The sequence below is a fragment of the Brachycentrus maculatus genome, unplaced genomic scaffold (genome assembly GCF_059751285.1).
Source record: "Brachycentrus maculatus isolate JH-2025_06_01 unplaced genomic scaffold, ASM5975128v1 h1tg000274l, whole genome shotgun sequence".
NCBI classification, from domain to species: domain Eukaryota; kingdom Metazoa; phylum Arthropoda; class Insecta; order Trichoptera; family Brachycentridae; genus Brachycentrus; species Brachycentrus maculatus.
This window is the reverse complement of record NW_028281025.1, coordinates 96,859-385,216: the sequence shown is the minus strand read 5'-3', so window position 1 is coordinate 385,216 and position 288,358 is coordinate 96,859. Positions and strand designations below refer to the sequence as shown.

The 288,358-nt window shown below is 33.1% G+C and overlaps 10 protein-coding genes across 14 annotated transcripts in view; 5 read left to right on the top strand and 5 right to left on the bottom strand.

The window, feature by feature from the left end:
• The window catches only part of LOC148305465 (uncharacterized), a 75,343-nt gene extending 15,436 nt beyond the window's left edge, over positions 1 to 59,907 (bottom strand). The window contains exons 1-6 of one of the 2 annotated variants that reach the window (XM_088266655.1): positions 59,581 to 59,896; positions 57,754 to 57,948; positions 56,163 to 56,748; positions 55,155 to 55,202; positions 20,858 to 20,994; positions 8,682 to 8,898 (exon numbers count right to left, since the gene is read on the bottom strand). In XM_088266655.1, coding sequence (XP_088122781.1) covers positions 8,682 to 8,898; positions 20,858 to 20,994; positions 55,155 to 55,202; positions 56,163 to 56,748; positions 57,754 to 57,948; positions 59,581 to 59,781 — 1,384 coding nt within the window. In that variant the 5' untranslated portion in view covers positions 59,782 to 59,896. Of the gene's footprint in view, positions 1 to 8,681; positions 8,899 to 20,857; positions 20,995 to 52,693; positions 53,330 to 55,154; positions 55,203 to 56,162; positions 56,749 to 57,753; positions 57,949 to 59,580 lie in introns of those variants that run through there. The other variant, XM_088266656.1, reaches the window with a different exon arrangement.
• A 1,032-nt stretch (positions 59,908 to 60,939) lies between these two features.
• On the top strand, positions 60,940 to 61,872 carry LOC148305464 (SOSS complex subunit C homolog). The gene is made up of 4 exons (XM_088266654.1): positions 60,940 to 61,188; positions 61,310 to 61,390; positions 61,478 to 61,641; positions 61,717 to 61,872. Exons 2-4 carry the CDS (start codon positions 61,360 to 61,362, stop codon positions 61,870 to 61,872), a joined length of 351 nt encoding a protein of 116 aa, XP_088122780.1. The 5' UTR covers positions 60,940 to 61,188; positions 61,310 to 61,359.
• A 66-nt stretch (positions 61,873 to 61,938) lies between these two features.
• Positions 61,939 to 64,128, top strand: Mettl5 (Methyltransferase like 5). Its single transcript, XM_088266653.1, has 4 exons — positions 61,939 to 62,073; positions 62,621 to 62,835; positions 63,694 to 63,834; positions 63,916 to 64,128. The coding sequence occupies exons 1-4, from the start codon at positions 61,939 to 61,941 to the stop codon at positions 64,070 to 64,072; spliced, it is 648 nt and encodes a 215-aa protein (XP_088122779.1). The 3' UTR covers positions 64,073 to 64,128.
• LOC148305462 (putative aldehyde dehydrogenase family 7 member A1 homolog) lies at positions 64,072 to 69,224 on the bottom strand. The gene is made up of 9 exons (XM_088266652.1): positions 69,185 to 69,224; positions 67,139 to 67,311; positions 66,801 to 67,017; positions 66,375 to 66,592; positions 66,079 to 66,294; positions 65,815 to 65,994; positions 65,428 to 65,610; positions 64,923 to 65,129; positions 64,072 to 64,348 (listed from the first exon to the last, which is right to left on the bottom strand). The coding sequence occupies exons 1-9, from the start codon at positions 69,207 to 69,209 to the stop codon at positions 64,136 to 64,138; spliced, it is 1,632 nt and encodes a 543-aa protein (XP_088122778.1). The 5' UTR covers positions 69,210 to 69,224; the 3' UTR covers positions 64,072 to 64,135.
• A 1,226-nt stretch (positions 69,225 to 70,450) lies between these two features.
• On the bottom strand, positions 70,451 to 74,964 carry LOC148305461 (putative aldehyde dehydrogenase family 7 member A1 homolog). The gene is made up of 8 exons (XM_088266664.1): positions 74,748 to 74,964; positions 74,276 to 74,492; positions 73,885 to 74,102; positions 73,589 to 73,804; positions 73,321 to 73,500; positions 72,424 to 72,606; positions 71,692 to 71,898; positions 70,451 to 70,729 (listed from the first exon to the last, which is right to left on the bottom strand). The coding sequence occupies exons 1-8, from the start codon at positions 74,937 to 74,939 to the stop codon at positions 70,517 to 70,519; spliced, it is 1,626 nt and encodes a 541-aa protein (XP_088122790.1). The 5' UTR covers positions 74,940 to 74,964; the 3' UTR covers positions 70,451 to 70,516.
• Positions 74,965 to 78,014: 3,050 nt separating this feature from the next.
• On the top strand, positions 78,015 to 86,652 carry LOC148305460 (uncharacterized). Of its 2 annotated transcripts, none has more exons than XM_088266651.1 (13): positions 78,015 to 78,425; positions 80,355 to 80,534; positions 80,940 to 81,089; positions 81,169 to 81,390; positions 81,529 to 81,621; positions 81,823 to 81,916; positions 82,833 to 83,069; positions 83,904 to 84,379; positions 84,579 to 84,764; positions 84,861 to 85,111; positions 85,201 to 85,343; positions 85,498 to 85,663; positions 86,189 to 86,652. In XM_088266651.1, the coding sequence occupies exons 1-13, from the start codon at positions 78,277 to 78,279 to the stop codon at positions 86,431 to 86,433; spliced, it is 2,592 nt and encodes an 863-aa protein (XP_088122777.1). In that variant the 5' UTR covers positions 78,015 to 78,276; the 3' UTR covers positions 86,434 to 86,652. The 2 variants fall into 2 exon arrangements, with proteins under 2 accessions (XP_088122777.1, XP_088122776.1); XM_088266650.1 differs by having other exon boundaries at positions 78,035 to 78,425; positions 84,846 to 85,111.
• A 2,147-nt stretch (positions 86,653 to 88,799) lies between these two features.
• LOC148305459 (synaptic plasticity regulator PANTS) lies at positions 88,800 to 90,566 on the top strand. The gene is made up of 3 exons (XM_088266659.1): positions 88,800 to 88,977; positions 89,458 to 89,622; positions 90,262 to 90,566. Exons 1-3 carry the CDS (start codon positions 88,924 to 88,926, stop codon positions 90,484 to 90,486), a joined length of 444 nt encoding a protein of 147 aa, XP_088122785.1. The 5' UTR covers positions 88,800 to 88,923; the 3' UTR covers positions 90,487 to 90,566.
• A 1,803-nt stretch (positions 90,567 to 92,369) lies between these two features.
• LOC148305458 (uncharacterized) lies at positions 92,370 to 257,918 on the top strand. Of its 2 annotated transcripts, none has more exons than XM_088266661.1 (15): positions 92,370 to 92,464; positions 93,077 to 93,368; positions 106,029 to 106,135; positions 125,259 to 125,461; positions 127,416 to 127,604; positions 127,705 to 127,836; positions 128,392 to 128,485; positions 167,615 to 167,779; positions 242,036 to 242,192; positions 246,291 to 246,667; positions 250,122 to 250,276; positions 252,378 to 252,641; positions 252,725 to 255,174; positions 255,576 to 255,723; positions 256,346 to 257,918. In XM_088266661.1, exons 2-15 carry the CDS (start codon positions 93,136 to 93,138, stop codon positions 256,661 to 256,663), a joined length of 4,992 nt encoding a protein of 1,663 aa, XP_088122787.1. In that variant the 5' UTR covers positions 92,370 to 92,464; positions 93,077 to 93,135; the 3' UTR covers positions 256,664 to 257,918. The 2 variants fall into 2 exon arrangements, with proteins under 2 accessions (XP_088122787.1, XP_088122786.1); XM_088266660.1 differs by having other exon boundaries at positions 92,928 to 93,368.
• Positions 257,919 to 258,823: 905 nt separating this feature from the next.
• St4 (Sulfotransferase 4) lies at positions 258,824 to 267,505 on the bottom strand. 2 transcript variants are annotated; one of them, XM_088266662.1, is made up of 9 exons: positions 267,258 to 267,505; positions 263,913 to 264,047; positions 262,555 to 262,654; positions 262,366 to 262,474; positions 262,146 to 262,235; positions 261,771 to 261,897; positions 261,010 to 261,104; positions 259,948 to 260,131; positions 258,824 to 259,007 (listed from the first exon to the last, which is right to left on the bottom strand). In XM_088266662.1, the coding sequence occupies exons 1-9, from the start codon at positions 267,376 to 267,378 to the stop codon at positions 258,898 to 258,900; spliced, it is 1,071 nt and encodes a 356-aa protein (XP_088122788.1). In that variant the 5' UTR covers positions 267,379 to 267,505; the 3' UTR covers positions 258,824 to 258,897. The 2 variants fall into 2 exon arrangements, with proteins under 2 accessions (XP_088122788.1, XP_088122789.1); XM_088266663.1 differs by lacking the exon at positions 267,258 to 267,505 and adding an exon at positions 264,669 to 264,847.
• Positions 267,506 to 273,206: 5,701 nt separating this feature from the next.
• LOC148305456 (E3 ubiquitin-protein ligase RNF10) lies at positions 273,207 to 284,909 on the bottom strand. The gene is made up of 10 exons (XM_088266657.1): positions 284,532 to 284,909; positions 284,260 to 284,440; positions 282,156 to 282,350; positions 281,239 to 281,329; positions 280,410 to 280,594; positions 279,243 to 279,447; positions 277,731 to 278,184; positions 276,957 to 277,208; positions 275,256 to 275,533; positions 273,207 to 274,736 (listed from the first exon to the last, which is right to left on the bottom strand). Exons 1-10 carry the CDS (start codon positions 284,605 to 284,607, stop codon positions 274,470 to 274,472), a joined length of 2,184 nt encoding a protein of 727 aa, XP_088122783.1. The 5' UTR covers positions 284,608 to 284,909; the 3' UTR covers positions 273,207 to 274,469.
• Between the last annotated feature and the right edge of the window lie 3,449 nt (positions 284,910 to 288,358).

Sequence of the window (288,358 nt, the reverse complement as noted above, 5' to 3'; positions counted from 1 at the left end):
TTCTTATAAAAAGCTTGAAAAGTTATAATTTGTAAAGCCACGAAGGAACGTAAGGTTAAACGCATCAATCAACATATTTCACTGAAAGAATGAATGAATCAATGTTACAAGCACATTCGGCCAATAGAGTGAACTAGCAGAGCTTTTATTAATTATACACATCCATTTTATTACCTTAGCTACAACCCAATACGTCAGTCTATTCGTACGTTCTGATAGTAAAGTGCATGTAAAACGTGGATATTTTATAATTTATAATAAACTGAATGTCCGCTTGTCACGAATAAATTATTTCCACATTACACTTTTCCTTCAACTTTTATTTGAAAACAAAATTTTAAAAGTTTTAATATTAATTAATACCCGGCATGAATGTCGTTTTTTTAGTGTTCCATTTTTTACTGTCCATAACGCTTCGGCCGCTCTAGTAGTTAATCGCGTTTGGTGTTTATTTTAAATATACACTATCTAATACTGATTTAATAACTGATTTAAATTCCATAATCCAATTTTATATAAATAAATTTGAACAGAGTGAAGAATTCGTTCAAAATTTGAAGGTAAGTATTTTTAGAAAATAATTAAAAGTGACAATGAGTCCATTCGCCAGGAACTACGCTTGGATGGCTTGACTCTGGCCAATATCTGTACCCGACGGATTCTTCAGTTCTTTGGACACGTTGCGCGTGGCAACGAGGATAGCCTGGAACGACTAGTTGTGATCGGTAGCCTGGAGGGAAAGAGAGGGAGAGGAAGATCCCCACACGATGGACCGATAAAATTAAGGCAGCAGCAGGCACCTCAGTGGTTGGAGCGCTACGTGCAGCGCAGTCAAGGGATAACTGGAGAAGAGTCATTGCTTCTGCAAGGGTCACAACCCTAAGTTTAAACCTGAGGATTAAGACGGAGAAGAAGAATTAAAAGCAATGGTTGACACTAAAAACATTCGTGATGTATTAGGAGATATTTTAGACGTTTGCAAGTGTCAGAGACGGTTTTCGAAATTTCGATCTAAGGATTTTGGTTTGTTAAAGAAAAACCCCTTATATTTTTATTGGGAAATACAATTGCAAGGTTTTCATGTGTATTATTAATATTAAACCTATAGCCATAGACGATGTTGAACTAGCACGTGTAACGCTATCCATAACTGTAACAACTCCTACGAATTATGAATTGTACCATCATAATTGTAACGTACGTATTTGTTATTAAAATTATTAGCATTGTCACAAATTGTAAAATAATTGTTCATCTTTATAATACCATTAAGTACGCCTCCCACATACGAAATCACAAATATAATTGCCCATATTATATTATATTGGATACATTGCATAGCTTAAGTTTATCTTAAACTTAGTTTAAAAAAAGATATGCATTAACATAATACACGTTCTCGCAATAATATACATACACATAGAGTGAGTCAAATTAACCATATTTAAAATTAATTATCTTTAATATATTGCAAACCCATAATTTGACATTTTCCTCCTTATATCAAAATAGGCCGACCCCGGATGAATCTCTGTGGTTAAAATGAAAATAACACATTTTTAAGGAATTTTGTAGGTAGGCGTTTACAATAAATGATATTATCGTTTTGCTTGTTTATTAATAAAAATATATTTCACTTTTTCTTATTATTTTTTGACATCTCAATATAGAAATTTGACATTTTGCCCCCTTATATCAAAAAGCCGACCCCGGATGAATCTCTATGATTTAAATGAAAATAACACATTTTTAAGGAAGTTTGCAAGTAGGAGTTTACTATAAATGATATTATCGTTTAGCTAGTTCATTAATTCAAATATATCTCGCATTTCTTATTGTTTTTTGACATCTCAATTTAGATTAAGAAGAATATGTTAATCAGGAAATTTACGGGGCTTACGACCGTCATAGGGTGGTTTAAGTGATCACTTTACGCTTTACTTTTTTTAATGATAACTTATGTCACACGTGTGTCACATCTATGTCAAAAAATAAAAAAAATAACTCCTATAATTGGAGATAATCCAGATTAGTGAACAAGTATTTGAACACATTGAAGATGTTGTATCTTACCTTTTTATTGTAGTTTGCATATTATGAATATGTTAGTACGTAAGTGTGTTTTTATTTGTACATGTAAATGAATGTAAGATTAAGAAATTGTATTACACAAAGTGAACGATGAATGATAAGGAGAGTGTTATGAAATTGTCCCAAAATAAGTCTTACATTAAACTCCACGAATAAATTATAAAGGCAACATTTTAATAAGTATAAAATCAATTGGCAAAACGACGTTTCCAGTCATATAGAATTTTCAACAAAAAAATATTTGAATCTCAAAAATATACTAGAGAATATTCTTTAAAAAATTTAACTTAAGACACATCAACCGCTTTATAAATATGGTCGTCCAATCTTGTAATGTGGCGCCAAGTTTTCTATTACGTTGTTTATTTTCTGGCATACTTAGTTCGGTACGTTGTTGGCGGGGAATAAGGTTTAATTAGAAAACAGGCATAAAGCTGTCAGCAAACAAAGATGCTGTGAGAGGATGGTTGATTAACACAATGGGGCATAATGATAGCTCGACACAAGAGCGCGCTACAATATTATCGCAAAAGTAACGAGTAACTAGCCGAAAAAACGTTACATTTTTATAACTATTGGATATTTAAGTAAATGTATTTTAACAAAGTATTTAACTAGAAATCATATTTAAGTTTAAAAATTAATTTAAATTGAAGAAAAGGGGGAAGAAATCTTTTAAAAATTATATATTATTAACTAAATTTAGGACTTATTTTATTGATGTTTGTTTATTATTATTACTTATTTGGCAGTCATCCGGTGAGAGGGTGTTTCTGCCAGTGTCAAGACTTATTTTTATTTACATAAAAAAATTATAACAATTAATATTTTTTTCATAGTTTAAATGAATTTAGCTTTATCATTTTAGAAATTATGACAAATTATGCAATTTTAGAATTAGGTTCAGAAATAAGGGTGGATACTTGGGCGGGGAGTTGGATTCCTGCCTGTGTTAAGCTATTTAGAAAGTTCTCCTTCTCTGTTGTGAGCGGACACTAAAATAATTTATGAGTTGTATACCTAAAACTTAATATTCTGCTGTTTAAATATTAAGATTAGTTTTTTTTATGAGATATTTGTATTATTTCCGCATCTATATATACTGAACTTCCTTTTAACGTTTTTTTTTAAACACGATTTCGAAATAACAAAAGCAAAAAGTGGGAAAAACGTTCATTCATTTAACAATACGCAATACGAGATATGCGTACAGCGGCTAGGTGAATAATTTTTGTTAACTTTAATTTTCAAAATTATTTCTGAAATAAAATTAAGGTGCCATAGTAAATTTTATCTTTTGATATCCTGAATTGCAACCTTGTCATCCATGGCAACCTATCCACCATATTTCTTATAAGTATTATTTTAGCATAGTTTTTTTACATGGTATCTCGTAAAACGTTTCAACCGTGAAAATTGGAAGTGCAACGTTCAAATTTTACGAAATTATAAAAGCGAATTTCGATTGAAGATTAAATTTCATATACTTATCATATTTTAAGTCTGTCCAAATTATTCTTGACAACTGTTGGACAGCCTACACTTATTTATTCAGTAGAATAGTGGCCGGTCGGTAGGATGAAATGATAGAGGGTTTAAACCAAAAAATGTGTATTTAAAATATAACTTTGTTTCAAAATCACTAAATATTTTATTATACCTTGATTATAATGTCTACCGGTTTCAAAGCTAACCGCTTAGTATTAATCGGTCTTGAAAAAAAACTAAGCGGTTAGCTTTGAAATCAGTAGACATTATTATTAAGTTATAATAAAACATTTGTAGTGATTTTAAAAAATCTAAATAATTTAGTGATCAAAATTATATTTTAATTATGGAACGGAACATTTCTTTAAATATAAATTGTGCAAAAAATGTGTATTTACATAATAAACAGTGACCATGAATATCTACGTTAATTGTAATATATATTTCATTTAATTAAAACACCAATTAGCTAAAACGGTTACAATCATGCAAGAGTTTAGTTGCAAGTTTTTTAAAGAGATTCGTGCTCAACATTGATGGATGGGATAGGCATGTCAAAGAGTAATCCAACTGGCAAAGATTTCACCGACAGAAAAATACCAAACCCTAAAATCAAATTATATGAGCTTCATTTCTGTCCAATACCACGTTCTTTTAAACCAAGTAATGATCATTATCTAAATGCGTATCGATCATATTCACATACGAAATAGCAAAAACACTTTTTTTTCATTAGATAATCGTAATAATATGCTGAACAAAAATGAAATAATTCATAATGAATCTAGTTTCGTGTATTTTTTTGTTTTCTCTCAAACGATGAATATTTAACTTATGTTTATACCTCGAATTAAAAAGATATCTCACCGCAGTAAGTATCAAACACATGTACATATGTACATCTAGTCATTGAATTTCGCACACCTGCCGGTATTTCTTAGCGCTTCTCAGGGAATTGTATTTCAGGGAAAGGGATATTTATTTGTTTAAATTTATACCTAGCTCAAGTAGAGGAAATATCAATATTTGTTGTTGACTAAAATTATTTTGTATTATTCCCGTATATTTTGATTAAATACATCGACTTAAATAATGAAATCAAATAATTAGCCACTTTATGTTAAGAAAACAAAACGACTATCATATTTTTGTAAAAGTACACACATTACCTTAAAACAGCATTAAACTGTTTGCGTTTATAGTGTCAGATACCTGAACACTAAATATCCAAACAGCATTTATATTTTCATTTTTAATTAATATTTATTTGCTATATACCACTATTTCTTACAATCTATTGTGACACGTGTTTAGCTGCATTCTGCAACATTTTATAGTATTTGAAAATGATGTGGAATGCATCGAAACATGGGTCAATGGATTTTAAGAAAAAAAATAAGAAAAAAGGCGTATATAGTGTTCAGGTACCTGGCACCTTTGGAAATATAAAAATTACCATATTACGCACGAGGGCAAGTTCACATAAGTCATTTGTCCTTTCTATACTTAACCGTCTTTTGTAATATTATTTGTATTTTCATTCTTTGATTCGGCAGTCACTTTGTAGTGAAATCTATTTATTTCCAATTTAAGCTTTACTGGGTAAATTGTGCCACCTGATTCCATGCATTCTGCGTTATTTCCAAACACCGTTTTATGCTGAATGCATGGAAACACGTGTCATAATAGATTTTAAGAAACAGTGGTATTTACCAAGTAAAACTTAAATTAAAAAATATTTGTATTACTAGAGAAAGTTTTGCATTGCACAACTTTCACTTATAAAATGCTCTCGTAAAATCTTTTCAGTTCTCTGTACAGTTATTTTACCTCTTTGATTTAAACACTGGGAGCGTAACTGTGGATTGACCATAACCGTGAAGGAAATCACACCTCAGAGTCCATTTTGGACAACAAAAAAAGAAGCTTTTCGACAGTAGTGTATTCATTGGTCATTGACCAAGATTATTTTGAGAAATAAAGTCCCGATGTTTTCGGTACACCTTGTGTACGTTACGACAACGGTGAGCATATTGTATACGTTCTTCCGAAAGCTGTACAAAGTGCAAAATTAATATCAACCCATTTCTTTTTCGCACAGAAAATAATATCCGAAATCTCATTGTGTACGTCTTTCACTTGCTTCACTATTACGGTTTCATATCACGCTTCTATCCTATCATCCCCTTCAGTAGGGGGGTTTTCCAGCCATCCGTTTTTATACAATATCAAAATCACAAGTTGCTTCCTTAATAATTTCGCAGGATGCTGATAACATCTCGTAACGGATATACAAGTGAAAATAAAAATAAGACAGTGTGCGACGCTTACTGTTGACGTCATCTCTACCGATATTAGGCCTAAGTACATATATTTATCGCTGAAACGATTATTTTTCGTTCATTGTTCCTATCAGGAGAATTTCGATGGAAAAAGTGACTTTGCATCCTAGATAAGAATTCCTCCGAGGAAACACACGTAATGCTTCATGTCGGACGAGGGATGAAAACTGCTATTTATCGGAACGTAATTTTCGGAAACCTCACGTCCCGCGGTTATGATAATGGTATTTTATCCTTCAACGAAAAGTTACTAGCGTGCAAAGCGTTTTTTTTTATTTTAGCCAAGGATAAGGGTAGACATTTATTGGAAACGTTACAAAAGTTACAAAGTTGAAAAAAATCTAATTCAACGCTGCAAATATTAATTACATTATTCAAACGCTGAACCGGTAAGAAAGATGAGTAGAAGAAGACCGAGGAAAACTAGGCATGATCGAGTATGTCAAATACTTGAAAGCGGTCAGGTCAGGAGTCGGAATAATCGGCGGATACGTATGATTTATGAATGTGGAAAAGGCGAATAATGTTTGAGAAGACAAGAGTGGCGTGGCGTACTATTCTCTAAGTTTATGTTATAAGACCCAATCACTTATGGCATTGACACAGAGGAGACTGCACACACTTGTTCTTGTACTGTTGTAGCGACCTGTTGAATGAACGGACTGTCCCCTAATTACGAGTTATTATTACCGATACCCGGCCCCATAATTGATCAGAAAAAAATGAGACAAGTAGGTATATGTTGCACTCACATATGAAATTTAGAAAATATAACAAACAAAAATAAGACAAACATAATGAATGAACGGACTGTCCCCTAATTACGAGTTATTATTACCGATACCCGGCCCCATAATTGATCAGAAAAAATGAGACAAGTAGGTATATGTTGCACTCACATATGAAATTTAGAAAATATAACAAACAAAAATAAGACAAACATAAATGGGCTATGTGACAGATCTTGATTGAAATAAGATATTGAATCCATTTTGTCCATTGTATTGTTGTATCTATTGAATTGTTTTAGGGAATCAACCTTGTTCATTTATTATTAACTATACGCATCCACTATAATTTTTAAAGTATATAAACTAAATATGCTATAAGTCCTTGTACATAATAGACAAGGAGAATACGTTAAACCCCCTATAACGCTGAAATAGTTACCGCGTAATCAGAGGGTACTTTATATGAGTCAATGATTTAAATTGTATTTTGACATTTTAATCATCAATTTAAAAACAATTTTAAAACATTTCAAATACAATTTAAAAACATTAACCACATATAAAGTCCACTCCGATAACGCGGTACCTATTTTAACGTCATAGGGGGGGTTTACTGTATTGTACAATAAATAAAAAATATAAAAAAATTAAGTAGTTCTGTAAAAGTGATTTTCATTAAAATTGTAACTGTTCTGTAAATTTTTCAAATAAATAAATAAATAAAATAATATTTACAACGTTTTGAGTGTCCAAATACTTGTTCACAAAATCTGGATTATCTCCAATTACAGGAGTTATTTTCATATTATTTTTTGACATCTCATCAAAGATGAAGAAGAATATGGAAGTCTAGGCATTTACGGGGATGACGACCGTCATAGGCTGGTTTAAGTGATCACTTTACACACATGTAACATTCACCAATTCTACCCATTATTGAAAACCACACTACTCAAATTCTTGGAAGTTCTATATACTTATGTGAACCAATTTTTGAAACATTATTCTTGAATCGCTAAACCATCACACAAAAAAGTGATCACTTAAACCAGCCTATGACGGTGTTCAACCCCGTAAATGCCCAAACTTCCATATTATTCTTCATCTTTGATGAGATGTCAAAAAACAATACTCAATTATATTTTTATCCATTCTGAAATGTGAGAGTGGCATTTCCATAGTTGAGAATTAGAGTTTGATAACCAACTGCGACGGCATTTAGTCTAAGAAAGGAATAAAGAATTATTTGTGTACGATGTTGGTTGGGATGAAGTTAAGAATTACTGCTCTAGGCAATATGCTACTAATAAGAATAGTTTAAGAACAAACTTTCTTGATATGAACACCTCACCCTTTCATTTTCGCTAGTGCATCGGTTCCATTCACCTGATACTTGATTTAGTAAAGTAATACATAGCTGTAATTATAATGAGCAATTTAAAATAAACTATGAAAACTGCCGTTGGAACTCGGGTATTTATTACATATCACATTATACTTTGCCGAACTTAATAACTAAGAAAATAATAATAATTTTAAAAATATATTATTTTGAGAAATAAAAAGACTTTGTGTTTTGACCACTCACATTTTTTTAAACCAACTAGTTTCGGCAACAACCTGTTGCCCTCTTCAGGGTTTAATTTATAATTTATGTCATAAATTCAACAATCACACACAAAGCACAAAGTCTTTATATCAACATGATCCAAAAAGTTAATTGCTTTTAATATTTAAAACGTCCGCCTCCGTAGTGTAATGGTCAGCACGCTCGACTACCATTCTGGAGGTCCCGGGTTCGATTCCCAGGGGAGGGTCAAATAAATATAGGTGATTTTTTCACTCTGATATTTATTCAATATTACCCTGGACTGGTACTTGAAGCGGAGGGCTGACCACCTTTCCTCTGTGTGTTAACGATCAAGATAACACTGCGTTTATATAATGCAGTGCCCTATGCACCATTGGGGTGCGGATAATGGTTTGATATGATTAATATAATATTCAAAATATTTTAAAAATTACTCACATATGATAGCCTGCACCTTGTGGCGGTCCAGGGGCGGCTTGGTGGGGCGCTCCTCCAGGCCGGCGCGGCTCCAGCGCTGCCCGGTGACGGAACACGTGGCCAGCTCGGCGGGGCTGAACAGCAGCGCGGCCAGGCTGCGCGTGAGCTTGCGGTAGTCGGCCCACTTCACGGCGCGGACCTGCTCCTCCAGCAGCTCGATGCCCTCGCCCAGCTTGATCTGGCGGAAACCGGAACGTTAGACATCCCCATCCATACAATTCCACAGTTCTTTCAAGAACGTCATAAGTCAAAAATCGTCAATTTTCAGTTGTGGGTGTTTTCGGAATGCCCAGAAAATGTACTATATCCCAGCAAAAGAGGCATATTTTTAACTTAATATTTACCATTTTCAATTAATGTTTTACTTAGTAAATACTACTATAATAGTGGTATTTACTAAGTAAAACATGAATTAAAAATGGTTAAATTTTACCATAAAGTGACTGCCGAATCAATTAATGAAATTAATATTTACCCGCTACAAAGCAGAAATTGTTGTTTTTGCATTTTGAAAAAATGGTATTGTTTAATTATTTTTTTTAAATATACTTAATATTTTTCAAATGGAGAAAAAAACCTTCAGGTTTTACCTAAAAAGATGTGTTGCACAGTAAAAAGTTCAAAAAGTAGCTTGATATTTATTTTTAATACATTGTGTTATATTTTCAAACTTTAAAAACGTTCTCCTGAAAAATCAAGTTTTTTGATTTATGACGTTCTTGAAAGGAGTGAGCGATATATACTAACCACTCTTAGGATCGAGTTTATGTGATCTACAATATTTTGAGTGTGTCCTAATACTTGTTTACAAATCTGGATTATATCCGCTTAAGTGGAGATAATCCATAGTTGATCCAGAACTCTATTCATCCTTCCAACTATCTATAAAATATATCTCAATATGTTCATTGTAGTTATGCTGAGACGGTTCAAACAACATTTATAAATGAAAAAAAATAGTGTGTCCAAAGAATGTTATTACTATGAGGAAATGTTACACACCCAATTTTAGGATATCATTTCACGTTTAGAATGTTTATTGAAAGAAACATTTTATTTATTTATTTAAAGTTAAAATGAAATTGGAGATGAACTACATTCATTGCGATGATCTTTTGATAATGAATCATAACGTATGCAATTCTACAAGCAAACATGTTTTGATAAAACATAACATTGAATTTGAAAAAAGTTATTTAAAAACGTACACTACTTATTTTTCACTATGAAAAATAAAGTTTAAATGAAAGTATAATTTACTGCTGTAGTTGAGTAAAAAGAATAACAGAGCAAAAAGTACGACGCATGAATATCCCCATCTATAATTTTTAACTGCCGGTATTTTCTTGGCAAAAAAATATCTAGCTAGGAAGCGGATAGCATTAATAAAAATGTCTGAATGCGGCGGCCACAATGCTTCTTTAGGTGAGGCACTGTCTATTCATTTGGAATGTCAGTGTTAGATAGTTCCCATTTTTATTTGAACTTTTTGGTTACGATTCCACCCAGTAATTCATTCTGTAGTTTATCTTCGAAATGATGGATAAAAGGCACCATCAAGGAAAAAAGATATCGAAAAATTTGACAACCTCAGTCTGCGTATTTTATTTTTGTAAATGTATCATTTCATAAATTAAAATATGTGTAAACATAGTTCGGACCGTCATAATGCAAATCATTTTTTACTTTTCATACAAAAAACATAAAAAATAAAAATTTATATATGAAAACTAAGAATTTTGTTTCCATTCCTACACTTATCAAATATTTTCAAATGTCTCGAAATTTTATAATAAATCAATTTAAAATGCGTTTATTCCTATTTCTTCGCTGGAAGTGAGGGTATTTATAGTAACCCTGTCTTATTGGTAAGTAACACTTATGCATGCCGTTAGTTTGAACGCATCGTGGTAACTTGTGAGAAAGTTATTATATATTTTTAATATTTATATATTTTTAATGAATGTCCAATAACAAGGTATTTAAAGCATTCATAAAAAGTAAAAGTACAGTACTGCGATGCAACAAAATGAGAAAAACGAAACACAAACAAAAGAAAACGAGTACATAATTCATATGTGGAAGCGTTCGCCGAGTGCGTTGACCGCGGCTAAGAGAGTGGACCATTGATACGGGAGCTTTTAGTTCCTGCAATGATTCTACCTTGGAAGTTATAATAGAAGTATCTGTATAATAAATTTGGATTAATTGGATTAGTAATCAAGTTTTCGTGTATAATTGATGGCGACTGGGGAACACAACAACGTTTCAGTTGGATAGAAGAAATTGATTAATTGGGCGAACATCCATATTTCCCGAGGGTTTTTAAAACTCCATACATTACTCGAGAGCTAACTTATGTAATTAGATTAAAAGTACTATCCGTAGAAACCTACATGTTTATTAACCTACATTCAATATATTACATTAGATAAGATTAAGTCTATTGAGAATTAAAAGTATAGTTCTACAATAAGAAACGATTGACAATTGTTATTTTTTGTTTATGTGTCAACTGTGTTTACTTATATCCAACAACAAAAATATTTCATACAAAAATAAAATAAAAACAATCCCAATATTGTTCTTTTTTGTTGTTATTATACTTTAATAATATTTATGACTTTGTTATTTTATTATAATATTTATATGTGACTGTAAGTAAATATATTCAATTGATTTTTCCATCTACAGATACAAACGATAATCTCATTTTTTTAGATTTGAAATACATTAAAAATTTTAAATCAACTAGATATTTTTTGCACTTACACACTTGAACACTTACTTACAGTAAAAATACGGGTTTTTCAAGACTCGTTTCGGGAAACAAAACAATGATATGAAAATATTATCTCATTTACAAACAAGCTATAAATATCTCATTTTTATAAGATAAACCGGAGCCATTTGATATTAAATAAGAAATTATAAAACATTAATGTAAAATTAAACGGTAACTAGTTGAAATCAATCGTCATCGCTGTGTTATTTTCTTATTTTTTTCGTATTGCATACATTGATCTCATCGCAAAGACTAATTTATTTTTCGCCACTATGTGTAAGGCGACCAATACCGATTTACAGAAGATTTATTTATTTATAATACCAAACTTCTTAGACAATAAATCACATACATTGGCGCGCTTATTGCTGTAAAGTAATATCTTACAACCAACTGAATCAGTAAAACGTGCAAAATTGAAATTTGCACATTTTATTATCTATTGTGAACGTGAGATGAAATAAAAAAGCAGATATTTCAGTAATCTCGTGATGTAAATGTATTACCGACCGCCTAATCGATGAAAGGGGCAGGAAAGCGAAACGATGATCGCCAAGTTTTCCTAGCACATTCGCCAGAGTATTCGACGTAATAAAATTTTGTATGCCACCAGCATAAAAAATTAAAAACAAAGCTAATTTTGGAAACTTCCTTCGTTCTTTGAACATTTTCGAAACATAACAGAGAAATATATATTCATGGGAATTACGATGATTTGAATAAATCTCTTTTTGAAATGGGAGTTACTTTTCTTCTTTGCTAACGTACGTTTTATAAGACAAAAAAGGTTTGCTTCTTTCTTTATATTTTCGGTGTTAGGATCGAGAGGGGTTGGTCATTAATAATTAATAATAACTCAAGCGTTGAGGAAGACTTTCTGCATTTGCTGTTGTTATGAAGCGCACACTGCACTATCAGGAGAAGCAGAACTGGTATCTGGAGTCAACAGGGCTTCCGTTCCATTTGAGAAATGTTCGGTATTTTTAGCCCTATGGATAAATCGTTAAAATATTACAATGAGTTAATTTTATCCGCCTCCATACTGTAGTGGTTAGCACATTTGGCTGCCATGCTGGCGATCCCGAGTTCGATTCTCAGGCGGGTAAAAAGATTATATAAAAGGTTTTTCACTCTAATATTTATTTGATATTTAGTAATGAAGCGCAGGACTTGTCGCCTTTCCGTCGCATGATAAACGAACAATAAATTAATTTGACGCAGTTCCCTTTGCACCATTGGGTGGGGATAAAGGTCAGTAGTAGTTTACAATGGTAACATTAATAAAACAGCTTTTGTCATGAAATACACATACAATTTTTTTTTCATGGGTATCATAACAATTTTACCTTTTATTTTATAAAACCTCAAAATTTCGTGGACGAACTCAGCACTCGTACTATGGTGCGAGGTTCTACTATACTCGTATTTCTAGACATGTACCCATAAAAGGAAACAGCGTATGTGAATGCTGAACAACACACAAGATAAACCTTTTAGGATATTTACCTCCGGTTTTAATGTTTTTTCACATCTCGCGAAAATAGCTTCCAACGAAGGCAGAGATTACAGAATTCGAAGCGTCTCACCTCCTTTGACATTTTTAAGAAAATAAAAATAAAACTCTGGTTTTTAATATCTTCCCGCCATAAAAGAGTAAATAAAACACGCCTCTTCCTTTAAGATGCTGCGGTCTCTTTGAAAGATCTTTCGCATGTTTTATAAATGCGAACCCAAACGTTCAACCCAATATAAATGTAAATGTTCTCTCAATTTACCGATCTCTGCTGAAGCTCTACGGAGTGCCGCGCGCGACGGATATGTTTTCTAAATAATGTTCTACTGCGAAATGAGCGGATTTGTAGATAAGCGATTCGAGAATACATAAATAATAATCAAACCCCTGGAAATACATACAATTTATTTTCTAATACCAAAAAATGCTCATTTTTAAATCCACATATTGCCATGATTACACAAACTACGTAGCAAATTAAAACTTGCCAAGTGAAGCACCCTTGAAGTAATATTATACGAAAATAAAGCTTTATAAATTATCGAAAATTATTTTTATTTATTAACTATCAGAAATAGCTAAAGCCCGTGCCACACATCAACCCATTATGAACATATTTTAAATTACCTACTTTTGGTTTATATGGCCTTATAAAAACAGATGTAACCGTACCTAGTGCCGTAAATAACCCAATATATAAATAAAACAAAGTATGTCTTCCGTCTAGTGACATTTTTTTTAACCGAGCTTTTGTGTCTATTTTTCACACATCATAGGTTAAAATTAATCAGCGCGGGCCTAAAACGAGGTGTACAAGTCCATTTTAGGTAATCAAAGACGGCAGAATTCGTATATTTTTATGACATCATTTTCAAGTTTAGTAAGAATATAATTTTAATTCGAAACTCATTTCGTCATTACTAAATAACGAATTCGAAGAAGTCTCAAAATAAAATGAGCCTTTAAAGAATCTTTCAAAGCATCTATATCATCAATCCAATTAGTACGATTTGACTGTTAAATTATATTATAAAAAGCTTTTTGAGTGAAGTCGAGAAGACAATCATTTTCGATTTGAATGCGTGAGTAAAATAAGCCGATAATTTTCGGGCTAATCTAGAAAGTGTAGGAAGTGACACAATTTTTTTTTGATTTTTAATTAATGTTTTACTTAGTAAATACCACTATTTCTTAAAATCTACTGTGACACGTGTTTCGATGCATTCCGCATCATTTTCAAACACCGTATGTGAAGCTAATTCTAAATTTTAGAGTTGGGTCCTTGGGACGTTGAAGGTTGAAGAGGGGGTAGTAGCTGTTTCTTATTTTTATTTATTTATCTGTAGATACTGTAATTCCCTCTTGTTCAGCCCATCCACTTAATCATAAACTAGCTAGCTTTAACTCCATGATCCATAGAGCACTACAATTCGCATTAAATGATAATAAGTTCAAAAGAGAAATAAATACAATTAAACAAATTGCTTACAATAACGGTTATAACCCAAATATAATAGACGCGATATTGGCGCGTAAAAATAAAAAGAATTTAACAAAAACATTTCTCTACTCAGCCGAAACGTATAGTGAAAAAGTAAAAACCAACTGGAAAAGAATCATTTACATAAATAAAACATCACATAAAATTACCAAAAAGTTCCCAAATAATATAAAACCAGCATTTTACACAAAAAATAATTTAACTAAAATTTTTAAAACACAAAATAATCCTGAAAATATATTGGACGATAGTGGCATATATAAATTAAACTGCGACTGCGGAAGTTCGTATATTGGTATGACTTTCCGAAAATTCAAAACAAGAATCAGGGAACATGAATTATGTTTGAGAAATAATAATTTTTCGGAATTCGCTAACCATTTAATAGATAATGATCACAAATTTAACCACAATAACGTAGAAATCCTAAAAATAATCAATACGAAAAGCCATAAACTGCAGCATTTTGAAACAATAGAAATTCATAAGAATATAAATAACAATAAACCCATAATTAACAATATGACAATGACTAAAGCCTCCCCCCTTTTGTCTATGTTCCCTCTGATAAGAAATAAAAATAATAATAAAAATTTAATTAATAAATAAAAATAAGAAACAGCTACTACCCCCTCTTCAACCTTCAACGTCCCAAGGACCCAACTCTAAAATTTAGAATTAGCTTCACATACGGTGTTTGAAAATGATGCGGAATGCATCGAAACACGTGTCACAGTAGATTTTAAGAAATAGTGGTATTTACTAAGTAAAACATTAATTAAAAATGGATAGATTTTACCACAAAGTGACTGCCGAATCAATTAATGAATTTTTTTTTTGATCTTTACATAATACAGTTCCATGACACAATCCTAATTTTGTTAAATATTCCAGAGTAAGAAACTGTAAATGTTAAAATAAAATAAAACAAAAAGGTTTTTCAGTTTCATCAACTGTAGCCACGCAGTAAAAAGTCTGTAAAAACTACCCTTGAAGAGCGTTTGGCTTATCTCTCAACCGATCTTAAATATACCAGGCTTTCCACATCTCGCTGGGAGCTCACGTGATTTATACGCAAATTTAAACATTAAGTTGTCACTCACGTACGGATAATCAGCATTAGCAATGTAGACACAGTCGGAACACAATATACTATATATCGGGTGCATATTCTGCATGCGATTACTAGTGGCGTGTTGCGTGCGGAGTGTAGAAGTTCGATTGTGGATTGAAGGCGAGAGGGAATATAACGTGACTGAATATTTAATGAAACACCAAATAGGCTGGATAATGTAAACGGAATGACAACATACTCCTTATGAATCACACCGTAGTAAACAATAACTAAATTGTTATTGCATTGAGGGAGGAAAAAATATACTCAAACACACATATCATATATGAAATAAGTGCTTGACATAGGCTAGAAACAAACACAAATATGAGCGCGTTTACACGCTAATTTTGTATGGCCAGCCTGACAAGCACGGCATTGGAGAGCGCGTGAACGCACTTGAGGAAGAGAACGGTTAAAATGGTGATACGAATACTCGAAACTTACCGCAATACGACCATATTATTGATCGGTTTGAAAATGGAAATGTAGGAAAACGATTCCTTTGATTAATTTCTTTTCATTATTGTCCAAAATAACAAATTATTCGTAAAAAGTCGGTAGGCCGTGACTATTATTTATTTAATTTTTAAGTAAACGTAAAACCCTCGTCTCTGAAAAGTTTCGCAAAAGTTGCGTATCGGCACGGGGATTTGAAGGTAAGCTTATTAGAATCGTACAAAAGCGTAGAACAGCGCATATGCATCGGTAAATATTCCGAGCGAAGTTATCCAATTCGCGCGACTTCGACAATAATTCAAAAACTTTTCACGAACACAATCAGCGGCGGGTGATGTCTCACAGAACGAAGCCGGAATTTATCGCCAAAACACTCGAATGATTTATGTCGCGAAGAAAAATTATAACAAAGACCGTTAGCGGGTCGAAACAATTTGCCGTAAACGAAAACGAGAGATAATAATAAAATAATAATCTTATCCGAAATCTTGACAAGTTATTCTTCAAACAAAAACGCCTCGGAGAAGCCAGAAAGGAGAAAAACATTCGTCCTAAAAAGGCGGGGGGTGGTGCGACCATTAGCGCGGGGTGAAATGACAAAAACAAGTTTCCCGTTCTCCGGACAGTCTACTTGTCGAGCCCGGGAGTACGGCACGACCCCCGTGCTTCTCCGAACATTAACAGTTAAACGAAACAAAACCACCAATCTCAAGTCCTATTTAACCTAAAGAGGTTCCATGTACAAAATACACGTGTATTTACTTTCTCAGACCCGTCAATACAATACTTCTGGATAATAAATTCCGCTGTTGTTGGGTTGGCACGGTAATAATGGATAACCGAAACCTTTCATGTTTGTGAGAATTGCTTCCTTTGACTACCAGAGTACTTTGTCGTCAGTGATAAGGGTTTGGATAAATGATCGAATCAGAATTAGCACACAGCATGTAAGTCCTCTAACGTACGAAGCGTTCCGAGAACTCGTTCGAAACATCGAGTTGTACGCAAGTCCGACGAAGTAACATGTACTTATTTAACAAATACAAAATAAAATAATAATAAACTTTTTCATAAATTTTTGTATTCTTTTAATTTTATTAACAATTAAAAACTGTATAGGCTATTATAAATACAAAAGAGTACTAAAATACCCTTTATAAGTAGAGTATGTTAAATTCGATATTCCTCCCCAGTAAAAATAGTCCACTCTCCAAAACACCGAAAAATCTGGTTATTTAATTGAATTATTTAAACGTATAAAACGGGAACTTTCGTAAGGCCAGATGAAAATCTTTGATGGGCCGGATCCGGCACGCGGGCCGTATGTTGGTGACCGCTGGTCTAAAGTCTAACCGTCGGTAGACCGATTTATCTGTAGCAATTTCCATACGTAGCGTAAATATAACTTGAAATTCCATTTGGTAGTGACGGCAATTTTGAAAATTGCAAGATTTACTATAGTTTGATGGGAACACCAATCAATCAAGCGAGTATTCCTAGAATATCCATCTTTTGAAAATATCAGTCAGCATCACGTGAGCGTATTTTCTGCGAGCGATCCATCACGCCAAATGACAGACCATTGGTCACCGCATCAATCATCATTTTAATACACAAAAGCGTCGCACTATCACAAATTTATCAATCGATTCATCCAACGATCTTTAGCATTGCTCCTATGCATTACAAATGGGACAAACCGTGTATAAAAAACACCGTTCGATACAGTTCGTTCGCTGTTTATGATCAAATTTTCTTGTTTGTTTTCAATCTAAAACTAGAGAGACTGGAAAATACAGTATAAAAAGTATACAAATCTCAAACTAGTCACATAGCAACATGAATAAAGTTTTAGAAATTTTAATAAAAAAAAATCGAAAATAGGAAATAGTAATTCTAAAATTAGAATTGTTAAAATAATCAAAATACCACATTCTTTTTTTTTAAGAGAAATATTTGTGTTTTTATTATTTACACAAATATTTCAATTTCATACTATTTCTGTGAGCCTAGGAAGCTCATTATTAGGAATAGGTTTCAAATTGTTGTAGAGTGGGTTCGAACCGAGAAACTCTGACTTAATAGTCCGCGACACTAACCACGGGACCACAACCCAACACTGAAGACAGAACACTTAAAACTTCTCTTAGAAATTACACCAAAACGCATATTACAAAACGATAAACAAAAAATATCTATCTAGGCGGCTAAAATATACAGAAAAGTAAATAACGAAGAAGTCGACCGAATATTTTCCATCGTGTATGTACATAAATATGTATTTCTATTTATGACCACAGTATGGTATATATTTTCCAGATAAAATATGTGTTGTTCTTTCGCGAACCTTATTTTTTCCACGTGATAAAATACACAAAGATTTTGAATTGTGTGTACATTATGGGTTAGAATAAATAATACACTAACCTTGTTGCCTATATAATATTAAAATATCAGTTTTCTCGATTGTTCCAAATCGCACTAACCGGACAGCAAATAAACCGACACGGTAAAAAAAAACGTGGATCAGTTTCATTGTCAGTGTTGAATAAAACCTGATGCCACTTTATTATTGAAACGAAGGGGAAAATTTAAACAAGAAAATGTGTTTATTGCTGAATTATTAGACGTACCGGATAATACACGATATATTATACGTTAATTTTGTTTTTTAAAACTGCCCGTATGGCATTATAAAAACATTTATGTGACCTGTGTATTTTAAATGTCTAAGTTAATATTTTTCTTTACGGTTTTATTCTTCTTCCTCAGTACTGATAATCGAGATTCTTTTTGGAAAATATATTTTTTAATAAAAAAAAACCTGACGTCGGATTACAAATTATTTTTATTTTTATTTTTAAATATAATAAATAATTTTAAAGCTAATCAGAATAAAATATTTAGAAAAAACCACTGTTTTCCATATTATTTTTTGACATCTCATCAAAGATGAAGAAGAATATGGAAGTATGGGCATTTACGGGGCTGACGACCGTCATAGGCTGGTTTAGGTAATCACTTTACACACGTGTACCTAACATTCACCAATTCTACCCATAATTACAAAGTATGTCAAAAAATAATATGAAAAATAAACTCCTATAGTTGGAGATAATCCAGATTTGTGAACAAGTATTTGGATCTACTCAAAATGTTATAAACTGTTTTCCAGACTTAAAGAATAAGAAGGATTTATAAAAAGTTTTAGCGTAAATAATATTTGACCTCACTAGGACATCGCAGTTATCATAATTAGTTTAGATCACAGACAACAGTATTAAATAGAACATAGAGAAAGATAGATAACGAAAGAATGACTAAGAAAATATATTTGGCATATGTGAACGGTAGAACAGAACGAGGACGACCAAAAAAGACATGGCACGACTAGATCAATCAGAACCTTAAATCTGGTGGTGTCAAAAGTCTGCGTAGGGCTTGTACGATAAGATGTATGGACGTGAAAAAAGCTATTATTGTATGTCAGGACAGAAGAGTGTGGCGTTCCATCCTGTCTGCCTAAACCTGTAGGGAAACGGCGTGATGGTAGTAGTAGTAGTAGTAGAATCGACGAGAAATCGCTAATTTCAATAACTTTGAAATCAACTCTGTAACGACTAAGTTATCGATAATAAGCAACATTCACGGAAATATGAACAATCTTATTATCAAAGGGCACGTATGACTAGATGTATGGATATGAAAGCAGCTCGGCTGTCCAAACTTGAAATACAGTAAGGAATTTTTTTTGTAGTAGGTACGTTCTTTTTTGCATTTTTGGACTAAGTAGAATCTACTTCAAAAAATGCAAAAATAAAAAAAAAACGTACTACAAAAAATGTCCTTTACTGTCCTTTGAGTTTGGACAGCCGAGCTAGAAGTGTATGTCAGGAAAGAGGAGTGTGGCGTTCTATTATCTCTGCCTACCTCTAAAGAAAAACAGCGTGATAGAAGTAGAAACAATAGGAATCGCTATTTTCGATAACTCAATTGACTCTATAACGATCAATTTGTCGATAATGAGCAACATTCACGGAAACATTAACAATCTTACTAACCATTCGGGACACTTGAGAAAAAGATCACATTACTGGTTGTTACCGGGTAGTCTTCATAGAAATAAATACATTTTAACCCTTCACTGTATGACTTTTTTTGCATGATTGCATGACTGCATTGACAGTTCGTCTTGGAGAGACAAGTAAAGTTATTATTTTGGCGTTCATAGCGCGTCTTTTGGCTAAATTATGAACTTTATATCGCTCACTCCTTTCAAGAACGTCATAAATTGAAAATCGTCAATTTTCAGTTGTGCATGTTTTCGGAATGCCCAGAAAATGTACTATATATCAACAAAAGCGGCATATTTTTAACTCAATATTTACCCGCTACAAGGCAGAAAGCGTTGTTTTTGCATATTGAAGAATAGTAATTGTTTAATGTTTTTTTTAACATTCTAAATATTTTTCAAATAGAAAAAAAATATTCAGGTTTTACATAAAATATCTGTTGCACAGTAAAAAGTTCAATAAGTGGCTTGATATTTATTTTTAATACATTGTAATATATTTTAAAACATTAAAAACGTTCTCCTGAAAAATCAAGTTTTTTTATTTATGACGTTCTTGAAAGAAATGAGCGATATGTGAGTTATGAATGTATCTAATCTGTAACAACAAAGAATGGTTGCTTATACTAGTAGAGAAAGCGTCGTTTCACGTTACACATGTCGTGAATCCAAATGGAATAAAAAGCGACTTACTAATCTCGGCGGTCCGGGGTCGTGCTTGGCGAGCAGGCGGCGCTGCTGGTGGTGCAGGGTGGACGGGAGGTCGAGCCACGGCCGGCGGCCCCCGGCCCCGCCGCCCCGGCCGCTACTGCTGCCACCCACAGCCTGCCCTGTAAAGATAATAATCATGTTGTTACTGCTAACGGTGCTGGAGCACTTTTGATGAGGAAGACGGAAACGCGCAAATGGAGACAATTATTTATTTATCAAAAAAATCACAAAGTGAAAAGAACAATGTGACAATAATATATCAACAAAAATTACAAAACACAAGGGCGAGAAGAACAATAGAAACAGAGCGAGCGCGACGTATACACGTTTTGAATATTATTTAATCTGAGCACACAAAAATTTGTCCGCCACCCCCTTATATACGATTTTAAAGGAGTTACATGTGGTGGGGACAATATAATAATAATAATAAAACCCTTATACGCACCCGAATGGTGCATAGGGCACTGTGTCATATAAACGCAGTGTTATCTTGATCGTTTTACACACGAAGGAAAGGTGATCAGCCCTCCGCTTCAGGTACCAGTCCATGGTAATATTGAATAAATATTACAGTGAAAAAATCACTTATATTTATTTTAAAAATGCAAAATATATTATAAACAAAATTAAAGACGATGAACTGCGTCTCTTTGTTCTTCTCGCCTACATTTATGAATACTATTTTAATACATAAATTATTCTGAAAAATACACAGATTTTGGCCGAAACACATCGCTCACTCCTTTCAAGAACGTCATAAATCAAAATTCGTCAATTTTCAGTTGTGCACGTTTTCGGAATGCCCAGAAAATATGCTATATCCCAGCAAAAGTGGCATATTTTTTAAATAATATTTACCCGCTCAGGGCAGAAAGTGTTGTTTTTGCATTTTGAAGAAAAGGTATTGTTTAATTATTTTTTTAAACATACTAAATATTTTTCAAATGGAGTAAAAACCTTCAGGTTTAACCTTAAAACATGTGTTGCATAGTAAAAAGTTCAATGAGTGGCTTGATATTTATTTTTAATACATTGTATTATATTTTTAAACTTTAAAAACGCTCTCCTGAAAAATCAAGTTTTTTGATTTATGACGTTCTTGAAAGGAGTGAGCGACATGTCATGTCAAGTCTCGTGGCTTACAGCGATATCATGTGGGCAGTGCGGTGACTCGAGTAGATCCCTACCATCGGACAACAAACTTACCACGTTGCCAGCACTGACAAACTTGTCACGTTGGCCACCCTAACTAGCCGGCGGGAGGAAGTCCATAAAAGAAGCAGACAACCGCCAACTCACTCTTCTTCCTTATTTGTCACTCGCCAGGAAGCCAGCAGCCGGCAGTCCAGACCGCAGCATTATTGTTGTATTAATTGAGAATATAGATAACTTATAACCCTTATCCGCACCCAATGGTGCATAGGGCACTGCATCGAATTGAAGCATTGTTATCTTGATCATTGCTTACATGGAGGCAAGGTGATCACTCTTGCGCTTCAGGAACCAGTCCAGGGTAATATTAAATAAATATTAGGTACAGGGTAAAATCACTAACATTTATTTTCACCCCCCTGGGAATCGAACATATATAGATAACTTGATTCAGTTATCTATATTCTTAATTAATTAGTTTCAGATTTTTATATTTCAGTTATTGTGAAACCGAATACTAATAAACCGCATCCATAATTAAATAAGTCATTCTTATTTATAAGCGCCCTTTTGAAGAGACAAGAAAGGCCTGGAAATAGCGCCCTGTCACACAGCGCACTACGCCGCCACAACAGGAAGTTTACGTTAGTTTTTTTCTTGATTTTTGTCGATACACGATAGAGCAATGTCGCCGCAAAATTAGAACTGATTTGATTTTTTTGTGGCAACCCTAACAATATCTAGTTGAACTATTTTTCTTTGCGTATTTCTTGACACATTTGGTTAGTATGAAGGGGGCATTACATGCGTGCACAAATACGTTCTTCATTCTCCGTTAGATAGATTTCAACGGAAATACGTGAGATTGCAAAGAACTGTGGCGCTTTTATTTAATAAGTCAACCATTTAAATCGGAGGTTGCAAAACGTTCGTCTCAATCATCCGATTTTAGAGTAGATCTCGGACCTTTCCAGTACCAATCGTAAGCAGTTCAATTTCAAATGCTACCCCACCCCTCGAGACTACGGCCTGAAAACACTCTATGAACCTTATCCCAGGATTAAGAATAGATTGCCTTCAACAATTAATCTTAAGTATTAATGATAAAAAGTTTGACTTCTGATTTAGATTAAAATTGAATAGTTTGTTTTTTATTTAGTGTCTTATAACCTCTTCATACCGAACTTAGGTAAATATTCAGTGGCGTTATTTTTAAAGCGAGCGATCAAGGGGAGATAAAATCGTTGAAATGGCACATAAAGCTTTTCGATTTCCATCGTGGACATTGCAGAGACCCCAAAACTACCCTTCATTAAGAAGTTTATCTATATATCATCACATGAAGTAGTCTCAAAATCATTTTTTGCGGTTAAGTTCAACCCTTTGCACCCCGTTAGCGAAACGCGTCTCAAACAAATACATCATAATACTCTCTCTATTCAAACATATAATAATACTGTTGGGATCCATTAACTCAGACTATTTGGTTAAGGGGTGAAAAAACAATAATAAAACAATCCAAAACTTTTGGAAATGTAATTAAATTTCGCTTTGTTTTAACAACATGATAAAAAAGACTTCAGCTTATATGTATCCGGGTGCAAATAAAGTATCAAACATAACCCACTGAATACCAAAAAACTATCAATTTGTTACATCGATAAGCGACATCTACAGAAGTATTGAAAATATCATTAATTGTATCGCGGGCACTTTAAACATTCAAATTGATGAGTTCATCCGTAAAATGACTAGACTTAATATAAGTGTTCTCCAGGCAAGGTAAACAGAAGGATAAAATATATAATTCGCATAACCTTGTTTATTTTTTACCTTTATATAGTGGTCGACTTCAATTTCTTGGGAATGGAGTAAATATCAAGCTGAAAAAACGATTATGTATTTTCAAATTCCTGAACGTACTTCAGAATAAATTTAAATTGATTCGTAAGAATAAATTTAATATGTTTAAGAAAATAAAGAGATGGTTAAATATTTTAACATTATCGTACTACATAAACCTGGGTACTTAATTTCACGGTTTAAGTAAAAAGAAGAGTAACTATTTAGCTGAGCAAATAGGGTACTTAGCCGGACATCAGAAGGACATCGACAACTCCTGCTCCTCTCAGTCTGACTGTAGATACAATAAAAAAGAATATGAAGAAAGTGTTTAGTGTTCCTTAAATATATTGATTTCTAGAATGTTTTATATAATAGAATAATGTTTACATTAAAATCATAATACGACAATTATGCACAAGACAAACTTTTTTTTTAAATATAAATATGATCAAAGTCCTATGGTTTTATGATTTGATGTACCTACTCATGATACCTTGTTCGTATTAAGGATTTTTTTAACTTGAATCTTTTGCAAAAATACACTGGTGGTCAAGTCTAGCCTGTTAGTATGGATATCTTTCCTACTTAAAAATAATGTATCTATATAGAAAATGTACTTGAAGTATGACGCATGACGTTGAAATATGAAGTATGGCCTAAATAATACATATTCATAAATGTAACACAAGAAGTGTTTCAAGCGCCACTAGAAACATAAATAAATTCACAAATACCACATGTCAAGGATAAAGAAGCTACCACTTTATTAATTATATTAATGGTAAGCCGATGTGGGGAGCAGGAATAGAAATTGTGACGCAAACGGTGTTCTGACTCTGAACACCGCCATCCATCAAGGCTGAACATATGCCTTACGAGAGAAGGGTGGGCGCACAAGTGCCATGATCAATCCATCGAACTGCTAATGAAATCACCCTCGCTCTCCCGACAAACGTCCCAACAAGTGATCGCCCACTCGCCAAAAAGAATCACCTTTAAAGGGTTAAGAATTCCTCAGGAACGGGGAAAGTCTTCCCTATTCGCTCCAAGCCAATCCTAAAACACAATGCTTTACCGCTAGAAACAACTGGTGCCTGTATTTCAGCACGCACTTTTGCACAATAATCATATTACAATACCGTTATACGGATGAATACGAGATCAGTTCGCGTGAAACGATAACAATGGTAGCGAATTAATAATTTCGGGGAATAAATCGAGACATTCATTTATTCTCGTCTTCGGTGATCCGTAAGCCTGAACAATGATATCTCAATTTTAGGATTACTGTGATTATTTCAATTGTATTTTTGCCTTTATAGGCTAATTTGATTAGGAAACTAAATAAAAAATGTAAAGTTCTTCGTAAAAAAAACCGTTATGCCATTTACATGTGCCAAATATGAACGTTAAAAGTTACACCTTGATTAAAATTACATACTGTTCTCGGCCTAAGGAATGTGACACGTAATATGCCAAAAAACGTGTCATTTAATTGATAAAATCCGGAATAGCAAACATCCACCGTTTCAAGAGGTACCGAAATAAAATTCTAGAGTCTAATTCGTGTTAAAACCCGAATTTTCCTCAGTGTACCACACTGAATACAAATAAACTCGTGTGCCGGCAGTGTGAAATCCAGGAAACCTTTATCAAAAAGTTCAACTCCTGAAAGAGTATTTAAATTGTAAATACACTTTCCGTAAATGTAAATTTTTGTAAAACTTTACCCACTTTATGTAAATTATCATAAAAATTATAACTTTTATATATTATATATTTTAGGAACACATACGAAAGTTTTTTTACCATCACCTTCAACCACTAATCGTGCGAAGGATATATATAGCATTTATTGGAGCAGAATTTTATTATTTGTAAAATACATACAGGCAACGTGATCAATCTCATCCAAGAAATAAAGAGAAAAAAGTATCAGTAAATGAAACAGACTTTTTATCACATTTTTTAATTCAACTTTAAATAAAAGTTAATCTGAATACAAATATATTTTAAAGTTTTTCATGAAGATGAGCGTGTTGAAGCCTTCTACAAAGAACCGGAACAAGAGAAAAAACTTGTTATAAATCTCATCTTTTAGCAGTTCACAAAAGTCTCATTCAATGAAATTTCTTATCGAAGAAATGCCCCGGATGAACATTCACCCAACTTTTACTCGCATCCCGGAGAGAGAAAAAAAGCAACAAAAACTACGAACCGTTCATTTTTTATTTCGTTTTCTTTTTTTTAAACTCAACACCATTTATATCTCACCTCCCCATTCTCCATTAAAACAAAGACCTCCCTCCTGGCAGGAGATCCTAAAGATAAAACTATTACTTTACAGAAAGCATTTTTTAATCAAAATAATCCAAGCGTTCCTAAGTTCCCAGTAAAGTCAAAGAATCATAATTTTTTTTATATTTTAATATATTATTTTGGCTTTTACGTTTAAAACTATTATGTCAAATTGATGTTATTTATCTGCTTATACTATGATTTTTTTTGACGTGTGACTAATATAAAATGGCTACAAAAAAAACCTTCAATTATCCCGTTTTAATGCTATTCTATAAAAATAGCAATATTGGCAAGTTCGCAGTATTGTACACTGAACAAGGTCATGCTTAACATAAAATATGTATTTTAATTTAAATTTCTAAAAGACCCTATAAAACATTCAATTTTATCTAAAGACATTCATAGAGGTTCTCAAATGCATATACGAATATGAGTTTTTCTGAGTAAAGCTTAAAAACTCCAGTTGTCTGTTGTCGATGAAGGGTACATTGCGTGCTTCGAAAAACGTCTCATTGATTCTGAAGAATTCCGCTTGCCAGAATAATTCAAAATAATTTACAAAAACCTAAAAAACGTAAGAAAGGCAACAAATTGAATTTTAAAGATTATACGTCTCTGGTTATGCAACCATCCATATTTACTCGTATATGATATATCCATTCGAACACTTTAAACAATGCGGAATTTCCCATATAAAGTAAAATATGAAAACGTCGGAATGTGATGGGAGAATCTAAGCCCTTGATTAGAAGGGTAGGAAAGAAGAGACCACTCAACGCAATAACCCTCATGAGGTTCGCCGAAGGATTGAACGATCGGAAATCAATTAGTAAGTAATCTCAAAAGGGTGGGATTTAAAAGCGCCTGGGAACACAGGAAGGTACAAGAGTAATATAATACGATAGGAGAAGAGTATGTAATGATTCTAAATTTAATTTAATATCGCCTACCTATAAACTCATTAATAAAATCATAATGTAGGATTTAATGAACAGTGGTGTATAGTAGGTATTCAATTGATCAATTAATTGATTGGGCGTTAATTTGGTAAGAATGCTAAGTATTATATTTTATAATAAAATATAATCGCGGTGTTCGTGACACATGATGTAAAAAATGATGGCATAAACCACCAGATGAAAAAGACGTAAGCCTTGTAATTGCCCGAACTTCCATTTTCCCTAACGAAAAATATATTCTATCCTGTTTAGATATCTATAACATCTTAATAATACCATATTATTGATCGACTAGCCCTGTCGAGTCTTTAGTATTTTGACTGATGGCATCAAAAATCAATTCGATACTTCGTAGGCAAGTAGCTTCCTTGGACGAAAAAGAATTTATTTTAACTTACAATCAAATTAATAATTACAAACATAAATAAGTGTGTAGGTACATTTAATTAATCAAACTTGCAAAGAAAAATCCATATCTAATTAATTCGGATTGCTCGCACAGAAAATAATCATTAAAAAAATTGTATACATAAAACGTACAATAAATGTTTGGACAATCCACAGGAAATATTTTTTTAACTGACCGAAAACAATCAAAGTGGCGAAGCGAAATAAGCAAATCACAATTCCTAGTAAATCCTCCGAGAGACAATTCGTCATGGAAGAGCTTATCGGAAAATTGAGAGGGTTAAATATAAATCCGAAAAAAGTATTCACAGTCAGTTCAGCAGCACGATGGGCTAAAGGGCTCAAAGGGTTTCGCGGATACGAAACTGAAATTGGGTCGACAACGAAAACATTGAAAACTCTCATATTTTGCTAATGCAGGACTTGAAATAACAGAATTTCGAAAACCTAGCATTATGGAAAAGCCAAGTAAGACACTTAAACTGAAAACATTTTCAATAGAGACAGAGTTTAGTCAACAAAAGTCCATAAGTAAAAAGCTTACTTTTCGGGCAGCGAAAATCACTCGATAAAAATATTATTAAATCCAGTCCGTTTCGTCAGTCTGTTGTGAAAAATAAATGAATAGGCTGCGAGATTTGATATTGCGAGTACTTTGAAGTTCGATATACTCACTCATTCCACCTAAAAACCCGTAAAAGTAAATTGGTTCGCCCTATTACGCCATTTTTAGTAAATTTCCTTTTTTAAAAAAACACCGTTCCCAACCTTCGTTAACGGAGAGAATGGGATTTTATAAAATTCCAGGTAGTCCAAGTTAAGATTATCAAAAGGAGATTCCAAAAAAATTCTCTTCTTTATTCAAAAGGCTTTCAGAAATAAAAGACAGTGAAATTTTCGGATACATTACAAAAAAGGTCTTTCCATTTGTAATATATGCATGTTATCATTAAGTTATACGTTTTTATTGGTAATTTTAAGTCATCGGTAAAAGGATTCCGTAACAATCAATCGAGGTATATTCACGTGACATTATGTTCTTGCCAATATTATAGACACCTAGATCCTAGGGGATGCAATAAAAAAATAGTATACGAGAAATTAGTTAAAATAGGAAAATCTTCTTTTTACGAGATATACAATAATTCTTCATAAAACAATTTTTGTAACATAACTTTTATATAATTCTTATGTTGTTCTCGAATCTATTAAAATTATTTAACCGCTATTGAAATCTAACGGATAAAACTTACAAGAGTATAAATTTAAAGCTTTGTTACAAATATTTACTTATAGGTCGTCTTCGCATACACAGTTCGACATATTTACTATTGAAAAATGACATAAGTAACAAAGAAACATGTGGCTACTTTAATATCATTATAACATCATCTATGTTAATGTATTATTTTAATATAATAGCGAAATGATAATAATAAAATGTTACTGGTGTTTAAATTGTGGCTCCATCAATAATACAGAGTGGAGAGAAGACTTGTCGACAGATGGCGTTTAGGGTCCATTCATAAAAATAGATGGACCCAAAGGAACTTCACATTTTCACTGCCTTCTTTCTCCCACCAACAACTTGTTGACATTTCATTTTCTCGAGTAATTTATTATTATAAAATAATGCGCGCAAAGCTCGTGAAATAAATGTGTAAGGTTAGAAAAATGCAATTAATTCATATCATAATAAATCACTTATAATCGTAATGAGAGATCTCACCGAAACACAATAAAAGGTAATGAGCCTCTAAATACATTCAATTATTTATAACCTCGTTGCTATCTCTCTGAAAATAAAGTTAATCAGGCCTAACAAAATGAAACATCGAATGTGAGAGCTCTAAACGGCGGATCCGTAATTGCGTGAATATGCGTATAATAAACCTACGATGCCGATGTCCCAAAATTGGAATGAACGTAACTATGCGTCGGTGGCAATATAGAAACATCTTCGAGGTTTTAATCAAGGAGCCCTGCACCATTATCTCGCTCAGGGGGGGCGAGGCAGAGTTTTCGTGGTGCAATATAGGTGGAAATGTCGGAAAAGGGCAAATTAACACGGAATTGCCCAGAAAACATGACATCGACAGTTTTCGTCGTGTCTTCGAAGGTTATATACTTTTTACGTGATGTAACTATAGCGATCGTAGATTTTCTAGATGAACGACTTTGGAGGAAATCCAGAAAAGAGGGAAAATGCTAATGAATTCCATTTACATAGCACGTATTTGTATATTCACACCGAAATGAAAATAACGCAGACAGAAGTTTTCAGATAAAATACAAAACGTCGTGTATTGTAGTAATATGTATGTAAATGCAAGCTTGCAGTAGGAGATTCTCAGGAGTAAAATACTTCCAATCTACATGCACTTTCACGGCTTCACTAGTTCAACCATCCGGAAATAGATCCGAGCATATCATGTTAAACTTTCCACAGCAAAAAGGAAAACTATAACTTCATGTCGGACCTAATTATATTTGAATTAATACAACAAAAACAAAACTAAGTGCTTACGTAGAAAAAACATTTATGTTTAAACGACTTTTTGTCTCTCAAAGATGTTTATTTAAAAATAATGTGTCGAGTCGTTAAAAGTATGAATTTTAGAAATATCTACGGTACGGTTAAATATATTGATTACCTTTCATTTATTCAATTTAGAATATCATAAAGAGGGAAAATATAGAATATCATAAATGGTTATTAATCTGTGATATTCTTTATTTTCCCCAGTATAAAATGAATGAATGAAAGCTTGAATTTGACCGTATTGTAGCGTTTTCTAAAGTACATTACATGCCTGAATTTTTTGTTTAAATTCACATCTTTTAGAAATATATATTTTTTAAACATTAGAAATATTGTTAGCAGTATGTACGGAATTACAATGACAGCGCTTTCATATTCATGTCGTGGAATGAAGAAAAAAACACACGTTTCAAATACATTATGAAATGAAAGCGAATAAAGAATAAAACATTTGTTCGTGTTATTGTTTTTATGCTAGTGAAATGTAGACATTATGTAATGTCATGACATTTTTTTGGATCGCATAAGTTTATTTACACTTGTGAGATATGTACATGAAATATTCAGATCTCTGCCAAAACGACATTCATCCCTCGATACTTCCGTTGATCGTCGCTATAAATCCGAACGCCAAATTCTCCATCGAGTGTAAATGTATTTTATATTTTCACACAATATAAATTGACCTGCCCTTCATAATTTATTGGTGGAAATACTCATGCATATTGCCAATGAATATGAATAGGTGCGGTATTAGATACATGTGGTAATAGAATATTGCCGTACTATTTGTCATACACGTACGAGTACGAACACATACATAAAATACAGGAAAGTATCAGGAAATATCAGGAAGAAAATGTGAAAATATTCCGTATTTTCAAAGTTGTTTACTTTTACATCTGAGCTACATATTATTTCAAGATTTTGTTTATTGTAAAAAGCAAATGAATATCACGCGCTCGATCGGCTGCTTAAAAGGAAAATCAAATAGATTACTAGACACCGGATAGAAAATAGTTGTAGAGTGAAAACCCATAAACAAGAGGAAATAGAAGAAGAAAAAGAAATCCAAGTATGTAGCACCGACTTTTTTCTCTTTCATTATTTAATTTTTGCAATTACAGAATGCTGATATGAAAAAAATATACGAATTTTAATTAAATTCAGGAATTTATTAAAAACCAATAAAAACAAGAGTAATAAAAAGGATTTTAACCATTTTCTCTTGATAACGCAGAAACACTGGGTTTGATCCCCGTAGGCATATAAATTTATAACATAGATGTCTTAACAGAGACGATGAAGGCGTTAACAGGTTATATTACGAAGTTTATTTTCCGTCCGGTTAAGTACAAAATTTCTTATTTTTTAAATAATCAATTAATTTACCATATTCAAAAAAATAATGGAATACAAAGATATTTAAATGATCCACGAATTTAGTGCTGGAAATAAAAAAAACAATCCCAAAATCTTGAAAGCTCCACGTGGGTGAATAGGAATGAACGTTCTGACCCCACGGCCACATAATACATTCTAATTTTATTTATGGAACTAGAATCCCTTCCGCAAAAGTAAATACTTCATTTGAAATCTAATGCAATGGAGGATGTAGTTTTTACAATACATGCATAATACATGAAGTAATTTATGTTTTTGAATCGAAGTGCTTGCATGTTTAATAAAACACGTCACATTATTCGAAGTGCTTGCATGTTTAATAAAACACGTCACATTATTCTGTGTATTAAAAAAAATAAACAAAATAAAACAAAACGAATAATTTTAATAAAGGGGATGAAATAAGTTGAATATATTTCAAATTCTGATAAGGTTATGTTGAAGTAGCTATAATTTGATTACGTACCCAATGAATTGCGTATTTACCTAACCGCGTCAAAGTTAGAATTTGTACAGTATATGTGGGGATCCCTTTCAAGTTTATGTGTATTTAAAGGGTTAACATATTCGATTTATGATCTCTTTCACGAATATGCATTTACGTCTAGCCTTAATAAATTAGCACCATTATGTAGAAAACGGAAGCATGGAACCCTATTACCATCATCCCGTAGAGATAGGTCCTTGTTTCTAGAGCATGCGTTACCTATTTTCTTTAAACCGGTTTATCAATTAATATGACCAAATTCTACTACCAAAATAATGTTAATCAAATTTCCAACTACCGGTAATTTCGGGACCTTTAATTTCCTCTCCGTAAATTCAGAGAGAGCCTTTTTCTAAAACAGGGGAAATGTACATTAAAATATAATCCAATCTAAAAAATACATGAAAAATCTTATTATATTAATTCCTCTTTTGAAAGAGAAATATTTCAAAGTTGTATTTAAAATAAATAACAATTTGTATATAACATATAGTTATTACCAGCAAATTACTAGTAAACCGGTATTAACTTATTTTTTTACCGATTTATCGGTAATATTGTTTCCAGAAATTTGGCATGCCCTACTCATTTTGTAGGAGGAAATATTCTTAAACATTCCCATTCGTATACAATATACGTAAGAGATAGACACATGGTGTAGAGAAAATCATTTGATAGTGATTTATGTCGTATACGGATGGTTAGTTGATGGATGATGACGAAATATAGAAAACCTTTCACTGACTTCGATCGAACGCACATTAAGCTCTCAATACGTTTCGGTTTAATAGAACGATAACTCCTTAGTTTCATCAATAAATCGCTAAGAGAAACACCGAATCGTATTGAAATAACTTTTATGCGATAAAGATTTCTCATGTACAAAAGAAATTGGAATTCTTGCAACAAAATAAGAATAGAACTCAATCGAAATATACAAGTACTTACAATTATTTACACAATGCCCCCTTTTTAAACAAATGATCGAATGAATATTTTTTATTAAGATTTAGCAATAAATATTTTTTTTGTTTTTATTAGTTGCCTAAGAAAATTCTCTTAGCCTATTATGTACAATGATTTATAGATTATTTAGTTTATACGTCTTAAAAATGATAGTGGATGTGTATAGTTCATAAAAAATTAATAAGGTTGATCCATAAAAACAATACAAAAGATACAACAATACAATAGACACAATGGATTCAATATCTTATGTCAATCAAGATTTGTCACATAGCTCATTTATTTGTCTTATTCCACTTTTCATATTTTCTAAGACACCACTTAATCCGATAGATCTTTTTGTCCTATTGCCTCATCAATATTTGTCAACTGAATCCACTTCTTTTGCACATTCTGTTTCCAGATTGAATCTTTCTTTTTCATAAATTGCCAATATAGCAATTAGCAATGAGATAATGTGTAAGCAGATTGACGCAGATTATTAAATGCACTGAAATCACGTTTTCATAAAAAATATTCACGTGGCTTTCCATTATTTCACACGGGGCAAGAGAAATCTGCGAGATTATGTAAAAACAAACCTTAAGTAATGGTTTCGGAGTGCGCTTACGTTTTATTTTAACTCAATTATGACAGTTTGATAAGGGTTTGGCCTTTAAAAAAATATCATTCCACCCTCTTTGCGACTGCATACACAAGTCCTACGCAGAAATTAAAGAAAGGGGATTAACAACCAGAGAAAAAATTGTTCAATAATATAACATTCAAGAACTTAAAAAGTGATCAAACAATTTTTCCCTTTTGTTATATACTTATTACCTACATATTTAAATTTAACTAGAGGTTTTATAAATATATTTATTTATTAATCATTTAAGTAGTAACATCACATTTCAAAAAAATGCTAATTTTTTTCTTTCATAACCTTGTGTTTCACCATTCCGATATAGTTCATACATTTAAAATTTCATGCAGAAATCTGTATACAGAATATGTTCAAGAAAATAACTGAACTTTAAAATACCAATCGAGTTATCTAAAATATAACAGGAAAATTGTATGCCGATATCTTTCTGTTATAAAAACTTTTGTCTGCAACCAGAGCGTAATGGTTACCGCGTTTGGCTACCATGCTTGAGGCCTCGAGTTCGATTCTCAGGAGGGGGGGGGGTGAAAATAATTATAAGTTATTTTTGCACCACAATATTTATTTAAGATTACCCTGGTCTGGTAACTAAAGCGTAGGACTTTTAACCTTGTCGTAATATAATTAACGTCAATCGACATCGATTTTATGGAGTGACCTATGCACCACTGAGCGCGAATGAGGTTAAGAAGGAGAAAACAAAAAAAACTCAAATCAAAACAAAACATACATATTTTTACGACGCGTGTCGCATGTGACCAAAGCAAAGTGAATACTATAACCCCACAGATATTAACGAGAACAGACTAGGCTTCTTTTATTTCCGAATAATTAGTTCCGTTTCAAAATACATAAAGCGCCTAGAGTAATTTCCGCTCAGCATGCAAAAATGCACCATCACAAATGCGAGCTTTCATACCCCGAAGTGTATTCAAAAAGCCATAAAAAGCATTTCCCACGCAGGGAAACAAACATTCAGGCACCGTTACACAAGGGATGCTTAATAAAGAGTTATAACACAACATTTTAAGTGTGTCCAAATCCTTGTTCACAGATGTGGGTTTCTCCACTTACACATACGAAAAGAATATGGAAGTCTGGGTCTTATGACAGTTATTTGTGAATAAAATAACAGGTCAAATTATAAGATAAATAAATAATAAAAAACATCTTTTCAGGCGTCTCTATATTTATATAGTACATCATGATAACAATCCCTTGGGTGATGAATTCAGTTTCAGTGTTTTCGGACGTTATTAAAATATAAGTATGATAATTTTATATAATGAGCATTAAATTCTCTCACCAAAATATCTCTTTTTATACACGCACATTATATGAATATCTATATTAATAAAACCTCAAATTACAAAGTTTGTTCAAAATCTTAAATCTGTTTAAAGTTATTCACAGATCGCTTTGAAAGTTTGACAGAATGTTGCATTCGAAAAAGCGCGTATTTATATACCTGCGACTGGTATTTTTACCAGTGATAAAACAGTTTTCCATGAACTGTCCTGTTGAAAGTCACAGCACCACAGGCAATGCTTAAAATTTGTCATAGTGGACAGCCGCTAAAATATTGTATACCCACAAGCATTGTGAAATCAAACATTTTTTTCGAACAAACGTCATGTGACGTTTTTTTTCTTTTTCATTTAATCAGACTGAGACGCATAACGCGTGGCCGGGTACAGCCAGTCAAAAATAAAAATGAAAACAATCATTTCATTGTACGAGTGTGCTTGACGCTTTCTTACATAACCACGGCCATATCGCACACCTAGATCAAAACTGTATCAACTCAAAAATTGTTTTTTTTTTTAGATAATCACTTCTTCGGATTCTACAAACGAAGACGCATATATCCATTTACCCGATACCGTCTACATTTACCGATATATTTACCGTCAACTTAAATATTCTTCAAAATATAGCACAATATGTTCATTTTGGTGAATAAAAGAGTTCGATTCTCTCTGCCTACCCCTTCGGAGAAGCGGCGTGGTGGTTAGTTGGTAAGTATGAAATGTTTTTATGTAAATATTCTTTAATATGCATTGTCCATTCATAAAAAAAGGAAACTTCTATTACATAAGGCGATATCACTATACGTTTTTCCTCTCTCCTAAAAAAACAGTTTTTTTTTAGATGACACTCTTTCGATCTAGGGGTACGACATGTATTACGATAAAAAAAGACCCCGGCATTTGGCGAAATACCGAGTCGTTGGTGTAATTTAGACGGATGTGTGTTATTTTTCCAGGCTAATTCGCGCCTGTTTAAAATCGGAAGCGCGGCTTAGGGGAACTGCGAGTCGTGGAAGCGAGGTTTCTGATTTACCAAGGCGTAAGTTTTAATCAAGCATGATTTGCATTCCGCTCAAACAACGCTCATTTGCCATCATCTGTGGAGTATCACTCTCGCGTCAGGGAACTATACTACTTACTATACACACATGTGAAAGGATGACAGAAGTGGATATGAAAATAAATTAAACCACACACATGTACGTATTCCCACGAGAGTGCGTCAAATAATGCGGAAAAAGGAAAAAACTGAATAATAATTTCGTCGTGCGAAAGTAAAATATAAAACCGACAAAAGGAGGAAATTTCATGGGAGACATACATGTAGGGAATCGTGATAAAAAAATAATGAATTTATAACAAATAAATAACGAATTATTTTATAAATTAATCAAAATCGAAAGAAAAGAAAAAAATTAATTTATAAAGTAAAGAAAGGTGCGATGAGATAGTTTGAGCACGTGGAATGATAGGGTGAAGAAAGAACAGTAAAACAAATGTATGAAGCGAATGTAGTTGGAAGTAGAAGCAGAGGAAGATCGAGCAAAGCTTGGCATGATCATCTCAAATACTTGAAAGTGGTCAGGTCAGGAGTCGGGATAATCGGCGGGTATATATGAAGATATGCATGAATGAAGCGAAAATTGTTTGCAAAGACAGATTTGTAAGGCGTTCTATTCTCTCTGCCTACCCTTGCGGTGAAGCGGCGTGATGATGAGTTACTTGTTTGCATATTACCAATTTTAAGTTGCTGTTAAAACGGTTTAAAATTGGTGTTAAACAGTTGGTTTTTATTCTAAATAGATTTACCAGTTTTTTACAACTTTACTTATACATACGATACAGTGATGTAATATAAACTAAAAGAGATATTTTTAAGCAGCGTTCACTACATGTACTAATGTGTCATGTATCGAATAGAGCACTGTCAAAACAGCGCCCTTGAAACGACATTTGGTAAAAATGGCGCTGTATAAATTAGCCAAATATTTTATTACTACATTATTGTACTCCTGCATTGGAGATGAGTCGTTTTAAAACGTTGTACAAAATAAATTAAGGAAATAATATCGTATTTTATTGTAATTAAAAACATATATTAATGTTTTCCGCGTAAAAATGCAAAGTTTTCAGGTTTTTTTTATCTTTATTTTAAATTTTTTCGCATTTCACAATGTAATATATATACAAGTACAAAAAAAACAATATAAATACAAAAAAGATCCCTCAAAGGCATGGCCTGTGTGTGGGTTTACATTTTATTTTGGGTCATAGTAAAAGGGCACTGGGAAAAATACAATAGCTATTATAAGAAGTAAAATTAGATTAAAACTAGAAATACTTGACTTTAACAGAAAACAAAAAATAAAAAAAGATGAAAAAGAAAAAAATAATTACCTTACACGAGGTTTTATCCCCAACATATTTCAAGACGCTATTTACAATGTTTCGTCGGGAAGGGCTCAATGTACCCTTTAGAGATAAAACACGCTTAGCAAAATATACACAATTCTTGAGTATATATGTTTTTAAACTCAGCGTTATGCACTTGATAAAGGATCCTTTTTTCTTCCGAGAATAACTTAAAAAACGAAATGCGTGTTTAACGGGAAAAGTTAAGATTCTGAAATGATAAACGTTCTGAAAAAAATTCGGACCCAAAAAGGTTCAGATATTCAAAGCGTTTATATATCAAGAAAAAATTAAAAAGTTAACGTGTCTATATCTCTTACCGGAAAAATTGAACCGTCTACTGAAAAAAATCTTACTAGAAATCTTACTAGCGTCTAAATCAGAGGTGGGAAACCTGCGGCCTCTTGACTACTCAGGTGCGGCTTTTTGGCTTGTTTTGGTTATTTTTTTATTAAATAAATCTAAATATCTTTTTATGCAAAAATTTAGCTTTCATATGTTCGTGCCTGCAAAACTCGGGCTGTGGATTGACTTAATTGTTTTACAAACGCGGCCTTATATTGAATCACTTGAATAAATGTGGCCTTTAGAAATGTAAAGGTTCCCCATCCCTGGTGTAAATAGTAATGTATGCCCCAAAATAAGATATTATTTTAGTTTACTTATCCAAAGACAGGTGCTGTGGCGTAGTTGGGTAGACGCTCGACTGCGTAACCGGCATCGCGGGTTCGATTCCCGATAATTGCAAAATGAATTCAAGATATATTTATTTTCAATTGGTTTGGGTGTTTGTGATGTATTTTTAACATTTACCTTCCCTATCCTCACTATCCTACCTGCAGACAAGCTTCTAAAAATACAGGCTTTGCGTGTTATTCCTTTTATTAAGTCTTAGGTATCCTCAATTTTTTGTATGGAGTCGAAACTTAGATTCTTTAAGGTAAAGAAAGCAAATCGATGCATTGAGATGTGCTGGAGGCATGTTTCTATCTCTGTCTATTCTCTGGGAGCTGAATGGGACAAACTGAGAAAAATTCTCATGATAGTCACGATCCTCAGTCACGAGAAAGTGACTGAGAAGAAGATGAAGAAGATTTATGTGAATACTTCTTTTTGTATTAAATGTATACATATAAAAATATTTCGTATGGGAAAGTATGTCTAGAATATTTTTAATTTTTATGATCAAAGAAAACATATTTAAATTGGAACGTATATTATTTTTTGTGACGCAAAAGAAACCGGATTATAACATGATATAACACCGCCACCGCCTTTAATTAAAACATGTTCTGGGGTACATTGTGTAGATAAATAATGATCATACCATACTAAAGAGAATAATGTCGAAGCAACTCTTAATTACAGTCCACGGACGAGACAGCGTTTACGTTTTATTTAGGGAAAAGAATTAAAGCGAGAATGAAACTGAAGCGACCCGAGTGATTACGGATTACGGTGATATCCGAGGAAGCGCTCTGCTAATACGTTGTGTGGAGACACGACACCTCCCCGAACCATCCTCTTTAGCTTTGCTCGCTAATTGCCAGCATCCGGTTCCAGCTCGAACATACCCGTACAATATGTGTACACGATTTACAAATCAACTTTTCAGGTGACGTTGGAATTTTTTTTTAATTATTCATTTTTTTTTTACCAGCATCCGCACCCGATGGTACATATGGCACTGCGTCACATCGACACAAAGTTATCAAGATTTTAAAGCGAAGGTAGGGTGATCAGTACCTACTATGCCTCAGGTACCAGTCCAGGATGATATAAAATAAATATTATGGTGATTTTTTCTCAATTATAGCGCTTTCAAAATATCTCAGCAAAAAATCATTTTAAAAATAAAATACTACTTATCGTCTTAAAATACTAATTAAAACCTTGGTATAAATATGCAATGTTTAATGGTCCATTTTCAGTATTTTCACTCGTCAAGGAGTCTCTCCAGAAACGTGGACATGTTTTTTTTATTCTTTATATTTGAAGATATTAAATAAGAATGGATTTCCATCAAGAAATGTGAGAAGAAAAAAATCCATTAAATCAAATCTCAAAAATGGCGTCACATGACCGAGGCACATCATACACACACGCATTGTTGATGTCATGTTTATATTGTGTAGTTTTACTTCGCATCAAAAAGTGTGAAAATGCTATTTTATTTGAAGGGCAGAGAATTTTAAATCAAATAAACAAACAAAAAAGTGTGGTTAAAGAAGATTTATAGTATGTGTATCACATTTTTCATTCCGAAAAACAATTCAAAATTCGTAAGGTAAAAATGCAAACGTGTTGATTACAGCAACAATGATTAAATGCAAGAAATAACAAGAATAATGAAATGCTGGAAATAAATAAGAAGAATGATGAAATATAATAAATAAAAAAATAAAAATGATTAAATTACTCGTAAATATACCTCTCAGATCATGGTCTATCACTTCGTTCTTCCCAAGAAAGAACACTTTCCATTCCTCGCCATAACACATCATTCCTCAGTAATTCCTTCTCTGTCCAAGCGGTCAGACTATGGAATGAATTACCTCTCCTTGTAAAAATGCACCTTCTCTGATAACTTTTAAGAAACGTCTGAGACATTACTATCTATCATTAGAATCCTACCTGTCCATCAAACCTCATTCCTTAGCTTTTTCCTCTACCTCCTTCCCTAAACTCTTTTTTATTCTTTGCATTCCTAATTATAATATAAAGTAGTTTCTTAATTAATACAGCAGTAATTGGTAATTTATGTTCAAGCACTATCTACCCTCTGATTGCAAACAGCTATATAAGGTATCAAACGTGTTGACCAATATCACTTGTCTGTTTTTGGTTGGTCGCAAGATATTGCTTTTTAGCATTAAGCCCGCCAATGTACATATTTCTTTTCTGTGCGTTTAAATAAATAAATAAATAATCAACCCCGAGTAGAGAGGAAAGCGGAACTATTCGTTTAAGTGCAGCTTTATATTTACGACCACGGACTAGAGAATTGTCGACATTCGTCGACCCCGCGGTTTCTGACGCACCACATTTAACACAAATTTCTACCTTGATTTTCAACAAATGTTCACCGTCATAAACTTGGAAGTCCCAGAAATCCGCATGTTTCTGGTCCAATTTTAACGTCTCCAACTGAAATCCTCCGGGTGTGATCAAATTGACACGTACGACGAATAAAGCGGGATCTGCAGAAACGCTACTTTACAAAAGAGCGATTTGTATTAAGTTCTCTATACCATTTTTACTCTATAGTCCGCCTCCGTAGTGTAATGATCAGCACGCTCGGCTACCGTACTGAAGGTCCCGGGTTCGATTCCCAGGAAGAGGGTCAAATAAATACGAGAGATTTTTTTCACTTAAATATTTATTCAATATTACCCTGGACATGTACCTGAGGCGGAGGGCTGATCAACTTTCCTTAGTGTTTTTAATTAATGTTTTACTTAGTAAATGCCACAATTTCTTAGCAACCATTATTAATATATTATTAGATTAAAACCAATATGTTTAGCTTTTCCACTTTATTTTTATTTGACCAGCGACCGGGTTTCGTCGTTACCGACATCACCAGTCTGATGATGTCGGTAACGACGAAACCCGGTCGCTGGTCAAATAAAAATAAAGTGGAAAAGCTAAAAATATTGGTTTTAATCTAATAATATATTAAAATGCAATTCCATCACGAAGTGTCAGTGGATAATATAAATCTATTAACCATTATTAAGTTAATATTTAATTATTGACATCAGGTCTGGGTTTTTACAAGGCTTATGACCTGGCATAGGCTGATTAAGTGCAACATTCACTATTTATCATTTTACACACGTGCTCCATTCTACCCATGATTGACAACCACACTACAATTTTTTAGGAACTCCTACATATATCTTTAATCTCATGATTAAGTTTACTGGAGCCATCTACGGTTGGATTGGGAAAGCTTCTAATTAGCAGAGATTCTTTTATTTGGATGTACGCAAGATTTGAGCCCCAGATTATTTTATATACTGTGAAACGGCTGAAAACATTATTTTCAATTTTATGCAGTTTATGAACAAGTCTTTTTGTAATATTTAATATTTAAAAGACCAATAATGTCACTTGGAAACCTACCCAATGCTAATGATATTTTTTAAAGATTTTATCTACTAATTACTAATTTTCACTTCTAAAGATACTTTTCTTTAGAAGTGAAAAGCGGGATTTTAATTAATAATGGTTCATCATTAGGTACCTATTGTGAGCAACAACAGAAAAGAGGTATGAAAAATATCGTCACAATAATCCCATACATGAGTATTGTCAAACAAAAATTCCGTTGGTTTCTCTAACTATTTAGAATGCAGTATTTTTGATTTTCGGACTTTTTTTGGTCAGCATCCTGTTTGGTATTTCAGACAGTTTGCATCATTCAAAAGCCTCTTGAGAAAATAGGTAACAAGTATTATATTTATATCAAATATAAATTTTAGTAATTAAATGATCAGTAGTTTATTTAAAACGGTTAGAATTAACGTGAATTTATACCGAGGGCATACCATTACTTTTGCTAACTACTCACGAATTCAGTTAGATAATGTCCGTTCATTAGCTCGGTTACAATGCAAATAATTAATTACCTCGATAAATCCTTTTGAAGTTTTGGGCACATTGTGCTTTATTCGCTGGACGTGTAAAGTGAAGCTTCTTTTGAGATACGACCGCGATAAAAGTCGACCCCACTGATCGTCAGATATAAAACGAAATATGTACGTGGAATACAAACATAAGTACGAGTCCGTATCCAGTCAAAATTATATGACATGTCGCGTGTGATCTGCGGGCGCTAACGCGACAGGGGTGGGGTTTTTCTTAGGAAGCGAGTACCACTCCAGGGTATTTTAACTCCCACATTGCGAACGAAGAGAGAGAAAATCACTATGGAAATATGAATTCATCGTATCAAAGGAAAAAATATGTTGCGGTGGTGTTAATAAGCAAACTTGAGAGGAAAAAAAACATGACGCGATATCTCTTTAATTTCTCTTGGAAAAGAAATGCACTGAGGCTCATGAATTCTCGAAATTCATATTCGTATCGAAATAACGTGATCTACGTTAATTCAGCGAGTCGTGAAAAGCTATTTCCACGTATGGAATACAATATACCATAGTGAAGTACGACTATAAGAAAACACATGAAAATATATAGGGTGGCGCAACAAGAACAGCAATTGGTGTAAATCGATGAGAAGAAAGGATACTGTCATCGGTGTAATTAGAACAAATGGAAGCGATGTCACTTCCATTGAACGAAACTCTTTAACCATATTCTTAGAAATAAAATGGTTGAATGACTCCTCGAAAAACCACACCAAGCCAATTAAAACAAATTTGGGGTGACATTAAATCTCAATTGTACGCCAAAAGTCTAAAAACCAGAAAGAAACTTAGTATTTTTGCAGATTTTTTCACCTCAGACACTTTAATTGCAAAATTGCAAATGGTATAAATATTAATAAAATTATGTTTTAAAATGCGAAATTGAATTGCCGTCAATCGAATTTCATTAACGTACCACTGGTAAAAACCTGCATATAATATCTACTTTCTAGTTCGTCATATTGTAAATATCAATAACTTTGAATACAAAAATATGTTTTTAATAGTAGTATTTAAAGAGACACAACATATTCTTTTGTGAATTCGTAACTAAGTGAAAATTTTATGGTAAATAAAATATGTATGAAAATACTGCTTTGCGACGCCCCTTCAATTCAACACCATTCGTATCATTACAGATATACGTATGCACTTATATGAATTCGTTATTGAAAATTTTGTTCAAAACAATCGACATCCGTAACAGGATCCTACGTGACCAAACGACCTTTTTTCATTTGTGAATAAGCATATGCAACCCTTTTTTTAAACAAAAAAGATCCCGGAACTCGCTCCATGACAAGCTTTTTACTTTTTACAACAACAAAAATAGATTCAAATATCATTAAAATATTTATTAAAATACCATATTTCATCATTTTGATGCATTATATAAATGTAGATTGTAATTACCTAAACGCAAACATTATTTCATTTAATTGATTTTGAAAAATAAAAAATAAAAATTAACATTAAAAAAGGTGCCGGTACACCGCTCCACAGCGTTACATGAAAAAAAGCCATGAGCTAATTATGTAATTCAATAAAATAAAAATTTTCATTGAATTACAAAACTGCGATTTTCGTTGCGCCACCCTTTAGCGCTACGATTTTACTAGAGAACTAGGGAGAGAACGGAAACACGGAATCCGTCGGGTATCTCTCTCAATGACAAACACGTATTCGGTAGCGAGGTAGATCCGTCAAATCGGTGTCAATTTTATCGTGTCTCCATAAAAACAGGAACAAGAAATTGAGATGTTCCAAATCCGGGAGGTTTGTTTACAAAACGCACCCGTGATTTTGACAGCTTACACACTTTTATAAATGAAATATAACGACTGGAATAAAACGAGTTAAGGTTTTCCTAGCAGCGGCAAGGGCGAACGGCGGATACTCCATAGTTAACCCTTTGGCTACCAAGACTTTTGGGGTTATTATGCTAGAAATGAACAAAGTGGAACCTCTCATAACGAGTAATTCGCATAACGAGCTAAAAAAATGTGAAAAAGCTGCTCCCTTAACGAGCGACATTTCGCATGAGTTAAGGAGAAAGGAAAGTCTCTTTTTCACAACATTCACTAATCTGCCGGGCCCGTCAAAACAAAAAAAAATGTTTCGCTTAACGAGTGTTTCGCTTAACGAGTAAGGTTCTGGAACGAATTATACTCGTTATGAGAGGTTACACTGTAAATAACTCAAAAGTAAACGTGTTCGATATAATTCGAAAAAATTCCTAACTGTCCAAAACGTATAATATTTGATACTTTTATAAATCATGACGTCAGATCCGACGGATCCGGTATTTCTAGTACGGAAAGCCGATATATCGGATTTGCGGTTTCCCCAATTAATTAGCATAATTGTAGTATTTTTTTAATATTTATAGTTTTTTAATCACTCGCGTGGGTGGTATGGTAAAATAAAATAGTACAAATCTACCAATCACCCTGTATAATATTACATTTCTCGGAGCATTCCACCTCGAGGCCGAATTACAAAACGTAGTCGATTTTATTTCCAGGTTGACCGCACATAAAAACGAAGCAATTTAGTCAAATTTAATGTCGAGTTTGTACAAAAGGAGAAAATATTTTAATTACAGACCACCACCTTACTGCCTTCAGCTTCCCGGCTAACTAGAAACTAATTAGGAACTGCGGTTTTCAGAAAGCTTTGTAAGTATAAATAATAAATTAATTTTACAAAATAAATTATTACTTTCGGGTTCCTAATTTGTTTGTGGTGGTTTTAGCTGAAGGTTAATTATATTTTTCGTGAAATCCACTAATTACATAAACGATAAAATCGTAAGAAATGAAATTACCTATGCCATTATTATTGTATTTAATCTTTTAACTGACAGGTAGCTAATTATATGCTCGGTACCCCGCGAATCCGTTTACGATGAGGAATGCATCGAAACACGTGTCACAGTAGATTTTAAGAAATAGTGGTATTTACTAAGTAAAACATTTATTAAAAATTTATTGATCTTGGATGTCATGATTATTCCGAAAGATATCTCCAGATGTTCCAATATTGCTATTGTAAAAAACACTTAAACTTGAAAAAATTAATATAAAAAATCCGGCGCTCGGCACGGAAAAGTATGACGTATTAAAAAAAAGTTGTGGCAATGAAAGGATCAATAGGGTAAAAAAAATCTCGAAACAATCGGTATCATTCTAATAGAAATTTATAAAAAAATAAAAATGTTGTAAAGCATTAAACTTTTAAATTACGGGAATAAAGACAATTTATGACGTTAACAGGTGTGATGTTATTATGCTTTCAAAAAATAATAATTTCATTAGTTACCCATAATAAACCCTAACCTTGCGGTATTTATAGTAGTGGTACACATCTAATGTGCAAAGGCAACTAGCCGCAACTCAAGTTGCGGCTGTTTAGCGTAATACGGCTCAAAGCATTCTTATAACTGGCCTTATCATATAAAATCACAGATTTTCCTCTATCTCTTTCCTTTATTGAGATATTCATTATCCAAGTAGCTGCAAAATTATATTAATTTGATACATGTATTGGCGAAAAGCACTATTTTAAGTTTACTATAAACGCGTTTATGTCAAAGATACTGTTTTTAGCTTGCGGCTATTTGCCTTTGCACATTAGACACGACCATCCGACGCGCGTGGCGTAAATAAAATAGATTACGGTTTTATAATGCAAATACGGAGTTATCCGCTCGTGACGTTATATGTTGCCCCACCAAAATATAGTTTTTTGGTAAACAAATTTTGCAAAAGAAATTGCAAAATATATTTTTTTTGAGTATCTAAAAACATATTTTTATATGTAGAGTATGATCAATTCGATATTCCTCCCTAGTAAAAACATCATTATTGAGAACCATATTTTTAACTACACATTTGCTCTAACTAAATACCCCCCATGTAAGGAAATAATAATTACATAATTCGAATAATTTTAATATCAATTAATTTTCATTCAATATCTGGACATATACTTGGTTGCGGAAAATTACTACACAAACAAGTATATAATTTCGGGAAGAGAATGTCGGGTTGTGAAAAATCGCTGCTCTGTTTAAATCGTAATTAAATAAATCTTTTTTTTATTATAAAACAGAACCTTTATCAATATGTTTGTTTCAAACAGCGCGTTTTTCGGGGCACCGCGTACTTGTGATATTTCGACAAACGTGCAAGAATCCATAAACAATTTTTTGATAAATGTACACAGGAAATGCCTTGAGAAGTGCGTAATATATTGAAAAATGCGATAATATTTACGATGTCATTCGAGAGTTAAAAAAAACAGAACTAAAAGATATACAAATAACTTTTCTGGATAGTCCAAGCAAACTTCGTTATTTACCCAATTGTGTCGGATCAAAATGGAACAATTATGTAAACAAAAGTTATATATTTATGATAATTCGGGAGTTAATTAAGATTGACGGCGCCCTGTTTCCCTCAAATCATGTCGGGAAATTGATATTAAGATTCAACATACCCACTTAATTAAATCTACGACCAAAAAAAAGTTATGAATTTTATTTCCTATTTTTTAGAATACAAAACGTATTTCATCGACGTGGGGGAGAATTTAGTTTGGACTCCTGAGATTCTCGTCAAAGGGTGAGGATAATTCATTTTTATATATTTTAAGAAACTTACAGAACCCCCTTTATTTTATTTTCTTTTACTTTTTCCAATTGGGTTTAGTATTATATCTTATTTATTGTTTCGGCATTTACATTGTAGTACGACATGATGAAATAATTAAAGAAAATACTTTTTTTTACCACTTGAGTTTATTTTATGACGACTACTTTCAAAAGCTAAGCTTCCATCTTCAGGTCTTAATGTAAACATACAAACATAGTTTACATTTAGACCTGAAGATGGAAGCTTAGCTTCCGAAACTAGTCGTCATAAAATAAACTCAAGTGGTAAAAAAACAAATGTTTTCTATAATAATTGTATTATATTTCAATTGAACATCGGAATATTTCAGTTGGCAAATAGGGACAAATTGAAAATGTAATTTAGGTACTATATTATTTCTATTAAGATAACTAGACTACCCAAAACTTTTTTTATATTAACAATTTTCTATATTTTTATTACCATTTTATATTAAAAATTTGAAAATTTATGACATTTCAAAAGAACATAAAAATCAACATGAAAAATAAAGAAGACGAAAACATCAACATATACAAAGATTAAAAAATTTAAAAAAACAAACAAAATAAATACATATTAATATATATAATCACTTAATATGAGTAAAATAAGTATAAAAATTGAAACAAAAAATTTATACAAAAGGCTGTATCTTTATTCTTATAATTTTCTTACAACTAGAGGTATACATTACATAATAAATATTCACGTTGTTAATAATAATGAAATAGCTCGTTATTATATAGCTATTTGGAGTATCTATGTTGGCAATTTGTAGACTAGAATCTAGGAATATTATAGGTATGCATACTGTATTTTATTTTTAAAATTCCTTACATTTATACCAACCTAAAATACATTATTGTCATACCAAATTATAGAAAAGTAATAATTTCCGTTGCTAAAAATATATAATTACTATATTTTCAAGTGGTGAATACATATGATTGGAGAATTATTTATTTAAAACGCTTGGCAAGGGATTATTTTAATGAAGTGATTTTATTAGCATACAAATTAATTTGACATCGCACGAAGCTAATATATTTTTTACCAAGTAATGTTGACTTAAAAGATAAGGGAAACATATTGGAATATTTAGATATACTGATGCTAAATATTATTAATATCATATTTGTCTCATTCATCGTATAGATCACAATGTCACAAACAAATGCAGACAATTATAGTTATATGACATTATTTAGAAATACATTATTTAAAAGCTGCTTTACATGCACACAAACGCCTCATTTTTATATTAATTTTTATGGTTTCATAAATTAGTATTCTGTAGAGTACTGCCATATGAGGCATATTCCTAGGAAAAAAATGTTTTTAACCTTCCCCTCCCGGTGATATGTATTTACTGCAACTTGACATTAAAAATAAGAATACCAATATAAATTATAATAGATACGGGCTCAGAATTTTCGTATTCTTCCGTAATACTTTTACGTCTTACATAAAAGTATTTTAATATAAAGTTATTCATTTGCAGCGACAGAAATAAATAAATCGGGGATAGAATCACCAATACACAAACGTTTCTCGTGCGTGCCGCACTTTACGTACATGTGCACGCGGCTTCATACTTTTTCCGACGATCTCGTTTTGGTAGCGCACAAGTCGTCGTTCGGGGTGGTCGTATTGCTGCGCCAGCTTCGGCAGCAATTGCAATGTATTTTTTTCTCTTTTTTAGGTATTTACCAGAGCTAACATTACAAAATTGATGGATTGCAACTTCAATTATACTCAATAAAAGCAATATTTAAGAAAATTTTATATTTTTTCCCTTTTTAAATCACATTTTCATATGGTGAACAAAACACATATCACCGGAAGTTTTTAGCACCGTAAGAGAAGGGTTAAAAGGTCCAATACATTGTGATTTACTATAATCTATGAGAGAACTCCTTGCGAAGTGGAAAACTAAGATTTTCGCATAAAAATAACGAATATTAATATCACATAGCACATCAAAAAAGCTGAGAAAAAAGGTGTAAACCTAAAATCAATTATAAAAAATATTATACAAAGTAATAGTTTCAAACTGTTCTGATCACTATTGTTGTAGTTTAATAAAACATATTCACAACAATAAGGGGATATTATTTATATTATAATACAATATATATTCATGTCATTGGTACTGTGAGGAACGATTTGCTTTAAGGCAACTACTAGTTTCACTGTATTAAATAAAATGAGAATAGAAAATCTTTGCAATTAGAAATGTTTAATTAGTCATTAAGGTAAATGAGATGAAATAAATCATGCAACAATTACAATCTAAAGAATTTGATTTTAAGGTGGTTACATTATATTTCAAAAAATAATTCATTGTAATTTCGCATGCAATACTTTTACCCCCTCCCCCGCCTGATATGGTCAGTAGAAAAAAAAATACATCAGCCATGATTCTCACTGTGGTTTTATTGACAATTTCACTGATCATCTCCAGGGGGCTTTAAAGTAACCACAACAAAAAGCTTTTTATATATTCTACATGAAAAATACTTTGAACATTGCACAAAATAATTATATTTTTTAAATTTATTGTAATACTAATAAAAACTAAATATCACAAAAAGTTTACAAAGACTTAATATCTTAAATAGTATTGAATAAATAGTACATATATTCTTCTTCAAACCCTTATCCGCACCCAATATTGCATAGGGTACTGCATCATATAAACGCAGTGTTATCTTGATCTTTTTAACACATGAAGGAATGAAACGGAATGAAAAGGAATGAAAAAAAAGGTCAGGTATGAAACCTGCCAAAAATTTGTCAGTGTATCCGGTACGCATTAAATATTTTTGGAACAGATATCCTTTCTCGTAGGTCATACGGGTTAGCGCGGAATGGTGAAGAAAAACCGCGCGTATCACGTACGTTCGTATGAGTAGGGTGGTTAATCACTCGTAAATGAGTGGAGGCTTAATAAATAAATAAATATCTTGGAATAATTAAGCAATACTTTGAGCCTATTCTATGCTTCACAGTAGTCACGATTCATTATAAGCTAAGAGTAACGGCACCAAGTTTTAAGTATGAATTAATAGCGTTCATGCTTCAAATGCTACGGAAAGTAATGGATTAATTAACATGAAATGTGCGATACCAAGCAAAAATTTACTAAGAATGCATAATTACGGACAATGGTAAAAATACTGAGACAGAATTCTAAGTAAAAATTGTAAATAAATGTTTAGATTTATTTTTCAACATTACTTTAGGATTTATTTTGTCACTACTACAAAATTACCATCACGTCGCTTCCTGCAGGGGTGTGCAGAGAGGATGGAATGCTCTACTCGCCTAACCTGACATTAACTCCTAACTTCCTCTACATCCGTGCGTCTAATCATACATGCCCTATATATAGACTTTTGACACAACCAGATTTCAGGTTCCGTTTAATAGCGTCAAATCTTTCTTGGCCGTCCTCATTCTATTTTCCCATTCGCATCTGCCAAGTATGCTATCTTAGTCATTCTCTTGTCATCCATACGCTCCCTGTGTCCAAATTACCCAAAAAACCTTTGTTATTCCTCGTTTCATTCCTTTTTACAAAATCGAAAACTGGCAAATTGGCAAAACTGCAATACAGCAAAACTGTAAAAAATCTTAGGTAGCTCGCATTCTAGTTTTTTTAAGCACATCACATTTGCGGTATTGAATGCCAAAGAACGATATTTAAAAAATGACTAGAGAGATGAGATACATGAAAAATAATGTATATATATTTTATACATTAGCGTTAAATTAATTTTTTAAGAAGACTATTCAGATAGATGCTTTATTTACTGAAATTTTATAAAAGCAGATCAAAGGTTATTTGATATGACAATTCGATTATAAAAATATAAATATGCATGTGGCAATTACTGAGGAAAAATTATACATTCACAGATCAGTTAAGCATTGATATATACGTAAGTATATTTATATAATAAAAAAAATCTGAATAATGTATGTGAAATATGCTGTATAATAAATATGTGTTAGTAATATAAATTCGGTAAAATAATTCCGGTATTCTATAAATAAATATTGTGGATTGTGTAGAATTAGAATAATAACAGAATAATATATTATAATATGGCATTGTTATAAAAATATGTAATCAAACATGAGGCATTTTCAGAGGTAATGTGGTAAATTAATATATTCTTGCTGCATTAACATTACTCGTTAAAACTACATTCAATTAAGCACCATGAGTAGTATCATATCAGTGTGAAACTAAAATATACGCGAGAGGAGTTTAAAACGATCAGCTTATTATTATTAGTAGGCACTCTAAATAAATTCAACAGTTATTGTAAACAAATACATTACATTACAATCTTGTCAAGTGCAGCAATAATACATGTGAGATTATAGGAAATTCAGTTACTCTATACACTTTCAATTAATATAACAACATATGCATTATCATATATTGAAAAATGGCTTTGAAACACGTGCCAAACTTAATCCAAACTAATACGGACACGTAATGTTAGAATGTTTATAGTAATACTGTATTTAAAACAGGAGTTTAAGCATATAATACCTAGCTCTTGTGTAGAATCATTAATCACATTAAAAATTATTATTTTGGTGTGTAATCTTAACCCATTAGAATATTACAAAATAAGATAAACAAAAATAATCATTACTGTATACAAGAGAGAAAGTACATATTTACAAATTGACCTTCAACCTGTCAGCCGTGAGTTTTTGCATGTCAAACTATATCTGAACAGTGATTGGGGAATTTTGATTTACAATTTAAATTTATATATTTTTTTACAATATTATAAATAAACCAATAAATTAACAAATTTTGTAAAAGAAATTCTCAACTTCCACCGATATTGGGATTGAGATGTTTTTCAAATGATAAACAAAAATATTCTTTTAAATTATTGATTGTGTAGTCATTATTACATATAATTGGTTAAAAAATTTAAGATACAATGAAATCCACAAATTTCACTACAAGTCCTATTTTGACAACAACCTTCGAAATCTGTATAGTATGATTTATATTTTATATAATACAAATACTTAACACACTAATTGACTAAATGTATAGTTAGTATTTTTCAATTACATATAGCCAAGTTTCTAGAAAGAGAAAAAAAGTGCAGAACTTACATAAATTAAATACAGCTATTTTTCAAATATGATAAGGGGTGTTACTGATAGTCTAAAATAAGATTTTTTAAATAAGATAAGTGTAAAATACAATAAATTCAATTTCACCTGCCTGTTTTCAAACGGGCTAAAAAATATTAATCTTAGTGAAAAAATTATAATACATAAAGTTACAAAAAATTATATGTAATACGTAAAGTTGTATGAAATATAATTTCCTTCTTGTATGAACATTCATTTTTAGTCTAAAGTTGAAAATAAACATAATTTAAAATGGTTTTAATACGGGTGTATAAAATCTGAATTTAGAATATCAATAACTATCACAAAAGAAAAAGTTCTGTATTTAGTTAGTTCAATCGAAAATAACTGGAGTAATAATTAAGAAGGAAACATTCATATACACTAATAAAATCGAGAATGTAACATCAAATGTTACCTATACTTTTCATTACAGTACGAACAGTATTTTGATTTATTCTTATTTATCCAATCATTCAAAAGGTTTATTTAATTGTTTTGAGGCTTATACCAAAGCAAGTGATTTATAAATAGATACAAACAATGTGTGCATTTTCTTAATTCTAATAAAGTTTCAATAACTTTTTAAAGTTTTAGCACAAATAAACAATAAAATGACTAAACATTATTTTGTGAAAAAATATACATATTATGTCATTTTTTAGCATATTTTTCAATACGCTCTTAAATTCAAAGGAGAACTGATAGTTGATGAAGATTCCAGTTCCGGTATAGCATTATATCTCCTAAGCCGATCCTTCCTCTTTTACCTTTCTTTTCTACTAATAATTTACAAGATCATAATTATTTAATCATTCATGCAGTGATCCCTCAAAAATCATCTTTTAATTAATATTTTTTATTATTATCAAATATATTTTTTCATTTCTTTGTACAATCACACTCAACGATTATGGGCAGAATGATGTAAAAAAGGGATATATATATATAAACATAAGCGATAATTGCTAGTTATACCGCCGCCGTAAGGAACAAATCTAATCCATTTACAATATACGCCTAACGTTCTAAAATGAATAGCAACTTTACATAGTATCATCTATAATCTCTTCATCTTCCTCCATTTTAATGATGAGATCCTCCCCAGAATCGGATGACAGCTCTCCGTTAATGCACTCGAAATCTTCAGTCTTTCCATTGATGCACTCTAGGACGTTGTTTTCCCGTCGCCCTCTGTCCGCCACCGGGGCGGCAGAAGAGCAGTTGGTCATCTTTCTGAGGGGGGGCAAGGCGGCGGGCGTGGCCCTGGCCGGAATAGGCGCGGGGGCCGTGAGCCCGGGCGGCCGCGGGGCCGGGGGCCGCGCCGAGTGCTGGCTCAGCGTGTGGCGCCGCAGGTAGAGGGGCGTCTTGAAGGAGCGCGCGCACAGCGGGCAGGCCACGGGCTGCGAGCGGTGGATGAGCCGCACGTGCTGGCGCAGGTTGGACAGGTTGGAGTAGCGCCGCCCGCACTCGCCGCAGCTCACGCGCTCCGCCGCGCCCGATCGCCCCACCACTGCGCACCACACACACACACCAAACATTCACAGTGCAATCCGTCCCTACTTCCATCCGCACCGTTTTATCGCTCAATGGGTCCACTCACCGTATTTTAGTGAAACATCAAAGGGGATCTCGATAAACTTTTAAATTTATCGCATCATGATGTGGACCGTAAAAAAATGTTTATAGTTATTCAAAGTCACTATTACGCATTGTAGAAATGTTTTTAGTGTTATTCTGTGTTTTTTTACAGACGTTTGAATCTCCATTAAAGGAGTCATCTTTGACCATTTATTGAATCGGTGTTTACTTTGTAGGATTTAATAATCTATTTTTACTAACACCAATCAAAATAATATTCATAATTCTGTATTATTACTGTTATGGCTGTTTCACTTTGTGAAGATATTGTCCGATAGTTAGACAATGCTCGCAAGTGTAATAGCTGTCACAAAAAAATCTTTGGAATCATAAATCGTATTTTGATTCATATTTATAGTAAAAGAGCCATCTTCAATTCACCCTGAAGATGACACTTGTAAGGGAGATGAAAACACAAGAGAAAAGAAAGACAACACTGAATTACTAAAAAGTATTATATAAAAATAAAGTTAATCCACATTTAAGTTATTTAATTAATTATTTCTTTGAATTTTAAAAATACATAAAAACTGTGTATCTTTTTATCTAAACTAAACCCTAATAAATAAGTATATTGTTTCACGAAATATTAATATTAAAAATCATTAAATATACTAATTTTTAAGAGTGGACCCAAAGTATGATAAATACAAAGTGCGTTGGGAGATATAATTTTTGCCATTGTTATATATAAAGATCTAACTTATTTGTGGTTAGGTTTTTAAGAATACAACAATGACGAATAATAAGAAAAACTATTGATTGCACCATATATGTTGGTATGGGACTACTATTATCTCTAAACAATTGGGGTTTAAAATGAAACGTAACTAAGCTAAAAAAAATTAAAAGAAAGACTTGGACCCAATGAATGAAGAGATAATAGCACTCCACCAACCAACAGGGCAAAATGTATTCAAAATATAATCTCTAGTATACAAAAAAAATAATAAAAGAAGCATACAAAATATTTAAAATGATTAAATATATAAAGTCGGTGCAGTTGTGATACTTGGTCACAAGAAGCCAGCCTATTAAATCACAGGCTTCGCGGCTAATTAAAATAATTGTGAAAGTCTAACACGAATTAGGCACATCAGCGTTAACTGCTTGGCCCGAAAATAAATCATTTTTAATTATTACTGCATAACTGCATTATCAAAAATATAAAGCACATCATATATGATTTATATTTTAAAGAAAACAAATCAAATTTAGAAGGCAAATGAAGCCTATGCTGCTACAGTGATTACACTAATGCAAGATTTCACAAATCCTGTAGATAAGAAACAATGGGTGAATGTTCCACAGAATGATTGGCACTAGATCGATTATAAGAATAACATATTTGCCCTGTCAGTCGAGCCCACACTGCACCAACCTGCCGCACTTCCTCAAAAAGCGAACACCAATATTTCAGCGGACATAAAACGAGAATACGCGATACCTACATACGTTATATACTCGTATAACACAACGTAAAGTATAGAATGCAAAATAACGGGTTATAATGCATAAATATATAAATAGAAAAATAAATGAAAAAATACGTAAAAATCCACATAACAATACACTATAAATATAACAAATAAATAATAGTTTGCAAACAAAAATAACATATTTAAAATTTTATATAAATAGTGTAAAACATAATACAATACTTTTATTTAAAAAAAAAAAACAAGATTCAAACTTACCATCTATTTCCCCTTTGATTTCCTGACTAGTCCCTGCCGTAGAATCGCCTGAAATAAAATTTACTCATTTATTAATTCACATCTTAATTTCATTTGTAAATGCATAAATAGTTTCAATATGTTCCACATATATGCATTAACAGTCCTAAATCAATAAGGGATACTAAAAATTATTCAAAAATATTTTGAATAAATAAAAAATGTTCCTGTTTATAAAACTTATAATATTCTATTGAATATGCACAAATTAACATTGTTTTTCTTCCCATTATCATACATAACATTTAAAAATAAAACATTTAAGGACACTGCCAATCAATTGCAATATCGTTTAATGCAATAGTACATCTAAAGCACTCTACTAGTGTTAGTTTTTAATTAACATAAAACTGACCATAACTGAAAATATGAAAAGAGGTTTAAAAACGGTTGAAAAGCAGTTATAAACAGAATTTGAAATTTGAAAACAGGTAAGATATTTCTAATGCAAACATAGATTGCTAAATTTTTACCATGAAAAACTTGCAAAAAAAATTGTTTTAGCTGAAAGGTGAATTGTTTTTCAAAATATATCCTTCCTGATGATCGATACACATTTGCATATGCTAGAACCAATTTCCATAGCGTTTTGTTTTACAAAGTGGATCATCGGGTACCTCCGGAACATGGGTTTTAAATGCATCAACCACCTCTTCCGGCTCTTTACATATGGAAACAAAAGACATTGTCATGTCTCTAACCAAGACTATACAGCATATAATCTGTCAATTGAACATTTTACTAGTTTGAAAATAATATAATACATCCAACTCATAAAAATAAATGAGTGCATAAAAACTATTTGTTAAATTTGAATTTATGTAAAATATGTATTTTTTTAATCCTTTAAATTTTGTTCAGAATGGGTGTACTCCGGGTTGAAACAGATAGGCAAGAAGGATGCTAATTGAAGATTGAAATCTAAGAGAAGTACTCTTGTAAATTTAATATGAGTAATTTAATATTTACCTTGAAGGGCTAAGAATGGATTAGATAACTGAGCATTATCCATCCCAAACAACATATCGGGGTTGAATGTGCGTTCTTGTCTTGTGTCATCTTCGCTCGTGTAATCAGGCACTTCTATTTTGGGTTCAATCATATCATGCGAAAACTCCGAATGCAAACTGCCAAAATTCACATTTCCGACGGCAAACGGATTGATCTTTCCCGAACTCAGAACGTCACTTTCATTCAGTAGTGAGGTGTTGCTTTCTGACAAGTTATACGCATAATTCTCGTCATTTTGATTGTTGGCTAAAATATTTTCTTTTAATCTAAGCGCATCATCTTTCAATTCACAATTATTGCTAGACCCAGGAAGGGATGCCGGAAAGAATCCCTTATCCGGTATTCCGTTATGCGATTGAATCGTATTAGTTGCTTCACATTCAGCTCTCGCACCTCTTCGGCTTTGGCTAAAGTGTTTTACAGTCTTTAAGTAAGTATCATTGGATCCGGCATTTTGGCTTGAATCTTTGGCAGGAGAAGTCTGTTGACGCAATCTTCCGCACAGCAAGCTTCTTAGCTGCGACGGATTAGACTTTGATGTGTTCTAAAAACAAATTGTACGCCAAAATTTATAAGTGAATTCCATGGCAAAAACTTTTCCATGACTTACAACACATATTATTCAATCATTATTATTTAATTTTTAGGTAAATAAAATTACACTGATAATTATCATTAAAAGAATTCCAATAAAACATTTACCAAACCACAAAGTACCTATCAAATTCTAAAGTATAATAATCATTAAAATATTACAAAATCACACAGATGTTATAAATCATACAAAAAAATAATATCAAATGAATGATATATTTGCACATGCAAATGTAAACTGTATTGTCTGACTCACAGACATTAGTGGAACTGACTAAAACAGTATAGCCCACTCCCCCTACTACCTGCCATGCCCATATTTTAAATGGTCATATCCATAATACATTTAATTAATGTAACAAATGAGAGTATTATGTCAAATTCTAACAATCGTACGAAAATGAATTGTCACTGCAAACTTTATCATGATATATTTAAATAAACATTTTGTTAACAAATCATCATTATTTCTAAAGACCCCTCTGGATAATTGAATGCGAAAATAGATAAGATAATTAAATATATTATAGAATTGTTATTTAAAAAGTTTTGCCTAATCCAAATCTTGGCAAAATCTATGAATGTGTGAAAAATAATTAATTATAAACATACCAAAATAAATATAAATGATAGCTAAATTATTTAAACTTTTTTTTTTATATATATTTGCAAAAAAAATTATATTTAATTACATCGATTTACAAATGATTAATATTTGTCTTTTTGTTTTAATTTTTCAGTTACATAAAACCAACTTTATTAGCGATCATAATAATTTATCCTTTGTGCATTCGACAAAAAATTCTTAGGAAAATCTGAGAGTTATTAACCTTTGATATCTCAAAACACCGGGTTTGAGTAACAAAGAAGGCATATAAAGCCTATCGGTGCTTATAAGTTAATGTAGCATCTGTATTTCCAATTCTTTCGTCAATTAAAATAAATTCTACAATACCTTGGTTTCTGTTTTATTTTTGTCGGAGGAGTCGGTCAAGCCTCTGATCTGCAGAGCCTCGGCTGTGCGCAGGAAGGAAGTGAGCTGCGCTTGGGAGATGTTCACTTCTCCAGCGTACATGAACTCTAACAGAGCTGTGATATGGATCAACTCGCAATCCCGCATAAAAATTATCGGGTGAGGGCATGGATTGCTCTGAAACATTTTCATCATACTTTACTATACTACACTAGTCATTTTTAACACCATTTTGTGTTTAAGTGACTCCACTGTCAACAATACCACTTATCATTTTACTGCTCGATACCTAACTAACTAACTAACTAACCATCACGCCGCTTCACCGCAAGGGTAGGCGGAGAGAATCGAACGCCACACCACTCTGTCTTTGCAAACATTCTTCGCCTCTTCTACATTCATGCATCTCCTCATACATACCCGACGATTATTACAACTCCTGACCCGGCCGCTTTCAAGTATTTGACATACCTGCTTATGCCAGGTTTTCCTTGATCTTCCTCTGCTTCTTTTTCCAACTACATTGGCCTCATAAATTTGTTTAATTAATAATAAATTCGTTCTTTCCTCACTTATACGTTTCACATGTCCAAACCATCTCAGAACACCTTTCTTAATTTTATCGATAATACTAGTTATATCCTATTTTAAATATAATAATAAACAAAAATTATATCCTATTTTAAAATATGATAAACTTCATAAATAGAAGACTTTCTGGGTAAGTTTAGACGAAATTCGATACCTGGGATCGATATAAACCTAATTTACCATCAATTAGATCTAAATCTAATGGACGTTATCTCTTGACCGTCCTTAACCTCTAGACTTAATTTGTCTTTAGAGCAAATGACAATATTGACACTTTCCCGTAAAATATTGTTAATGCCAGTTAGGTAACAACTATTTTTTTTAATGAATCTCCATGTAATAAATAAGCATGTGATCTGGAAAAAATCATACAAAGATACTCTTTGGATGCATATATTCATTTTGAGCAGATTTATTAAAAACAAATTCTATTGACTTTTCTAAACTCACTGTACTCATAACTAAAAAAGTCATCAAAGTCAAAAGAATAAAATCTTTTTATAGGAATAACATGCAAAGCCACTATTTTAGAGGATTGTCTGCAAATTTAGCAATTATTATCGCTTTATTATTATGAAATATTTAAAGATAATGTTTGCATTTCATTTGCTATTGGCAGCAATGATCGGGAGCCGAGTCCTATGGTAAAACAAAACTCAACACAGTATTTCTTGGTTATCGACATTATTTGCCTAAATGAGGATGAAATGTAATTTAATTAAAATTTTGTAGTCTGATTATATAGAACAATGAGTATAATGTTAGTAAAAAATATGCACAATTCAATATACCATAACAATACATTTTAACAAAGAAAATATAAAAAATCCAGTCCAAGGCTTATATTCTGTTGATTCAAACTCGATTAACACCTACATACTTTAGATCATTTATGATAATATGGTTCATCATCGAATAGTTTTTTTTGACAATCCATAATATAAATACTGATTTTTTTTTATATTATACTCGACATATTGAAAAATTAATATACTTACCTATATTGTAAAAAAATATATGTAATATATAATATTTACATTTAAAATTAAGCATAAAAATTGCCCACAAACCATTTATTGATAAATAAATAAATAATATATAGACATCGAGAAATATAGTATTGACAAATTCAGTGTCGAAATAAAATTTAAAGGTTAAGACATAATTTCAGAAACCTTTCACAAAATATCATAAGGTAATTCAGAAGGGTATATTAACCTTGAAAAGTTCCTTGAAATAGGGGCTGCATGCTGATAGAACCACTTTATGCGCTTCCAACCTATGTCCTTCGCAGGCAAGGGTGACGTCCACAAAATCCTCATCATCGCGAAGAGCCTCGAATTGGGAAGTAATATTCGCCTGAAAATTGTTCCATCGCAAGCAAAATTGTTGCTCGCCACCCAATTCCGGCCCTTCCATTCCTTACTAACATGCCTTAAATACGATTTTCATGAATATTAATAAATCACAGTTTTACGTATAATAACCCGACCTTTTCAATACTTTTTTCTATCGTCTGGCCGAAAGTGTAGAAAGAAAACAATCAATAAAATGTTTTACCAATTTGACGAAAATAAAAACGTATGTTTATTTTGTCACTTTTCCGGAGTATTTACGAGCGACTAATATCAAGAGTGAGTAATATAATTTTGTTACGCAAATAAGATTTTAAATCTATTGCAGATTATGAACATAGAGTCTATTTTTGAATAATACCAAACATATTATCTAGTAACCAGACAAGTATGTACACGTATTCATTTTTTTTCTTACCTACTTACGAAGGATAGATAACCACCGTTTTTTATATAATTTGAATCTGTTGAATTTAATCGAACTTAATTTGAATTTAATATATTTAATTAAAAAAATTCCAGATATCCTCGATGTTATTAAGAGATATCCTGTACTGTTGCAGTACTTCTAATGTTATTTTTGTGTGTGCTAACTTCTTGAAAATGTTTTTTTAAAGATTTATTTTTTTAAATGGTTTTACCAAATGCAATAATTTTATTCGTTTATTTGTTAAATTCTATTTCATGGATTTCCCAAAAAAATAAATTTCTCTATTTTCATGGCAGTATTAAATTTTCCTTTAGCTGCAAAATACGATTTATTTACCAATAAAGGTTAATGAAACTTTTAAATTGTAATTTTTTATAACATTACAAATATTAGCTAAGACGCTTAAATGTCAGTTCTGTCAATCATTCATACGTGTTTTCTTTTGAATATTTAGATTCATAATGTTTGAGTAGCTATTTATTTAATTCCTAATTTCTTCACAACAACAAAAAAAGTATAAATAATAAAATACATGAATAAATACGAAATAAACTTGTGATTTAGAATATTTCTACATTCAGGTAGTGAAATCGTGTTATGGTGGGGACTGACCGGAGCCATTTCGTCGTAACGTAACACGTAACACGATGCGAGCATTCGTATAGCCAGTACAGAAAGCCGAGAGCGATGTTACGACGTTTCGTTACGACGAAATGCTCCGGTCAGTCCCTACCATTAGGCGAACAATGCTTTGAATTTTGAAACACGTTCCTCTTTATCATTTTTGGCTAGATTCGGAAAACATCTGCAGTCTGCTTCTGCAATAATTTTGGTTCCAGCGTCGTGGCTGGTTCATAAAATATATGGGTCTATGGTGTATATGATACAATACAAAATTTGGTCTATGGTTTACAACCAATTCGTATTGCCCAGTACTGTCGGTGTTTTGACACTTGCGTTACGATTTTTTATGATAATTTGTTACGTTTTATTTTAAATTCATGTCTGAAACTAAATCATTTTACATCCTCGTAATCAAATGTAAGTGAAAAGGTGTCATTGAATGTTTATCAAAAACGAATAGCTAGATCAATTTAAAACGTTGTTTTTTAAGGTTAAGTATCTTAAGAAATCTATTTTATTTGTTATTGCGTTGTTTCAGTCAGCCTACATGCTTATTCATAATTCGTAATATATAATTTATATTCTTCGATGGCGTTTCCTCAACCTAATGCACAAAGAGGTATGTATTATTGAACCGGATTAAAGTACAACTCTGGCACTTAAATAAAAACCACCATGCTATTAATCAATGATTTTTACATTTTAGAATTAGCCAACCGAAAAATATTAGAAGAGCTTCAGTTAAAGAAACAAGCTTTGTTGAAACAAGGTTCTACGACATCACTCTCTAGTTCCTCCGTTTCGTTGACATCAACACCTGCAGTGACGCCGCTTCCTGTTTCATCTATTCCGGCCATTTCCAGTAGCATGGTTGTAGTCATCATTTCCATTCCTTTGCGTTATTTAGAACATTTGCTTTTGCTAATCATGTTTTTATTATTTTAGATTTTGCCCCAAACGGCTGATGGCCATCTTATAAATACTTCTCAAAGAACTGCTTTAAATAACGCAAACGCTACCTCCTTTGGTTTCTTTGTACCACAGGACTCTTCATTCGGAAATCAAATACTTCCCGTGTTGCCACGATTTGATCCTAAATGATTACAGTGATCTTGTAAATAAATTGTTGACAAAATAACTTGTTACATATATATATACATATGAACTATGGGTGCGTGCATGAAGTTGAGAGTTCTCGAAGAATGGCTTCAAGGACTGGAGGAGTTTTCCAATCCTAAAGTGGTTTTGGAGCAATATGCAACACCTCCGCATATTGCCAGCTGCATGTTACACACAATGCAAGTAAGAATAGTCTCTTATCTATAAATTTTTCTATGCTTTTTGATGATTGCAGATTTTCTAGGCAAGTTCGGTTTAAATTCTTTATATTTTTTTTCTTATTTTCTTGTTTTCTTCTAGCACCCACTGCTTAGTCGTACCAGAATAAACAAGTGACATAATTATATTAATAATACATCTAGATTCCAAGCTTACATTTTTGTCACTCGTACCTATTACAACAGTATGTGGAGCAGAGGACAAAATATTTTTACAATTGGAATGTAACTGTCTACCTAGATTTTTTTTTTTAATTTTGGGGGACCGGGAAGGATTAAGTATTTATGTCATAATGCATTAAAATCATTAAAAAAAAATGTTTTCTTTTATCATAAAAATACAAAAACTTATTTATCAAACTGCTCGTAATGTTAAATTTCAATTTCCCAACAAAGTTTATTCAAAAGTTACCTGGTTGTAGTAATTACTCCACTGTAAAACATTTTGCACTCAATGTGATGAGTATTATGTTTAGTTGGATCTTAAGTATTTTATTATCTATTCTGTTTAGACTTTATATGAAGATGTGGAAGGCCGGGCAGTATGTGACTTGGGAGCTGGTTGCGGTATGCTCAGTGCTGGTGCTGCCTTACTTCAGGCCTCTCTCGTTGCAGGACTAGAGATTGATCCCAATGCACTGGACATATTTAAAACAAACATCGAAGAACTAGAAGTAACTAATGTTGATGCTGTACTGATAAATATTTTGAACAGAAAGTCTGATAGGTAAGATATTTTGTAAATGATATTTATTACATAGGAAATCTTTAGCTTATAGCTAAGTATCAAAAAAACCCTTTAGTAATTGGAACATTTTATAAACTTCGTGGTTTTGACCATTTGTTATTTTTGACCATATAATTTTCCATATAAAATTGATTAATTTCATTAATTGATTCGGCAGTCACTTTGTGGTAAATGTATCCATTTTAATTTAAGTTATACTTAGTAAATAATAGTGGTGTTTACTTAGTAAAACTTAAATTATAAATTATTATATTATTTCGAGAAATAAAAATACTTTGTGTTCTGATCCACTCACATTTTTATTTAACCCAACTAGTTTCGGCAACAACCTGTTGCCCTCTTCAGGGTTACATTTATTACTAAACCCTGAAGTAACCCTGAAGAGGGCAACAGGTTGTTGCCGAAACTAGTTGGTTAAATAAAAATGTGAGTGGATCAGAACACAAAGTATTTTTATTTCTCGAAATAATATATCAATATGATCCACAAAGTTAATGCTTTCAATATTCAAAATATAAATTAATATCTTACATGAAGAAATTGATCAGTATTATATTAATTTTATTACAGGTAATTCAATATATATATATTTAATTATACTTAGTAAATACATACCACTTTTCCTTTATATCTATTGTAACACACATTTCGATCCGATCAAAATCATTATCTAACACAAACTGAAAATTAGTCCACATATCGGGTGATTTTTGTTGTCTTAAGTGACTTCAAGGAGGAAAAATATGTGTATGGTAGGCTTTTTAATTTTCTATATCATATTTCTTCCAAATATGTAGTTTCCCATACCTTTTTTATATTTTGTATGTGTGTCTTTAGGTTTAATAAGCAGTTTGACACGGTTGTTATGAATCCACCTTTTGGGACAAAGAATAACAGTGGTATGGATGTGGAATTCTTGCAGGTGGCTTCGCAGTTAGCAACTACTGCTATTTACTCTTTACACAAATCTTCCACTAGGTAGATACTTTTTTTGGATTTTCCCATTTCGTATACATGTTTTTATCTGATTATTTAATACGGTATTTATTTATTTTCTAGGTCATTCATTATGAAGAAGGGAAAAGAATTGGGTCTTGAACCTAAAGTGGTGGCGGAACTCAAATATAATCTTCCATCGTCGTACAAATTCCACAAAAAAACATCAGTGGATATTGCTGTTGATTTTTGGAGATTTAAAATAAAAGATATTGTCTAAATTTTTACAAATAAAATATATTTTATTTGATTTTAATAAAGTTACATTTTTATAAAGGTTATTTTATTCAAACTTGATTCCCTGCGCTAGTGGCAGTTCTTTGGAATGATTGATTGTAATTGTTGAACGTCTCATATACTGCTTCCAAGCGTCACTTCCAGACTCCCTCCCGCCTCCAGTATGTTTCTCTCCACCGAATGCTCCACCAATTTCAGCTCCCGAAGTCGGTATGTTAATATTCACTATCCCACAGTCTGAACCCTTTGGACCAATCCACTAGAAAAATGACTATATGTGACACCATAATTTTATTTAAAACCTCGAAAGTGAAATTATAAATTTTTTTCATTTTTTCATCATCTTTTTTATGGCTTTTCACCTATTTTTTTCCTTGATTCAGCAGTCACTTATTGTTAATATCTATTTATTTTTTATTTCAATGTTACCTAGTAAATAACAATGTTTCTTACAAACCATAGTGACATGTGTCTCAATCCATTATTGATCTTTGAAAATGATACAGAGTGCATCGAAACACATGTCAGAAAAGATTTTAAGAAATATATTGTTTTTACCAAGTAAAATATTCTCTTTATTTATAACGAGTGTTAAAAATATTGCGATATTTTATTTTAATGTTCTTTTGTGTGTGTCATGTAAGGTTCCCCTGATGTCGACGATGACTTGAGAATAACTGTCCTTCTCTCGGACAGCTCTAAACATTTTAATGTTACTTTTTTTTTTACCTACCTATGTCCTAATATATTTCGATCAATGCTATAAATTTGATTATTTCGAAGCAATATTCAGTATTTTTCTCTACTATGAAAAAAGCGCTTTAATTTCTCACCTGGAATATATTGCTCAAGTTTTGAGTAAACAAACTTGATGATAAACCTTGGTCAACTTCATTGTTCCAAGCGATTGCCGTATCAATATCTGGTGCCTCTAGGCAATACACGATTGGAGCAAAACATTCGCTCTTTACTACATCTGCGTCATGCGGCAGGCCACTAATAATAGTTGGTTCAACAAAATACCCAGGTCTGTTTATCACCTGCAAAAAATCTGTAAGTGTCAAAACTGTACAAAATGCCTACGGAAATGTTTCAAATAAATATACAATATTACTATGGATCAACATGAAATGTTCTAACTAACTTGCCTGGTAAAAAACTTTAGGTTACCTCTCCTACCATTAGTATAGTCTTCCTCAGTATAGCGGTTAGTGTAGTACTTGTACTGCTCTGGTTTGAGAGTTAAGTCAATATTTATTTGAGAAAAACATTAACCCATTATCAGGTTTAACTACTTATCATTAAAATAATTATCATTATTGAATTTTATTTACTTACATTTCCACCAAATTCGATTTTGCCTCCTGCTGCAACAGCTCGCTTTATTGTTTCAACATATTGGTCGATTGAATTTTGAGAGTGTAATGGAGCGTATAGTGTTTCTGCATCTAAGGGATCCCCAATTCGCTTTATAACTTGTGCATAGGATTTCTTGAGACGCTCGACAACATCTTTATATACCTGTAAACATAGTTCTCTCATAGAGCGATAGGTACTTCATACATATTACTGATGTGTACATTTATAAAAATAGTTAAGTAGATTTTTATGTGACAAGGGCTTTTGGTTGGCTTTTTAAAGCCACCATTCCATTTAATAGGTGTATTATTTTAGACCTTGGGTATGAAGTTGTGGTATAATTGAAAAGAAAAAAGTGAAAATAACCTTTTTATGTAAAATAAGTCTTCTGGTAGTAGTACATCTTTGACCTGCCGTGCCAACGCAAGCAAATACTGTAGCACGAGCAACCATCTCCATGTCAGCATCTTCGTTTACTATTATAGCATTGTTTCCTCCAAGCTCCAAAAGGTGTTTTCCAAATCTCTTTTGAACCTCCACACCTACCTAATTGAATAGTTTTGGTAATATTGTATGTTCCATTTCTCTGGGATATTAATATAATCACATCTATTAAGATTTTTTATCTACCTGTTGACCAACTGACGTACTGCCTGTGAAAGACAACAATTTTATTCTATTGTCTCGTGACATGAGCTTGCCAATCTCTGCACCTCCGACACAAAGTGAAGCAATAGATCCCGGAACACCATATTGCTCCAAAACTTTCGATATAATTTTAGTGACCGCTACTGCCGTTAGAGGTGTGCTTGGAGCAGGCTTCCATATCAGAGTGTCACCGCATACCTAAAAGAATTGTCATTCACAGGTATTTTTATCTAAAATGAATAAATTAAACATGTGAACTATTTAAGTAAAAGCCTAACCATTGCAATTGCACTGTTCCACCCATAAACAGCCACAGGAAAATTAAAAGCGGATATAACCCCGACAACACCCAAGGGATTCCACTTTTCCATCAGAACGTGACCGGGCCTTTCTGATGGTAGTATCGATCCCGGTAGAGATCTCGAGAGGCCTACAGCATAATCGCAAATGTCTATATATTCTTGTACTTCTCCAATTCCTTCTGCCAGTATTTTCCCTGAAATGTGATATTATTAATAAAAGTGATACAATATAAGAATACAAGACAGGAAAATATCATTAATTTATATTTAATTGCCGTTCAGTCAGTTTTTAATGTTTCTCTATAAATAATATACCTGGCTTAATTTTTACTCTATTTTGTTAAAAATTTGGAAAAGATAATTAAATAATGGAAGGTAAATATAAAATTGTATAATATTTACCCATTTCCAATGAAACTAATTTCCCAAGAGGCTCCAGTTTATCACGCAGAGCATTTCCAATTAGTCTTACGATTTCTCCTCTACGTGGTGCCGGTAAATCAACCCACTCCTTCCAAGCATCTTCCGCCGCTTTCACACATTCTTCGTAATCTGCAGTGTTTCCTTCTTTAACTTCTGCTATTACTTGACCATTTGCTGGGCTAACTGATGATATCAACTGAAATGCGAGAGTGATCACATAGTAAGATGCGTGTAATGAATCAAAGTTGCAAGTTTTAAATGATTTTTTAAAAAGTTCATTTAGGTAAATAATTTTAGAAATACATTTTTCTACTTACATTTCCAGAACCACTCCATTTGCCATTATAAACTCCTAAATTTAATCCTTCAATGCCGAGATCTTTAAGAAATCCATATTTTGGATCATCAATAAGAAATTGAGTTGAAAATGGTACTGCTGCTTTTTTTAACATGTTGAGTTTTCTAAGATGATTGAATATTTGCCTCGTCACTATAGAAATAGTTATGTCACAGTGTGTATTGTGGCCAAAAGATAAAAAATATATTTATTTTCAACGGATGATAAGTTTAAAAAAGAGAAGAGAGGGGTAAAATAAAACATTTTTATTGATTGAGAGATTTTTCATATTAAACCAATTCTCTGTATTTGGTCCGAAATGGTTTGCTGGGCTGAATTAAGCTTTTTTTGCAATCTCCGGTGTTGTCAAAAAAGGATCTTGCTCTAACATGGCCTTGATAACTGATATGGCATTATCGGACAGAGCATTCCGGTAAACCTAATATATAGCCTTACCATAATTATGAAGCTCTAAACCGGGACAGGAGGGACAGTTAGCAAAAAAACAAATTGAATGCTAAAAGTTTAGTAACTAATTAACGATCGTATCGCTTCTCCGCATGGGTAGGCAGAGATAATAGAACACCACACAACTCTTTGCAAACTTTCTTCGCCTCTTCCACATTTGTGAATCTCCTCATACATACCCGCTGATTATTAAGACTCCTAACCAGACCGCTTACAAGTATTTGGCATACCTGATCGTGCCAAGTTTTTCTCGGTCTTTCCTCACTCATTCGTTCCACATGTCTAAACCATCTCAACACACCTTTCTTAATTTTATCAATAATGCATATCTCAGCTTTGCATTCCTTCCTTATTTCACTATTCGAACATCTATCATGCATCGTTTTGTCACGCATTCTTCTGAGAGATCGCATTTTGGCTGCATCCAATCTACTTACATCCTTCTTTTGCCAACTCCCTGCTTCACTTACATACATTAGGGTTGGAACCAGGACTCCGTTGTGTACTGCCAGCCTAGCTTTCCGGGGAAAGGTTTTTATTTGCTTTTAAGTAGTTATTGTGCCAATTGTACTTTTCGCTGGAGTGAATTGTTTTTATAAAAGTCACTGCATGTAATGCCAAAATTTAATTCACAGAATAGTAACGCTCGTACAGCAGAATCCGCGCACATGCGGCCGCGGTCATCTGACCAAATGTGATTCATTATTGAGAAAACAAACTCCAAAGGTGCTGGGTCCCGGGTAACCACAAAATATATTGTATAATTGTAATCAAATTAGGTGCATCAATGTGTTGCTCCTCAAAATGTTTGAATAATTGGACCCATTTGTCCACGTATTCAATTTGGGTCGTTGTTAAACTCCATTCTTCACTTTCCGTTCCCTTGAGTGCCACTGACAAGCGCCACAGAATAGATGAATAGACAGTGCTCGCGCAAAGCGGGACTAAATCTAAGCCGGCCGGGACCCGTGTCGAAACCGGGACAATCCCGGTCAAACCAGGACGCATAGTATATATATATATATATATATATATATATATATATATATATATATATATATATATATATATATATATATATATATATATATATATATATATATATATATATATATATATATATATATATATATATATATATATATATATATATACCATATATATATACATATATATATATATATATATATATATATATATATATATATATATATATATAAAGGGTCCGCCAAATAACTTTTTTTTTTTGAAAATGCTATAAAAAAAAAACTTCGTAGCTTCGGCTGTGTGGCACGTAGCGCCGTCCTGTTGAAACCAAATGTTGCCAATATCCTCCTCTTCAATTTTTGTGAACAAAAATCCGTTCAACATGGCCCGATAACGATCGCCATTGACTGTAACGGCCACTCCTTGCTCATTTTCAAAGAAAAATGGCCTAATTATGCCTCTGGACCAAAATCCGCACCAAACAGTGACTCGTTTTGGGTGTACCGGCTTTTCAATGTATGCGTGCGGGTTTTCTGTGCCCCAAATACGACAATTTTGCTTGTTTACATACCCGCCAAGATCAAAATGAGCTTCATCCGAAAAGATGATTTTTTTGGCAAAATCGGCATCTTCTGTAAGTCGATCGCAGGCCCACTCAGCGAAGCGAAAACGCATTGGATGGTCAGTTGGCTTCAACTCCTGAACCAATTGGACTTTGTATGGCGTCATACCAAGGTCTTTATGCAAAATTCGTCTCAATGATGTCTCCGAAATGTTCAATTGTTGAGAACGACGGTGAATTGATGTTGATGGCGCTTCACGCACACTTTCTGCCACAACATCGATATTCTCGGGTGTACGCACTGTTTTTGGCTTTTCACGCTTTGGTTTATCGATGAGGATGCCAGTTTCTTTCACTTTTTTCACAAGATAACGAACATACGGAGCTGACGGTGCTTCTCTTCTTCCAAAAACCGTACGCAATTTTCGCACACATTCTGCAACATTACCATGATTTTCAAAGTAATGTCGCAATATTTCCCAGCGTTGTTCAAGCGTATACACAACCATATTCGCTCAGCGGAAGGATAAAACTAATTATCTGTCAAATCAGACATGAGCTAAGTGTTACCATTCACGAAATAAGCACTAGTTGAAAAAAAAAACTTTAGATGGCGGACCCTATATATATATATATATATATATATATATATATATATATATATATATATATATATATATATATATATATATATATATATATATATATATATATATATATATATATAAAATACATATCAATAATTACTTATTATGTGTGTATTAATTCACTCTGTTTTCCTCAAAAAGTTAAGATAATTCTGTTTAAAGAAGTGATAACTTTTGACATTAGATAAGAATGATAAATTTAGAATTCTTTTCTGAGCCTCTTAATATGATGTGACCATAAACTATGCTTTCCCTATTTCTGATTTGCATTGTCCAGGTCACCTTTGGTGGTAAATTAATTAATTAATTAATTCCTCCTTATCAATGGCATACTCCTAAACATGATATTTTACTATGGACTTTTCATACTTACAATGTACATAGCATATTTTCAATATTTATTTGTCTGTCAGGATGGGGGCTTATTTTCAAAGAAAAATATTAATATAGTATAATGGCGTATGAAACAATATTATTTATTTTCATGAGGATGATACATCTCTGTAGTAACTTCAGTACATGCTCATTAATTAATTATTTTAGATTTTTATCATATATTTATAACTACATATATATTATTGATGGTTTTTCCAGTTGATTTTAGGAGTTTAAAATAAAAACAAGCGTCTCAGATTTAAGATATTGTCTTAGCAATATAATATTTTAATAAAGTTACATTTTTATAAAGGTTATTTTATTCAAACTTGATTCCCTGCGCGAGTGGTAGTTCTTTGGAATGATTGATTGTGATTGTTGAACGTCTCATATACTGCTTCCAAGAATCACTTCCAGACTCCCTTCCGCCTCCAGTATGTTTCTCTCCACCGAATGCTCCACCAATTTCAGCTCCCGAAGTCGGTATGTTAATATTCACTATCCCACAATCTGAACCCTTCGGACCAATCCACTAGAAATATGAATATATTTATTATTTTTAGCATATTTTTTAAAAAATCAATATGAGATAAAATATGTGTTTTTTCGATAAAACGTTTATATGAGAGATGCTAGATTCCTTGACCTCAAAATGACAAAAAAAATAACAACAAAAAGCTCTCAAGACAGTAAAATATTATCAATTTGTATATATGTAAATAAAATTTGTTTATTCAGTATTATCTTTGATTAGTAATATTTATTTTTGAGGTCAATTTAACATATAATCTAATTTTTCTTTTTCAAAGAAAACAATAGAACAATTATACAGATATTTTATGCACCACGGGAATGGTCAATAGACAATGTTTTTGTTATTCAAAATTCATATAATTCACTGTCAATAAGATGTTGCTAATGCAATCACCTTTGCAAGTAATCAATTCATCATCAAACATCCGTGACATAAATACAAATTGATAATATTTTACTTTCTTGAGTGCTTTTTTTGTTATTTTTTTTTTGTCATTGTGAGGTCAAGGGATCTTGCATCCCTTAAGTCACTGCGACCATATTAGGTCTATTGTGACCTCCCTCTGTATCATAGCTCATTCTCTAGACCAACATGAATCATGTAGCTCATGATCTGTCTTGGTGATAAGAGCTTCACCTTCTTGGACTAGTGGTCCTCTAAGGATGTGACTTCCTTTGCGAGCGAGTGCGTCACAATTATAGAGGATGTATGTAGATTGGTGTTTCGTTATCCTCCATACAAAATCTGTATACTGAAGAGTCATGTAGTCCAATTTTTGTCATGTGTTTTCTCAGTGTGTTTAGTTTTATTGTCAATTCATATGGTCAGTTTGCACCAGAATGACGAAAATACTAATAAATCAACAACACTATTTTTTGTTCTCTTGTAAAAAAAAAAATCTAATTGAGTGTTTTTTACACCGGAGCACTATATACACTGAATGATTCATAAAACCTTACCTGAAATACGTTGCTGAGGTTTTGAGTGAACAAACTGGATGATAAACCTTGATCAACAGCATTGTTCCAAGCGATTGCCGTGTCAAAATCTGGTGCCTCTAGGCAATACACGATCGGAGCGAAACATTCACTCCTTACCACATCTGAATCATGTGGCAGTCCACTAATAATAGTCGGTTCAACAAAGTAACCAGGTCTATCTATCACCTACATGAATATAAAACATATATTACCACAGTATTTAGAGGAATTTAGAATGTACTGTGTTAGGGCATTTGTCCACTACACGGAATTTTACTGTCCGGCATGTCAGTTAGCGTTTTAAAACGATGATTGGCTTGTGTTTTTGTCCATCTTTCTTCAGATCGGAGCTCTTGATTGGTTCGTGAGCGTAACTGTCGTAGTCGATTTCACTTTTCAAAACCGGACTGCCGGACGGTAAAATTCCAGGCAGTGCACAAGCGCCCTTACTTTGCATCTCAGTTAGACATTGAATGCTTCCTATAACTTATGTGATAATAATTAAAAGTTATCATCTGCAATTTGCACTATTGTATTTAGTTTGCTGTGTGATTACAATAAATTTAACAAAATGTAAAATGAAATCATATTTGATATGATTAGTAGTAGTTACATATATCATGTACTAGATTGAAAAAATACATATTTTCTAATATGGTTTCGCCTGGCTAAAACCATTTTAAGTTTAAAATTATCATTTACTGTACTTACATTTCCCCCATACTCAATTTTGCCTCCAGCTGCAACAGCTTGCTTTATAGTATCAACATATTCAGTGACTGAATTTTGAGTATGTAATGGTGCGTACAGTGTGTCAGGATCTAAGGGATCACCAATGCGTTTTATAACTTGGGCATAGGATTTTTTGAGACGCTCAACAACCTCTTTATATATCTGTAAAATATAATTCTCTTATCATTATCCTATTATCAATGAATATTGTATTTAACATACATGTTATTCACATAATCTATATAATTAATTTTATTACAAAATATATTATTCAATCAAGATTTTTTTGGGTAATTCAACATGGATGAAAATATTGAATGGTGAATGATTCATAGTGTATAAAGTGATCAATTGATCCAGTTTATGATTGGCCGAAAGCCCTGTAAGTACTCAGACTTATTCATATTAAAATCTATCAACTTATACCATATTCCTATCTCAATAGACTTTTTTTTTCCAAGTTGAGATTAATTAAAATATAAACACAAATTAGTGAAACATTAATAATAAGTCTTGAAATAAAAATTAGAACAAATGCAGCACTCAAAAATTTTTTTTTTAAATTCAAATTATTGTGTGCATTATTAGAGCCAATGGTTTAAATCTTACTGATTATCTACACAAATTGTAAAAAAAACACCATCCATTAAACTATTCTTAGCAACTTGAAGCTGCATGTCCGCTTTGTTCAAAAACAAGTAGCGCTTTGTCCAAGTTTCCAATACTTTCTGCAAAATCAATCATGCGCATTGCAGGTTTTATTGGTGATATCAAAGCAACTTATCCATCTGGGCAGTTACAGATATATGAATCCCTACATGCTAACTAACACAGTAGAGACCGTAGATATGAGTTAGTTTATGAAAGAAAAATTACCTTTTTATGTAAAATAAGTCTTCTAGTAGTTGTACATCTTTGACCAGCGGTTCCAACACAAGAAAATACAGTAGCTCTAGCGACCATTTCTAAATCAGCACTTTCATCAACTAATATGGCATTGTTACCTCCAAGCTCCAAAAGATGTTTTCCAAATCTCTTTTGAATCTCCAAACCCACCTGATAATAAGAATGTGTTAACATTTATACAGTATCTAACAATATACTGCTGGGCATAGGACTGTATTTATTAAGGAACTATATTGACCTGTAGACCAACTGACGTGCTCCCAGTGAAGGATAACAATTTGATCCTATTATCTTGTGACATGAGCTTGCCAATTTCAGCTGGTCCAACACAAAGTGAAGCAACGGATCCTGGAACTTCACATTGCTCTAAAACTTTAGATACAATCTTGGTTACTGCAACTGCTGACAGAGGTGTGCTTGAAGCAGGCTTCCATACCAAAGTGTCACCGCATACCTGAAAGAATTATTTTTTGTTTCAGCATATTCATATTTAATCTGAAATATTTAAAACATCCAAGTACATAATAGTCTTACCATTGCAATAGCACTGTTCCACCCATAGACAGCAACAGGAAAATTAAAAGCGGATATAACTCCAACGACACCCAATGCATTCCACTTTTCCATCAGAACATGACCGGGCCTTTCTGATGGTAATATTGACCCAGGCAAAGTTCTTGACAGACCCACAGCATAATCACAAATGTCTATATACTCTTGGACTTCACCAATTCCTTCTGGTAGAATTTTCCCTGAAATACATTTTTATTTTTATTTAGTATGTATGTTTGTTTGTGTGTGTATTATATTACATGAACATGCATTGCTTTGTTTGCTTATAATGATAAAACTTTATTTTTAATCTGTTATCATAATTTGGAGTCAAGTAAAAAATGGAATAAACACTTCAATTTTTTTTAACTACCCATTTCCAATGAAACTAATTTTCCAAGGGGTTCCAGTTTATCTCGCAGAGCATTTCCAATTTGTCTGACAATTTCGCCTCTACGCGGTGCCGGTAAATCAACCCACTCCTTCCAAGCACCTTCCGCTGCCTTCACACATTCTCCGTAATCTGCAGCATTCCCTGTTACAACTTCTGCTATCACTTGGCCATTAGCTGGACTAATTGATGATATTGCCTAAAATGTGAAATTATTTGTTATTGTTTGGTGTTTTTCTGGGTTATTTTGAAGTGTCATATCACACCCCTTTGATATCATCATTCCAAACGATAAATGCAAATTGATTGGGAAGACAGAAAAAATATACTACCCGCCAAATGACGGTCAAAAGAGAGTAAAAAAAATATTTTCGTTTTACATAAAACAAATAATGAAATATACTAAAACATTAATGATATTTTTATGTTTTGGGGATGACTTAAATTTACTTACTTTTCCAGAACCACTCCATTTTCCATTATAAACTCCTAAATTTGTTCTAGTAATATCTAATTCTTTTAAAAATCCATACTTTGGATCATCTATAAGATATTTCTGGCTAGAAAACGGCCTTACTCTTTGTTGAAAAATTAAAATTTTCCTAAGGTGAAATAAAGTTTGTCTCGTTCCTGTAAAAATGGCCATTGCCACAGTGTATATTCTCCAAAGTAAAATAATGAAAAAAATATTTCTAACTCTGAATTCATAATAACAAGTTTTAAAAAGAGGAGAGTGGAGCAAGATAGCCCAATACAATATTTTCTTTTTGATATGTCATTAAAAATAGATAAATTATTTAACCATACATACAAACTAAAGTAAACCAGCCCACGGATGAGCAAGAAATAACATCATGTTATGTCTTACATATTTATTCTACATTTATACTGGTAGTTTTCAATAATTCTTCTATTTTTTATTATTTTTTGGAGACTTGGCATTTAAAACAAATGTTTATTTTATTTAACATGTATAATAAAAAAACAACTCAGATATACTAAAGTTAATTTTAGTAATATAATTTTTTGTTGAAACATAAATGTACTGTGAATCATATGTTTGGTTCACACACATACACGCCTTGGTTTGTTGTATAATAATTTCTACTCTACCCCTGGTAAATGGCTGACTCGTCGCTCTATGTTGTAAAAACCTTTAATTTTTATTAATTATTTAACTTAAATGCCGATATCCTCAAGGGTAGGCAGAGAGAATAGAATGCCACACAAACGCTTGATTCTTAGATGATTGTTCAAAAATAGATTATTTTTAAATATTTAATGCACATTTTTTTTACTAACTCCATTCTCCCTAAAATAATGAACAAATCTATGTACTTGAAGAAAAGATAACTTTTATGACTTTAGATAAGAGTCTGATAAAAAATTATCACTGAAAAGATGTGCGAGTCTGTTCACATTATAAAATTATTATTTGAATATTATATCAACACTGGGAAGCGAGAATGATGTATGCTTCTACATATCTATATTATGACTATATCAAAGCAATCTAACATATTTTTAGCAACTTTTCTATGTCTGCTTTGCTTTGCCTCTGTTGAGACATTTATTATATCCTAATATATCCTTAGAGACAAACTCCAGTGTTAGAATTATTAATAATAAAATAGTCAAATTAGAAGTATGATAATTTTAAAAATATTTTAGGAGTCTCCAAGTTGGTGATAAAAAATCAACAACTTAAGAGTTCTCACCTATGGCCATAAAGGGAAGGCTATTTACTTTACAAATTTCTCAACAGATGGCAGTTCCATAGGTCGGTTTAAAATAGGATACGAAAGCGGTTTCTAAGATACTCTATGTACATCATCCAAGAATTGAAGCAATATAGACATTCAATAATGGGCAGAATGGTGAACGTTGTACGGTGTACAAAACGATCACCCTGCCAAGTCGCAAGCCCAGTGAATGCTCTGGCTTCCATATTCACTGCATAAAAAAGATGCATCTTTTCTGTTAAGACATTTTTTAAAATTAAATAAATTGATTGTTTAATTTATAACATTAATAAAGGTATAGATAATGCTTAAAGAAATAATATTTTAGTTTTTTTTTTTCAATAGTAGAAACATCTTATTATTTCCATTTTGAACTTATTATAATCTTTCTCCAATTTCATTTCTACAGGGTTTTTCTCCTTTTTTCCGACATTCTAATGTTATTTTATACATGATTATGGTACCTCTTTATCATGATCGGTTGCTTCTTTGATAATCGTGTATTTTTTTCACATCAGCAAAAAATACTTTTTAAAAAATATTTTATGCATCTGATAAATCACCATTATGATTAAAATCAAAATTTAAACATTTTTCAAACATAAAAAACTTTATAATTCAGTTTAAATAGCATAACCCGGTAGTGAGTGACACAAGTGTAGCATATAATTTTTTTCATATATTTTTAAAAATTAAATATTTTCTGCATATAAACATATTTTTTAAAGTTTTATTTCTTTACAACAGTATGGCTAAAAATTTACATTCAATCCATCCACTCAGTCTCCATAATATATTAGTTAGCATTTAACCACAATTACCTTACTGGTTCCAGGTTCGATTCCCGGGAATAAGATTGAGGAGGTTTAAAAAAATTCTAATGAAATTTGAATGAAAATGTTTATTTAATATTACCGTGGACAAGCTTGTCCACGGTAATTTAGCCTAAAGTCACATGATTGTTCTTTTTGCCATCATGGTATTAACCGCCCTACATATACGAGCGTACGTGATACGCACATTTTTGTCTGCACTATTCCGCGCTAACCCGTATTTAATGCATACTGGATACGTGAGACAGAGAGAGAGAGAGAGGAGACCCGATAGTGAGAAAGTACATCAGTTCCATCCTAAAAGCACCGTTTATGTCAAAATTTTGTCAGATATGAATGAATACAACAAACATTGTTTTCAAAATTCTGTAGATTTTTTTTGTCTGTTTCTGATCACTGTATCTATTCGGTGAAATGTCCTATACATCGTTGGGTACGATTAAGGATAAAAAATATATGGAATGGAATGATATTAAACTTTTCCATTTCAATAATTACCTACACATATCGCTCACTCATTTAAAGAACGTCATAAATCAAAAAACTTGATTTTTCAGGAGAACGTTTTTAAAGTTTAAAAATATAACACAATGTATTAAAAATAAATATCAAGCCGCTTATTGAACTTTTTACTTTGCGACAGACCTTTTTAGGTAAAACATGAAGGTTTTTTTCTGCATTTGAAAAATATTTAGAATATTTAAAAAAATAATTAAATAATATCTTTTCTTCAAAATGCAAAAACAACACTTTCTGCCCTGTAGCGGGTAAATATTAAGTTTAAAATATGCCACTTTTGCTGGGATAAAGTACATTTTCTGGGAATTCCGAAAACATGCACGACTGAAAATTGACGATTTTGGATTTATGACGTTCTTGAAAGGAGTGAGCGATAAATCTTAGAGTTAATTTTTTACATTGATTATTATTTTATTTATACAATAATAGTAAATATGAAAAAAAAAGTTTCTATATTATGTTGTGTAATTTATTTACTAATAGGTAAAATATAATTATTTGCAAAGGACATAATATAATGCAAATGAATACGTAATTCCGAAAAAATAAAATAGAGTGAAAGGTAGGTACTTTGAGGTAGGTAATCTAGAAAATATGGAATTTTTACGTGCAAACAAGGATAATTTCGATTCACATCTGACAGCATTGGTGTGATCTTGTGGTGTCAATTTGACAGTTTTATCTTGTTTTGATGTCAGTATTGTTAGTAGTTTCTTTCGTTTTGTTTGTAAATATAGCTTTAAAGTATTATTGCATTTCGTAATTTACAAGAAATGGTTCAGTTATTGTATTTCGTTGCTGAAAATATAAAGTACTTTTTCAGGAAACTAAATTCAAAAGCATTTTCGATTCGAATATAATATTGAAATTGTATTATACACTATTATAAATGGCTTCCCTGACATCGTCTCATCAAATGTCTGTAAATGATTGTCAGAGCAATGATCACGCTGGTGAAAATGTATTTTCGGAATCGAAAAAGAAATGCAAATCCAAAAAATCCGATCTGTGGAGAAAGCGGCGGCAAAAATCTGATAGGTAATTATGTATTTTTGGTTATGAGGCTCTGTACAGTTGATTTAACCGCGCAATTTTGAAAAATATGTATATAATACGCAATATAAATAGCTGCAGTGTTATTTTTTATCGTTGTTAATTTTGGTTACTTTGGCAAAAATATGTCACATTTTTTATTATTAATATTTCTGAAACTTTCGAAGCCGATACATTTGGACTAATACAGTAGTTTCTACTGTATTTTGGTTCCCATCCAAAAACCATCTGATTTTTTAACACATTGTAGTCGGGCGCTTCGAACAATAGACTCTAGCCTATAGCAGATGTTTTTCACGATTACTGCAAAAATATATTGCTTTCTTAAAATTGACACAATTTCTAAACCAAATAATATTTTCGATTGAAATTTTCAAAGAAATCATATATGTTATTTGATCATCAAAAATAAATTATAATTGCTTTGATTACAACATAATTTTTAATGAAGTATTCCGTATTTCACAATTTTAGAAGTATTGTAAACTCTAAAAAATAATCTTCCCTCCGAGGTATCATTTCCTATACAATGCTAATATATTCAAATAATAAAATACCAAACAGTAAACAAAACAGTGCGAGCGGTATGAAAAATAGTCCGATACGTAAAATGACTCTAACTAAACTGGAGATTGAGATCGCACAAAAACTCTAGATTTCTTGCGACACCTTTACAAGCGGCACACTAGCCAATCCGTACAAGGCATCTCAAATAACGTCGACAGACTGTCGCCTAGCACCCAGGTAGCAAATTACGCGTTTTATTTTACGCTGATAACAAACCCGTATATTGCCGTTTCCCGCCGATAACCGACAGTCGACAAAAACGGCATTTGCCGTGTCCCGCAGTTGACCGACAGTCCGCGAAAAACGGCAAATGCCGTGTCCCGACGACAACGTGTTAAGTAGAGGATGAAATTAAAAATATTTTTACCGATATCTTAAATATAATTCATTGCAAAATACAAATATTCAAAACAAAACCCAATTTATTTCAATATTCGTCTAATAAAATCTTCATATCCCTAAAACATATTTCTCAGTTTGATAACCTGTATGAACACCATGGTGAAGTTTTAACAAGAAGTTCAATATAATGAATAAAAATAAAAATACAGTGGTACCTCGACATACGAGTGCCCCAACATACGAGTTTTTCGAGATACGAGCCGACGAGCAAGTGATTTTTTGCTTTTAGTTACGAGCGAAATTCGAGATACGAGTTCGGTTCGGTAGTAACACGCAGTCGCGCCATCACGATCAGTTAGCAGGTTATGCAAGAAATTGGTTTTGAGGAGTCAGAGGAGGAGGTTATTTCTACAAGTGAGATAAAGGAGATCTTAGGAATGTGGGAGAGAGTTTCACAGTTCGTGGAAAAAAAACACCCAGAAAAGGTTGCAACAGGTCGTGCATCTGACCTTTTTAATGACACTTGCCTAACTCATTTCCGGAACATTCTGAGAGGGAGGAAGAAACAAACCTCCTTGGACATGTTTTTTTCTAAACGGCCTACAGGTGAAAGCGAGAAAAATGTAGCAAAAAAGGCAAAGACCAGTGAGGATATCTAATTTATTTCTTTACATTCTCTTTTTTTTTGTGCAATAAATATTTGATATTTATAAATACATTTTTATTATTCAAAACCACGTAACAAAAATAACTGGGGGTGACATTTTGGAGGTTGGAACGGATTAATGGTAGTTCAATTGTTTTGTATGGGGAAATTTGCTTTGAGATATGAGTAATTCAAGATACGAGCAAGGTTGCGGAACAAATTAAACTCGTATGTCGAGGTACCACTGTATACTAAATGCTCATTCTTACTGGTCTTGAAAACAAACCAGCACATAACAACCTTTCCCATTCTTCCTATTTTGTTAGTAAATGTACTTACATAATATTGATTTATTTCAGTAACTCTCCAAAAGACCTGCCATCACTTCCAAAATGCGGGCACAGTGAAAAAAGAATGCACTGTACAGAATTAAATAAAGACGATGTTTTAAGTTTTCAAAACCGTTTCTATGAAAAAGCATCCAAAGTCAAGCAAGATATTTTTATTTTACGTCATTGCGCAGTGTCAGCACCAAAAAGGTAATTTTTTTGTTATTAATCTTGCTTAACCGTTTTACTGCGGACCGTCAATATATCGACGCTTTATTACTGCGCGAAAACTACGTGCCGTTGGAATATCGACTATTGCTCAGTTTGATTTTAGATATCAACCTGTGTCGCGGCGCGTTCGCCATTTTCAATCATTTTAATTTGTCAATAATAATCATAAATAAATATATAACACAATCTTTACTAATTTGTGCGCGGTGTAAGAAGGGATTACAAAGGATTATTAAGAAGGAATTATTTGCAAAACATTTTTGCAAATAATATATTTTTATATTCTTCTTTGTTTTTATTTTTATTTTTAAAAGATAAATAAATACAGTTTTAATTAAAATTTATATTACACTCTTATATTTTTATTATTTGTGATATTTTCAGGTGTAGATCTAAAGATGGAATACAAAGAAAATCCATGGTTGTCCACTATTATGTTTCAAAAATTTCTGGAAATTTGATCTCAGTATGTCGAACAACATTTACTTCCCTTCTAGGTATTAAAAGTGGGAGAGTCCAAGGTGTTGTCAACAGGTTCGCAATCAATTTAATTTTTATGATATGGTTATTAATAAAAAGAAGTCATCCAATGTACCGTCGTTATTATTTTTAGATATATACAATCCAAAAAAATCCCAACAGAAAACCGAGGTGGCGATAGACATTCAAAAAAATTTCAAAGAAAATTGCAATCAGTCAGTAACTTTTTATCGGATCTTCCTGGAACCAAGACTAACTGCGGACGTTGTGGATCTACTAAAACTGTTTTGTCAGTAGAGGAAGATATGAGAAAACTATGGTATACTTATAATATGAGTATGCCATACGATCTTAGGTTTGTATTCAAATTGATATATGACTCTCAACAGTGTTGGTTTTGTCTATATTTTACATATAAAATTTAGATTCCTAGTTTAAATCGTAGTCTTTAAAATTGTAATGAATTTTTGTAATATAAAAAATATTTTTTTAGAGTTGTTGAATCATACTTCCGGACTATTTTTACCAAACACTTTAACATAACATTTGGAACCTCCAAAGATAAAGATAAGGACCATTGTTATAGGTAAACATTACTTAAATTCTTAGTAAATATTCATATAAATATTGTTTTTATTATATTTATATTTATATATATATATATATATATATATATATATATATATATATATATATATATATATATATATATATATATATATATATATATATATATATATATATATATATATATGTAGTAATTAGTGAAATATGTAAATGTTTACAGATGTTCCCTGAAGAAAAAGGGGATTCAACTCGCAATCAAACAAGAAATAAAGGATGCTGATGATGATGACAATCTTGATGATACTGAACTTAAGGTAATAATTATTCTGACTCATTACTGTACCCAATGGTGCTCAGAATACCTACATTACAATCTTAACCTTCGCCTCATATTTACTACAACTCAACTTTTAAAATGAGAATATCAATACAAAATAAAATAGATACTGGCTGAGAATTTGTGTATACCTCATATATATGTATTACATGAAAGCATTATGATATAAAGTTATTCATTTGCAGCGACGGGAATAAATAATTTTTGAAAAAATCGGGGATAAAATCACTAATACACAAATGTTTCTCAGTGTGTGCGTGTATGCCGTGGTTTGGGTATACGTGCATGTTGTAGCGTGTTTACTGCGCCAGTAGCGCGCAGTTCATCTTACGCGGTGGTCGTGTCGCTACGCTAGCTATTGCAGCTACTTGTAATGTATTTTTTCCTCATTTTCAGATACTTACCAGAGCTAACATTACAAAATTGTTACATTTCAACTTCAACTATAGTCAATAAAAGCAACGTTAAGGAATATTCACATTTTTCCAGTTTTTAAACCACATTTTCATATGGTGTACAAAATAAATACACACATTCATACGTTTTTAGCACTGTAAGAGAAAGGTTAATTATTGTCCTTGTGTAAATACTAGATTTCTTCTCGTCCTTATCCGGCCAGTTGGTACATGCATTGATTTTACACTGCATTGGATCAATGTCGATCGTTAATTATATGAAAACAATATGATTAGTCATGAAGATCATAAAGAAGTGAAGGATAGATTACTCTCATAGAAACTTGTGTAATTCAGACAACTTAATGTATACAAGCCCCTTGAATAAATAGCTTTTAAATATATTTTAAATAATTATTTTTTATGTTATTTTTAAATATTTCTATTGATTTGTATAATGAAGTTAAGTTTTGTATTTTTTTTAATAATTCATTTCAGATATTAGAAATGTCATTTCCTCCTGGAGAACATTTTTTGTTTGCTCCAATTCCTCCAAAAAGAGAACCTATCGAAGAAAGAGAATGGAGATCAGGGGATGATATTGAATTTGACAGCACTAAGTCAGGAATTGTTATAAATGAGAAAAGTCAACAAGAAACAAAAGAAAATAAAGATGCTCCCGCTAAGTCACTTGAAAATTATCAACAGCAAGGGGAATCACAGTCGTATAATCAGGTAGGAGTATTTACAATCAGATACTAGATTGTTCACCCTATATCATTATATATCAAGGTGTCTCAACTTGAGACAAACCATCTATTGTTATTATACGATTGGAGAAAGCTATATACTTTACAAATTCTCTTCTTCTTCTTCTTTTTAACGGCTTTTCACCCATCTGAAACACAAATTCTACATATTCTCAACCGAAGGCACCACTACCAGCTAAAATTTCACTTAAAAAATCACAACTAAAAAAAATAAAGAAATCCAACAGCGGTGCATATTTATGTCTTTCAAATATTAATGCAATATGCATATTCAATAATTGGAGAGCGGTTAATGTTACACAAATGTATAAGGCGATCACTTAAGCCAGCCAAATCATCATTTTCTTCTTTTTCAGCTGTATCTCTTCTACCGGATGTAGGGTTCTTCTATTTTTTTCCAGACTTCTCTCTTGTTTGGGCTTTTTCAATCCACTTACTACCCGCAACGAGGACAATGCCATCGCCCTATCTTTGCTAAGGCTGGCCTATTCCTCTTTTCATGTCCCACGGTGTCCACCGCAGAACTCTGGATCTCCATCTTTCTATTCCTTTGTTTCACGATGCTAGACAGGGTTGTATTCATGTTGCGAGACAAGGAATAGACGAAACCAGTCAAATGTCCGGTCGTAATGCCATCTCCTTTCGTATAATAACGATAGATGCTTCTTCTCAAGTCGAAACACCTATAAAAGATTATTTGCATTAGAAATATAACAATATAATTAAATTATAGTTTTAATCGATAGGTGATTTCTATTCCTTGTGTTTTATATTGAAAATTTATATATTAAAATTTCAGGGTACTATTCTACAAAACTTACTGACTCGTCCGGTGACTGATTTAGAGTTTCACATAGTAAATGGAGGTCACGATCATAACCCACATCAGTTGGTTTCTCACGACTCGCAGCTTAATCTACCCCATCCACAACATGGCAGTCTTATGAATATACACCACATCCATCAATCCAGCATAGAAAGCATTCATTTGCAATCTCACGGCCACTACATCATGCATTCTTCCCATCACCATTTGATGCATCAGACGCAACAACAGCACACTTTAATTCATTCCTATGGCAATAATGGCATCGTTCAAAGCAATGATGTGAGTCAATCAAACTTGACACTTAATATCAACACTAATATCTCCAGAGACTCTAATGTGATTCATTTAGGAAGTCATTACGTAAATCTTCAACCTTCCCAAAATATGAGCAACCAACAGAACATCCAGCCACCTGAGTATATGAAGCAAGATTATCATTACTTGGGGTAAGTTTTTTTGCATATAATTTTAACTGATTATTAAAAGATGCTGATCTCGTTTTATATGGCAGATAAGCTTTTTAAAAATCCAAGGAAATTCAGTGCAGCCTAAATTTAATTTTGTTATAATATGTTACTTAACTTATTTTACTGTGCTCAATTACTACTTTCTATTTAAGTTCATAATTTTTTACATTGTTTCCAGCTCAGGTAATCAGCATTCGCAGAATCTAAATCATAACAATCATGAACTACAAGAAAAACTATCATTCCCCAAAAATGAGGAGCAAAGTAAAACAAAGAAACGCTCGTTCAAATGCTTACCATGCAAGCTTGTATTTACATCACAAAATATTTATAACCTACATAAGAAGAGACATATAGAAAGCAAGTATGTAAAATCTTTACCTACACTCACCTCAGATAGTAAACATTTAATATTTAAACATTTTTAAATATTTTTTTGTAACAGTAAAAATATTTTTAGGGTATTGAAATGTGAACACTGCGAAAGAAGTTTTGTGCGTTCTGATTCATTCAAGCAGCATACTCAAACCCACTTAACAAAAAAACCTTATGAATGTGATAAATGTGGACAATCTTTTGCTCATGAAATTAACTACGATATTCATTTAGCGAGGCACCAAGTATCTAATTTGGAAAATTTTCAAAATGGCTCAAAATGTGACATTTGTTTAAAAATCTTTTCTTCTAAAGAGGACCTTCACGCCCACTCAGGTAACTCAGGAAATATTCATAGCAATGTTTACATTATATGCATGTGTTATTTTTCATTGGGGTTTTAAATTTGTTTTGAATTATTACAGATTGTCACAAGTCAACTTATTCAAATGAATCTCAAAGTGATGTTAATAAGATGTGTGATATTTGTAATGAAAAATTTACAAATAATAAATCTTTCGATGAACATATTAAATCTCATGAAAATGCAATGCAACCAAACAATTGTGTAAGTAACCCAAATTATGTTTTCTTGAATTACATTATTCATTCGTTTTTGCCAATACTAGTCACATTCAACATGTCAATTGATTAATGTTTTGCATTTACCCTCTGTGTACTTAAAAACCTTATTGAGTGTCGTTATTCAAATATATTTTCAGGAGATGACATTGTCACATTACATGACATCACAGAACTTGCAGAAACCAAAACCTTTATATAAATGTGATATTTGTGGCTTGGATCATTCTACATCTGAAAAACTACATCTACATATGGAAACACACTACACATGTGAATCTAAAAGATTTAAATGCAAATTCTGTGGTAGGAGTTGTACATAGTTATTTCACAAAACGTATTCTAGAATAAATGTGATAATTCACCCTCAAATATTTTACATATTAAACAGCAGAAATTTATTATTTACAAAAATAATTGGCATTTTGATGTTTTCATATAAAAGATTCTTGTTTTTATTACTATATTATTTTAGTAATATCCATAAATGTCTATTCCAATTTACAAAACTCGTCACATGTCAAATTGCTATCGGATTGTGGTCCTGTGGTTAGTATTGCAGACTCTTAAATCAGAGTTTCTCGGTTCGAACCTACTCTACCGCAATTTGATACCTATTTCTAATAATGAGCCTTTTAGGCTCACAGAAATAGTATGAAATTAAAGCATTTTTGTAAATAATAAAAACACAAATAATTTTCTTTTTTATTAAAAAATTAATCACTTAAAATGTCAATTATTTTTTAAAACATTGTATGCAGTCAAATAGAGATATTTTTACGTATATATTTCTGATCATTTTATAATATGTAATTTTTTTTCTTCTTACAGATAGAAAATTCAAATCTGCAGTTAATTTAAAACATCATAAATATACTCATTCAAATGGTCGACCATTTAAATGTTCTCTGTGTCCTCGTGCTTTTACGAGACAATTTTGTCTGGACAGACACACACTTGAACATGAAGCTGCCAGTAATAATTATGAATGCGGAATATGTGGTGCAGTTGCTCCAGATCTTACGAGTCTCAACAAGCATACAGAATGCCATGTAGAGAATAAACTATCTGATTAAAAATACTCTCATCAATTTTTCTATGATCTGAATGGAAACAATAGATTTGGACACTTTTCATGGATAATAATATTGATAAAAATGTACTGAAGACCTTTCATGATTGACTATTATTTTTAAACAGTGTAGTGGTACTTTTCTTTGAAATAATTTTTTTTTACGGTAATTTTATATAATATTATTATTATTGTGTGCATAAACATTTATATATATATATATATATATATATATATTTTTATATACATATATATATATATATATATATATATATATATATATATATATATATATATATATATATTTTTTTATATACATATATATATATATATATATATATATATATATATATATATATATATATATATATATATATAAATGTATACATATATATATATATATATATATATATATATATATATATATATATATATATATATATATATATATATATATATATATATATATATATATATATATATATATATATATGTATACATATATATATATATATATATATATATATATATATATATATATATATATATATATATATATGTATATATATATATATATATATATATATATATATATATATATATATATATATATATATATATATATATATATCCATTTACATACATATATACATATATATTCTAAATTATCTAGTCATGTCACGCTATATTTATAAATTTATATTCTGTTTTCTTTTTTATAAAAAGTGTAACAAGATCTCTTTCATCGCATGATTTTTGTATTATATACAATAAAATTATCTCCACAATCAAATGTACATTTTTTTACATAATTCTTATTTCTTTCCTCAATTCTTTTATAATAATTTATTGCATTGGCGGAGTTATTCTAGGAAACAAAATGTCCTCACACTAACCATACAATCAATAATTTAAATTAGGTATACTTAGAATCTGTCTGTGGTTTTTCAAAAGTATAAAATTACAAATACAAAACAATTCTTAAAATTAAACACCATTTTGATGATCGATAATTTTTTAAGAAATCAATGTTCATGAAGAAGTGCAAATGTTCCATGTTGATTCAAAGAGAAGGAAATGTGTATGTTGAAAAAAGTGAAACTAGATGGAAAAAATTCTAAAACCTATAAGTTTTACATGAAAGCGAATCATGGGAAATCATGTTAAGTAAACATAAAGCTAGTACAAAATAAATCTTGTGAATCAAATATGGTTTCTTGAACTCTTTACTACATGATATGATAATAATGCAGATATGCATTCCTACACGACTAAGATATAAAATGGAACTTGAAGCGTAAGACCAGCTCTGTTACATTTATTACTGGTACATTGAGATTGGAGTACCGATGTAGTGTACACGTGCGCGGACAGGAAAATTATGGCATAGAAATTTACATTGATTACAAAAGTTGGTATTATATGAACAAAGAACCAAGGATGACATGTTTTATCCTCTCTTCTTACCGTTATGGAAGCAGGCGTGATGGTATTAAGATTATTATTATTTTTTGAATTACGTATATCTTTAAATGCATCTATTTTATAACCATCTTTATTGTAGTTTCCCCTAGCAACATGGTGGTCGATACCCATCGTTAATTGCATTTTCAATGGATTCACCTAAAATGAATGAGTCCTAATGGGCTCTAACAATAGATAGAAAAATTCATTTTATTTCGAGCACCTAGAATGTAAATATTGAAACGCATATAAGGACAATATACTCTGTACCTGGTATAATTAAAGAGAGGTGAAATTATATTAATTGCAGGTTTCTCCTGAAACAAAACTAAAAGGATTTTTATGGAGGTATCTCTGAGAGCTAAATTGTTATTTTTTAAGAAAGCAATTTATTAATCAAGAATTTCTAAAGAAATATATTGACCTAGAAGTTATTAATTCGTATTGAATGAATTTAAAATCGCGGAGTTATTTCCCAATACAACCAAAGGCGAGGTGTATAATGAAAGTCAGAATACGTGCTTATTTTATGGGAAACACGTTTTTTTTCATGAATATTTTGGACACGTATTTATGGAATACAGTAAACCCCCTTACAACGTTGACATAGGTACCCTTTTTATCTTTGGGAATTTTAAAGGATTTAATATTTTAAATTGTATTTTTACATTTCAACGAGCGGCAATTACTGTAATGAATTACTTTAAATTGAAGCACAATTTAAAAACAAACTTACCTTTAACGTCCCTTCCGATAACGCGGTAGATAACTCAGCGTTATAGGGGGGTTATTGTATATCATAGTTTGCGTAGCCTTGTAGGTAGGTTTAAAACACATAATCATTTATAAATTCTAGCTACGCGTTTTTTTTCTCACTGGTAACACTTGGAAATCTTGGATTACTAATCTCACGCCTGTCAAAATCGTTGAATTTTTAAAGTATTTGTTGTGTAACTTAAAAAATCAAAAGTAATATAAATATTTTTAGAAACGTATTTTTACAATAGAAAAATAAAGGTTTATTGGCGAAATGAGTTCGGATACTAAGCAACCAGTTGTCGACCTAACGAATGATGAATGGATGGTTAGTTATACAGAAAAGTTTTATTATTATCCGGTTAACCTATAAAAAGTAGCGTAATTTGTAAATTGTTTTGCAATATTTCGACGATGAAGAAATTTCTTGTACATCATGTACGTCTTGAACTAAAGTCACTTAAAATATACGTGATCTTTCTTTCATAAGTGGCTAAGTTTTCTCAATATGTTTATTAATTATTAACCTATCTCGATGCTGTCTGAAGCTTATGATTTGTCGTAGCTCTGTTTTGAAATTTCTGTAAACCTTGTTCCGTAAATATTTTTTTTCATAATTGTTGTTTTTTAATGGACCAATAAATAACGATAATAATTTTGTTTCCAGCTTGACTTAGCGGTGGGTGCAATACTAAGTCATATTTTATTAACTATATAGTATTTTAAATAGTAACGATTTTTTTCTCTCTCAATAAATGCGGGTTTATAAAACATTAAAGGTATGTTTTAAATATATAAATTATTTCAGATCCGACCTTGCGCAATATACAAAGAAGAATATAAAGATTGTAAAAGTATTAAAGCTAGATTCAATCAATATTTCATATATGGAGAGTTACAGGACTGTACTCAATGGAAGAGAGATCACGAAAATTGCCGAAGATGGATGGACAAGTATGATGACAAATCTAAAGTAAGTTAATCATTGTATTTTAATTTGTACAGCTCATAAATAATTATGTGGTATATAAACTGAAATAACTGTATCAATCTAATGTTTTTAAATCCCTATTCAAATTTCTTGTAATTTAATCATCCATCAACTAATAACTATGAACCATAATATTCAACATCACATCACATATATCACATGGTCAAAAAAAGAATGGAACAAAGGCAAAATAAAGGAATGTGTTAATAATAATGGAATCAAGAGTTAATTCTATGAATTTTTTTTTCTCTCTCTTTTTTGTTTGTTTATTAGGTTAAAATGGATAAAAACAATAAAAATGTATGTAAAAAGAACTCCACTGACAAGACACACAAGGTGGCTTGGTGGGTCTCTGCAAAAAATATTTTAAATATGTTTATAATTGTTCTTTTAAATAAATGTATTAAATTTATGTAAAATGAAAAACATCCTCTATGGACGTGCTAACCGGCAAGAGCTCCTCAATGTCAGATCCTACAGAGGCGCCGACATTCATAGCGATCACGAATTACCCGTAGGAAAGATCTGTCTGCAGCTCAAATGTCTGCCGAGATGTAATCTGAGTACATTACTCTCAGTTCTGAAAATAAGTAAAATGCCCTAATAAACATATATTTTTAGGAGAGACTACTCTTAAGTGAATACGCCAGAAGAAAAGAGAGACTGCAAGCCCATTACAATAATGACATCTGGAAAAGAAGAGCTGAACCACCCTCTGATTGGAATAAACCGCTTCCAGAATGGATAATAGAGAGAGACAAGGATTCGTACTTAAGTTTAAAAGCAAAACAATTGCAAGGAGAAAATGTGACTATCCCTGATGAAGGGACTTGTACTATATTGTAAAATGAACTGTCATTAGTAGTAGCTGTTATCATATTTACATAATAATAAATATATTATTGTTTTTTCTTCTTCAAATAGGTGTTTCAATAAATTAGATTCATTTTTAAAATGCTATGGGTACTTTTCAGCATTTATCAATGAATGATGCTGTATCTGCAATTATCTTCGTATAACATTTTAATAATAAAGAAACACAATTTCTTTAGATATTGAATGTCTGAAGGAATTATTTAAAGCATAATTCTTTTACTAAATCTTATTGCATGTTTTTATATGTGCATATAAAATCTATATTTTATTGCACAAATCACTTGAAAAATCAAAATTTAATTGATTTTTTGTAAACTTAATAGGGTTAGTTAGTTAGTTCCCTAGTTAGGTGCTGAATAGCTGCCGTCGAACTTTCTCTTTGACTTTAAATAGATTCCCCCAGATATTTTCATCTAAGGCCTGTAATTTTTTGCATATATAGAAATACCATGATTGATGAATTGAAATAGTTAGAAATGAAAAAAGTTTTAAAGTTTATCTGTTATTTGAGAAAAATGCATCAATAATCCAATACAGCAATGCAACTCAAGTTAGCTTGGTGCGTGATCTGTTCATTTTCCTTAGCCTTCCTTAGAATTCCTTAGCCTGCTGGGGAACGAATAACTGCAATAAAAATATTACAACGGTATACACCAGAAAATGGCGGTCCAAAAATATGTGCTTACTGCAACTTCTATTTGTGCAAATTACTATTAAAGCTTCGTGAAAATATATCCTAGCAGTAAAAAACACTTCAAATTATTAAACTTTATGGAATACAGCAGCAATTTTAAACACCTAAAATGCGCCAGCTCGCATCTACTAACTGGGAGAAAGTTGGAGCCTGTGCGTATACCTCGCCGCCGTCATAAATGGCTGCCAGGTGTTGGAGATGCCCGACAAGGCCGCCAGAGACAACAAGAAGACCAGCATTACTCCTCGCCATCTTCAGTTGACTATCCACAATGACGGCAGCTCAATAAGCTGCTCTCCGGCATAGCCATCACTCAGGAAGGCGTCCTGCCCAACATCTGAGGACCAAGAAGAAGGCGCAATAATACGGAAGCTCCACATTCCCCCTTCCAAACCCGCCTAATTGACGATGTTTTACTTTAATGCTTTCTTTATCTACAATCATTTTCATATCATAACTGTATCTGTATAAGTGCTCTTGAGGTAGTATTTTACGAAAATGGCGCTGTACAAATTATCCAAAATAACAAGTATAACAAAGTATTACTAACGGGTAAGATGTAAAAATCCCTGTCCTCCGGTATGATACCGTTGATTTCATATGGATATATTATCTGATGATGAGAGCGAATGTTTTTGCCTAGAATTTTCACTCATGAATTACATGAAATTATAGTAACTTAAAACATAAAGAGTACATCCACTCACGAATAGGCATAAGCTATAAAACTTAAAAAGTTGAAGCCTTTGTAGGGTTATGATAAGCAATGTTGCTTAAGCCGTAGGTAGATTTCAGAGTCACTTGGATGTTAGGTAATTTAAATTAAATCATCTGATGAACACAGTTATTAGCATTTCAATATAATTTAATCCCAAGCAAAGCGCCCTTGGGGTAGTATTTTATGATTCATTGTATATATTATCATTACTACTTTGAATACTACATAAATATTTCTAATATCTCATTTATATGCCTATGATTTTGATTTTATTAAATTTAGGCCAAGAAAAAAAAAACAAAAGTAGGTACTCAACGGATAAGTAAGTACCTTTTCACTCGGTTTTGTTGGTTAAAATGGTTGTCAAATTACAATTGTATCTGTAAGTTACCACTCCTGGTAATGCAGCGGTAAGATTATGTTCATTGTATGACTCACTTCACAGTGATTTCGAGAGGAGTGGTGCTTGATGTTTGTCAATTTGTTGACAGTAGTAGTGTTCGATATATTTAAGTTTTTTTTATAGCTGAATTCATGTATGTTATTTTATGTGCGTATTTATAAAAGTTAAAAAATTTATGAATTAATCCACGACGGATAAGTAATTTTAAAAGTGTACCATAATATTCATCGAATTATTTTATAAGGGTGCAGCGAATGAATTATTATTATTAACAAATTTTATGATACAAAAATAAAAATATCTAATAAGGCAAGTTTAGTGCAGTTTATTAAAATTTTAAGTATATTTTTACATTAATGAGTGCGAATTAGTATCATCCGAATTTTTATAATACAGTATGTATGTAGTTGTTTTTGTAAGCGTACATAGCCGTCAATCGTTTTGAATAAATACGTTGATCGTTTTCTTTGATAATTTGTTTTATAAACATCGAATTTTGTACAAATTTGAACTGACATACGCTCTTGTACATTAATGAGTCTAATATTTTTGTAAATAATAATAACATTATTGTTAAAACCTAAAATCTAATCTAGACTTAAATCCCGGTTAGTAAAACGTTAAGTTCAATAATACTTTATTACTTTACCAAGTCAATAACGACGATAACGTGATACCATTGTGATTGTTTACATAATAAACACATTAATCCACGTTATACGAGTCATAACAAATGTGTTTTTAGTGTTGGAAGTGCGTGCAGAAAAAATACCTCGTAGTTAAGGAATTTTCAAAAAGGTAAACATGGCGAGTGTGCAAGACTCGTTCGTGAATCCTGGTCCCGAGGACTTGAAGAAGTGTGATTCTCTAGAAAAGGAAGATTATTTGGTGGAATACAGGAAGTTCTTCGAGAAGTTTGCTGATGTCACCGGCTCGGGTGATCAGTTGCCCGTGAAGGTCATCGGATGCTTGGCGGTGATGGATCATGAGATACCCGGAGAAATACTTAGTTATACCCTTCAGTATCTGGATGCCATGTGAGTATTTATACTATCGATAGAATCTCATATCTTCTTACCTATGTCTTCCCGATAATCTGCAAAACACCGGTTTTTGTTATTCTCTTGATCGTCACATGAAGGCAAGTTGGTTCACATGCCTCAGATTTAGTCCAGAAATAAAACATACTTGATTAAATCATTTGCATGATTAAAATATTTAGTGTATCATTATCTATATCCTTTAATAAATCTTCATATTTTAAAATCTTCCTCTCTGACGTTTATTTAAGGCACCCCATCCTGTTTTTTTTTATTAGTGGATTTACGTCATGCCAAACAAAATGTAGGTAACATAATAACTTCTTCATCTTTAGATAAAAATCACGAGTTTCATTGAAATTTTAAATGTTTTGGTATCGCTATAATCGGATATGAATGATATTTAAAATACTTATTTGTCTCTTTTTTTCATTTTATGTGTTCGATGGTTTTTTTTAATAAAGAAAAAGGTTTAGTAAAGAATCAAGTATTTATCTTGTACGATTCTTGTACTTTTTGTAATGAAGGAAATAAACCTCGATATATAAATAATTCACATAAGAAGTGAATTAGACTAGTAAATAGATCTTAATAATATTAACATGTGTCAGTATTCTTGTCATGCGTTAAACACCAAAATTGTGTAATATTATAAGAGTAATGGATGTAGTGCTCAAAAAAATAATTAAAAATTTACATAGAAGAGTTTAATAAAATAACTGAAGAGTAGAGAGCAGAAAAAAATATAAATACATTTTATGGGTACTAAAATGTGGACAATATTCAATGTAATAAAATAATTTTATGGTCTTGATTTAGCTGGCATTTTTAAATACGATAATTCATCAAAAATGTATCGTGCTGGTCTGTGTTTTTTTTAAAGTTGTATATGAAAGGCTTAATTTAATGACTTCAGCTTAAGGGCCATAATGATATAGTTTCAAGTGTATTTCTTTTACCATTAACCCTTACGAATAATGCATTTATAAAATTAGATAAAAGGAGTAGGTACCAAAAATTAGTTGCGAGACAAATTTCATCATTATTTTTCAAAAATTTAAAAATCATTTGTATTTAAGTTATGGATGTTGAAAGTACGAATCACTTTAAAAATAAAATATAGTTTTTATTCAAATCATTGTTTTTTTAAACAGTTCATAGTATCTATGAACTGTTACTATTACTACGTTTCGAAGCCGGTTAAAAGTAATGTTAAAAATTAAAAATATATCTACGTAATGTATTGTAACAATAATATTATCCTCAGTCTGTTGTTTTTAACAATAATCAACGAAATATTTCTATCATATTACATTTTTATGCCTATTTTTTTATACTGTTAATACCTCAGGCGTTCATTTAATTTATAAATAAATATTAGTGTTCATATGACATACGCAAATATTGTAATTCAATGCTACCTTCAGATAAGCCTGATCGTCTTGGAAATAGGAATCGACTTGTAGCACGCTAATCGAGAAATTCTGATTCTGCGACACTAACCACGGAACAACACCCCGTTTGAGATCATTGTTGAATACTCACTCGTTTCACCATTCTGCTTATAAAATTAATTATTCACTTCTATTTTTCAAAATGTTCTCATATTTTCTTACAAATATACTTCCAAAGTGAAGGCAACTGAATTAGTAAACTGGATTTTTTTAAATTTATTTAGAATATTTAGTAATGATGCTGTTGAAAAATTTGACCCAGAAACCGAAGTAAAGTGCAGAATAGAGGCCGTTCGTACAGTTTTTAATAAAATGAGATATATATCCTGTAACGATAACCTCAATCTGAAACTTCGGCAAATAATGGTTTGGCTATTTCTATACGGATTTGTATGTGGACCCTCAATATCAGCACTGTGAACCAATTGGAGGCATTCGAAATGTGGCTACATCGTAGATGCTACGCATTCCATGGACCGATATGGTCAGCAACGTGAATGTGCTCCAAAGAGCAAGGATAAGAAGACAATTGCTGAGTGATATCAAAGTCCGGAAGGTGTCCTATCTGGAACATGTGTTTAGAGAAGAGAAGTACGAACTATCATGTACACCTAATCTTAAACACTTATTTTTTTATTAACGTGTTAATTTTTATTAACACGTTAATAAAAAAATATCAAAAAAAATATTTTTCCTTAGTAGATTAAGGAATAAATTAAATAAAGATACTGCAGAACTAATTTACAAAACAATCATTCTTCCACATATAGATTACTGCTCAACAGTGTTATTTTTAGCAAACGAAGGAAATCTAAATAAACTAGAAATTGCACAAAATAGGGCGATGAGAATAGTTCTTGGGAAGAATAAATATAGCAATGTAAAAGGAATGAGAGATGAACTAAAATGGTTATCTGTAAGAAGAAGACTTAAATTTAATATGTTGATATTTGTACATAAATTTTTTCACGATAAGTTGCCAAAATATTTTAAGGATAAAGTTGTCTTAAACAAAAATTGTCATGAATATGCTACTAGACAAAAGGATAAAATAAGACTACCATTATTGAAAAGAGCTGAGTCGCAAAATTGCTTGATGTATAAGGGTTTAAAAATGTATGATGAGATGCCTGAATGTATGAAGAATGAAAAGTGTCTGAAAGAATTTAAAAATAAATGTCTAAGTTACTGTAAGGAAATGTAAATATATAAAGATGATGTAAATGTATATAATAGTTTATATTAGTTTTAATATAAGCTAACTTAAGAAATAAATAAAAAAAAAAAATAAAAAAAAGGAAAAATAGAAGGTCGACGAGGTGTGGGCACAGGTCAGATCTCCTGGCTCCGGAAAATACCGGATTGCACGTGGGTCAGAACCGTCGAGGCCCTGATTAGAGCTGTCCCCAAGACAAGGATAGTGATAGTCGACGTTAAGGTGGAGACTGACCGGAGCATTTCGTCGTAACATAACGTCGTGACATCGCTCGCGGCGAGCATCACCGAGCATCCGAAACTATGGATGGAGCGCTCGGCTAGCTGTACTGACTGCCTGAATGCTCGCATCGTAACGTGTTACGTTACGACGAAATGCTCCGGTCAGTCTCCACCATTAGGGGGACCTAACATGACACGTCGGCTGTCCAAACTCAAAACGCAGTAAGGGACATTTTTTGTAGTACGTTTTTTTTGCATTTTTGGACTAAGTAGATTCTACTTAGCCCAAAAATGCAAAAAAAAACATACGACAAAAAATGTCCCTTACTGTGTTTTAAGTTTGGACAGCCGACGTACAGAAGAAGTAATTATGAGAATGAAATGTTTTTTCCGAGAGACTTACATAGGTCTCCTTATCACACTCTTGTAATAAAATAAAATATTTTTTATCACTATTTCAACTCGAAACATCTTATCAGACTATTGTAATTGCAATGTGTACAATTACAATCCCTTGTTTTGGTGCCTTGTCCGTATTAGGACATTGACGTCTATAATGGCGCTGTACTGGCCCCCTTATCTCTGGGTACATGGAACAGCTGGTCCACTTCCTGACGCTTCGCAGCCATGACAACCTTCTTCTCCTTACCCTTCTCTCAGCTGCACCTTCCTTTGGAGTATAGGAGTAGATAATATTTAGGTTTAGATAATATTTAGGCATATATCGCTCACTCCTTTCAAGAACGTCATAAATCAAAAATCGACAATTTTCAGTTGTGCATGTTATCGAAATGCCCAGAAAATGTACTATATCCCAGCAAAAGAGGCATATTATTAACTTAATATTTACCCGCTACAGGGCAGAAAGTGTTGTTTTTACATTTTGAAGAAAAGGTATTGTTAATTTATTTTTTTAAATACACTAGTTATTTTTCAAATGGAGAAAAAACCATCAGGTTAAACCTAAAAATATCTGTTGCACAGTAAAAAGTTCAATAAGTGGCTTGATATTTATTTTTAATAAATTGTATTATATTTTTAAACTTTAAAAACGTTCTCCTGAAAAATCAAGTTTTTTATTTATGACGTTCTTGAAAGTAGTGAGCGTTATATGACCTAAGTACTGAGTTTTTTTTATGGGTATCATTAGCTCCCAGTCTGCGCATTGGTCGCAGAACAGCCTCGTTCGAAATCGGATATGTCTACAGATGATATTTGGAATTTCTTAAAATACAAAAATAGTTGAAATTCAGTTTTAAACTATTGTTCCTAGTCCAGTGGGATTCACTGCTAACTGATATTCTTAAATTTTAAAAACTTATAAACATTCATAGGTGATACGGTGAAATTGCGATCTTGTCTATCATGTCGCATGTGTTTTGTTTCATCGTATTTGTAACATAAAATATAATATAATAATAGTAATATAGTATTTCCAATGAGTAATTTCCATTTCTCATTTTGGGACATGGGATTAAGGATAATAAGACTGAAACTCAAATAATAAAGTTTAAAAAATAATAAAAAATAAAGCAAAACTAACACAGAGCAAAATATAAAAAATAAACGGGTTTATTAAATAAGTATATAAAAAAATATAAGGTTAGAAGGAAACAAATGAGAAAATATAAGTAACCACTAACACAAATATCTTTCCATGAAGTATTTTTTCAGTTCATTTATTTTGGATCCCTGATTGGGTTTTATATTATATATGTCAGGCAACTGGTTAATTTGGGAATAGGTAATATATTTTAAGGACCTTACTCCAAATTTATTCGTGTTTATCGGCTCCACGTGTATATCATTATTTTCTCGTGTATAATAATGACGTATTTCTCTGTTAAAAATCGGCTTGGTGTTGCTGTGAGTCGTTTTAAACATTACATATATGAAGCATTGTCTTTATTTTGTTGGGAGATTATCGAAAGGTATTATGTTAGTGATCAAATAAATATCTCTTACATGAGTGGTGTACGGTAGACGGAATATATTTGGAAAGATCTATTTTGTATTGTAAACATGTTTTGCATTCAAGTGTACTATACAAGTACATGTATGTACAACGAGCGCCGGCGTCGCGTGCTCCCCCGACCGACGTCCATGGGGTGTCGGCGTCGGTCCGTCGGATCGTCGCGTTGTTAGCCGTCACTAGGTACGTACAGTACTACAGTATTGAATGGGCGCCACTAATCTTTGACTTGTATACAGGACCATTCACGTAACACGTTTCGGATGGATATTTTTTACGCCTGCGGACCGCTGGCGACGGGATTTGATAATTATGTACATATAATCAAGACCTTAACAAAGAGATCGATATATAATATTCGTATAAAAATATTGGATAATTCCTTCTTTTCTGCTTTTGAGACGAGGCATAAGGTAAAAATACCCTCCCCGTCCTAAAGTATCAATAGACCGAATGGGTAGAAATACCTTTCCCGTCGTCATTATTTACGGTTTTTCACACTGTCTTTAGTGTATTTTTTACTAAAAGCGTTATTTTTGCTTTATAATTTGATTTTTTAAAATATATTTGTTGTTTAAATCTTCATGGTATTTAATGAATAAACTAGTAAAATAACTAACTAACTAACCATCACGCCGCGTCCCGAAGGGGTAGGCAGAGAGAATAGAACGCCACACCACTCTGTCTTTGCAAACATTCTTCGCCTCTTCCACGTTCATGCATCTCCTCATACATACCCGCCGATTGTTACGACTCCTAACCTGGCCACTTTCAAGTATTTGGCATACCTGATCGTGCCATGTTTTTCTCGGTCTTCCTCTGTTACTTTTTCCACTTATTGTACATTCGCCTCATAAATTTGTTTTACAGTTCTTTCCTCACTCATTCGTTCTACATGTCCAAACAATCTCAACACACCTTTCTTAATTTTATCGATAATGCTTATCTCAGCTTTGCATTCCTTCCTTATTTCACTATTCGCACATCTATCATACATAGTTTTGTCGCATATTCTTCTGAGAGATCGCATTTCGACTGCATTCAGTCTACTTAAAAAAATACTACAAGATAATTTTATAGTGCTATAAGTATTTGATATTATTTTATATCGTCTTATACAATATTATAATATACTAACTCGTTGTTCGGAATTAGGGAATAGATTTCCAGATAAAGCTCAGGGTGAACGTGTTCCTCGATTTTTCGTAATTAGTGATATGAGAATATTGACTTTTATTAAGTTTTCGTTCATGTAATTTCTTCTCCTAATTCTCTTCTCAATCCAGCTTATCCGTAATGTTGAGCTAAATACAAATATGAGTATAGATATATAGAAGCATTTCACTTGTGGGGATAATAATTTGTAGGTGTGGTAGGTGGTGGGTGGTGCTTGGCTACGTTAACCAACCGATATTTTCCTTATCAAAACAACGCTGAATATCACTAATATGTACTCTAGCACGTATCGCCGTTTATTTACTTTTCACCTGAACTGATAAGTTAGTAATTGGATAACCATTTGACTATATGAACATTATTATATTTCGTTATTCATATTATTTTTTGACATCTCATCAAAGATGAAGAAGAATATGGAAGTCTGGGCATTTACGGGGCTGACGACCGTCATAGGCTGGTTTAAGTGATCACTTTACACACGTGTAACATTCACCAATTCTACCCATTATTGACAACCACACTGCTCAAATTCTTGGAAGTTCTATATATATGAACCAATTTTGAGACATTATTCTTGAATCACTAGAACTTCACTAGAGACATCTATTGGTGAGATGAAAATGTTCGTTATTCATGCTTTAGTCTCTGTATCTTGGCCACAAGATTACTGGCGAATATTAAATAATTGCATCTCGAAATAAACTCTGAACTTCTATTTGATTGCCTTTGTACCTATTATGTTGCATTCGTTCGTTTATTCCATTCTTTAAATGAGCGTATACTAGCCATATATGCTCATTTATTCACCGTTTGCTTAGTTATCGAAAATTTAACTTCACGATTGCGCTTCATTCGAGCTAGCCGTGGCGCTCAAATACCCGAAATCATATTTAAACAATAATGGCATTAAATACCCGAAATCATATTTAAACAATAATGGCATAAAATATCCGAAATCATATTTAAACAATAATGGCATCAAATTTTCTATAAAATAAATCCAATATCATAGACATCAAGATTATTTTAATGGTTTTTTTTCATTTTGAATTTTTATACCTCTAAAAAAATACCCTTACTATGTAATCTTAAATATTCTCTCTCATAATGTACATTAATATGCATAAAAACGCCCGAGTACATACATGACGGTATTTCAATATCATGTCTGATAAAAACTTTAAAATACTGAACTCTAACCTTGACATGTGTATGCATCATTACTTTTTTTCTTTTTTTAAATCGCAAATATTCCAATTAGTGAGATAATTTAAATGGATACCGGGACTTTTCGTGTAAACAATTGAATTTTTGCGATTACGTATTTCAGGTTGTTATATTTCAGGTTGTTATATTTTATAAAATAAACATGAAATAGTTTATAATAGTAAACAATAAGATAATTTTAATGGAATCATCGTGCAATTTGACAACTACTTTTAATGGACTTATGTAATCATTTCTCCTAACTTCACTGCAACGACTACAGGAATAGTTGTAAATCTATGTTTATTTTTCATCTTTCGTTTTTAAATAAACGCTTTAGATATTTGTATTCTGTAATTGCGATTTTTTGCGCATCACACGGTGTTTTTTTTGTTTTAAAGTACTTACCTATGTAAGTCCTATTTATTCTATTCACTTTATGGTTCTCGTTTTATGTACGCAGTTGAAGAAATTTTATCGTTTACTGGTGAGGGATTAAAGATTTTTAACATTAAGTTTGACCTCAAAATTTTAGTGCCGTATAATTATAAATGAGTGTATTTGGATGATAAAGCAAAAACTTCAATGTTTTTTAAAACTTTTAATTGAAAGATTGAGATTCAAATTTGAAACAGAATGTGCAAAAGAGGGTATTCAGTTGACAACAAATTGACGAGGCAATGGGACATAAGGATCTATCGGATTTGGTGGTGTCTTATTTGGAAAATGTGATAAGTGGAATAAGACAAATAAATGAGCTATGTGACGGATCTTGATTGATGGACATAAACTAAATATGCATATTATTTTTTGACATCTCATCAAAGATGAAGAAGAATATGAAAGTCTGGGCGTTTACGGAGCTGACGACCGTCATAGGCTGGTTTAAGTGATCACTTTACACACGTGTAACATTCACCAATTCTACCCATTATTGACAACCACACTACTCAAATTCTTGGAAGTTCTATATATATATGAACCAATTTAGAAACCTTGTTCTTGAATCACTAGAACTACACTAGAGACATCTATTGGTGAGATGTAAAGAAGATTTTTACTAAGCAGAAACTCTTATATTAGTATGTGAGGTCCAAATCCTGGATTTCAATCACACACATGAGAAACGGCAGAAAATACCATTTTCATTTTTGTTATTTAAGCTTATAATTTGACCAGATAATTTATTTACAACGTTTTGAGTGTGTCCAAATACTTTTCAAGAAAAAAATTCTGTAATTGGAGATAATCCAGATTTTGTGAACAAGTATTTGGACACACTCAAAATGTTGTAACTAAATATGCTATTAATCCTTGTACATTATAGGCAATCAAAATTTTCTAAAGCAACTAAAAAATATATTTTTTAAATTACCAAGTACCGGGCTCCGACATCGTCAGACTGTATTTGTACACAGTGTATTTATAGTTATTTTCAGTAATAAAGTCTGTTCTCCGTAATTAACTGCATTTTCGAGAAAGGCGGCCGTAGTAAATCTTCTAAGCGCCCGATATTTCCACCAATATTGGATTCCTCTTTAATCTAAATTGTTTTTAGTCTAGTTGAAGCGATATATATGGCAGGCTGGGCGGAAGCTGCGGAGTATTTGATAAGGGCATTAACTATACAAACAAACCACTGTGGTATAATTATAGCTTCTCCGGAATTTCGTGCTATTCGAAGCTCCGTCCTTTGGAAATCCAACATGGGAATGTTGGATTTCTTCACATATGTCGTGCCAGTTGTTAGTGTGTACTTCAGGGTTCTAAACCTTTTTGAAGTCAGGGAGCATTTTTGAACATAATAAAAATTCGCGGTCCACCAAAACTATCGATCCAAAAAATAAACAAAGAAAACTTTTGTAAAAAAAAACTGATTATTTCATTATTGACAAGTTAAAAATTACATTATTATTTTTTTAAATCATAAATGCGTAAATACTCGAATGAAACATTTTTCGGCGAAAATTATTGATTGTGACACCTGAGCTTGTCGGCTTTTACAAATTTCAGCGATATTAGGTCTTATATTTGATATAGCTACTCTCATTTCTTCATCCAAATCGCTAAGCCAAGGTTCACAAATCCTTTTAATGAACCTACGATTGATGGAGCACCGTCTGTATAAATTGCTAACACATAACTTCCATGATATTTTCAATTGTTCTTAGTATGATGATATTGAATCATATGTAGATATCTTGACCGATGTTGTGAGGTGAGAGCACACAACTTCACTTTGCAAGGGTGCTGCTATCTAGACATTATTTTTTGCAACTCAAATCGCAAAGTAAATGATCCAACATTAAATTTTAGTTTTCACAATTTCGCGGAGCACTTGCAACAAGCTCGCGGAGCACCGGTTAAGAACCACTGGTGTAGTTGATAGTGTGTAATGTAATCGGGTAGGTACTTGTACCATAAAATATAAACTCGAGCGGAAAATAAAATCTGGGTAACTTATCATTCGACACCTACAATTGTTTCTTATTTTATTGAAAGCTCGTACAAAAGTTTAATTTAATTGTAGTTTATATCAGTACGATCCTGTAGGTTTTATTCACGTTTATTTAATTCTGCTAATCTACATACCTATAATGTTTTATATCTTTAGTTTGATTTGTTTTCGTTATCTTTTGCCTTTGTTATCTTTGTTTGAGAAGCATATTATATTTCATCCGAGTCACCAAATATTCCTCATTATTATTATAATGCAAATTTTTAAATAATAAAAAACGAGTAGCAACACATATGGTGCACGTCATAACGATGGCAATGAGCCGTATAATAATACGAAAACTTATCCGGACAAACTACATATGCATATATACATTTATGCGTTTTCGTCGTACACATTAACATATTCATAATATTTATGAATGATGTGGTTTTATTGCAGTATGTGTTTTTTAAAAAACTTTTCGCGATGACACCATATCTATAATAATAAAAATATGTATCAATCAAATGCGGGGTTTGTTTATACAAAGAAAAACAGGATTTTCCATTCATTTTGTCATTCTTATGATAAAAGTGGGATCATAATGAAAATTATTAATTCTCTAGTAAACCAACTAAAATATAATAATAAAACCCTTATCCGCACCCCAATGGTGCATAGGGCACTGTGTCATATAAACGCAGTGTTATATTGATCGTTTACACATGAAGGAAAGGTGATCAGCCCTCTGCTTCAGGTACCAGTCCATGTTAATATTTCATAAATATTACAGTGAAAAACTCACTTATATTTATTTTACCTCCCTTGGGAATCAAACCCGGGACCTCCAAAACGGTAGCCGAGCTTGCTGACCATTACACTACGGAGGCGAACAAAAATAGTAATATGTAAATTGGTATAATTGAGTGATTTTTCAATCTAGCATTTATTCAATATAACACTGGGGCGCTGAGCTGAACACCTTTTCTTCATGTATTTAAATAACAATAAACAATGAAGTAACCTATGCACCCTTGTGTGCAATAAGGGTTAGAAGAAGAATAGGAATAATAATATTGTGCCTGATTCCAATTTATTTTTGTTCTTCCTATTTTGTTTTATTATTTTTATTTAGGCAGAGCAGTAAAAATCAGCAATTTATGGCGAATAAGGCAAAAAAAATCAGCAGTTATCAGAATACTCCTTCAATTTTATTTTCAAATGTTACGGTTAGGATTTTCAGGAACTATTTTGATGAAAGTGCTACATTACAATGCTTTAACGAACAGTATGTATTATGCGGTGTGTTGGAGAAGTCTTGTTTATTTCGACGATATTTTATCCTTGACATTACGAATTCGAAAGCCTTTTTTGAGCTTCCCGCATAAGCGGTCGTGCATTTTGTTTTGATGTGCGCTCATATCAAATGTGAAAAAAATTATTATATACTTATAGAGTAAATTTGAAAATAAATATCTTATTATAAGTGTCTGAACTTGAGATGAAGTATCTATCGTTTTATACGAATGAAGATGGAAATCTAAGCATCCCAGGGCTTACGACATGGAATTCGGCTGGCTTAAGTGATTAATTTATATACTTGTGTAACTTTCACGTTACACCTATAATATTGATATATAATCCATAGGGTGAATAATCCAATTTCTGAAAAAAATTACATCACAACGTAGATGAAGAAGAATATGGAAGTCTTGGTATTTACAGGGCTTATGACCTGTCATAGGCTGGTTTTAATGATCACTTTATACGCGTGTGACACTCACCACTCTACCTATGATTGACAAACATAGTACTCAAATTTATGAAACTTTGATATATCCTTTAAACGACACGTTATTTGACATGTGAGTTCTCAGCACCATCTGAGGTTGAGTTGAGTAAGCTTTTTATTTGGTAGAGACATTCATGAAATATACGCAAGATTCTTCGCGAATCATTTACATACAAGGAGACTGGAGAAATGATTTTCAATTTTTATTAAACCAATTATTTGACTAGTTTTTTTATTCACAACATTTTAAATATGTCCAAATTTATAATAATAATTTTTTTTTTTTTGGAATATCTTAGTAGTCGAATATGGCTTTTAATTTTAATAAATCGTGATAGTTATGTTCTTCAATATTTCGTACAAATTATCTGATTATCGAATGTATGTCTTTTCGAAAGTTATCTGTTGTTCTGAAATAGGCACATGAGTTGAATTTTTTTCTTCAAGTGGTCATTCTTTGGTGGTAACAATTTTGAATTTATTTATTTTGTATTGATAGCTGACTAGCCTCGCCCGAGCACTTCGTATTCGAAACGAAGCAATTTCAGTATTTTTGATTAACACTATTCATAACGAGTGTATTGTTCCTCCGCAACAAAGGGCTTGTCTACAGATTAATTATGAGTATTTTTTTATTTATTTATTTAGCTTATATTACATTTACTACAAACATTTTTTTACTTTATTTATATCATATAAATACATATTTACATCTTCTATGTTATAAGATATAAAACAGATATTATTTGGTAAGGTTATTATGAAAGATTGTTGAAAATAAACTTAAATTGTCGTTTCTTTAATTACAAAGCAACACATTGTTTATTTTATTATTTCATACCCACTTCATAAAAAAGCAAAATATTACCACGTTATATATATATATATATATATATATATATATATATATATATATATATATATATATATATATATATATATATATATATATATATATATATATATATATATATATATATATATATATATATATATATATATATATATATATATATATATATATATATATATATATATATATATATATATATATATATATATATATATATATATATATATATATATATATATATATATATATATATATATATATATAAATATATATAAAATTCAACTTCCCTTTGTCTAATTTTTATTTTGGATATATTTTTTCCAGAGATTGCCCACCCGGACTCGTGACCCCCATCTGCCGCGATGTCCTGGAAGATACGAGAAAAACTCTGGAGATGGATCCAAATGCATTTGGAAAGAGCTCTGGCAGTGGTAAGGATGCATATTACCTATCATATTCTTGTTCACAAATCTGGATTATCTCCATTTAGGAGTAATTTTTTGACATCTCAACATAGGTGAAGAAGAATATCCTCATTCCAACATAGATGGCTGTTGTGAACTCATACATACTGTGTAACGAGTTTGAGCAATATATCTAGATGTTTTTTTTAAATAAAAAAGATAAATATTTATGTTTTTATTATTTATACAAATATTTCAATTTCATACTATTTCTATGAGCCTAAGCGGCTCATTATTAGAAATAAGTATCAAATTGTGGTAGTGTGGGATCGAACCGAGATACCCTGACTTAAGAGTCTGCGACACTAACCACGGGACCACGACCGGATACATGTTGAGTAGTGTAGTTATCATGCGTAGAATTTGTGAATGTTACACGTGTGTAAAGTGATCACATAACCAAGCCCATGACGGTCGTAAGCCCTGCAAATGCACAGACTTCAGTATTCTTCTTCATCTATGTTGAGATATCGAATAAAATAATACAAAAATAATATTATTATGTTTTAAACATATCATTATCATAAGAATCAGAAACCTCATCTTCCTTTAAACTATAGGAATAACTCAAAACAACTGGAACGGAAACATATTATAATATATATATTTTTAAAGTGAAATAATGTATTGTAAATACAAAATATTTTCAGACGATAATCTCGAGAAACACGCATGTCATAGTTCAAGTGAGCTGTTTTATTCATTCAAGATATTCATATATGCAAAAGAAACCATCTTGATGTTGTATTATTACGATATCGCTCACTCCTTTCAATAACGTCATAAATCAAAAATCGACAATTTTCAGTTGTACATGTTTTCGGAATACCCAGAAAATGTACTATATCCCAGCAAAAGAGGCATATTTTAAACTTAATATTTACCCGCCATAGGGCAGAAAATGTTATTTTTGCATTTTGAAGAAAAGGTGTTGTTTAATTATATTTTTAAATATACTAAATATCTTTCAAATGGAGAAAAAACCTTCAGGTTTTACATAAAAGATCTGTTGCACAGTAAAAAGTTCAATAAGTGGCTTGATATTTATTTTTCATGCATTGTAATACATTTTTAAACTTTAAAAACGTTCTCCTGAAAAATCAAGTTTTTTGATTTATGACGTTCTTGAAAGGAGTGAGCGATATGTGCTCTACACACTAACATGATTTTACAGTAGCACTTACAAATATGTATACTTATATAAATATATAATGTCATTTTTTATGTTTTTTGTTGTAAATAGTGTTGGGCAAAAGTATAGCAATTATACGTATCTATTATTAATTTAGAACTAAAATAGAACTGTTTTCTGATGCGTTGTTTGCTAGTTTAAACGTATTTTTGAGATGTTTCAACAAACAATATGTGATACATATATACGAGTATATCTCTCTCGGCTCTGCTGACGTCTTTCTTGTTGAGACGCATTTTAAGACAAACTTTTACATAATAACTTTAGCAGGCTGTATAAATTATTTAACACCCAAGTCGATGTTAATACAGTCTGGAACATTGTTTTTCATACTTATACGCTATCGCATTTGTCGGATCAACATGACGTACAAATACAAAATACTCATAAAAAATTTGTTTTTTGATTTTTTTTACTCAGATTATAGTTTTTTTTTTTACTTTTTTCTCGATTAAAAAATATTGTTTGAATTCGAAACTGTTTACTTCAGTTAATAATGCATCTGATACGACCTCAAGTCTGTCGCAAGTTCAATTTTTTTCTTCTTCTTATTTATATTTAAAATAAAAATATTTATAAGTTACTGAATATTTTATGGTCCCCAAAAATCTATGGCCATGAAATTACTCAAAAGAATACACTTAAACCAAGCGTTTTTCGTCCTTTGAATCCCTCATATATTTGTTGATATTATATCTCTGATAGTGTGGGTTTTATTAGCGTTATAAGCGTTTTTTTCTTCTTTCTTCTAACCCTTATCCGCACCCAATGATGCATAGGGCACTGCATCTGGGACCTGCGCTTCAGGGACCAGTCCAGGGTAATATCAAATAAATATTAGAGTGTAAAATCACTAATATTTACTTTCACCCCCCACCCTCTGGGAGTCGAACCCGGGACCCCAGCACGGTAGCTCAACACACTAACCATTACACCACGGAGGCAGACCTTCAAACCTTTATCCTTCAAACACATATTGAAAATTACAAAGGACCTGGAAATTATTAATTTATCACATCAAATTTTCCTAGCCTCTTTGTATTAACTCTTACCACTCTGTAGGCCAGACATTCTGGCCTGTATGATTCTAGTAGGCAGCTCCGTGGTCCACAATGTCTGGCTTGGCGCAGGTATAACTTTAAACAAAGATTTCTCTATCACCCAAGTATATTCTACCAAAAAATATTTCAGATAAATACAGTTAATCTTAATTAACATGGTCATACTAATTGCCAGACAGTGTCCCAAAATTAGGGAACCAAAATATTAATTTTCTGGGCTCCGACGTCGAACAGTCTGGTAAATTGAGTTGAATATGATGATAATTTACTTCTTATTATTATAAAATTGCAGTAACTGTGTATTTTCATAATATTGGCCAATGAGTCGCCTTACTCCATGCGTAATTCCACTTCCTTTGACTAAAGTTACACTCAAATTATTTTAATCGAGATCGGAAGCATTACAAAATCCGACAAAATAATGCAACACCCGCTAAAAATGTTATTTGAAGCGTAACAATTTGAGATTTGTCATTCGAAAACGTATAAAATGATTTCGTTTTTAACGTGGTGATTTTTCCTGCTTTAAAACAAAGTATTTTTTAATGTTATTTTTCGTTTTCCATTTTGTGTAACGTTGTTTAATTTTTTACCACCAAATAAATTTATAAGATTTGTTCATTGATTGATTCGGCAGTCACTTTGTGGTAATATATATCCATTTTTGATTTTAGTCCGGTTTTAGTTGGTAAACACCACTATTTCTTAAAATGTATTTTGCATTCCACTCATCATTTTCAAACACCGTTTTATACGGTATTTCAAAATGATGCGGAATGCATCGAAACACGTGTCACAATATACTTTAAGAAATAGTAGTATTTACCAAGAAAAACATTAATAAATTAAAAAAAGATTTGTTCATATTTATCTGTTTTTTTCGTCAGGAATATTTTCCTGATGCGGATGTGGATTTCGTGAAACCGTTAGAAATGTCATATAAAATAGATAATTCAGATTTATGCTACGATTGGGGTTATTGATAACTGTTTATGATTGCGTATTCAATTTTTTAATATTTTTTGTAGTTTCCTTTACTAATCCGTATTTGGATAGCATGATAAATATTGTACTCAGTAGGTATGCATTAAAAATTTAATTACCGTTCTTGATACACGTAATTACGTTACTTTCGAATTCCAAAAGTACTGCCATTTGCACGAATTGTGTATAATAATCGTAAAATAAAGCCTACCTCGTAGTGTACTGGTTAGCAAATTGCCTGTTCTCGAGTTCAAATCCGATGAATGCTTTAAGCGTAATATAATGATTTATTTACCGCACCAAAAGGTTAACAATGCTTTTAAAATATAATTTTATTTCTATACATTAACCGGATGATCTAGGCTTGATTCTTCCTACGTATTGTCAGTTGGAGACGGGGAGAAAATGTAAAGATGAATGCGTTGAATGTCAATTATGTCTTATGATTATGCTGGTAAAATTAACAGCATGACTGATTGTTTAAATATATTAATGATTATAACATAATATTGATTTATTGTCCACATTATGTATGCTAAACATTGTTGATGTTTCTTGTTAATGTTTCGAGATGAGTATCTCAGTAACAAAAACGTGTTCTACTATTATATAAACAAAATGGACGTTTTGTGCTAATATCTAAATAAAATTATAATCGAGTTGCCACGGAAAGAATTACAGAATCGAAACGGAGACTTCGGAACCGATGTTTGCGAAGCTACATGGATTACGATCATGTGCGAGTGTGTTATACCTTTTCCTTCACAGCTGAATATTCATAACAGTGGTGTGTTACTTATTACACGAGTGCATTAACTCCGAGGCCCAAAGCGGCACCAACAAAGAACTGAGCCCACTTTATGGCCTTATGTATTAATTGTTTCATTTATGATTCTCGATGCACAAAATGTAGGCCGGGCCTCGTAGGCAGCGCCAGCAGCGCGAGGCTGCCACGGTCCTATAGGCAATTCGCGAAAGTATTATTTCATATTTATATTCACGGAAAGTCGTCCGTCCGTCCATCTGTCACACGTGAATGACCCACTTCGCAGGTGTAGGAATAATTTTGGATGTGTGGATCATGTGTGTATCGAGCGCAGCGCTAAGCTGTTCCCCATCACTGCCGGCTGTAATTATTGATAGTCCATTCACCATGTTTTACATTCTTCGGTACGTCCGTACCATGTACTTCAGCATTTTTGGAACGTACTTAGATCTATTCGAATAGTTTGTAAACATGCAAGTTTTAACGTATTAACTAGCCCACGTTGTAGTCAGATAAGTCCATTACCCTTCATGGAAAAGAAACACGACGATGGTACATTAGAAATGATATGTTAGACACTCCCTATTTTTTGACGAGGTTTTATTTCACTATCTGATATTACGATCATGTTGAAAATTGGGGGTATTAAAATCAAACAACAATTTCTCAACGAATGAATATGTATTTAGGGCACTTGAATTGAAAATTATGAAAAAAAAACTATTAAACAGTAAGAAATTATAATAAATGAAATTTTTGTTTACAATAATTGTTAATGTTTTCGTTGTATGTAGGCCTCCGAATGAAGTGGCTAAAACTACTATATCTTGCTGTTCGTTTCCAATACATAATTATTTCAGAGCTTGGCGCCATTGTGTTCAAGCAATGTGTTTTGTGAGCAGTTTAAATGCGCCATATTTTATTTAAATCGTTTAAATTTACATCATAAAGAAGTGAACATAGTAACACGCAAAATACTAGTTGTTACGCCCGTTGCAAATATAAATGTGTGCATTTCTCGAATTTACAACGTCAAGCAAAAGTTGGACCACAATCCTAGCGTACAAGAAACGCGGCTTACTAATGTTGTCCGATGGATAAAATATCGATAGGGATGAATTTGCGCCCTCGAGTGACTGGAAGCATTTTGTTTGCGAGGGATTGTGTTTTCCTTATGGGTCGGTTGATATTGCGTGCACGTAGAGTGTACGTGGAGGAAACATTTGGGGTGACGGACGCCGTAGTGCTGTAGGCCGTAGGAATCTCTCGGTTCTTTGGATCAATAACTGCGATTTCTCCGAAATGGGAACCGGCAGAGGGAACTTGTTTTCTAGAGGACATATTCCAGATAAGGGTATTTTGGAGAGTAACGAAAATTCATGTTAAACAGTATGAAATTGGGTAAAGCTATGTATACAACGAACGCGTTGTGTAAAATTATAATGAAGGGCGCAATAAAAATATTTTTAAATGAAATAATGCTTACTATTCAATTTTGAAATACGATAAAAAATAAAAATTTCCGTGCCTAAAATATCATTTTTAAACGGGCGCCGCGCTATAGCGCAGTTGGGTAGATGCTCTGCGCGGAAACTGGCGTCGCGGGTTTGATTCTCGTCAATCGATTTTTTTATAGTGAAATATATATTTATGAGCCGTCTGGGAGGTTGTGATAATAAAATAGAGGATGGGCCGGTGATTCCCTTGCCTAAATAAGTTATCTTTCAATTATTATATAAATTAAAATATATTGGTACATACGAGTATGTACCATCTTTATTTATAGTACCTTTGGTGCCTAAAATTATTTATTATTATTCAAAGGTATTCGTTGTACGGCCTATATCCATAGTATTATAAGAATATTTATTTTTTAACGTAATGAAATCTGTATTTATTTTATAATTATACTTTTTCCTTGAAAATTTGATTACTTGCTTGCATTATGTAATTGATAGCTGTGTTTATTTTAACGAAGACTTGAAATAATATAAATAAAATTGAGATCTGAATCACTGTAAAGGATTTTGCGGTTCTAGAGTTTCTAGCGGTTTCCGATCTAGTACCTACTTATGTTACTAATGTACATATCTATTAGAACGTGAATAATGACCGTGATATTTAACAAAAAAATGTCGAAATGCTATCGTTTTTTAACCTAAATCGTCTGCATATTTTACAAAGTATGCATTAATTATTGCTTTGTAAGAAATAGCATGTAATACCATATTGTATTACATATATCGTCTCTAGCGTTCGTGATGTATTATCAGAAAAGGTAAAAATCCATGTGTATGAAATATTATATTATAGATTGTCTCCTGTTAAATAATGAAAGAGTTCACGCGTTCGTAGAAGCCTGGGTGTAACAGATATCAATAGTAAGGTAGAGAAAAGGCAATTGATATGGTATGGGCACATAGGACGCAGAGAACCTGAACATATTGTGAACCAGGCAATTGCCATGGATCTTTGTCGAAAGACATCTAGAGGTAGAGCTAAAAATTCTGGATGCTCCAGAAAGATAAGATAATTCAAAGGCATGGCCTAGGTGACGTTGTCCATGATAGCAGGACCTACAACCTGAAGACCAGGAGAGATGACCCCAACAGTCTACAAAGACGATAAGTTGGGATGGAAGAAGTCTGCTGTTAAATAATCGTCTTATAATTTTCTGCTATGGATATAGATACCATATTTATATGTATTGTAATAATTTACCATACAGTACATTTTATGGCAAGTCGCATGTTTTTTAGTTATTAAACAACAGCAAAAAGCTTGCAAGAAATTGAAATATACCGCGTTTGCGGTTTTCTCCGCATTATTTATAGGCAATAAATGTTATGCCATAAAAATGTACCAATTCAAACAGATGATGCCATTTAGGGATCGGTGGTCGTATTTCAACATACCTTAAAACTTCATCCTATCTTTCGGCATTCTGAACCCACACTTTTCGATTGATATAAAATTCCAGATTTTGTTAAAAAGAATATTTATTATTCACAATTCTTGATACATCTCGATCAACCTTACAGTATTATGAAATTTAAAATGAAAAACACTTGTTTTTCTACCACTTGAGTTTATTTTATAACTAGTTTCGGAAGCTATGCTTCAATCTTCAGGTCTTAATGTAAATTTAGACCTGAGCATGGAAGCATAGCTTCCGAAACTAGTCGTCATAAAATAAACTCAAGTGGTAAAAAACAAGTGTTTTTCATTTTGAATTTCATCATGTCTTACCACAAAGTGAATGCCGAAACAATAAATAAAATAAACTTTTATTAACAAAGAAATAAATTCGAAAAAAAGATCGAAATTATATTTTATGAATTGTCTTGATTTTGTCCAAATTCCTTGCTTTTGACTCACAATTTAGTACAAATAATGACATATTTTGGTATTGTTATTATTATTATTTTTTATTATTATTTTTTATACAAATTTTGGATTTACAATTTTTCAAGTACAAATGCATCTAGCTATTTACCCTCAGTTTATTTTGGTACGTAGAACGGAAGTACCTATGGACCACTCCAAATGGCTTTTTGTGGTGAATAAGCGATATCGCAATTTAGCCTGGGCATGGATATTTTTTTTACCAAACCTTTTTCCTCCGTACCGTCCCTCTTCCAGGTATTTTTACAAATTTACAATTTGGAATTTTGTAATTGAAACATTTCGTCTGTAATACTCGTGTATGCGAATGATTTGCTGTAACTGTTCTTATAAATTACAACAGCAAAAAATATTGCGTTGTCTATTCTGCATATTACATAGTATCTTACGTACGGAATATTTCGCCAAAAGATAAAATGATGAATGAGGTAAATTCTTTGATGCCATGGGGCGAATTGCGCAATAATTCGTTTACTGAATGATCGTCTATGTACCCATATAAGTAAGCTATATACTTATTTAATATTATGGTCGCCAGATTGTCTGATTTGTACCGTTTTTATACGTAACAAAAGAATTCTTCAAATTTGTCCATTTGCATACGAATACGTTCTCTTTGGGTTTACCGTCATGTGCACAGTTAGTACGCTTCCGACATGTTATTTCATACTTATTTATAGCCTCTTTGAACTACATAAATGTTAATTTGTAGTGTTGCCAAGTTTTAATTTTTTTCACGCTGAGTTCAGTTACTACTCCTGCCAATGTGCAACATTGGGAAATGAGGAATATCGGCACATTTTCCTTAAGTTTGACAGGCAAAAAATTATACCTTACTAAGTTTTAAATCAAAATGATTGATTAGCCTATTTTATTGGTAAACATCAAACAAATATATAAGTATATGTAGTTATAATTTTTGTTCCTACGTGTTTTATAAAGCTCAATTCCTCATCCAAATGGTTTGAACAAGGTCAATATGAAAAAAGGATTATATTGTAAGTCTTTACTTTCTTGTGTTGATATACCTAAGTATGTGAAGGGATTATAATATTACTTGCTGAGTATTACACCGAGTATCAACAACAACAAAAATTACATGTCCATCTACATATTGTCTTGTAAGTTAAACAGAATCCATAAATATAGCCTTTACGTGTATCGATAGAACTCTTTTAACTGAAAGACTATATTTTCAATAAATATGTTATCTAAGAAAATACCAAGTATTAAAAACAGCGACCCTCTCCCGGTAAATTATCGTGAACGCAAGTAAGGAAAATATCGTTTCGTTTTAGTAAATCTGCTAACGATCATGGTCCGCGAGATCTGTAAAAGCCGTACCTACATTATAGAACATTTCAAGGATCATTCCAAGTGTAAGATCATTTCCGGATTATGCGTATATTTATTTGGAATAAATTTACTAAAACAAAACTATCATTAGATAATTCGAAAACTCCTGCTTACGATTGTTTACTGGCAGAGGGTCATAATTAATCGTTTTAATGAATTGACTTCAATGCAGATTCAAAATTCTGAAGATGTGATGATTAAATTTAACAGTCACGATTCAATTAATATCCGGTAAAAACTATGTTTCTTCTAAAGGTTTCTAATAAAAGATTTACGATAAATAAACCATCTTTCTTGTGGGAGTTTGAGCACAGGGACGTTCAATCATAGTTTACAATGCAATCAAATTAGTTCTGATCACGAATATACGAGTTCTATATCACACATTGTTGAAGGAGTACCTACGTTCATTGCGTTATTATAATAATCATAAAAAAAATATATGTAAAAGTGAGATATAAGATACAAAAACTTGATATAGAAATCTATCGATACGCACGTAATACAATTGTACACTAACGCCCTTGAGTTATTCGTGCTGATTTGATATATCAAGAGAAGATTTTTTTATTTCAATGAAATCACTCGTAAAACACGATAGAAAATCATAGACATTTTAGACTTCAGCGGGTTATTTTCTTAGAATTTGAGTTGTCATTGTCGTCGGCTACTAAATGATTCATTCATAGAAAAATAAGAAATTCGCATGTAAGCGTGGAAACAGATTAGCAGCTTGATTCAGTCCGGGTCAACTGTTTCAAATTGCCGCAGTTTCATGCAGAAATCACATTGCGTATGAAGCAGTCTAGTGGAACAATGTAATTACAACCGAATCGCGGTCTAGTGTGCCGGGAATGAGATTTTTGTATTGAAACTGTAGAATGCATTACTCCAGCAACTTGAAGCAGAGAAACTGACTGCTTCGAGCTACTAGTCTGTTTCTATACTAGCTGCGGGTAAACGATGAGATATTTTCGTAACTTTTATAATCTACTAATTTAATATCAAGTTAGGTTAGTAGATTTTATATTTGTTTATCCGATGGAAACCATTCTAGCTTATAAGTTCTTGGCTATTTCCCTCTGCCGGGAGTGCTGTCAATAATAAGGGTAATCAATGTCAATGAAAGTGAATTACGATCGCTACCACCATACGGCCCGTTATTTATCTTTTCAAGGGTAATTTGCGTCCGTTTCGATAAAATGTGATTTATTTCCATTATCGTTTCTGTGAAATTATACGTTTATATAAGCATTGCTGTAATAAATCGTGCATTTTAATTCAATGTAGATATCGTATTTCAACTTTTATTATTCCTGCGTGCCGCCATAATTATTGGAGATGAAAAAGGGATACGTCTATTGTTGTTTATGGCGTCTGACAATATTGATGATTGAAGTATGGTGTATTAAACCTAAACTGAGCGGTTTTCTGTATTTGAAAGTTGAAGATGGAACTGTATAAGTAATAACCAAGTTTTGAGTGTGTCCAAATACTTATTCGCGAATTTGGATTATCTCCAATTAGTAGTTATTTTTTTATATTATTTTTTGACATCTCAATATAGATGAAGAATATGGAAGACTGGGCATTTACGGGGCTTACGACGGTCGTAAGCCCCGTAAATGCCCAGACTTCCATATTCTTCTTCATTACTGTTGAGATATCAAAAAATAATATATTAACCAAGTTGTTACAAGTAGGGGAAAAGAAACCAGGGTCTTAGAATCGACTTCCGCTGTGTTATCATATGGCTACATACAACCAGAACATTAAAAAAATATCCACGAGTATTTATGGTATATGCATAGTGTGAATTACTGGATTCAGGGTTATAAATATATAATACATACATACATGCACAAGTACAATTGTATATCTTAATCTTGTCAACTATAACATATTTTTTTGAAAATTCTTTAAACATCGTTGATTTTTTTCTTGAGTTTTGTATTTACTCGTTGGATTAACGGATCAAACGACGAAAAAAGTTACATGAATCTTTTTCGTACGTCTGTATGTTGCTTTTCCTTATTTTCCCCTTTTGGCGTTCGACATTGGGGAGGGTGCGTCACACACCACCTCGCGATGCGCACGCGTACCCGGCACCCCGCTCCCCCGTTACTACTACGGCCATTCAGTTCCCAATGGTGTCGTAAAAGTGTACAATTAACCTGAGATCAATTGGGCCCCTCTCCCCCGTCGCAGGTTTGCGTAAACACGAGGTCAGAGTTCGCAGACGGTAGAAAAAATGTAAAATGCTACAATACTGTTATTTTTTGATACCTCAACAAAGATGAACAAGAATATGGAAGTCTGGGCATTTACGGGGCTTATGACAGTCATAGGCTGATTTAAATTATCATTTCACACACGTGTAACATTCACCAATTCTACCCATGATTGATAACCACACTAATCAAATTCTTAGAATTTTTATATATGTACCGTAGAACGGGGCTACTTGAACTTGAGCCCAGTACAAAAAAAAATCTGTATTTGGTCTACAATAATGAACGTATCGACATGATTCATTGTTTCCCTGACAGGTGACACTTATTGTCACGATACTTCGATCGATACCACGATCTATTTTTTTTGTACTGGGCTCAACACATTAAAGTTCAAGTAGCCCCGTTCTACGGTATATGGTTTAATTTCGAAACATAGTGCTTGAATCACTAGAATTTCACTAGAGACATCTATTGGTGAGGTGAAAGAAATACTGTTGTTACGAAATTTTGTTTCACCGCTCATTTTCGATTAGACGCGATTCCTTTTGTGGGATTATTGCTAAAATCAACTGACGAGCGTGGGTGTTCCTTTAAGTGTTCGAGCGATGCTGTCAATCTTTATAATACATTATTGAGAATATTAAAAAATAACCTTTCATATTTGAGCTTATTATTTTGAAACTGACGTTTGTCTCATTTGTAGTGGAAATTGATGAATTGACTTCGACATCGCCGCGCGTACATTTGCATTTTTATTTTTCCAATTATTGGCGCCTTCGATTTCGAAATAACAAACTTTTAATGTATATATATAAAAAGGCAAAGATATGATGATTCACCCCACTTTAAAAAAAATAAAGTAACTTACCGTCACAATAAGTGCCCAAACTTAGTTTATATTTTGAACTAGACTTTTTTTTTAAAGTAGACTCGTGTACTTTTCGTTCAAAAATTATGCATTCACTCTTTTGAATTTTTTTTTCACTTCAATTTTGACTACGTGAAATTTCAAAATAGATTGCTGATTTATCTCCGGGCCCGATGAATAACGTCGGGTCTGTAGAATCGCTATTTACAAAAGAGCTTTTGGAGTTTTCTATTCATTTTTTTTTACATACAATATAGTAAATTGATACGTATGTAGCTAGGTATTTGACATTTGGCACAATGACAATTCGTTGATTAATATTCAAGAGAACTTATTTTAGTCGTATTTGGGTTATGAGTTTTTTACGTGTCGGGAATTCGGCTGATCTAAATTTAAGTTCATTACAAACACCTTCAAAATATTGCAGTATTTTTCAAATCATTAACAAGTGATTGCTAACGATGCTCAAATCTGTAGTTTTTTTTAAATATTTAAAAAAAATATATTAGTTGTCTTAGAAGGCTATTATGTACAAGGATTTATAGTATATTTACTTTATATGTTTTAAACGATAGCGGATGTGTAAAGTTCATAATAAATAATAATAAAATGAATAAGGTTGATTCCTAAAAACAATGTAATAGATACAATGGATTCCATATATATTAATCAAGATTTGTATAGCTCATTTATTTGTCTTATTCGTCATATTTTCTAAATAAGACACCACTAAATTTGTAGTATTGAAAGTTAATTTAAAGCGGAATTTTATTCGTTTAATATGTCGTCATAAACAACGAGTATTATAATTTGACGATAAGGAAAGAGAATGAAAAATATTTTTATTATTTCGATACAAAATATTATTTAAAAACACTTTTATTAATTGCAAAATAAAAGTTGGTTACACCTTACTTCTGTGTTTGCTTTACAATACGACTCCTCTGTATCTTGTGATTCATTTTCCCTTTTTCTGTATATCAACTTATAATCTACCGTGACTCAGCCTATAATGGACATTCGGATCAAATAATGTCATACGAAATTATCGAATACTTGAATCATCGCGAATTATAGATCGATAATTGAACGCTCTTTTTTCCAGTGATATATTTTATCACACCGAGATACGGTTTAATCAATCTAAATTTGAATGGTTATTTAATATACTACGAAAGTAATATATATTGATTAAATGAACAATAGATTGGTATCGAAGGATCCTGGCTCTTTGATTATTGCACGTTTCGGCGCCGATGCAGAAAAGGCAGAATCAAGTGAATACGATTGTGTCAGAAAATGGAGGAAATTGCGACACGATCAGGAAGTACTTATTTCAAACAGATTGCAAATATAGGCGCAAGTGGATTATCTTTAGGTTTTGATTGATTATTTATATGATAACATAAACGAAAAAGTTTTTATCGAAATATCACAGAATCTTACATGCATGTACATACTTGGGTCTCTGCTGTAAAAACTAACAATATTCAATGATACTCGTAGATGTCCATTTAAAAGTTACAATTTTCAACCACTGAGGTTTGTATTGGAAAGTGTATATTTTTGTAACATCAAATATTTGCATCTTTTAAAATTTCAGTAATTTAGTTGTCAATCATAAGTAGAATGTTGAATGTTACACAGCGTATAAAGTAATCACTTAATCCAATCGATGACAGGTAGTTGGTCTTTTAAATACCCAAACTTCCATATTCCCATCAAAACAATTTCGTCGTCTATTTTGAGATATTAAAAAAAATCTTAAAAATAAACATGAAAAACGGGGTAAAAAGTAAAAAAAAGAGTTAAAGGTACACATTTAACACATCTATAAAAAATATATCTGTACATACAAGAAATATATACATGAAATGAAATACATTAAATAAATTCTGAGAACAGACCTGAGCAATAGCTCATTATATTGATGAGACACACATAGGTGTATTTTTGTTCCTGCTGATATCATTTCCCATTCAGTCGACAATAGAGTCGGGATATCATAAGAGCAAAAATACATTTTGGCACTGATTTTTAAAACAGAGGTCGTTACTTGCATTTTAAGTGGATCTAGACTAAACTAAGAATGTACAATCGTGAACCAATGTTCTGTCTATCTGAAGAGTTGCGAGACTTTATTTATGAAAAGCTTAGTGCTAAAACAGTACGGATTTTTACCAACATGTTTGTACCGTATTATTTTACATACTTATATACTTATGTAGAATTTTATTGATCGGATCGAATTGAAATATACGAATTGGGCGGAAAAGATATGTGATGCCATGTTTTAATTGATAATCGGCTAAGTCGCGAATTCAGTTCTATTATTAATTTTCAATATACCTAGATACACTTAGAGAAAATAGCGATTTCTGAAGGGGTACTAAGTACTGATTTAATTTATTGAATGTTTTTCGCAGATACTTTGTGGCACATTTTATAAACCTTATAAAATAAAACAAATTTGTTTTAACCATTTTTTATTGGTACACTTTTTCCAACCGGTTTCAACAGGAACCTTGTCATCATCGGGGTTTATGTACTAATTCTAAAACATTGAAATACTCATACATAATTACTGATTTAATTGTTTCTGGTAGCCATATTGAGAAGTTACTGCGAAGATGGCTTCGATTTTTAAGCATGTGTGGTATAGAGAGATGAATTTACCATAAAAAAAACATGATTTAAAATCAGCGAGAATACGGGGTGTAAGGATAAGATTAATTTTTGTTTTTATGGATTTTTCGTTAAATAGTAATACTCTTGACAGATTCACAGAATACACCCAAAAGTGAGTCAAAAATGGTGAGTCAATAAGCTGTGGATGTTTAGGGCAGATGCGTGAGGTCCTTTACCTTTATTGCCAGCCATAAAAAAACTTAACTTTTGGGTAATTTAGCAGTACATATTCTGTTTTAAATAAATTACTTATCGCATTTTAAAACGTGTATCTTATTTTCGTACGGATTGTCGATAAATATTTTATATGTATCATCCTTCATTTGAAATGATGACTATGAGATGATGTCATTTGAAGGAACTTAATTGGAGAACTTTTTACATTTCAGTTTATTCCCAGACCTAATTGGGACCAATTTAAACATTGTAACTGCGAAAACGTTTGGAGAGAGAGCCCTTTATAAAATTAAAACTTAGATTTTGGACGAATACTATTGTAGATATGTTTATATATATATATATATATATATATATATATATATATATATATATATATATATATATATATATATATATATATATATGTATTTGTTAAATATTGTAAATTGTCTTTAGCTAAAATTAAAATAAATATTTTACTAATGACTTTGATTCTATTTTAGTTTTTATGTTGAGAAATAGATGTACAAACTTCATGTGATATTTTACAATGTGATAGTTATGGTGCAACTCAAAAATTATATTTTAAATACGAATTTATGTTTTCTAATTGTTTACTTATTTTTTTCATCAATCTCTTGAAATATATCATAGGTCAAAGATCAAAAATATATTTAACATTTATGTTTATTTAAAATATTACTTTTTTTTACCAGTTTTACTGTTATTAATGTTTATGCTACATTAAATTGATAATGCAAAAAAATGTATTTAAAAATATTTACCTTAGAAACAATGGATGTAATCTGTTAAACTTTGACTGAAATTATACGTGACATAATATTTTTAACCTCAGTATCTATCGGCTATCAAAATTATTAACGTTATTTTTTTGGTTAAAATAAAACTTTATTTTATTTAAATTGTGAATTGCAAATGAACACACTTGTTTTTTACCACTCGAGAATTATATTTATTTTTAACGATTAGTTTCGGAAGCTACAGATGCCTCCATCTACGGGTTTGAATATAAACTAAAGCATTAATAATAATAAATTATCTCTACTGTTTATTTAATGTCATTTAAAAGTGTATTATTTCATAATAATATTGGTTTTAAGGCCTTTCTTTTGTTAGTTCAAAGGTCCTGCTTATACCTTTCTTAAGGACTTGGCATAGTTGCCGGCTTTTCAAAATCAAAGCTTAAAGTCCAACAGAGAAATTTGCAAAGTTCTTGTAGTCCGGAATTCAAAAATAAACTTTTCGTTAATCTCTCTTTAAAACAGTATGTCCATCCTAATCAGCTACAAATATTCAAATTTAAAATTGATTTTAAAGCTTTTAGTGAATTTAGCATATTACAAGTACATATGTATATCTATTTTAAATATTTGGGTAAATATACAAATATTGAAGGCTTGCGATGCAATTATCACTTAACATTCTTGCTGAATCGTCTTCAGGTGAATAATGATAATGTTACTAATTTAATTATCCTTCTAATATCGTCACCTGTACGTGGAACTATTCCGTGTATTAAAAGGCATAAGAGTCAATTATGTTTTTCATGTATTACGTTCTATATGCTACTGATTTTATTATGCAGAATTTTCCTGAATTAAATAGCTTTTGAAGGATCTAAATATTCATAAGAAAATATTTCAAGAGTTTAATTGTCTGCATATGCAGTTAGGATAGTTCTGCATTCAGTTGATATTCTTATCTCTCGAAATATAGTTTTTTTAGGTACGTACTGACATGCTCATATTCTCATCAAAATATGAAATACCAATGTTTATTTTAAATCTATTAAATTTGAAATTCTGTATTCCGAAAATGTTTTTATTGCTTTGGCGTTTAAAAAATATTTGTAGTAGTTTCCAAGCAGATATACACTAATCGGTTCTTGGAATAAATCCAAATTACGAAAACTTAAACCACTAAACGTTAAATATTATAGTAAACGAGACGCTGAACCACAGCTTTATGTCTTTACAAGTTGTATTTACTTTATGTTTGTATTTTTTGATAATTTCAGTAATCTCAGGGGTTATTGATTCACCTAGTTTGACTTTTTTGTCATTAAACACTAGAAACTACAATTTAATTAAATAGGAAAATATTCACATATTTTGACATCTCAACATAGGATGCTGAAGATTAAAAAAAATCTATTATCAGCTTATATTACATTAAATACTATTTTTTACTCTTAATTTGCATCATATATATATTTACATCTTCTTACAGTAAAAAATAAAATAAAAAATCTTTCAGTCTGTTTTCGTTCTTCATACATTCAGGCATCTCACCATACATTTTAAACCCTTTTACCTTATACAATTTTGCGACTCTGTTTAAAAAAAAAGAATATGGAAGTCTGGGTATTTACAGGGTTAATGGCCTATCATGGGCTGGTTAAGTGATCATTTTACGCACGTGCAACATTCACCATTATACCCATGATTGACAACCACACTCAAATTTTCGGAACTCCTGGATATATGATCAATCTCATGACACAATGACCATTTGCGTTGGAATGAGAAAACTTTTATTTAGCAGAGAGATCCTTTTATTTGTATGCAAGATCCGAACCCTGGATTCTTTAGGAAAAAATGATTTTCAATTTGTGTACAAGTATGTATTTGGACACACTTAAAATGTTGCGAAGGAAAATATTCATTTATGGACTTAATATCGGAGGTATTGAAAAATTACACGACCAGTTTATTTGGTTAGCTGAGAATTCGTGAATCGTGATTGTTAATAGAACTCGATGAAAATACGCATAATTAATTCGTCGATCATTGTTTTTTTATTACGCGTAAAAAAATGCATGATGTTATGGTGCGATGCACCTGTGCATACATGCACAATACACATACAACACACACACAACAAAAGTAGGATCGACCAACTCTATTTATTAATCAACACGGTAAATATAAAATAATTATGTGGGTACGTTAGCGTTTATCGACTTATTATGCATTGTATCTTCGTACTGTAATGTTTTATTTACATTGACTCATCATTTAAGTTGAGCGTTATATTTTTTATTTTATTTATATTTATTTTTATTATTATTATTTATTTAATTTAGAAATAATAAAGAGTAGGAACTAATTGTGATTTTTCATTTTATAAATAGTGCAATTTTTTATTATGATTTGTAAAAAATGCGTTAAGAATCTCGACCCTGAAAAGGTTTCTCAGGTCGTATTAAGGCTCAATATACGATAAATCCGAACTTAATTTTCTTTAAACCCAGGTTACATTCGACGTAATCGATTTTTTATTTGTTAAAAACGGCGTTTTTGTATTAAAATAATTTTAAAAAATCATATCAATATAATATATATAACAAAATATATCGATATTTTTTTTCTTCGGTACTTGGTTTGGCGTGGTAAGGATGACTATTAAGAACACTTGTAATTAACTTCTGAGAATGGTGAGGTGTTCTATCTTCTCTGGGTTTCTCAGAGAAATTACTGCTTAACATATATTTTTTAAATGTATTGAATGGTTTGAATGGTTTGAATAAGGCGTCGTCTTAATACAACGGGATTACGCGACCATCGCAAGTTATCGCGAATTTTACTCGTACGAATTCGCGATTAAACATACAGATCTCATATAAGTGTCCTAATTGACATTCGCGCGACCAATTAGGACACTTATTCGAGATCTGTATGTTTAATCGTGGATACGTACGAGTAAAATTCGCGAGAACGCGCGATGTTCGCTTACTCGCGTTGTATTAGGACGACGCCTTAGGCTGAGACCACTACAGATAGTGTGATATTGATATTTACGTAGGGAAACTAGTACATACTCCTTGCTAGAAAATCTTTTTTCATCGGTACAATTCTTAAGGAATAAAACTCTATGCGGATTAATGATGAGGGAGGATGTATGGACAAAGGCCGACACTTCGTCTCCACCCTTCAGGATCACTATGCCTATTAAACAAAGAAAATTCAATAATTTCAAGATGTCTGGGCATTTACGGGACTGACGACCGTAATAGGCTGGTATAAGTGATCACTTTACACACGTGTAACATTCACCAATTCTACCCATTATTGACAACCACACTACTCAAATTCAATAATTTCAAGAATCACTTAAACCAGCCTATGACGGTCGTCAGCCCCGTAAATGCCTAGACTTCCATATTCTTCTTCATCTTTGATGAGATGTCAAAAAAAAAACTCCTGTAATTGGAGATAATCCAGATCTTGTGAACAAGTATTTAGACACACTCAAAATGTTGTAAAAGTATAAACATATAAGAAATTACAAAATCAGAAACAAGTCATCGCTACGTTCATAAGAATTGAGTTTGATGTGGGTATTATTCCTTGGCAGCGTCCAACATGTCCCTGATGCGTGCCGCGGTGGCCAGCGTGCACGCCGCGCTGCGCGCCGGGCTGGACAACGAGCGCGCGTGCAGGCTGCCGGCGCCCGCTGCGGCGCCGCGCGCCGTCGCCGCCGCCAGCCGCAACGGCCGCCGCTGCATGGAGGATCGCCACGTCACCATAGACGACTTCGACAGAATTTTTGGCGTGCAGGTAAAATATATATCTCTATATATTTTTAGTAATTATTTTTTTTAATCCTCCGAAAAGATGGAAAGACAGCTGGGAGTCAACATCCCAAGAGCGACATTCAAGAGATCCCTAGGATCTACAAAAAGAAGAATAAGAAGATTTTTTATTTAATTTTTATTCAGTTAATAACACTGTTAAACCTCTCGGGTAGTAAAATATTTTTGAATTTTTTTTATTAAGGCCCAGTATTTGTTGAGTCTCATACTGAATTTTCTCTAAATATCTAACACCGTTTTTGCATTGAAAAAATAAGTTTTTCTTCGAAATAATTATATGGTTTTGAAAGGTAAGGAGTTAAAAAAATATTTAAAAATGTAAATTTTGTATTTTCTATGTATATTATAAAAAACAATAAAATATCAGAGATACATTCTTTAAAAAAAATCGGACTTTATGAGATGTGTGACCTCTCCGGTGGTTAGCCGGTGATTGAATTCTGTGTTTGCGAATATCTCCTTAACGGCCGTAGTAATTTGTACAAAATATATTACATAGTTTAAATATATAGTATAACTTATATAGTTAGGATATGTTATTTGTATGATTAAACATAGTTGGGGCAATAATATAAAGTTAAAACAGTGAATCTTTACAAAATTATAAGACAAATTAAATTTCTAGGTTTTACATACATATTATAAGTATGGTGTACCTACACATAGTCACATTTCGTAAGTTGTATACTTTATCGTAAAATAATAATAAAATAAAATTTAAAAAAATAAAATTTTAATAATCAAATCTAAATAAAATAATTATACTTAGCATTTTCGATTCATTAGTTATTGTTGTAATGTCAGTAAAACCTGAATATTTCCTATGTACTACTGAATAAATAAATTGAGTTATTAATTTTAAAGCTAAATTTTTAGATTGAATGTCCACATTTAAAACATATGCCACACACATAATCCATAAATATTGTCGATTTGAAATTATCACTTTGCCATGGGGCCACACGCTATCAGACCTGGTATTTTATGGCACTAAGTTGGAAAGTACGCATAAAAAAGTTAAAAATAAAAAAGTGGCATTTTCCAAGTAAAAGTTTGCTAAAAAATTGATAGATATTACCATAAAGTTACTGCCTGATCAATTATTGAAAGTGATTAATTCACCAGTAGTTAGTTTTGTCTTTTTTTCCCCGTTCTGTAATAGGTATAATAAATTTATATTTTCTTATTTATTATTACTTTCAATCATAATATTTCATTATATAACTTGATTATGCTGATTGTGTTGAAATACGAGTCACATTCTTTAAAACATTAAGTAATAAAAAAGTGGTAAATGAATTTTACATTTTTATAATAGGATAGGGGTAAGATACATTATTTTTTCTGTAAACATACAAGGTAGACGTAAAGAGTGTACTAAAGGTATGGCCACACAGGGACAGATTTTTTTGTGTTGTTTTCATTTCTTATTTTAAAATTAACTTTGTCTAATTTTCAATCTAAGTATACGTAAATTAGCTTCAAATCTACTGGTTTGTTTTTAAAATTTGGAGTTGATTGGAATTTTTTGAGTTCTGATAAATTTGACAATTTGAAAGCATGTTGTATTCACATATTCTCCCCTCCCATTGATGGAAAATTTTAAGATCCCGAACATTAGACAACACAAAGTAGGTGAAAATTTTGCATGCTTTGAATGTTTCTGATTTTTTTCAAAATAAAGTACAAATTCTCCCCTTCCTCCTAAAAATAGAGTCCTGAAAACCTTTAAAAAAAAAGCATGGAATCTCCTTGCGTTGAGATATTTTATTTTGAGGGAAAGGGCTCAAAAAAGTTTAAGAACCTTTTTCCTCCCATTTGCCAGGGAAGCCACTGGAATGATACCCTATTTTCGATATTGAAAATGTAAATGAAAAAAAATATGTGCACAAAATTTTCATTTACATTATTTTTTTTAGGATGAGCATCTGACAAGTTTTTATGCTGTTTACGATGGACATTGTGGTCCCTTGGCGGCCTCATATTCAGCAGCCCATCTCCACCTCAACTTTGTGAACAGCGTGCATTACAAGACCAACCCGCAAGCCGCAATGAGAGAAGCTTTCATGAAGACGGACAGCAATTTCGGAACTAAGGAGTCTAGCGGGGTAATATTTTATTCCATTCCTACAGAAAAATTGCTTTACTTATCAGTGACTACAATTTGGTCTAATTGATGGCATATTTATAATTGGCATTTTTCTCCAGGGTACCACAGCGGCGGTGTGTTATTTGAAAGATAACAATTTGTTGGTTGGATGGGCTGGAGACAGTCAGGCACTTCTTGTTGGTGATGGATCTCTTATCCAACTTGTGAATACTCACAAACCTTCCAGAGAGGTATGTATTATTTATTATATTCGTAGAAATGGAGATTTTTACTTGTTGAATTTTTCAAGGTTCCCGCTTTAATTTAGCACAGTTTCAAACCTACCACTTGCAGTTTTTAGTATTATTATGTGGTTTAGTCTAGACTCAAACCGCATTTAAGTAGATAACGACTGTACTTTGAAATTACTCTTTAAATATAGATGGCAGTCATATTCTTAAAACTTATTTTTAGTAATAGTGTTTTAAATAAAAACGATAATTTATTTTATATCAATGTATTTTTTTACGAAATGTGTTTGTTTTAAGAGTGAAAAGATTTCTAGTACAATTGAGTTACTTGAAATGTTAATTATCAATGTCTAATTATTTTTTATTTCAAATTAATTCTGACTTGTACGCTTTAAAAAGGACAACTACAGTTTGTGTAGAAATACAATATATAGTAGTATGAATAAATTATTTTAGTTTACATGTTACTATGTTTATTTTAAAAGATTTTTTAAAAAAAAATTCTTTTTCCTGTCAAAGATTTAACTGACAGTTGATTTGTTTTATCTAATTTAGGATGAACACAACCGAATTCTGGGCCTCGGTGGTCAAGTGATGTTTGATGGAATTTGGAGAGTCAATGGAGTGTTAGCTGTTTCCCGAGCTATTGGTAAGTGCCCCTTTTTTCTTCATCTACATTTACTTTATCTTCTCCATCCATGTATAATACTAAATTAAAAACACAATTTTTCATTTAGTATTGATAAATATTCATCGAATGAGACAATGAAAAAAAATATATATGAGGCAAATTTACTTGGAAATGAAACCAGAGAAAGACTGAGGAATACTTGACATGATCCAGTATTTTGAATACTTGAAAGTGGTTCTCAGGTCATGAGTGGGAATTATCGACGGACATGGTATGAAGAGATGCATGAATTAGAAGAGGCGAAGAATGTTTCCAATTACAGAAAGGTGTGGCGTTGTATTCTCTCCCCCACCCTTGCCGAAAAGCGGGGTGATGGTGAGCTGACCTGACCTAATAATTTCTTCACCTATGTTTATAAATCAATAAAAAAATTGAAACAACAGATTTTTGGGGCTAAACCTATCATTTGTATACAAACATATGAATACACTCAAAATATTATAAGTCACATTATTTTATTATTTTAAAAAAAAAAAAAAAATTTCACAAACATATTCTCATTTATTGAATGTTTTTCGCAGGCAAATTTTATAAACTTTATGAAATAAAACAACTTAATAACTATGAGTATTTCAATGTTTTAGAATTTAGTACATAAACCCTGATGATGACAAGGTTGTTATCGAAACTGTTTGGATAAAGTGTACCAATTAAAAGTGGTTGAAACAAAATTGTTTTAATTTATAAACATATTCTCAATTTAAAATATTTACTTCTGATGTTGTTTTTGAGACAGTTGATAAAAAAATTCTCCATTTTTTGGTTTGGCGTAGAATGGATGACCATTAAGAATAATTAACTGAGAATGGTGAGGTTTATATCTATCTTTTATCTATCTTATCTGGATTCCTCAGAAATTGCTCAAAGTAAATTTTAAAAACATGTATTAAATGTTTTGAATACCATTAGGCTGAGACCACTCCAGGTAGTGTGATATTGATATTTACGTAGGGAAATTAAGGCCAATTTACAATGGGTAATTTAATTTCCTTTAAGGGCGTGTATTCAATGTGGACCAACTGAAATATGGAATATCCCATTACTGTTTCCATTACCCTACGTTTCTGTACAAATATTTGTCAAATTTTATGTAAACTTACCTTAATGATGTTTGAATTCCAAAACATTTTTTCTTGTTTATAATTTTTATTTCTCATAAGAAATTATCGCATTTCAAAGGCGGTTCTATAAAAAAATATTTATTTTTCTTATCATTATAACTCAATACAATAAATAATTGCAAAGATTTTTATTTATTAATATACTTATTTCGATCCTCGAACTTATTCAAAATATTTTTTTTTCAAACTGTATCCGGCTACGCGTTACTGTGGCTAAATATGGTTAAGTAGAAAAGAAAGAAAATGAAATTTACGCATTTCTAATGCAGCTCCCTTGAGGTAGTTTTTTTTTACGAATATGGCGCTATATAAATAATCCAAAATTATTATATTATTATTATTATTGTGAAGCAATGAAAATATTGAAAATTTATGACACAACAATGCAATAAATAAAAAACATTGAAAACGCTGTGTGACAGCAGCTGTCAAGAAATGATTTGCTGTCATATTAATTTTTGACATCTCATCAAAGATGAAGTAGAATATGGAAGTCTGGGCATTTACGGGGCTGACGACCGTCATAGGCTGGTTTAGTGATCACTTTACACATGTGTAACATTCACCAATTCTACCCATTTATTATATGAAAATAACTCCTGAAATTGGAGATAATCCTGATTTTGTGAACAAGTATTTGGACACACTCAAAATGTTGTAAAGTTGCTGTTATGTTTAACAGACGGCATTACCATTTTGGTCAAAAGATCTGTTTAAAAAACATGTTTTAACCTGTGAATAACTTTAGAATATTTATGATTTTAACCCACAAACTATTACGTTTTTACTTATATAGATTAAAAAAAAAAGAGAAATATTTTTGTTTTTTATTATTTACACAAATATTTCAATTTCATACTATTTCTGTGAGCCTAAGCGGCTCATTATTAGAAATAGGTATCAAATTGGTTCGAACCGAGAAACTCTGACTTAAGAGTCCGCGACACTAACCACGGGACCACAACCCGATACAATATACAGATTTTTTTGTGTAAAAAAAAAAACACGTTTTTCTTTTGTTAATTTAATCATAATGTAAATTTAATCATAATGTTTGTCCGCCTCCATAGTGTAGTGCGCTAGGCTACCATGCTGGAGGTCCCGGGCTCGATTCCCTAGAGGGTCAAAATAAATATTGGTGATTTTTCAGTGTGATATTTATTTAATATGACCCTGGACTGGTACCTGAAGCGGAAGGCAGATCACCTTTCCTTCGTGTATTTAACGATCAAGATAACATTGCTTCTATACGATGCAGTGCCCTATGCACCATTGGGGTGCGGAGAAGGGTTAGAAGAAGAAATTTAATCAAGTTCCATGTTAAAAGCGTTATTAATAATAATTTAACTGTTGTATAGTATTATTCAAATTACAGTCTACATAAATATAATTAAAAAAATAAAATGTTATTAATCTTATGTTTCCATAATAAATAACTCTTAAAAAAAAAATCTTTTTATATTTTTTTGTTACTGTTAATGTAGGTTAATCGCTTTTTACCGAATCGCCACAATATTATAACAAATACGTGCCAATTTTGTTTTCAGTTATTAAACTTGAAATGCACATTATATAAATTGGTTATTCTTACGATTCAATAAACGATTGCAATCGAAACGGTATATTACTTTCCGTCCGATTTGGCATTCAAGCTAATGAAATTGGATAGTTGCGATTCGTCATAGCATAACTGTATTATGTCTGTCTGTGTGTGACCCTGTGGGAAATTGCAAGACTTATTATCTGTCTGGTCTAGTGTACGAGTATGAATCACCGTGCAATGTGCGTTGATTGTGCAACCAGAAATCTTTTTCACTACATCTCAACATAGATGAAGAAAAATATGGAACATTTTGACATCTCAACATGGATGAAAAAGAATATGGAGGTCTGGGTATTTGCAGGGCTTACGACCTGTCATGGGCTGACATAAGACCGAGGAAAACTTGTCACGATCAGGTATGTCAAATAGGTCAGGAGTCGAAATAATCGGCGGGTATCTATGATGAAATGCACGAATGTGGAAGAGGCGAAGAATGTTTGCAAATACAGAGTGGTATGGTGTTATATTATATCTGCCTATCCCTGCGGGGAAGTGGCGTGATGGTTAGTTAGTTAGTCAAAATATGAATGTCTGGGTGTTTACACCTGTCATCAGCTGGTTAAGTGATCATTTTATACACGTAATATTCACTATTTCAACCATGATTGACAACCAACCACACTGCTCAAATTTTGGATGTCATACATATATGATTCGTCTCATGACGTGCCGTGATTGAGTTCACAACAGCCATCTATGAATAAATTTAGAAAGATATTATTTAGCAGAGGGTTGAGATGGATCATATATTTCAAAATTTGAGCAATGTGATGACAAACTTTATAATAGATTTATATTATCCACTGACACTTCGTGATGGAATTGCATTTTTAATATATTATTAGATTAAAACCAATATTTTTAGCTTTTCCACTTTATTTTTATTTGACCAGCGACCGGGTTTCGTCGTTACCGACATCATCAGACTGGTGGGAGGTTATACAAATTGTTATGTTATATATAAAACAAGGCAGGAGTTGATAACCATGATTTGATATAATTTTATTGAGAAATTAATTGAGATTTTGAGATTTTAACATCATACAATACTTAAATTTACTGAAATTAAATTAATTTCTCAATAAAATTATATCAAATCATGGTTATAAACTCCTGCCTTGTTTTTATATAACATAACAATTTGTATAGCCTCCCACCAGTCTGATGATGTCGGTAACGACGAAACCCGGTCGCTGGTCAAATAAAAATAAAGTGGAAAAACTAAAAATATTGGTTTTAATCTAATAATATATTAAACAAACTTTATTATTTCAACCATCGATGTCGACGACGAAGTAACATTAGATCTACTCAATTGAAAAACAAATACAACATCCGAAATTTTGAGTACTACAGTTGTCAATCATAGGTAGAATGGTGAATTTTACACTTTAAGTGATCATTTAAACCAGACTGTGTCAAGTCGTAATCCTGTAAATACCCAGAGATCTCATTTGATATCATTTAAAGTCACTTCCGGTACGTGGAATATTGTGGATGAGTATCATCGTTTAACAAACACACTAGACAAACATATCGAAATCTTCTAGTACACATATAATACACAATTTACCCACAACGAAGGTTTGATAGTCGCAAGAATTAAAAATAAATATGGGAGTCGAACTCTTCAATATATCGTTCCGAACATTTTTTTTTTAATTCTTGGGACTGAAGGTTAGGGGTCAAAATAAAATATGGAACACAAGCAAAATAAAGGAATGGGTAAATGATCAAGAGTTAATTCTATGAAAAATTAAAAAAATATATATTAAAAAAATCTCTGTTTTTGTGTGTATATTAGGTTAAAATAGATAAAAAAAAAACAATTAAAAACGTATGTAAAAAGAACTCCACCGACAAGACACACAAGGTGGCTTGGTGGGTCTCTGCAAAAAAAATCAATGTTTGAAAATTGTTCTTTTAAATAAATGTATACAATTTATTTAAATAAAAAAAATAAATCCATTTCTTCCACAATATTTTAAGTGTGTCCAAATCTTGAAATACATATTATGGAAAGATGTGCGTCAGATGCAAAGTCCAATAGTCGGTAATGATTACTAAACTATTCAATAATTCATTTTTGGTATGCAATTTCGAATTTGTTCTTCGTGATTTATTGCAATTTCAATGTATTTTGAGCCAAGATTACATATCCGGGTTTATACACTCATAAACCATGAAAGTACATACTATTTGTTTTGAAGGCATATAACTTTTTTTTATTTAAACAATGTGGACATAGTAAAATTTGCAAGCATATGTTTTAAAGCATTTTTTTTATCAATAGATCATAATTTAAATGTAATGAAGTAATTGCTACTGAAATTATTCAATATTTCATAGTTTAAATTTTATATGTGACGAATGTGCTGCAAAACGTTGGTACATGTTCGAATGGTGGTATAAGGAAGGAATGTAAGGCTAAGATAAGCATTATCGATAAAATTAAGAAAGGTATGTTGGGATGATTTGGGCATGTGGATCGAATGAGTGAAGAAAGAAAAGTAAAACAAATTTACAAGGTGATTGTGATTGGTAATATAAACCGAGGAAAACCGAGTAAAACTCGGCATGATTAAGTATTTCAAATACTTGGTCGTGGTGACCTCAGGAATCTGAATAATCGGCGGGTATGTATGAGGAGATGCACGAATGTGGAAGAGGCGAAGATTATTTACAAATACAGATTGGCGTTGCTTTCTATTCTCTCTGCCTACCCCTACGGCAAGCGGCGTGATGGTTAGTAAGTTAGTTATGTATCGTACAGTAGGTACGTTGATTACAAGGACAAAACTTAAAAAATAACATCTTAACAATTATAGTTCAGGTAAAGAAAACTGGAAAGCACGCTCGGCTACCGTTCTGGAGGTCCCGGGTTCGATTCCCAGGGGGGGTCAAATATATATATAAGTGATTTTTTCACTGTAATATTTATTCAATATTACCCTGGACTGGTACCTGAAGCGGAGGGCTAATCACCTTTCCTTCATGTGTAAACGATCAAGATAACACTTCGTTTATATGAAGCAGTGCCCTATGCACCATTGGGGTGCGAATAAGGTTTTTATTATTATTATTAAAGAAAATTACCTACAAAAGATTTCAGAGTTTTGAGCTTACCTATGTAAAAATATAATATTTCTTTTATATCGCTGCAAAACGCTTTCAACGTTTTGGTAGATTTATACAGTATTCATATAGTGAAAGCAGCTTTCAAGTACCGGTATACCAATTACCTTTTCTACCCTTACAAATTTTACCCCGAGTACGTTTCCATTTTTATAAACCACGTAGGATATTTTCATTTCTTTCTGACTTACAGCACTCTTCAAATCTCTTATGTAGCATTCATTTTCGTAAGAGAAATTTGCGATTATTTCGCTAGCCACGACAAACCTTAAAATGTTATTATTTTGTATTACGTAATATTTTATTCTGAGGAAGATAAATTTTACTAAGGTTTTGCCCACTGTTAAAATCAAACAACAAAAATACATACTTTATATTGAATTTACATGTTTTTTTTTTATCTTGTAACGATTATTAAAAGACGATTATTATTTTCTTCTACCGATTGCATTATAATGATTAATTGGTGAAACCTCGATTAACGGACAATATAACACTTCATTTTATTTATTGTTTCGGCATTAACTTTGTGGTAAGACATGTTATAATGATTAAAGAAAACACTTGTTTTTTACCACTTCAGTTTTATTAAAGATTACAGGTTTCAGAAGTTAAACTTCCATCATTCAGGTCTGTATAATAACTTATAAGTAAGTTATTATACAGACCTGAATGATGGAAGTTTAACTTCTGAAACATGTAGTCTTTAATAAAACTCAAGTGGTAAAAAACAAGTGTTTTCTTCAATCATTGTACTATAACACTTCGTTGATACGATACAGTGCCCTATGCGTCATTGGGTGCTGATATGGGTTAGAAAAAGAAGATGCATTGTATTTACAACCGCATCTTGGTATGCCAGTTGGTATGGTACCTGTTTAGAACTTTGTGAAGTAAATAGCTCAAACTTTTTGATGTGTAAGAATTCTTTCGAATAAGTTTTCATGTATTAGGGTACGCCTGAAATATCATTTAAATTGTAATGCTTTATACTATGCGCTGTGCTATTGATCTGAAGATAATAACATTGGATTGAATTTTATTTAAAAAAAAAACGTTCCCGACAACTTCACATTCAACAGGCCTTTTAAATTTCAACCGTAGTCAAAGAATAGCGCGCCGAAGTAAATGTTTCACGTTCGCATAGGTTTTATAGTTGTTCAGAAAACAGAATAATTTATATCCCACTATTACGATACTGAATTTTAAATCGGCGCCCGCTTTCTGTACTCCACTGGGAGGATGCGTGGGTATTTCTTGGTAGAATTACATTCTCTACATGTGGTATTTTGTGCATCTAATACAGTTTCTTCCCGGATATCAGCGAAGACGCACCATTTTTGCGCAACTCTATTCACGAATACCGATCTCTATTCATATAAATATACATACGTAAATGAGAATTCTGACAAGACCGACAATTTCTATATATTCACATATATTCTTTGTATGAATGTTCGATGGTTTGGACGATTTACGATATAAATGTCAGGCGTCATGCCATTTTGTTGAACCTGATTCGGAATGGATTGGGCACATGGATAAATCATTATTATTCTCACTCGAATCAGGGCGATTGATTTATCACAAGACTATATTTTTCTTAAAGTATATTCGTTGATTCGTTCAGTGTAAAATCAGTAATGACTTGCATATACAATGCTTTAAGTCTCCCGATGGTCGTATATAAGCCTAATGCGACGTTGTTTATTTTAAAAGCACCCAAGGCGAGAACGCGATACGAACCGATACCCACTGTAATAATAATAATATTTGGCCAATTTATGCAGCCATTTATACAAAATATCGTCTCAGGGACGCCTTAAATACTTCTTATTTAGTATTTCTTATGTTATGTACTGTAAACGAAAATTAATTATAATCTAAATGCTGATCTAAATTATAATTTATAAATTTCACTCCATGAAAAATAAATGAAAGGAATATTGTTCGAAGAAAAAAGGCTTTGAATTTATAATTTAATTCTAATTTTAATTTAATTGAGAAGAGGGGAGATTAGAAAAGATGATTCTTCAGTCGTGATCTAAACTGGTTGGGATTCTGGATTATACTCAACTCTAGATTATCTAAATGAGAAGGCAAACGATTCCAGGCAGCAAGGCGTACAACTGCAAAGGATCGGTCCCTAAACTTAGTGTTAGCTTGACGTCAGAGTTTAGAGAGTTTCCTCTACTTGACTGAGAAGCTGTGTGGATGGATATACAGATAGAGGAAATAAGATACGAATAAATTTGATGGAGTAAAAAGCAACGATAACATATCCCAGCGACATATTTTTGCTTATAGGCTGTTGTCGATAAGATTTATGATAAAAAAATCTCTCCCTTCTTTTTGTCGGACGAATGATTCATCGTTCAATTGATCGGGTCTTAGTGAATTATAAATCGGATATAGATCTACTGACGCAGATCTTCTGAATGACCGGATCTTACCACTTTAATGGACATCCTTACCGATATAATACGTTCGGTGTGCAGTAGGTACCCTCAGGAGACTCGCCCGCTTGTTGTCCTTGAACTTTTGTACATCGCGTCTCTACCGAATCCCGAAGGATGCTCCGAGTATGAAATATTCGCATGTGGCGTTGCTTGTTGCTGTGTGTATTTTTATCTCGCTTAAGGACGACGATCCCTGCCGGTTTTGGGAATCCTGAAGTATGAAGGGACAAAGTGTGCGCACGTAGAACAATCTGTTTGCAATATCGGGTTTCAATTACTTTTCACTGAGATGAAAGCTGCATTTTGCTGCTTCTTAATTTCGGATATTACTCAAATACTTTTTTTCCGCGTAAAATTAAGTATGTAATCACCACTGCATTTATTTCTGGATGGATTAACGAGTATATTACAGTTGAAGATACTGTATGTCAAATCTTCTTTTTTTAGAAGTTTATTTAGGGAAGGTTTTAATTATGTGCTCACAAAGTCTCATATCTGTAACTTACACAACATATACCAGTATATTTAAAAAAAATCATATATGTTTTTAACAACAAAAATAAATCGACCAGTACGAAGTTAGTTTTTTCTTCCATGTAGTTCAATATAGACAAAATTAATCTTAACAAAATTTACGGCTTTCTGAATGCTTAGTTTACATTTATGATGGAATTAACGGTAAAACAAAAAAAATCCTGTTAATTTTTTTGCTTATGCTGATAGAACAGGCAGTCAGAAAAACGATGAAGTAATGCATCAAAATATTAGTTTATTTATTTTTATTTGTACATATTATATTATCTTCCATAGAAAATGGCGACAAAAACGCTCTCTTCGTGCTTGAAATAAACAATTTTGTTTTCATACCCATATTTTATGCTACTTAGACCCTGTTTTTTTAATAAAATTATAATTATAACTATTTTGATGCTGGTTAGCGCTCGTTAAGAAAATTTTCGGCGCGTTTCTTTGTATAATAGGTACTCGAAATAAATGTCGCATGTTAAAGCGACTTATGCAAAATATGGGCGTGAATATGTTATCAAAATTTATTTCCCCATTTTTCTTTTTTACATTTTGTTTGCTTGTGACCTTCTTTTGCCCTTTTCTAATTAATTTCGCGTGTGTTATCGTCGAATGTTCATAATATAATATTTTTATTAATGTAATGCTCGACCATGACTCACGGAAAACTATTATACTATGCGAATATTTAGGTTAGGTAAATCATGAAGTTGCTTAAAGATAAACAAAATGACGAGTATAAAAGTTAACGCGAAAAGGTATTTTTTTTTTGTTTTTAGCACATTACTATAGCTATTTGGGAATGTACACTACTTAATTAGCTTCGTTATTTTGCCCTACATATTTTAAGTTTTTTCATCACGAGCGCTATTGCTATTCGACAAAAATGACACTCTTTTTATTAGTACTCTCTTTATAAATAAACTCTTTTTATTAGTACTTTAATTATTTAGGATCATAGCTACGTAGTATTTTCATACACATTTATTTTGAGACAAATTTACGAGGCGAATGTAGTTGGAAACAGGAGCAGAAAAAGACCGAGGAAAATTTAGCATTATCAAGTATTTCAGATACTTGAAAGTGGTTAGGCCAAAAGTCGGAATAATCGGCGGGTATGTATGAAAAGATACATAAATATGGAGAAGGCGAATAATGTTTGCAAAGACAGATTACCCCTGCGTAGAAGTGGCATAATGGTTAGTTAGGCAGTTTTATTTATTTTACCATAGTTGAAAGTTGTCCCACCGCATTCCCAGATCTGATACAGAATCATCTAGACTTTCTGACCCTCTCTTGCAAAGCAAATTTTAATTTACCATAAGTCGATTTTTTCGTTGGGTTTCTTTGTCTCAGTTTTTTCGGATCGATTTTATAGCCGAATCAAACATCCCTATTTAGAAGTCCTCCGCCAATGTGAATGATGATTCATTCACCATCGACCGTATATTGGCCGAATGTAATTTACTTCGTATTGTTTCGGAGGTGAGGCGTGCTGCGGTTTTGTCGCGAGGAGGTCTGTGCCTAGAATCTAGTTAGTAGCTAGGTCCACCCGTACCGAGTGTAGGCGGTCCGACATGCTCGCGTTGCAGTACCTGCCGTGGTCTGCACTCGCATTTAGGCAGCAGGTATACCGCAGGTTCTACTGGCAGCCTGTTGCCGACAGGTGCCGTTCTCGTCTGATGATGAATACACCCAGCGATGCGTTCAATCATTACTTTCCAATTGATAACAGGAACGTTGATTGTTGATTTACACACCTTTTATCGAACTATATTCTGGTTCTTGTTTCTGTATTTGGCATCTGGATATATCATTTTAATTGACACGTTTACTTCCCTGTATCTCAATGTGGATTGATACAAACCAATATAATTGTATCGATCTAACATCTCACTATTATGTAGTAAATATTCGTAAATTGATACAATTTTCAGACAAGGTTCGAGTAATTTATACACAATAAATAAAAGAAAGGATAACGACTTAGTGTACCTAGGTTAGGTTTCAATTTTACAATTTGTGACCGATGAAGACGATACTTTGAAGGTTATACGAATGTTGAAAGTTGCGCCCACTAAATGTTTTATTTCGTCCATATAAAAATATCTTTATTGCATCTGGAACTTCCTTAACCAGTCATCGATAATATCCGATTGTGCATAGATTAAAATAATTTATTGAGTTGTCCCTCTAACGTGCTTTCCGCTTCGAAATGGTCCTTTATCCTCTACCTAGCGTGCAATTTTTTTTATCTGTAAGATGAACCGATTGAATGAGCAGATAGTGTGTATTTAATAGTGATAGCTGTGTATTGTAATATCTTTGTGTGGGTTGTTCTTCGGTGGATGGGCGCCACACGTTCTTGCGACCATTCATCTGCCATCAGCTACGTTTCCTGCCTTGGGTTACTGCATAATTTATGTTCATTTGTCGATCCACTTTCTAGGAGCCGCGTGAACGGTTGGTTCATTTAGTATTGATGAATTGAGATACAGCTTTCAGCGGACTTACGCGGTATTGCGAGAGAGCATCGTAAAGGCTTCAGCGTGGTACAAAAACAAACATCGGTACATCTTCTTCAGCATAGAAAATTCATGTACCACACGTGAAATCTCAGGATATATTGTGGAGTAGATTTGATTAAATTTTAAAAATTTATTCAATAAAAATACGTAATGATATACAATTCATATTTAAGATAGGTACTGCTGAATCCCATTAGTGCGCAATTCGTTAGCAGGTTTTTTTTATGATGTTTAAAACTTTTTTTTGTAAACCTTATAACCAACAAACTAAACATCAATTCAAAAAGTACAATTAACAAAAACATTGTCAAGAAAATATGTCCAAAGCAGACGAAACTCGAATCACAATTGATAGAAATCATTAGTTGAAAATATATATGCATGGAGATATTAAATAATATGTTTAAGATGGTTTGGACATGCGGAGCGACCGGGCAACGAAAGAATGACATAGAAAGTGTATGTGATGAGTGTAAATCAAGAAATAGGGCGATGAAGACCAAGAAAAACTTGGCACGGCCAAATCAATCAGAACCGAAAATCTGGTTGCTTTAAAAGGCTACGTAACCGGAGGAAATGAATGACTGGATGTATGGAAGTGTATAGAGAAAATTTAGAGTGTATGGCAAGATAGACGCGTACGGCGTTCCATCCTCTCTGCCTAGCCGCGCAGTGAACAACGTGGCTGTAGAAATACCTAGATACATGTCTTCTTGTTTATCCTTATCCGCACCCGATGGTGCATAGGACACTGCATCGTATTGACGCACTATTATCTTGATCATTACTTACATAAAGGCGAGGTGATCACTCCCACGCTTACGGACCAGTCCAGGGTTAAATAAATATTTGAGTTATAAAATCACTACTATTTATTTTCACTCCCCCTGGGAATCGAACCCGGGACCGGGTAAGGTAAGTAAACACGCCATCTATTATACCACGAATGCGGTCAAATAGAGATATATATGTAATCTAGATAAATATCTTATGATTAATTGATTCGGTAGTCACTTTGTGGTAATACCATAACTTTCCATTTTAAATTTATGTTTTACTTAGTAAATACAACTATTTCTTAAAATGTATTATGACACGTATTATGAAAATGATGCGGAATGCATCGAAATGGAAGAAATAGTAGTATTTACCTCGTAAAACTTTAATTGAAAATGGTTAAACAAGTGTACACACAGCACGGTTTTACTATTATTAAAATCAATCGAACACAAAATAGTGAATGATTTCCGTCGGTCCGTATTTAGCATATGGATAAAATATGATATTCCTTATGGGGTTTATTATGGATAAAATGTACCAATTATTTGATTTTATTTCTATGGCTTTTACGTGTACATATCGCTCACTCAGGTTTTTTGATATATGACCTTTCAACAACGTCATATATCAAAAAACTTGATTTTTCAGGAGATCGTTTTTAAAGTTTAAAAATATAATTCAATGTATTAAAAATAAATATCAAGCCACTTATTGAACTTTTTATTGTGCAACAGATCTTTTTTAGGTAAAACCTGAATGTTTTTTTCTCCATTTGAAAAATATTTAATATATTTAAAAAAAATAATTAAACCAAAACCTTTTGTTCAAAATGCAAAAACAACACTTTCTGTCCTGTAGCGGGTAAAAATATTAAGTTAAAAATAAGCCGCTTTTGCTGAGTTTTAGTACATTTTCTGGGCATTCTGAAAACATGCACAACTGAAAATTGACGATTTTTGATATATGACGTTGTTGAAAGGAGTGAGCGATATGTACACCCTGCAGTGGCAGTCACAGCACCAATCAAGTTTCGATTGTCTCATAAACAATCGGTAATTTACCGCCCTCAGCCCCGGCGACTGCCGACGCGCAAATTGCATCGACGTGCATTGTAATCGATTCGTATTGATACTGTCGCCGCGGTCGCCATTTTTAGTCGGAAACGCCGACGCTCGGGGCGGGCATGTCTGTCGTCGATGAGATATATAGTCGTGTTTTAATAACTTACGAACTAGCCCTGACCAAATGGAATTATGTTTTACATTTTAATTTAGACAATGGCAGCATCTTCTATTGAGCGTAAGAGCAACACATGCTAACAAATTGCGCATGGCGAATAGCGTTCTTCTTGACAGCTTCTGCATTTTCAATGTTTTTTTAACTGCATCGTTGCTTCAAAGTCTGTAATATAATTTCATAGTCTGTATTACGCCTCCGTAATATAATAATGGTTTACACGCTCGGCTACCGTCCTGGACGTCCCGGGCTCGATTCCCAGGGGGTCAAATAAATATAAGTGATTTTATCACTCTGTTTATTAATATATTACCCTGGACTGGTACCTGAAGCGGAGGGCTGATCACATTTCTTTCATGTGTTAACGATCAAGTTAACACTGCGTTTATATGATGCCCTATGCACCATCGGGTGCGGTTAAGGGTTTGAAATGAATGTTTTATCATAGATTTTTAATATTTTCATTGCTTCTCAAGCATTGTGAAATTATACACATTAGAAATATGCGCTTTCTTTCCTTTTGACCAGACCGAGCCACATCAACGAATGGCCGGGAAAAATTAGTAATAAATAAATGTTAAAGTTTTGTTATATGTATAGTGTTAACGTTGTCTTCACTTTTTTGTTGGATAAAAGCGAACTTTTCTTTTTGCTCTCGCACCCGAACTGTATTTCGTGTCATTTCCTTGTATGTGCATCTTTAATATTATCGTGGCGTCTTCGGAAAGTATTATGAGATGGTATCGCCAGAAAGATGAATCGCTCTGTTATATAACAAAACACATTTTGTATCCGGTATTTCGTGGGAACTCTCATTATCCCATGAACTCGTGTTCCAGTCATATGTTCCGAGTCATCAGTAACACTTTGTAAAAAGAAGAAAGTACGTTTTGATTTAGTTCTTACCGTCCGCATTGTGACTAAAAACCTTTCACTGAGTACCCCTTTCGGAAAATTGAATCGTGTGAATTTTGCCTAAGGGCAAATATTTAACTCAAATACTTTTAATTCACGGCCGATACTATTACCGACTTATGGTAGTAAGAATTAAAATAATATGCAATATTTTTAAAATGGCAATACACCAGTAAAACAGTACTTTTTTATCATTCTTTTTTTTTATTAACATAAATTGTATACATTTATTTAAATAATAATTTTACAAATATTTAAAAAAAATGCAAGCCACCTTGTGTGTCTTGTCGGTGGAGTTCTCCTTGAATACATTTTTTATTGTTTTTAACCATTTTAACCTAATATACACACAAAATAGAGAGAAAAATTAAGAATTTAAACATTTTACAATTTTCATAAAATTAACTCTTGATCATTCCTTTATTTATTGTGACCTTTTCAAATAATTAAATAAGTTAGTTCGTATTAACAATTTTATGCACAGAATTTGAGACAGTAAAAAACCCGAGTTTCTCTGATATTGTATTTATTTAAAATTTGACAGATCTTTGATCGTGTACTCAGACAAATCGAAGACCGTTCGTTTTGGAAAGTAAGTACGTGACCCTTATCGATGAACGTAGTTTAGTTTTAAGATAGGTGTGAGATAATAGAAACCATTTTGATTCAAGTCATTTAATTTTTTGAGGAGGTACAATAAAACATCCTAGCTCGCATATTTAGGTTTAAAAAAGTGGGTCCTTTTTTATTTTACCGTATTCCAAAGAGTTTAGTGACAGCAATGTGCTGTATGTCATATTCACACGTAATATCATATATTCTAACCATCACTTATCCGCACCAATGGTACACTGCATCTTATCGATGCAGTGTTATCTTAAACGCTACTTACATGAAGCCAAGGTGATCACTCTTACGCTCAGGGACCAGTCCAGGGTAATATTAAATAAATATTAAAGTGTAAAATAACTCGCATAAGTATTTTGTTTCACACTATTATATAATATTAAATAGATATTATCTTACAACATTTTGAGTGTGTCCAAATGCTTGTTCACAAAATCTGGATTACCTCCAATTACGGGAGTTATCTTCATATTATTTTTGTCATCTCATCAAAGATGAAGAAGAATATGGAAGTCTGGGCATTTACGGGGCTGACGACCGTCATAGGCTGGTTCAAGTGATCACTTTACACACGTGTAACATTCACCAATTCTACCCATTATTGACAACCACACTACTTAAATTCTTGGAAGCTCTATATATATGAACCAATTTAGAAACCTTGTTCTTGAATCACTAAGTACTTTACTTGTGTAAAGTGATCACTTAAACCAGCCTATGACGGTCGTCAGCCCCGTAAATGCCCAGACTTCCATATTCTTCTTCATCTTTGATGAGATGTCAAAAATAATATGAAGATATCATCTTCTTGATATTTTCTTTTAAATCTAGATTTTAACAGTGCTATCACCTTATTTCCATCGAAGGTTGTCTCCCCCTTCTGTTATGGAAAAAAAAACAATAGTAGTCGTAAAATATTTGTTTTTAGACATGATACTTCCCCAAATTTGTGGATATTTCCTCCCCGCGAGAGATGCGTTCTCATTGCACTCAATAACCATTTATCATACACGCCCCATTAATTTTATTGGTTATTGTACGATTTAGGGTTGACTTGTGAGGGCTCTGCCTCTGCAGGCGGGAAATCACTTTGTTGTAAAATTGCAAAGATCATTATCAGATAATAAATACATTCGACTGAACGACACGTGCTCGTAATAATACTCTGATATTAGTTTTACGTCATAATATGTGTACTGCAGTATGTAGTTTTAGTTTTGCATATCGTAAAAATAGAGTGGAATATTCAAATTATGTATTTATATTTAGTGCACAACGGTTTCCTGGTTCCAACTCTAATGTATGAAAGTGAAACATGGAGTTGGCAAAAGAAGGATGAAAGTAGACTGAATGCAGTAGAAATGCGATCTCTCAGAAGAATGTGCGACAAAACGATGTATGATAGATGTGCGAATAGTGAGATAAGGAGGCAATGCAAAGCTGAGATAAGCATTATCGATAAAATTAAGAAAGGTGTGTTGAGATGGTTAGGACATGTAGAACGAATGAGTGAGGAAAGAACGGCAAAACAAATTTATGAGGCGAATGTTAATGGGAAAAGAAGCAGAGGAAGACCGAGAAAAACATGGCACGATCAGGTATGCCAAATACTTGAAAGTGGTCAGGTTAAGAGTCGTAACAATCGGCGGGTATGTATGAGGAGATGCATGAACGTGGAAGAGGCGAAAAATGTTTGCAAGGACAGAGTGGTGTGGCGCTCTATTCTCTCTGCCTACCCCTGCGGGGAAGCGGTGTGATGGTTAGTTAGTTAGTTAGGTATTTATATTTATCGTTTAGCAGTGCAATCACGCAGTAAATCAGATGCGTGAAGCTGTTTATCATAACTTGTTACTCATTCGAATGTATTTTTAGAAGTGAAAAAAATTTAAATTATTAAAGAAAAAATTAAGAACTCCTGAGGTGACCACTTTCAAGTATCTGTTTTTTTTCTATTTTTTTTTCACTTATATTTATTCCATATTACCCTGGACTGATAACTGATCACATTGTCTTTATAAATATTAACTTAACACCGCGTCAATTTCGTGCAGTGCCTTATGCACCATTAGGTGCGGATGAGGTTAAGTACTAGTATTGTTATCTTTATAACAGATTAAAATGTTGTGTTATGATAATGCAAACGTTAGTAATTATGAAATAAATATTCTAAAACAATGAGTTTTTCATACCCATAAAATTTTCTAATCTCTTTTTTTTTTAAGCCGAACGCCTATTGTTCAGCAAACACCCTCCTAGTTTATTCTGACCTATTTTGACCTCGGAATTAAAATATTATAATTGTGTGTGATGGGAATGTATCATTCTGTCGTGTTTGGTCCGGTGTCAGGCACAGCGCCGCCCAGTGGTGGCGTGATCAATTAATTAATTAAAAAGTGAAATGGCCACTTGGTTCCGCGAGGGGCGCGCCCCGCGCCGTACACGAGATACATGCTTTTTTTCGCCAATTAGTGCCAAGTTTCTGATTTATTTAAGCGTCGAATTTTCAATGTCTCGTATCTGCCGAATTTAGCGCGAGCTGCGCGTCGTGGCAATTTGCTCCAGTTAAAAATGTTGATGTACATGTCTTGACGTCACGACAGCCAGGTAAAAATGCCATATATCACTATCTTTTGATAATAAACGAGCTTATTCTAAGCTCTAAAGGAGACTTTTACAGATGATAACAAATGGTGACTAAAAGCTCTCCTCTTTCTTTTTTGTTGTTGTTTTTTGTTGTTGTTATATACTTAAGTGATTTTTTCACTCTAATGTTTATTCCACATTACCCTGCACTGGTACCTGAAGCGGAGGGCTGATCACCTTTGCTTCATGTGTTAACGATCAAGATAACACTGCATTTATATGATGCAGTGCCCTATGCATCATTGGGGTGCGGATAAGGGTTTGAATGAATGATTTTTTTTGTTACTACTTTTCAAATTTTTTTTAAGATTTCAGGTTGGTTTTTACCTTAGTAAAGGTGAATTGTTTTGAAATAATGTCATATGCAAGCTATCTTTAACGAAGCGTTTTCGTAACATCATTCTAAGTAGGTGCTAAGATTTTATAATTGATATTTGGTTTTGATAATTTTTTAACTGATAGTTATTAAAATCATGTATTATATCCCGCCGATAAGTACTGATTTTAAATAAAAACGAAATCTCTATCGAAATCTTTATATGATTCTAAGTAGGTACTTAGTCTTAAATTTAATAATAAATAAGAGAATTTAGAGATAAATGTATTTGACGTGATTCCTTCATACTAAATGTACACAGAAAAGTAATATTTATTCACACTATTATTTTGATACACAAATGGATTTGCTCCACTTAGGGTAATTTATAATTTATTTTTTTTATCTCAACGAACATGAAGAATATGGTAGTTTGGGCATTTACAGGGCTTACGACTGCATTGGCTGGTTTAAATTATCGCTTTGAATACTGAACTGAGTATCGATGATGATACTTTTGATTATTATTTATGGTTTTTGTGGGTTACGTAGGCTTTATGGCAAACGATTGTTTTAAACACTTGGTTCGATTACTCTGTGCTCTCTAAGAACCGTTGTCCAACTTGCCGCTAACACTTATTGTTATTACTTATTACTATTTATTACCTACCTGCTGTGCTGTCTGGACATCTGGGTATAGCGGTGGCACTGGACACGACGCGGTTTTCCAACGTCACTGCAGCCGCCCCTGACCGTCACGACTCGATCAAAGGGTGTTCTAATCGACCTGTGTATATTTCAATTTATTCCATTTTAATAATATCAATATTATTTATCATATCGGACACTTGATTATTCGCCCTACGAATGAGATTTCATTTTTTTCATTTTATGTATAAAGTGATTACTTAAGCATGTTTGTTTAAGTAATCACTTTATACATGTTTCATATCAAGTTGAGACACTTAAGAAAAATCTATTTAACGTTTTTTTATACGAAAGAAGATGGAAGTCTGAATATCCGAGGGCTTACGACCTGGCATAAGGCTGGCTGGCTTAAGTGATCATTTTCTACACCTATCTTGTTTCGTATGATAAATGATAGACGTTTTACCTCAACATGCATTTAAAAAATACCTGATATACGTAAACACTACATTTAACAAGAATTTTTTTTTTTATTATATTAAATAAGTTTGTGCTTCAAATGTTTATTAAATATATGTATTTGTATATGTAATTAGATTTGAAAAATGCAAATCATTTCATTATTGCAAGTGGATTTCATTGACGTACTACTATTAGAAATAGTTTTAAAAAAATGTTATTTATATTTACTGTATGAACAACTTTGTACATTAAAATGACGAGTTTTAAATATTTATTAGTGAAATTTGATTTACCGTTATGATTTTTTAAATAATTTTATTAATGTGTCAGTCATTAGTAAAAAGTGTTTATGTTTAAAAAAAAACGTACTTAGATGCGACTCTACTGTAAGTTATTACGCAGTATTGCTCACCAAATCACGAAGAGTCTTTCTTATGTTTAAAAAAATAGTGTATTTCAAGAAATTGTTGACCACCCTGTACATATTCAAGTAACTGCGCTCCAATAACAGGTGAAATTCCGTTACACCCATCCCACCCACGCCAAACATGACCAATTAAAATACTAGCGCTGCATTAAACTATACTACATCCAATTACTATCGCTTTTTGCACACTTTGGGCCGATTTCACAATTTTGCTCATTGGAGAACTTTTTCAGTGAACTGCTTCATACTGATCACAAGTTACAGAGTGGTATTCGTATTTTAGAAATATTGGAACCAATAATTTATTTGTTTTGTTAAAAGCATACTAAGAAATAATATTTATTAATACTTCGTAATACATTCGTAATACGAGGAGGTTGTACATATGGGGTCTTTATGTATTATTTAATTATATACAGAAAAAACACAATAATAAATAACAATATTAAAAATTATATATATATATATATATATAATTTTTAATATTGTTATTTATTATTGTGTTTTTTCTGTGTATATATATATATATATATATATATATATATATATATATATATATATATATATATATATATATATATATATATATATATATATATATATATATATATATATATATATATATATATATATATATATATATATATATATATATATATATATATATATATATATATATATATATATATATATATATATATATATATATATATATATATATATATATATATATATATGTATATATATATATATATATATATATATCACCCACAAACATAAGAAATAAAGCATAAATGTAAGTCCCTCTCCAAACACAAGAGCTTAGTCTCTTCATTGGCGAGAACAGTGTAATATCAATTTTATGACTGTAAAGGAGAAATGTCTTAAAACTGAATAAAATTATTTAAAAGAAAAATTGTAACTATATTAAATAAAAAAAAAAGGTTTTTTTAAATTTTTGGATGTTTGCTTATAATTATAATATTGTAGTTATATTTATAGAGATTTAGTGTACCCAACTAATGGTAGTATTTTTATCCGCCAATTTATTTATGTTATCATTCGACACCATTCACACACCTTTGTTGAGTTGTCCGTAATCGGTCACGTTTATTTTTGGTAAAATTATTTCTTATAATTTTGAGGGCCAGTGTCGTGATGTTTCTCAATTAGCAAGCTACAATAAAACAAATGACCATCCCGTGATCGTAGCACAAGCCTTGCTTTGCAGCATACGTTGTTTTTTTTTAATAAAAATTAAAATATTTTCGATTACAAAATCATATTTTGTACATGTGGTATACGTATTTTTTTCACTTGAATACAAATTTCAAATTTAAATAAATAAATAAAAATTTCGGCATTGTTTATATATTTGTCAGTTACGTAGTAATGCAAATAGAGTTTTGAAATGAATCACACTGATGCATGGTATTTTTAATGTACATATGCATAAAATTTTGGAGCTTTTGCAGTGCCTGTATTACATAAATCATTATAAAGCAATATTATTTATAACTTACACATTCAAAATAATGCGTAACATCTTGAACACAAAAGAATTAGTGAGAAATTACTACGCTGTATGTCAGTATATTCTACAGTGTGGACTGGTACGAGCAAAGCACTATTAAATTAATTTTGCATATAAATTAATAATGATAATAATACTTTCCGAACAGCTCCGAAACAGACTCCTGCTGAGGAAATAAAAAAAAAATTACATCTCATAAGTGCCAAAAAACTATACGCTAAAACAATCTTTACATGTGCATTTTAGAATTACTCACACTAATCACAAGAAAGCACTCCCAGCAAAATACATACACAATTCACCAATAACACACTTTATGAAAACATACCTAGAACCACAAGATAAAAACAAAGAAACACATCAAGCAAATTTTAACTCTTGCCTCGTTTGGTCAAAGTAACTTTGAATGCTATGCAATAAAGATGTTATTACCTGGTTTCATTATTCATAAAGTCATTAAATAACGAACCTAAACTAACTAACTAACTAACTAACCATCACGCCGCTTCCCCGCAGGGGTAGGCAGAGAGAATCGAACGCCACACCACTCTGTCTTTGCAAACATTCTTTGCCTCTTCTACATTCATGCATCTCCTCATACATACCCGACGATTATTACGACTCCTGACCCGGCCGCTTTCAAGAATTTGACATACCTGATTGTGCCAAGTTTTCCTCGGTCGTCCTCTGCTTCTTTTTCCAACTACATTCGCTCCATAAATTTGTTTAACCGTTCTTTCTTCACTCATACGCTCTACATGTCCAAACCATCTCAACACACCTTTCTTAATTTTATCGATAATGCTTATCTCAGCCTTACATTTCCTTATTTCATCATTCGAACATCTATCAAACATCGTTTTGCCACACATTCGTCTGAGGGATCGCATTTCGACTGCATTCAGTCTGCTTTCATCCTTCTTTTGCCAACTCCATGCTTCGCTTCCAATAGAAAAGCTATTCATAATTGGCTAATGAAGGTGGGTAGATTTGAAATAGGCATCATTATTCGGCCATGTCACACATGATTGTATGACAGAAAAATTACTATTCATATAATTTTATAAGTGAAATAAAATATTTTAAAATGTGCCCTCGACACGGGAAAACCTAGTGAGTACATATAATTGTAAATTGTTATTATGTGTTTAATGAACAATCAATGAATAAAAATATATTTTTTAATATATCCCTTCCTAGAAATGTATCTGTCTACTGATAAATGTACATTTTGTATTGGAATATACATACGTGTTTTAATAATTGATTTTTTCGCACAGAGCACTGTCATAGTTGTGCCCTTTTAATAATTATTTTAAAAAAATTCTCATTTTGTATTGGTGATCGAAATATTTCAAGACGATTCTCGTCTTTTCATTGCGGCTTTCTCGTTTCTACTGTCGGATTATCCGGCAGAAAGCTAAATATTGCCGGATAATCATATTAATGACTAGCGGAAAATATAAGTAGGTCTGCGAGATTGTTTCAATCCTCTGGGGTTAGACTCGCACGATGCCCCTTGGCAAGTCCCGAGGCGCTCCTACATTCGCCCATTCTTACATCAATTACACGATTTATTATTACCGCCCATATCTGCCGTGTCTATAAACTGCACATTTTCATTTTGTATCGGTCGATGCACCCTCGCATCCTCGCATCGCTATAAACATACGTAAACACTGCGGACGTACTTTACTTATTGGTAAAAGATAATTTTCATCAGTTCGTGCACATTGCTATTTTTTAAACTTCTGTAATATTTATTTATTTATTTATTTAAAACATATTACATACATAAGTCATTATATTCCCGATGATTAATTTCTATTTCTCATTTTGGGACATGGGATTAAGGTTAACAAGACTGGAACACAAATAATAAAGTTACTTTTTTTTAAATAACCAAAACTAATACATGGCAAAATATAAAAACAATAAACAGGTATAATAAATAGGAATAAGAAGCATATTGAAGAGAAAAAGATAAGGTAAGAAGCATATTTAAAATAAACAAATGAGGAAATATAAAAAACATAAGGTAAAAACAAAGTAAGAAAATATGACTAATCACTACAAATATATCTTTCCATAAAGTATTTTTTCAGATCATTTGTTTTGGATCCCCGAATGGGTTCTATTTTATATGTCAGGCAGCTGGCTAATTTGGGTATAGGCAATATATTTTTAGGACTTTACTCCAAATTTAGTAGTGTTTATCGGCTCCACATGTATTTTGTTATGTCCTCGTGTATTATGATTATGAATTTCTTTGTTAAAAATCGGTATGGTGTTGCTCTACATATCACTAAAGGGTACGTAGGCAATTGCAAGTACTCATATTTGCTTATGTATAATATTTTGTGATCAAATAAATGTGTTTATTATTTAAAAAAATTCGCCGTATAGTGTGAGATGTTTGTTGGATCATTATAATATTTATTTTCTATCTATTGTTTCATTAGTTAAATAGAATGTAGGATTGTAGCTTTCGAAGGTTTTTAAAGTAAATGAAAAAAAACTATGTTTGCCTCATGAACAATTTCTTTACACGATGAACTACTATTTTGAGTCCAACATTTTAATAATTTTATTTATAGGTACAAGAGTACATTTATTGCAATACTAAATTAAATACAATATTTAATTGATTTTAATTGGTACAGAAGTTTCAGAAATTTTTTGCTCCTAACTCTTTCAGCAAAAGTTTCAATGGTTACGCAAATGATCTTAGTGCATCTTAAATTTTAGTGCAAATGTAAAAGAAAAAATGCTTTGCAATGAATAATACGTTCAGCGTAGTCACCAGTTGTTGAGTCATTTTTCGTTTCAAACAATTGATTGACCTTTAAATGTTATGCTTGCAGTATTTTATTTTACCTTTGTAACATGTATCTAAGTAGTAGCTAATTAGTTTTTTAATTCAAATTCATGTTTTCATTTCCTGTCATTGATACAGACTTACTGCGTTTATTGACATTATTATAAAAATTGTGTAATGATTTCAAGTTTTGCTTGCATTGTAACAGGTTAATAGACGTTTTCTGTTTACAGCGATTTGAATTTATTTAATCTACGTACAACATAATTGAAATGTAAGTCTAACGAGTGAATTATTGGTATACACCCATATTGAGAGATTATAATCATTACGTTAAGGTATAACAATATAACAGTTTTCTGTATGTACTAATGCAATAAACACTTCTCGGAGCAATATTACTTTGTTGTTTGTTGTTTCACCGAGTTATATTATCCAATATGATAGTTATCTGTAGATTATAATATATACTATTTTACGATGATGTATCATTTTATTTGACTCCGGCAGATAGCGGTCGATGAATCATGAAGTATCGCGAACTCACTTATTGTCTGTACCTTACACCTGAACAATAAATTATCCATGTTTCGTAAAAATAAAAATAAACACAAAATATAGTGGGACTGTCGAATTAGTAATATATTAGAATATGACCGTTAGTTGATTACATCATGTTATTGAAATTTACTTGTGACATTTCTCTCACATGTTTGTAATTTTCCAACAATAAAACATCGATTACGATGTAGTGATAGAGTCGCGTTTTTTTACTGAAATAAATATGAGCTCATCTGCCTCATAAAATATATTAATAGCATGTTTTATTTACTCACATTTATTTTATTCTTAAGCATAGTTTTGATGTTTTCCATGTCTGTTAATTTTTTTGTTTTTGGTAGTTCATCGTGTAAAATATTGGTTAGTACGTCTTGAAACCCCCATACTATTAAAAAAAATGATTTTACAAAGCTTTGTATTACTATTCGTTTTCGTATCGAAAAGTGGCCTTTGGTCGGTGAATTGTTTAGGAAAGTGCAATAGTATAAGATTTCTTCAATAGTCGGACATTCTTCATTATTATCTGCAATCAGTGTACCACGACTCTGCAAAGTCTTTGCGGTGTTCACCATTGTAACACTATCTCGGTTCGTTTTGTTGTACAAAGCCATGGGTTCGGGATTCGTGAAACGGTTTAACAGCAAGTTCCCACCGCTGGCATTGCCATTGAAACTATGCATGATCTCTGTATTAGTACTCATTTCTAAAGGGCATTTTCTCTCTAAACGTCTTCGCACTCGATAAATCATTTATTTCTTGGCAGATTCGTTAAAGGTATCAAATTAATGTTGGTATGTATGCAAAAAATATTAATCATTTTATTAGCCACCATTAAAAGCCAAACATTGCCAAAATGATCAATAATATCAATATCAATCAATACTCCTCATTGATGCCCTACCCGGTTTATCATTTTCGCACGTCTCCTGAAAAAAAAATAGTAAACCCTTTTTTAAAAATAGGTACATACGCATCTCAGTCTTGTCAATGTGAAAAAAGGTCACTTCGCCTAGCTAACCAGGGTGAGTTTTTCGTTCTAAGCCAGAATAAAAAAGATATTATATTATAATTATTGTGGCGCTTCAAGCCGAAGGTTGGCGATTATCATTGCATTTTTTTTAAACTTTGTCTGCACCCAGTTTCAACATCGACTTCATGCTGCAGTGGAACCACTCTCTTAAATTTTTAAGTCAGGATATACGTCTTCTTTCTATGCTGCGTTTACCTTCGATTTGCCTTGTAATATAATACGTTTTATCTCGTCTTTCTCTCACCCCATAAAATGGCTATAGTACTGTAGATTTGTTAGACAAAAATAACGTGTTTAAAACAGAAAAGTAGTACAAAAAAGGGTCGGGAAAGAAGAGAGTAAAAAGCAGGGTGAGTACAAATTATATGTTTTTTTTTCGGAAAAACAACTTTTCAAAATATGAGCTCATTTTTTTTCACTCGTACCATTACGCATAATATACCGAATTGATTATGGTGACCAAATTAAAAACGAGTATTTTACTTTTTCATTTTTATTTGATTTATTTATCGTATTACATGTATTAATAAATATATGAGTAATGTGTGGTGATGCATTATGGGAGTGTGGAGATACTTAAAAATTCAATTATAACGTCATATAAAACAACCAATGAATTTAAGGTCGATATTCATAAACCTAAAGATATTTAAGAATGCGTCATTAAAAAAGCATGTAATAAGATTAGAAATAAACAATCTGTATACCAAACCGGTATGTAAATAACCAAATGTTCTCTTTTTTTCTTTATCGGACCCTATCCGCACTTAAATGGTGCACAGGACATCGCATCAAATCGTCGCGATGTCAACAATGTGATCAGTCTTGCGCTCCCGTTTTTACGATATGTGAAAGAGTGAACGATATGATAGGAACGAAAGTTGATGGGATACATATGACTTAAGTACAGGAGCTCTGGGTAAAAGATATCACTCCTATATAATAGGTAGAAAATGAAATATAGGAGAAATAGTAGTCGGAAAATTAGGATTGTAGCAATAGCTAGTCAACTTTGAATTGCATATCCGTCCTTGTAAAAGCTTATATGACATAAGTCTCTTGAAGTTTAAACATGTAATCAAGGTATCTAATATATATGTAGTTTACAATCAAAATATCTCAATACTTAAACCCACTATTTCAAGTTTAAAGCCCTCATGAAGTTACCCCGACACTGTAGCGTGAGTGGTACGTTTGCTCCAGCACACATACTACACTGAAATAGGCTGGTAAGGCATAGATTGGCAAGCTTTCGGAAGAGGCTGATGGTAAGCTCCAACCTCATCATAAAACTGCTTGTAGAACACAGATCGGGCTGGACATGTGGCAGCACTGGAATTTATGTTTTCGGTTGTCAGAGAGCTAATATTCTCCAGTATTATGAATTAATTATTAGTTTAGATATTTTTTACAGATTTCTGTTTTTATTTTATGTTATTTTCTAATTTTGATTTTTTTAAACATTGTTGTAAACAAAATTCGAATGACCAAATATTGTATCCACCGCTTAGTCAAGCCGGAATATTGATATTAGAATTAAGACATAAGTATACCAAAGACATTAAATAAGATATCATGAACAATTCGACATTTAAAATAACTTTTTTGAAAACATTTGTAGTACCTACTTTAAGTGTACTTAAAATGAGATACATACTATAATAGTATGCAGCTAACTGGTTCATTGTGCGGGTTTGTAGGTAGGTACTGTATTGCATACCGCCTTAAATCTCGGGTGAATTATTGTTTCTGTTTGATGGGAATTATTATTGGTTCTCATAAAGTAATGGTGTTTTGTGTAGTGAACATATCATGGCAATCACTGCATCACTGCATATATCAAGTCATTAAAATTTTTAAGTAAATATAAAAGCGTTATTCATAAGTGTATAATGCAAGTGGGAACATCTGAAATAGATCGCATCAATAAACCACGTATATTAAATTTAAATTTTAAAATAAATTTTGTTACATGTGCTTTCGGGACGGGAAAACTCGGCGAGGGCGCATTATGATTATGTTAACGATAAAATAAATATTTATATATATATTACACGAGTACGTACGTCTGGACCTACGGGTTTATGTTACCGTTTTTCGTTATCTCCCCGCAGGTTAACCCAATATTTCTATTGATCCTTACTATCATTATTTTGAGTGTTCATTTTGGCCGATATCTGCCAATTTTGTACAGCATTTATCTTTTTGATTGCACCGTGGTGCACTGTTCAAACACGGCACAATCAGCACTCTCGCGGAGAGCTGACTAATACGTGAATATTTGCAAACCGAACAATGGAGTGTGACAGATGGCGACTGCCGCCGGAGGTCGGGCATCTACTCGCCTCTAAAGCCATCTACATACGTTACTTTGTACCAAATTGCTACACTACACGGAGGAGGGTGAGGCTGCAAATAAACCCTGACTCACTCTCCAATCATAAATACAAAACCATATGCAGTCTTGCGTCACGAGTACCTACATTAAAAAAAATATATAATCTGATTTTAGTGTTAATTATGCAACTATTTTGCATCTTTCATTAAGTATGACGATGAATATAGTCAGTATATGTGAAATGTATTCTAATAATAGTGGCAACATTGTTTTGCAGATATTCAAAGTTTATTTGAATTTTCAAAATTCTCGTATTTATTAGCTTTATTTTTTGTTATTTCAAGATTGTGGTAACGGGATATTTTATGGGTATATATGGGAAAACAGTTGTGACAATAGTTTATTTGTAGTTGAATTATTTTGCTACCTCGATAGTCGCGGTTTTATAATAGGATGATCATCTTTTGACTTCCATACTATCTCATAACCGCACATCCGTTCATATTGGCGTCAGGCGTCTCTTTCATCGAGGATTGTCACACGCATACTTCAATGTTCTAAATAATATCGTCTGTGCTTTTATAAATGCTTTCAAATATGGAGAGAAGAAACGAAAAATGCGATATTGATCCTTATTTCATTACTACCTCAAAATTGATGAAATATTTCCTATGTTTCATGTGTTTCATCCTTAAATATTCAAATTCAATACGCATATTGTCTGAATTTGCATTTCATTACTGTCGTTTTGTAGTTACATCCTCACCACTCCCCCTCCGCCCACTGCCTCCAGCCAAACGTCCATCTTCTGTCTGCGGAACGGGAATACACGCTTACACACTCGCGCACACGATTCCAGGAACGGTATGTGTGTCAGTAAATCAGACACTCGGTACAAAAGGACTTAATTTCTCTCTCTTGATATCGGAACCCTTACCACCGGAGACTGCTTCTTATGATTTTTGCGTAGGAATCGACTTGTGATTTGCGATGTGCTTTCTCTCTTCCCATCAGGCTCATCTACCCACGTGTACCATCCGCCAGTTTGCAACATAGCATCTAATACTTTATCTCGATTTTCATCAAAGTGGCTCTTGTATTCTTCGACAAAAATCATTATATCTTATTACTTTAATATGCTTTTTTCCTCCGATGTGTGTGCTGCATTAGGACACAAGCACAACGGAGTCTAGGTCGTTGCATGTTATTTCGTTGTAAGCTTACTCTCTCATAAAGTACGCTAGTGTTTCTTAATTAGTATGAGCACAGTTGTCTGTGGAATCCTACCTAGGTGGGTGCTGGTAGCTTAACGAGAAGCACGGAAAATAGTCATCTCGGATAACTCTGCCTTTTACATCTCTTGACTTTGTATATGAGGACCTTCATTTGATGTTCTATTCAGATGTTTTACAGTTCTTTTATTTAATTACGCACCTTTTCATTATTATTGTCATCCGGCATCTCAACAAGATTGAAATATGCATTAAGTTAAATGCGAGACAGGCGCTTGAACAAGCTTTATGGCCTCCTGGCGACTATCGATAAAATTGTCGATAAAACGTCGCTTATATGTTACCGATAATTTTTTACGCCCATCAGTGAGATTATTTGCAATAGACGTGTGGGAAGCGTTGATACTTTTATCGATAGTCGCCAGGAGCTTTAGTGAACCTGCGCACTTTACCGGCACCAAGCAGTTAACCAGCGGCATGCCTTGTTACCATCCCGGCTCCATTGTTCCGGCACCCTAAGGTTCGGAACAACTCCGTCCAGTAAAGTGCGAGGCTCTAATTTCCCCGCTACTTGAGGTTTACTCGTGGGCTGGGTCCTGTTTCGGGTAGTTCCGCCCCCGGACTCGGCCATTACTGATAATCGTAATGTAACACGATAAACCCTCACGTGATCTGGAAGCCGTGAGCCGCTCTTGATAAACGAGTAAGCGGCCTTAATGCTGACCAGCGTGATAAATGCTTCCTTCGTGGCTAATTAATGTTCTCTTTCAAACACGCTCTTATTGAAAGAAGATATTTTGACATTACCATAAAAATATTATACAAAATCCCTTTGTTTATTTTGACATTCTTTATTTTGTTGTTTTTCGATAGGAAAAACGCAACAGAAAGACAACGTTATCTTTTGCTGTCGTATATATAAATAGGTGGGTAAAATAATAGATACTGAGGTAATTTAATACGATGCAGTTTCCTACTCGCCTACTTGAAAATGCCGATTCCCACTCATTCCACTATGTTATGTGTAAAGGAAAAGATACATTGTAATATATATAAATGCAAATATTATAGGATTTATTGATGTATACACGTTTACGAGTATCGTCGCCTTAATCCGTAAAGCTTCAATCTTCATCCGAGCTTAGTCTACAGGAAAGAGATTTTTTTATCAAGTTTAATTTGTCAATTTTTAATCTTCACTTTGTTATATTCTATATGTACGTAGAAATTTAATAATATAATGAATTAATTTAATTTCATGGTAAAATTTGAATGTTTTTTATTATTTCCTGTGGACTAAGCCCGGGTGGAGTTAAACACTATGGATTGAGCCGATGATATTTTATTTTTATTTTAAATGTTAAATCCCATATTCGTTTTCCCAGTGTAGTTAATTTATTTTTCGCATTAATTTTTCGCATTGTAATAAGTAACGTCTTATTTTCTTTACGCCAATTGCCATATTTTACGACGTACGCCGTACATTTCCACAGTAATGAAGCACTTTATCGTTGAAAATAACTTTATCATTTAAATTTTCAATGATTTCAAAGATGGAGAGAGCATAGATGCTTTTTAAAAATTATGGCGCTGGTATATTTTATCGCGTAATGTATTTCAATTTGGATATCTGAAATTGAGATTTGTCTCGTACCTACTTAATATTTTGTATGAATGTACTCTTATCCATAAATGAATCCAAATGTACAATGTATAGCTGCAAATTCCTAACAGTGGTAGTTTTTTCTTCCTCTAGGTGTATTTTAGTTGTTCAGTCTTCCCATAATAGTTCATACTTACCATCTTACTCTTTATGATATATTTGCCATACTCCCATTTATCAAACTGAACATAATGATGGGATGCTCTATCGCTCTTGTCTTCCACACGCGTTCTAATAAATGGCTTATATATCTTACCGATCTATCAGTTGCAAGTTTCAGGAATCAGTTCTTGTTACACGGCGGGTATGTAAGTACATATTTTGTACCTAATCATATAGTCGTTCAGTCTTTACTGGTGTACCGCAAGGTTCAGTCTATGGACTTCTTCTATGCCTTCTCTACACCTTCCATTGTCCTATCCTCTCAATATTCTTATTAATAGAACTAACAAATTCTCCTTCAATTTACAATACATGTGTCGGGTTGTGGTCCCGTGGTTAGTGTGCGGACTCTCGAGTCAGAGTTTCTCGGTTCGAACCCACTCTACCACAATTTGATACCTATTTCTAATTATGAGTCGCTTAGGCTCACAGAAATAGTATGAAGTTGAAATATTTGTGTAAATAATAAAAACACAAATATTTCTCTTTTTTTCAAAAAAAAAACATATATAAATAATTTAGCGAATCATCCGCATGGCAGTGAAACCACAATCTACATAATTTTATTATGTTTTCAACATCTTAAGAAATGGTGAGAATGAGATGGTCTTTAGAGAGGAAAAAAACTATGAATGTTTTTTTTTTTGCTAAATCATCTCTATAATTTTTTTTTTACGAAAATCGCGCCATTTATATTATCCGAAATTGTTATTATTTCAAGCCTGTAGTATGAAAACATGAATTCATTTAAGTTGAATTTTGCACTAGAATCTACTGATGTAATTTATTCGATTGTATACAAGCAATTAGGAGCAGTTTCAGTCGAAAAGCCCACGCCGTATTCACCATTGCAATTAGATGTTTTCCTAAAGGTGTGAAACTACTTTCAATCGGTATTGAGTGCAGTTTAATTCTTGGTAATAAATTTTCTTCTTGATTGTATTTAACTGTGCAAAGGACAACGTTACCAACTAATGACACGCAGGTCTTCTAACTTAATAGATATTTACTCTCTTTTAATAGTTACTTGTTGAGTTGTAATGGGTCGTTAATACAAGATAATTGGCTTACGATACACGATTGGTTATACGTTCATAATATGTTCGTTTGGATTTAAAGTTTTTTTTACATACGCAAGACAAACCCGTAATTTTGCAAAATTTGTAGAGTAGTGTTGTCATTTTATGTAAGTGTTTTCTCTTGTTGTGAAATAGCAGGAAAAAATAAATCACGCAAGAAGAAGGTAGCCTGTTTTTTTTGTGAAAAACTCGTGATGTTTTGTTCTCTGAACCAATAGACCAAGACAACTGAATTACGCGCGCATGTTACGTTAAACGAATTCCTAATTGGGTACTTGGCGTATGTTAATAATCAACTTTTGATTAGGTCTCATGATAGTCATTAGGTTCATACACCATGTTCTTTTTGATGAAATTGTTAGATTAAAATCGAATTCTTCCCTCATAATTTTCACAAACACAAGACTGTTTCTACTTTATTTGTATAAGTTTCTTCAAAATTCGCAAAGTGTGTAACGATTTATTAAAATTCGGTTATGTATTGGGTTCATTAACAATAATTATATTTGTAACTAGCTTTACCCATACACACATTGCTTTGTCTCAGTGTGACTAAACGGAAAAGAAAGTGGTTAAAACAAAGTTGTTTTATTTTATTAATTTTTAAAAGGTGCCCCAAAGTATCTGCGAAAAACATTCAAGAAAGGAAAAGAAAGAAATCTATAGTACCTACGCATTTCTAATATACTTAATTTAACAATGCTCGTGGGTATACAACATTTAAACGGCTGTCAAGAAGTACGCCATGAGAAATGTTTTATATCGCGTGTATTGCTGTGACGTTCAATAGATGGTTCTGCCATTACGGTCAAGATTTTTACGTGTCATATGCGCGTATTTAGACGCAACGTGTGTGTCAAAATTTCAAACCTTAAAGGAGATTTGAGATTGTGAACATACAAACATTTACATTTTTATTAATACATAGATAAATAAAAACACGTGCGTATTAAAATGCAACGTAGTGTCAACATTTCAAAGCAATCAGTGAATAACTGAAGGATATTTGAGATTTTGAACAAACGAACATTTGGATTTTTATTTATATACATAGATTAAGTATTATATTATGCTGTTAGATAGCTACAATACATTCTGTATTTGTATCACATTAAATATTTTTTTGTTTTATTCGAAGCCAACTTGCTTATCGCAACGAATTAATAATATTTTCCTCCAAATCAAATATATTCTTTTTAAAAATCAAAAATATCATTTCGGAATATCTATTGGGAAACGGTTTGATTAAGTTGATAAAATGATAAACGTGATTCTCTAAATTCAAGAATAATTATGTCATTTTAAAGTAATGTAATGTAGCTCAAATTAAAGGCTTATCATAAATATTCATACTAGCGCTTTCTCTGTTTATAGCTAAATTGTAGAACGTGATATTTAAGACGCTTTGTATTTATTCTGATTCTAGCTCTGTTGATTTATTTGTATTAAATCTGCATATTAATGCTAGTAGTTACGCTGTTGCGACTACCGTATTGTTCTACTAAGCTTCATCTGACGGCTCATCAAAATGTTAATAAATACATATTATTGTTTAGTACAATTGACACTAATTGCAGTGTTCTCCATCACGAACCTACTCTTCTTGTCAGATTTACTTAACAAACTTCATCTTCTCATATTCTGTATGAATTTTAAAGTAGATTTATCACAGATTTCGAATATCAGAGTGTATTTTTCGTATCGTAAATAACTTTCTCGTGGCCCACGGTACTACAAAAAAAAACCTGTATTATTTTTACTACATTGTATTGCATTTTTTTCGCTTGGGATTATAAGTTTATCATCTTCTTCTCCTTCTTGGTGTAGGGCTTGTGGCCTGTTTTTAGAGGGATTAGCCTCCTGCGATCTCGATTCCCAGCTGTCCATCTCTTTCGTTGTCTGCCCGGGAGTCGTCTACCTAGGGGTTGGCTGTTAAGTGCAATCTGGGGGAGTCTGGATGATTCCATTCTCCACACATGCGCATACCATCGTTTTTTTTCGTTTTCCTCACCTCTTATAATCATTCACTCATTTAAAATCCTCTATTATCAAAAATGCATCAATAAATAAGAATTTAAAATAATTTTCCTAACCGTTTTATGCCTTTTTTAATTAATAAAATTCATAACAAAGTATGAAGATTTAACGGAATTGTTCTGATATTTTATGTATCGAAAATAAAAACATTAAATTTTATAATATGCCTTATTCAGTTGTGATTAAAAGCTTGTTATTTTCCTCCAAAATTAATCGATTTCGGAATTTATTAACATCGGATATGAATTTATCGAACCCACGACTCCCCTTTTCACGCCCGTCGCTAATTAAAAAAACGTGTTCGTGTATTTGTGCGCCGGTGACATTTGAAGAGCGCGGATAAATGGCGCGCAAAGGTTGTCAGAACATTGGGCACGGTACGCGTCGGGTGCGGGCGCGACGCAACCGCCTTTCCGCTCCCGCCCCTCCCTCTTGGTTCATCTTGCCTGGCAACCCTGTTGCCTGAATTCTTAAAATATTTTTATTTTATTTTATTTATTTTAACAACATATTTCATCATTACATATATAATATTCCTGATCGGTAATTTCCATTTCTCATTTTGGAACAAGGTATGGAACAAGGAAGGATGAAAGCAGACTGAATGCAGTCGAAATGCGATCCCTCAGACGAATGTGTGGCAAAACGATGTTTGATAGATGTTCGAATGATGAAATAAGGAAAAAATGTAAGGCTGAGATAAGCATTATCGATAAAATTAAGAAAGGTGTGTTGAGATGGTTGGGACATGTGGAGCGTATGAGTGAAGAAAGAACGGTTAAACAAATTTATGAAGCGAATGTAGTTGGAAAAAGAAGCAGAGGACGACCGAGGAAAACTTGGCACAATCAGGTATGTCAAATACTTGAAAGCGGCCGGGTCAGGAGTCGTAATAATCGTCGGGTATGTATGAGGAGATGCATGAATGTAGAAGAGGCAAAGAATGTTTGCAAAGACAGAGTGGTGTGGCGTTCGATTCTCTCTGCTTACCCCTGCGGGGAAGCGGCGTGATGGTTAGTTAGTTAGTTAGTTAGGAACAAGGTATTAAGGTTGAGAAGACTGGAAAATAAATAAGAAAATAACAAATAAGATAACACAGGGCAAAATGTCAAATATAAAGCAACAAAAGGTACAGTTAATAAATGTATAAAAAAAATAATAAAAAAAGATAAGAAGCATGTTTAAAGGAAAAAAAATGAGTAAATATAACTAATCACTATCATAATTTTTGCATAGTATTTTTTCAGTTCGTTCATTTTGGATCCCAAACTGGGTTCTATTTTATGTATTGCTCACTCCTTTCAACAACGTCATATACCAAAAAACTTGATTTTTCAGGAGATCGTTTTTAAAGTTTAAAATATAATGAAATGTATTAAAAATAAATATCAAGCCACTTATTGAACTTTTTATTGTGCAACAGATCTTTTTAGGTAAAACCTGTTTGTATAAAAATGTTTTTTTTTTTCCATTTGAAAAATAATACGTTTATTTAAAAAAAATATATAACAACACTTCCTGCCCCCTAACGGGTAAATATTAAGTTAAAATATTCCGCGTTTGCTGGGATATAGTGCATTTTCTGGGCATTACAAAAACATACACAACTAAAAATTGTCGATATTTTATATATGACGTTGTTGAAAGGAGTGAGCGATATGTGAGGCAGTTGGTTAATTTGGGTATAGGCAATATATCGCAAGGATCTTACTCCAAATATAGTTGTATTTTTCCGCACATGTATGTATTTTATTATTGAATTTTTTAAATTTTTGAAAAAGAAATGTCAGTACAAAATATAAATCTGATATTAAACATCATGCAATCAATTTGTATTTTTTTTCCATCTAACGTTGGTTACGAATCGAAAGAAGGTAAATAAACAGATTATAAAAAAGTTATATAAGTATATATATATTTTTGAAACATTTTTCATACGACATTCGTCCGCCTTGCCCTAGGATTTTGACAGTAAACAGCGTCCGGGTGAGAACTCTTTTTTTTTCTAGAATGTAGGTACTGTACAATTTGTAATGGCTTGCGCATCACGCAATCTTCTTGAAAATGTAACATGCTCGTATATCGTGAAGTAGGATTCTGTCATATCGCTAGGTCGCACAACCTAATAAAAATAACAGCGCAATAATTATGTAGTCAAAACAAATGGCTGGATGCAGATAAACGTCGATAAAACATTTGAGTAAACAGAAAGATATGTTTGCTTTTATTGTATTTACACCTGATTTTTTTTTGCAATGGAGAGTTCAGACGCGCGATAACATTAGAACAAAAAAAAAGAAATTATTCTCGATTTTTATTTATGAATTTGCTGTTGAAAATACTTACTATAATTTATTAGTTTTATCGTCCAAAAATGCAAATTAATTATATGAAGACAAAGTAATCAATCTCGTTTTTCTGATTCTTGGAATCTCAATGTGGAATATGTCATATGGGATACTAATGTGGTAAAGGATATCACTACTAATGGGGAATAAAAAATTTTAGGTTTTTTTAATAAAATAGATGAAATGAAATCAATGGCTTTGACTCTCGGAGTTGCATACGCTCATGCAAGTTGTACGTTGAACAAGCTTACGTATACGAGATCAATAAACAGTAAATATAACCCTGGCACGTGTCTTGGCTTTGATTTTAATCTATGAAAAATTTATTCCATTTCGAACCCCAACTATTCTGAAGTATTGTACGCTACTATTATTATAGTCCTGCACATATTACGGACATACTCGCATGTACATACCTGCTAGTCGTATACTATATTTGTAATAAATGCAACCTTGCGCGCAGGATCGTGTTATTGATTGCAGCAGACAGGAGTTGCACTGATGTTGTCTGAGTTTGTTATGTTATTATAATCATTATTTTATTTGTATTTCATTGAATTGCATTTGAAAATATGTTTTACATTTCACGATACATTGAAAACGAATAGTTTAGGTCAAAATATCCAAACCTTAATATTGATCATGTCGTATGGCAACACCAGGACTTTATTTGGACTAGAAAGATTTTCTGTTAGATCAAATTATTTGAACTTGTTTGTTATCGTTGTTTTGAGGAAATATTTGTGTATTTATGATATATCGCTCACTCCTTTCAAGAACGTCATAAATAAAAAAAACGTGATTTTTCAGGAGAACGTTTTTAAAGTTTAAAAATATAATACAATGTATTAAAAATAAATATCAAGCCACTTATTGAACTTTTTACTGTACAACAGATCTTTTTAGGTAAAACCTGAAGGTTCTTTCTCCATTTGAAAAATTTTAATATAGTTAAAAAAAAATAATTAAACAATACCTTTTCTTCAAAATGCAAAAACAACACTTTCTGCCCTGTAGCGGGTAAATATTAAGTTAAAAATATGCCGCTTTTGCTGGGATAAAGTACATTTTCTGGGCATTCCGAAAACATGCACAACTGAAAATTGACGATTTTTGATTTATGACGTTCTTGAAAGGAGTGAGCGATATGGTACACAAATATTTGATTTATATGTGCATATACTATTTTCAGGTACTTGTTTGAAAATTGTAATCGAGTTTTAGTAAAGTGAGGATCACGTAATGGAATTATGACTAGTTGACGATGGTACGTCAGGATCATAACTCGACTTTAAAAATGATTATAATGCTATTAAAATCGTTCATACATTATCCATCTGAAGTTTTCTACTTATAACATCTTATTCTTCTTTTAACCCTTATCCGCACCCGATTGTGCATAGGGCACTACATCGTATAGAAGCAATCTTATATAGATCGTTAGATACACAAAGGAAAGGTGATCAGCCTTACCCTTCAGTCCAGGGTCATAGTAAATAAATATTATACTGAAAAATCACTAATATTTATTTTGATCCTCTTGGGAATCGAACCCAGGACCTCCAGCATGGTGGCCTAGTTAACCACTACACTATGTAGGCGGACGTACATCAACATACGCATAATATGGTTATACGCATTATATGTACATATGTTGGTATATCCCGACTATTTTCAAAGTCAAATCACAATGAAAATCAAGTTTATTTGATCATCTCGACTTAACAAGTTTTGATTGGTTTAATGATCAGATTAGTTGTTGTATCGTATTCAAACACGAAACAGATCTGTCTTATCGACATGTTGGGAATGTATTTGTTGAATTCCTTGAGCGTTAAGCATGCGAACTACTTGGATACATAAATATGGGTTGGCGGGCACTTGATCCGTCCCCTGCTGTACCCCAAGTAGAAATTTGATTCAGCAACTCTTGGATACTCCACCCTGCAACTTTGAAAGGCAAATTACAAGCTGCTGGAATTAATCCACTTGTGCATTCGAATGCGGGCTGCATTAATCTGAAAACGTATACCTTTGGCAAAAAGTGGAACCACTACTTGATATTATGTGCTTTTTATTTCGCTTTGAGGTTTATTATTATTGTACTAGTGTTTACAGATTATTTTACTGTTTTTTATTATTTATTTTTGATTTATTGTTTTTTTAATCATTAACTTTTTCGTGCAACATTTTGAGTGTGTCCAAATACTTGTTCACTAATCTGGATCATCTCCAATTATAGGAGTTATTTTTCATTAAGTAATAATAAAGAGCTTCTGCTCAATAAAAAGCTTCTTTTCATCTCACCAACAGGTTCTCTAGTGAATTTCTAGTGATTCAATAACAGTGTTTCGAAATTGATTCATATACATATATAGAACTTCCAAGAATTTTATTAGTGTGTTTGTCAATAATGGGTAGAATTGGTGAATGTTACACACGTGTAAAGTGATCACTTGAACCAGCCTATGACGGTCGTCAGCCCCGTAAATGCCCAGACTTCCATATTCTTCATCTTTGATGAGATGTCAACTTACTTTTTAGAGATTTGAATATTCATTCATTCAAACCCTTATCCGCACCTCGATGGTGCATAGGGCACTTCATCATATAAGCGCAGTGTTATCTTGATCGTTAACACATGAAGGAAAAATGATCAGCCATCCGCTCCAGGTACCAGTCCAGATTAATATTGAATAAATATTCGAGTGAGAAAAATTATTTGCCCCCCCCCCCTGGGAATCGAATCCGAGACCTCAATCGTACGGTAGCGTGCTGATCATTACACTATGGAGGCGGACTTGAATATTCGAATCTTTTTTACGTTTTTCTTTTTTGTAATTGTAATATTTTATTTCAGGTAACGCCAAAATGAAGCCATTCATTAGCAGCGAGCCAGAGTTCGCGTCTGTCAGGTTGAGTGGTTTCGAGGAGTTTATCGTCTTGGCATGCGACGGCCTTTGGGACTTCGTGTCAGAAGATGAAGTGGCTCTGGAGGTCTACAAGGCGATTGAGAAGAATCCAGGTTTGTGAATTACAGTTAACCATTCATTTTAGTTTGTTTCAGTTATATCAACGCAGACAAACGACTCCTTAAAAATTAAGGATTAATTACCAAAAAATATTACTAAGAGAATATGGAAATGCTATCCCTCAGGGGTTAATTCGGTATTTATGTATAATTCATTTTTTCAAATCCCTATCCGCACCCCAATGGTGCATAGGGCACTGCATCATATAAACGCAGTGTTATCTTGATCGTTAACACACGAAGGAAAGGTGATCAGCCCTCCGCTTCCGGTACCAGTCCAAGGAAATATTGAATAAATATAAGAGTGATAAAATCACTTTTATTTATTTGACCCCTCCTGGAAATCGAACCCGGGACCTCCAGTACGTTAGCCGAGCGTGCCGACCATTACACCACGGAGGCGGACATATTTATGTATAAAGATTTTAATATACACAAAATATTTGTGGTGACACGGAAGAGAGGTACAATTCCTGTTGTATATGTTACAGACTTGTGTCTCCCTTCCATTTCACCACAGATATTTTGTGAATATTCAAATCTTTATATATAAATATTTAAGTAAAAAATCTGTGTTCACTTAAAACCAAGATGTGACAGTATATTTTGCGTTACGTTTTTCTTATTTATACCACGTGTGTTTAGTACTTCTTGCGTTGAGGTTTCGAATCACATTGCGACGTCCATCATAGAGCTTTTCTCGGTTATTAAGGAGCACTGATAATATGTTTTTTTTTCAATTACTAAAGGGTGACAAATATTTTAATTTAAAAAAAAGTTTCTTCGACATTCTCAAATGATTTTTAACTCCAAAATGTAATACTAAACAATTTTAACAAAACTTCAAATATTTGGTAATTAAATATTTCAATAAACTCCCTAAAGAAACTTAAAAAATACAAGTTTTAAAAATTCTTAAGAAAAAAATTAATGCCCATTACATATAAATCTTGAAAAAATATATAAAAAAGACTATTATACCATTAATTATATAAAACATTAAACCTTGAGTGTAAGTCCCTCTCCAACCACAAGAGCTCAGTGTCTTTTTTGGAGAGGCACAGCGAATCTAAAACTATAAGTTTGCCATATGTATAAATGTTTAGAAATTGTATTATGTTGTACTTAAAAATGTAAATATATTCATTTAAAAAAAAAATTAAAAATGTCTATATATGAACACTGGAACCCTGTCACGGAAACTTTATTCTTCAGATGGAATGTGTGGTAAATAGAAACATATCAAACAAGATATTCAATTTTTAAATGAATAAATATCTTGTTTCGTATATATTTTAGTCAGAAGATTATTTATTAAAACCCCCACCGCCCAAAGGATTGATGATGTAACTTAAATAGTTTCAGTTTCGAGTGAAAATTATTGTTTTAGGAATACAAATAGCGAAAATTCAATTCCCCGAAAGCTCCTATCAAGATGTCCGACATCCCCTTGTCCGCTCACTTTGCACGTGGGTTATAGAACAGGCGGTAAATATCATTCGATACCTTTGTCAGTATTCGTGTTATCATAAAATGGGATCATAATAGATTCGTTCGTTCGAATACACATAGACATGAGATTCGTGCGTTGTACGTTATTAGTTTCTTGATCCAACCTTTTTTATCACTTTGATCAGAGACGAATTGTCGAATCCCATATTTGTCGAAATAATTTTGATACGTTTTTTTTGCCTACAATATAATATGTTTATAAAAAAAATCATTTATGTAAGTATTTACTAAGTAGACAATGGTAAAACGTATTTAAATGAATTTCGTATTAGAACTGCAACGTCCTATTTACTTAATATTTCACTATAAAACAATTTTGAAGTGTACATAATAATACCCAAAATTATTATCATATCAACCTAAATCTTAATAGGTCATTTAAGTTCTTGTTTATACAAAATACTATTTGTAATGAAAAAACAGTTTTAATAGTATCTAAGAATTATTTTCACCATTTTCATTAAGTTGTCATTTAAGTTCTTGTTTACACAAAATACCATTTGTAATGAAAAAACAGTTTTAATAGTATCTAAGAATTATTTTCACCATTTTCATTAAGTTGTCATTTAAGTTCTTGTTTACACAAAATACCATTTGTAATGAAAAAAACAATTACAATAGTATTTAGGAAAAATTTTCACCATTTTCAAAGCATTTTATGCCAATTTTTTTTAAACTGATTAAATTATCAATAAGACGAACAAGAAATCAACCCACGACTTCGCTGTCATACTTTTTTCATGAAATTATGCGAGTAAAATATCTTTGAACGGATCGTAATATGCAATTGAAACATTTTGGTAGTGACGCACATGGTTGCGTTTTGTTTATCTGATGATAATTGAAATATATTAAGAGTTGGGAGATGCAAACTTTCGTTTGTTTTGCTATGAGAATTTCCCGTTCAACGAAGTGTACCCAAATAGGTAGACGGAACGTGTCAAAACCCCCGTCTTTTTGTTTTACCGAGGTAAATTTCCCGCAACACGAAGTGTGTGCACAGTGCACTTTGGGGGCATTATTGTGCGCCCTACGCCTCGTCACGTGAGATATTGACAAACGTCCTTATATCCCGCCAACTCTTCCAGCCCATCGCCCGCGCTCTCCTCTCCCCGTCGACTCTGGTACTGCTTCTCTCCCAAGTGCGATTATTTCGAACGGTGAAATATGCTTCTCGGTGTCTCCGAGCGCCCTTTGTGCCAGTGCGACGGGAAGTAATTTTCTCCTCGTTTTGATATGGAACGCTATTCGTTTGTTTCTCGAGCATTTACCGCACTATTATCTTCCAGTGATCTTAGTGTCCGCCTCCGTGGTGTAATGGTTAGCTTGGTTTAGCTACACGAAAATAAATATAGTGACTTTACTCTCTAATATATATTTAATATTACCCCGGACTAATTCCTGAAGCACATAAGTAATCACCTTGCCTTCTTGTAAGTAACGATCAAGATAACACTGCGTCAATACTATGCAGTGCCCTATGCACCATTGGGTGCGGATAAGGGTTACAGATCTTAAATACACCATATACCTACCTATTTCTGAATGTGTTTAAATATTTAAGGTACTTGTATGTTATGAATGTTGTATGAGTCATCATAATCGTTAATATCGATATACGACCATCTAAGTATCTCCGCAACATATATTTTTAGATTTAAAAACAGTTTTTTTGTAATCCAAATGTCATAATTTTATTTATTTATTTCCTTAAAAAAAGCTTCCTTTTTCTGATATTAGTTCTGTTTCATCACACCTCTGCATTTCACTTTTTATCATTGCTTTTCTTTAGTTATTTGTTACTGAAACCGCCCCAACCTGATGTCAAGGAGTAAAGTAATAAAAGCATCCCTCCGAGTAAAATAAAGACGTATCTACACGTAAATGTGTTCTCATTCAATATTTATATTATTCTAAACGACTAGAGACGGGGTGGGTTGAAATACAATTTTCTTGTCCGTCCCCAGAAATAGGTTTTACTGAATAGAAAATTCAGTTTCCTTTATGAATATAAAAAAACCGACTGACATTGTTTTCGCCAAAAATTAATTAAACATTCAAATGTAAGATCATTGGAAACTTAGCTTTTCTTCCAAATAAGATTTTCACTTTCAATTGTACTTGAATCCAAATTTATAATTTTCAATGTTTAGTACCTACCTAATTATCGGTTTTTTCGTCCGTTTCAAAAAACCTAATAGTTAAAAATGTAGTTTTTAAAAACAAGGCTTGGTTTTTCTCATCGTGATTTTTTTTTTAATTTTAATTTGACATCGATACAACCTGAAATAACTTTTCCGTATTTCCTGTAAAATTTAGTTTCAGACAGTCATTGGGTTTTCAAAATCACCAGTTCATGTTCATATTACTGATCGCACCGATGTTTTCCGTTTTAATGTCTATTAATTTCAGTTGGAGGCAATTAAATCGGTTTCCGTAATATTGCAATTATTTCCGATTGGCCGTTCTCGTTTCCTCTTCATTTCTATTTCTCATCCAGTATCTAATATCGAATATTGCAAATTAGAACTAAGCTTTCCAAACACGAAGTTTATCCACACTAATAAAAAAAGCAATTTACATTACCGAATTACATCGATATCATTTATTTTGTACTAAAAGTCGCTTTAGATATAATAATTACACTATTTTTTTCATTTTTATTTGTTTACTGCATGCGTATTTCTAGGTTGACCTTGTTGGGAATTAAATCTTGGACCCATGGATAGTAAAACATGTACGCATGTCATGTGTTGTCGCTATCGGCAGAAATATTTTCTGAAATATTATGCTTTCAGATTTTTTAATGTTCGCGAAAATGTTTCTTAGAAACGGACGATTTTTAAAAAACTGATACGAAATAGATAAAATTTAATATGTGTGTGTATGGGTATTTTTTTAAAATATTTATTTATTTATTTATTTATTTTCATAATACATAGATACATTCAATATACATATTCATTTCATATACACATTTATTATACGTATTACGGCTCTTTAGGCATGGCCTGTGTTGAGCCGAATACTAACATGGTAATTCAAAGTTTATATATATATTTTTTTAATGATTAGATTATAAACATAACATACAGGAGATACAAAAATAATTTATGTTTTAAGGTTTTTCAATGTGATAATTACACCTAATAAATACAATATAGAATATAATACATCTTCTTCTTCTGTTTGTGTCATGTCAGGTCCGCCTGACGTCGACTATCACTTAGAGTAATAATCCTTATCTTGCGCAGCTCTGAACAGCGCCTCGACGGTCCTGATCCTCGTCCAATTTCGTATATTCATGATGCATCTTTTCCCAAAATATCCACCAGAATTTTTGTTTTTAACTTTCACGGTTACAAAGGAAATTCACATTTATAGGTGCCTCAACTTGATATAAAACATCTGTCGTTCTTCTTTGTATGAAAGAAGATGGAAGTCTGAGCATCCTATGATTTTCTACCTGGCATTTTGCTGGCTTAAGCGATCACTTTACAAATGATCAAACGAAATTCAATTTCTCAAGGTGTAAATGTAACAAATATAATAAATTATTGAACTACAGAAACAAAGTTAATATTGATAATGTCTACAGTAACTATGCTTTCAACAGCTTAGACCCGCTTAACCCATTTTGGTTTGCCTATTTTGAGTGTTTATCTTCCCGTTTGATTGATTTGTCTTTCTTTCGTAATCCGTCTTGTCGTCTGAGCCGGGTTTAATTAAGACGCGCGTAATGGAGAGTCTTCCCCTCAAATGTCCACACATAGTGCACAACATCTAGATAGTGTCGTCTGGGATTACTCTCCCCTTCCCCCTATCTGCCCGCCCTCCGTTATTGGATTCAGCACGCGGCCTGCGCCTGCAGCCCTCCCTCACCGGCGGGGGGAGGGGGTGAGGCGGCCGGCAAGGGGTAGGCTCTCTTGTGCAAAGTCTGGAGTGGAGTACGTTCGAGCATTCTATAATTTTATTCCGACGGTCTCTATGCGGCCTAGAAAAAATGCTTTTAAATTCATAATAGACCGTCTGCGAATGTCTCGTTTGTTTGATAATTATTAATTGAAATTTAAACTAAGGCGACGTCTGTAAAATACGTTGAAAGCTACTTATTCTTTTTATTTTATGGCTTTTCTCTCGTTAAGTTTACAGTATGTGTATAATATTTAATGTGGCATGAAAACGACGTACTAAATTTGGATTACTAAACGTACTACGACATACTAAAATACAAAATTTGCCAAAGGGCGTTCAGTTACGTATATTTTTTAATTTTTTAATTTTTTTAGTTTTTGAATATTTCTGTTGTTTCTTTGTATTTGAGATTGTTTTTTTATTGAATGTAAGGTACGGATATTATTTTAGTTCGATCAGTTCATATTTTAAAGATAGGAAACTTTACCAGACATACTTATTATGCGTAAAAATAACTATGTTTAAAAAAATATACATATTTACAATAAAACGTTGGCAAATTGAAATTATTATTGGATACTCTCCCTTTTCTACCTAAAATCCTTACCTGATCATACTCCCTTTGCCTTATCTATAGGTATCTTCTTAACCTAATAGTATGTACTGCAATTCCTCATGTTTCGTGTTTTATATTTCGCCGACGAGTATGATATATGCACTATCTGCCCATTGATTTCAAACAACTTTATAGTTTAACCTCAAACATTATTACTAGTCAGGTTTTTTGTCGGTTGGAATATATTATGTCATAATGAGAAATCCGCTAATCTGCATATATTCTGTACGAGTATTTTGATACATTTTTAAATGAGCCTCAAATCATTTATTGTGATCCAAAGGTTCCACCACTATCTACTATAATAATATTTGTTAACTAGTTGTCTGATAGTGATTGTCTCTTCATAGGAAATATGTCTGATGGGGTGCATAATATTATATATGTAAATAAAATACCTAAGAACATATTTTATCAAATATTGCCGACCTTCACAATTGTGACAGTCGGTAAAGCAGATCGCGCAAATCTACCACCAAACGTCGCACGCGTCGCATTGAGAAAAACAAGAGACGTCAGATATAAAAAAGATATTATTTGGTGAAGTTATTATAAAAGATTGTTGAAAGTAAACTTATATTGTCGTTACTTTAATAACAAAGCAACACATTGTTTATTTTATTATTTCATACCCACTTGATAAAAAAGCAAAATATTACCACGTTATATATGTATACCCATGCACTTAACTACGTACGTAGTTTTCTATGAGATCTTTTCCCAACATTCCATTAAAAGCCTTTCTAGGCACGCCGTTTTAAATTATTTTCTCCAGCATTCATTTATGCTTCCCTTGCTCTTTTCCTTGTTTTTATTTTCGTTTCCATGAATGCATCGCATGATTTAATTTCATGTGATTTGTTGTAAATATAATAAATGCATAACGTTGAATTAAGTTCACGAAGATTTATGATTTCACAGATGAAATTTGTCGTAATTTGTAGGCGCCCAAAGTTCACTCAGTAGATTATAACGTCACTGCCATATTACGAATCTCGCGCAATTAATTCCAACCCCCGGTAGCAGTCGGTGGAGATGTAATCTGTGAAACAGCTCGTTACGATGACGATAGTTGACACTGAACAAACACAATACGCACATCAAGTGGCGGGAAATATAATGGTTCCTCGTTACCGCTGGGGCGGAGGGCGCAGGGCGCAGGGCGCAGGCCGAGCCCCGGTTTACTGTGGTAACCCCTACGGTTTTTAGTGATTTTCAAATGGTATTGTTTCAACGCGCCAGCGATGGCAGCGATCTTGTTTAAAATACAAATGTTTTAAGTACTTCAGGGACAATTCCAAATCTCATTTCGAGCAATTACTTAATACTAACTTTAACCTAAGAGTTTTAGGTACCTACGTATACTTTTGAGTAGTGGATCTTTCGGTATTATATGAAGCGGTGGTATTTTTGCGTAGATTTGACTACATTTCTATTTCAATTTTTGGATTTAGCCTTTTGCTTTTGAGGGTTACTCAAGAGATACGTCCAGATAGACACGCCATTAACTCTATAGCTGCAGCTTGTGGTTTGATTTTATATTCCTAATGTGATGATAAAAATCTACTATGTTGACTCTGCATAATACATATAAGTCAATTATGTCAAACATCTTAATGTCTTATGCTCTACCTACTTTGTCCACAAAGTGCCAATGTAATGTCCCCTTTTCTTTGTAACCCAAAGTGCTAATATTCAAATTTGGATTGAAAAAAAAACAATGCTCAAAATACTTGTTAGTAAGTAACGTTTTGCTCTACTGTGACGATAAAAAATAAAAATATTTATGATGAATATGATATTCTTTACAATATTATGTATGTAATTAAGAATATAAATACTCATTTGTTTAAAATCTCCTAAAGTTGTTCACTGCTTGCACTGAAATTTTTACAGCGTGGCGTTCGAGTATACTCGTGGCAGGTGATTTTCTTTTAAAACATATAAGAAATGTGCGCTTTCTATTTTATTTATTTTCTATATAACCACTCTGAGTCACAACAACGCGAGTACAGATAGTTAAAAATAAGCGTTTAATTTACGGTGGAGAGGGAGGAGGGGCATTTACTGTTACAGTCACCACCAAAAATATATAAGTATGTTTAAAAAAGAATTAAAGAATTTCCATTATTCGAAAATTCCTTATACTATTTTTAATTCATTAAAGTTCTTCCGGTAGTCGCCTTGTCTATTTATTTTACAAATGTTCTCATCGCCGATTATATTAATGACTAAGGGTTTTATTCAACCGAACCATTTTATCTAAAATGATGTAAAAGCGAAATGCTGGATCCAGAGCTCATTTCCAGTCTAGAAAAAGTTTCCTGCCAAATTAGGTTTATCTGTTGATTCAGCCCCGATTCAAGGGTCCAACTACACGGAAAGTTTACCCTCGCCAATTGTTAGATGAATCTTATTTTATGAAGACAAATATTATATCGGGGGTGGAGTCAAGTGATGTAACCGCAGGGGCGCGGATGCGGCCGTCTCGATACGACAAGACAACTATTCCAGAATCGTTATTATTTTACGTTTTAAACACAAAAGTACACTCTGCTGCGAAAACGTTTCCTAATTTGTTCCGATATTATTTTTAAAAACATATTACATTTATAAGTCATTTATGTAATATTCCCGATGAGTAATTTCCATTACTCATTTTGGGACATGGAATTAAAGTTAACAAGACTGAAACACAAATAAGAAAGTGAAAAACAAATGAGAAATCACAGGGAAATGTAAAATATAAAGCAATAAGAGTACAGTAAATAGGCATACATAAGGTATGAAACATGTTCAAAGAAAACAAAATATAACTAATATTTCCATAAAATATTTTTTCAGTTTATTCATTTTGGATCCCTGACTGGGTTCTGTTTTATATATGTCGGGCAGCTGGTTAATTTGGGTATAGGCAATATATTGCAAGGACCTTATTCCAAAAATAGTTGTGTTTATCGGCTCCACGTGTATTCTAATATATACTCGTGTATTATAATGACGAATTTCTCTGTTAAAATCAGTTTGGTGTTGCTGTGAGTCGTTTTTGCTTTGTGATTTGCTTTGCGAACTTGAGTTAGTACAAGTACCTACATTATATTATATATCGCACGCTGTGAACATTGGAGCGCAATGAACTTTTTGTGTTCGCTCCGCCCCGACTAGCTTTACTCTTTATATTTGATTATTATTTTTTGTAATTATATTTTCCCTCGGTTCTCGGTGAAGCGTTGTAGACATGCAAATATTTTTCTACAAATTAGATATTGTATAGAGAACGATTAAATATGCCGAAGCTATATTAATAAGGTATTTTTGCGTACGTTATTTTTTTAAGATTAAAGAGTTCTTTAAGGTGTTATGGATATGTGGAGCGAATGGATACCGAGAGAATGGCTATGAAAATATATGTGGCGATTGTGAGCCGGAGAATAGATGGCAGAGTACGGCCAAAAATGAATTGATAATCAAATCTGGTGGTGTCAAAAGTCTGCGTAATCAGAGGGCATGTGTGACTAGAGGTATGGATGTATGACTAGATGTATAACTAGATGTGTAAGGAGTGTATAAAGTGTGGCGTTCCACCCTCTCTGCCTATCCGTGCGGGGACGGGGCGTGATGGTAGAAGTAGTAGTAGTATTTTTTTAAGTGTCGGGTTGTGGTTCCGTGGTTAGTGTCACGGACTCTTGAGTCAGAGTTTCTCGTTTCGAACCCATTCTACCTCTAATTATTTCTATTAATGAGCCGATTAGGCTCACGGAAATAGTATGAATGTAAAAAATAAAAATGAAACACATGTATTTCTCTTTTTTTTAAAGTACACATCAACATGTTTTTGGAGATAATTAGTTAAAAATCTTGCTCATTTTTCATGTTATTTTCTCCCCCTACATTTGTACCATTTGTCCCCAGTTTCCTCTCGGTATGCTGGCACTCCCTCGCCTGGGGTTGGTCCCTTCACCCTCGATGTTTTCTGCTTTCCAAAGCCAGCTGAGTCGGTTATCTCGCCTCCAGATCGATATGTTAATTTTATTTCGACATGACAGCAAAGATCCCAGTCTTAACGCCATCATGGGTTCCTCATTTCTCAATTCGCTCCCTACCCGAACCATCTATTTTCGTTTTGCTCTTTTTTTTCTTTTCCCGTTGTACTCGTGTACGGGACTACGGAAAAAAATCATTATTTTCACAGCACGCGCGACACTCACAACTGCGTTGAGATTTTTTATACCCACGAGTAAATTCGCTATATCAGTGTAACTTTGAACAATTTTTGTATTAAGATTTTTATTGGTATCTTAAAATAGATAAGAAATTATTAAGGTAGGAATTTGGAAGTCTGGATGTTTACAGGACTTATTACCTGTCACTGGCTGGTTTGAGTTATCAACTCTCTCTCTCTTTACAGTAAAGTTCACCTACTAAAAGTTTAAATTTAACATATTTCAAATTGTAACATAAGAACACTTATTTTTATAACCACTTAAGTTATATATAGACCTGAAGATCGAAGCATATCTTCAAGAACTAGTCGTTATAATTAAATAAATACAACTCAAGTGGTAAAAGACGAGTGTTTTTCTTTTACAATTTGAAATATTGGATGGAAGCATAGCTTCCGAAACTAGTTGTTATAATTAAATAAATATGACTCAAGTGGTAAGAAACGAGTGTTTTTCTTTTACAATTTGAAATATTGGATGGAAGCATAGCTTCCGAAACTAGTTGTTATAATTAAATAAATATAACTCAAGTGGTAAAAAAACAGTGTTTTGCTTTTACAATTTCATCATGTCTTACGACAAAGTGTATGCCGAAACAATAAATAAAACATACTTCTAGATGGCGAATAACTCAACACGGTTAGAGTTAACATCTAACAGTGTCAATAATCCCTTCTAATAATTACATAATAAAAACTACTGCATGCAATTAATGCGATTTTAGTTGTTTATTCCACTTCTAGCGACTGGGCTTTCTGGTAACCACCAATTATAACCAAATAACATGTTAGTTTTTACTGGGAAATAGAAATCGCCGTTGTAAATCATATGACTACTATTGGAGTATGGCGTTTGGCGAATAATCTAATTCTTATTATATAAATCCAATCGCATCTGGTTTCATTACCTCTTGTGGGGGAATTTGAACACTTTCTTTTTATAATTGGTGAATTTAGAATTGCGGAAGATTATGCATAATCTATCCAGCTAATTGTCACATCGTATTTTATGTTCTTTATACTGTCATAACGTGGCCATTGGAAACGTGAATTTTACCAAATTAACAGAAAAAATTAAAATTTGCTATCAAAATTATGCAAATGTTGAATAAATACATAAAAAATGTATTCAATTTAATTTTACTTCTAGAAATGTACTTTTTATGCAAAAAAAATGCTATTCAATTATTATTACGTACTTGGATCCAGCTTAAGGTACTTTCGTTTTATGATAAGTGTATGCTTAAAATTTTTATAGTTCCGTAATTGGGTTCTTCATAAATTTTACTTTCATCTTTTCAAAATACGTTGTGCTCCATCCGAACTCGACTCCTAAATAACTACAAAGGGACAATGGGGTGCACTTGAGTGACCACAAATCTCATACCGTGCACAGTTTCGAAGATTGCCAATCTACTATAATAATGCTGTATTGACCTGCCTACTTTCGATCAATTTTCCTACAAGCCGCTATTTGAACAATATTGCTGCTCGTGAACGTACAAAATACACAATATTTTGTTTGTAAGAAACTTTTCAAGTTGTTAATAATATTATTAAATCAATAATATTCCCTTTTTACCAATAATAAGTCAGATGTAAAACTATTATTCAAATTAAAAGCAGAGATCGTCAAAGGTTTGTGACTGCGACGCAGCGGTTTACGGGGCCAGTTTTATATTTATATCGGGGATGTCTAACCAACGGCCAATTGTGATCTACCGCAATTGGTCGATTACAAAAGCTATCGTGATTTTTGGTTTGTTTTTGTTTTGCTTTTTTTAAGTAATTTTTAGATTTTGCAATCAAATACAAATCCAAACAAAATTCCAATCTTTTAATATTTGCTGTATCCAGAATAATACTCAAATTTGAAAGACTTCTATCGACGAATCTTTCTTTTACATGATATAAAAAAATCGGGCTGGTTCGATATATGACCATCTCGATGATTTGCCTTGCAAAAAGTGGTTTTCAACCAATTTATCTGCATATTGGCACCGATATAAGATGCCACATATCTCATTAAATTAACATTCAAATACAATGTGTTAAATTAAATCATTTAAAAAAACAGCATTTCCTTATTTTTTTCTCCCAGAAACATGAAATATAAAACGTTCAAAAATACTTAAACTGAATTTTTCACATTTAAAACAAATACTTTGATTGACGAAGTGAAAAAAACAGTTAATAAAAGTTCTCATAAGAATCGTGTTGGGAGTTGAGATTGCAAAATGGCTCCCAGCGCAATAAAAGTTGGGCACCCTCGGTTTTCACAGTAATTATTCATGTAAAATAATAGGATTCTTCAGTGTAATCGTCGCCATCGTTTTGTATTTTGTCGTGTAGAGTTGATGTAGATTGATAGAGACATTTTGTATTAAGCATTGTGTGTATGAGAAGTAGAATAAGTAATAGAGATCTGCTCTCGGTGGATGTGTATTATTGATTTCTAAAGACATGCGACACTCCGTGCCAACACGGCCGCTAATGGAAACAAATACTCAGGGGCGTGCATTCCATGTAGGCAGAAAAGCAGTGCCTATCCTAACTTACCCAAAACGCAACCAGTACCTACCCTACCTTACTAAGTTGTACCTAGCTTACCTTACTACCTACGTCTACTGCTTACCCTAGTATGTAGTACCAGCTTACCTTACTACCTACCTCTTCTGGCTACCATAGTTAATTGTATGTGCACGCCACTGGAAATACTGATACAGTGCGTGTTCCGCCGTGGTACCTTCTTACTTCTTCACCTCGCGATTCTTTTTTGCCACAATCAAAGTACGATGCACTCAAAGTGGCCTATATACTGTACGCTGCCACCGATCTTTTGATCCGTCCGTCTCGTAAATTGTCGTTCCGTCTCATATGGGTACGAATGGGTCATGAATATTTTGGATTGACAATACGTGAGTTTTCTCTTGGGAAAATTAATATTTGTATGCAGGACGAGCGAATCGTTTAACAATGGAGCATAAAAGCAACTGTATAATCCGGAGAAAATTACTTGCCAAAGGTCAACTCATTTTTCAAAGCCGCTTTCTGTATAGTTTATTAATGATTTATTCATCAAAACCATTTTTGCATAAAGAATAACGCTACCTAACCAAATGTATTTAGTTATTATTACCCAATTAAATTTGTTATTGAAAATATCAAGAACTTTTGCTTTAAGTTCATCTCCTGAAGCGTAGAATGTTAGGGTGTTTTTTCTGGAAACATTTTCAAACTAAATATTTACTTTTTTTGTTCAAAATTCTTTAATTAAAATTTCATTATTTTTTTAAATGTATTAAGTTTAATGTAAGAATTTATACCCGCATCTAGAATTATTAATTCGGTCCACACACTAATTCTGTTGATTGAGTTCGTAAGCCAAAGTCAATATATTGATCACATCGATAACGATGATGCAATTGGCGCAAATTAGAAACACGATCGTATTTCTCTCTTTTCCGTTCGTAAATAAATCAAATGAATTACTGTGATGCTAATTGTGTTATCTCAGTAGTTCGCGTTGAGTAACACAATTGGCTCGAAAAATAACACTGACGTCACTGAGAGTGATTTGGTGAAAATTATCGATGAAAAGTTATTCTAAATTAGAAGAGGAGTAAATGGTACCCACTATTAATTTAGAAGAGGACATGGAGAATAGCAGCTCTGGCACTTGAGGTTGCATAACTGTACTTGCACAAGCTGGCGTAATTTTGACATGCGTACAGTGTCTTAATATTTTATATTTTTAATCAGAGACTTATAGTTATAATTCCCGCTTATTTAATGGGAAATACGACTTCTCGATTAGTTGGTAGCAAAAATAATGCCTCATAGTCAAATATAATGCAATCTGTAATTGGAGATAATCCAGATTTTGTGAACAAGTATTTGGAACCACTCAAAATGTTGTAAATATATTTTTAATACAACTTAGTATCATCATCAAAATGATGTTGTAATATATTTTAAGAATAATGTACATAGTATAGTTACAGAATTATCCTTAGATCACACCAACTGCCTGAAGATTCTTTAAGATGATTCCTTCGGATATATAGATTATATATGTATATATAGATTACCTTCGGCCAGAGATTTGTCTCCTTTTCTGCTGTCTTTACATTTCGCTCTTAATCAAATTTGAGGTGTCAAGAACATACACCTTTTAGGTGACAAGAATATCAACATATTGATTGCATAAATTTTCTTTAATTATAATTTTATAAATAGTATTGTAAAATGTGCTCTCGACTCGTGAAAACTCAGTAAGGGCATATTATTGTTATTTGTAATTTGTAATTATGTATATGATGAAATGAAACATAAATAAACTGCAGTGTTCACAAGAACTATACCATATACTCGTAGATGTATTTTTTTTAAAGAAAAATATTAATGGTTTTATTATTTATTATGGAGGGATATCTGGTCTTCCGCCTCCCCGGAGTGGACCGGGAAATGACAGGACTTAGTCCTAAAAAAAGAAGAAGATGATTATTTACAAAAATACTTCAATTTCATTCTATTATATTTCTGTGAGCCTAAGCGGCTCATTATTACAAATAGGTGGTAGAATGGGTTCGAACCCAGAAACTCGGACTCAAGAGTCCGCGACACTAACCACGGAACCACAACCCGACACAGATAAATATGGGATTTTGATCCTCTTTATCAAATGTAATCCACAATACCCAGAGGGTGTTATCAGGACCGCTCGAATGGTGAGGAGGTCTAGGAGAATAGACGTACTTCGTTCAGTCCACACAATGGGATCATTCATTTAGAGCAGTGACATTCGGAATGACGCCTTTCGATAATTCCAGGCCGGCGCAGCTAGATTAGAGGGAAGGACCACACAATGCAAGCCGTGGGACATTTCACACGTCAGGGCGGCATATCTCGACACTTGACGTGGGAGATTACTTTCAATCGTAGTACTACAGGTTTAATTCTAATATTGTAATATTTACCAACCACCAACTGCGAAACGTAAACTTTTCCGATTTTAGTGCATAATATTTATACTGTATATGGTCCGATTTTCGCAATGTTGTTTCAAGTAGGCCTGTGTGGGTTAATTTGTAATATGTAATTTAATTTGTCTTAAAAGTCGTCTTTGTTTTCTCAAGATTGACAACTAATTTGTCTATTTAATACTTTTCTTTGTGTAAAATTTTTATGTAATAGTTTCTTTATGTAGACAATATAGGGATATTTGAGTGTATTTTTTCTTTACAGTCGAATATTTTTTTCTTATTCCAAACTATACTTGTATATGTAGTATGCCCAAAGCTCGTAGACCAAAGAGGTTCAATGAATGAAAAAAAAAATAGGATACAAGCATTTCTTAAATGATTCTTTATCCCGTGATCTTTATTAATTTCTTAATGACCCTTATCTGCACCCAAATGGTGCATAAGGCCCTGAATCAAGTACCAGTTTAGGGTAGTATTAAATCATTGTTAGAGTGAAAAATCACTAATATTTACTTTGACCCTCCTGGGAATCGAACCCGGGACCTTCAGCACTGTGGTCTAACGTGCTAATACTACACTATGGAGACGCACCAAAATGATAGTAAAAGTGATAAACGATAGTGATCTCTAAAGTAGTGAGACATTTAGTGGGATATCTTGGCAATCAGTCAATGGTCAATGGTGTAAATACACATGACACATCAACAATGTAGGTTCTGTTAGGATATGTAATATTGCACAGACTAAATAATTTTATGATGCAATATCTCTGTTGGTTAAATGTTTTTTTGTGTTGTTTTTTAAATATAATTCAGACTTATAAAACCTTTAATGTGTTGATGTAAGGCATCGTTTTCTGTTTTATTAAATTGGATAAATCAAATGAACTATAATCCAAAACGGATACATTGTAAAGATACTATAAAACCACAGTGGCCCATTAAGACCACAACTAAACTCTGAATCTGTGGTCAACTTCCTGAGTTTACTCGGTGATTTGACTACAATGTCTTTAGTTCCCACGAATATACTGCAGAAGGATGCTTGATAAATCGATTATTCCCCCCTTCGATTGGTATATGTAATGTTTTTTGAAAATTTTCTATCCGAAATCGGTTCGGTATGGGACCAAAATATAGTTAATAAATGAGGTTATTACAATATGTACGAATACCCCGCGAGCTACCCACTTGACCACGAATGCGCGACGTTCAGTCTACGTTTTTGTATAAATCGTAGCACTATGCAATTACTCTGGGAGCAGATAATAAGAAAATTCATGAGCTCATAAATAAATTTGAGAAGTAAGCTCTTGTAATTAATAGGTTGCTGAACTTAATTAAGCGACGTTGTGGGATTTCGCATTATATAGTGCATTTTACGGAAATTATATGTATTAATTAATTTATAGAGATTTATTATGTTTGATGTAAATTATTTTTAATACATTACTTTTTCTTCACCATACTGGTGTTTTCTTATGATTCGTCTTTTAATTTTTAAGGTTGCAGAATTACATTATTATTATCCTGTCTGTCCTACCATTTATAGTTTTAATAAGTTTGTATCTGAGGGTATTTAATTGAAATTCATTGAACTTATTACTTTGCCTAAGTTATTAATTACTGTTCGAAGGCAGGTAATATTTAATGATTATTCGTGCGCAAATAAATGTTCCCTAAGCAATAAATCGTTTTTCCCGCTTTAGGTATGTCTGAAAGAAACTATAAAAACCGGTCAATTTTGCATGCAATCCACTCAACCACGCCTCAAGAGAAATGCAATTACGGTTAAGTGACAACAGTATGTAGATATCATTATAAGATTTTACACATTGTCTACTTTACTGGGAGAGTGACCTTTTTTTTACTGAATAAAGTATAATAAGCTTGATATTAATTCGTTCTTCAGTTATTTCGATCGCCTTTGTCGTGAACTCAATAATATGCGTTTTGTAACTGTAATTTCTAAACGTCTTTAAATCTATTCCTTTCTCTACAATTTTTGCACAAAAAGTGTGCTTTCATTGGTCAGCATTTACACAATTATTTCTTCAATTGATGCAATATTCAAAAGCATTCCTAGGAAAGAGAAATTCAAGCCACGTCCGACAGAATTGTTGTTTTATTCAAATCGAGCGATTGTATTGTTGTCTGTATCGCATCGATTGGTCATCTATTAAGGTAATAATAATTTGTCTTTACACAATTTTTCTTGCACTTATCGGGCAACTTAATCGGCTTTTGACAACCATACAATCGGTAGATACATAAGCCTATACACGCTTATTTTCATAAATTATTAAAATCGCAAGAATGCATTTTATAGATAATATGCTTTATACACCAGCCTCGGTTCTTGGCTGGGATGTATTTTTACTTATTGCGTTATGCACTTAGATTATATTATAATTATCCTTATAATATGCATGCTTTGATTCTGGGTTAAATTACCTTATTCTATCTAATTTTTGTATACCATTTGGCTTGAATCATAGAAACAAAACATTTTGCCGTTACTTTATAATTTGTAAATAATATTTTATCTGAACGAGTCCCTTACATTTATATTGTTAACGACAAACCATACTTTTGTAGATATTTTACCCTTCAAACTTATAAGCTTAAATTAAGTTTTATGATTGATATAAATCCGCAAACAAAGCCCGAATCTGAATCGACTGATCACCTTGCATTCGTGTAACGATCAAGTTCATTCCGTGTCTTTCTGTTGAAGTGCCCTGTTCACCATTTAGGTTTTAATATTAGTCAAAGAAAGAATTATAAATATACCGATATATATTATTTTTGTAGGTGGACATAAATTAATTTATGGTTAAACACGGTGTCACTGAAATGTTCGCGCCCTGAAAACACCCTCCATGATGTCACTTCACCGCTCTAATAGACAGGTGTGTCAGCACGTGTTGCCAATCCCTGGTAATTTTATTCTTTTTCACGGGATGAGACATTTTCTAAATAAAACGTATTTATATTATTTAGTATACAAACATACTTTTTTATACTAAATATCACTTGTTAGTGTATACAACCTGCTCATATCTAGACAAAAGTAATAAACATTTACATATAAAACTTATATTTCTATTAATAGTGATGGGGCAATGTTTTGCAATGTGTACGTTTTATTTGAAGACCTAGAATATGTATGATAGGGTGTTAATGTCCAAAAAGACGCAATTAAAATAGACATTCCTCATTAGATGGTGCCCTCGAGGACAGGCGGCAACGGAAGAGGTTAGTTCCAGAGGAGGCGATGGAATATTAATTTATAACAGTTATTGCATGTCAGAAATGAGTATTAATTTTGTGATATTAAAATGATTATGAATGTATGAGTATTAAAATGATACGTGTTTGTTATTTCAAGAACAATTAAAATAAGTCCCGCCTTTCCGAGGCCCATACGTCATTGGCGAGAGCGCCCCTCCCTCATAACCATGGTCCCACTACCAGGATCACAGCAGTACTGAGATAGTATAATGTATTCCTACTACCAAGTGTTCAGTATTCCCGCCGATTGCATGGTTGCGTTACTTCGGAGCCGCACAGCGAGCCCTCCTCCCTCTGTGCCCCTGGTAACTGCGGGCACAACGAACTGAGGACGGGCTGAGGCGAGTGCACTGCGACCGCCCGCCCCCCGCTACTCCGCTACTCACTCTCTCGCTATCTTTCTGAGAGAGGAATTTCTGTACTCGCTGCATATCATGCGCTCCTGGTATACGGACTCTTAGAAAAGTGATAGCTTGCTCCCTCTTTGATGCTAATTCCCTCCCACCCTATTTTCACCGAAGTTAAGGTTAAAAAATATGTAATAATAATTTATTATCAACATTTTAATCACTCAGCAGAATGGCATTAATTTTCCATATTTTTTTTCTCGATTTGGTGTTCAAGTTAAGCTATAGTTAAGTTGATTTCTGAAATCATTTATCGATAACTTTTGAAAATTTTATTTATAAAACTCACATGGTTTTTCATTTTAGTGAATAGTGAATGATTCTCGAATGAAGCATTTTTTTCGTATGCTGCCCTTTAAAATGTATGAACCTTTTGTTTTTTTCCTCAGATCGTAAAATATTTCAAATTCATGGGACATTCGCATTAAAATCACAATTCGCATGCTACATACGTTTTTAAAATATGTATTAAAGTGTGTTTTTTTTAATATATCAAACCTTGTGAATATATTTAATGCCGGTATTTTTTTAGTTGTTATTATTTGTATTTTTTAAAATATACAAGAGTTCATTTTTTCACTATGCACTGAGTGCTTTAAATAATAATTGTTGATCATTTTGTATCAAAATATGGAGCAGCTTGCAGATAGCAAACAAATCTGCGATGAGAAGTCGTAGGTCTTCGATATCATCTCGACGTTGATTTTTTACTGTTGTATTTCCGCGAACAATGCAGACAGTCTCTCCGGACAACATTTCTCTATTGTGTCTGGAAATGGAGCCTCTTCATCATCTTTGCATGGCGAGTTCTTTGAGCTGCGGCCACTCGGCTGTGACTGCAAACAATGTGAATATTGTACGCTGTTCGCATCATCGGTATACCGGCTCGCCAATATTTACTATCCTTAAAACTTTACTCAGTCCCCCGCCATTCATGTTTGCCTTGCTAATTCTTAAAAATTTTAAATTGGTGAAACCTATTTATATTGGCTTTAAGGAAAATTACTGTACCTATAGTAGTATATTTAAATTTATTTTACTGCAAAATATATTTACATTGTAATTATACCAATTGATTTTTAAAAATGATTTAAAAGTATTATATAATTTTTTTATCTGCTTGTAACGTGACAGCAGAGTACGAAGTATTGAAATAGTTCACGTCGATTATATATATCTATGATATCCTTTTCTACTCGCACCACATAAAAAACCGTGCAACAAAAAAGCGTGACAATACTTATCCTTCACCCCTAAGTGCATTTCTGCGACATCACATGAAGTGGCGAAATTTGCTTCCATATTTGAATTGCAAATTACTGATTTTAAGTGCATTAAAAAAAATACGTTATTTTAAAAATTATTTAAGATTTCTGAAAACCCGACTCCTTCGGCGTCTTACTCTCCAATTGTATGAATAATTTTTAACTCTTTGTCATGTGTTTGAAAAAAAAATTAATATAGTTTAATTTAAATTTAAATTTAAGTTGATATTATGTTTTATACGAAAGCTCCGTGGTTGGGTTTTTTGTTACTCTGGCCGTGTTTATAATTTTGCGCACTTCTTACGATGAGGTAGTCCTATTGGACTCGTGGAACGTTATTAGCGGCCAGTGACATCGTTCTCCCACAAATTTATTTCATCAAGTCAGCGATGGAAATATTCATCCAGAGTGCTCGGTGGAGTGTGTCGGCCTCCCCTCCCCCCTCCCGCGCCACCCGCCGCCCGAACCTCCCCCGCCCCGCACTCGGCCGCCTCTCGCCGCGATCCGCCGACAGCGAGAAAACTTCCCGCCGTGGAAAACAATCAAACGCGCCATCACCGTCAGTGTCTGTCGTGTCTCGCACTAGTGAAGTTGCCGCTCGAATACGCGAATAAAAAAATAGAATAAGCTGACGCGATTTGTTTGATCGAAATATTCGTAAATCATCCCCAAAGTCGTGGCGGGCCCCGCGCACGTTCCGTCGCCGAGCGCTAGGCTAGTAGCAGTAATCCCGCAGACCGGCCGCCGAGAGTGGTGTTTGTAGTTTCTGACTGTTCGGACGTGTGGGAAGGTATACTAGTGGTGCTTCAGCTGACGGCTCTTCGAGGGATTCGGTTAATCTGTGTGGAAGCGGCCGCGGCAGGACTCGCGCGCTCCATTAGGTAAGTCCGCACTCACTTACCGGCTCGGCTGGAGCTTTCATTAGCCGGCGACTCACCGCCAGTGGATAGTAGAGGTCACCGGTTTATATCAACATTATTAAAGACTTTGCCCGATTAAAAAAGCTTCCAGAAATAAAATTTTCTCAACGTATTAAGCTATTTCGATTATTATATTATATTGCAGATAAAGCTTTTACATCCTTTTTGTCCCCTAATCGTGATATAAGAAATATGAATAATAAGTCAGTTAAATCTCAAGTTATATTAAACGTGGTTAATTACTTCGTGTCCAGTATCCCCAGTTGGCTTTTTCGAAATTTCTAAATAAACGGCGAATCCGGCTGAGTGAGCATGTGTTATAAATCTAATTATTATTGTTGCACTCAGACCATTTCCCGGCATCTGCCCGCGTGGCTTTCTTTCGAATGAAGTTATGTTTATTATTTGTAATCGTTTCAGTCGTGGGAAGTTTGTATAAAAAAACGCCAAACTTTTCCTTGGGTTCTTTTTATGGCCCGTAGAGAAATATGCTCTCGCTTTTCAGAAGAGAAATCTGTCATTCTTTTCAAAGTTTACTGATTAGTCTGTGATTATTCCTCTCTCGTTTTCTGTACAAACCTATGTTATTTTTTTAGCCTCCCTTCTCACGATGCAAAGTTTTTGGAATCAGGGCCGGCTGTCGTTCTCCGCCTCGGTATTCGCCAGTTGGCCCATTTTTTGTCGAAAGTCGCCACCGCAGACTGCTGAGCGCGGCCATTGTTCTCGGCCTCCATCTCTTCTCGGCTCTGCTCTCGATCCGCGATTCTGCCACGAGTTGTGTCGTAACGATAATTAGCCAGGCGTCTCGGCGAGGAAACGGTAGTGTGCATAGAAAGCGGCCGCCGAACCGCCTCGCTGCACTGGGGAAAGACTTCTCGCTGGACGACGCCGGCGGAGCCATTCGACCACTCGGCCATGGGCTGACTCCCAAACTCTTACTTTTTTCTTAACCCGGCACATAAGATTTGCATTTGATTACATTTTGGGTTTGTACTTACGTTGAATAAAATTAATACACTTATAATTCGTTGGCTTCCTAGCTCGTTTCCGTTTTTTGGTTTATGCCAAAAGAACATAATAATACTCTTTATTAGATGTATCTAAAATTTTACTGATTTACCATAAATATCATGGCTCTTCAGTTAATTTTAAGGTAGTACAATTTTATTTCAATACAACAATAATTTATTAATTTGCTGTATCCGATACGTTGATTAACCCGAATGATTTATCTATTAGATGTTCAACTGGATCTTTCATCTACTCGATCAACCGTGAAGTCTCCTATCGGATTTAGTATCTCGAAACTATTATTTTGTATTTCGATATGTTCTTAATTTCTTGTAATGATTCGTTGTTTCGTTTTGGACTATTATTATCCATTGTTCTATGCCGTGGCCCTATTGCCTTGGGTTACCGCACCCCTTCCATAGTCCCTTTGATTATTTGATCGACTATGTTAAATTACCACTATGGGTGTTTCAGGTTCCCCGCCAACACGTGGCGTACAAATAAGATCATAAAACGATCAACTGTTTCTGAAATTCTTGTGATGTTCTAGCCCTATTTATTTTGTTTTAATGTGTTTTTCCCACTGATTTTTTTAGAGTGTTCAATCAATTGATCCAGTGCAAAAGACCGAATCTCTTATAGTACATTAACTCGATATTTATATAAAAAAAAAAACATATAAATACGCTGCCTGGAACCATTGTCGAAGAACTTATTTTTAGGAGTGTTAAAATTCAGTAAAAATAAATATACCAATCATCAATTGGTTCTAAGAACCCCTGTATCGAAGCTTTAACGTAGCTATCTCCTAATGTGTATGCAATGACTGTGTCAAATATTATGGGGACCATCGTTAAACCATTAGTACTCTACTTGAGAGGGTTGTTTGTTACGTAGTTAGGTGACTCACTGACTCATTGGTGCGTGAATACACTGACTGGGCTTTCCACCCTCGCTTTTTATAATACACAAAAAAAATACCCTTGATTCGGAACACCAAATGTTACATTTACCTCATCACCCTTTAGTAAAACTGTCCCATGATTTGTTTCAAACTTCGCCGCATTAATTTGTACTAAGCTTAATTTAAAAATTAACTTTATGTGCGTATTGACGATAAAAAATGGTGTTAATTGTATACTCGTTTTGTATGAATGATTTTTCGATTATGTTTAACGATTTTATGCTTGAAAGTGTTTAAAGTAGGCAACGGTGAAATCGGAATACATTGCTCCCAAAGTCCGATTCGTTTCTTTCTCATCGCTAATTATGCCGTCTGGCTAATTAAAAATTAAATTGCGATCACCATTCTTAGTAAACACATTTTGTTCACAAATTCTAAATCGTCGATTTTCGATTTTAATTAATAAAATCATTGTTGTGTCTTGTATTATATTTTCGAATAATATTTTGATACGATTATTGCTCAGACATTAATTTGTATCTTTAGCAAATGAAAATACACGATTCTGGATTATCAGCATTTCTACACGATATTTGTTTTTTGTATATATCTATATAAATAATAATATATATTTGTTCACTAAAAATCTTAAATCTCCTGAAGTTATTCAATTGCTTTGAAATTATAACATAACCTTGCATTCGATTACGCGCGTGTTTTTCATATAAAACCGGTAAAAAACAATTAAAAAAGAGCCTTTTTGAACGCAATAGCAGCGCTGTCTGTTGAACGTAACAGCAACACACGCAAAACTTAACATTGCTCATGGCGCACAGCGTGCTTCTTGACAGTTACTAAAACATTGTATTCTCGCAAGCATTGTGAAATTAAACACATTACAGATATGTGCTTTCTGTTTTTTTTCTTTTCTATTTAACCTGACTGAGCCTTAGAAACGCGTAGCCGGGTAAAGCTAGTAAATAATATTTATGATACACTGTGAATAAAATCGGTAAGTTTTGAATTTACATCTGGTTATTATGGGTATCATTTTTCTTTCTTCGATTTAGTTCAAAGTTTGTTTTTATAGTGTACGAGACACAACCAAATAATTTGCCAAAAATTTAATGACTATGTTTATACACATTTTTAACTAAAAATTGTGCATCTATCCATCCAGTTTATTGTGTGCTATAAATAATAAATTGAGACGTTGTTGTTCCACACAGACAGTCGTATCTCGTTACTTCATCACGTACTTCCTTTAGGATCTTATTCCAGCAACCGGAAATAATTTGCCAATCAAGGCATGTTGCTGTCAGTGGTAGCAAAAAAGCGCCGCTCAAATTCTTAATTCAATGGTTCCTCGCGATATTCTAGGAATACATTTAATGGATTTTAAAAAAGATTCTACGTTCTTTGTTGTTGAAATATCTAACTAAATTTATTTTACAGAAGCAATTTTTTTTAAAGATGTTTATTAAAAATATTTATTTGGATCGTTTTTTTAGAGTACATACTGATGAAAATTGGTTAACTACTGCACGAAATTTTGTATTTTTTTCGTTGGTTGGTAGATTTGGCTTCTTAGCCGCTTGAATATGTCAGCCTATGTACATAATTAGAATATATTATATTATGTACAAGTAGTTTAAATATATTAATAAACAATTATTGTATCGTCTTTTGTTATTTTTCTATCATTTATATCGGGGAAAACTGATCATTTAAAAAGGTTTTGATTTTTTTCATCATTTTCAAGTTAAGCATATGGTACCTATAATATAATTAAAAATCCTTTATTCGAGCAATGTTCCTTTATATTTTCTGCGGAGTGTCATTTATTAGTTACATTGTGATCAGTATTTAGACATTAAGTTCGTATATAGTGCGTACGTCATAAGACATACATATTAAATTTTTTTTAAATCTTAAAGTCCTCGAGACGGTATTTTGTAAAAATGGCGGCATATAAATAAGCCAAATATTATATTATGAAATGTATTATATGTCAAGGAAATTTAATCAGAGTATTCAAAGTAACCTTTTTTTTCAGAACTAAGGTAATAGATTTTTATCGGTACTGCTGCTGCTGCTGTGTAGATAAACAAATCAAGACTGTGATGTTGGAGCTATGTTCAAGTAATTTATGGCTTAAAGAGATTTCGTTGATGTTACGCGTTTCTTTCATGTTTATCATCGACGAATCAACGCTCTATTTGGATGACTTCATCCTTTATCCCATCCCGTTTGATGCTGGTAACTTTTTTTTTGTGCTGAGTTTATCTCTGCGCTTTGTAATCTGGTTACATGACTCGGGTATTTTGATAAAAATCTTATTATTATTTCCATTATTTTAGAAAACTGGAACGGTTTAACTCTTTATTTATTTATTTTTCTCTCAAAACTATTGGTGAATTCCAGCCCAAGTATATTGATAAAAATGTTTTGTTTTGACATTCCGAGTTGTTGTACATACTTGAAAACATTTCCGGCATGACTTCTTGACACTGGGTAGTATAAAAAATGTGTGGGTTTAAACATTTCTCCTGTGGTGTATTGTTTGCTATTTCACTGTTTTCTTATCGTATTAAAATAAATAAATATATATATATATATATATATATATATATATATATATATATATATATATATATATATATATATATATATATATATATATATATATATATATATATATATATATATATATATATATATATATATATATATATATATATATATATATATATATATATATATATATATATATATATATATATATTATATATTTATATATATTTATATATTTATATATATATACATATATATATATTATATTATATTACCAAGTTTAGAACAAGTGAAATGAATAACATTATTAAACAGTAATATTTACATAATATGATAACGAAAAACAACGTTAACTTCGCCGAAAAAACAAATAAATATTGTCTTTGATATTGATCAAATCAGTTTTTTTTTGTATTTACTGGCAAAGCACCCAATTTTGGGTGATACCTAAATCAGCTTCATCCTCCTTATACACTCCTGATGCTTAACTGCAGATTAACTTGTCAACTCATTTTATACAAGTATATATCTCCATGTTGTGTATGTTCAAGCAAACTTTTGGCAAAAACCACCAATGTTTTCGGCTGAGCGCACTGGACGAGAACATGAACGGGTTTTGTCCAATAATGATCCAGTTTCACGAACTCGCTTCACAAATTGAACCACAAACTGCGATGAAGACACCTTTTTTTCAAGTTTGGGTAAAAAAACTCAATACACTGGAAGTAATTTTTCCATATTTCCCAATTTTGTTCAAACGTAAAGCGTCCCTGTTTCGTAAATGTCAAAGGTAAAACTGATTTTCTATATTTTGTATATTCAAAGCATTGTTAGCATTCATCGTTCACTTTGTTTAATACCACTTTAATAAACACTTATTCGTGACTACCGGTTTCAGAATAATCATTCCATCATCAGGTCATTAAATTAAAATTATTACGGTCTGAAATTTGTACAAAAACAAATTTTTGAATGAGAGAAATAAGACTATTTTCTGTCAATTCGTGAATGTCATACATTTAGATTTCAAAATAACCAGTAGTTAATTTAAAAAAAAAAATATGTTTGTTGGCCCACCTTTTACAAGTATGTATATCTGCAACGTGTTCCCTGTAAATTACAGGGCGGTACTTCCCTAGAAGCCCAAAAGCCCGGCCTGCTTAAAAACTCCAAATAAATATGACTAAATCTAGACCAAATGATTAAAAATACATAATTAATGTGTGACTGTTTTTAAATTATCGCGCGCTTATATGATTATTAAACACTATGCATGCCATTATATGGTGATGGTACTTATTGGTAATGGTTGATATCTGAGGAAGATATTTTATTATAGTGAACATTTTCTTTGTTTAAAGGTGATGGCTATACCTTACAAAAGTTACATGTATGCATATTTTTACAATGATTACAATACATTATTTATATTTATAATACTTTCTGGGTGCTTACTATACTGGGAATGATATGAGGTGAAGAAATTATAGGTACATCATGTATTCACGAATGTCAAAAATAATGGGCTTGCCTTACTGGTAAACCCTAGGCACGCCACTGCCTGTTATGTATTCCTTTTTATGCTCAAGTTTATTAACCAAAACAAATTCGCACTGTTCATTGCCTGTTTGTTTATCGAATCGCTTTTTTTATATCTTCGGGGAGATCTTTTTTGTATCATGATAGTAGAAAATCCGCAAACGCTCGTTTGGTTTCGCTCGCGAATCTTTATTTAGGGTTTTTCGTAAATATTTGGTGACGCCATGCGCCACTCGCGTCGTGATGTGAGTCAGTTTCCGGGCGTGCCTGACTGGCCTGACTGGCCTGACTGGCCTGACTCTTCGCCGGGGTCTATTTTATATTCTACATTGCGTCAGCACCCCGAAACACTAAACAGACGTGCGCGATAATTTAATAAACTTTTCGTTTCTTTTAATTCAATTGTACATTTATGCACGAGAAAAATGTGGCGGTCAAAAATAACAAACGTTACTGTATTTACAACATTTTGAGTGTCCAAATACTTTTTCACAAATCTTGATTATCTCCAATTACAAAAAAAGTTAATTTACTGTAATTTTACCTTTAGTTGTTATGTTGGTTGACTAAATATAAATCAGAGGTAAAATACATATGAACATAAATAAAATAAAATAAATATGAATATAAATAAATCAGAGGTAAAATAAATATGAACGAACAGTAGGAGTATTTTTTTACATTATTTTTTGACATCTCAACATAGTTGAAGAACAATATGAAAGTCTTGGTATTTACAGGGCTTACGACCAGTTAAGTTGGTTTGATTGATCAATTTACACACTATAACATTTACCAATTAAAAGCTTCCCTAATCCTACCACAGATGTCTCTAATGAAGTCAAGCACTTTGTTTCGAGTTTGATCAATATATATCAAAAATTTTCAAGAATTTGAGTAGTGTGGTTGTCAATCATGGGTAGAATCGGTGAATGTCAGTTACACATGTGTAAATTGATCACTTAAACCAGCCTATGTCGGTCGTAAGTCCTGTAAATTGCACAGACTTCCATATTCTTCATATATGTTGAGATGCCAAAAAATAATGTAAACGTTACTCTCATTATTTTTTCGTTGCTTAAAGCTTCCTCTGTTCATACTTCTTCCTTTCTCTATTTATGCCGCTTTAATTGTACCAGTCTTATTATAAGTGACCTGTTAGCATTCATATATGCGTAAGGGCTGACTGGCCGACATGGGAATGTGTAATGAGAACATTGCAACTAACCGTGCTGCTTTTATTGAATTCACACATTTTGTTTTCAAAATACTTGTTAATGATTTTTTTATACGAATGAACCAGCACTATGCAGGTCTTGTAAAATGCTACTTTTTTAGACTTCTGACTGAAGCATATTTTATTGTTTTCTGCAAAAAACGTCTTGACACGTTGAAATAAAAGTGTAAATGTTACCGTTACTTATATTATATTAATACATAGTAAAATATTTCGTCAGTCATACGAAAAGTTTGTAAGTAAAGTTTTTTGTTATTAAGATTTTGCATATTGTGTTTTTTATTATTATTATTATTATTATTAACCATCAGTTGCATGAGTCACTATAAAACTAGGTCGTTAAAACGTATGGTATTTATTGGCTGTCGCGGATCGTTAAACTCCAACCATGATTTATTGCAGATTTTGTTGTTTTTTTCTTTCATTATTTGTACTTGTTTCAAGATTTTGTTGTCTTTAGCGTTTTCCGAGCATTCAGTTTCTTTTTGGTGTCATTTTCAAGGGTTTCGATATTATTTCTTTGAATATTTTTGTATGTGTGAAGATTAAATGGCCATTAACATTATGGCGCTAATTGCCACTCAGCTCAAAGTGTATATTTTAATTTATCGGACGTGCTCCAGCCGGGGGATTGTCTCCCATGTAGAGATGATAATTAGGATGAGAGTCACGCTTCAATGTTCCCCAGCCGGGTCATGCCACTCCTTTCGTCACAATATCATTTTGTGCATAATTTCTTTCGCAAACTTAGAAAATTATTTTTTCTTAGAACATGTTTCATTTAATCATAGTATAGTTAAAGTATGCTGTTTTATTCTGGTTTCTATTTATAATTATATCTATTACCTTGGCCAAGTCAACGGTTTGCACGCATAAAAAAATGCTCATCTATGATTTTCCTTGAACGCTTTTTTTCGAATTATAATTCGCGTGCATGTTGCATCAGCATATGCGTGCTCCTATAGTAATACGAACGTAAGATACGTACATGTGTACCGTATCTTGTATGTTCTTGGCTGTAAAAAATACCAATCTATTTCAGTTATAAAAGTTTATTGTTGTTTGGCTCTCTCCTCCCACCTTTGCTGGAAACTTGAGGTTCAGATCTGATGAAATCCTCGAATATTTCTAATCTAACGCCGTAAAGAAATATTTAGATTTACAAACGGTCCAATGCTAAATCGAGTGAAGACATTTTACTGATTCTGTGAATGCAGCGTCATCTTTTCAAAACTTTTTAGTAATTCCTCGAAAAAGTATTTCTCTCCATCGTTTGTTTTATATTGCAACGGGTTGACAGACGAGCCGGCCATTTTGCTAATTCTTTCTGCAGATGCTATTATTAAGAGTAGCTTAAATTTTAATCGTGCGTCACGACAAAATATAATTATATTTAGCACATTCTGTTTTTCATAGTGCATCACACATACGAAATGAGATGAGTAGCTCACTGCGAAATAAATCAATGACATATATTTGCATGGATATACATATTCTTTGTATTTCCTACATTTTTATTTCGGCTTTCATTACTCACTGACTGCGAAATGTGTTTTTGTATGTAATTTATTCCCGAACATATGTTTCGATTTGCAGTAATATCTTTCGCCGTCGACGTAGATTCACTTGACGCTACCAGACATGTAGCTGGTGAAATATTATCCGATTATTGTCATTATATGATTTTAATGTTTGTTTTTGTTTTAATTTTTACTTATTGCGTATCATTTTTTTATGTCCTGAATTATCACCATTGGCTGTTGTTTGGTTGACCAGTTCGTTCGTCGCAGTTCGTTCCGAGGAGTGTTATTTCTAAGTCGATAGGTAATCAAATGTTGAGAAATTGTAGTTTGGAAATTGTTCTCCTCATCTTCTCTCTCGTGTAAGTAATGTCGAGTCGGCGTGAAGCCGCTCTCTGTAGCATTTGATGTATGCGGTTTCTGTATCGGCATAGAAATTACATTTCACGAAGGTACTATTACTTTATGGTAGACTTTGTCTGGCCGAATTCCAAGCCGTTGTCAATATTTCCGTGAAGGCTAATAATTATTCTTGTTCCGCGCCATTAATGGTGCAATTGTTTTTTTTACCGTCGCTGACTCACTCCGATCCGAACAGTGTTTCGAGATCCACTTCGTGCTCATTCTAACCGTGGAATTATAAATATTATCCAGGTACAAGAAATATTATTTCTGCCTGCTTTTAAGCAGTAGAACTCGATTTAGAGATCAAATCGAGTAGGTACACGAGCCGATGGGAACCTATCCACTTCGTAATTATTAAAAGAAACGGATCGCAGATAGATGCACAATGATTAAGTACGGTGTAAGTAGTGCGCATACCGATTCCTCCAGTTACGCACGTATTAGTTGGTCATCGTCGCTCGAAGTCCCGAATGAGGAATCGCTGCTTGAAAGGTTAATAATAGTGCGGTTTCCTGCCCGCGGCACGTGACATGATCTCACCAGCTTGCAGCCATCAGCCGACCAGCGGTACATTGTCATGCACCGCACGAGCCCTCTGTGTGACCGCTACCGCTTCCTCCGGAGTCGCTGGACTTGTATGGCTTTCCTTGCCCAAATTGACCCCGAGCTAGTCGGGAACGGTGTCCGGTGGTTTCCTCGGATCGGTATCGCTATTCGGCGTAACGATTAACAGCTGACGTTTATACGACCAAATAATTCAATCATACACACAGAACATTCGACTGCGATTTGGGAACGATTATTTTATTGCGTGCTAAATCTATAAACGTCTCGAGTGGAAATCGTTAGAGCAATTATATTATAGACACTTGATCTGCTATATTCTCCCGTTGTTTAAAACTATTTCACCTCAATTACTCGCTCAATTTCCAAAGCGATAACCTTATTATATGATTTTAACTTCCACGATCATAATTTGAGCCATGTTCATCCATTTGAAAGTTGTTGAAATATTATACATTTTAATTGAATGATTATACTGAATTCATTTTTGTTTTTAATGCGTCCGTAATGAAAACTGAAATAACGGGATTTTCAGTCGGTAGTAATCAGAATCTCTCACATTAAAAGTACAAGCTTTATCACATTTAGTCAGTGTTGGAAATTATTCGTTCCCATCAGGTTACTAAGTAGCTATCAGTGACTATAAAAAGTGGCATTCAGAGTAGTTTTAAAGCAATCTAAAGCACGCGAACTTGAGTAACAGACACGCGAATATGTTTTTCTTCTAAACAAAATTAACGAAAAATGATAAATGCCCAAACGATATACTTATGTAATATATAATTTTAAACTAAACATTCTGAACTCTTTTACATCGTACGGGTCTTCCAAGAATAGTTACATACAGTAGATCTTTTAAAATCTCGCTGTCAAATTTAAATTTCCATGTAATCAATGTTTTTACAATTGAATCCAGTTAAAAATTTTGATAAAAAAAAGCTCTTGTGTGATACTGAAAGGATTTTGATATACTCAAAATATTGTCCATCTAGTAAGTTTTGACAAATTATCATTAAACGACATCCAATTCAATAACGCATCTAAATATAACATTAAAATAAACATGTCCTATGGGTTTGCATTTTCCTAAAAAAGGTTTTTAACGTGATATAACTGGTGGTTTTTTTCCAATCGATGCGATAGAAAGAAATCTAAAGAGAATTAATATTTGAACTTTGACATCAGACACCGGTACAAAATTTGTAGCCGGCTGAGTCATCGAGTACAAATTTGCAATCGCTCTTTTATTACATTCTATTCCTATTCGTTGTACGATTGCTATCTGTGTTAGGCTTTATTTTTGTTATATTTTGACCTGGTAGCGCGTTCATCATAACGATCAAGATTTTTTTGTAAAGAACGTCGTTTGCGATAACAATAGCAGTCTAGATTATCACTAGTGTTGCAGCAGATAATCCCACCGCTTCCTCGCTGGCGAACATTAGAAAACGTAGCTAGACGACACTGCTACAATAAATTCAAAAGCGATGGAGAAAACTTTTGATTCTCAATGAAGTTTGGTCATCATCCCAGCATATTAACACCTTAACGACCGGTCCCGCGTTTGCGCGGAAATTTGAACTGACCGCTAAGGATCGGTCCAGGTCGGTTTATAAGTAGTCAAACTCGATGACATCTATTGAGTAAATCAAGACATTTATTCATTCGAAAATAAGTTCACGCTACTTAAAAAGGATGGCTACGAGTTGATTTCATGAACGTTTATATTTCATTTCTAAACAATTTTGACTACGAAATTTTACCTGGATTCGGCCCTTTTCAAATATTATCTTTATTAAGTTGTTAAGAAAAGAAAATTAAGTTTTCGCCTAGAATTATCATGAATTAAATGAAATTATAGTAACTTAAACATAAAGAGTAAATCCACTCACGAGTAAGCTCACGAGTCGCTTGGACGTTAGGTAAAAAAAATGATTGTCAGTGATATTTTTTATGGTCCGACCGAATTTGTATGGATATTTTTTCTGAAGATCCCAGTGATATTGAGAGAAGTGACAAGTGAAGTCGATAGTGATTCCGATAGTGGTTCTGAAATAATTAGAGAAGCTAAATGAGGTTCTTGGGTTCTGAAATAATTAGAGAAGCTATATGCTGATGATATGGACTGGTTAGACACCGACAATCAGAGCAAACAAGCTGAAAAAAATTCAGAAAATTCTGAAAATGTACATGGTTTTGCCTGTAGGTTTATTACAGATGAATTTTTGGACAAAATTGTGGATGCGTGCGTTTATGGGCGTATATCTCATATATTTACGGTCGTTAAGGTGTTAAGATCTATTTTCACTTGCGCGGGTTTCAGTTAGGACTTTTTAATACTTCTATCTATTCAAAGTTTAGTTAAAGCACGGAATGTGATTACTTTGGAGATTGATGTTTGTGAGTTGTGAGAGAGCGTAATGGATGGGCGGATCGATGGTAGGAATCTAGTAGGACGGCAAGTTACGCGTATACAATACGGTCATATTCTTTTTTCGACTTATTTCATCTGATCTACAAAGTAACTTCTACTTACCCGCGCACATTCACTTAGGTGGTTTGGTGAAGAATTTTTATTGTGTAGTTAATAAACGCACCAATTCTACTTCATTCCTTCTTAGTGATGGCCACTGACATGACGTTACGCAATGTGAAGCAATAAAAATAAGTAGTTTCATGAGCCCTTCTTCAAATTTTCCAGCTATTGTTAAGATAACTTATTCCTTTTTAATATTCAAATACACAAATCATTTTATTTCAACGGCGTTAAAATTAAATAATAGAACAAAAGTTGTAAGTAAATGCAAATAGAAATGCAAATAAAATCATAGTTCAACTAAGGTTTCATCATTTTGTAATTACTTTCGTAAACAATAATTTATTCTTCTCATTTTCATTCTACAGCTTTTAATACGAGTATCACACGGATAAATGATTATCTAGGTACTTTTTATTTTTATCAAATAAATTCCAATAAAATATATCCAATAAAACCTTATAGTTATGATGGTTTTCTTCTTTTTCTAACCCATCCCCTTTAAAATCTGCACCCGATGGTGCACAGGGCTTCGTTTTGAAACAGTGTTATCTTGATCAGTGATTATATGAAGCCAAAGTGATTTGTCCCGCGCCTCAAATACCGGTCCAGAGTGTTATTAAATAAATACTAGAGTAAAAAATCACTTCTATTTATTTGACTCCCCTGGGAATCGAACCCGGGACCTCTGGATCGATAGCCAAGTGCGCTTACTACTACTCCACGAAGGCAAACAAGAAAATAGCTCAAAATTATTTTAGAAGATAAGACTCTAGTGTATTGGTGTAGATTGTATAATATTGTTTATTTTTAAAAGTGACCATCATTATTTATTTTAATTAATACAGCCTCCACATCAAAAAATTATAAAAATAATAAGATTTAACAAAAACAAAAAGCAATTAAATAATTCCACATATAATAATAGTTTATTGTATAGTAAGAGAGAAAATGTGAAATATTTTTAAATATGAGATGGTGGGTGTGTGTGAACGATTATCACAAATATAGCTTAATTAATGTTTTTCTTGTTTGATGTTATTATTGATGTTATTAATTCGTTGTTTATTTTACATTTCCATTTGTAACACTTTACGTTATAATTATAATTACAAGACATATTACACTAGCTATTAGTATCCCGTATAAGGTATTGATCGAGTCTATTGATGTTTCAATTTGAATGCATGTAACGGTGGGTGTTGAATGGGTAAAGTTAATTGAGTTAGCCAAGTAATTTCCAATGTCTTTATTATTAACGTCCCGGCCTACACTGTGTACCAAACACATGTGATAACTTCCAGTGTGTAGTCATTACCGAGATCGCTATCTTCTAATAATTAGATTTGTATTGTTAATATCTTGCCGGTTTTCTCCCAGGAACAAACAATTATTACGACAGACTTCGTTTAGTTCCCCACGCCAATTTTTAATTTCGCATTATTGCCAAACTAGCTCTTCCTCTTGATATGGAATATAAGTAATAAAACGAAATATTTCTCTTAAATTTACACTTCTTATATCATTTTTATCAGAAGTCTGTATGTTTTGAATATTATACTTTTAATATAATCCCAGAGAGTGTTTTAACAAAATATAACAATTTAATAAACGAGGAGCAGGATTTTTCGTTTAACGATCCGTTAGCCGAATTTCGATTCGTTTGCCGCGGCGATATCTAGGGAAAAAGAAAAAATATTCAGTCTTATTTTCGTCAGCCGAAATATTACTAAAATTTAAAAACATTACAATTCATAATCAACATGATAATGTTAATTTATTGTGAAGTTGCAGCAAACGGTGGTAACACGTTTGTCTGCCTTGCATAAATTCCAGGGCAAGGAATTCATTCGAAAGTTAACGTATTTTCTTCGTAATGTCGTTAACATTTAGTGTTAATATATATTCTTTTATATATATTCTACCGTTCTGGAGGTCCAGGGTTCGATTCCCAAGGGGGGTAAAATAAATATAAGTGATTTTTTCACTGTTATATTTATTCAATATAACCCTGGACTGGTCGGAATCGGAGGGCTGATCACCTTTCCTTCATGTCTAAACGATCAAGATAACACTTCGTTTATATGACGCAGTGCCCTATGCACCATTGGGGTGCGGATAAGGGTTTTATTATTTTATTATTATAAATATTTGTTTCAAAGAAAAACTTATTTTTTCAATACAAAAACGACGTTTTAAGAAAAAAAAACTATTACGTCAAATGTTACCTGGGTTTTGTGAAAATTAAGTTGTGATTTAACAAATACTGGGCCTTAAGTAGTTAAATACCAAGATAATGCTGCAAGAAGATCAATCTGTGCGTTAAATGGGATAATTGAAATAAAAATGTTGGTATTTTTACATTTCCGAACCTGGTACATTGTTGTTCGCAGGTTGCGCGCGCAGATCGCGTGACCTATCCTCTCCTCTCCCCTGCCTCGGTTCGAGCATGACTCACCGCGAAAACTGCATTTCGAAACGCTACGGTACTCGCCCGGGCACCGAGTTAATCGCCAAAGCTTACTCAACATTTTTTCTTCCTTTCTACGTAGATTTTTTACAATCTTAATGTTGGTTATCTATATCAATCATTTTATGGCACATCTATTATCTTGTAGTATTATCTACATTCAAACATATACATATGTATCACGTTTTAAAATAATTATTTGTACAGGGTATACACTTTCCGGCGGAAGAAATTACTAAATCTATTTTCAGGTATTTAGATATAGCTGAACCAGTGTAATCTTTTTTATGATCCAGTAATTCGACTTGTTTTACAAGCATGTCCTAGTTTTTAAATGTCATAAGGTGACATTTAGTAAATTAATGTTTTATAATATCGCGGTATGAAAAAGAAACATTTTGTAATTTTACATTCGATTTTATCATTAATAATAATCTGGACTTTGTTTTAATTTTTTCCATTGCAAAGTCTATTTGAAGTTGTAATTGTAACATGTTAACCACCAAATAACGACTTTTTTCTTGCTTGCATTATTTTTAACAAATGAATTAGAACAAAAGTAAAATATCTAAACTCAAATCATATTAACAGTAATAATAAATTAGTATTAGTATTATTTAAAAATTAATAAGTATTAGAGACGGTAAGTAAAGCTTCCAGTGAAATTGATAAAACAGACATGGTATAAATCTGCTCAGTATCTTAAATTTCCTTAAATTATGTATTTAGACATACCAACCTGATAATATCGTTATTATGGTCGCCAATTTTACCCCGGAAGGATGACTGGCAAAATGAAATCACCCTCCTTGATTAATTATAATACATAAAGTAAACTGTGTACCATATACTACCTTTGCCCTTTCACAATATGTACAGTTAATTATATACACTGGTCATCTCCGGTGAAATCCATTTTGGTTTATTGTAAACACAACAACGGGAAGATGTTATCACCATCGCCATACGGCACTCTGCACTGGTAATGAGTAGTGAGCAGTGAGTAGGTAGAAGGACACGCGCTGACCGTACTCCCAGACAAGGCCCAGCCTAACTGTTGTATTGTGTCCTGGCCGAACTATCCCCTCATGTATTATTCACTGCGGCTTTGTTTTATCGCTCGCTATAGAGGGCAACGCGTCGTGAGGGGTTTATTATTATTTTTGTTATTTATAACGCGATAAGGCGCGCGCTATGAGTACGCCATTCCGCGCATACCACCACCTCGAGTGGACTTGAGTTTTATTGTTTTGACACCGAATTGGTTTCCGATTGCTTTGTCCCGTCCGATTTTTGTAATACCCTTCGCAGAAAGGAGTTTCATTTCCATTTGTCAAACAATGCAGTCAATTTATTTTTGTTTTAAACTCTGAGATGAAGTGTTGAAGTGGCCTTTAAGGTTCATACGGCATTATATAAAATGCTATAAAAAATTATAAAAACATTTTTTTTGTTTATTTCAATGTTAATCCTGATGGGACCTTTTTATCCGCATACCATTTACAGATACCAAATTAAGAAAGCAGATATTACCGATCGCGTTACATAATTACTTTCTTCGCTGTACATGTCTTCTATCATTTACAAAATCTAGGCATTGTTCCAGCGGGGGTTTTAATTTCATTAATGGCTCATTATTCAAGTGAGAGGAATTTTCACACTCATTGTTTCATTTTAAAAATATCATTCTTCACAATATCGGTTTAATTTTGATGTTTTCTTTGGGAGTAGTAATAAGCCTGTTGCAAATTGGCGGGACTGAGTACAATAATAGAGAGAATTGAATGGAGAATGAAAATTCACGTTAGTAGAGAGCAAACCATGACTTGCAGAAGTAAAACAGTTTTGGCAATAATATTTATAATTCTATTAATATGTGCCGGTGAAATTCAGACTAGCCGAGTTATAGAGAAACGCTCAAAAATGGAGACTAGCAAAATTATTATCGATAGTATTGGTTTGTTTCATTTTATTGCTTGGTCAGATACTTCCTATTATTCAATTATATCCCACTAGACGCTACACTAGCAAACAATATCGAAATCGAGAACAACGTCTGCATATTTACGGGCAATTTAATCGTCTATCGCGTTCAGCTTTGCCGATAGAAATTCATTTGAAATACGAACTCTGGACATTTTGAATTTGTATCAAAGGCTATGTATAAATGTCAACAAAGTTCCTATATTTATCGTTCATCTACGTTCTTCTCGTCATCGTCAGCACTGAGATCCGCCTACATTGTGACCCGACATGTATATCGTGGTGTGTCCCTAGTTTCATACAATTTGTCTTTGGCTTGAGCTTTGATCTTTTCCTTTTCCCTTTTTCCTCCTTCCCGTCCCTCTTCCAGATGTTTTCACAAATTTAAAAATGTGGAATTTTGTAACTGGAATTTTACAAGTACTTATTTTGTTCAACTCATTTATGTGAATGACTTGATTGATGTAACTATTCTGTAAAATTCCCAAATAAAATAAAATAAAAATGTGTATATCAAAACACCTTTATTAAAACTATGCGTTTTATTAAAGCGATTAACTTGAGTAAAATTCACAATTGTATTTAAAGAAACATCGGTCAAGTATGAAATTTTAAACCGAGGACTTTGTTAAATTAGCCATTTAAAAAAAATAGCTGCATTTTTCCATTGTAACCTTTTTGCCGCAGAAACAAATATTGCATTGTAATTGTAATATTGCATTAGTTATATGTATTTTTTTTAATGGTTTTTGTGCTGAATTTATAGCCTTGTTCGGAAAACCACAATGACTGTGTGCATTACGTAATTTAGATCAAGACTGTGATTATTTAGCATTCACTATTCAAAGGCTCAAATAATTATTTTTATACACAATGAATACAAATTTATCAACATATTTTTTTTTGTTTATAAAAAAATGAAAAGAAAATATGAGATTACGCTGGCTCCGGTTACATTTTCTTTCACTGCATGGGGCTATTTTTCGTTTCATTCACACTCGTCTAATCCACTGGGAGAGCGCGAAGTGTGTAGGGGAGGTAACAGCATAGGGGCATGATTGCACATATAAATATTAATTTCCCAGTACCAAGTCGTTACAGTGGGAAAGTAAACTGATCGGTAAATATAGGGGGGGACGAAAATCGATACATACGTCTGTGGACATCTTCATTACAGCCCTTCTAATGAAAACAATTCACATCACTTATTTGTTTTTTTTCCTCGTGTGTCGCTTAAGGTGTTTCGCTTTAAAAGTTGGACAAGAAATTCTAATATAATAATAGTATTGTGTTTGATATAATTTTTTTATCTTGTATTTTTGACACTTGTATCATATATTGCGTAACTTATTGTGCCATAGAGACAAGCCTCTAATAGAGGTTTTGCGGGTTATTACTTTAGCAAAAAATTAAAACACCATATTTTTTGTACTTTAGACTATTCAGACTTTTGGATAATAATATCTACCAGCGGTTGCATATATCTGCAGTTGTCACTGTATTGGCCTATCCTGCTGTCGCATGCCAGTATCTTGCAATAGTTCTCAGTCATACATGAGTAGCTCCTTTACGTTTCGACGGTTTGTTTTGTCATATGATCACCTACATTATTGTGCCGTAACCTTGATGTAGTGAAAAGGGTTCATTGGGCAATGTGTACTAAATATATCTCGTCATCATCATAATCCATTGTTCACATCAGGCCCATCCCTACAACCTCCACCTTGCCCTGTTTTACACTACTTGTACCATCCATGTTGGTTAACCTTTATTGTTTTATTTCATTATTAGTATAATAAAAATGTAATTTTAGAAAAGCTTTGAGGTAAATACAAGATTTTATTGCGCTTTCGTATTGCCTGTGCAATTAATTAGTGAACTTTTCATATTGCGGTTGGAAAGTTCTTTTACTTAGAAACTTTCATGAATCTTGTATGTTAATTATTTTCAATGTCTGACTTAGACGCATTATTCTTGTTCACCAATGTATTCGCCGCTGAAAGCTGAATTGAGTAGGTTCCTTTAGCGGTAAAGCATACATTTACTTTATACAATATATGAGGTGTCATTTTTCCATAACCATTTTGCAGTAGTTGTTATTAATAGCAGTAATCCGCTCGTATTTTTTTCCACCGGCCGTCCTAAAATGGACACATACCAACTTACAGCAGTAAGAAGAAACGTTAATAATTGTAGTATAAATCAACGTCAGCCAGATACGAGATAAACTTGTACCGGCTAGATGTTTTAAATAACTAGTTGGATATTTTTACGCGTGCAAAAAATGCCTTTTTCGCCAACGATTCGCCGCGCTTTTCTATCACTCAACGTTAAGGGCACCGAAACGTAGTACATATTTTCTTATTAATTTTAAAAAATAACCAAAAGCTCTTTACTATTTTTTTTTTTAAATTGGCAATGTAAATGACTTTGAAAAGAAAAATAATAGGTTTTTAATAGCAGTACGTTATCGTTTTAAGGAATTAAAAACTGTAAATTTTGTTTTATAAATATGTATATATTTTGTAAGTAAATAGTTAACGGGGAAGAAATGTGCATGATACGTTGGGATACCAGTCTTATATGCTTTATTTGTTACATGTTATTTGTTCCAGTTTTAGTTTCTTTCTTTAGTTTTTTTATTTGTATGCTATCATTTTTATGATCAGATATGTTCCCTTACTGATTTTGGTATATCACTATTTTTATATTGTTTCTAAATATTTTCCGTACCTATGGTGCTAAGGTCCACTGGTCCATATAGCATGTAGCGTGAACTTAAGGGATCGCGTCTCTGAGGTATTGTATGATATAAGGTCAATAGTCGTAATATTTTCTTTGGTGTTAGATATTCCATGTCAAGTAAGGGATTATACATATGCTACGTACATTATGGACCGCTGCCCCGCTTTTTATCGCTACTAAATAGGTATTTTTTTGTAAATATTTGTTGGTAAGCCTTATCTTTACAGTATAAGCTTTTCATAACATTTTTAAGTCTTTTTACTTAGTTCTCAGAATACTATAGATCGTGCATTATTCTATCTCTTTTTTCCGTTCTGTGTAATATGTTTGAATTACTGCGACTGATTGTAAGATTCTCCGAATCGGAAATGAATTTGAGTTCGGAATATTAACACGTTCAGGCCTTCTCACTAGAAGGAGTAAGTAGTCCGATCTAGTTGCCAGTCTGTTTGGCTAACATCAGCGTCCAGTCGCGCTCCGCTTCCCTTCTGGTCTCCGGATATTTCTTAGACGCATTCTCGTTTTCATTATTAACATTCCTATTTTCTTTTGCGGTGAAGGATTGGCAAGAAACGGCAATTTTGCACCGCATTTTTTGCAATTTATCATCGGTATATTTTTTTACTCAGTTATCCATCAACCTGAATAGGAGACAGCATATTAAACCATTTGATTTTTAAATTGTCAAATTTTATCTACTTTGTATGTGTGACTCATAAGTGCACAAAAGATGAAACAAGATGTTTTATGTACTTGTAAAAAAATGTATTTTGTATCATATTAAGATTCAATGATGTATATTAATAAAATAACGGTTTTTTTTATCTTCTGATGACTCTTGATATTTGACCTACTCATAATCATTATTTATTTAAAATAATATTTTGAACTTGTATTTCTTTCTGCGATAACTACCTGCACATAATAAATCGTTGTCAATTGCTTAGCGAATGTTGCGATTCTAGAATACATGTTTTTTTAAAGTTAATTTCAATCAGTGAAAGCTTCATTTCAATCAATTGCTTGCGTAATTTATCCGTTACCATTTCCGTTCCAGATATTTTCTACGTGTTTTAGTGTCATTTCTTGCATTACCAATAAATTGTAACTTTTATGTTTTAATTACTTAGGTGTGAAAACACCCGCTATTGAATTATGCGCAGTTGGATTTTATCTTTGTGGAAAAAAAATGTAATTACACGCGAAACACAATTGGTGGAAAATGGTTGTCGGTATGAATAACGACGAGACTGCGCGCTCCCATTAGAGGCCCCAATCTACTGTTCGTTGCAAAGTCTTGCACATGACTTGTTGATTTTTCAAAAAGCGCACAATAGTGAAAATAAAAAAAAAGTAAAAACGTGATTGATGACATTCTACGAGGGTTATAACGAATTTGGTTTTAAAACTTTGTTACAGTTTCCGCACTTCATGTGTATGTATAAGTATAGTCCTAAGCCGTCGATATCCCATTACACTTTGGATGTCATTCCCGTTGGTTTTATCGATTTTCGTATGAATCACGACTCTCAGATTACACAGGAAATATTCGTCAATGTCACATTATTGACTATAGGAATATTTATTTCAATGTCACCTCTCAAGGGTGAGTTTAGTAATTGAGATCTGTTTACAGACGTCTGAGAGGATTTGAATCTTTTTTGGGGTAAACTTTGGCACTTTGCCAATGGAATTTCTCCTTACAATTTGATAATATGTGCATAGTTACGGTTTTATCACACTTTACGCGGCATCGCACATATACAATAATATACAGTAAATTTCCATTACTCGCATTAGTCTCCAGTTATTCGGAGCTATTAAATCGGCATTAGGTTGGTACTAGTGTACAAAAAAACCATTAAATTACAGTGTAGCCGTGTATCTTTTTGCTTATCAAGTTGTATCTCGGCATTAAGACATGGTAAATGCTCAGTAGCCAGAATAATAATACCTTTTTTTTTTGCTTCACATCATAATATTATTATAGAGAAATTGAGGTTTTTGAATTTATATTTGAAAGGAAAGTTTTATTGTATGAATTCATTTTATAATAGGACTGACCACCCACAAGTAAAAAATTCCGTCATTTAAGATCGACTTTTTCGGTTTTCGGTGCTAAAAATTTACATTTAGCTCGAGATTTTGCAAATATTTACTTTGTTCCGAATATGTTTATGTTGCCGTTTCGTATAAGTTGATTTCTCCTTTTACTGCTGGCGAATTAGCACCGAAATTTAGTCCGTTATTTTTAAAAAATACCTTCTGAAAAAGTCTGGTCTCACGGTTAGTTAACACGAGAAAATGTTCAAAATGTCGAGAGTTTGCCGAATGTGGTATTTTTGGCGAACACCAAAGCGTTTCAAATTCATTGAATGGAAAATTGCTTCGGTGCAATTCTATTGTTCATTCATAATTTTGGAAAGTGGTTTGTCATTTTCGTCGCATTTTACAAGGTTGTGTACTTTGGCGGATTTTTTTGCGGTATAAAAAACTCGAACACAAAATGATAATTTAATACGATTTTAAGTTATGTTTTAGAAATTTTGATGGCAGCAAATTGCACCACAATAATTTGAATTAGTTTTATCTGCGAAACCACAAAATTTATGGGTTTTATCGTAATTATTTACATAATACAATCAGATATTTTTTCATTAGGGTATTAATCATAAACATTTGGATAGTATGTCCAGACCTTTTAGTTCATTTGGCAAATCATAGTGCTTCGCCCTATTTCAACAAAATAATATTATTACGATGTACTTTTTCACCGTTCTGATTTGTATTACGTTTTCTCTTTTGTTTATTCGTGAATACAATATATTTATCGGGTAGCAAATCATGACAGAGTAGGTATATGAGTACATTAGTAGATAGAGTCAGGTGAGTGAGATAATTGCCATGATTTGCATGGTGACTCATACTCACCGTGGACCACGTGTGAATGATTCATCGCAGTATCCGCTGCTCATTGTATGGAATATTTAACGGTAATGGCTACCCACCTGTCCGGTAATCGTTATGGGTCACTTTAGTCCATTAAATTACCATGTTATTACACCATCACACATTACAGAACGGTTGTGTAGCTACTGTTTTTATTTATTATTTATTTATAATTATTGATGTTATTTGTTTAATAATATTAGCTGATTGAATAAGTTGTTGCTCTATAGTAATAACAGTAATTTTAATTTTATTTTTAATGAATCGAAATAAAGATGTAGCATAATTAACTCCATTTTTTAAAAATTGGGTACAAACTGGGTGCATTATTATCTTATTGCTAGCCGAAATTCTTCGCTGGCTGTTCGCCTACTTTCATATGTTAAAAATTTATTAATTCAACAGCGAAATATTAATTTCATAGGAAGCGAGTATAATGAATAATTACTCTCGCGATACGCTTTCCTCGGCACTCGTGATTTTAATTTTTAAATTGCGATACGCCAATGGAAAGTTAAGGAAACTATTACCGAAAATAATGCAATGTCTCCTTTACGATCCAGATCTTACAAACGAAGGAAAGATATATGGCATATATTTATTATTTACTTTGCAAAACTCATAATATCGATGGTTTACTAAATATCTACCACATTTCATTCACAATTATGTAAAATTTAGAAATCTTGATATCATTCTGCATAATTATTTTTAAATGGTTTGTTCGTCACTTGTCCAGTGCTCCGTTCTTATTTTAATGTGAACCATCACACCGTGAATGAATTTTTCCCACTTATATGAAATTATAATAAGTGAAATTACTTTCAATTTGATAAAGGGCTTTTCACAACATAATCCATTGTTTCCCCGCACGTCGACGCTTCTGTAATTATTGTCATTTGTTTTTGTTTATTTATTAAATTTGACTTTATAACATGTATGTTAATGTGTAGTAGGTACGTGATAGGTAATTTAACATGGAAAAATATGTAGCAGTTATTTGGACAAATGGTAAAAGCCAACTGTCAAACGGACGCGAAATGAAAGCATAGAGTAAATAATTCGGACTTCTACCTAATTTCTACTCGTTGTTGAAAATATCGTTCAACACAAGGAACCCGGTTGCATTTTTTCGGCTTTTAAGTGCATGGGTCCCATAGGGCTAGTAATTTATTAGGGAAAATTATGCTTTTTTAATAGATGAGGATATATGAGTACATTAGTAGATAGAGTACGGGGTGTAAATTGTTAATCTCTTTTATTATGAACTTTTTGTTAAACGGTAAAAGTAATTTAATAAAAATAACCACTTAATTTTTTATGCTTACCATTAAATTTAATCATCCTATACGAATGGTTGATTTTTCTACCTTGTGAAATTGGATTATCCTCGGTCCCTTATAAAATATTACGCAACACATTTTACGATCCTGAGTGCGCAAATGGAGTAGCAGCTTGGAGCAGTGGGACTCAACGGCTTCGAGTTTTCTGAAATATTATACAAAAATGTCTTTCCGCGCACACTGACATTTGAGTAATCGTAATCGACAGCTGCAGTTGACTTGAGATCATGTGTGCATGTAATGAGATTTTTGTAATGAAACGGCAGAATACCTGATTCCGGCATCTTGAAACAGTTGTCCCCGATAGCTAAGAGCTCCTTGTCTGTTTCTGTAGATATAGTCCAATATGACATATATTCCCGAAATATATATGTAGCATCGTGCTACCGCATTCGGTGTCATTTTCGGTTGTCATTCAATAATAGCCGCATAAAAATGACAGATTAAAGCTGTCATTTTAAAGTTACTTTGATCCAAATTATAATATGGCAGGTCTAAGACTAATTTTAAAAGGTGCTACATTTTCGGGAATTATTTTTGCAACAAGATGGCGGCTCGTTCGTTTACATCAATTTATTAATTTGCTAATCAGTATCACGCTTCGAGCCATTCAATATAAACGAGTGTCCGCATGTCTGGCGACCATGGTTAACGAGAAATTATTATTAATTACACTTGATACGGTGCTTTTTATTATTTTATTATTATCTGTATAAGTTATGACTATGCAATCATACGGGATGCTGTTGAAATAATTATCAAAGGTCAACTCTTCTATTTTCGTATTTTTAACGGTCTCTGATAATGTAATCATATATTTTTTTTTGTCCTAGTCATCTTATTACTATAAGGTTCATAGTTGAGTTCGCTCTGATAACGCTTATTCGCAGATTTTGCACTTACAGTCCGGTCGACTCCGGCTGATGGAGTAATTGGGTGTAGTGTGGTGTTGCATAATCCCATCACGGTGCATAATAAGGAAATGCAAATGTGCTTCCGCTCATTGTGGCGCCATACTCTCCCCGCCTTTCGAGAACATCCGTCCGACATTCCTTGTTTCTAGTAAATTCTAATAAAATTCCCGCGGAAAAGTGTTTTAAGTGACGCCGAGGTCGTCTCGTTGCGGCTTACGGTCAATCAACGCCATTGTTAATTTCTGTTCCATGTAAATTTTCATTTACAACATTTTGAGTGTGTCCAAATACTTGTTCACAAAATCTGGATTATCTCCAATTACAGGAGTTATTTTCATATTATTTTTTGACATTTCATCAAAGATGAAGAAGAATATGGAAGTCTGGGCATTTACGGGGCTTACGACCGTCATAGACTGGTTTGAGTGATCACTTTACACACGTGTAACATTCACCAATTCTACCCATTATTGACAACCACACTACTCAAATTCTTCGAAGTTCTATATATATGAACCAATTTAGAAACTTTGTTCTTGAATCACTAGAACTTCACTAGAGACATCTATTGGTGAGATGTAAAGAAGCTTTTTTATTAAGCAGAAACTCTTATATTAGTATGTGAGATCCGAATCCCGGATTATAATCACACACATGAGAAACGCCAGAAAATACCATTTTCATTTTTATTATTAAGCTTATAATTTGACCAGAGCTTATAATTATAAGCTTAATAATAAAAATGAAAATGGTATTTTCTGGCGTTTCTCATGTGTGTGATTATAATCCGGGATTCGGATCTCACATACTAATATAAGAGTTTCTGCTTAATAAAAAAGCTTCTTTACATCTCACCAATAGATGTCTCTAGTGAAGTTCTAGTGATTCAAGAACAAAGTTTCTAAATTGGTTCATATATATAGAACTTCGAAGAATTTGAGTAGTGTGGTTGTCAATAATGGGTAGAATTGGTGAATGTTACACGTGTGTAAAGTGATCACTCAAACCAGCCTATGACGGTCGTAAGCCCCGTAAATGCCCAAACTTCCATATTCTTCTTCATCTTTGATGAAATGTCAAAAAATAATATAAATTTTCATTATTGGTTTTACTTGTAAGAAAATTTCCGTCTGTAAAATAAATAGATTGTTATCGTTACTTTCTCTCCCAAAAAGTTCCCGCATATGACGTGTTATCTCATTCATATAATTCTGGTTTTTAAGGCCAAATACTGACCTTGCACATTTTCTTTTGATGTTTTGCCAAATTTCAGTGTGACTACAAAAATACCGAGTAACGAGCTTTTCGAATGTATTTTATTTTATTATTGTATAACTCTTTCTCCGCTCTTGATTCTTTGTAACTCATGAAATCTTTCTTTTGTTTCAGGTATGTTTTCCACTTTTTGCATTCCACGTCTGTCTATCTGACCGGTACGAAAAATCCGTAAGTAAATTATTAAAAATATTATTTTATGGATTTTTCAGTATTTTTACATTTTTTTCTTGTATTATCTTTATTTTTGTTGCTGCTATTTACGTTTCTTTCCAGTCCTTTTCGAATTTTATTTATTCATATTAATTTTAATCGTTATTAATTTGATAACCTTTTTATCGACTTTTATTTGTATAATGAGTTCTTTCAGTTGGTTTTCACGTGATTGGCATTCTATGTGCACATTCAATTATAATACGTGTGGATTTATATTCCAGTAATAAAAATGTTTCTTAAGTTTATTTTACCCAGTAAACATTAGTTATGTTATCAAATAAATAAAACAGTAAAAAAACTCTCATACGTAAGTTGTTTCCTCCTAAAGTAATAGAAATAATCAATATACATTGTTTAATTTTTAGTCGGTCTTCTTTCTATAAAATATGGTGATGTGATAATCGTTCTTTAAAAAAAAATTTTCATTAGTTCACAACATGTAATTATTGATGCCACTTTTCAAACTATATTAATTTTAATAAGACCGTTAGAATAGTTCGTAATAATATGTTGTTTAGTTTATTATTTACTCACGAGTGATAATTCGTCTCAGTGAGTAATCCTACTTAAGGATGACGACAGCGCTTATTTTAAATTAAGTCAGTGTGCTGGAATTGACGTTTGTCATCAATTGCATTAACTACAATACTTTATTATTCACAGTGTATGTGTATATTATGATAACGACTTTCCACTTCAACGGGCTTATTGCATATAATTGTAAGGAAAAATAAATTTCGTCCAAGTATATTCTAAAATTAGCGAATGTCTCATTCGTCAACACTTTTTTTTATATAATGTAACTGAATTCGTTAGAAACGATTTGTGTACAGCAAAACGAAAATTGTCACACATCGAAGTGATATACGAATATATCTATAAATGAAGAATCATGTAAAAAAATGTTGAAATTGAGATTGCTTACGCCATTTTTAGTGCTATTATTTTGGAAAGAATATCATATTAAATCTTATTTTAACTTTTCTTAAGCTGACTATTTAAATATTCTTCTCTTTTTCTGACCTATAATCGCACCCATATGGCACTGCGTTGGATCAATGCTGTGTCAACTAGAGCATTTATTATACATATTAAAATGCACCCTCGCCATGGGAAAATACAGTGAGGGCACATTATTGTAATGATGTGTATAGTGAAAAAATATAAATCAATAAATAAATTAACTCTGTGCCGATTCTTTAGATTAAACTGGAATATTTTTGAAAGAATACAAGTGACGCAAGTAAAGGAGCTCGGAGTGAAGGACATTACTGGTATGTGAGAACGGAAATAGAGAAAGAATAGTAGGTATGTAAGAAAAAATAATATCAACAATGGATAAGGCACTCGGGGTTTGCAAACCTTACTCGTACAAACTTGTGATATTTGAGCACAATAATGTAAACAACACTCTTGAGAAGAATCCTTGAGGATTGAAGTTTGACTACAATAAAAATAAAAATATTATTTTATAATTTTTCAATTTATATTTTCTAAATAAAGTAACGACACAAAAATGTTTACACGTATCATATAACATTTAGCGAATATGTACTTCATAATCATAAATGTACGTTATTAGACACTTTCAAAAGTATTAGTCAGTTAACAAAACCGCAAAAACAAGATTGTGTTGCTGTATGCGGTTTTTGAAAAAAAAATCCTAGCTCAATTTATACTTATACATATTTTTAAAGGTGGTTCAATGACAAACTATTCGTTCTATGGAAATATTGGTTTGTAAAAAAACAGTCATACACCTACGTTTCTGTAGGCGCAATAATGTTAAGTAGAAAAAAAACGTTTAATTTACTTGCAAATTGAGTTGCAAAAGATATTTCAATGAAGAATATCGTTTGTAATGGTAATTTTATTAATTCTAATAACGCGTGTCTAAATATTAAATCTCCATACATAATTAATCTCGTAGATTTTGATTAACAATTTATTGATTGGTATCCATCAACGTGACGTACCTGTCTGCATTTGAATTTATAATAGATTAATATCTCGTTTCCTTCTGCCCATTTCAATCACATCATGTTTATGGATATGTCGCATGCCGGGCGCCCACTAAATAGAGCAAATACCTGCACAATGGAACCCACACTGAAATGAATCATATTTGTTTACAAACATTGGCGTCGTTCAGGGGTGAGGAACTTTTTATTTATTTCTAAAGGTCACATTTATTTATCGAATTCGACATAGGCCCACATTTGTAAAATAAAATAAAAAATCTAAATTTTTTTTAAATGTTTTTTTTTTTTTTTTCAATATGGGTACAAAAGTATTTTTTTATATAATTTAAATTAATTTTCTAGACATTTCTACTTTTACAATATTAAAATTAATAACGCAGTTTTCTCCAATAAAGAGGCTACTTTTATTACTAATTCATCGACTACTTTTCGAGTTTTGCGGACACAAACATGCTGAAGCTAAATTTTTATATATAAATACATATATAAGTTTTTTTTTAATGACACAAGTCAATACCGGATCTACTAGCTACGAGGCCACATGTTTCCTACCCCTGGTTCAGTTAATTACATTAAAAACCAAACATATGCTGAAATGGAAGTTAATTATAATAATACGTTTTGTTTGTTTATTCTCGATGTTTTGACGCCAGAACCAATAAAGATGCTAATATGTTATGTTACCCACTACAATACAAAATAAAAAATAAATACATGTGTTGAAAATTTCATATTTAAATTACATTACTATCGTCATTTGACAATACTACAAGATGGTAAAAAGTGAAAATTTGCGTTTTTTCTTCGGTTTTTGTTTTAAATACAACCTGCTAACATTAATTTTTGCCATAATTATATGTAAATTTCGAAGTTTCGCTATTTTAACGGTATCTTTTATTGCTGTTATTATAGTTTAGATAGGATGAAGAAAGTGTTACACATTACAAGGGAAGATTTTTTTCTAGATAAGAGACATAAAAAATTCTATTATTTCGCCGGAGGTTACGGCGCCTACTTTATGGGGAAAAAGCAATATTTAAGCGAGACATAAAAACAGTGAAAAAGTCTTTAAATCAGACTGAATGTTTAATTTTGTTTTGATTGTTTTACTTAAATTTATACGCTTAATTGCCCAAAATATTTTCTTTTCATATTTTTTGCGTCTTCTGAAAAACTTGTCTCAAAGGTTTAAGGCCTTACTCGCAATAATTGAGTTCAGTTAGCATCCGGGTACACTGAGAGCTAGACGTCATGATCAGTCCCATTTTTTCATAAGAATATGTATTGAATTTTTTTGTTTGTCTTTTAATTTTTTTTATTTAAACTCCTTACCTTTCAATAACTCTTTTTTTTCAAAACCATATATTTATTTCGAAGAAAAACTTATTTTTACAATACGAAAACGGTGTTTTAAAAAAAAATCATTTACGTCAAATGTTACCTGGGTTTAAAGAAAATTACGTTTCTATTTATCGAATACTGGGCCTTAATCTTACTGTCGATATGTCTTTTATTCTATAAATAGGTAATATTACAATTTATTTTTATTTAATGCAAATATGAATTCTTTTTGTCTTTTATTATGTATTAGGATACTGGATACTCTCATGCGAGACGATTTGTAAGAAGATTAATAATAAAATGATTAATTAATTTAAGAATTGTAATTGAGTTTTTTCTGTCATCTCCTTTAATCATCAAGCTGTTAGCTGACAGGTAATAAATGCGCAATAATAAATTATTTTAATAATCTACGCCGACTACGCTCGCCATTTCGCCATGTTTGAAGCCGATGGGAAAGCCTGCCATGGCACTCTATATAACACTAATGTACCTACCTACAGGCAGCTTGTCTATGGGAGATAGGTACCTATGGCATCGCTCGAGAATGAGTCATGACGTGATGATGTAAAATTCCATTTCATCACGTCTAGCCCCGTCCGAATGAGACTGGTAGAATGAACGAGTGGATACTTCTAATTCTCATGATGACTAATAGTAAAGCCGACTCTCTAAATTATATTCTATAAAAATGGTGATATCTCCTTGTACTTTTAAATATTTCTCGCATTTTTAAAAATAATTGTTTGTCTACTTACCTTCCGCCTCCGTAGTGTAATGGTCAGCATGCTCGGCTACCATTTTGGAGGTCCCGGGTTCGATTCCCAGGGGGGGTCAAATAAATATAAGTGATTTTTTCACTCTAATATTTATTCAATACTACCCTGGACTGGTACCTGAAGCGGAGGGCTGATCACCTTTCCTTCGTGTGTTAACGATCAATATAACACTGTGTTTATATAATTCAGTGCCCTATGCACCATTCGGGTGCGGATAAGGTGTTTGAAATTAATGACTTACCTTATTTTTTGCAATCTAATGTTCGATGTCCATTTGAGTTGACATCATGAATTATTCGATTTTTGTTGTTGTTGAATGTTTTCTCAATTAGAGCACAGGTATTTTTTTCATAGATAACTAAAACTTACCACCTACCTACCATTCTATACCCTTTTTAGTTTAAAAAATACCGTCAAAGGACTTTAAAATATTAGCAGTGCTTAAGGTACAAAAGCTTGTATGTGTGAGGCTATGCAACCCCAAATGCCCTTCCCATTACTACTATTCTGTTTTCATTCCATTTTAAAAATAGCAGTGATCCCTCACCCCTCCACTTATGCCATCGGTGTTATCCTATCAAACATATTCATATTTTATATTTTAATCTGGAGCAAAAGAATGATCTTGCCCTCTTACGAATAATGATTAAAGCTAACAGAGCATCGTTCCAATGCGGTGCTTTAAGCACCATTGGATACAGATACAGATCAGGAGAAACAAAAAAGTTAAACATTTACACAACATAAACAAGATATATTTACCAAACCTTTTTCACTATTATATTTATAAATAAACAAAAGATATGTGTATAAACGCTTTAGTAAATCAATCAAAATAATGCTTGTTTAAATTGTTAGTTATGTAATAATAACGAAAATAATATTTCTGAAAGGTAATTAGGGATGTAAAGACGTTTCTATCAGAGTTGACCCGAACATACTACTAAACACCTGGGTATGCGTTTGTTAGGTCGGTTCTTATGGCGTTAGGAATAATAATTCGAATGAAAAAAGTTTAAGCAACGTGTATTATATCAACACATGACACGTTAGTAATATCGGATATTTTTGCGGTCAACGAAAAATAACGGATATTGCACGGACGCGTGTGTAGAGCTAAACGCGAATAAGTGGAAATTTGTGATCCATATTATGTGAATGTGTCTGCCAGCAGTTTCGAGAGGGAATAACAAGAGTCATATCAATTTACACAGAGATAACATATATCTTTACCCCATTTATTCTCCTCAATTCCCTTACAGCTCATCACCATTCGCGCTCGAGAGTTGAGAGCCTTTAGTGCCACTTAGCGTTCATATTAACCAGACTTCTTCGGTATCGCAGTCACCGAATCCACGTCGCTCGCGAATTTCAATGTCGTTTCTCTGAACATTTTATCGCTGTAATTTAAAAATTTCAACGCATTTTACGAGAAACCATATTTTTTAATAATGATCTGTGTTTTTATTGGAATCCCTTTTGACCAGCGTTAAAGTTCAAAACCTATTAATACATTTTTCTAAAATTTAGTTTAATATACAAATGCAGCTAATATTTGATAACGTATATCAATTATCAAAAAAAAGTGATACGATTTTTTATGCTACTTTTTTTATAATTCTTGGTTTTATGAGTATTGTTATCATTGAGTACATATTTGAATTTAAATAAAAATACACAACTGTAGTTTTTACCGATCACGTATGATGCCAAGTACACATTGTCACTTCCCTGACTATCTATCGTATCTGCGTTTGCACAAATATTAAAGATGACCTTTTTTGTGTTTCTGGCTATTACCGCATAATTAATCTGAAATGTAAACAATGGACTTAAGAGCTGTCTGTTTTCAAGGTTTATTTTACCTTTATTTATCAGTATATTTATAAAATAAAAAGTCATCGTAATAGCTTCATGCTTTGAAAATATATCAATACGATTTTTTTAAAAACTAAAATTACGCCAAAATGTCGGTTATGACAGTAAAGTGAGCGACGTGTGCCTGAACTCTAATTTGATATTTATAAATGTTTGTAGTTGCTGAAGTTTAGTGTGTGCATACAATAATACATGCAGGTCTTCTGCCTTCTTGTTTACGTTGCTATCATACAATTACCGTTAATTGGTCAGTGATCTGCATAATGATGCAATTAACCCCGATGGAACTGTTTTCTTTGGAACTAATTGTAGGTGGAATTACTTGTTTGTTATTTCACTTGCCAGAAACTCGGAATGTTTTTTTAACGCATCGCTCAGAATACCTTACTTGTACTTACACTTGAAGACTGAAAGCATTTTTTTAAGTTATCTCATTTAATGTCAATATTTTTCTCCTTTTGTTGATAATATATAACTCAAATAATAACGAATATACCCATTTTATTAACAGCCTAAAATTTTACATGATTAAGAATTAATTCAAACAAAAAAGATGCAGTTATTAATATTACATCGATGGTACAGATTACGATAACATATGAAATTATCGAGAAATAATATCGAATTTGTACAATGATAGTATTAATTATTCATGAGTTCCTGTAATTATTACAAAATTATATGTGAAAATCTTTTTTTCTTCTCGCTAATGCACCACTGCCCTCTAATTTCTAACAGCTGTATAAGGAACATACCTTGACTACTATTACTGTTTTGTTTTTTGCTAGTTAAAAAATGTTACTATATAGCAATAAGCCCGCTAATGTAAATGTTTTTTTTTTCTGTACAAGAAGTTACAATTATATTAATAGTCTTAATTTTATCGAGTAAAATATTTTGTCTGTAGAAGAAGCTACAAATATACTAAGCAATCTTAATTTTATCGAGTAAAAGCTTCTATGTCATCATTCTTCGTTCGTCAAACAGTTCGTTTGTTAAGAATCCTGATGTTTGAATAAATTATATTTTTCATACTAATTTGTCTATTAACATCCTTTTTTTACAATGATTAAAGAAAACACTTGTTTTTTACCACTTGAGTTTTATTATAGACTAAATGTTTCAGAAGTTAAACTTCCATCATTCAGGTCTATATAATAACTATACAGTTATTATACAGACAATTACTGTATAATAAATTTATAATAACTATACAGTTATTATAGTTATTATACAGACCTGAATGATGGAAGTTTAACTTCTGAAACATGTAGTCTGTAATAAAACTCAAGTGGTAAAAAACAAGTGTTTTCTTTTATCATTGTAACATGTCTTATCACAAAGTTAATGCCGAAACAATAAATAAAACATCCTTTTTTCGCTATATAGGTACCCAAGTGCATATTTTGATGAATATCTCATGAAAAAATGATCTCTTCGTTTTCAGTAATAATACACTGTTTTCTCGTAATCTAATGAAGCACATGGGATTTAAATTGCTTCTGGTGCGCCTGCGGGATTATTTTGATGATCTTAATCGAATCTTGATTGAATTAGTTTCAGTAGACTCCGCTAGATGTCGGAGATTGTGTCGACAATATGCTATTCCTATTCGTCCGAGAAGCATATTATTTATCCAATAAGTACCTGAGTAATAATCTTATCGTTATAAAGTTATAAACATAACATCGATTCTGACGGTAAATGCATTATGCCTTGTACCGCAAGTCTTTATTTACACGTAGGTAAGTATGTATTTTTTTCACCGAGAGAAGGATTACAGTTGCAGATCGCTTATTCGTATAATTTTTATTCCTAATTCGCGCTGTTCTGTCTATTATGGTTATTTTATATTTTGCCTTAAATATCGCAAAAGGTTTTATTTATGGTACACGAAGGTAGTAACGTTATTTATCTTATTTTTTTCTCTGAGCAAAGAATTATGGTTTCAGGTCACTTATCAATGTCCGTTTTTTATTATATTCTGGTAAAATATTAATATTATTCAGTATTATTTTTGTATGAAGAAAAATCTAATGTTTTTAACTACAAATGTAAAAAAAATCCAATCGGTATTTATGTGTAGAACTTAAATACAAGATGTAATCGTTGGGTGAATTATTGAAAAAAATACCTTTTTGGAAGTAAGGATATTTTAGTAAAAGAGTTGGTCATTTTATATTTATTGTACTTTTACGTTTTTTATATTTTATTTATTTATTAAAGTACACAATACAATTGAATAAATAATACTAGTACATTGAAATATTTTAAATTATATTTATTTTCCCTCTTTATGTATTGGTTTTTTAAAGCTATTCCATCCCTCAGACGAATGTGCGGCAAAACGATGTATGATAGATGTTCGAATGGTGACATAAGGAAAGAATGCAAGGCTGAGATAATGATTACTGATAAAATTATGAAGTGTGTTGAGATGGTTTGGAGAACGTATGAGTGAGGAAAGAACGGTATAACAAATTTATTAGGTGAATGTAGTAAAAGAAGCACATGGAAACCGAGGAAAACTTGGCACGATCAGGTATATCAAATAGTTAAATGCGGCCGGGTCAGGAGTCAAAATAATCGGCGGTAAAATAATATAATAATATATAAGGAGATGCATGAATGTGGAAGAGGTGAAGAATGTTTGCAAATACAGGGTAGTATGGCGTTCTATTCTCTCTGCCTACCCCTGCGGTGAAGCGGCGTGATGGTTAGTTAGTTAGGAGCTTAAATAGCTAACGCAACGGCTTATCAATGCAATGTTAATGCATTTCTAAATTTTCCAATAATTATATTTTCATGCATGAATACATCCTTTCGTCCAGTTATTTAATGTGCATTAATTAACAGCACTTTCACATTTCAGCGTACGCAAAGTCTGACAACGCCGATGTGATTTTGTGCAAAGAGCGTTTTATAAACTCGTATTATCTACATTCCGATTAGAGAATGCCGAGCGCTCATTTGTCACGCCTGAAATATTTTTAAACTGCCGTCTTACGTCATCGTCACTCGCCAATTTTAGGCATATTTGTGCGCATTCTACACTTTTATACATAGAGAATTTTTAATCTCAGTTTTAAAATCTGTTGAGTCACAAGAGAAAACCGTTATGGAAGCAAAAATAATTAAAATGTTTTACGAAAAAAATGGGCTTGTATAATTTGAAAGATCGTGTTTTTTACTGTACTTCAAGGATATCTAGTTAAAATGTTTAATTATACACAATTTGAATAAGGTTCAATACGACCAACTTTCTTTGATTTTATCTATTTATTTATTTAAACTTCATGTACAGAAAATAAATAAGTACATTGGCGGGCTTATTGCTAAAAAGCAATATCTTTCCACCAACCAAAAACAGACTAGTGATATTGATCAAAACGTTTGATACCATATATAGCTGTTTGCAATCAGATGGTAAATAGTACTTAAACATTAAAAAAATACAAATTAACATATAAAAAAAACATACATTACAAAAGATGATAATAAGGAGAGCATAGGAAAAAGGGAGTTTAACGAAGGAGGTAGAGGGAAAAAATTTGGGAGGAGGTTTGATGGACAGTTAGGATTCTAATGATAAATAGTAATGTTTCAGACGTTTTTTAAAAGTTATTAGAGAAGTTGCATTTTTTACAAGATTTTCACTGTCGTTCAGAAGCTGATATAAAATGTTAAGCTAAGTTAATTCTAAGCTCTTAAGAGACTTTTAGAGAGGATACCTTAACAAAAGTTTACTTTAGCTTTTAGTTTAGCCAGCCTCCGTAAGAATTTGGTTAGGAAACTATACAAATTGGGTTGTTGGTTCGTTCACTGTCTGGTTATGCCAAATTTTCGATTTAAATTATTCACACAAGTTCACTCACATCTTGTTGATATGAGAAAAATGTGCAGAAGGTAGGTACTTTATTGAAATGTATATGATACGATAAATATTAATAAAATAAAATAAAAAACTGCAGAAGTGTATTTTTTGTTGTTTTTTAAATAAAAATAATTCTTTGTATTCTTTGAAAATTGCATGTTACCAAAATATTTTTTTTTGCGTCCGTATTTTGCGTCCAATTTTATCAGTCATTTTTATAGGCTCTTCATAAATTTTAACAAGTCTTATTTGATGATTATGGATTGATCGAAAATACCATAATATTTTGATAACTTTTGCGAGCTATAAAAGTGTGTTTTTTTTATGGTGCTCTTCGCTTATGGATTCAATTTCTCACAAAATTAAAAACAAAGCCGCTTTGAGAAAATAAACATGCATATAAAATTGAGTTTAAAATTGCGATTCTATTATTCATTTACGACTTATGAAACACTGCATATCATGTTTTTACTTTTATATTTCAACTCCAATGACATTGGTAACTTTTGTTACCAAAAGTTATCCTATTTAGTCTTATTTGAAAAGCTAATGTGTTTTATAGTAATTTCAGTCGTTTCAGTTGAAACGTCGACTAAAATAAAGGGTAGCATGTCTTTACCTTTGCAATGATGTGTTTGTTATGTGCAGGATTCTTTACGAAAACCATAGATTACGAGTGTAGAGCTTATGCTAGAAATAGATGCCGCATAAACAAACTCTCTCTGTTGCTCGCTTCAGATTGACAGCAGTATGCGATACGTCATTTAATCAAGTATTTTTTTTTCTTTTTTAAAACTCTCGTAATATCGTCCTCACAAATACAAGTACATACTTTAACTTTCAAAATACAAGTTAGTTTTAGCTCACTCTTCTTCTTCTTGGGTTACAATCCTTGTGATAATTAGTTTGCTTCTTTCACGGTCAGTCTCCACCCGTCTTTATCCTCTGCTCGTCTCTTCAACTCGGCGTACCCGCTACAAGACATGTCGGAGATAATTTGGTCCATGTAGGGTAAGCGGGTCGTCCTCTGTAGTTTGTGCCTTCGAATGTCTTCCGCAATCGTAAGATGCAGGCCTGAGTGTCTTATATAATGGCCTATCCATTTTGCTCGCTGTTGTTACTTTATTTAGTAAGCATCTAGACTCCCCAGCTCTGCTTAAGACCTTGTTGTTACCTACATTTTCCGACCAATGAATCCCCAACATACGCCTGTAGCCTGTAGCCTGTACCACCACATCTCAAATGCCTCAAGCCGCCCGGGCCCCCTTAGCTCACTCTTAGTTTCATAATTGGTTTATGTTCGAAAGATCATTTCTTATCCGATGTTTATAATAATAATAATTTAAAAGTGTGTACATTAATAGCGTAAAATAATATCTTGATTTCTTATTCGCCATTTGTGGGAAGGTTATTGAAGTATTTGGTCCCAAAATATTTAAAGTTCTGTTGGAATTGTTTGTTATTGCATATTGGTATTGTAAAGTCATTTTGGTATCTCGAAGATGAACTTTTCTTTAGATTCAAGTATTTGATTTATTTTCCGGTTGTACATAAATTATCTCCATCTAATTGTTGATTGGATTGCGTTTTACATTCTCCGCCTTCAGCCAGTTTTGTGGTGTATTCATTAATCACTTAGAGAGATTATTACATCCATTATCTTTATAGTTCTACATCTTGAATTTCCAGCACTGTTTCACCCTATTCCACCGATACCTCCGTTAAGTGGTTTTCTTTGTTCGTACTTTCAATGCTTTCAACAAGTTTGTCTTTCAGTTCCCCTTTGTGTTCACTCTTCGAGAAATCAGTACTTTATGAGTATATGCGTTTTGTAATACTTTTTAATGAGTTTTTAAAATTGTAAGCAAAAGATTTAGAAAATAATATGTTGTTTTAGTGAAATATTATTTTAAATAAAAAAATTAAAAGAAACAAATAATGGTTGCAAAATCAGTGTTAAAACCGTTAAAATTTGATCTTTATCCTTTGATTTCAAAAAAGAAAGTTGTTTTTAACGTTTTATTTAAAGTTTACAATTATGTTTTGTTTTTTAAAGATCTACAATACTTATTTTTGTATAATAATAATGCATTATTTAAAGAGACCCATTTTCGCTAATGCTACTTTAAGGGCGTTATATCCAATTGTATGGAATTAAATATATTTGTTACTGCTTTATAAGTAAATAATTGAATTAACACTTCGTTATTTGAATCTAGCAGGAAAGAAGGTAAATTTGCTTTTCTACTATCTTGAGTTTAAACTCATTTACATGTCACACATGTATATCGGTCGGCGTGTTCGAAATATTTTTTCCCTGGTTTGTTTTTCATTTTTTTATAGTTCTTGCAAACAAAATGTCCTCAACTTATAATTTGTTGCAACTTTCTATCGGCTTAAATATCTGTCGTTACATTTTCCTTCTCTCATATGAGGAGTCAACAGTTTTAATAGCCATCTATAGAAAACAAACAAATACTGTAAGTAAAAATATTGTTTTGTCGAGAGATTTATTTGCTCATTCTTGGATTAAGGCCAGAATATCAAAAGTGCCACACAAGTTATGCGGTATTAATAATTTATCGCTTGTGAAATATATGTTTTCGATTTCAAATGCAAGGTCGCTGAAATAAACAACGTTGGTACGACTTCAATCGTAGAAAATCATTTGTTAGATGAATGTTAAAACTGAGCTCCCTTGAAACCGCGAGCACGTGTCGGAGATTTTTGACCCACGCGAGTTTTTATCACTATTTTTACTTCTTTTCACTATCCGGGTCTCGCTTTTTGGTTGTGCTCGAGTTGTTTTTTGTTGTTGTTTCTACCACCAGATCACAGATTTGGTTCGGTGACAACACATGCGCACAAAGATCCTTGTGTTTACCCTGCACTCCTTGGTCGGGTGTTGGTGCTGGACCCAAATCATGCATGCCAGTAGAGGCGACTTTACGACAAACTTGTTCAAGTTTTACTGCCATCTTAAATACTTAAGTTACGTCTAATGTACACGTGTACATCAGTATCTACACGCAAAACAAGCCCTTTATGTACATATATAAATGAATAAAATGCAATATTTTATCTTTATCCACAGATATATGTAGGTTATTGTGTTAAATATTTATAATTTAAAAAAAAACTTGTTTGGTTTACGATACTTTAGTGTAAAGATTAAGAATTAGGTTTTTGTATTCAACTATAGATTGGCCAATTGCGGTTCTTAAAGCAGTTGATCCCTTCATTGAGTGCTTCAAGCTGCAAGTGTATTTCCGGGCTTAGTGTTTTTAACACGAAGCCGAAGAAAACATATATAAATTACTTGAAGTTTCTACAAGATAAAAAAAATAAATCAATGGAAATTTCTGAATATTCGATTTATTTTTTAATGAAATGCGTATGAGAAAACCTTCTATGCCTAATCGTGGTTCATTGTTAGAAACTTCTATTAAACGGCATGACCACGATAGTATTGTGAGAGATATATGGACCTGCCTACGTATTACTTTCCATCCATCAAGATTTCCTCACACTTCGTTATTGTTGATATTTATTTCCGGTATTGTATTCTTAACTAGTTTTATTATGTACCTGTGACAGCACGTACACCGTCGTATCATCACTCATGCAATGCCGAGGAATTCTCCACGTGTGTCTGTCCGCGGTACACTTTTCCCTGTACTGCCATCCTTCATCCTATTCTCCGGCACTGTTTGAGTCACGTCATGTGAGTTCATAAATTGCTAGCATAAAATTACAATTCATTATGTTGGGTGAGTAGCCATTTCCCATTAGTAGCCTTCCTGTCTGATGTGCTGAACAACAATAAACGTTTTTATAACATATTCTTACTCCTATGGGTGCAAATCATCGACAATAATTATAATTGCAAATCATCTGAAGAATACGGGTCGGAAATGTAATAAATATCTCCAGGAAACATTTAATTTTGAATTGCGATACCGGTAACTTTATGAAACTGTTAATAGGAGTAGGTCAGCAACTATTTATCGAGTCTCTAGTGCGTGTGTGTGTTGTTTGTTAAAATGTCATCAGATTGCTTTGGTAGTTGATGGTCAATCAAAGTTTAATGGCCTTGCCCTATACAAATACCAGTAGGTTGAATAGCACTATAAAATAATAACAATCAACTGCAAATGATCGATCAAACTCCAAATATTTTAGTTTAATATTTTTGTAGTGATGAGGGCGAAGATAGAAACTTCTGAAATATTCATTAGGCATTCAGTCAGAAGATTATCGTTTTGAGTATTACTCGAACAAATAGGTGTCGATGTCGACCAAATTCCAGCCCGCAACAGATATTGTCACGGCCCTACCATCTGCCACTGTTTCTGTTCCCTGCCACGTGTCATCGAGTCCTCAATGTTCCCGAACGCCTCCTTCCTCCAACTTTGTTCCGCAAGATGGCGCCTTGTTTGTTCAATAAACAGTCGCGGGGTCCGACTCTCCGCGGTTCCCCTTTAGGAAAACATCATCTGTACGATACACACGTACTCCCGGCTTTATTAGGCGCTAACAGCTCAAATTGGTCTGGCGTATTGCAGTGCTCTGCCGGCAACTGAAATTGTAGCCGATTTATATCGATATCTTCTTTCTGCTCGAATAAGTACGTAAGCCTTACGGAAATATTTTCTCTCGGCGATACATATCTTCGACACGGCTTCGAATCGATGCATCTCTTAAATTTTCGATTTGGTTCAATATTCGTTCTGAGAGTGCCTTTGGCAATTTATGACACGCTGCATATAAAATTTCAACAGCATTATCATTGTGTCGAGTTACGTATCGACCCTAGGCAGCGCAATGGAAGTTAACACTATTTTGAAAACATTATTACATCACACTGATTTGCTTAGATAATGTTTTTTTTATATAATAAAAAAATCTGTCCTCTGTCAAAATTAAAAATAAAATGTTAATTTTTCAAATGTGTTATTTATCCTTTCATATAAACTACTATTTTATTTCATTACTACTTCGATCTCTGCGAATTGCTAGTGCTATTGGAGAAATTTCTATTCAAGGTCTTCTGGCAAAAATATCGTAAACGTAATCCGTAATCTCTTAAATACACAATTCTGTATTATCGCTGTGATTAAATGGTTCTATATGTTTAAGATTAGATCATTAAAAACACTAGATAATTTTAAAGTAAATATTCTCACATTTCATGGGATGAAATTCTTTCGCTATTACATTATGTCAACTCGATTTTACTGTTCAGTTTCTTACAGAAAATTTTCTTGTTGGACCAAATAAAGTACAGGATTTTTTGTATATATTTTTTTGATGAATTATTAATTTGTCTTGATCTGTTGATTTAATTTCCGAAAGAGGGTTTAACATTAAAACATGTTGTAATTAGTTAATCGTGTGTATGCTATGAAGCCAAAGTAACTCTGAAATTTGATAAGTTTTGGTTGCAATCTGCTATCATTGTCAGTAGTTCCGTTATAGGAAGCCAGAATAGTTCTTATATCCGGTTCGATATAAAAAATCAGACAATTAAATATTAATACGATATGAAATCGAATAACACAATCGAGCTACTGGTACGCTAACTAGATACAATGAACAATATTAATATTATTAATTATATCAGACACTGGATTATTCACTATTATGTGATGTCACTATTATAGGTGTCTCGTCTAAACTTGATGTGAAACATCTATCGTTCCTCTTTATATGGAAGAAGATGGAAGTCTGAGCATCCCAGGGTTTGCGCCCTGGCATTTGGCTGACTTAAGCGATCACTTTATGAATACAAAAAATATTTTTATTTATAATATTCGATCAGTTTTATTATTTTTTATTTTGTAGCATGTCCGAATCCCCGTACACAAATGCTAGTATGTACTTTTTGTTCAGTTATTCAAAATATTACCCATTCATTTTGTTTGTATTATTTTTTTACTTTTTGAAGGTTATGCAATTTAGGGATAGACGGGTGTATTTTATCCTCATTTTTTCTTAATTTCGTTTGATTTTATTTATAGTTTTATCGTCATGTTATTCATTGATAACTTTTTGTGGTTAGACACGTTTTTGGATCAACTATTTATGTACAATATCTTTTTCCAAGATCTTAAAAGTTATATATTCTGCTATTGTGAGCATGCGTATTTATTTATTTAGTATTTATTTCATCGTTGCAATAAATTAAGTACAACGCATCACGTTTAAATTTTGGCATTGTTTTAAGATATATTATCGGGAATCTGATATCTTCAATTCAGAATACCATATTTATCGATTACTTGCTCAAAACATTTGCGATAATAATACTTAAATATCGATGGCTCAAACGTAATTACAAAATTTAGGGTTTTCAAATTTTCAGTGCAGTTATTACTATGTACACGCTCTTAACCCATTGCACTTTTTACAATACCAATATTTCAACGGCACAGATAATCATCGGTACATATTATTGTGAAAATTTAATTGTAAATATATGGATGATAAAAATAAGCTTAAAAAATAAATAAATCAACCATATAACATTCGTTAAATACATAATATTTTAAATGAGTAATTCCCCAAATTTACTATTTTTTCGAAAATAGTTTGTATATAATCTCGTCCAAGTCACTTTTTAATAATCGTAAATAACAATAACGATGATTAAAAGTCTATTTGACTTTTATCGTTCCACATCTATTAACATCGTTCGTTTTATTTTAATCGTTAAAAAACGGTGTTATATTTTTTCATTGCCTTACTTGAAGCATGATAGAAAAATTTGCATTCTTGTTTTACCCAAATAACACGTATTTTGATGTTCTAGTTCATAATTGCGTGTGTAAAAATCGAAGCTTGACAGACAGGGATCTACTTGATGGTGAGGTCCTTGCTGGGATCTTGCATTCAAATAAAAAGTCGCTAAATAAAAGCTTTTTTAATCCAACATAGATGGCTGTTGTGAACTCAAATGTACTGTCATGAGATTGAGCATATATAAGTTTCAAAATTTTGTGTAGTGTGGTTGTCGATCATGGCTAGAATGGTAAATTTTGCACGTGTGTAAAGTGATTACTTAATCAGCCCATGACAGGACATAAGCCCTGTAAATACCCATATTCTTATAACTTCTATATTCTTCTTCATCTTTGTTGAGATGTAAAAAAAAATCCTACTCAAACCCATTTTGGATTATGTCAGGTAAACAAAGTCATCCTTCTTTGAAACGTGGAGTGTGCTATGAGACTGAGTTCATTTTCCTACCACAAACATAAAACTGCTGAGGATTTAAGTTTATCGTTTCGAATTCTCAACACGTAACATCATTTCAATTGTTATTTCTGAATGGAAGGCGCCGACTTCTATAACAATTGAAATGCTGTTTTAAACTGTTTATGTTTCTATTATTGTCTCCCACCATCAATGAGACGACGAATGAGCCATTCTCCTCCGGGCTCCGAAATCCCTCCTCGTTGAAGCTATTTGCGAGGGAGATGCCGTATATGCATAATGTTACTATGCATTGTTTCAGGAAAGAGTGGTCATATAAATTCACATTGTTTACCGCTTTCCTTGCCTCAGATTTTGCGATAACTTTATTCTCAAGCACCAGGTGACGTTTTATGATGTTAAAATGTTATTTATACGTCCATTAGGCTATTCTTTATGCTACAAATAAATTAAACTGCAACTTAATCACCAATATCAGCGATGTATGTAATAACCCGTTACCTTTTATTTTTCGACTTTAAAACGAAACCTGGTATTACGATGATTTTTTGTTAGTTTAGTTACCTAATCTAGCGATTAATTTTAATATGCAATGAATCCTTATAAGGCGTCCGCGTCCATCGGCGATGAGGCGCACATTAGCGTATTTTGCGCAACTGACACTAATGGTGGCCTGATTGATGGCATTCTCCAGGACTGCCATCATTATAATTTCAAGCTCCCTCGATCATTCTCTACAATATTTCTTTGTTGCTCTAAGTAACGAGGCTCAAAATACACGATTCCTCTCTCGTTGCAGTGCGCATTTCTTTATTTGCGAAGGAGACGAAATCATTTAACGCTTCCCGCTGCGATTTCAGATTAGCATTATTTGTCCGAGTCGTGTCTTCCGCGCTTCGTGTCTCGTGTCTCGTGCCTCATGCCCGATGCCTTATGCTTCTACTCCATACGAACTAAACTCTATACACTTTATAGTATAAAATCCTCAGTTCTTAGCTCATGGTATAAAGTTTATACCATGAGCTAAGAACTGAGGATTTTCTTCACTAATTATTTATACATATTTATATTCTACGCTCCTTCGGGTTTAATGCTAATTCGACCTCTGAATTTTCAATAAGAAATCCCAGGAGAAGCCTGCCTGTCTGTCTTTCCGCCGCCTTACAATGAATCTAATGACTTTTTTACCGTATCAGAAAAATAAATCCGAGAGTGAAATGATCGATAAGGTTCGTTTAAATTAATCTAAACATCTGACATACTCAGTAATATAGTATGTAAAAACTTACTGTGAAAATAATTAAATATGATCGTTTTCGTACATCTGTAGTTGTTGCATCCAGAATGCAATTAATTGAATGTGAAACAAGTCAGCGTGCTCTTTTGAGAGTTCTTAACTGTAAAATCTTTATTGAGTCTGAGAAATCTGTTCTCGAATCTTCTCCATCTAGAATATTACTAGTGGGGGACAATTTTCGAGTGCATTTGATGCAGTTTCTATTTCCGTTCCGTCTGCCGCTGTTCTCCAGCGTTGCCCGACTTAGCTCGCTCTTTTTGGGTTAGTTCTTCATGGAAACGGTACCTCTTTTTTCTTCTCTTTGACTACATGCTTCAGTCGCTACTGAAGCCATTGCGAACAACAAAGATTTGCAGATTACCGACTATAAAATGGAAATATAATGGGACTGGCGAATCACAAATCTCGCTAAAAGGTACAGCTTACCGCACTTGTACACGTGCGTTTAATCATCGCGTAATCAAATAATTTGTGTCTCGAAATACGTTGACTCAAATGGGACGCTGCACTCTTACGACGATTAAACGTACGTTAGTTTTATTCAAAAAAATAAACACTTGTAATAAACCAAAAACCACTTGTAATAAACTAAAAAACCACTTAATGAGTTTTATTTTTATACACGACTACATTCGAAAACTTACAGATGTTTTCATCTACAGGTGAAAATTAAAACATGTTTTAATTTTTAGTTATACATCGGTTTACCTTTTTTATCGTCTGTTGTGTTTTCAAGTCGATTTGTGTATGCATCCTCCCAGGATTATAGCTAACGAAAGAGGTGTTGGCTGAATATGTATGACGTGCGGGTGGACGTGACATTGACTACATAACATTATTACTTACCACACCCATGTAGATGCCAGACAACCTTCTTACTTTCCTGATATACATACTATTATATACCGGGATCTGTATAGATACGATCAACTGCAAACACACCTAGAAATACATAATAGCCCAAGACCATTTTTCATGTACGTATTTGTCATTCGATCAATCTACATATTCCGAGTGAAGGAATTATTCATTTTACCCGAGTGGGTATTGGTTTATGACCACATTTCTCATTCTTGCATTCTAATGCATTCCGTGTACAGATATTTATAATAACCATTAACCACGCTCGGATATCTTCGTTTCAGTCATTAAATTTCTCTTAAAAAACCGATAACGCAATAAAATGTTATTGTTTATTATTTATTTTCTTCTATCGCATCTCTAAATCGCTTTTGTTTCGAAAGGCGGCCGGCGGTTTGGGAGATATTTCGTGATCTTCGAATGATCTTCCTGACCCGCAATTGTTCCGTTCCGTTTACCTGCAGAGCCTCTGGGCGGCCGATAACCACGTTCGCGTATTAGATTAATAAGTCTCTAATCTGCTCGGAGATTGATTCAATCAGACGACTGCTTTGTGTCGGATGTCAGCCCGTCGCCGAACAATGGACAGGTTGGTAGAAGTGACCACCTACTCAGTCTTCATTTCGGGTACCATTCCTATCTGGGAGTCGTGCTAATAAGTGTCCTTGCATTATTTATGTGCCAGTTTCCTCGATAGTTAATTTTGATAATCGATTTTAACTTACTCCTACTCGATTCTGTAACAATATCGAAGGTAGAAAATGAAACGACTTGAATTTCCATAAATACAAGAACGATCTTTACATATACAATCTTTGAACCCATTTTAATCATATTTTCAGTGCCTTAGCCAATCAAAACAATACTAATTTAACACATTATTACGGAAGCATAGTTGTATATATTAAACGTATACAATATTTTAAGAGTTCAGTTTTGCAAAGCTATTTTTGCTATTCTTTTCTTCTTAGTCAATAGTATTTAAAAAACTTTAGTGCGGGCAAGTGTCAAAGAAGAAGAAGAAGAATGTTGATAAATAAAAAGTCAAATCAAATTTATAACGAGATTTTCGCCCCTAACATATCAATTCAATTCTTTATTTTAGTGCTTTCACACAAACATCATGGTTAGGTTAACGCAGAGAACATCATAGTCTAAGCTTAACTCGAAGGTCATGTTAACATGTTGTCGATTTTTGGATAGCTGAAGGTCCTCAAATGTCACGTAAATCTAGATACATAAGATATACGGTATAGAACAGATTAATTGAAATAAAACTTTTTTTCATATTTTTAACACCCTCTAAAAAATATTTTGGGGGTGTTCCTCGTATTATGCACCAGGGCTGCTTCTTTCAGTGACTGAGATGATGAATAGCGAGAAGTATAACCCAATTCTACTGGAAAATGTACTACCAGAGATACAAAAACGAAGGTCAAATGGTAATGGAATATTTCAGCTGAATTTAACCCCCTGCCACAAATCCAAAAAAAATGAAAATTTTCACTCAAAAACAAACTGTGTTGGACTGTCGAGAATTTTGCCAGACATAAACCCAATTGAAAATCTATCGGCAATCTGTAACAAATCGGCTCTCCAAAATTGATTTCACTACGGTGGAAAAGCTTATTTTGTCCACAATTCAGGTATGGTATCGAGATGAAAAAATGGCATCCACGAGCCAAAACCTTATATAATAGATGCCAAGAAGAGTAAAATCTTTGATTGAGCTCAAATGAAATCATAATAAATATTAATTTGTGATATAACTATTAAACAAAAGATTTTACAAAACTTTTTACGAAAATACAACAATTTTTTTTGTTTCAATTAATCTGTTCGATACTGTATTATCAGCATACATATTCTCATTCAATTTGATATAGCATATAATAATTTTAAGTATACTTATTGTTGTACCTAATAATTTGTAATTATTATGTCAGTTAAAAATACATTTTGTAAAGCATCCTCCCAAAATTCAAAGAGTTATCTCTTACTCAAATACTACTACTGTACCACTAAGCATTTTTGTACTATGACTTATGTTTAAAAAAAACTGAACTTGGAATAATTATAGCGTATGGTATAAAATATTTATATTGCTAATATTATTATATTTTGATACGGTAAAATTGCAATTAAATAAAATTATACTAGGTCTTCTTGCTTGTTAATTACCGTGGTTAATAACCCCTTAAACTGTGATATCGCTACGATTTTAATATTCTAGTCACAGATGCAAATTCCAGGCAATCGTGTTGGTTCAGTAAGTGGGCAGTGGTCGAATGGTTACAGTTATTACCGCCGGACTGCAAGTGTGGTACTCTGTTCCAGCCCTGCATACCATCACGTATTACATAAACATTACGTTCCGATTCGCCTTACCGTAATATTCCGTGATCGGATTTGAGACATGCGTCTACGGATTTAGTTTTCGATGATGATAGTAAATAATAACTTTGTAGCTCGGAGAGGTTTGGGAGCAGTCCCCTTTAATTTTAAACGTACGAATTACACCCGGTTATTATTTTTAATAAATCGATTTGAATTTAACCTGATCGGCAATTGATTAAATAACACGGGTATATCGGTTCGGAATTTATTTGTTGAGCGCATAATTATAGTGTTTATTGAAATTCTTGAATGCCTACACGGTATTGAAGAACTTTTTATCAAGTGTATGGTTCTTTAAGTATCTACGCTTTTCATTTGGACGCACACTTTTGTAATCCTCATTAAACAAGGTTACTGCCGTATTTATATTTTAATAATGTACGCTGTTATTATTAAAATATAAGTACGACTTTATATTAATCAAAACATTTTGGATCCATAATCAACTTACCGGTGAGTCACAGCTCATCATAGCCCCTGCGTGTGACATACTATATTTCCCAATACGTTTATTGGTATATTAAAGTAAAGGTTTACAAAATACATCACCATTCCTGTAATATAATCGGGTTAGCTTCCCCTTCTGTCCTTCTCCCTTCCTCAGCCCGTTCATGTCTTTAGCCCCTGCAACTACTATACACAAAGGCCTTCCCTCGTTCCTCAGTCACAATATCGTTACTCTAAAACAGGGTTCATAGCTACACCATTAAGAGAGTAGCACGCTATTCCATTCCATATCCTTAACTGTCTTTTCCCTTTGTATTTAACTATATACACTAAATGTATTATGACATACACATAAAAAATATTTGTTAATGCACCAAGTTCCGAGACCAGATTGAATATTTCGAGGGATTTTTCTTTGTAAAATATTAGTATTTTTTTTGTTTGTTTTAATGTCTTTAGTATTTATTTAATATTATCATGAATATGGCACCTGCAGCGCAGGACTGATCTCCTTGTCTTCATGATAACAATGATAACATCACTTCAATTGGGTGCCGATAAGGTCATAATAAGAAATTATTATAGTAATAATTTTTTATAAATAATACATTTTTAGCCATTAAACACTCGGTTAATAAACTTTTTTCACTCGCTCGCATAGTTCGCCTAAATAAAACCGAATGCTTCCGAGCGGAAACGCGAAAAACCCAAACTTGAATGCATGATTATACTATAAAAGGTTTTTTTAAAAGAGTTTTTATACTATGATAATGTTACATCAAAGTACAACCTTAAATTTACGAATGGGCGTTGAAACACGGTTTGTGTGTTAGATTTATATTTCAGAGATATTACAATGTATTACTTACTTACTACTTGAATGCGCTTTGCAAAACCGTATTTTACCGTACACTTCCCGATAAGTGCAATTTCAATGCACAAGGGAGCATGAGTTTTCCGATAGCATCAATATGCAAATTGATAGACACGTGGCACGCCTGAACTCTGGGCTAATGAGATACTATCTATCTGCCTCTCTTCTACAAACTTACATACATCCACCTGTTTGATATGTTAAAATTAAACGATTAATAAATGCACTACAACTTGCATTCATAAAAATGCAGTCGGTAAATGTGATGTAACTAACTAACTAACTAACCATCACGCCGCTTCCCCGCAGGGGTAGGCAGAGAGAATAGAGCTCCACACCACTCTGTCCTTGCAAACATTCTTCGCCTCTTCCACGTTCATGCATCTCCTCATACATACCCGCCGATTGTTACGACTCCTAACCTGACCACTTTCAAGTGTTAGGCATAGCTGATCGTGCCATGTTTTTCTCAGTCTTCCTCGGTCTTCCTCTGCTTCTTTTCCCTAGTGTGATGTCATTTTTTTATTTAAAAATGTTATGTGATGTTAAATCAAAATTTAAAAAAATCTGTATCGAAAAATCGTTGTTAAAACAATCAAAATTTATTAAAAAAAATGTTCTGTCAACACTGTTTAATTGATTCATATCCAAATTATTTGTTGATGTCGATATTATTCGAAAACTCAAAAAAAATATTTCATTACTGTCATTGCCCCCGTAGGGTGCTATAACGGGCAGGTAGTTTTTAAAATATTTATTTTTAATATTATTTGAAGCAGAAAGTACGTAACGCATAGCATAGCCGTGGATGATTTATTGTCCCCAGATATGACGCGCGCACATTTTTCGTCTTGGAGGAATTCGAACAGCCTCGGAATCCGCTGCCACCGGTCCTGTTGCTTTCGTTCCTTTTCCATTGGGAGTGTCCCGTCGGACGATCTGCTATAATAGAGAGAGGTAATCTGACTATGGCAGCCGATGTAGGAATGTATTATGTAGTGTGAAGTGTGAAGAGGAGTGAGGTGAGAGCACCGAAGCGCATAATCACCGGCCCTGACCGAGGTCCTTGGCCTCTTCCGTTCCGGAATATTCCTTGAGGTCGGCGAAAATTCGAGAGATTATTCTACTTTGCCAAAATTTCTTAGCGTGATATTCCTTACTTTAATATGGGTATCCTCTTGTATATTGTACCTCTATGGGTATTAATAATTACTATCTACATTTTACCTCATTGGATTTACTAAATTAATTGTTTGTTGTTTTTTTATCATACACATACAGTTAATGTGTTAAAAGTTTTTATTATTGTTTTTTTTATCTCTAAATGAAAAATACTTTAAAAATTGCTTTCTTATAACAAATTTCATTTATTTATTTATAACCCCAGCATGTATCAATCTGGGTATTGGTATTATTTATTATCTGTTTTCCACATTCAAATAAAAAAATGTTATTGGAAAAACAATCGTAAAGAATGCAAAATATTTTTTGTACCGTAATATTCTAAATTATACACATTTATATTTATCGAAACAATATAATTTAGGAAAATATAAAAATTACTTATCTCAATAATATTAGGTATCTCAAATTGTCACTCTTTACTTGTAGAACCTGGTGTATATTATGCTAAAAAGATAAACAGTGTAAAATAATAAATTTTTCTTCGATTCTCGGTGGGATTTAATTCAAATATAAATTGCAGCGGTACTGCATAATTCTCACAGGTATAATCAGATGCATGAGTTCAAAAATAATATAAGCATTGCAAAAATATACTTAGATATAAAATTAGATTCTGTACTTAAGTAACATATGTATGTATAATACGTTGTTTATATCGCGTTATGGACATTTTTACAGTTGGTTACGGGAATAGCATGTATTTGTGTTCAGAGATTTTTCCGTATCTTTTCTCTCCTTGATCTTTATTTTTTCACCACAAAAAATATTCAGGCGACTTTTTAAAAGATCATTTTATTGTGATTATCTTATTTTGGTAAGCCACGGTTAAGTGTGGTTGTGTGAGGGGGCTATCTTATATTCTTGTCCTTTGAGATCATGTTCTGCACCTTAGAGAGAATATAAATATTCACTTCGGCCTTGCGGGTGACTACGTACGTATCAAAGACATGGGCGATCGAATACAAAAACCGAATTACATAAGTGACGATTTCTTTCAAATAAATCGTTACTTTATTTGGCATCAGTGCAAAAAATCGGTTGCGTATTTCTAGCTTCCGATATATTAGATAATTTGACATAAAATTAACTTTAACTGGAAAGAAATATAAACCGAGAAAAACGAATATCACCCTAATCGGATTACCGAAAAAGTAACGGTTACCGATTAGTCAACTCTAGAATGTTATGATAACCCCCGCAAATGTGGTGATCGGCCCCCGGCCCCCGCGCAGGCAGCAAACGTGTTGGCTGTTTTTCTATTACGAGGCCGCTTTAATGATCTACCTGATTTATGGGCGGCGCTCTAATCTTGTTAGATTTAACTAGAGGTCGTCACTACTTTTGGCAAGCTTATGAATGAATAAACGAAAGTGAGAGTTACTTTATTCAGAGCGACATGTCTAATTATTAGGCCGATTCAATATACTACCGAGTGATTTATGATCCGCCACTATTTTACTCCGTGGGACAGTTTGTTGAAGCTTTACAAATTACCTTGTCAGGATTTATAAAGAATCATTTAACTTAATCAGTCTGCGCATCTGAAATATGTGACAAGCTTAGATTACGATTCTGTAAATTGATCATATATTTTATTTCCCAATATTCCGACTTCTTTTGATAAAACTAAACAAATGTATACCGAAATATTACTAGCAAAAGACTGGTTTTTTTTTGTAGCATATGTTGGTTTACTCAAAGTAAAGTTCGCGTGATGTTCGCTCAAAATTCAGGACAGGCATTTTACGAAACCTGATTTCTGACAGTGCACTGGTTTGAAATGCCATTTTGTGCCAAAAACGTGTTTCTTTTAATTGTTTGCGTCTTTTAAAATTGACTCGCTAAAATTATCATTATTTTGGGAATGTACTATCTATCGGTATCGTTCTCTCTGACCTTTGTATTTTGAGTTATTTATATAAATTATTCTGCCAGTTTTTTACGTTCCGTAGATATTATTTTTGTTTGTAGCAATGTTCTGGCAAATTCCAGTATGTAATCTCAAACAAGGCCATCCATCGTTTTTGTCTTTATTTCGTTTCACAACATCGTTGATAAGATGCAGTTTTATCTAAAAATGGCCAACGTGTTTTGTTTAGCGCTTTAAGTATGGCACCCAGCTCATTATAATTTTCTCTATGACTCACTGCGACGACAAACACCTCACGGAGCCGCCAACATAATGTTGAATGTACTCAAAATAATTTATTCGTATGTAAATATCGTCTCAGCAGAGGTGGGAACAATATTTTCGTGCCATTCATATTTGATTTTCCCAAACACCGTTGCCAAATAAAAATATTTATTTTATGAACCTTTAATTTATAACGTACGAATAAATTTTTTGTAAAAAAGATGATAAAATCAACTTTGTTTTTTTTTTATAGATGGGAGTTGCATTTATTATTTACCTTTTTTATATTATGTACAAGGTTAATAGATCATTGAGTGGACTTTTGTTTCTTCTAACTTAAAAAAAAATTCTGTGTTGGGAACAGGAGGGATAATCTAGTGTGGACCAATCAGGAAGTTCAAAGCATTTGCTCATTGTTAAGAGAAAACCATGTAAAACTCCTCAGGAGAAGCCGGACTGTTGACTCACGTCAACCTTCCATTTCACTAGAAGAGAGTTCGGCATGTTGTGTCCTAGCTTGGTTTATGGTGCCAATGTCCTTTTATATTTTTATCATGTATAATACCATCTCTCATGACATTTCTTTGGTTTAGAACACTAATATTGAGATGGTTCGCAATTACCTTCTGAATAACTTGACTAACAATTTTTGTTTATTTGTTACAGATGATATCAAGAAAGTAGCTGAGCATTTGGTGAAAACAGCAAAAATCAAAGATTCCTTCGACAATATCTCCGTGGTAGTCATCTTCCTGCAGGACCCGCATAAACTCGCAGAGAAGGCGACGTGGCTACTCAAGAAGTTTGCTACAATGGACGCCAGGTAATTAATAATGGCCGTGAATTTGTGATCCAATATCCTCGACACGTGTTTAGTTATTTCCTTTCTTACCTGGAGGAAGGGGTAAGGTACTCCTATAAAATATTCATGGTTTTCTATTGTTAACACATCCCTTTTCCGCCGCCTCGCCTGCTCGATTATGAAAGGGATACCAAGTTGTAGCGAGAAGACCCAATCTGGATATTATCAGGTGTACATAATTTAATTTAGTGTACCCAGGGTATCACCCCGTTCAATTATTATAATATTATAGTCTACCCGGTTATATATATGAACTTTTTTTTAAATTTACTTTTAATTACGTTACAATTTGATTAAGTGGTTTTTACAACATTTTGAGTGTGTCCAAATACTTGTTCACAAATCTGGATTATCTCCAATTACAGGAGTTTTTTTTCATATAATTTTTTGACATCCCATCAAAGATGAAGAAGAATAACAATAATACAATTCTTTGTATTATTGTTAGGCTTCTGCCTATGACGGCCGTCAGCCCCGTAAATGCCCAGACTTCCATATTTTTTTTCATCTTTGGTGAGATGTCAAAAAATAATATGAGTGGCTTTTACATTTAAAAACTCATAATAAAATCCAAAAATTATTCTTGTAGCGATTTTTGTGACGAATATATGTTAATCTTCAACTCAATGCAAACAGTTCTTCTGTTACTAAACGATATTTCGTGAAATATTTTTGACTTTATAATGAAGTAAGTTTTCATGGAGTCGAGTTAGGTGGGACATGGACAGCATTCGAAAGCCAAATAATGCGGATTTTTACATTTATATTTGCACTACCTTAGTGGTCATGTATGCCCCGTACGTACGCTGTGAACGGTTATAGGATTCTACACGCAGTTGTCGCGAGTTTGTAATCATTCTATAATCGATTCGCCAAGTAATCGACCAAATCGTTCAACAATCAATACAACAACCTGCCGACGAAACAGATCAGATCGCTCGAAAACATCGACAAAGGTGGACATAAAGCTGTATCCTTACAAGATCCACTAAGCTCAAAAATTAAGGCTGAACCATGTGAAGAAAAAATACAAAATATTGAAGAATTTTGGAATTGTAAAATGACTTGGCCAAAGTCTTATTCAGCGATTAATCACCTTACAGGCTACATAAATTGACTGAAGTGTCATTACTAGATTGAACTATCCACAGCGAAAGTTTCCAAATAAGTTACACACCTTCTAGTTTACAGTTTCCTTCGACGCGGAGCATGATGACGCAAAATCAGTCTGTATTGATGAGATGACTTTTTTGTAAATAAAATCCGCATTAGCGTACTTTGATTCGCTACTTATCAATATTATGGATGCAAAATTTTCGGCGTAAGTTCAACATACGTAAGTTTTCAACATAAGTTCAGAATTTAAAATATTTCGCGATACACCTATATAAGGTGAAATAACTGTAAATTAAATAAAAATGACTCGTAAATCATAAATTGTTTTTCGATCTTCATACGAGCATGAGGCATCTTATGAGTCTCACGTCCGTTATAAAATTACGAAATCTATATAATGACTGCATCACTCGTATGATTTATTATTTCGTGTAACCTGTTGAATGAGGAAATATGGCGAATATGATATATTAAAATGATCATATTTCCATTTTCTCTGTTATTAGTAATTTTCCCTTTACAGTGTCGCAGTATCGCAAACCGCAGGTAAAGCTGTGAAACAATATCTGCCGTGGCAAGGTTGTACTCGGGAAACTTCCTTTTTGCTGTAATATCGTGTTTCTCACTGAAATAAGTCAGTGGGCAACGATCCAAATATATAAAGGATAACGAGCACTTCTCGAGCCAAAACTGCTCACTATAAAGTACATATCGCTTAAACGGATCCAATAGTTATAATTTATAGTACATAGGTATGCATAATTCCCGCGGATATTATCTTTCCCGAGTATAACACAATTCCTGATATGCAATATACGCGATTCTGATAAGAACGAGTTTCCTACGTAGAAAATGTATTGTTATCGTATTTTTTTGGAAATCAAAACAAAATAAGCGATGGATGCGTCAACAAACAGGTCATTTTTGACATCGCATCATAGATGAAGAAGAATATGTAAGTCTGGGTATTTACGGGGCTCACGACCATCATAGGCTGCTTTAAGTGATCACTTTACACATTCACCAATTTTACCCATGATTGACAACCACACTACTCAAATTCTTGGAGCTTCTATATATATTGTTCAAATTCGAAACATAGTGCTTGAATCACTAAAATTTCACTAACTACATCAATGGTGAGATGAAAGAAGCTTTTTAATTGAGCAGAAACTCTTTCATTTGTATGTGAGGTGCGAATCCTGGATTATAATCACATACATACATGAGAAACGCTAGAAAATATCCTTTTTATTTTATTATTTTAGCTTATTATGAGATGTCAAAAAATAATATGAAAAATAACTCCTATAATTGGAGATAATCCAGATTTGTGAACAAGTATTTAGACACACTCAAAATGTTCTTAACAAACAAGTCGATAACAGTTAGTTGTATGGTAATTGGTTCCTTGCTTTTTTCTCTGGATATTTTGTAAGGCAAGACATGCAAAAATCTACATAAATAACAAAATAAGTCCTGAACATATCGTCGATCACTATTGAGTACTATGTTAATCGTTTCGTTGTTTTTCTCTAAATGTTTTTTTAAGGCGAGAAGTGTTCATTACAGGCACCGAAATGACCTCGATGTCTGGGTATGATTTAATACGCAACGACCACACGGAACCCGGTACTTTATCGATGTATCGACGTATTCACCCACAAAATTGCCTCGCTTACAATTAATTGTCCTTCGAATCCTTAATACAAATCTACATTTTTTTTATAAAGAAGCAAAATATTTGTTCATGCATTTAGAGGTATCTGCATACGATTATTTTTATCATAGCGTTACTATGTAATACTATAATATACCATATATAATAGTATTGGCATTGATTTAATGGTAAAAAAAAATAAGGTTACATGATTTATTGCGGAATATAAACAAGGGAGGCACAGCATGTACTGTAAAAATATATAAATAATAATAATAATAAAACCATTATCCGCACCCCAATGGTGCATAGGGCACTGCGTCATATAAACACAGAGTTATCTCGATCGTTTACACATGAAGGAAAGGTGATCAGCGACTGCTTCAGGTACCAGTCCAGGGTAATATTGAATAAATATTACAGTGAAAAAATCACATATTTATTTGACCCCCCCCCTGGGAATCGAACCCGGGACCTCCAGAACGGTAGCCGAGCGTGCTGACCATTACACTACGGAGGCGGACAGTAAAAATATACCTTTAATATAAATATAATGTATATCTTAAAAAAAAAACAACAGCACTTAAGTGCGTTTTGTAAGGACTTACTTGTTTTTATCTATCTTAAGTATATTATGTCTACCAATAAAAGTAATATAGTAATGTATTCTGTGATTTTTGAGAAATAACTTAAGCGTCGCAGTTTCTTTACATTCTTACGGGATATTTGATTGTTTCCTTGTAATTAGTAGCGAATATTTCCCCTTCGGAGATATTTTTATTATTGCTAAGGACGACAATATTCGAATTAAATGCATCGTGGATGGCTGCCTCTTCCATCTGCATAAAGTTGAGGAAAAGCTTTTCGTTTATTGTTTAACGAAATTTATAATTATTATGCTCGGAACATCACCAATAGTTTATTGTCTGTTCCGAAAACAGTGTCGCTTGTAATTAATTATTGTTTAATTGAATGGGACAGTTAAATGGACACCACTTAACTGTTTTTTTACAAGTAAAAATATTGCTGTAGTTGCATACTTATCATTTTTATCAAATTGTCAGGCGCAGACTGACGCTTTAAAATTCTTATCTCTCGGCAAGTTTGTTTGTCGCGTGATTGCAAAAAATACATTCTTATTGTTTTAATACGAGCGATTAGTTATCATCGCTCGCATCTCATTTTCGAGCATCATAGTTTCAGAACGCGGAAATATCGAACGATGAGTAATGCTGCCATAATCTCGACATTTCACGACCACACCTCTCTTGTATCACTTTCAGTTTCGATAATACGGGTGGCGCCCAGACGAACCGGTTCCACGTGAACTCCGCCCAAGAGGATCCGTTCTCCACGGACGGGCCGCTGTTCGAGCTGGACGGGTTCAAGAAGCGGAACGGCTCCGAGCCCGAAGACCCGTTCTTCGCCGCGGAGCGCCCCGCCAACGGGAAGCGGTCCTCGGACCACTTCGAGGACGAGGAGGACACGGACGAGGAGGGGGACGATGACCTGGGCCCCGAGACGGACGTTGACGCGGCCGACGAGGTGCTCATGTCGCCCAGCCTGGCAGCCGCGCGCGCGCTGCTGCAGGCGGCCGGAGCCGCGGACGAGCCCCGCCGCGAGACGCCCACTCCGCCCGCTGAGCCCGAGGGAGACACCGGTAATTATTATCCTTATCCACCAGTCCTTGCCGCCTCGCCGCCCTGCTGTTGCCGACTGCTCCACTTTTTGGTATCGATTTTCCGGGAGCGTCGAAATACCGACATTTCGTACGGCGTGCAGTCTGTTTGCACCGAGAAAAGTGCAACGCCTATACTAGCGGGACGTCGGAGCGGGATAGGTCTAGTGAATCCGGGAAGCTCGGTCACTAGCCTATTGCCGTAAAATCGATAACTCGCTACCGAGGGAAACAGTTTTCCGTCTGACATTCGGAGCCAAAATGCACAATTCAAAATATGCCTAACACGAATCCAGAGTACTTTTTTTCTTATTAGAAAGTTTGTTTGTTTTCTGTACCTGTGTCTCGGAATATTACTTACGCGTGCGGACATAGTAAGGAGCCTCCTGATTTTAGAGAACTCCCGTTCATTTTAGCTCAGTTACAATTTGATCATTATCTTGTGTATTAAATAATATCGCCAAAAAATGATGTAAATTATCCATAAAATGCGGTCGGCTCTAGGCGGCGCGCGGCGCGCGCACTCTGCCGCCCGTCGCCCGCCGCCCGCCGCAGACAGCTGCTACGTTGCCGGCAGGCGGCCTCAGTCGCTCGACGGAAGCGTTTTGTGTCGCGTCACGTGCCGTGTCTGTGTTTTTGTATTCTGCGTTTATTAGCCGGCGTTCGGTGAAATTGCTCGCGTTTGAAAGTTATTTACGAGTGATAGTACTCCGAAATTTCGAATAAAAGTTCTCTCTATCCACGCAGTCCCTCGGAATAATGGTATGTTAGAAAGTTTACGTTCGTCCGAGAATTATAACTCGTCTTGGTGTAAAGTTATTTTAGGGTTTATTATGCACCGTTCTAAAAATAAAATTTTAGGAACGAAAGTTTGAGTGCGCTTTATTTTGTCGTAGTTTTCATCCTTGTCGATAATTTTTATTTATCCGGCATCGCCATTTTACCGAGGCGTTATCCGCATGCCGAAATATAAAGTTGCCGAAATATATCGCTACATGTCTGGACTGGTCCAGACGGGAGCGTCTTGCATTCTAACTTCTTATCTCTTATCCTTTATAAATCCGCGTTATATTTACGCGTAATTATCCGTTGCATTTTACAAAGTTTATCACGATTCGCACTTCAAACTTTTTACGCTTCTAGAACTTTTCAGTCAACTGTCAAACTGAGCCGATTGTCCCCCTTCCAGCCTCCCGCTTTCGCTAATTGTATGTGCAAGTTTTGCATTGTTTAATTACGCGAATGTATGCATTTCGATGTCCATTTGTTTAAATTACTATCCGCATCATTGTTCAAATCATAATCGACATTTGCAATAACACCTGTTGTTATTGGAATCGCAATCGCGACCGAAGAATGTCATTATTATACAACACGTCCCGTGTTCGTTGGAAAGGTCGCTATTGCATGCGGAGATTTTATAGGTATTACGAGTTAAATTAAGTAAAATAAAATATTAAGACGGTATGAAACGATATTATATTTGCGAACTTATCGGGGCATAATATCCAATATGTCAAAAAGGCGTGTCCTCGCTCCTGCGCCCCTAGTGTCTGGTTCGAGCAATAAATCACCCCTTGGGAAAAACCTATGAATAAACTAGTTTTAAATAACATTACATATATCGTACGGTCGTGGGCTCGAGTAACAGGCTGTATCGCCGTAGAGTGGGACAAATGGAAAACTGTCGTATTTTGTATTATTGCTAATTTATGGCGTAGCCGAGAAACCAAAACAAAAGATTATGTTTTTGAACAGTGACGCGGGCAGGCGCTATGCGGGATTTGCGGCGTCATAAATTCCCTTATGAAAAAAAATACAGCTCTCCATTTTTTTTGGCTCAACAGTGGTAGAACTGAATCATTTACTACTTTTATTAAATTCAATTATTTTGGATGATTTGAATAGCGCCGTTTTCGTAAAATACTACCTCAAATTTTAATACAAGAATATGATTAAATTGGCTTAAATAAAATTAATAAATAAGTACCTACTTTGAGAAAGACATTTACTCTGAATACTCTATAGGGCAATGGAATTGATAAATTAGCAGTGGGGGTAGAATATCTAGTTATTTTTAAAAAAATTAAACACCCAAAATTTGTTTATCATAAAAAAATTAAATCAAATAATTTTTTTGTTAAAAAACAAAAAAATATTGTATATTAATGTAATTCATAAATATAGCGATTCTTGCCAATTGTAAAATGAATTAAATATGATTTAAAAAAATGGTATGGTTGTTTGTGATGTATTTTTCACATCTACCTTACCATCCTACCTGCAGACAAGCCCTTAAGAATAGACGATTTGCAGGTTATTCCTTTAAAAAACTCAGTTGATGCAAGATGGGTGTTTGCAATATATAATTAGTATAAATGTACACATCCTAGTAAGTGTCTTATTTCATTTGATAAATCATAATGTAAATTTAGATCAGAGCGTGTGATTTAATAGGCCTTTACAGTGACATGTTACCCTAAAATTATGAATAAGGCATTCATTCCCTGATAATGTTATCAATGTATCATTAACAGGAGAAAAATAATATTTTCCTCTTGATTTCTGATTCCGAACTAGTGTTATGAATATTGCATGAGGTCATAATACAAGATGATGCTGTCATCATTTTTGTCTTATCAAATTACAATATAAAGTAGATAGATACAATATAAAGATACAATATAAAGTAGATACAATATAAAGTAGATAAATTATAATATAAAGTGACTAAATATATAAATATTTTTATAAAATATGTTTTTCTTAATTATGACTCTGTCATACGCTTGGTCTGTTTCCACTCATGTTTTGGATTGAATTGCAGCATCCAAATTGATAAAAAAAGCTTCCAAACCTTTGGAAAATTTGTAAGCAAAATCTTCATTTTGCAGTGATAATAAATCCTTCATTATAAACAATATTTTTATTTAAATTTATGTATTAATTTAAAATCAAACACAGATTTTTTGAGCCTACTAAGTTGTATTTTATTAACAAAAACACACAAAAAATTAATATTGTGACAATTGTTATTTACATTTGTTTGATAATGCCTTAACAAAGCGAAACAATTATCGCAATATTAATTTTTTATGTGTTTTTGTTAATAAAATACAACTTAGTAGACTCAAAAAATCTGTGTTTGATTTTAAATTGATACATAAATTAAAATGGAGTTCTACAAATTAAACACCAAATCAATAAATAAACAACCTTTTTCCTACCCTTTTTCATGAATATTTCAAAGGTATTTAAAAAAAAAATTACTATTGTAGAAGCAAAATGGAAATAATTAATTTAAAAATATTAATAAGTGCAAAGAAGCGCTTTTGCTTTTATACCCCTTAAAAGATCCATCGAAAAAAATTATAATTAAAGGGATGACTTGTTTATTTGTCAAATCGTGAATGAAAATGTTATTATTTTTTTTCAGCTTTTGATGGAGCGTTGGTAGAAAATGTAGGAGAAAGTGGCGGAGAGGATTCAGAAGACGAAGACGAGTGGAATTACTTCAAAGGTGACAAGAAGGAGGTGTCCGACGCCCCCCTGCCGCACCCTGAGCTGCAGACACAGTCCCCTCACCAACAGGTTATTTCATCTCCCTTTTACCCTCTCTCTATCCTATTCAAAACTCTGAGGACATTTGTTCACACATCCTCAACAGTCTGTATGCCGTATTGGAGTAGTTTATTTAACAGTGGACATTTATAAAGAATAGTACTACAATTGAAAATGTGGATGGTAATTGTCTGATTTTCATTTGTTACTCACTGGAAATACCCGGCCACGCGTTGCTGTGGTTCAGTTTTGCTAAATGGAAACTAAAGAAAATAGAACCCACACATTCCTAATATGTTTAATTTCACAATGCTTGTGAATAATAATAATATAAAGAAAACCCTTATCCGTACCCCAATGGTGCATAGGGCACTGCTTCATAAACGCATTGTTAACTTGATCGTTTACACACGAAGGAAAGGTGATCAGCCCTCCGCTTCAGGTACCAGTCCAGGGTAATATTGAATAAATATTACAGTGAAAAAATCACATATATTTATTTGACCCCCCCTGGGAATTGGACCCGGGACCTCCAGAACGGTAGCCGAGCGTGCTGACCATTACACTACGCAGGCGGAGGCTGCTTGTGAAGTGATGGAAATATTAAAAATCTGTAAAACACCAATGCAATAAAAAATTTGAAAAGTCGTGACAGCTTATTGGATAATATATCTAAAATAAAACAAGGTTTATTGGATTGAATTCTACATTTATTTATGTACGTGTTTATTTATGTACGTAATACGTGACGCGTTTCGTCTTCTTAGGACTTTTGATAAATTACCCGACAATTCAATATGGAATTCTACCAACTGTCTGCAGTTACAATAAATAAGTGACAGCTGTTTAGTGTTGCTGTTACGTTCAATAGATAGCGCTATCCAGTTATTTTACTGCAATGGCAGCGCTGCCATTGCAGTAAAATAACTGTTTCTCAAAAAATAATGTTTTCACCTTTTACCGGTAAAAACACCTGTCACAGCATAAATACATAATAAAAATACCGTAGAACGGGGCGCTACTTGAACTTTGATGTGTTACTTGAGCCCAGTACAAAAAAATAAATAAATCTGTATTTGGTCTACAATAATGAATGTATCGTGACAACAAGTGTCAACTGTCAGGAAAACAATGAATCATGTCGATATGTTCATTATTGTAGACCAAATACAGATCTAAATATTTTTTAGATCTGTATTTGGTCTACGGTACATGCACAAATTTGAATGCAATATTTTGTCAAAATTTCAAATCTATGAATAACATTAGGAGATTAAACAACAAACATTTACATTTTTATTTATATAGATTGCAAATAAATTTCACCCAATCAACAGTTTTTGATCCAAAAAAATCTGAACAAAATAATTATTTCTTGAAGAATTGAAATGGTCTTTAAAATGTTTTATACCGCATTAATAATTATTTTTTTTTTAGTAAAATTAACATTCGCAATAAGAATTAAATTAGTTCACATTATATTTGAACCCTTGTAGCTTATTATTCACGGTGGAGTTGGATATGGGCTGGTTCATTTCCGCTTGATTTGAGTCAAATGTGAGCTTATGTCTTGTTAACTTGAATCGTCCTTAGGCAGACCGCCTTCCCTATCCAATGTAGTGCGTGTAATAATCTCACTCAAAACTTTTTATTGTCCACCTTCATAGTAGTGTAGTGGTTAGCGCGTTTAGCTACCGTATATGAGATCCCGGGTCCAAATCCCAGGGGGGAAAGTAAATATTAGTGATTTTTTCAAGCTTATGTTTGTTTAACATCATCGTATAGCATAGGACTGATCACCTTGCCTTCTTGAGATTAATGATCAAGTTAACACCGCCTTCATTCATTATAGTCCCCTATGCACATGCACCATTGGGTGATTATAAGGATTAGTAAGAAGAATTGTAAAAAATATTATTTTACTTTTATCACAATCTATCACAATTTTCATTAGTTAAATCTTGTAGGGATATTTGAACTATTATAAATCCTTTGGATAGCATCAGATAGCATGGGTGAAAAACATAAACATTTTCCTTATTTTCTTTTCATCCTTGTAATTCTTAAGGTAATATAGAATGCAAAGCGTTCTATTTTTAAATATAGGTAATAATTATTGTTGTTTATGTAGAAGTTGGATTGTGAGTTGGACGACGCCATGAGTTCGCCCCTGAACCCCGAGGCTCCGCCCTTCGTGCCGGTGTCCCCCGCTCCCCCCGCCTCCGCCCTCCCGGCGCACCTGGCCGAGGAGGTGGTGTCGCAGTCCCCCCAGAAGCCCGTGCCCATGGACGACATCAGCGTGCCCGAACCCGGCGAGTTCCAAGACGAGGTCTCCACTCGCCTGCACGACCTCGGCACTGCCGACCAATATTTGAATGGACATTCTGACAATAGTGTAAGTACCGACCCGAGACTAATTCTAAATATAATCTTTTGTGTAGTTTTCAATTTTTATTTATCTTGCTTGTGCTTTTCCAGGCGATGTCTTCTCAGGAAAATCTTAAGGAAACGCTCCATGGCAACGAAAAGCACGGAGAGGGACTAGATTTCGGAGACAGCGACGTGGAGAGTCGATTGAATTCCGCTGCGGAAGTGGTGAATTTGGCCGAATTTGACAGGGTACAGAAAGATACTACAGACTTCTGCGATGTACAAGTAGATTATACTTCCAACACCGATCGTGCCTTCGAGGATGAGGGAATCGACGAAGAATTATTCGAAAGACTGAAAAATAAGGAGCGCGATCCGATGAGCATGTCCTTCTATCAAGAAAAGGATGAGGATACTAGCGAGGTAGCGCACAATCCCTTCGATCTTAACGCCGTTCAAACTCTTCCCAACGATAGTGACGAGGATTTCGGTAACGATAGACCGATACCCGATAACTCAGTCCAAGCTTTGATATGCGGAATGAACCCTTTTATGGACAGACAAGACGACCGGTCCGACGTTACTCCTCATGAAATCAACGCCGCTATTTCCGATCTCGATAATGCTGTGACTAATGAAATGACGGATTCCATCGATATTGAAATCAACAGGCCGTCGAGCCAGCTGATCTTCGAGAAGGCGGATACGGAACTTCCGGAAGATGCGCAATCTCCGATCAGTGATAACGTCAGTCAGCTAACCGAACCCAGCGAGCAAGAAGAACATCACGATCTGTTGCATCCCGAGGAAGCGGAGAATGTGATCAGTCACGATTCTGCATTTTCCGCAGAAGCGTCTTCTCCTGTTCCTTCTCCTTTGGAAGTAGACGATTTATGTCACATTTCTAAGCATTCTGCTTTCTCTCCCGAACCGCCTGCTCACTCTCCCGAACATGACAAGGGAATGCCGCTTTCCCCCGAACCGGTTGAACTCGTATTCGAATCTGCCGAACTCAGAGTGGAAACTCCCGAACTTAGAACGGCGACTCCGGAGGTCACCTCTCAGTATCCAGAGCCAGAAAACCTCAGTCCCGAGCTCGAAGTTCAACCTGAACCGGAAATACCATTTGAACATTCCACAGTAGCGCTGTCCCCCGAACCAGTTCTCTCTCCCGAACCGGAAGCCTTCCACCTCCCCGTCTCCCACTCCCCGCAACCCGACGAACATAAAGATTTTGGAACGTTCTTCAACCAAGTGGAAACCCAAGAGAAACCTAATGCTTTTGATCACCAAAACATGTTTGTATGCAATACGGGATTCGAACAAAACATGGACTTTGTATCTTCTAATGCGTTTGAAGATTTTAAGGAGAAGGTTGATAGTACCATTCTCAATGTCCAGCCGGCGGTGGAACAAATTTGCGAATTCGTGGAGTCCAGTGTTGTCGAAAATGTAAAAAATATGGAAGATTTTGCAGAAAATGAAATATGTAAACCATTGCTCGAAACCGGAGAGCAACTGCAAAAACTTATTCCAGCCGATGATGATTTCTGTAAACTGGCTCCGGAGAATAGCGAACATATTAAAGCTAATGATTTCAATATCGATTATAGTTTTGAAGCTGCCGAAAAGGAGGCTAATCAAATTTTGGATAATACTGAAACCTTAATCAATACCTTAGTGGAGGACAAATTAGGACACCAAAATGAAGATGTAAAAGTCGATCACTGTCTGGACAGAGTTACTGAACAATTTAATGACATAGTTAACAAAGTGGAGTCAATTCCTGTCGAAGTCACGTCGGCCTCCCACGATTTGCTTAATGGATTCCAAACAAGTCCCTCGGTTGATATTCCCGCGAAACTGGAGACGGAACTTTCGAAAGAGATAGTCCCTACACCTGAGGAAGATAATGTCACGGTTCCTCTGGCAGTTTCTGCAGCTGTCGCCACTGCGGTGGCCGCAGTAACGGCGTCGGTCGTATCGGATGACAAGAAAGCGCCACCCAAAGCTAAATCCGCCAGTGCAGTCAAAAAGACCCCGACAGCCGTAAAGGCCGCCGTATCTCCGACTAAACCGGCCGCTCCTAAAATGTCGACATTGACGGCTGCTAAAAAACCGACTTCTCTAACTGCCAAACCCGCAAGTGCCCCAGCTAAAACCGCTCCAGTCCCTAAGCCGGCAGCCGCCAAGCCCGCTCCTAAGACCGCGACGTCGCCGGTAAAACCCGCTGTGACTAAGACTACCGCAGCTCCCAAACCGAAGGCTACGTTGCCCGCAAAGGCGGCGCCGCTAGCGGAAAAGAAGCCCCCCGTGAACGGGGAGGTTAAGAGAGAGCCCATCAGGAGGCCTGTTCCGGGCAGCGTGGCCGCCAAGCCGGCTCCCAAACCCGCAGCGGCGGCTCCGCGCCCGGCCACGGCGCCTCCCAAACCAGCAGCAGCCCCCAAGGCTCCGGCCCCGCGCCCTGCGGCGGCTCGGCCAGCCAGCGCCCCCCGCCCGGCCGCAGCCACCACCGCCGCTGCCGCAGCTCCCAAACCGAGGCCTGCACCAATTACCAGGTATTTATTTTTTAAACTTTCTTGTCTATTACTAAAATCGTTACTTTCTCAATTGTAAAAAAAATAATTGTGCTGTGACTTCTTGTTCTTGTTCAAACAAATGCTCTAATCATATTTATATTATTGTAATTCAAATGTTCTTTTGCATATTTTGTCTTAAAAATTAATTATTGATTTGGCATTTAATTTGTAGAACTCAGAGTTTACAAAGTTTGATGATGTCTTATGAGAAACAATCATCACAAATTTTTATTTTTGATATTTAAAAAAATTATAAATATTACTTGGTAGATTCAAATAAATTTTGATTTTAATATTTTAAATTTAAAAAATATCTTGGTATTCCAATCCAAAATATGTAACGCCATTTTCCAATATTGTACCGAAAGATGTTCTTCCAGGGCCCCAATCAGTAAACCGAGTGGAGGAGCAACTAAAGTCACTCCGGCAGCTGAGAAGTTGGCCAAGGAAACCACCAACAAGCAGCTCTCTGCCAGACCCACGCCGGCTCCGCGCACGGCCATCTCATCCACCAGGACAGACACCAAGGTTAATATTTTATTCTGTATTCTAAGAAGACATTCTTCTTTTTCTTCATGAGCCCTCTGACCTCCACTGCTGGATAAAGGCCTCTTTCCCTCCTTTCCATTAGCTCTGGTTGGTTGCTGCTTGCAGCCAGTTTTTACCTTCCACAGCAACTATGTCGTCGGACCATCTCTTTTGGGGTCTTCCGACACCTCTTTTGTTCTCCCAAGGTCTCCATCGTAGAATTCTCGGGGTCCATAAATTCTTTTTAGACGGGTTTGGAAAGAAAAAAAAAAGAAAAGAAAATCTGTAAAACTTAATTTGGAGAAATTCCATACCTTACGTTAGATTGATGCTTTTTAATTTAAAGTTAGGTGTTGAATGTTGCGCTTCTTAACACATATTTCTTTTTTTTTTTTTTTAAATAGGAGTCACTATATGGACATATTTTGATCTTTTTAAAAAAAAAAGTTGTAATTTGATTTTAATACAGTTTGATGACATTTACAAAAAAGGAAACCTGATGTACTGTCAACTTGACAAATTTGGTGTTTTTGCATATGAAATATTTATTTTGCCATCCTTTAGCTGCCTTTTATACAATTTGTATGTTTTTTTTTCTAATAATTTTTGTAAATCATTTCAGACCACAACAAAACCTACGATGAAAACGACAACGACCACGACCGTAACAAAGACAAACATCTCTCCCATGAAGAGACCGACCAGTGCCACCACCAAGAGCAGTGTCACCAAGACCACCACCAAGACGACCACCGTGAAGCAGGTCAGCAAGGGTGGCTCCGAGAAGCTCAACGGCTCCCTGGACAAGTCCATGAAGGAGATGAAGGAGGAGCTGTGCATGAACGGGAGTCCGCTCATCACCGACCTGCCCATGAAGGACACGTCGCCCGAGCAGGTGGACAACTCCTTGCTTCCCATAATCGACGCGGCGGCAGACTGAACACAATTCTTCCACCACATAGTATTTTCACTTTGAAAGAAAGAAGATTGCGATGTATTGAATTTTGAAAAATTATCCGGTTTATGTTAAATATTGTTTCTTGAAGATTTGTTATAGTTTTAATGGTGTTATATCTTTCGGAATGGTATAACATTTACTTAAAAGTTTGATTGGACCGAATTGCATTTTTACATGTTTTAAAAATGATAACTTTCAATGACACTCCCGAGTTTCTAGAAATGTAATAAGTCTGAATTGACGAAGTGATGTAGTTATCTTTTATTTGAATATGGCTGTTTCCCTTGATTTTATATCTTTACGATGGTCAGAGTATCGCAGTTGCGGAGAAGCGAGGAGGAGTTAGGTTAGGTTATGTACACTACTTTAACTGATTGAACTGAATGTTTGAATGTGTCGGAGGAAGGAACCGTTGGATTCCCCGATTGTCTGTGTAGATGTTTGTCTTTATACCTAAATAATACAGAAAGACTTGTGTGCTATTGTCTCGTGTTGAATGGTATTGTTACAATTCCTCGGCTTACCGGCTTATTATTAAATATACAAATATTTCTAATTCTTACGTAGGAGAACATACATAACTCACTACTATGCGCCTTAATAATTGTTTAAGTTGCGGTTGTTTTTTATTAGAGTTAAAAATATTAAAAGAAAATATAAAATTTTATCCTATTTAGTTTTAATTTAAGTTTTAAACGCTGGTCAATCTTATGGAAAAGATGATTGACATCGCTTTGTTCGTAACAATGTTATATTTAAAATTTTATACGCTGCCTCTTAATAAACTACATTTAAATCTAAATATAAAGGGGTTATGGACACTCTGGACATAGTTGCATCACTCGATATTCCACTCCCGGTACACTGTGAATATAATGTTCTGTAAATAGATACGTTTGCTTTTATGGATTCCGCCTAATGTCATTTCTTCAATTAAGGTGCTATCGTGCAATGCTCTCGCGAGTTGTTATATGTTTGGCTCTGCTAGGAGTGAGGGAGGATACCTACGGAAGGTTTAGCATCGGATAGAGTTATTGCATTCAGTGTCCTGTTAACATATTGGTGCACTCTCAATATATTATTAAGGAAAATATTTACTCTGTACTTTTGAACTTACGCGGATATTGAACAAACTGATGTTTTATAATGTGTCTACTATTATTGCTAGCAATTATTTCAGCTGTCCTAATTTATTACTTTTTGTATTATTATTATTTAATAAAAACATGAAAAACAATTCTTTTTTATTTCCTGGACCTCAGCCCACATTTATTATCTTACCCATTGCCACAATCATGCAACATAGGATGTTTTGTAATGACATACATCCTTCATCCTCATCCACTATTAGCCCTCTTCAATAAAAGTTAAAGTGCACTTGTAAATTGAGTAATCCACATAAATAAAATATTAAATTAAAAATTTTAACGTCTATGTTTAACATAATCTGCCAAAACTCGTTAATTTAAGAATAAAATAGAATATGAAAATCAAAACTCTTGCAAAACTCACTATGCTGATCGACAATTCGCTTTCAAAAATCTCTCAAAAAAAGCTCAAATCGCCATCATTGCCTAAAAAACTTAATTTTTTAACATAACGTGGTTTGCAAGTGGACAACTCTTGAGATGTGATGTATACATATATGTGTCACATACTTTAAAAATCCGCCAGATCCATGTAAGTCGATTTTACAAAAAATGCAAAGTTCTCCGGCAACATTTATGTTTAAAAGATATGTCTATCTTTAGATAAAATATTATAAGATAGAGACCATTTTTTTTCAGTTATTAAAAAAAATACACGAGACAAACCGATAATGACGTCATTTTAATTTTTGACTTAACCCCCGCTCTCCGATATGGGTCAGAAGCTAATTTCCATGAATATAGCGGAATTTGAAATACAACGCTGTTTTTAAGTATTTTTAGCAGGGTTTTCAAATATATAAATATTTTAAACAATAAACCCCACAATTAGCATTCCGATAGAGTATTTATTTTAAAATCTTATAAAATTGGATCTGGCGGATTTTGAAAGTAGGCGAACACATATGTTGATTGGTTTTATAATTATGATTTGATAGTCATGCAAATCACGCTTGACATTCTCCATTGTACTCTGAAAATAATAACTAGAATGTAGATGTGGTAAAAATCATTATATTTTAATGATCTCAATTTCGGTAAGTTCACTCTGAGATATAAAAAAATAAATTATATTGATGGAAATTTTATATCAGTATTTTTGAGATTTTCAGCTATCCATTTGTCCGCTTGCTCACTCAATTCTTTTGTGAATTCTTCTGTCCATCCGCCATTTTTTCCTGGAATGAGAAATAATTTTACAAAATTAGTAACTTTTATACTGTCCTAAAGATTATAACTATAAAGAGATTGATGTGAAGTTGCAATTGATTGCAAAAATATTGATGTTTGACTTCTAGTATCTTTAGCTTATCGGTGATTTAGTTCTTGAAAGCTAAACTGCTTTTGAATGAGTTTTTCTTATACATATTTAATCTGTCTGGGAGTGAGTTTCTGCGGACAAAACTGTGTCTGGGGAGTGAGTTTAAAAAAAAATTATAATTTTAAATCATAGTCGATGCTATAAGCAACATATTTTCTTGAAATTTTTATTTTATTTACACCAGTAAACATGATTTGATTTGTGATTACAAAATTGTTTAAATACAATCACAGATGGCAGTACAAGAGCCATTTTAGATATAAATGTCCGTACATGTATGACCGCCATACTCATTTGAGGAATTTTTAGCTGTACATATACGGCCATACTCATGGATAGGTTTAAGTTGTTACTATAACATAGATTACTAATTAACCAATATTGTTAAAAACAAGTAATCACAATTAATTTATGTGACAAAATTAATAAAGAGTGGTTTTAATGGTGGTTTTACCCAAGATGGTATTTTATGAATGCATGAATTGTGAATTTAGAATTACAGAAAATGTACAAAAACATAAAAGACCCTATGAGAAGAAGTAAACAGATCCTACGGATAGTCTTATTTTTAAAAATAAATTGGAGAATACTTATTTTGTTTCAATGATAGAATTTGTCCATATATGAACTAGGATAATATGGTCCCAATTGTAGAATAAAAACAGATATACTAAGAAAGGGTCATTACTTATCAATAAAGTATAAATATATGCTTAGGTTATGGATGCATCAATCCTTTGTAGTGCCCTTTGCATGATTAGATATAGAAAGATAAAGAAAAGTTTTGATTTTTATACCTTTCCTGATAAACGCCTGCTCTCCTGTTTTCAAAATTCCCAGATCTTTGAGGACATCATAGTTCACTGAAGGGTTATTTCTGAAGTTCTCTATACTCAAATGGTTAGCGAGTTTTTGTACTTGATCCGCATTATACGATTTGTTGAAGAATGTTGACACCTTCCTGATTGTTTCTGGTAAATCCTGTAAAAATCAAATTCGAAATACATAGTTAATTTAACCATACATCATCTTATTTATGGTGGATTCACACTAAAGTATATTTCTGAATGTTTTCAGGATGATATTGTTGACTTTACCAACCAAGTATGTCGTCATCCGAAAATTGATAATTTGTGCGAAATAATTTAGTGTGAATGGTGTATAGTTATAAAAAAGAATGCTGTATAATGCACATCAATTTCTTAGACATAAAGTTAAACTGACTACATTTTCATATTATTTTTTGACATCTCATCAAAGATGAAGAAGAATATGGAAGTCTGGGCATTTGAAGATGAAGAAGAATATGGAAATCTGGGCAGATGAAGAAGAATATGGAACTTTTAATTAATGTTTTACTTAGTAAATACCACTATTTCTTAAAATCTACTGTGACACGTGTTTCGATGCATTCCGCATCATTTTTAAACACCATGACCACAAAGTGACTGCTGAATAATGAAAGAATATGGAAGTCTGGGCAGCCATAAATGCCCAGACTTCCATATTCTTCTTCATCTTTGATGAGATGTCAAAAAATAATATGAATAATAACTCCTATAATTGGAGATAATCCAGATTTGTGAACGAGTATTTCGACACACCTAAAATGTTGGCTACATTTTCTCTAAATACCAAAATGGATAAGATTCTTGATGTAATAAATTACAATCAATAGATTGGAATATTCAATTGCAAAACTGGAAAACAAATTTCACGACCTTGCGCTATGGCACTTTTTCATTGTGGGCATAAGTGCCCAGAGATGGATTTATTGTAATAAATTGTAAATCAGTTAATGATGCGGAGTAATTAAAAGATTATATAGGTACTATCAATCAATATAGGAAAAATATTACCTTGTTCATTTCCTCATAAAACATAAATAGCACATTGGGGTGGTCCTTAAGATTCCATCCTTGCTTAATATGAGACCAGTAAGGTGTCCAATGGTCTATAAAAGGAAAACATGTCTCAGATATCTAATTAATGTTGCGGGCAAAAAATTTCAAGATTGAAAGTCATTTTTAAGTTAATTAAGAATAAGACACTGATCATGTTGATTTTGAAATCTCTGTGGTACAATATTTCTCCGCTTCCGTAGTGCTAAGCTACCGTGCTGAAGGCCTCGGGTTCGATTCCCAGGGAAGGGGGGGTAAAAATAAATGTTAGTGATTTTTCTCTATGATATTATGAAGGCAGCTACAGGCACCTCGGTGGTTAGAGCGCTACGTGCAGCGCAGTCAAGGGATAACTGGAGAAGAGTCATTGCTTCCACAAGGGTCTCAACCCTCAGTTATGAGGAATAAGACGGAGAAGAAGAATTTTGGAGCACAGAATTACCTTATTGTATTAGAAATTAATTAATTAATTTCACCTTACCTTCATGTAAAAAACAATCAAGATAACACTGTCAATATGATGCAGTGCCCTACGTACCATTGAGTGCAGATAAGGGTTAGAAGAAGATATTGTGTTATGCGGAGTACTTTAAATTAATGGGATTATGAATATTCTACCACTAGCAATTTCTCTTCTCAATTTGTAGGTGTTCAGTGGATATGTAATCTATTTTTGGGAAATAATTTTAGTTATGAATTAAAATAAAATAAAAACTTACGCAAGTTGTTCTGAAAATAATTCCAGTATTTAGGGAAGTCTCCAAGGTATCCCTGTGTCCTTATTAATCGATTAAGGTGATAAAATGATACTGCGACATCTTTGGGATTTCTAGCCACATAAATTACCTAAAAACATTAAATGCGGTGTTCAAAGTAGGTCAGGTTCTCAAGTCTGCTTCCATAGTGTAGTAGTTAACACATTTAACTAGCAAGTATGTAGTCCTGAGTTCAATTCCTGGCAAAGGGCATGTCAGGTTTTTTTTTTCATTGTAAATCCATAAACAATCGGGTTTTTGCACTATTTTTTTGATGTAGTGGAAACAAATAAGGTCATGCATGCTTTGAAAATCAAGTTTTTATTTTTATGTACTAACCTTGCATCCAGAGGTAAGTACTGTTGGTGGAAGTAATGAAAACGGAAGGTGTGTCTTGATGAATCTTGGTGAATTCGATTTTTCCAATATCTTTAAAAGGAAACGTACATATTTATATTTATTTTAGTGGCAATAACTAATCTAGATGGGTATATGGTACTATTATATTTTAGCAAAGCCCATTAAATTCTCTCAGTTAAAAATGGCATTTTCTACTTACCTCCCATAAAGGAATGCAAGTTTCTTCTACCAAACCTAGTTTAATAGGGTCATGTGCATTCTCTGCTAGAAATTCCTTTTTAGTTTCATCATGAATGAAAATACTGAACCTAAAATAAAGAATATCTAAAATTAAAAACAAAAATACAATATATGTTGAATACGTATTATATTTAATATGAATACCTACTCAAAGAATGGAAAACGTTTTGTAAGTGGAGTTTCCGAAGCGGCAGTGTAATCCAAATCTCTAGCCACAAGCCAAACTAATTCCTGAGTCCATGTGGTTCCTATAAATAGATATAAGGAACATGTAAAATATATACACATGTAATTATATATCCTACATTAATTAACACATTGTTTGCGGGAAACGCTTAAAAGCGTCTTTAAGATACTGTTGGTAGAGAACAAGAGATGCTTATAAGTGCTCTATTTGCTTACTTTTGGTACAGCGCTAGACGCCAAAAAACATTGTACAGATCGGAGTTGGGTTTGCGGTTACTTATGACTAGTATACTACCCTAAGAAGTATACTAATTAGGGTCTAGCCAACAAAGTGGTAATAAAATAGATACATAAATATTATTTCTTGAATATTTTTTGCAGATACTTTGTGCTATATATTTTATAAAATACTTTTCTACGTTTACTTTTCTCAAACTGATTTCGACAAGTACCTTGTCATCTTCAGGGATGGATATGTGTGGATATAAGAATTGATATGTATAAATCCATCCCTGAAAAAGACAAGGTTCTTTTCTAAGCCAGTTGGAGAAAAGTACCAAAAATAAAATTGGTTAAAAACAATGTTTTAGTTTTATTTTAACAAGTTACATACATTATGGTTATGTAAATATGAATTTAATTAATCAAAAAGAAAGCTTTTTGTATTTCTGGGTGTAAAGTGAAATATGCTTGTTCCTGAGGAGATACTGTATTGAGTTTTATACATATGTATCTATAAAAGAGTTAATGCTATCAATTTCACCCATAGTTAACTTTAAGGTAGAATGTAGGCTGTGGGCATTCACCAAGTGTGGAGAGAAGTTTGTTTCTTTATTAGATGTACAAATATAACAGGACCTATATAATCCGAATGCCGAATATTTACTCTTTGTTCGGACTAGTGGAGCGTTCGGATTATAGTACAGAGAATCTCTAGGGTATTTTTATCAAATAAAATAAATATGTATTGTGAAAGGTATAAAAGACTTTTTTCAACTTTTTTAAAGAAATAAAATATTTTGGTTTGTCGAGATTTGTTTAATGACAAGTAAAAAGCTTTGTCACGCAATTTAGGTAAAAGCATCCTTTCTGGCACAGGAATATCCACTTGGTACGCCCATTCTAGACATGGGTGGGCAAAGGTCCTGGTGTATATTGAACAAATTAAATAAAATGTTTATGAACATTTTGATTTACTTTATTTTATCTAAAAACCAAAAGAGGGGATATTTTCTTAGTGGTTCATGAAGTATAAAGCATAAAAATAACCCAGTTGTGAAAAAAATAATGACAGTAACACAATTTTAAAAAATGTAATACCTGATCTAGGATATGTAACTATCCAAACGTCATCAGGTCTTACTTCAAAATTGTATAAACTCTTCGAAGCTTCTACAAATTTGCTTGGCAGAAACCATTTCTCTTCTCCGACTTGAACAAATCCAGTTCTTTCTCCTGAAAAAAAAAACCACAAAAATACTTATATTAAACTATAGAAAATAATGGATATCTCGACAAAAATGAATAAAGTCTATTGAGATGGGAATATAAAAGTGTGATCATTTACAGAACTGACGACTTGTTATTGGTTGGTTTAAGTGATTGCTTTATACATTGATTTAATTTATGTATTAATTTTAAATCAAACACAGCTTTATTGGGTCTACTAAGTTGTATTTTATTAACAAAAACACATAAAAAATTAATATTGTGACAATTGTTTCGCCTAGTTTTGCCTAATTTTCGCTTAGTTTTCACATTAGTTTGAAAATAACTAGGCGAAACAATTATCACAATATTAATTTTTTATGTGTTTTTGTTAATAAAACACAACTTAGTAGACTCAAAAAATCTGTGTTTGATTTAAAATTAATACATAAATTGAAATGGAGTTCTACAAATTAAACGCCAAATCAATAAATACATTGACTTACTCTTCACTTTTGTTTGTTATTCTACCCATGATTGACAACCACATTACTGAAATTTCTTTTATATGTTTAAATTGAAAATATCAAATACATTTATTAAGTTAAATTTTGTCTGCGACATCTACGGTTAAAATTAATAAGTTACCTTCATGAAATTTATGTAGGATTCTTTCCTGAATTGTTTTACATAGTAAATACATATAAATATATGATTTTCAATGTTATTACACAAATTATTAAAATTATATTTTTTCGGAGAATCGCTCACTTAAACGATATAGTTTCGCCATTTATTTTTATATCGTATGTTATGTATGTACCTAATAATAATTGCACATGAGCGAAAGTGAAAAATTCACTTTCAACTTTCTGCAAACGTGTTTAAGGCTCTGTTACCGAAAACGCCCAACAGAAATTTCTTAAATTTTCTTGTTATTTGGAACTATATGGAGATATTTGCCAAAATTTCACAATTTTATTTTTATTTTAAATAATCGTACTAGTTTCTTATGGTTTGAGCTACATGTGCTTAATTTTGAAATATTTTCTATGCTTTTTCCTAAGATCATACTTGAAATTAATATGTAGTATGAAAAAAATATCAAAATAAATTTTAAAATTCGAATTGAAAAATACGAGCTAAAACTCATTTGAAAATTTTTGTTTTTAAAAAAAATATTCTTATTGAAACTGAATGAAAATAAAATACTTTTTAATTCTCTTAAACATTTTGCCTGCAAAAAATTGTAAAGTTCTCATTCCTCGTATCTGACCTGATATAGGTACAGATAATATAAACGTATATACCAAAAAAATTATGTTCATATTATTTCCATTTTCATACGAGAAATTATTTGTTTTAAAAGGTTGAGAATGTGATATTTTATTTTAATTAAAAAAATTAAGTTTAAAAAACAAAAAAAAATTACATTTTTGAATGATTTGCATATCATAACAATATATACATACATTTAAAAAAAAGTGGAGGTACGTATGAACCTATAGAAATCATCATCCATTATATTTTTTAAAGCCTGAGTTTAAGCGCGTATGGCAAAAATCGTCTCATAAAAAACAGGAATATCTGTGCATTGTGTTAGTTGTATTTCGCCACCATACTAGAGGTTCCGGGTTCGATTCCTGGGGAGGGGGGCAAATAAATATACTTACTTGTTTGGCGTTGTATTTATCTACATGACAAAACAAAAGATGCGGTATTATTAATCAAAAAAATTATAACTTTTTAATTAATCTGTATAAATTAAAAAACACCAAAAGATAAAGTGGAAACGTACAAAAAATTAAATGGGATACGATACCAATTTTCATAAGACAGGCGAGTAGGTAGGTATTAAACGTACATTACATTTAAATACATTTTTTAGTGTGTCAGTGTCGATTCTCGAATCGCGGATATAAATGACTTCATTAATTACATAATATATGATATTATGTATGGTATAGCATAAGCGATTAAAACGCGTAAAAACGTGTTTTTGTACTGCGGGTAAAATGGAAAATTGAAAAAACCTAAACTTGATGCTATTAATGTTTTTTTTCCTGAATTTGATTTTCCTAATAAAATATTAATTTACAATAGTAATTAAAATTATATTAGGAAAATTCAAAGGACGTTATAAGGGGAGGGCGGAAGTCTGGGAGTGTAACATCTCCTGGATATTTGAATACAGGTATGTACAAAGTAGACACCTATTATTTTAAACCAATAAAAAATAAGACGCGGTAGTACATACACACCCAATAATTTTTATTGGAGTTTTACTAACATCTTCAACAGGATAACCGGTTTTGCTATGTTCTTATATTGTAGCATCCAAATTCAAACGCTAATAAACGGTATTACGTATTTTGTTTGTCAAGTACTTAGAGGACATAAAAATGTAACTGAAATTTAATGAAAATAACAAAAACTATTTTAAATATTATACATAATGCTAAAGGTTAGCCATTATTGAGTTTACGTATGTAATTTAAATATTATTCCCAACTATGCTGGCATTACAGTAAAAAGATGACGCTTTAATTAATTGGTGTTGAAAACATTAACTTTTCCTCTTAATTTTAGGATTTTAAAAGCGGCTGCCAATCAGTATTCGAGTAGTTCATGGCATTGAAAAGAAAATTATGCATTTGTTTTTCAACGAATACAAGTAAAGTTATCTACAAAATATTACATAGTGTTTTCAATATGGAATCCCAGCTTTAGGCTGGAATCAGAGTACAAAGTTAATGAGAAACTTTATATTTACTTTTGGACTTTTATTTAAAAGGAATCTGACGATTTTCAAAACCGACAATCGATCAGTATTGTCGGGAATTTAATAATAATACCAAATACAAAATTGATGAATGTTTATTTTTCCCGAATAGAAGTAATGTTAAAACGTTAACTTTCGTACGTAGGTAATCAATGTCTATCTTCCCCCCACAATAAAAAATTAAACGATATTTTGTGTATTCTATGTAAATATTATTTTCGGGTAATTAATTGGAATTTACCAGACATAAAATACACGGATTTAATTATTAAATGATTTTTCCATTGAACATAATTATTTTTTATTGATTAGACCATGAACTAAAACAAAAACAAAAAATTATAACACTAGAATAAAGGAAAACATGCTAGTTATGTTTATAGCTTGATGGTATTTTTTTAAATAGTCCAGTTAGAATATTGTTAGTATTCAATAAAGAGGAATTATTCGCTTACCTGTGAAATCTTTTAGCAGTTGCTCATTGATTTTCTTATCCACAAATTTGATTTCGTATGGAAATTCATTGTTATTACACATCGCGCTAGAACTCGAGGAGCCGGTGTTATCGGAGCTCATGTTGGCGGCAAAACCTTCCAGTTTACACTAAAACTTGACACTCAACACAGGTGTGTTTATGACCAGAACAACATTCAACTTCTACTTGACTCGTTAATCCACCGAGTTTGAGCACCAAACAGCGACTGAATCCGTTGACGGAAAAGAAATCTGAGTCAAGAGTGAAAGCGGTCGAGGAATTTGGAAATTATTTGGGATCTCTTACGAGACAGTGACCAAGGCTGAGAATTATATACCGGTTGTTTTGATTTTAACGTTAAATTTAAATGGCATTGTTGTATAATCACGTGAAGATGCGAGGTACCTTTTTATTTTCTTTCCACATCTTATAAAAAATACCACATAATTATATCTACTACCTTACTTTAAGTATAAGATAAGTTTAAGATATTATCTTCGCCTTCTGGCCCTTATCTGCACCCAAGTGGTACATAGGCCACTGCATCGGATGGACGCGGTGTTAACGCGATCAAATATTATAATAGACTAGCGCTTCAGATTTTTGGAATTAGTGAAATGTATTTGATAGGATACAGAAAACAATAAAGGGGCTCAGGGTGAAGGAAATTACTGCTATATGAAAAACGAAATAGCTGAGAAGCAGTAGGAGACGAAAATATATGGGAGAAAAAGATGATTAGCAGCAATGGCTCAATGTATATTCGTACCCCTTTACGCGTAAATATTCTTTTTTCCTCGTAACACATAATGTTATTGTATATATATATATATATAAATGATTAAAGGCAATATAATAATGTTAATAATAAAAGATACATGTTGACGGGAAGCACATATCGCTCACTCCTTTCAAAAACGTCATAAATAAAAAAAACTTGATTGTTCAGGAGAGCGTTTTTAAAGTTTAAAAATATAATACAATGTGTTGAAAATAAATATAAAGCCACTTATTGATGTTTTTACTGTACAACAGATCTTTTTAGGTAAAACCTGAAGGTTTTTTCTCCATTTGAAAAATATTTAGTATGTTAAAAAAAATAATTAAACAATACCTTTTCTTCAAAATACAAAAACAACACTTTCTGCCCTATAGCGGGTAAATATTAAGTTAAAAATATGCCACTTTTGCTGGGATATAGTACATTTTCTGGGCATTCTGAAAACATGCACAACTGAAAAATGACGATTTTTGATTTATGACGTTCTTGAAAGGAGTGAGCGATATTGATAATGTATTAAACTAAAATACGAATAATATATCAATATTATTCGTATTTCATATTCCTATCAAGGCCCAGAAAATAAAATTGAAAGATTCCATTTGCAATTCCGAATCGAAAGAATCCTTTAAAATCAAGAGCACAACCAGGCGTCATTTGGTCAAACTGGATTGTGAGTTTATAAAAAAAACAAGTTTTGAAAACATTAACGGGATGTCATTTAATTCAAATTAGGCGCGTTTATTTTAACGTTTTCCGACACGCGCCATTCGCTGGACACTCCTGATTTACCAATTTATTACATTATATAATTCGCATTTTATTTTTCTGCTTTGTATTACATAATATTATAATCCTCTGCCGCTTTCACAAACTGGTTAAAAGATTGAACTTGGATAATCCAAAGCCTGGCAGATAATGTAATGATATTTATTTTATAATACTCCGATTAACACTCATCTCACGACGTGATGTGTTACAACATAGTACATAACACATCTAAATGAAAAGGTTGACCGCTTTCTTATCGCATAAATGTGTCGATTTTACATAACCTTATGCTACAAAACAAACTGATATTATTCTCCATTCAAGATCTAGTTAAAATTTATATTCTTCTTCTCCGTCTTAATCCTCATTGCTGAGGGTTGTGACCCTTGCAGAAGCAATGACTCTTCTCCAGTTATCCCTTGACTGCGCTGCACGTAGCGCTCCAACCACTGAGGTGCCTGCTGCTGCCTTAATTTGATCGGTCCATCGTGTGGGGGATCTTCCTCTCCCTCTCTTTCCCTCCAGGCTACCGATCACAACTAGGCGTTCCAGGCTATCCTCGTTGCCACGCGCAACGTGTCCAAAGAACTGGAGAATCCGTCGGGTACAGATATTGGCCAGAGACAAGCCATCCAAGCGTAGTTCCTGGCGAATGGACTCATTGGTGCGTCTATTTATATTAATCATTCTTTTATTCACGCCATATCATTTTGACTCCTTTTGAACACACACAGGCGACACAGCTGCCGTATTTTTGTATTGAAACCGAAAATGAATCGATCGCGGTTTGTCCAAGCTGCTGGTGCAACCGTCATTATCCACACTTTAATAATTGTTGTCCGTCTCCGTAGTGTAGTGGTAGGGGCGTTTGGATACCGAGCTGTAGGTCCCGGGTTCGATGCCAGGGGCTAAAAATAATTGTTAGTGATTTACACCGTCATATTTATTTAATATCACCCTGGACTGGTACAAGGAGCGCAGGACTGATCACCTTGCCTTTAGGCAATTAACAATCAAGATAACAATGCACTATTGGATGCAGATAAGAGTAAGAATAATAATAATACACAGTCAGCTAATAATTGTCGGTTAAGTATAATAACAAAATCACAAACTTGTTCATGCGATTCCCTATTGCCCGAATTATTGTTGCTATACTGGCTTTCTATTTATTCTTTCTCCATTTTCTTTCCTATAAAGCAGCAATGTCCAATGTTTTATAGGAAAGAAAATGGCATGGAATTGGAAATAGGAGGAGGGCAGTACAGGAGGTACATACAAAGATCAACTGATCGCCACATTGAGGTTGGCAGGGATTGATGGTGACTGGGAGTCGCGGGCTAGAGACAGAGATGGATGGAGAAGGTCTCTGCGCGAGGCTACCGGCACAACAGAAGTGACGAGGACACGGAGTGGCATGTTCAGTCCCATGCGCCACATGCGGAAGGCAATATACTCGGGCGCGTATTGTGAGCTATTATTATTATTATTAATAACCACTATCCCCATGGCTCCCATCATAGATATGCCATCAGATACCATGAATGTGGCTTTACAGCTTTGTCAAACACTACACAACAGACATACTCGAAAGGGAGACATGGCGAGAGAATGATTCCTACACCTTTTGAAGTGGAGACATCGTACGGCATACGGATGGATCGAAAAAATACGGTCGGGCAGGCTCTGGAATCTTTGGCGTCCACCCCAGACTGAACAAATCAATTTGTCTGGGAGAATACGCCACTGTTTTTCAGGCTGAATCGAGCGCAATCATGGAGTGCGCCCACATGAACCTATACCGATCATACTGTAACAAAAAGATCTACATCCTCTCGGACAGTCAGACGGCACTTAAGGCCCTAAGCTCCGTTGAAATAAGATCTAAACTAGCCTATGAATGCATAGAGGCTCTAAACCGCCTGGGTGAGAGAAACGCGGTAAGGCTGGTTGGGGTGCACGGGCATTGTGGTGTCATGGGCAACGAGGCTGCCGATAAACTTGCAAGAACTGGTGCTGAGAGGCCACCAATGGGCCCTGAGCCCATATGCGGACTGACACTCAGCACTATCAAGTTTAGTCTAAAAATGCTGGGCCATGGACAAGAGCCAAGAGATCTGGTCCAACAGCTCAGGGATGAAACACGCAAAGGAACTGATCATGGGGTACTCGCGGAAATTCACCACAGAAGCTTTAAAGCTTAGCAAAAAACAAATAAGGATCCTAACCAAGACAGGACACTGCAGACTGAGGAAACACATGACATAAATTGGACTACATGACTCCTCAGCATGCAGATGTTGTATGGAGGGTAACAAAACACCAATCCACATTCTCTATAATTGTGACAAACTCGCTCGCAAACGAAGTCACATCCTTGGAGGAACTCTACTGGACTCCGAGAAGGTGAAGCTCCTACCACCAAGACAGGTCGTGAGTTACATGACACACGTAGGTCTTGGGAGTGAGCTGTGAAACAGAGGGAGGTCACAATAGACCTAATATGGACGCAGTGACATAAGGGATGCAAGATCCCTAGACATAAAAAAAACACTATCCCACATTCGTCATCTGTATCCTAAAAAATATATTCCGGTCCTAGGATCCAAGATCCCTCAGTGAAGTGAGTTTTTAATTAGGGCAGGAAGTACGGGTGGGTAAGTCAAAGCTCCACATCCTTGAATCTGTCGTTAAAAATGCATTTTGTACATATAACAGGATCATTTAAGTCTTTTTGTATCTAAAAAACATAATTTCCTTAACCATTTTCATATTGAAAATTCACTTGTCATAAAACAGCATTTAAGTACAACATTTTGAGTGTGTCCAAATACTTGTTCACAAAATCTGGATTATCTCCAATTACAGGAGTTATTTTCATATTATTTTTGACATCTCATCAAAGATGAAGAAGAATATGGAAGTCTGGGCATTTACGGGGCTGACGACCATCATAGGCTGGTTTAAGTGATCACTTTACACACGTGTAACATTCACCAATTCTACCCATTATTGACAACCACACTACTCAAATTCTTGGAAGTTCTGTATATATGAACCAATTTAGAAACCTTGTTCTTGAATCACTAGAACTTCACTAGAGACATCTATTGGTGAGATGTAAAGAAGCTTTTTACTAAGCAGAAACTCTTATATTAGTATGTGAGATCCGAATCCTGGATTATAATCACACACATGAGAAACGCCAGAAAATACCATTTTCATTTTTATTATTTAAGCTTATAATTTAACCAGACAATTTATTTACAACATTTTGAGTGAGTCCAAATACTTGTTCACAAAATCTGGATTATCTCCAATTACAGGAGTTATTTTCATATTATTTTATTTTAGTATTTGGACACACTCAAAATGTTGTAAATAAATTGTCTGGTTAAATTATAAGCTTAAATAATAAAAATGAAAATGCCCCGTAAATGCCCAGACTTCCATATTCTTCTTCATCTTTGATGAGATGTCCAAAATAAAATAGCATTTAAGTAAGCTGGCACAATGCATTATTACATGTGCATAACTTCATGTTGATATATTTATAGTGTTCATGTTGTTTTTGCATAAATAAATATACGTTTTTTGTGCAAAAACAAAATAAAGTGTACTGTAACACAGTGTAATTAATATTAAGAGAGATGATAGAAGATCATTTTGGCTTTTGATCTCTATTTTTTTTATTGATTATTGTGATTTAAAAATAAATAAAATGTAAATAAAAAAAAAAGTAAAATTAGGTGTGTAATTTGGTTATGCAAGTCAAATTATTTTTTTGTCACCTATACTGTCACGTGAATGCAGAACTGTCTTCACACTGCAAATAAGGAAATTTTATTCAGAGTGGCAATAAAATTTCAAAAATGAGTTCTTTCAATTATTTAGTAGTAGTGTTTTCTTTTCGTTTGAGTATTTAGATTTATAATGCTTGAGTAGCTATTATCAAAGTTAAAAACTTTATGCACAACAAAATAAGTAGCATAAAGAACATGATACGCTAAAAAATAAAAAATAAATCGACTTTTGTGTCACACCTAGGATAGTTCATGCATTCAGGGAACAATGTGCTAAAAGTTTGATTTCTTCCCTCTATAAACTGGATAAAATAAAACAACATTATTTTAGTAATACTTTTATTTGTCACCACTCAATGATTTTCACTCGTAAAAAATATTAACTTAAATTAAGGCATAAATCACAAAATACTTTTTTTCGTTCTTTATAAATAGATAGTAATATCCAACAATCATAATCCCTTTTACCAAAACATTATATTATATACATATATATATATTGACATAAAAAAAAAACATTTACATATATATTTGACTATATGTAGTCGTAATAATATTAAGCGTTTTATAAATGTTTTGAAGAAAGTTTAAAAAATAAAGAGTAATGGCAGAAAACTAAAATATTTTTTTAGTGTGGAGGATTTAAATATCCCACCAGGATTTCGCCTTCACGAAATAAGAATGTTTTAAATACTAAAAAAATAAATAAAAAATTGCCCTTAAAATTTTATGTAAAATAACATCATTTTAATATTTATCAACTCCATAAAAAAAGTAAATGATGCTTTCGCTTAATAAAAACACAAGCAATACGATAAAAAAGAATTGAACTAAAAATCTTATGTCATACGGGGTAATTTTTTCAGTATACATATAAATTTAGACTGGATTTTTTTCACTTTTAACTCAATATACCTAGTAAAATTTCCAACAAATAATGTTGGATGTGGTAGAAAATAGTCTAAATTGTAAATTAGAATTCATCTTTCAAGACTTTGATATTTAGGGTGGTCATTACTCACAGTGAATTCCACAAGTGAATCATAACGCTCAAGAGGTATTCATGTTTTGAATAGGTTGGTAGAAAGTTTTGCTGTATGTTTGCATATGCAAGTTTAGCTAGTATAAATAAGGTAAATGAGGGTCTTATAAAAAGGCTAAATAAGCCTAGCTGATGGTAAAGTGGTTGAATTGCCAGCGGATAAAGGGTTTATGAGACACAACATTTTATATGAATTCCCACAATGCATTTACACGCAGACAATTGCAAGGCTAACTTACACTGAAAAAAAAAATATTCCAGGATGTTTCGTTCACACATAAGCCAGTAGCATAGCCAGTTCACGAAAGGTCCTATTGCAAATGTTATTTTGATATTATCTATTCATTTTATAATGCCTGGTGAGAGATGACAGACTCACGTGTGATTAGGAATGGACTGTGCTGCTAACTGACAAAAATATGCGTGTTTACAATAGGCCAATAGACAACTCGATCTAGTATGAGTGGTGGGGGAAGCTATTGGCTTCGAAACTTAAGAGTTGGACTGTCTTGAAAAATCGTCACATGAAGCCATTATTGTCTTGACTTCGTGGAATAAGAAGCCACATAATCGAGGTTCTTGGAGGCAAGCTATAAGCACCTGCCAACAATGGTAGCCATATCCCATCAAGGAAATATTAGTCAAGAATAAAATAGTGAATCCCTACGGATGAACTGATCGGCCAAGTAAATACGGCAACTATTAGAATTTCTAAACAACGTATAAGTTGTTTTAAAAAAAATATTTTACTAAATTCACCGGTATACATTTGAAATGGACTTTTAATAATAAAAATTAAGTGTGACGTTGAATTCCCGTGCTGAATAGGACTTTTGCCTTTTGTTTTTTCTTCTGCTTTCCTTCTGCTGGTTTCTGGTGGGCAGATGGGGTGGCGTTCAGAAGGGCTGCAGAAATGGCATCACTGAGGCTGACATTGAAAGCAGGGGCGTGTGCACCCTCGCCATCGCTGCCCTCGGAGTCATATCCGCGGGTCGGGCGCTGCACCGGTTCCTGTGCCTGCGGAGACGGCCTGATCTTCCAGGTCCCAGATCCAGAAGCCATCTAAACACAAGATATGATAATAGCTTAATTTCTTGCATTTGCTGGTTCGTAAGTCCAAACAGGAAAATGTTAATACATTGTTGTCGGGCGGTGTATTTCACCAACCCCGCACTAATTAGTATACTAATTAGGATTAGTATACTAATCACAAGTAACCACAAAACCAATTCTGATATGTACAATGTTTTTTGACGTCTCGAGACATCCAAAAGAAAGTAAATAGAACACTTATAAGCGTTTCCCGCTATCTACCAACAGTATGTAAAAGATGTTTTTAAGCATTTCCTACAAACAATGCCTTAGTAAAGTAAAATGTATATTTAGTGCTTTTTACGAAGATATAAAATAATTAAAAAATAATCCGTGTATTTTTTTACGGCATAAGTAGTGCAGAATTACTTAGCAACATTTATATTAAAAATTGGAATTTTATTTATTTTTTTACCGGCAAAGAATTTACATAAAAGGTAACATTGGAAAAGGGCTTTATTGGACCACCCAGAAAAAGGATAATTTTACCTTAGCAAAGGACAGGCCGGCAGAGTGCTCGCTGAGGGAGGAGGAGGTGGTGGGGCAGTCCTCCTCGTCGGTGTGGCGGCCCGGCGGGCAGGGGAAGTGGCCGTCCCCGGCGGGGGGCGCCTGGCACGCGGGGAAGTGCGTCTCCGAGTCCAGCGCCAGGCGCAGGCCGGGCCCCCCGCCGCCCAGCAGCGCACGCTCCCGCTGCGAGATCACGCGCTCGCGGCGCCGCTCCTCGCGCACCTTGCGGGCTAGCTGGCGACGACGCTCCTCCAGCTCCCCTGCAACACAACATGTTAATAGCACTTCGTTTTGCGTGATAACTGTCCAATCATTTTAGGAATGTGGAGAACTCTTATTTTTTATATATATTATTATTTTTTTAAATAAAAGAGAAATATTTGTGTTTTTATTATTAACACAAATATTTCAATTTCGCACTATTTATGTGAGCCTAAGCGGCTCATTATTAGAAATAGGTATCAAATTGCGGTAGAGGGGTTCGAACCGAGAAACTTCGACTTAAGAGTCCGCGACACTAACCACAGGACCACAACCCGACACTATAATAATAATAATAATATTATATTATACTTATTTTTTATCAGAAGGAAAATGCAAACATATCGTCCAATAACAGTGTTGAGATATTCCATGTGGAAAATTTGGAGACTTTCCGCAAACACGCGAACCCAGAGTTTTTTTTTTTATGATGTAAATTTAATTTTATTTTGTCATAATCATTATCACATTTCAGACAGGTATTTTTTACGTCTGCGGACCGCTGGCGACGGGATTTGATAATTATGTACATATGGTAACAAAGAGATTGGTATATAATATTCATATAAAAACATTAGAGAATTTCTTTTTTTTTGCCTTTGCGGGAAAAATAATGGAAACATACGGAAGAGGCCTATATCCAGCAGTGAAGGACAAAGGGCTCATGAAGAAGATTAAATAAAAAGTGTACTGTATTTAATAAATATTTAATTTATTTTTTAATTGATTTGACAATATGTACCTATTTTCACTCCTTTAACCCTTTGAGGACAGAATAAAAAATATTTTACTTAACACATATTTATTTCTAGAAATTATTTACAAATAAGTGTATGCAGCAACTGAAAATTTACTGAAAATTGTGCACACAGATTGATACAATATTTATCCCTCAACAAAACTAAAAATACACATTGTGTGCCTGGTAGTTAGCAACAAAGACCATATTTTATGTATAAATAAAAGCATTTATTCTTGAAAATATGAGGTAATATATAACACTACTTATTTTTAATATTATTCTGACTATAACTCATTTGTCATTTTGTTTATTTTGTTCAATAACCTTACAAAATTGATAAACTAAGATACAGATAACCTATAAATATCCCGACATGTGCACATTGCCACAATAAATAGTCTGAAATAAGCTCCGAGACAATGATACCAACATGAAATCTATACAAGCACTATTTCTGTTACATAGGCAACACATATTGCACTATGGTTTTAACTAGAAACCTGTAGGCACTTAGACAATTTATTTTAAATTTGTGGTTAGCAGCAGTAACCAGTGGTCCTGAAAGGGTTAAGCATTAGTAATTCCTTAAGAAATGCGTATTTTGTCACATAAAAAGCCTAATCATTTAGTTCCGGGGCATGTTTGGATTAGAGGTCACTACTGTATAAAAAAATGGTCACCTTTGAATGCGTGCAGCGTGTCGGCGGAGATGTGCGGCGGGCGCAGGTCCAGCTGCACGACGTCGTAGGGGCAGTGCGTGGGCAGGTGGCGCAGGCAGCGCAGGCGGCGCCGCGCCTCCTCCACCACCGAGCCCGAGCTGCGCCGCAGCACGCGGCCGGCCAGCGTGCGCGGCGCCAGCCCCAGCCCGCCCCACGACACCTCCAGCATGCGCACCTCCAGCCCCTCCAGGAACACCGCCTGACCATCCGACGCTGGAATCACACATTCACGTTATCAAACGTGACGCGCCGGAATGCCAAAGTACAGTAGCAAGTTGCAGACAGTGCATGTCGAGTTCGACCATTGAGGAAAATGCTTGGCAATATAAAAGCAGTTCAATATTACCCTGGACTGGTACCTGAAGCGGAGGGCTGATCACCTTTCCTTCATGTGATAAAGAATCAAGACTGCTTTTATATGATGCAGTGCCCTATTCACCATCGGGTGCGGATAAGGGTTTGAATAAGAAGAATAAGAATACAGAATCCATGCTTTTCTGTTTTTAGGGACATATTTTAGGTCGTTGGGATGTTAATTATGATAAAATTGAGTAGACGCTTAATTCAAAACAAAATATCCTGACGTATGACTGTGGGTGCAACCATAGATTATTCGGCAGTTTCGATGCAAGACCCAAAAATGTGAGTGTCATGTCTACAGCCACTCAATGATATACTAAATAAACATGCCTATTATATTTTAATTATTGTAAAAGAATATGAAAGAAAAAATACCTTGGTAAAAGTAGAAGAACTTGGATTTATCTTCTTCCGTGTTCTGTTGAGCTTTGGGAACTGCCGAAGGTGTGTCGGGCGGTGAAGGCTCTTTGGGATCAGGTTCAGACGATGGTATTTGAAACTCTGGAGCATCGGGATTCAAGGACGATGCAGTACGCGAGGCACCAGTTGCCTCCTCATCTGGCTGATTCACTTTTAAGTCTTCCATCAGATGGATGAAGGATAAGCCTCCGGAAGTATCGGCCTCGACAGCCTCTGACGGTTGTTGGACAGGTTTGGCTTCTCCTTTCGATGCATCCAGTGTGATGGCGGATTGCATGGAGAGAAGAGAGCTCTCCCTATTCTGTAGTTGATTAAGGGCTTCCTGAATAAAGCAGTATTCAGGATTGTCCGATTCTACAGCCAGTTGAGTCGATAACTCTTTCCTCTCTCGATTGATGATGTCCATAACCTAGAAACACACAAATACATTATTTATAGATTTGGCTATCAATTTGTAAAACTCCAAACACTGATTTTTTAGGTCTCTCTCTCTCTCTGGTCTCAATCCCGCGGATTGGTCTGCAGCAACAGATGACATCTACTTCGCCATTCTAGTCTGTTTTCCGAAACCCTCTTCAGCTCCTCATACGTCGAGCAGCCCATGTCCTCGTATAAGTCGCTTAGGTATTCGCAGCGTGGGCGTGATCTGGCGTTTATTCCCTCGATTGTCCCCTCTATTACTATGTGCAGGAAACCCTTTTGTCTTAAAATGAATGACATTCATTTGAAAATGCCATAACTGGGCGAAACAATTATCAAAAATTGTTTTTAAGGGTTTTTTTAACAATAAAATACAACTTAGTAGACTCAAAAAATCAGTGTTTGATTTAACATTTAATACATAAATATAAATACAATTAGTAGGTACAGAAAAACGTCATTACTTTGAACAATAATAATTAGAATTTTCCCATTCTTTAAAACCAAACAATTTTTATGGAAATATTTGAAAAGTCTGATGATAAAAATTTAGAAAACAATTCAACAAAATTTCATGAAACATACTTTATTATTACAAAAGAAAAACAATAGCCATAAGCAGGGTTATTTTCTCACTCCATGTAACGCGGTGTAACGGCATTCCTGCACCTTTTTTCATGGATAATTTTAATTTTAATTTTCAAAATCAATTAGACGAAACAATGTCTGTGCTTACGTAATAACAATCTAAATGTATATAAGTAGTCAAAATAATAAAATATGATATCGTAATGAATGTTTAAATGATATTTGAATATATTTTTTTAAATAAAAAGCTTGACATGTATTAAGTTCCGGGACTTTTAATTTAAAAAAAAAAGCTTTGGTCACAAGTGTCAATATAAGACAACACAAAAAAATAACGTTTACAATTCATAAGAATTGAAATTAACATTAGAATCTTATTTATAAAGAAAAAACTAACAGAACAATAATAATAAATAAAACATACTTTTAAAAGTTAGTTTAGATTGAGTCCAAACTCACCTCCTTCTGGTTGGCCGTGAGGAGCTTGGAGAACAGCGTAGTCTGCTGCTTCTCCGATACGGATAGTAGAGTGTTCCTCTCTTGGGTTACTCCATCTTCCAGGGGCGGAGCCGGTTCCACCAGGGTACTGCCTTGCGCACGCCTCATCAGCCGCAAGCTCAGCTCCCCATCCACGGGAATACTGTCTTGCCAGACACCTTGGACACTGGTACAAAAAGATTTAAAATTATTTACAGCGAGATCTTGTCTACTGTGAATTTGGAACAAATTAATTTAGCAAGATGTCTGAATATTGAATTTGGAGGGGTTACGTTCCAAGAAGAGATCACAAATAGTAAAACTGTGAATATTGAGACTTCGTTCTTAGTCAATAAGCCCTTTTACATTATTAAACATTTCATGGAATCAATAAAATACTAGAATCTAAAAAGTTTAAACCGAAAATAGCTGAACAAAACATATTATTAGATAATTAATCAAATCAACAAATATTACAAAATTATGGCCTCTGCAAATGATTTTTTTTTACAAAATTACTGTGAAGTGGTTAATTTTTGTTGTTGTCCAAAATAAATGATAAAATTGATTTATGTTACCAATTCCATTAACAAATTCTGTCATTTGGTCAACAAAAAATACAAATATATTTTGAAATATCACCATATTTCAATTTGTAAATGGAAAAAGGTATTGTAAGTGATTTATCCTTTAAATATATTTTTCATATCACCCTAGACTTCGTATCTGACGTGCAGAACTGATTACCTTGCTTTTACTCAACAAGATAGCCCCCCCCCATATGATTGTTGTAATCAAGTTAATTAAGAGTAATTGAAAGATCACTTTACAGAAACAAAAAGAAAAAAAAGGGACATAATTTAGTGGCAACAATTTTAAAATCAATAAATCATGCATACCGAGAAACCAAAATAAACAAGATTGTTGATAAAGTTGGTGATTTGCTTGAACAAGTGAACGTCGATAAAACAAATCACTCGATATGCTGTTTTTTTTTTTAACCTTAAGAGGTTTGTTTTATCGAGGTTCCTCTCTGTATATAATCTACGATAATGCATGACAAATCTGCAAGAGGTTTGTATTTGTAAGGGGCCAATAGATGACCGAGCAGACATATTTGGATTTCCACATAAACAGTGCAAAGTATACCTTCGAAGGTGCCTCTTGTCAATGGGCTGGAAGCAGATGGGGCACGGGCGGCTGGACTCCTCGGACAGGGCGAAGTAGTGCAGCAGGCACGGCCAGCAGTAGCTGTGCCCGCAGCGGGTGATGCGCCCCGCCACCGTCTCTCCCAAGCAGATGGGGCACGTGAGCGGCTCCCACACGCGCACATTCTATCCAACAACGGGTAAACTCATTACCGGAAAGCAGTACAAGGTGTCCTTATATGTAAGTTGGTGACATGTTTCAGAAAAGCTACATATGCCATTCAAAATAAGGGTAGGGTGCGAACAGTATAAAAAAAGTACCATTGCCTAACAGTACGATGAGGTGTGCACACACTTTTGACAACGAGCACATCTCCGTGCTACACAAATAATATTATTTGCGAAGTAAAGCGCATGTGTAAAAGGCGGCAATATGGATGTCGCATCGGAGTTTATTTTTATTAAGATTACTAAGATATTTACTATTTTCTATTTTGTCTTCAAGAAAAAAAACGTAAATTAAATAACATGGAGATACTTCCAAGCTGCTTAGATTAATCACGCAACAAACAGTTTCATCATTAGATTTACAAAGTCTGTCACTTCTAAAGTTTACAAGTCTGATGTCGAGAGAATGTTAAAACCGTTTATTTATCAACATAAGTGCAATATATAAGGGTCATTTATTTCATTTAATTTAAATTTACTTACAGAAAAATACTATAATTTCGTTAGGATGAAACAGATTTTTTTCATTTTATATGTATATACTTTTTTTCTTTTTATAAAGGACAGAATAATATGTGTGTCTGTTAAAAATGTGAACTCACAATTTGTTCCACAAGATCCCAGTTAACAGGAATATCCGGATCCACCAGATGAGCCAAGTAATTGCCATCAGCTTTCACAACAAATTGACAACTGAAATAATAAAACACTATTATAATGTAAACATCTCTAATAAAAACAACACAACAAAAATATTGGATCATATCGCTCACTGCTTTCGAAAACCTCATAAATCAAAAATTGACAATTTCCAGTTGTGCATGTTTTCCGAATGCCCAGAAAATGTAGTATATCCGAGCAAAAGAGGCATATTTTTAACTTAATATTAACCCGCTACAGGGCAGAAAGTGTTGTTTTTGCAACAAGGTAAAAACACTAAACAATATTTTTTAAAAGGAATAACCCGCAAAACCTCTTTTACAGGTTTGTCTGCAGGTAGTATGGTAATGATAGAGAAGGTAATTGTGAAAAACACATCACAAACACCCAGACCCACTAAAATAAATTTTTCTTGAATTTATTTTGCAATTGGTGAAAATCGAACCTGTGACGCCAGTTACGCAGATGAGCGTCTACCCAACTGGCGCCTGTCGATACAATAATGGATCTTTGTCAGACGGGAGGAATATCTTATTTAACATACTCAACCTATAAAGGATTGTACACAAATGATAGTGTAGTGCTAAATAAACACTACTACTATTACAGCTCTATAAACCATATGACATCATAAAATGTTAGATGACGTATGCGAACACACGTTTTTCATTTTATTAAAAGATATAAAGTTTAAACCTTCATATATCCCTTATTTCTCTACATATTTCAATCAGAATGCCACCGATAGTCTTGTGATTTTTCATATTAATTTGTTAGCCAATAATCACACATCGTGATATTTATCCATTGTAAATGTAACAACACAAGTAACGTATTTTAAATATAACAGGTCACTAACTTGCTCTGCAAGAAGAGTTCCTTGCTGTGCTTGTGCGTGTTGGTGTAGACGAGTCCGTGGGCCTTCCGCCCCCCTCCTGCGGTGCTCCCGGGGGACTCCCGCGAAGTGTACTGGAAGTTCAGCAAATGATTCAAGTTTTGCTTCTTGCTGCCAGGCAGAAAAACTGACCCTACTTCGCTCCCCTCTCCTTCTAGCCTAGAAGCATTCACATGATCATGTTTGTTAAATACATTTTATTTCTATATTTGTAATTAAAAAATAATGGTGGGCTGAATCATTTTTACTTCTTCTCTTTATAGTAATAGGCTTTAAGAACAATTAAAAAAAAAATACATAAAAAAAGATGCAGAATGTACATTATATAGACGACCCCTACGTTAAGTGCTCTATCTGCAAATCTGTTACTTTACAGGAGAGAGCTTAGAAGATTTTTTCAACGTATTTTTTTGTTATTAATTAACGGTTTTATCTGAAATTTTAAACTAGTATTATACATTCAAAAACACGATAAAATAATCTATTAAATCGTTTTAAAACTTTATGCTTTGTCAAAATTAAGTAGTTAGCGTTTTAGGAGTTCAGTTCATTACGAAAATTCGATGTAGATGGCGTCTTATACGCCTGAAAACTAGGCGTAATTTTATATGTATTTTTTGTTTATTTATATTTGTAGATAATGGTCTGTTGATAACGTACACCAAATATCTCAAAATTGACAAAAACGTAGTTAGAGCACTTTACGTAGGGCATGTCGATATAATACAATGTGCATTATAATGCTGAGCACCTCCCATTTAAAAGATAAAGGATTTAAATGGATTTTGTATGGAATCATTTTCATCTCTTGGTTGTTTGTTTTTGTGCTAGAATTTTTTTTTACATGTAGGCTAAAATTTCAAAAGACTTTTTTGCAAAAAAGGTCCTTTTCAAATTCAGTAAATACAGTAAGGGCGAAAACGATAGATTTAAAAAAATTATATTTTTAAGGATCACTAAAAATTAGTTAAGATTTGTTTATTTGTAAATATTATTGCTTCCAGTTCAAATATGTTTGATAACCCAATGCTCGTGAAACAATGAAAATATAAAAAAATAATGATGCATCTGAAATAACGATGCATCAAGAAGAATACAAACTAAAAGTGACAGTAGCTCCGAAAACTCAAGTTGTCCACTATATTCAATACTAAGTATTGCGTACATTGCTATTAATTTCAACTGATAGCGCGCTGCCATGATAATAATAATAGTGAATAACTGTTTTTGACCAAATAGACTTGTTAATTTTTTTTTATTTGTGAATATTATTGCTCTCAGTTTAACCGCAAAAATAAATCGGCGTCGTCGTCGGTATATTGACGGCCGCGAGTTTGCCAAAGCATACCAGTCGATATATTGATTCTCAGTAATTCTTATCAGTTATCTAACAGTTAATTGGCTATCTTAGGGGCCGTACAGACTGTTGATTCGTCAGTATTGGTTAAAAATTGTTTTGGGCTTTAAATTTCTTTAGTGTCTGTGCCTGAAATATGTGATTTTGTTACTAAACTACATTAATTAAAAAAAAAAAAAAAAATTTATCCTTATAAAAAAATACTGCTAATTTTTGACACTATCGTCGTTTATTTTATGAACAGGGTCCACATTAAATTTTGCTTTTAACTCGGCCCAGGACAGCAAATTGTAAGCCAATTGTCTCATATCCCAGATGACCGCTGAGCGAGACCACCAAGAAGTATTGAGGCGGTTTATAAAATATTCAGACATTCAATACGCGGCTATAATATTTGATGGATACGGAAGCCGTGTTCAATACACAGGACGTGTTTAAAATAGGCTGAATGCTGTCATCGGATAGTTTAGTAAGTAGCATATTTGAGTAATTTTATTTCTAGGGATTCTGTATATAAAAATAATATTATGAAATTTAATAATTTAGCGATAAAGCATAAGCACAGAGATAATATCTAAACCTGGTTTTCATTTAGCGAACTAAGGTCAATAACAAAACTGATAAGAGTTTCAACATTGTCCAAATTATTGTGCAATACAAAAATATGGCAGTTTGAATCTAGTTTTTTTTATAGTGATCATATCTGCTCACCAGGCATCCTGCTTTCCACCCATTGCACTTCCGTTATACCCTCCTCTCGGTTTCGGGCGCTTGTCAAAAGATTTGCTCTTCTGCGGCGGAGGCTTGCGGGTCGTGTCGCTCCTCGAAACATTGCTGGGAGATTCGCGCTTCTTATTTGATCGAGGCCATGGTTTGCTAACGGCGAAAGCATCTAAACATACAAAACAAAAATATTGTGAAAACAATGCGGTGGATTATTTACCTAACCACGTTTCGTAATACACGTAATGCGCCAGAATTACCTTGTGTTTTTTTAGAATCAATACTTTGATTCTTCGTCTGCGACTGAGACGAACGACTGTTCGATTTCTTTTCCATTATAAATAACGTCAACTTCAGTTCCGCCTACCCTGGAGAAAGCCTCTCCGCATGGAGTAACCGAAATCACCTTCAGACCCTTCATTTTAGCAAGCCATGTTTATAAAAGGTCTAAAAGAAAAAATATCAGCTTCCTGATGATCTTAAAATGTGACAGGGTATTAGTTTGAGGTGAGGGAAACTAAAAGCAAAAGCCTTCGGGAGCAGGAGACTCCCTGTCGTCGATAACGACGAATTCACAAAACGAACCACCAGAATCGTATCGCCCCAACTATGGCGACTGAAATATTTTTTGACAGCGTGACATTATGAACACACTTTCGTTTTGTTCAGCTGCGCACTTCCGTTCAAAGAGAAAATAATGTTCATTTATGATACTAAAAAATCTCACAATTAACACACAAAACGCGTGACATATAAGAAAGAAGTTTTAGAACAAAGTTAATTTTGGAAATAATAAATATGTACATATAAATATATCAGAGCAAGGTAAAATGTTCATGATTCTAGATATTGAATTGATTTATTTATACTTTATGCTACACTTTCTCTTTAATACATTTAAAAAATGATGTTTTCAAACTAGTAACAAAATTATAAACATATTTATAAATATAAACTTAAAAATACGAATACAAAAGCCAAATAAAAAGAATATAACATGATTCTTAACCAATTTGAAGGCATTTTATTTATAAATCCCACAATTATCAAACGAACTTTTCCTATCATTAAATAAATTAAAATCATGTTTTCGGGCGGGGCTCAAGAATGTGAATTTAATCCAAGATTCACACTAACATACAAATAGAAAGAGTCTTTGCTTAATAAAATCTTTCCCAATACCAACATAGATGTCGGTAGTGAATTCACATGAACTGTGTCACGATTTTGATTAATATATCTAGGGGTTATAATAAATTATATCGACTATAATATATCGAAAATTGAGTAGTGTGGTTGTCAATCATGTGTAGAATTAGTGAATGTTACACGTGTATAAAATAATCACTTAAACCCCTGTAATTGCCCACACTTCCATATTCTTCTTCATCTATGTTGAGATGTCAAAAAACCATATGTAATTCATTATTTTTATTTCGTTTTTGATTTTCTCGTTATTTGACTTACGCTACGAAACTTACGCTATGAATCAATATATCTAATTAGTAATATTGGAAAATTGTCTGAATTTATGGAAAATACATATATTATTGTTGTTATGAAAAATGTTTAATTTACATTTTTTATTAATTAATTTGATTTTGAACCTGTTTTGAAGAACGTTTGTAAGTTGTGCCATTAAAAATATAAACGGGGTGAGTTGTATCGGCTAAAACTAATAAAGTTGTTTCGTAGAAACCTTCACGAATAATAATATCAAGTTGCTGTACGTACCTTCTATTTGTATGGTATATGTAGGTATGGTATGAAATGGTGCACAGAGGCTGTCCAGTGGTATTAGGAGAACAGGAACAGGCAGTTGCGGCAATGTTTAGGGCAGCAGCGTTAGTCTGGATATGTACGGTCAACACCTGTAGTGCCAAATTAAATTGTTAGTTAGGGTTTTCCGCAACCTCCATGCTACTAATACCATATTTGTCTGCTGCCGAGTATCGGTTATTTAGAAATGTTAATTTCAATTTTTTCCTTTGATAATTGACTAACATACTGACTAACCATCACGCCGCTTCCCCGAAGGGGTAGGCAGAGAGAATAGAACGCCACACCACCCTGTATTTCCAAACATTATTCGCCTCGTTCACATTCATGCATCTCCTCATACATACCCGCCGATTATTTCTTACCCGACCGTTTTCAAGATTTGACATATCTGATTGTGCCAAGTTTTCCTCGGTCTTTCTCTGCTTTTTTTCCAACTTCATTTGCCTCATAAATTTGTTTAACCGTTCTTTCCCTACGTTCCACACGTTCAAACCATGTCAACACACCTTTCTTAATTTTATCGACAGTGCGTATCGGTCCCGGGTTCGATTCCCAGGGGGGGGGGGGGGGTGAAAAAAAACATTAGTGATTTTACACACTGATATTTATTTAATATTACCCTGGTCTGGTCCCAGACGCGCAGGAATGATCACCTTGGTTCATGTATGTTAAGTAACGACCGAGATAAAATTGCGTCAATACGATACAGTGCCCTATGCACCATTGGGTGCGGATAAGGGTTAGAAAAATTGAATATAGCATTTGATCCCATTATATAGTGTTTAACAAGTAAAATGGCAATGTCCTGGGTTCGATAACCAATCGAGTCAACACAAATTTTCACTTTATTAACTTTTAACCTATTTCTCTGGGTTGGATGAGGCTTAAAAATCTTGCAAACCAGTAATTAATGCTCATCATGATCGCAGTCGGTCTGATCCAATGTTATGACTGCTAAGCGAATGAGCAAAAACGAGATAAATATATTGTTTTAGTATTATTTTTTGACATCTCATCAAAGATGAAGAAGAATATGGAAGTCTGGGCATTTACGGGGTTGACGACCGTAGGTTGGTTTGAGTGATCACTTTACACACGTGTAACATTCACCAATTCTACCCATTATTGACAACCACACTACTCAAATTCTTGGAAGTTCTATATATATGAACCAATTTAGAAACCTTGTTCTTGAATCACTAGAACTTCACTAGAGACAATGTTGTGAATATTGTTTTAGAATTTCGGATAAATCGAATGGATAACTGACCTCGTTAGTCAGGGATTTCCAACCTTTTTGAACCAGTTGTTTTGTAAGAGATGTTGTATTTACAGTTGCTTACTTCTTCGTTGACGTCTTTTCATATTTTCTTGAAAAATATAACCCTGAAGTGTCTACAATAGCGTACTACTGAGGGAGGGGGCAATATCGTCCACGTTAGGAATCACTGGTCTTCTTTGTGGTTGTGAGTTTTTATTAATTTTACTAAAACAAAGAAGATTAGTTATTCGTTAATTTTTTGCTTGTCTTTGACTAAAAAGTTCATAACGAGATGCTTAGAAATATATTTTCAATGACGTCACTTAGAAAGTCATTTAAATATATTGGTAAGAAGATGTCTGTACTATGTTTCAATGTATTATATACCATTCGGTACCATGTCCAAACTCAAAACACAGTAAGGGACATTTTTTTGGTAGTACGTTTTTTGTGCATTTTTGGACTAAGTAGATTCTACTTAGTTTAAAAATGCAAAAAAATGTCCCTTACTGTGTTTTAAGTTTGGACAGCCGCATTCCCCTTGCGTAATTAGTAGAAAGAAAACAAAAATAAAATTTTTACGATAATTGAATTTTTAGGTAAAATTTTCAAAATTTTCTTAGGTGTTTGCAATTATCTGAATAACATATACCATATCGCTCACTCCTTTCAACAACTTTATTCAATTTTTAGCTGTGCATGTTTTTGAAATGCCCAGAAAATGTATCGAATCCCAGAAAAAGCGGCATATTTTAAACGTAATATTTACCTGCTACAGGGCACAAAGTGTTGTTTTTGCGTTTTGAAGAAAAGGTATTGTAATTATTTTTTTAAATATCCAAAATATTTTTCAATTGGAGAAAAAACCTTCAGGTTTTACCTAAAAAGATCTGTTGCACAGTAAAAAGTTTAATAAATGGCTTGATATTTATTTTTATTACATTTCATTATATTCTTAAACATTAAAAACGATCTCCTGAAAAATCAAGTTTTTTAAAATATGACGTTGTGGAAAGGAGTGAACGATATGGCAAAATAATGTAC

Coding starts and splice junctions, on each gene's coding strand:
- Mettl5 (XM_088266653.1), top strand. CDS start 61,939: ATGGGTGCGTGCATGAAGTTGAGAGTTCTCGAAGAATGGCTTCAAGGA. Junction 62,074..62,620: donor GCATGTTACACACAATGCAA/GTAAGAATAGTC, acceptor TATTCTGTTTAG/ACTTTATATGAAGATGTGGA. Junction 62,836..63,693: donor TTGAACAGAAAGTCTGATAG/GTAAGATATTTT, acceptor GTGTGTCTTTAG/GTTTAATAAGCAGTTTGACA.
- LOC148305462 (XM_088266652.1), bottom strand. CDS start 69,209: ATGAAGCTCATTTTGATCTTGGCGG. Junction 65,995..66,078: donor GTACGTCAGTTGGTCAACAG/GTAGATAAAAAA, acceptor CTATTCAATTAG/GTAGGTGTGGAGGTTCAAAA. Junction 64,349..64,922: donor ACTTGAGCAATATATTCCAG/GTGAGAAATTAA, acceptor TCATTTTTCTAG/TGGATTGGTCCAAAGGGTTC.
- LOC148305460 (XM_088266650.1), top strand. CDS start 78,277: ATGGCTTCCCTGACATCGTCTCATCAAATGTCTGTAAATGATTGTCAG. Junction 81,917..82,832: donor TTGATGATACTGAACTTAAG/GTAATAATTATT, acceptor AATTCATTTCAG/ATATTAGAAATGTCATTTCC. Junction 85,112..85,200: donor GGACCTTCACGCCCACTCAG/GTAACTCAGGAA, acceptor GAATTATTACAG/ATTGTCACAAGTCAACTTAT.
- LOC148305459 (XM_088266659.1), top strand. CDS start 88,924: ATGAGTTCGGATACTAAGCAACCAGTTGTCGACCTAACGAATGATGAA. Junction 88,978..89,457: donor TAACGAATGATGAATGGATG/GTTAGTTATACA, acceptor AAATTATTTCAG/ATCCGACCTTGCGCAATATA. Junction 89,623..90,261: donor AGTATGATGACAAATCTAAA/GTAAGTTAATCA, acceptor ATATATTTTTAG/GAGAGACTACTCTTAAGTGA.
- St4 (XM_088266662.1), bottom strand. CDS start 267,378: ATGAGCTCCGATAACACCGGCTCCTCGAGTTCTAGCGCGATGTGTAAT. Junction 262,236..262,365: donor CTTGCATTCCTTTATGGGAG/GTAAGTAGAAAA, acceptor TTCCTTTTAAAG/ATATTGGAAAAATCGAATTC. Junction 261,898..262,145: donor TACTTACCTCTGGATGCAAG/GTTAGTACATAA, acceptor TAATGTTTTTAG/GTAATTTATGTGGCTAGAAA.
- LOC148305458 (XM_088266661.1), top strand. CDS start 93,136: ATGGCGAGTGTGCAAGACTCGTTCGTGAATCCTGGTCCCGAGGACTTG. Junction 127,605..127,704: donor GAACTAAGGAGTCTAGCGGG/GTAATATTTTAT, acceptor ATTTTTCTCCAG/GGTACCACAGCGGCGGTGTG. Junction 255,724..256,345: donor CCACCAGGACAGACACCAAG/GTTAATATTTTA, acceptor AAATCATTTCAG/ACCACAACAAAACCTACGAT.
- LOC148305456 (XM_088266657.1), bottom strand. CDS start 284,607: ATGGAAAAGAAATCGAACAGTCGTTCGTCTCAGTCGCAGACGAAGAAT. Junction 279,448..280,409: donor GACAAGAGGCACCTTCGAAG/GTATACTTTGCA, acceptor TTTTTGTACCAG/TGTCCAAGGTGTCTGGCAAG. Junction 277,209..277,730: donor GTTCTTCTACTTTTACCAAG/GTATTTTTTCTT, acceptor GTGTGATTCCAG/CGTCGGATGGTCAGGCGGTG.
- LOC148305464 (XM_088266654.1), top strand. CDS start 61,360: ATGGCGTTTCCTCAACCTAATGCACAAAGAG. Junction 61,391..61,477: donor TCAACCTAATGCACAAAGAG/GTATGTATTATT, acceptor TTTACATTTTAG/AATTAGCCAACCGAAAAATA. Junction 61,642..61,716: donor CGGCCATTTCCAGTAGCATG/GTTGTAGTCATC, acceptor TTATTATTTTAG/ATTTTGCCCCAAACGGCTGA.
- LOC148305461 (XM_088266664.1), bottom strand. CDS start 74,939: ATGGCCATTTTTACAGGAACGAGACAAACTTTATTTCACCTTAGGAAA. Junction 74,493..74,747: donor AATGGAGTGGTTCTGGAAAA/GTAAGTAAATTT, acceptor TTCACATTTTAG/GCAATATCATCAATTAGTCC. Junction 73,501..73,588: donor GCACGTCAGTTGGTCTACAG/GTCAATATAGTT, acceptor TCTTATTATCAG/GTGGGTTTGGAGATTCAAAA.